The 288358-nt window shown below is 41.8% G+C and overlaps 2 protein-coding genes across 3 annotated transcripts; both read right to left on the bottom strand.

The window, feature by feature from the left end:
• Window positions 1–2030: 2030 nt before the first annotated feature.
• On the bottom strand, window positions 2031–72011 carry LOC124607432 (venom carboxylesterase-6-like). 2 transcript variants are annotated; one of them, XM_047139759.1, is made up of 10 exons: window positions 71901–72011; window positions 58950–59084; window positions 54695–54971; window positions 49887–50072; window positions 35811–36010; window positions 32587–32737; window positions 29233–29414; window positions 26049–26178; window positions 17306–17438; window positions 2031–2611 (listed from the first exon to the last, which is right to left on the bottom strand). In XM_047139759.1, exons 1-10 carry the CDS (start codon window positions 71961–71963, stop codon window positions 2443–2445), a joined length of 1626 nt encoding a protein of 541 aa, XP_046995715.1. In that variant the 5' UTR covers window positions 71964–72011; the 3' UTR covers window positions 2031–2442. The 2 variants fall into 2 exon arrangements, with proteins under 2 accessions (XP_046995715.1, XP_046995716.1); XM_047139760.1 differs by lacking the exon at window positions 17306–17438.
• A 39833-nt stretch (window positions 72012–111844) lies between these two features.
• On the bottom strand, window positions 111845–255206 carry LOC124606867 (juvenile hormone esterase-like). Its single transcript, XM_047138955.1, has 10 exons — window positions 255086–255206; window positions 207752–207886; window positions 201013–201289; window positions 192188–192373; window positions 186316–186515; window positions 168584–168734; window positions 163795–163976; window positions 157939–158068; window positions 125422–125554; window positions 111845–112114 (listed from the first exon to the last, which is right to left on the bottom strand). The coding sequence occupies exons 1-10, from the start codon at window positions 255146–255148 to the stop codon at window positions 111946–111948; spliced, it is 1626 nt and encodes a 541-aa protein (XP_046994911.1). The 5' UTR covers window positions 255149–255206; the 3' UTR covers window positions 111845–111945.
• Window positions 255207–288358: the final 33152 nt, after the last annotated feature.

Raw genomic sequence — 288358 nt, 5'->3', positions numbered from 1 at the left:
AGAAGTAGCATTGACACAGTTGAAAATAAAATAGAGGCGAATAGAGGACCAAGAAAGTTGTTTGTCGGATCGCAAGAGCTATGAAAATACCTAAATGAATGTGGAAATGTGACATTAGATAACATACAACAGCAACATAGATGTTTTTGAAGTCCGTAAGACAGGGAAAAGTCTGGAAGTGTCATTTCCTCAAAAATGGGTTTTGAAATGTCTCGTTATGACTGCAGCAAATATCACACGCCCTGCAGTTTGGTAGCAATACCAGTTCTATTAAGCCAGATTTATGTTCTGCTTTAGGAGTACACATTTGTCTAAAAAAAAAAAAAAAAGATGGAGAAGCCACACCAGTCATCTTAATGTAAGGGGAGAGTCAGTGGGTAACTTATATGACGGACAGTATTGAAGCTAACAAACAAAAATTAAATCTGTGTAAAAATCAGCTTCAAATTCATGACTAGGAACGTGTCCCAGAACTCAAGGCACACATATTATGGACTAGGCATGAACGACTACGTTTCAGCATTTGTAAGATTACTCCATTGGTTCTCAAAGAGTCCAAGACTTTGCACTACTGAAGACAGATTTCGATTTATTTGTCAGACTGTTCTCGGTTTTGGCTGCTAATGTAGCGTTTGGTTATACAACAACTAATGAGAAAATTGTTTAGATGCATCTCCGTACGAGACTTCGATAGTAAAACGACCATCATGGGTAACGAATAACTTCCATAACAGATAGCTTTTTCAGTAACAATACGAATGTCATAGCTACTGTAGCGTCTCCTGGCCTGTCGCCATAAAAAGCGTGTGATACAATTTTTTCCGTGTGTGTAAGACGAGTTAACATGTATCGATATAGTGCCACGCACACGGTGAAAGAGAAATAATTTAAACACGACCAAGTGAGGCAATAAAGCAAGACTGTGTAAACATTTCACGAATTTACTATGTGTGTATGTAGAACATTCATAATTATTTGACGTTTTATGCATTTGTTAACTTTGAATCCATGGATTCATTATTATCTTTAAAAATCTTGTTAATTGAGTTAGTGATTATGATCTGTTCCTCAGATAAAAAGGACAATTCAGTACATGTATAAATAGTAAAAAGCATTGTAATAATCTCTTTGTTCTCTTTGGGGTTCGTTACGAGTAACATTCGCGTGTTAAGCAAATGTATATGCTAGCCTTTTGTTCGTGAAGCTTGAGATCCGCCATTAGGCGAGTTGTTGTAAAAAGGTGTGTAAAATTAATGCATTTTTGTTTGAATATATAGAGTTTGAGCAAATATGTTTTTAAATAACTTGTAAAGTTGCCAGCAATTCGTCCCATAAATAATTTAGACATTTTCAGCATTTAATTTAGCGGAAGCCGCTGTACCAATCTGCGAGGGCAACGAGCGCAGACGCGGCACATTTAAAAAATATTTATTTCAGGCATCGCAGTCACCTCGCCGGTAAAGCGAGGTAACATAATAATATTTAACATATCATATTATTCAGTGCATTTCTCAGTTTGATTTGGAAGGTGCTGTGCGACATGTTCCATGCGGCCGCAAAAAATATAACGAATAACTGTGTTATGACTTTATCATTTTCACATTTTGTGGCAAGGTCTGCTCTGTGAAACTAAAGCAATATTTTACATTTTTTCCCTGAGATTAAGAGAACGTGGGCTAGCCGCGCGCCTGTTCTAATTAACAGTATTCAAAAATCCACTGCACAACGTAACCAACATTCAGTGCTGTAACGACCATTTGAATTTCGTTACTGACTTTCTGAATACGATGCAAAGTAGTAAGTTCAGATACAGCAGCCTTGCTTTCTTGATTACGTTACAGTAGCAAGTGAATGTTCCACACATAATTATCCAGAGCAGATGTGGAAAAGCAATAATTTGATCCACGGTGTGCCACATTTATGATAAAAGTGTTTATTCCCTCTCCCACTCCATAGCCACAAGCCGAATAAAATTAGCTCCAGTAGTAAAAAAGTGAGAGGTGGAGTAAGGGAGACGGAATACTACGTAATTGATCAAAACAATAATTAATAATTTTAATTATTGTATTCCAGCTAAACCCTGATGGAGTCAAATACAACAAGTTCGGTCAAAATCATAAGCATCCATATATCTCTCAAGTTCAAAAACACATCAGTCTTTACATAAAAAACTTTGCCCCTCATTTTCCTGTCATCCATTCTCACACAACACAACGTTTTCAAATGTTAATTTACTAATTATATTTTCAGACTTCCTGTCAGAGAAAAACATGGTTATTGAATTACACATTCCTAGTATTATCGTAGTGATAAAATGGTTACAACATATATTACTGCCAACGCCATGAAAAAAATTCAAGCCAACCAATAGTATTTGATTTTTTAATGTATCCAGTAATTACATCAGTCCACTGGCTTGCTTATGTATCTCCTACTGAGCGGTCAGAGTTCATCGGCGTAAGGCTGCAGCGGCACGTTGGTGTTCCAGAAGTCCATCCGTTCTGCGTCCTTGTCGTGGGCCAGTGAAAAGTTGGCCTGCATCAGCATGTAGCTGCGGTTAGAGTTGTTGTATGGTTCCCACACAACTGGGTCCGCTTCTGGAGTAGGTGTTCTGGGGAGAAACGGAACCATTGTCAGAATACTGACAGGAGTATTATCGCATTATGACGTCTCTAATGCTGTTTAAACTTTGCATTCGTCACTGTGTGAAATCAAATTTTCCTCTACTAGCTTTTTAACGTACCAAGTGAATGCAATGCACATCTTTTATTACTTAGTTACTTAAGGATCGCATAATTGTTTCGATTATGACTTGAATATCTATCTGTGTTTAGATGCTGAAACTGTCTGTATGAAAATGGCGAGAAATTTCTAGTACCGTGCCAGAGAAAAAGTACCATTGTCATTTGGTTACAGGCATGACCGTATAATTCTAGCGATAACGACCTACCCTCCATTTCTGCCAGTACCTTCCTCCTATCTTGCAAGCTTCAAAAGTGACTACAACACGTTTTCTCATTTCTTTTCTTTATTTTGACTTTGTACTATGATTTCATGACCATCTAAGGACATTCATACAAAGTTCATGCAAGTTATATTCGTATTCAAATGTTTATTACTGTCTTTTCTATGTACACAGCAGGTAACGCAGATTAATATAATCTGGCCATTCAGTAGTCATGTACAGGGGGGGAGGGGGCAGAAATTGACGAGTCATGAGCACTGCAATCGTATTCTGCTCCTTTCTCAGTTAATTCATACGGAAAACGTTTTCTTTAAATCACAAAACGTTTAAAGATTTCCATTTATACTTTGGGGGTCTCTTACAACAAGGATTCGAACATGAACAGATCATGATTGGTGGGGCTACAGTAAATTAGCATGAATTTTATTCAGCATGAATTGAATTTACTTGTCCCTGGAGAACAAGCACAAGAACATGGAATATTACTATGGGACACAATCCCTCAACATATACACAATGTAACGAAAAGTATTCGAGAATTCTCTTAAAGAGTTTCTTCATTTAAAATTCGACAGATAAAGCGATCAGCCGCAGCTGATAATGATTATTAACTTGCGTGTGGAACTACTACCTGTCCCATAATATTATTTGTAATTGGTAGCCTCAGATGCAGGTCCTCGCCCACCACTCCTGCACTGAACTTCATTCCACCGATTGTCAGTTATTTAGCAACTGATACTGATTATTCGTTGTTATACTTTCTACATACAGAGGGTGGCCAGAAACAGTCTGAAAAGCCAGTCAGGCCGTCGCGCGCGCAAATTCAAGAGACCTGCCAGAGACAGTGTCACAAAATTTCGTTTGCTTTTCCTAGACCGTACAAACGTAGCTTTCACTCACCTAGCTGTAATCTGACTGAAAACACGAACGCATTCCAAATACTTTTAAGCCTACCATACACCAGGTTTCATCAGCTGGTATGAAAGTATAAAACTCAGTCACTAGTAAGAACTTCCCACATATAAAGGGTGGTCAGAAAGAATCTGGAAATATTGTAAGGACGTGGCAGGGAGGGGGGGGGGGGGGTTGTGCAGAGAAATAATTACACTTGTTCAGATGCTCCTTACCAGTTAAAATTTGCCTTTTTCGGATGTGAAAAATTTCAGCTACGTTTGTTCGCTCCGAGAAAAGCAAACGAAATTTTGTGACACTGTCTCCAGCAGGTATCTTGAATTTGCGCGCGTGACAACCTGACTGGCTTCTCAGACTATTTCTGGCCACCCTCTGTATGTAGCAAGCATAGCAATGAATAATCAGTATCAGTTGCTAAATAATTGACTACTGGCGGAATGAAGTTCAGTGGAGGAGTGGTTTGCGAGGGTCTGATTCTTAGGCTACCAATTACAAAGAATATTACGGGACAGGTAGTAGTTCTACATGCAAGTTAGTAATCATTATACTCAGTACAGTACAATTTTTACGTTTATGTGAGCTCATGAAGAAGTGGACTCAAAGAAGTAGTACGTTGCTGGCTGATGGCCAGAATCTTGATTACAAGTAAAAAAGAAAACTAAAACATAAGTAGTAATTTCACACGTAAGTTATTAATCATTAAGCTTGGTACAGTTTCAAATAGCGTAGGTGCGGCTCTTAGTCATTCTGCCGAGTAAATAACTATCTTAAAGAAAAGGGATATAAGGGCTTTCCCACACTTTGTACATAAATTTCATTAATGGGATTCCTATCCATAAGAGGTAACCTCCTAGAACCCAGAAATTTGTGTATCAGTTTATAAATAAAAGTTTCACTTGATTTTCTCAGATTTTTGCAATAAATAATATTTTCCGTTGGTTTCATGTTTGTCTTACACTAACTAGCTATACTCCAGGACCCAAGTATCCCACTAGTTACGTAAGAAAATAGAATATTTTTGTGTCTTTTCCTTACGGCGGATGACTCCAGAAGATATTTATTGCTGAAAGTTTTTCAGGCATTTCTTTTTGGTACATTTGGAGCATCTCTCTGACCTCTGTAGTAGTGTGGGGTGGAAATTGCTTCATGCAGGAGCCAACGGGTACTTGTCAGATCAATCCGTTGCGCAACTCATCAACACAGCACCCATAAATTAACAGAAAATGGCGACTCTGTCATACCTAACTATCATCTATCACCTATTCTGATACTGTCCTATCTTGGTAACCTACCCATCTTAGCTATCCTGTCAGTGTCGCGACCAATACAGGGAACAAACGCTTAATCACGAGTGACTTAATATAGAGTATCACTCTGATTCGCTAGCGACACAGGTGCTCTCTCAGTGCAGTATTGAGGAGAGACTTTTTTCCTCGCTCTCTGCATACGCGCACGAGCGCACTCGCTCCTGCTACCTGTTGCTACTTCAAGAGCGGCACCGGAACGACCCCTCTCCATGCAAAAAGCGAAAGGATATATCATCTGCTGTCTTTCCCTCACTCCTCTGGCTCATTTAGTCAGAAATAGTCCGCTAATCAGCGTTACCCTTACAAACGGGAGAATGGCGCTCCGTTTAAGCTGACCAATCCGGAAATATATATAGCATCTGCATTAGGTGTTTACTGTCCACCTGTGAGAACTCTGAAACTGTGCACTAGGTCCGTCAAAAAATATGTGTGCTGGGGCTCTCCCAAACAATACAGCTGGTTTTGCTTTTAAGGCGAACACGCAGACCATTATCCCTTTTCTCTGTCAAAAACTGTTTTGGTGCCTGGGCAGTCAGCTGGTTGGTGCAGCTGCTTGCTAACTCATCCTCCTACGGACTTTCCAGCAGGCTGGTTGCCCCCACCAAACAAAAAGTCCTGTGGCCGTTGTGTCTTGAATGCTGTGTACACCAGCCTTGACTTTTTAAACTCGGTCATCACTTGCGATTTATTTATTAGATTTGCATATCTATTAAATGGAAATATGTAAAATTGACTCTACCCTATGGAGTTTGGGCTCTAATGAAGCATCTTGATACGCAGAATACGATGGTGAGGTCGGAATATGTAAGAAATGAAGGTCTGGTGACCACGCCACCTTACCCAGTGTGTAAGAAACGAAATGATCGCATGGCATTGATGACTGGGAAACCCTACCTGGGATAGTTCGGCCGCCGAGTTGCAAGTTCTTTCAGGTGGCGCCACAATGGGCGACTTGCATGTTCATGACAATGAAATGATTATGAGGACAATACAACACTCCAGTCCCTGAGGGGAGAAAATCTCCATCCTGAACCTGTTGCACGGTAGCCAGATGAGCTACGGAGGCCGATACACGGTACTGTGAGTTATACAGTTTAAACAAGGTCATGAAGCACTGGGACTCAAATAACTACCACATTGGTGGCCTGAATCTTGACTACCGTTTAGAAAGGCAACTAATCGAATCGCGAAAAATTCTGCACTTACTACTCAGCAAGTGGAGAAAAACGAGATATGGCAACACATTTCAATTAGATGCAATCTCGATGTTCTAATACATATTACATCCCTAACGGCACACATCTACCAGTCTTCCTGATCTCGCAAGGCACGTCGCTTAAAATTGCACTATTCTCATGATTTCTTATAAGAAAAAATAGAAGTCGTACTGGATCGCGAAATACCCATCTAATTCCGCAAGAATTTGAAAGAATGAGCTTTAATATCAGAATAAATTACATTTTACTGTGGACCTTAGCCCATGATACCAGAGGAGTGTTTTTATAATGCGTCCTTCACTAACCGGCAGCTCTGGAAGACTGGTTTCATATTCCCTTGTTCGAGAGTGTCCACCCATATCCGGGTGTGGGGAAAGGTACAAGTTTTCATTTGTCGCTTCAATCTGCATATGTACTTACGTCATAGATGTTAGAGACTCGAAAAGGTCTCTTGAACCATTTGGTACAAGTTTTCATTTGTCGCTTCAGTCTGCATATATACTTACGCCATAGATGTTAGAGACTCGAAAAGGTCTCCTGAACCATTTAGTTTCATTTGACTTATGAAAGGGTTTCAGCAGAAGTCTTTCAACCTCTCCTGCATAACTTGTGCACCAGTACTCCTAAGACGCATTGCTATACGTCACCGCAAACTGGTGCGATCGCAGGATAAAGAACGAAAAGAACTATCACAAACAATTAATAAACAGCGACAGGACGACAAAAAGAAAGTGTTTGCTCAGGGAAAAACTTACGTAGACAATCACATATACTCGATTTTGGAAGAAATCGAAACGGTTAAGGAGACAAATATTCAAATAAAAGAGAGGCTCACGGAAATCCAATCACATACAATTGAGGCGAAAATTTCTACACCACTGAAATCCAGAATATTAGGGATAAATTAACAGAAGAAGTTCTGACGCTAACTGGCAAAATGGAACACATAGAAATCAATCAAGAAAGTAACCAAAAGTAATCGTAAATTACGAAACGAATTGACAGAAAAGATCAACGAACTCACTACAAGAATAGACCTGTTAGATACTACCAATAACAGTAAATCAGATGGCACTACACCAGTCTCAGTTCAACAGATTTCTAATAGTAAAGATACGAAAATTACAAATGTGCAGCAACCAATCGCAGACCTAGAATCACGTAATAATTTGTTACATGCGAAAATCAATTCTTTACAGCAAAGGATAGCTGACACACAAGAAACAACTGCAAACCATCAATTCCAACAGAACACACACCATTACGACATGCCTCAGATGCACAATACACATAATGTCGGTAGACTTCAGAGAGTAAGAGATCTTAACCAGGCAGAAAGACACACAAATCCATATTCACAACATTACGAAAATAATTACACACAAAGATATGACGGTTTCGACCACAAGCATTTCCTTTCAATGAGAAAGTTTAAAACACTTAAAAACGACTGGATGCAAATACATCCACTGGACTGGATCCAACAATTCAATGCAGCACTCCCACCATCATGGCCAGTTCAACATAAGCTAGAATTTATTATTGGTTCTCTTGAAGGGGAAACAGCGAGAAGAATGCGACCAATTGCTAGACAGTGTTTTTCAGTAGAAGCATTCCAGGAAGCATTTCTAGCAGCATATTGGTCAGATACCAATCAGAGTAGCATTAAAGAGCTGCTAATTAGTCTGCCAAATTTCGAGAATTCTACTTTCCCAACAATCACACAATTTTTCGAGTATATGGTTAAACAAAACCAATACCTCAATGAGGCATACAGTCAATCCGCATTAATACAGCTGTGTATTTCAAAACTCCCCAGAGCATTAAAAGTGTCATTATTAACAGGCCAGCAAAAGGGCAGTGTGTACGCATTTAGAGACATCCTGCAATTGCTAGAGGTACAACAGGCAGATTATGCGTTTGTTAATAAGAACTTTTCACGATATAACGTAAACCAGACAAACAATACTAATTTTGAGCAAACACGATTTGGCAATATCAATCATAATAAACGCTTTTGCAGCGAAAATGAAAACTTCAATCGAGAATACACACAGGGATTCAATAAACAGCAGTATAATAACAATGTACATTACAATTCAAGACAATAACAAAGCCATCCAAATAACACGACACATATACATCAGGAAATGCCAAACCGGTCAAACTTTCACATGACTCATCGCCAAGAAAATGCGACAGGTACAAACAATTACATGGGTCAGCCGCAAAATGCACAAAACGAACAAAGACAGCATATTCAGAGAAACATGCGTGCCTCGCCGTATAACCACAGTTATGACGACAGAAGGAGAGAAAACGAACACCGACCGCAAAGGACATTCTACAATGATAATTTTCATAGAAATTCAAACAGTGCACAACAACCAAGTTATCGTATGAATGTACCAGACACAAGATTTCATCCGCCACCTACCGCTAATAATCAAAACGGTAAAACAGTACAGCTCATAGAAAACACACAACACTCCCCAACAGAAAATAAAATGTCAGAACATTTATGACTAGAGATAGCCTGTGATGAATCTCTAAGTGACGACGCTATGGATAAGGACAGAGAAAAGATAACGATAAGAATGCCATTACATTCGACGACGTGCGAGACACACTGTTACACGAAAAACCGATCATGCAGAAAACTATATTCCACCCAATAATCCAGATAAATTTAAAGTCACAAAATATTTCAACAATAACTGATTCAGGCTCACCAATGTGCGTAATTAACGAAGACACAGTTAACAGATGCAATAGCAATAATGATTACCCAGTATTCTCATTACACAAAACTAAATTTAAGGGAGCATTTCCAGGAAAAATCATTGAAGTCAAAAGACAGACACAATTAACGTTTGTTTTTGCAGGGCAAACTTTCCACAGCAATTGTTGGATAGTTCCAGATTTAACAACTGATATAATATTAGGAATGAATTTTCTCCTACAGTACGACATAAAGATTGACTTTAAATCGTCATACCTAACATTACAGAAGAAAGACAGTGAAGTGGTAGTGAGATTTCAAAACACAGTATCCTCAGAAGAACAAAATTTGCACAGGATCGAGATTATTGCACATTCTAAGGATAACGATTGTTATCTCACACTATACACGAATACACATCATAACGACATGGCAGAGGAACAGGAGTATAATGTATTAGAGACAATTACACGCAGGGTTGGAGACAGTATAGCAAAAGATGACACAGAGCGCACAGAATTAGAAAATAGTCTTGTGCAACATAAAACAGTTTTTACCAATGTTCGCGGAACGATGACAGGATTTATGTACGAATTTCAGGTGAAACCACACGAGACTTTCAAAGCAAAACACTATCCAATCCCGCTTATATACACAGAAGCAGTTGAAAAAGAGTTACGAGCAATGACTGATCAGAGTATAATTGAACCAGCAGCAAGCCAATATATAAATTCATTACACATCGTTGAAAAGAAGGATGGATCATTCCGTTTAGTTTTATATTCACGTGGGGTTAATAAAATAATCATTACAGAAACTGACCGATCACAGACGTTAGAAGAGTTACTGCAAAAGTTTCATGGCACCTCTATATATACCACCCTCGATCTCAAACCAGGATTTTGGCAAATCCAGTTCCATCCAAATTGCCGAAAGTATACGGCATTCCTTTGCTTTGGTGAATGTTATCAATTTTGTAAACTTCCGTTTGGACTAACGATTTCGTCTGCAGCCTTTATACGAGGCATGAATACAATTCTCCCACAGGATCTTAAAAACAAAATTACTACATATGTAGATGACATTCTAATCGCAGCAGAAAACTGGGAACAGCACAACCACACGCTTCAACATTACTGAATACATTCGAGGAGAACGGTGTAACTATAAACCTCCGTAAATCTGAATTTGGAAAAGCCTCAATAAAATTTCTAGATCATATCATTTCACAAACAGGTATTGTACCAGACTCCGACAAATTGCAAGCATTGAAAGATATCAACGTGCCAACAAGTAAGAAGGAACTTCGGAACTTTTTAGGCCTTATTAATTATTTTCGAAAATTCTTCCATATAAAGCATTAAACAAATTTATTGCCACAAAAAGCATACAACACAGGACGAATACATTTCACAGTTTCAGGAAGTAATAAATGCAATACTTAATGAGTCAACGATGCTCTCACCAACTGTAATACTTCCGAATAAAGACCCACCGAATAAACTTACTGAAATCATTACTTTTCCAAAGAAGCGTAGACTTCGTCATTGTGAGATAATAGAAATGGCACTAGCGAACATCAAATGAGCTGCAGATCGTCGGAGGAGACAGCAGAAGCAGGTAAGTAGATTACGCAAGTACGAGATTGGCGATAAGGTACTAGTTCGTACCCATTATCTGTCACATAAAGGGAAGAAACGATGCAAAAAATTTGAACTTCTATACGCAGGACCGTACAGAGTTCGAAATATTCCGCACGCTAATGTAGTACGCATTGAGACACTCAGAACAAAAAAATCGAGCGGAAACCATCATATGCCAAACATAAAGAAATTCTTAAAATAGAAAAACCTTCTTACAGGGATACATATTGACAGAGTATAACAATGAGCTTTTTGACACATTCCAGCAAGCCCGAATACAGTGAGCTGCTAATGGGTTATTTACGTGCACAACAGGTCACCTCGATTCGACCGCAGATAAATACACTGAACATTAATAGCAGTCTTAGAAGCGTTCTCGCAGGACATTTATTTCACATTGTGTAATGTAAGTGAAGCAATTAACAGGACTACTTTTAATGTAAATGTATAACACGTACAAATAATTTTCATTCAGTAATACCAATGCAGCATTGTTGTCATAGTTAACCAAAATAAACGTAGTTTTAATTATTATATAAGTACTGAATATGGAGAAATGTTGATAAATGCTTTACAGGTCATGCCGAGAGCTGACGCGATTTTCCAGATGCAGAGAGATGTTGAAGTCATGCCGTGCGCTGACGATTATTAACCATGAATATTTTGTTATAGGTAATACAGAGAGATATTGAAGTCATGCCGTGCGCTGATGATTATTAACAATGAATATTTTATTATAAGCTATGCAGAGAGATGACACGAGGTACAAAGGAGAGAGGAGAATGAAGCTGTTAGTATGTAAGGAATATAATTTAGTAACGGTTTATTTTGATAACAGGTGACACAGCGCAGCGCAGCACTACGGATGGAGAAACCACATTAAATTGCTTACTATATGTACTTTGCTATTCGAAAAAAATTTTCTGCATTGAACATTATATCTTTTACATCGGATACGTACATAGGTAAAACAGATCAGACCAAACTTCAGCATACCGATTCGCACTCTACGTAAAATACAAATGTTTTCTCTTAAATAATAATGACGATGTGTGTTACACAACTCAAACACAATATATAGTCGACTGACGATATGACTCGTAACTGACGAACACATTATCGAACATACTGGAGTCACAGAAAGTGACATATTTGGTCAAAAATGTACTTTCATATTTCAAAAAAAGTGAATTCACAAACTGTTAAGTAATATAACAGTGTCTTTATGCAGTTATTTATATGAGCATCAGATTATGATTAACCTAAAAGAAATGTATGTCATAAAGTCACAGAAAGTGACATAGTTCGTATAAAGGTACTTGTCTATTTTATGTAAAATGTTGATGCCTAAATGTACTACTAAATTCCACTTACAGAAATATTTGTTTATGTTATTGACTGTCACGTAATGTCATATGTACTGTAGGCTCAATTCACTACAGATGGAAAATGTGTTTTTTATGTAATTGTTTAAAACTATAAACTTTTCATACAGTCACACTAGGTGACATATTTTGTCCTTTTAAACGTAAAATAAGAATACGGCAAAGATAATTTTTGTGAGCACAGAGGAAAGAGATGATGTAAAATTTTATAATAACGGTATCAACCATATCCGTGAACCTTTTGACAAAATGATTATAGGCTACCTGTACCTTAATTCCTGTGCATGCCCATGCTTATGGAGCACAAACAAACTGAATAGTAACCCACGTTACTTCAATCTACGATGTTTTCTATGAGGTGTCGGCATACCAATATGCACACCACAGTCATGATGTACGTCAACAGGTGCTTGCATACCAAGATGCACACCATCACTACTAATGGACAACTGGAGTTGGAACTTGTACCTGATGTAGCTGCGGCAACTCAGGCAATTCGACGGTTAACTTAGTGTTTGGTTACACTAAAACTATGGATCAAAGAAACGACGGAATCACATGGCGAAACCTGGTATTGTGCTATGTGAGGGAAAGAAACGGACTTTTGAGTGCATTCACAGACAGTTGCCAGTGCTTTGACCACGCTATCCAATTCCTTTTTTTTCCTTCCTTGAATATGGTAGATGCCAATATACACTCCTGGAAATGGAAAAAAGAATACATTGACACCGGTGTGTCAGACCCACCATACTTGCTCCGGACACTGCGAGAGGGCTGTACAAGCAATGATCACACGCACGGCACAGCGGACACACCAGGAACCGCGGTGTTGGCCGTCGAATGGCGCTAGCTGCGCAGCATTTGTGCACCGCCGCCGTCAGTGTCAGCCAGTTTGCCGTGGCATACGGAGCTCCATCGCAGTCTTTAACACTGGTAGCATGCCGCGACAGCGTGGACGTGAATCGTATGTGCAGTTGACGGACTTTGAGCGAGGGCGTATAGTGGGCATGCGGGAGGCCGGGTGCTCAACACGTGGGGCGTGAGGTCTCCACAGTACATCGATGTTGTCGCCAGTGGTCGGCGGAAGGTGCACGTGCCCGTCGACCAGGGACCGGACCGCAGCTACGCACGGATGCACGCCAAGACCGTAGAATCCTACGCAGTGCCGTAGGGGACCACACCGCCACTTCCCAGCAAATTAAGGACACTGTTGCTCCTGGGGTATCGGCGAGGACCATTCGCAACCGTCTCCATGAAGCTGGGCTACGGTCCCGCACACCGTTAGGCCGTCTTCCGCTCACGCCCCAACATCGTGCAGCCCGCCTCCAGTGGTGTCGCGACAGGCGTGAATGGAGGGACGAATGGAGACGTGTCGTCTTCAGCGATGAGAGTCGCTTCTGCCTTGGTGCCAATGATGGTCGTATACGTGTTTGGCGCCGTGCGGGTGAGCGCCACAATCAGGACTGCACACGACCGAGGCACACAGGGCCAACACCCGGCATCATGGTGTGGGGAGCGATCTCCTACACTGGCCGTACACCACTGGTGATCGTCGAGGGGACACTGAATAGTGCACGGTACATCCAAACCGTCATCGAACCCATCGTTCTACCATTCCTAGACCGGCAAGGGAACTTGCTGTTCCAACAGGACAATGCATGTCCGCATGTATCCCGTGCCACCCAACGTGCTTTAGAAGGTGTAAGTCAACTACCCTGGCCAGCAAGATCTCCGGATCTGTCCCCCATTGAGCATGTTTGGGACTGGATGAAGCGTCGTCTCACGCGGTCTGCACGTCCAGCACGAACGCTGGTCCAACTGAGGCGCCAGGTGGAAATGGCATGGCAAGTCGTTCCACAGGACTACATCCAGCATCTCTACGATCGTCTCCATGGGAGAGTAGCAGCCTGCATTGCTGCGAAAGGTGGATATACACTGTACTAGTGCCGACATTGTGCATGCTCTGTTGCCTGTGTCTATGTGCCTGTGGTTCTGTCAGTGTGATCATGTGATGTATCTGACCCCAGGAATGTGTCAATAAAGTTTCCCCTTCCTGGGACAATGAATTCACGGTGTTCTTATTTCAATTTCCAGGAGTGTATAATGAAACATAAACTATGTTCTAATTTTTGCCAGCCATTACTATTAGAAATATAAATAACTTTTATTACCTGATGTACACTTCCAACTTACTGACTCATATTATTTGTATATTTTGATGTATACTCTTTTGAATATTCTCTTTGTTAGACTTAGGAACACAAATTCTTATGGCAGTATATGTATGTGCTTTGTTGAAAGAAATATTCTATAATTAACTTACTTATTACTACACATATTTCTATAATCAAAGTTTCTCCTTACGTCAAGTCCAAATGACTTAACGACGTAGGAAAATTTTAAGGAAACCCAGTGGAGGGTTATGTAAGACGTGTATATTTCTATTGTCTATTGTCAAATCACAGTTTATGAAAGATGTTTATATTTTATTAATAGGATTAAGTAGGAACAATTAATATTTTTCATGTTGGAAATAATTGTGGTAGCAGGTAATGTCTGCACCAATGTATTGTTGACAAGAGAGACCGCAAATTGATATAATTTTAAAAAAGGGCGGGAGAGGCCGCGTATGGATACATTTTAAGAAAAGAGCAGGAAAGGCCGCGCATTGAATCATTTTGTAATGGTAGCAGGGATTGTCTGCACCAGAAAGGATTGTTGGCAGAAGAGACCGCACTTTAGCGTTCGTAGGAAGTCAGTAGTAAGCGAGAAGTGAAGCGAGTCGGTAGCAGGTCTGAAGCGAGAGGTTGAGAGGAGCGGTGTGCCTGCCAGCCACTAGCTATGATTTACAAGAGATTATAAACTGATGTACAGAGACATCAGCTAACTATTATAATAAGAGGAACTAATATTATTGAATTAATTTTTTGAGAAACTCAAGACTACTGAAGGTATGTTTGCGCATTGCTATTTGTAAGATTATTGTAAAAAGTAAGACCCACGTGAACGTTAGTAAAATCATTTCATTCAGAATATAATTAACTTTTGCCAGCAATATTGCATTTCTAATTATAATCCAACCCAAAAACCATCAATGTAAAATTTTGCAAAATTTTATTGTTGTCAAGAAAAAGTTTAACTATGAATTGCGTAACTTCAGTCAAATTAATTACAGAGTAACGTCAGCTTTGCTATTAAAGAATAACGTCAGCTTTGGTAATAAATACAGCCACGTATTATGAAAGCCCACCAGCAGCTAGTAGAGTATAGTAAAACAGAGTAAGTATATTCATGTCGCAGTTCGATGTAGCAGTCAGATGGCGATCCAGTAACAGTATAAAAGGTAAGGAACAGTTTTGGGTTATTGCAGATAACGACTGAAGGCCACGACGACGACACATTCTATGTTTCGTCGAAATAATTAGGAAATCACTTTTAATAAGCAGCAATTAAATTTTTATGCGAAGATTGAGAAAGAGAATAAATTCCAAAGGGAAGATTTAATTTGTTATTATTAAGCAAGAGATAGAAATATTAAGGGAAGGTTACATAGGTTATTGTAAAAGGGAAGGTTACCATTAACAAAAGAGATATAGAGGAGACGGGAAGGTTTCAACATTAAAACCGCAATACTTCTTCCCATTCGTCGGTAGCATTATTTATACGCTTGAAGTCCCTATACATTAGGAAATGGATTACGAGAAAACCGTATTAGAAGGGAAACATCTGTGAAATCTCGAGTGTGACAAACATCTCCAACGCCATATCATGAGGTCGTATCTTTGTTGGAAAACGTAAGTAAGTACTACTTAAAGTTTATTACTTAATTATGTATACAAAAATAGAACATTATTTACTACAACGATGATTCCTTTGAGGAATTAAAACACCGCATTGTCAGAAGGACAAGAAACTTTATTTAATCTCAATGTTTCTTTAATTTTCTTTCGTACTTCCGTTCACATTAATTTTGAGTTATTGAGAACTAGTTTCGAAAATGTCGTTCATTTTCAAACTGTTACCTACATTAAAGTTTCATCATCAGTAAAAATGTAAAATGCAAAATATTATAGTATATGAACAGTTTACTAGACTTCTGTCTGTGCAAAAGACAAGAGTTCATTACAGATGGCTAGAAAGTTGTCTATATAATTTGTATTTTATATTTCGACAAAATGCACAATTTTAACGTAAGTAATGGTTTGATAATGAAGTAATATGTTTGAAATTAGTTAGCATTACCTCTTAAATGTGAACGTAACTACAACAGGAAATGAAAGACATAGTAAAAAATGACTAATTTTGAAACAAAACTTTAAACTTAATTATAATGCTTGGACGCATTTTTAATTGAAGCATAGTTTCTGTCCTACCCACTGCATACAGTCTCTCTGACGACAGAACTAAAATTCTGTTTCAGGCTTCAGTCAACTGAAATAATCTCCATAATTTTATCATTCTCGTTCAGAATTGTTCATGTACACGTGTGCTAGAATTGTTTGTGAATTATATGAAGACATTTGCATAACTCTATGGGAAAATCATGCTTCGCCTCACTGCTGAGGATTTCCTTAAAGTGTGTCTGATAATGTGTAATTGTTGAACACTCCTAACTGATGAGGGAAATATTCTCACACTCAGCCCCTTAAATCAGGACCTGTGCACTAAAATCACAACATTATTTCTCTGTTTCATCTTCATGACACCATAGAGGCCAAATTCAGAGCAAAAGTATAAACACCACTCACTTGAATGCTTCTGTTTAACAACACGCATGGAAAGCAGGACGTCCCTAAATACAAATTGGTTGTAGCATACAGTTAGTCGAAAACTGACAAAGGAAGTAAGATGAAATTTATTCAGTCGTGGATATGCTGTAGACTCCTGGGATATAAAGACACTTAGTCGTAGTGAGATATGGGGTCTGATGAACATAGCCAATGCCACTCTGCCTGCAGACAAAGATGAATTTAAATTAAAGGTGAAGAGCTATTTCTGTGTAGCTCATTCTACAAATGCAGGAACAGAGTTTAATATTTTGTATGATATCACCTTCCCTTAGTTATATGGCAGAAGGTTCGCAATTCGTGTATGCTAATGAGACACTAAATATTTTAAAAGTTATAAAAGGTGTATATCAGATTCTACACTCACCCATATTTAGCAAAATTGATCCAGTATCGGAGTATATTCCTGCGTACTTTATCCTCTTCTGAGTTGGGATCCAAATTGTACTCGGTATCCTTTCTCAAGAATAGGAATGGAAGTTCACCCGAGTGAGTGACACCTGGAACAAGTGAACAATAACGGCTCTCCTACTTGAAGACAACGCAGTTTAAAATAAAAATTGGCAGTAATACCGGATTTCCCAGTGGTGAAAATTGTTTCAGCTTTTAGTTGTATCATATGCTATTGCATTTCGTCTTTAGGAGTTTAAGTTGCATTGGACATACTGCTTACAGAGTATGTATCTTGCTGTTATTGTCAGTTATTTTCTCTAAAGAGCCAGGTTGAAAGTTATTAACTTACATCTTATTTCAGAAACATATACCAAACCAGTCCCTTCTCTACTGAAAATGAAAAGGTAGGAGCATGAACGTAACTTTCCAAAGCATTTTAAATTACATCGTTAGGCTTAAAATTCTTAGATTACTTGAAGCAAAAACTAGAAGTAACGAGAAAAGTAGATAGTACACAAGATATTTCATGTTGGTGCATCACACAGTATAATGATTATCATTGATATAGCAGACGCAGATATTTAAGCAGGGGAAGTCACCAGTTTCTAGTCTAATTGGGGGTCTATTTACGTGCGTCGTGATGATTTCCATCGTTCCATTTGTCCCTTCGTCATTAGCCCCCTCATTCCCCCTGTTGTGCCTGTGGCGGCATACTTCTTTAAAATTTAAACAACTGAGAAAGATACATGGAATTTCAGAAAGGTTCTTGAAAGTCTGGTACTTTGTCACTTTGTTTAAATACTCTAGCACTGCTATGAGCATTGACATGAGTGCACGCCACTTTATTACAACAATTTAGTACTATGAGAGCGGGATTCGCACTTTAAGCAATTTACTGACAATTGCTGCTCCACCACTTCATATAAATAATTTAATACACACTTGGCCACACTCACGTGTGGATTACATAAAGGTGTTTTAATACAAATGGTGGGCAATGGCTTTACGCAACATCCACAAGCGTGACAAGCGTGGCTGCTGCCAGTGCCATTGACGGAGAGGTTTGCCGGTCCAGTGCAGTTGTTACTTTGAATGAGAATAGAGACTCTGGCCTCGTGTTTGGATGTGTCCGTCCAGAGTCCAAAAGGTATCCCCACTACATTGACAAAATTACAATTTCTCACTGTACGTCACGTGCACACACTGCAATACATCCACTGATCAAAGCAAGCGACACATCTAAAGCGTATTAATGAGGATCTGAAAGCCATAAAATTAGCTGTTATCCCAGCTGCTGCTGGAATGACAAGATTTTGAGACCCACTACAGCACCACGGAAAACAGCTACAAAAGTTATGACGTTTCTCGCTATTATGTATATGTTTTTGTGATTGTGCGTTTTGTGGAAGAGAAAATAACTTGGTTCTGAAGGAACTAGCTTTTGAGATGTTGTGAGTAGATGGGCTTTGAGACTTGTGATGTGGAATAGCTCATTGATGACATCATCGATGAGTCATCAGATATTTTCCCACCCCTTCCCTATGACATTGTGTGCTGTTGCAGGATTTCCCTCTTTCCCTCCCCTGACATCCTTTGATGTAGGCCAATTGTCCTATGTAGAAAATAGTAGGAAATTCAAATATTGGTGAAAATTCAAAAGGAGCCTGATTATGATAGTGGGTTTTCCCCGTTCCGATGATGTGACTGTGGAAGTAGGGTTATTGTCCTAATCATAAATTGGCAGGAAATCCAAGATGGTGCAGTGTCATGTTGATGGAAGTAGTTCACTTGTGGTAAATATAGAATGTAAGATGATTTTTGGGTTTTTCCATCTGGCTTCACTCACGTGAGACAAAGAATGTTTACTTCTCCTCCATGTGGAAGCCTGCCTATTAGACAAAAAACACCAGTCTGGCTAGGAAAAAGGGAAAGTAATCAGTCTGCTGACCTACCTAACATGTTTCATGATGATGATGATTTATGGCGGAGGGCGCTAAACATCTAGATTAACATGTTTGCCAGAATGTGGGTAGCGCTGCATCAATTGTCTCCGCACCATGCCGACAGGTTCGCCTCGCATCACTGCATTGGCTGCGTTATATTTTACAAAGCATGAAAGCCACACTTGCCTGTAATACGGTTGGTGAATATTACAATGCCCTCTCCATTAACGAGGCCCTGTCACTCAGATCACCTTAAACAAGACTATCCACACGCAAACTAGAGTGACAAGCTCCTCTGCTGCTGACCCAGTTGGCTCTAACCTGCTGCTTACTTAAAATTGCTCTTACCACTACGTTTTCTTGTGCACTACTAATCATATGCTCCGGGAGTTCCTTTTTCGTTTAACTTAACTTACAGTTATAGTTCTCCCTGCTGCCTCTTAGCCTCTTGGAATACAGTTCAAAATGATCTGAACAGTGGCTGGGTCCAAACTTCTTCTTGTATTCTGCTTCTTGTACACATAAACAAGTACTATGCTTAGCAGAGTAAGTTTCGCCGCAATACTTGATATAATAATGGTGAATGTTGTTTCTTTCTGGCACTTATTCTCCCTGTACCGATCTAGATGCTGCATTAGCGTCTCCACGGAGATACGGCCTTCCTGCTCATTCACGAGTTTGTATATGGACTGTATTAACTGGGGTCCTAAAGTCTGATTCGAACCAGACACATTCGTCGTTGGTATCATTTCCGTAGCCTCCCCTCGCCAATACAACTGAGTCTGCGCAATGCTCAAATGGGTCATTCCAAAATCTGTGGCAGACAAACGAACGTAGGTCCCACTATTTCTTGTATGTTAGCAATACAATCCCGTCCTGTTCCATCATTCTTTTCGCTGACGTGAGCTCTCCCTATGCGCAGCTGGCTAGTACTATCATTTCATCGAGGATTTCATCGAGGACAGTGTGCAACCAATTTGCCTCTGCATGTTGGTAGTGCAACTCAGGCGTAATCACTTATTTCTTGCAATACTCTCCCGTTTTCGACCTAGCAGTAACTTTACACCACAGGAGTTCTGACCCTCTTCCCCATACTGTTTGGACCATCCGAAACTTCAGTCCTTTCCAATTCTGTAACTCCGCTTCCTCCATTTCCACGTGCCCACTCTTGTACTTTGCAATTGGCAACAACCGCTGCACTCTTACCCTGATAAGTTTTTCAGCATCCCCCACTCAACAGGATATGCGAGGACTACATAACACTAGTACCATGAGTCCTTTCCTGCTACTGAAAAGGAGACTGAAATGTACTCCTTCGCTCCTTTTGTCCTCGCTTCCACAGTGGCTAGTCGAAAGAGAAGGCAAATTTTCATGGCTAGGTTCCATAACCAACTATAATTCGGGTGGAAATACTTTTTGCACTACATGTTGCCCCTCCAGGTACTGATCCTGTGACAGTACGTTCACCCCCGCCGTTCCTGCCAAGCCTGCCGCATGGCTTCTCGCAATTCCGATACTTGTCTGCACGCTTCCTACACGCTGTTTTCCAAGGACTGAAACCACTTCATTAACACTGCTTCCCTGTCCAATATCTCCAGTTTGGCTTGCAACATCTTCCAGTTCTCGTGTACCTCATTAGCTTCCCAGTTAGCTGACTTAATAACCAGGTATTGTTCAAAATATCTTTCACTTAATTTGCGACCTGCATTGTGTGCTACTCTCTTGCTGCGCTGTTTCATTCTACTCATTGTCACCATTTCCACCATACAGTTGGTCCTCCTGATTTCCTCCATGTTTGCTGTCCTGTAGACAAGTTTTCAGAAACTGACCTTTCGTGTCGATCTAACGTCTCTTCCTCTTTGTATGCAGTATAATCGCCAGAACCTACGTCATCTCGTCTCCAAATTTCTCATAACTCCCATGTATCAGCGTACATTCCCCCGTTGCTCCTTTGAGCACTCAGTGGCTCTTTATACCTCAATTGACACTGTCGAAAGCTTTCTCCAGTCTCCTCGCCTTGTTCTGCATTTTCCATGCATTAAATACCAACTAGATCACCCAGTAGTGGCTGTTGATTACAAAATCTTCTAGCTTAGCGAATAGCACTCCCTTTCCCAAGAGTCGGTTGAGAAACACTTCCACTCCAACGATGACCAGTAGTACGGCTGCGGTCCACACTTTATCTCTCTTGTCTCCTTTAGCACCCACCCTGAGGACAGGAGTAACTATTACCCTTTCCTCTCCGTAAAAGCCCTCTACTGCCCCGCAGTAATTTCCCTCGCCTACACTATCCATTATGCAATGCTCGCACTTATACCTAATAAACGCAAAAACATAAATTTTATCTCCTAGGTCTTCATATACATGTACTTCCTCTCATTGGTTCGTCTGCTCGCTCTTATGTACCTACTTTTTCGCTTTCTTCCTCCGTTCCAGCCTCAAAACTCCTGGAATAACCTCTGGAGTCCCCAGAAAGTTTTAACACGTTCCACATGTACCGTCCGCAGCTCGTGGTCGTGCGGTAGCGTTCTCGCTTCCCGCGCCCGGGTTCTCGGGTTCGATTCCCGGCGGGGTCAGGGATTTTCTCTGCCTCGTGATGACTGGGTGTTGTGCGATGTCCTTAGGTTAGTTAGGTTTAAGTAGTTCTGAGTTCTAGGGGACTGATGACCATAGATGTTAAGTCCCATAGTGCTCAGAGCCATTTGAACCATCCACATGTACCATCGTCATCCTTGTCGGCGAGTGGATCTTGACGTTAGTCGGTGAAACAGATTCCACAGCTTGGTATAGCCCTTGACATTTTGCAAAAAATTTCTTCGTCTTCCCCTTTGGAGTTTAGAAAATCGACATTACCCGTTGGTCAGTGTTGTACTGTGAGAATCTTGCTTTACGGCTAACTGCTTTTTCTTGCTTCTCTGGTGCCTTTGTATTAGTTCTGCGCACCCTGTCCATTATTTCACATATCATTCTCGTGACCTCTTTAAAAAATTCTCCTGTCTTACCATTCGTGGCTTTTAACGTGTCGGATAGTGACAGCATCTTAAACCCATATGCACTGAAGCGCCAAAGAAATTGATATAGGCATGGTATTCAAGTACAGATATATGTAAACAGGCAGGAGCTGCGGTCGGCAACGCCTATGTAAGACAACAAGTGTCTGGCGCAGTTGTTAGATCGGTTACTGCTATTGCAATGGCAGGTTACCAAGATTTAAGTGAGTTTGAATGTGGTGTTATAGTCGACGCACGAGCGATGGGACGCAGCATCTCCAAGGTAGCGATGAAATGGGCATTTACCCGTACGATCATTTCACGAATGTACCGTGAATATAAGGAATCCGGTAAAACATCAAATCTTCGACATCGCTGCAGCCGGAAAAAGATCCTGCAAGAAAGTGACCAACGACGACTGATGAGAATCGTTCAAAGTGACAAAAATGCAACACTTCTGCAAATTCTGCAGATTTCAGTGCTGGACCATTAACAAGTGTCAGCGTGCGAACCATGCAACGAAACATCATCGATATGGGCTTTCGGAGCCAACGGCCCAATCGTGTACCCTTGATAACATCACGACAAAAGCTTTACACCTCGCCTGAGCCAGTCAACAACGGCATTGGACTGTGCGTGGTTGGATGCACCGCGTGACAGAACGAATTCTTTATTCAAATTTGGAAACACTAAAACTGAACTCGTTGTGAAAGCTTCTTTCAGCTTCTCAAAAGCACGCTGACAATCCTCTGACCAAACAAAGTCTGAACCGTTCTCCAGCAATTGCAATAATGTCCTGGCAGTACTTCCAAATCCTTTTACGAACCTTCTATAATAAATCGTGATGCCAAGGTACGATTACAGTGTCTTTGACGATTCAGGTACAGGATATTCATGTTTAGCTTAACTAACGTTGGGTCCATCTCAACCCCACCCTTAACAAGAACGTGAGCAAGGTATTCCACCTCTTCTGACATAAAATTACGCTTCTCTGCACTCAACATTGAACTTGCTCAACCTTAAGAATAGCTCCCTTAAGTGTTGTATGTCCTACTCCATGTCACTCGCAAAGACGATTCAAGATACACCATGCACTGATGTGTTTTTAAACCCCTCAAAACCCGGTCCAGCAATCTCTGAAACGTTGCAGGTGCGTATTTCACTCCAAAAGGCATCCTCCAGAACTGATGATGTTCCAAAGCTGAAGAAAACGCTGTTTTTAGTCAGTGCTCTGGAGCTACTTCTAGTTGATAGGAGCTGCTTTTTGAGTCCATCGCCGAAAAATATTTGCAATGGCCTAAATAATATATAGTTTCTATTAAGTTCAGCAAAGAGTAGGCAGCAATTACAGTCTTGACATTCAGGCGTCGGTAATCGCAACGAAACCTATTTTTTCGTGATCCATCTTCTGATTTTTTTGGGGATTCCAACAACTCTCCTCAATAATCTCATCCTTTAGCTGCTGATTGACGATTTCCTCCAGAAGTGGCGGCAATTACCTCAGTAACCTATATGTTTTGCGGTAAATCAGTGATTCATTCTCTGTATTTGGTGCCTCATAATATGCACTGGTGGCTACAGTCGTTTTGGAAAAAAAATCCTTAAATTCCAATAGTAATTATTCCACTTTTTTCTTGCTCTTCCAGGATATCCATGTTAGCTATTAACAACCCTTGTGTTAAACTTCAGTCCTTGGCACTGGAATTATGGACTAACACAGGTTCCATTTTTCCGCATTTACCTCTTGTTTGCATACAGCCCTTCTTTTCACTAAGCAACCTGCCTGGTCCAACACTTCATTTACTTCCAACGGTTGTACCATCCTTACCGGTAGCCTAGACTTAACATTCTTAGTGTGATTGTTCATGGTTTAAGAGGTTTGTGATACTCGATGGAGTTCCCTTGTGGCATCGCTACAATGGCAACAGTTTCGGCCAACTCATACATTTTTCCATCAAGTTCCACCACAAGTACAATTTTCGCACAGTTCTGATGCAAGAAATTCAACCCCAGAATCATCTCATAACACTGACTTACATACGGCGTAGTTTCTATACATTGTCTGAACTAAAATGTACCCAGGAAAAAATCCATGTCCACTGATCCCAACAGTGTGAAATCTTTATCCCCGATTCCATGCAATCTATACCATGTTGGGTTCCACTGCTTATGTTCCACCAGGTCCCACTGGCAATCGACACGTATGCCTCTGTGTCCAACAACATCCTGCAAGTCTTCTTCCCCATTACTCATTTCACAACACGATTCACCTCTGCATACGATTCTGTAGCATATACGAGTAATTTTACTGGGAATGCCTGTAATTGGACCTCAGGTTCTCGTTGGCGTTTCCTGTCAGCAGTGAAGAAATCAGCCAGAGCCCCTGTTTGCACTGTCCATGACATTTCCGAAGACAAACCTCTTAAAAATGCGTCAAGCATCCTCTGCCCAGCCTCCCGTAAAATTACTTCATTCACCACAGCATCCTGTCCCAATCGTATGTACAACTGTTAATCTTTCTTATCCTATCCGCGTATTCTTCTAGTGATTCATCATGCTTCGGTGCCATGCCCAACTGTTCTCTAAAATGTTTGGCACTGTTATTCTTCCTATACCTTTGAACTACCTCCCTTTTAAATTCTTCAAATGTTTCAGTTCCCTTTTGCTTCCCCAGTTAATCTTAATTTTGCTACCCTCAAAATTCCTTCTCAGACCGTCATTCCATCTCTGCCAAATTCCTAAGATCCTTCACAAACGGTACCACATCCTAGGTTGAGCTACAAGAGAAAGGAGCAGCTAAATTCACAGCTGACAAATCTGCACTTTGCTGTGTCGACTGCGCTTCTAATAGACCATGCATCTCCTTATTAACTACTTTTAACTGTGCTACCATTTCCAGTAACAAAGTTGGAGAGAGAGGTGGTGGGATACAGGATGGTTGGGGGCGGGGGGTGATGATTTTAGGGGTCTTGAGTGGATCCTTATGATACAGATAAAGATAGACGAACTAGAAACAGCAAACTTCCAATTCTTGTAAAAACGTTGAAACAGTGTCTGAGGTTTCATGCATCTTTAATCAGGATCTGTTGCGTACAGTAGCCCAGCAGAGCGGGCTGGAGACTGTGGCGGAGTTGTAAAAACAGTTGAGTGTACGAGAGGGGACGCTTGGCTGGTAACATGTGATTCGCACGTATACTGATATTACTGGAACTGAATCACAAGAACATTATATATATTTATTATGTATCTGTTTGAAGATATTTACACAGGCAAAACTGTAAAATATAAGTGATGTCGTTATTTTAAACTGAGAAACGAAAATGTTTGTAGTGTATTCGTTCCTAAATATGGTGTTTTTCTCGTTAATGAAAATTCTATTTTGCAGCTGAAGCAATGTGCGATCCATTACGACCCATACAAGATGATTTCCTGTATTGGAATCAGTGAAGTTGTCTAGAATGAAATTATTTACTTCTGAGATTGGTGAGACTGAATTAGTGACAATGTTGGTTAGTAGTGTAGACAAAGTTGGTGATTACGAAAAGAGTAAGTGACTGAGAACCTCATCGAGGACCTAGTACGTTAATAAAGCGCAAAATTAGATAAAAAAAGGCTGGGACAATGGCTAGATAATAGGAGATCTTGAGTGTAGATGATTTCTTTCAAACTACATCTTGTGGTAAAGAAATCTGCAAATTTAGTAGTACACTTAAACTTAATTTTCGTCAATTATCCGCCTATGGTCTACATGTAAACACGTTACCTTGAAGTTCTTTGTACTTACCCCATTCTGTGGCATTCACATGTTCACCGCGGTAATCAAACTCATAATAGAACACTGGCAAGTCAGTGATTTCAGTCACTTTCCTTACGAGAGCGTCAGTAGGTTCGAAACTTCCCTTGTCGAGGTTGAACTGTCTCAAGGAAAGAAAAGTAACTAGTTATTTGTATCACAGGGACACTGAGATGAATAAGGAAAACTTTGCACTTTATTTGCAATAATTGTGAAGTTCTCTTAAGACTACATTTAGCTTCAGATGTATCAAATGAAAGTATGGAACTTATTTGCATTCGATGGGTAGTTGTCTAGTAAGACAGCTCTTACAAAAGCTGTAATGGCGACAGGATTGCATTGTGCGACCGTTAGACTCTCTGAGCACAAAGTACCATTCACAATACCACAAAAATACTCTGTCAGAGAGAACATAGAAACACTGCTGTGTTCAGTAAAATCTGAAGGATGGAAAAATATCGTGAACAAAACAATATCGCTCCACAGATGAACCGATTTACGCCTTTTTTAAATGCGTAATGAATACTGCTCGATGTTTGAAGAAGAAAACGTACTCAAAATTAATATAGCGATTACAAACGCCCGTAAATGTTCAGTGCATAGCGATATATGAATAACATTTACAGAGAATGTAAAAGAAAGTTCAAAATTATTTTTTTCATACTTCATATTTCTTTAATATGAGGCAACACCTAAGCGATAATCCATTTCATGCCTTAGATTCTGGAGTATATGTGAAATCACCGACATGGGCGCATTAGCAACGCACATTTTGAGTTCTGCAATTACGAGATTTTTGGTAAAACAGGCACATACGAATGTTTCATATGATCCTATAAACAGAAATCCACAGGTTTCACGTCCAGAGATCAAAGTGTTAAGAGCAGAACGTAGCGTCGGAATGCCCAGTAGGACCAGTCCTAAAATTTTGAAGACGTTGATCTAAAAAGATCGAAATTTTGAACGGCTTTTTACATCCTCTAAAATCCTTAGTGATACATCGCTAAGCATTATATAGTTACAGCCCTTTGTAATACATATATTCATTTTGTGTTGTCTTACATAACACACGAATGTGGCAGACAGTCGCAGATTCAGAACCATCAAAATTCTTTAAAATATATACACTGCCTGACAAAAAAGTGAAGCGCCCTGAAGGAGAGGAGGAAACGACAACAACATTCATGGTTTGAGGGGGTACGCGATGTTTTAGCGATTAGAAAATCGGATCAGAATCAGAAAGAACTTGGCAGCATTAGCCCACTTATGACTATGACGCTACACCTCCTTTGACGTGGGTGATGCTCTGATTCTGTTAAGGAGAGTGCCATAAAACCTGCCCACAACTGTTGTAACTGCTTCGTGATATACTTGATACTGACACTGGGTCTGAGTATACGCCCGAGGTGGTCCCACAAAAGTTCTATTACATTTTTACATTACGTTTATCGTTATCCATGGATCCCTTGGAGAGCAGTCTCTGGGATGTGGAAAGAACAGATCTGGGATCTTGCTAACCACGGGAGTTCCTCAACGTATTTCAGACAGTACATAAAGTTACTTGCCGTGTGTGGACGAGCATTGTCCTGTTGAAATATGGCATTGCGATGCTGTCGCATGAGAGATAAAGCATCAGGATGCAGGATGATGACGTATCGGTGTGCCGTGAGAGCCTTTTCTACCATAACCAGTCGTGCTCTGATTTCAGAGGCGATGGGTCCCCACAGCATGACTCCGTGTCTCTCTAGAACATGGGAAGGATAGAACCTTTCACCAGGTCAGTGCCATATTCGCCGACGAGTCTCCGCTGAACAAAATACAACGCCATTCATCAGCAGTCCCCTTTTTCTGGTCACGCTGTTGCAACTCCTTACGCAGTTCTTTGTGTTGTGCTGACGTGAGCCTACGCGCTGGATGGTAATTCCTTAGTCTGGCTGCTGCTCATCTGCAACCAGTGGTGTGGCATGAGAAAGAATCTTGCAGGGGTGCATTACTTTTTTCGGAAAGCAAACGAAGATATAAAGGGGCTATGATGTGCTTGGCGTACAAAATTGCGAGGCTTCTTTGTGGTGGTCTACCAGAATCTTATCGACGAGTAGACCAACCTTCACATTCCCAAGCATTCCAATATAAGGCCACTGTCGCACTCGAATGACCCCCCAAAAATTTGAATGTTGCATGATTCGACCAGCCGGTCAAGTAGAGACCCACAATGAGATCCCTTTCAAACTCCAGCAGGAACTGATAACGCTGTCTCACATGAGTATGCAGCTTCTTCGTGTTCCTGACAACTATAATCCAACATCTGACAATGTTCACGCCTCTTGTTACCAGAAAAACAAACAAAATGAAACATTAGCAACATTACAGCACTCTGGTGGTCGTTCCACCTATTACAGAGAATTGCAACTCTGATCATCTACACACCAGCTGATCGCATATTCGTTTTCGAAGTTCCACTGAGATCCTATCGTGGTGCCTGGGTTTTCACTTTTTTGTCAAGCAATGCAGATCTCGTCATTTTTCAGGTCAATATTTCCTCCACCCCAGGTTCACACTTAAAGGTGATTCGGGTTATCAAAATTACTACGGTAAGAATTTTGTCTTGTAAAGTTTGCAAGGACATACATTCTCCCGAAACTCTTTCTAAACTGTCAGTGGTTTCTTATTACACGATCACATCGTCGTCGGAACATTAAGTCATAATCGGCCTTCCTGCTTTCCTTCTTGTGGTAGCACATGGATTTTTATACTAGTGTGAAAAAAAGATAAAGTAACAGTTGCACACAATGGGTATTCGACGTTTTCAAATTTTCCTGATTTTTCTCCTGATGTGTTAAAAATACTAGGAATTATTTATTGCAGTTTTGCAGCCTTTGAATCTACGTCTACATCTACACCTACGTGGCTGCTCTGCAAATAGTTGTGATGTGACACATTATTATAGAAATTAAAATAAAGTACCTATCCTTTCCTGATCTCCCATGAGATTTTTTTAAGTCCAAAACGAAAAACATTAAAAATAACTTAACTGTTAGTAAATAATAGTGATGGCTTGCCGCCCGTAAATAATGCTCAATTGACAATGTAAGGTACGGTGCAAAATTTCAGACACGTGTGATCATTAGTTCTTTAGTTCTCCCACTGCACGCTAGTAGAGGTAACAATTACTCACATACACCAGAGCGTCAGGATTATCTGCAGAGATAGTGTCGTTGCCGAAGTAGAACTCTCTCACTTTGGCTGCTGCAGCTTGTTGTTCCTCTACTGTTGACAGGTGCAGACAGGGCCCGACCGACTCCACAAACTGGTTGTTGAGAGTGTTGATCCTATCGGGCTGGTTAAGTATCCCAAAACCTGAACAAAAACAGACAGCAGTAAGTACCGAAACTAGATTCGTGCACGCTGCAGGTTTCAGCACACTCAGGCCGTGTCTCACAGCCTGGCCGTTACGGGCCACGGGCTAGGCCTCCTGAGTCGTCAAGCTGGCGAGCTGACAAGGGAGTGATCTCAAATCTCATGTCGAAATCGGCAGTAATTTTTTTAGTTCTCATAGTTAGCGCCACTACAAATACACAGTACAAATTTCAGCTGCCAACACACACTGCAAGTCCATTTTCTGGTTTGACACATGCCAACTAAGAAAGTGATACCCTGGTTATCGCTAGCTATTGTTGTTGCGCACATGGTGCACATGATCGGGAATTGCAGCCCTAGCATTATCACTGCAGCACTCGGTGAGGAGGCTTTGTAAAGAACGAAAGCTGATTTGTATCTTGAGATTCTTCCGTTTGGTCCATGTTTGCAAAAAGAACAATATGGGATTGTGGGTCCGCCTTGCTGCAAAACACTATTGTGTAATGTTCGTTCCGAACCTAGTTTCAGCGACAATGCCGAAATCATCAGTAGGTTTTCTTTTATTTGAAAAGATGCAAAATTAGCATTGTTAGAAACATTACAAAATGTTATCATACGTGTACTGTTTGGTTCCAGATATTGTATTATATGAATACTTTTATAACACCTATATACTATAGAATGAAATGAACACCCTTAGCTGCTTACAGGCGTTGACATATGTCAACGGGGACAAATGAAAATATGTGCACCGACCGGGACTCGAACCCGGGATCTCCTCCTTACATGGCAGACGCTGTATCCATCTCTTTTTTTTATCTTATTTTGTTCGTTCTTGTTCGTTGCATTTGTTCGTTGCGGACGTCCCATGACAACGGGTGAAGTTCGTTGTTGATTCATGCACTCAGTATTTTTATTGCAGAGGGCAGCTAACCCTCTGACCGAACACGCTGAGTTACCGTGCCGGCTACCCATCTGAGCCACCGAGGACTCAGAGGATAGCGCGACTGCAGGGATTTATCTCTGGCACGCCTCCCGCGAAACCCACATTCTCAATGTGTTGTCCCGCACCACATTCGTAGTGCCCCCGCCCATTATACTCATTACTCGCGGCGCGTTGCCGATTCCCGTAAGAGTTCGGGCACTGTTTGTGCATTCGCATAGAAGAAGAAGATGGTCAAGTGGCCGGTGAGCCTTAACTATATATATACTAAGATGGTATCTGTTCTTTCGGACATGTTCGAAAGAACAGATACCATCTTAGTATATACCTATTTACTTTTATGTCACAACATGGATTCTACGTTTGTTGACGTTTTCCTGGCATATTTCCTGTGTTTAGTTGTCGTTTCTTTAGCATACAGCATGTCATCTGGAACTCCATTAGCGGCTATTATTAATACAATTAACGTAAAGCGTCGCTGTGTACACATCAGTGCATTTTTTAGTCAGCGTCACAATGTTCTTTAGTTGCAATCACTGATACTCTGATGTTTTATTTCCTCTATTCCAAATCTGATTATTTGTTGAGCCTCCATCCATGAGCCTTGATGGGTCCATCAGTACAGCCCGACTGCCCCGTCCTCTTCCGCCAGTGGAGTGATTGGATACAGTATGCAGGGGTATGGGGATAGCACTTGAGGTCAGAAATGGAGAGAGTCCTAGACTATTGTTTCGGGTGGCATACTTTACAAATCAAGGCACGACTGCTACATGAGTGCAAACGCGCTTCCGTTGTTCCCACTGTAGTTCCACGAGTATGACGTGTCTGGTAACTGTGACGCTGCGGTCGCTTCATGCTCGACTTTTTCTCTTTTACTGAAGCATGAAGGAGATCAAGGCTAGTGGTGACTTACTGTAACCATGGAAGACGAGAAAACGAGTAACAAGTCGTTAAGGCCGATTCTCGGGATTAGATGGCCTAACGAAGCTGTGTTTTGTGAGACTGTACAGGGTGTAAGAGGAAAATTGCTTGATGCAGTGTACACAGTTCCAAATGTGTTCCATTACAGGAGTGATGTCTGGAATAGGTGAATAAATATTCACTCTCACACAGACACACACAGGGTGTCACACCTAATATTACCACTGGAAACACCTACCAAACTACAACAAACACTGAATAACCAATTATGCAGAACGAAAGTGAGAAGATGGGCTGGTTTAAATAGTTCATACAAACCACTGAAAAATGCACGGAAGGGTGATTTTCAACACATACTTCTGTTGTTTTAAATGGAAAAATAAAAATGGTTTCCGTTTTAAAAAAATTTAAGTACGTTTTGAAAAATCATACTTCCGTGCATTTCTCAGTGGTCTGTATTAACCATTTACACCAGCCCTACTTCTCACTTTCGGTATGCGGAATTGGTTATTCAGTGTTTGTTGTAGTCTGGGAGGTGTTTCCAGTGGTCATGTTAGGTGAGTCACCCTGTATAGAACGGTATTCGCTGCTAACTGATCAGTCATTATATTGGTACAGAATGATTGTCAGCCCTAATGGTTGCTTAAGTCATTTGGTCAGCTTGGACACTGAAACTTGCTCTTGAAGGTGGATATAAATCCGAAATCATGAGTCTGTGAAGTAAATGATCATACTGCCGGAAATTTCTTTCAAGAAAGTTGTGTATATAACGGAAATGCCACGAGTCCGCCGCTATACTTGCGAACTCGTGTACTCCCTCTCGTTTCTGAGCGAGTCCAGTCCACTTGTAACCGACAACAGCTACCAGTGACAAGTGAGCAGCGGCGACGACTCACAGGTCGAGTCTAGGAGCACAATGAGATAGAGTTCGGAATGACGTCATGTCACTCGCTAGCGAGTTTCAAACGAATATACGGAGCTTATTTCTGATCTGTACTAAGCACCACCGTCGGGTGACGCTCTCTACCATACGGGTCAGGCCGCAAGAAAGGAGCTGGTGGGCTCAACCAGTACCATGTACTATTATAACCGAAATAGGACCGCACTTGCCTTTACTCATTCATTTAGCAACGCGAGACTACATTTGTAGGCCTCCTTAACCTTTATTTATAATCACACAGTAGTTTACACTGAAACTATTAATATTTTATCGGTGATTTCGGTATATCCCACTAGTTTGTACTAATATTATTACATCGTTTTACGGATATGGTGCACTCCTCTGGTGTATAATTTGTAGATACGTACCAATTTCAGCTGAAGTGACGCCTGTCATGATGGGCACTCGCAGGAAACGGCCATCGATGAGCGGCTGGATTGGAGGTTCTGAGATGAAAGCGCCCTCATGCTCTGCTTCGATATGCGGTGACCAGAGAGCATACGAGTATAACAGCTTCTCCTGAAACCAAAAACTTGTTCTCGCAGTAGATACATTTACTACTTCCACCTTGTAAACAGCACATTAACAAAAAGTGAGTCCATGAAAAATATTCTTCTTGTTTCCAGCTATCCTGGTGCCCGTATCCGGGCTCTTTATTGCCAGTCTCATGAAAATCTTGCATTGTCAAACTATTTGATACCACTAGTGGATCTACTTACACAGGATTACTATTACAGGCTTCTAGCCTTTGTAGAGGAGACTTAATAGACAAAGTTCTAATAAGGAACGGTGCCCATTGATGCAACGTTTGAATACACAATTAGTTTGAAGATCGGATCACTTTCACATTTCGCACTTCAAGGTATGCACATCAATTGGGAAGAGTCAGTCACCATTCTAATTATGACATCTCATACCATTTTCATTTGACTACAGCAACGGCTGCAAGAAACTGGTACACTCCTCAAAAGAATTAGGCTTTGGGCGTCTGCCGTACTTCACTGGGCAGTAATTGAGGACTGTGTATGTTACCAAATTATACCTTTATCTTTCACAAATTAATGCATCAATATTGGTATAACTGTGCTTTGTAATTTTATAGGTAATTCTAACTTATTTTAATGCATCCCTCTAATTTTTGTCCCGTATTACATTACAATTGTAGGTTTGAAGCTGATCAAGTGATGATAGAAACCGGTCACTTTTTTATAAACGTACCTTACGATCTAGACTATTATAATTAATTTTAAATGAAATCAAGTGTATGGACAGATCATTTGCTTATCTTGTACATCCTATTACGCTCTACCAGCATCGTGAGGCTAAATGTATATTCAGTTTCAGAGACGGAACGTGCTATCCCTCTGCCGCCAAATACTTTCGTCCTCTCAAACTCCGTAGTGTCACCTGTTCAGCTCTCAAACAGTCCAATGTGAGTTTACACGTTAGATAAGGGCCTGAACCGCCAAGTGTCAGCATGCGAAGGTCGTCGAATGGTATGTACGTTTTCACTAAACACACTGAAGTGACAAAGTCAAGGAATAGCGATATGTACATATGCAGACTGCGGTAGTATCGCGTACAAAAGGTATAATAGGGCGGTGCAATTTATACTTAAGTGATTCTTGTGAAAAGGTTTCCGACTTGATGATGGTCGCACGATGGAAATTAGCAGACACTGAACGCAGAATGGCAGTTGGAGCTAGAAGCATGCTACAGTCCACTTCGGAAATCGTTAGGGAATTCAATATTCCGACATACACAGTGTGAATAGTGTGCCGAGAATATCACATTTCAGGCGTTACCTCTCACCACTGACAAGGCAGTGGCCGACAGCCTTCGTTTACCGAACGGAGAGCAGTAGCTTTTGCATACAGTTGTCAGTGCTAACATACAAGCAACACTGCGTGAAATAACCGCAGAAATCAATGTGGGACGTACGACGAACGTGTGTGTTAGTGTTGTCGTTAGTGGGCTATGGCACCGGACGACCGACGCGGGTGCCTTTGCTAGCAGCACATTATCGCCCCTGCGCCTCTCCCGGGCTCGTGAACATATCGGTTGGACCCTAGGCGACGAGAAAACCGTGACCTGGTCAGATGAGTCCCGCTTTCAGCCGGTAATAGCTGATCTTAGGGTTCGAGTGTGGCTGTGGCGCAGATCCCATGACGCCAAGTTGTCAACAAGGCATTGTGCAAGCTGGTGGTTCCTCCATAATAGAGGGGCTGTGTTTACATGAAATGGAATGGGTCCTCTGGTTCAAGTGAACCGATCATTGACTGGGAATGATTATGTTCGGCTGCTTGGAGACCATTTGCAGCCATTCATGCACTTGATGTTCCCAAACATGCCACTGGTCAACAGTTGTTCGTGATTGGTTTGAAGAACATAGTGGACAATTCCAGCGAATTATTTGGTCACCCAGAGCACCTTCCATGAATCCCAACGAACATTTATGGGACATAATCGGGGGATCAGTTCGTGCACAAATCCTGCAGCGGTAGCACTTCCGCAGTTGTGGTCGGCTGTAGAGGCACATGGGCTCAGTATTTCTGCAGGGGACTTCCAACGACTTGTTGAGTCCACAACACGTCGAGTTGCTGCACCCGCCGGGCAGTAGGGCGTCAGGCACGATATTAGGAGGTGTCCCATGACTTTTGTCACCAAAGTGTATATTCTGCTAGTTGATTATTTTTATTTCACCCTAATTCTAATTCTGCCACTCCAGCCACTCTCACCCCCTCCTCCTCCACAGAAGAGGTGAAATGTCGTAGGGAACGGCACCAATAAACGAATGACCACAAAAACGTTTGGATATGACACTAACACCTATCATCTATATTCATTCTCTCTATCAACAACTTCTCATACCCACTTCTGCACGTAGGAATGCTATGCATTTCCTATCCCAGATCTACATACAGACAGAAGCTGATAGATATGAATACCACTTTTTTTGAAACTGTTCCACACATTCCAAACTTATGGTTTAGACGTGACCCCCATCCCAATCCGACTCTACACTTCCGCCACGAGCCAGTTCGCTACAGAACTGTTACCACTCAGCCAAGCAACAATGAATACTATGGATGTGACACGGATATTCGCCGTTTTGGACCATCTTGGGTCAACTCGTCAGATCCCAAATTCCAGCCTCCCCCACTCCCGCCTAACACCTAGGAGTGAAATGCCACAGAAATTCCACCAGTCAGATGAGCACCATTGAAAACCATGGATTCGTCACACGTCAGTTCGTGTACGATTCCTTTTACGTATCTTCCCCTCGATATCCTACCTTATCGATAAGGATGCCATGGCAGTTTTACCCCAACAGCGTATTTTTACTGATAGTCAATCATATGCGTTACAAATTTGTGTGAAATTGTTCCAGGCGATCCTGCAGTATGCTGCTGGAACCGACACATACATACATATGATAAGGATACTGTGCTCTGCTGCTGGAGTGATACCAATTAAACATATATTTTACATATACTTCAGAGCATTAATCTCTTTGGTCATTATGTGAATGTGTATTTGCCGAAAATGCACCATTAGATGATGCTATGACTGCCAAAATCACACATCAAACCTCGTCTGTCAGTATGACTGAGCTGTCCACCAGCAGGTCTGTAGCGTTGACAGAGCGCAGGAAGTCCACCAGCTGCTGGGAATCATCCGTCTCGAAGCCCAGGGCAGCCCCCAGTCTGAAGGCGTTCCTACGAGCCGCTTCCAGGGGAGCTGAGGACCCGATGAAGTTACCGCTCTGGATAATCAGCCTCGAGAACAGGCCTGTCGGAATGACAAACAGTCGAAAGAGTGAGCTATTTACTTTGTATGTACACTACTGGCCATTAAAATTGCTACACCAAGAAGAAATGCAGTTGATAAACGGGTATTCATTGGACAAATATATTATACTAGAACAGACATGTGATTACATTTTCACGCAATTTGGGTGCATAGATCCTGAGGAATCAGTACCCAGAACAACCACCTCTGGCCGTAATAACGGCCTTGATACGCCTGGGCATTGAGTCAAACAGAGCTTGGATGCCGGGTACAGGTACAGCTGCCCATGCAGCTTCAACACGATACCACAGTTCATCAAGAGTAGTGATTGGCGTATTGTGAGGAGCCAGCTGCTCGGCCACCATTGACCAGACGTTTTCAATTGGTGAGAGATATGGAAAATGTGCTGACCAGGGCAGCAGTCGAACATTTTCTGTATCCACAAAGGCCCGTACAGGACCTGTCACATGCGGCCGTGCATTATCCTGCTGAAATGTAGGGTTTCACAGGGATCTAATGAAGGGCAGAGCCACGGGTCGTAACACATCTGAAAGTAGCGTTCACTGTTCAAAGTGCCGTCAATGGGAACAAGAGGTGATCGAGACGTGTAACCAATGGCACCCCATACCATCACGCCGGGTGATACGCCAGTATGGCGATGAGGAATACACGCTTCCAATGTGCGTTCACCGCGATGTAGCCAAATACGGATGCGACCATCATGATGCTGTAAACAGAACCTGGTTTCATCCGAAAAAATGACGTTTTGCCATTCTTGCACACAGGTTCGTTGTTGAGTACACCATCGCAGGTGCTCCTGTCTGTGATGCAGCGTCAAAGGTAACCGCAGCCATGGTCTCCGAGCTGATAGTCCATGCTGCTGCAAACGTCGTCGAACTGTTCGTGCAGATGGTTGTCGTCTTGCAAACGGCCCCATCTGTTGACTCAGGGATCGAGACGTGGCTGCACGATTCGTTACAGCCATGCGGATAAGATGCCTGTCATCTCGACTGCTAGTGATACGAGGCCGCTGGGATCCAGCTCGGCGTTCCGTATTACCCTCGTGAACCCACCGATTCCATATTCTGCTAACACTCATTAGATCTCGACCAGCGCGAGCAGTAATGTCGCGATACGATAAACCGCAATCGCGATAGGCTACAATCCGACCTTTATTATAGTCGGAAACGTGATGGTGCCATTTCTCCTCCTTACACGAGGCATCACAACAACGTTTCACTAGGCAACGCCGGTCAACTGCTGTTAGTGTTTGAGAAATCGGTTAGAAACTTTCCTCATGTCAGCACGCTGTAGGTGTCGTCACCGGCGCCAACCTTGTGTGAATGCTCTGAAAAGCTTATCATTTGCATATCACAGCATCTTCTTCCTGTCGGTTAAATTTCGCGTCGGTAGCACGTCATCTTCGTGGTGTAGCAATTTTAATGGCCAGTAGTGTATTCTGAATTGACCAGTAACGTGTCAGTATCGTAGCACTAGGTCTTGTACTGGGTGACAGTACGTTACGACGTTCAAACTGCACGGATGTATGCGTATGCGCATGGCTTGGTTTAGCGACGAAGCCCGCTTTCATTTGGATGGTTTCGTCAATAAACAAAATTGGTACATTTGGGAGACTGAGAATCCTCATTCCGAGATCGAGAACTCTCGTCACGCTCAATGGATGACTGTGTGGTGTGCAAATGTCCAGTCACGGAATAATCGGTGCGATATTCCTTGATGGAACGGTGACCACCGAACGATACGTGAGTGTTTTGGAAGATGATTTCATCCCCATTTCCGAAGTGACCCTGATTTCGATAGTATGTGGTTCATGCAGACCGGATCTCGACCCCACTGAAGCAGGAGAGCGTTTGATGTCCTGGAGGAGCACTTCGGGGACCGCATTCTAGCTCTAGGGTACCAGAGGCCACTGGCATGGGCCTCGATTGGCAGCCATGTTCTCCAAATCTGAACATGTGTGACTCCTTTTGTGAGGCTACATTAAAGACAATGTTTGCAGCAATAGCCTTAAAACCATTGCTGAGCTGAAAACAGCCATTCAGGAGATCTTCGAGAGCATCGATGTTCCGACGCTTCAGCGGGGCATGCAGAATTTCGCTATTCGCCTGCGCCACATCATCGCCACTGATGGCAGGCATATCGAGCACGTCATAACCTAAATTCGAATATCTTTAGTGATGTTTACATGTTGAATAAAATGTGTGCACCCCGTAGTTTGTACATAATTTACGTTGTTTTTTTTTTTTTTTTTGTAGTTCAATAGCTGTCACCCCGTATTTCGTAGGAAGCTAAATTCATTTGTTTGTCGTCTCAGTTCAGTTGGTTCTGCTGAACAAAAAACTTTAACGGCAATATGAACCATGTCCCCCTCCGTTGCAGAGTGGACAACGCGACAGACCTCCAAGCGGCGGCCTCAGGTTCGAAACCCGTTACTGTCAGGAACTTTTCCTTTGTGGGAGAACTGTCCTGGGGTGCATTCAGCCTCGTGATGCCAACTGAGAAGCTACCTGGTTCAGAGGTAGAAGCTCCAAGGTCGAAACGTCGACAAGGGCTGGGGGTGCGGAGTGATGATCTCATGCCCCTCCATGCCGCATCCGATGACGAATATCAGGTCTACACGGCGGTCGGTCGACTATCGCGTCGTTTGCAAGGCCTGATCATGTGGTTTCCTTTCCACATCAGCAATATGGCTTAGTGTATACATGAAGCTATCAGTTTCTTCCATCCATTTGAAAAGAAGGTTAGAGAAACCATGTCAGTCCCGAATTTTTCGTAGCACATTTTGTGGCTTAATGGGGATTTCTGAGGTCTACATGTAACAAGGCTCACCCATCACCAAATACTGGATATAAAACACATAGCTGCTAGACTACATGAGAAGAAAGGAAATTTCTTGTTTCTTTACTTACATCCGAATTCAAATGTGATGTATGAGTTTTGCCTAGTTTGCTATTTTTCGGCAAAAGTTTAATCTCCAGTTTGGTCAAACTCAGTTTGATGCATGCATTAAATCAGTGAAACAGCTTATGAAATGTGCATAACTTTCTCTACCATTTTCTGTGAGTAAAGTAAGCGAAAGAGAACTATAAGGTCACCACGCAACAGCAAAGCTATCTCGTGGGAAACTGAAGCTACTAATTTAATAGTACTGAGAATGTTTGACTTATGGGTCAGTTGTTTTGGTATCAACAAATTAAAGACGAAAGCTTCTGAGTTATTTTTGTCTTATGAAGCAGAAGCGAAGCCAGATTGCAATGAACACTAGAAAGTTGTTCAAATACACAAAGGAAAACTATGAGCGTTATACTGTCTTTTGCGAATGTGAAATGTGTTATTTAGATCAAAAATGTCTCAGGTTATTTAAAAGCATCATCATTGGTCTATGTTTTTTATTCCTTACATAATTTCCATGTATCTATGTTCTTGATTTTCTAGTGAATATCAAATATTGGAGGATTTGAAGAAAATATGTGAACATAAAACGCATGGCCTTCATAGACCCTATCAAAACGTCTTTCTTTGGCCAAGTACAGGGACGGGAAATGCCACTGCAGACGATCAGGTTTTCTGCAGATAATTTTTATCTCATTGTAGTAAATACCTTCTATGAACGTCACGAAATTCGAGCCTAGAATTTTATCAAGAATACGCCCTAGGATCCTGCAACAGAAGGCTGCGCATTCGTTCTCTTACCCTCTTTATAAACAGGAATAACTTGCACCATTTCCCAGAGTGAGAGATTCTCGATGAATGCTAACTAGGGAAGAGGTTGATTCCTTCGCTTCGTATCAAATCTAAGGGAAGTACATGTTTTTGAAGAAGATTTCTAACCGGGTCCTCTATAACATAAACGTATCCACTGAGACACAAACATGACTGACAGGTCCAGTAGACGCAAACAGTTATCAATGAATACATTGACGGCGAATTATAATATTCCTATAATACTCTGACAATAATCAGTAACGTACATGTCATTGCCCAGTTTGGCCATAGTAGCCCACGCTAATTTGTTAGTGGAATACTACATCAAAATTAAATCTAGCGTATAAAAATTTTCATTCCTGTCTTATTTCATTGTATCTTTGTCTGGTGTGCTTCCTAGCACCGAATACATCTTTGAACGGAATAGAATGTGACAGTTTGAATTACTGTTCCGTTCTGTTTACTGTAGAAGAGAGTTATTGTGATTCAGTTTTCCAATCATATTTTTTTATGGTCGTGTGACATATTTTACTTCGTGCTGTCAGATGAGATCAATGCAGTTGCAATGATTAGGGGTGCAGATACGGACTCGTCAGGCAAAAATAACCAGATAAAGATTAAAAATGAAGCAGGCAGCAGTGAGATGTCGAAAAATTCCAGTTTAGGAGACTGCAGTTCGTCAGTAGACATTGAATGTCCAGGTGTTGAATCGTCACCTATTCCGGATACACCCACACGAGAAGAATGAATGTCTGAGTATAATGTGTTCATAACATTAACGGAAATCTTGTGGGTAGGGCAACCGCGGCTATGAGTCGTATCTTGGGCATTAATAAACCGCTTCAGCCGTATTTAGTCCTTTATTTTTAGATCACTACCGGTTTCAAGACACATCTTCAGATGAACATCTGCTTAACAATAAATCAAGAAGGAATAACCACCTCAGACATCCACTGGTGTTTTCTAAAATTATTTTAAGATTAAAAAAAATTAAACTTTTACATAAGAATATTAAAAATTTTGTACTCGCATAACTGAAACATTAGAGTTAAAAGCTCAGAACTTTGGACTCAAGATTCATTGTCTGTCAGAATAAAACACAGCTAAAAGGCGGTATGTCGTTGAATAAAAACAGCCGAATGCATAGATTCCAATTCCAAATGATGGATGGGACCTTTTTAACTCTAATGTTGTATTTATGTGAGCACAGGTTTTTTTAAAAAAATTTAAAGTTTTTAAAAATCTTAAAATAACTTTAGAAAATTATCAAATCAATGGATGTTTCATTACGGTTATTCCTTCTTGATCGTTGTTATGCAAATGTTCAAATGAAGATGTGATTCTTAGTGTCCGGGAATCGGTAGTGATATCAAAATAAGGGACTAAATACAGTTGAAAAGGTCTACTAATACCAAAGATTATCGGAAGTTCTGAAGAAGGGATATGAAGAGAGCGCTAGTGGGATAGAACAAACAGATAAGAAAACAGAACAGAGTAGTATGGATCTTTCTGCAGAGACTGATGAAACCAGTAAGGCTACAAATTAAAAGACAGACGTGCTCACCATTCGGTTAGATCAGCATGTCGAAGAGAATCTGAAGTAGGTGAAGAGCAAAAGGAACTCAGCGGAAAAACTGCTATCTACGACTAGTATTTGGAGAGACAAGATGGGGATATGCAGGAGTGTAAACATAGGGTACAGGCCGTTGTACTGGACCAAAATGCTTACGCACGTCGTGTGGACCAGATATGCAATGAGGTAACCATGAGACGATTCCTTATTCGAAATGTTAAACAGGAGATTGGGCAACACGTGAAAAATGAACTCAAATCAATACAACGCGCTGGGGGCGTAACAGGAGGCCATATTATTGGGTACACAAAATGATGAAGTCTTCATTATTATTGTAAATTTTAAAAAAATTGATCCAAACGGAAGATGGCAAGCGAGGGACTATTTATATCAGTTTAAAGATGTGCTATCTGAACTATGGGATGAAAAGCAGAAGATATGCTTCGTTTCATCGACAATGGAGGGTGAAACTGGTACCTGGGGATTGAGAATCGTACAAAAATGAGAGACATGTGCTAACTTTGAAAATGAGTTTTTAAAACAATACTGGTCCACGTGAAAGCAAAATGACATACGAAACAGTTCGTACCAAGGCAGAAGTTTTGAAACAGGTCGTAACAGAAACCTAAAGAAGTTTTTCCAAGACTCCTGTGAAAGAAACCTGTATTTAGACGAATAAAACAAAACGGAAGCGATAGTGTCGTGATTATATGTAAATAGCCGGTTGCTGTTCAGGGAAAGTTGCTGGCGATCTCCAAGGACGATGTAGAAGCTACGAAATCAGTTTTGGAACAAGTAGATAACGTACGTTGTATACTTGATGAGAAAGTGAAGAATCTGAATACAAAAGAGGGTCACCATGAAACGGTAACCCGAACGCTAGTACGCGATTGAGTAATGACAGAGGATATAAAGACCAGCGTTGGAATCGACAGGACGACAGAAGATTTGAATGAAGTTTTCGACGTCGCAGAGGCTACTGCAGACAGCGTGGCAGCTACGGGTTAACAACACGGAACGCGTGACAATACACGAAGTTGAGTCGGATGACAGGAAGCGTAATGCAAACAACGACCCTGACGTACTACGATGTGAAGAAGGCGAGGAAAACTGATGCAGTCCGGTTGTGAATATATAACATGGGATGAATGGTTACGTCAATACGCAAGGTAGAAGATGTAACTGAAGTAATTGAAGATTTGATGCGGGAAAATGGCGAAGAGCCTGCCAAGATGGTGGATCCTGTAGTAGATACAGATATTTTTCGAACTCGGATAGATATTTTGGTCTATTCGGGTAGTGAAATCAACGTAGTGTCACAGAAGCTGTACACGAACTCGTTAGAGCAGGGAAGAGGGATACCAAATATTTCTGTGTATGGAATATGCATTAGAGATGCTATGGGAGCAAAAACCAAGATAATTAAAGAGCAAATCTTTCTTACAATGAGGCTAAATGCTGAAGATTATGATGAATGCCGTTATTGACTTCAAAGGGAGTATTAATGTAAGGGAAGTTGTAGGGATGACCGAGTTATGTTGTTTATCTGATTTGCATTTACCATCACAGAATACCGCAAACACAGACTCAGCAGCATTATGCAAGATGAAATGGAGATGACAAGGCAAGGCAGATACAGGAGATCTTGAACTCTCTTGAGCAGAAACTCAAGTCCCTAGAACACCAACATCTAGCAGAAATGAAGCATCTGTAGAAATTCTGAGAAGGCATAAGCAGGTTATCCTGAGCGAGCCAGAAGTGATACAGATGGTACAATGTAAGCGGCAGGTGAGAGAACACGAACCAGTTTTGTACGGTCATACTTGATCACGCAGTCAAACCGTGAAGCAATGGATGAAGAAATTCAAGAGAATAGGCAGAATAACAATGTATGGCGAGAATTGCTAAATGAATGTAAGCCTGCTCCGGCAGAAAGAATTTTAAGGGCACGAATCATGTATCGAACGTATTGGCATCACAAGCACAGTAGAGGGGACGAATGTTTAGAAAATGAAATACAAATCTGGAATATGTGTCACTATGTTGTTAGCTAGTATTGTGCAATGACAATAAATTTCTGAAAAGCTTGTGGGAGTATATTGAACTTCGTGTGAACAGTTTGGTAAGAATTTTCTTTGTGTGTTTAGAGCTATGGAGTGAGAACACCCAAATAGAGTGATACTTCGTGAATGACTCAGAAATTCTGTCATTCTAAGCTATCTGACATTGTTTTGTGACTGTAATAAGGTTTGCTTCATATATTTTTAGCTGTAAAGAAGTCAGATGGCTGAAGTATCAATTTGTAAATATGTTTATAACAAGTTGGTATCTTGGATAAAATGGTTCAAATTTCTCTGAGCACTATGGGACTTAGCCGGCCTTGGTGGCCGTGAGATTCTAGGCGCTACAGTCTGAAACCGCGTGACCGCTACGGTCGCAGGTTCGAATCCTGCCTCGGGCATGGATGTGTGTGATGTCCTTAGGTTAGTTAGGTTTAAGTAGTTCTAAGTTCTAGGGGACTGATGATCTCATAAGTCCCATAGCGCTCAGAGCCATTTGAACCAATTTGAACTATGGGAGCCGGCCGGTGTGGCCGTGCGGTTCTAGGCGCGTCAGTCTGGAGCCGCGTGATCGCTCCGGTCGCAGGTTCGAATCCTGCCTCGGGCATGGATGTGTGTGATGTCCTTAGGCTGGTTAGTTTTAAGTAGTTCTAAGTTCAAGGGATCTGATGACCTCAGAAGTTAAGTCCCATAGTGCTCAGAGCCATTTGAACCATTTTTTTGAACTATGGGACTTAACATCTGAGGTCATCAGTCCCCTAGAACTTAGAACTACTTAAACCTAACTAATCTAAGGACATCACACACATCCGTGCCCGAGGCAGGATTCGAACCTGCGACAGTAGCAGTCACGCGGTTCCAGACTGAAGCGCCTAGAACAGCTCCTTTTGAGGAGGTGAATTACTATTATGTTCAGATATGATAGCGCATACTTACGATGATCGCAATATGTACGATTTACAAAGGCTCATTTAAAGTTTTTCAGACGCTGTTTAAGTTAGTTTGTTCCTGTTTAACATTATTTGAGTACACTGTAAGGGCTACTATTGCTAGTCGTAATCTAAATGTATGTGAGTACGCCAGGAGTAGGGCAGCACCGACAGGGCACTGTTACACTTGTTGCATGTGCGCCACGGACAGATTACCGCGAAGCGGAGGTATCGACCCGGTGTGTGGGAGTCGCGACTGGTGTATGGTGCAACAGCGGTCATGTAGTTTGCATCTGCGAGCGGACGGCGCCGCGACAAAGCGACACCACCCCACCTTTCCCAGTAACGAACGCCTCAGTGATGCGGTGCTGTGAGTAGTGGAAGCTTTTCTTGTGACCGACGTATAAGCGCATAAGTTTCGGTTTTAGGCAGTGTCAGCGATGTATAACATGACTGCGTCTTTTGTAGCGTTTACATACATGTACCTTCTTTTTCAGGGACTTACATGATGTTATATTTTGTTGTATTCGCTTTCTTTATCTTTGTGACATTAAAAAAATTAATTAATATTATATGTTCTCGTAGTGGGCTGCAGTGTAGGTAGATTTGTATATGTATCTGATTTATTGCACGTGGATTATATTCTTGCATTATCCCATGTTTGGTCTAATTTTCATAATATGAACATGCAGTCATCGTTTAGCTATGACTGTATTCGTTGGACGGGAAACCCCACTCCCTCCAATCACCAGTACTATTGGGACCTAGTTTCTTGTTTTTCGCAATTCTCTTCCAGAATTCGAAAAGATTTCTGTGCTGGAATGTAAGCATATTGTAGTATCGCTGCTAATTCGAGGTCGCTGATCTGGCCAGTGCAGAGTGTGAGTATTAGTTCTGGCTTAGATTCCGTGGTGCGTGTATCACGCAGTGTCGATGCCATGGCTGCTGCACGCAATTTACTGTAGAGTTGTAGAAGCAAAATTCTTGTCAAGGACGTTGTGTATTTTTTAATAATGTTAAACGTTTCAGTATGAGTGATCTATTTGAGGATGATAATTCCCAAATCGTGTTTCGTGTAGTGAGACCAACCATCATCCGCGTCGGGTCAGTTACGGAACAAGCAATGTGTGCTCTAAACAATTATCTTTAAGAACATTAAAAGTAAGAGAGAGACATTTAATCGGTCTGACCGAAATGAACGAGCGTAAGCGGGCTGTAGCGCCAAGGAGTAAAGTAAAGGAACTAGCATGGACTGATACCAATTGCAAGAACTCATCTAGGCTTATAGCGCCCTACTTCAGCAGTCGATTTCATGCGTTTGTGCTCCAGGCACTTGAACTAACTGCGTGGTTGATATGTCAATACATAACTACGTCGATCATATTTTAATATCTGTCTGAACAGTGCAGGGCAAAAATTAAAGTGTTTGATTATCAGATGTATTTGGCGCTTGTGAGGTAAACTTGGATCTTTCCAGATTGAAATTTTCACTCTCAAGTGGAGTTTACGCTGATACGAAACTTCCCAGTAGACTAAAACTGTTTGCCGGACCGTGACTCGAAGTCGGCAGTTTTACCTTTCGCAGGCTAATCCTCTACCGACTGAGCGAGACAAGCGCGACTCACGGCCCATCCTCACAGCCTTACTTCCGTCAGTACCTCGTCCACTATCTTCCAAACTTCACAGAAGCTCGCTTACGAAAATTACAAGAGCAAATGCCCGCGAAAAGCAGAGGTCCCGAGTCCGAGTCTCTATCCGACCCACAGTTTTAGTCTACCGGCAAGTTCCAAACTTGGATCTCATTGTGTGAGTGTCTCCCAAACCTAGAAACTGATAAGCATTACAGGACTCCGCTTTTAGCTGGCAGCGGGAGAATTAAGAAGACAGCAGCGGGAAAGCCACGTACGTACAGTTTGAACATGCGGTCCTTAAATGTCTAACCCTCGTCTCTGTGTAGGTGACTTTCTGCAGTATACGATGTGAGAAAGGTCAGCATATATTTAGATGTTACACCCCTGGGCGTCTTACAATACACATTGGAGAACATGACCTTGGTCAGCATACTAAATCGGCGATGGAAGGTGTGGTATGTCCATTCAGTTTAAACAATCACATGATATACAGTATCTAGAAGCTTGATACATCTAGGAGATTGATACATATAGGCAATCGCTTGCCACTAAGAGAAAAAGCACAGGGGCGAGACCGTCGAGACGGCAGTGCGGTCATCCAACATGAACCGTGAGGACGGCTACAGGCTCTCACTGTCTTCTTCGCCAGTTATTTCAGGCCGGCAGTGAAACCATGCTCTTGGAGCAGCCCTAGCACTCACCGTTAACACAACATTATAGATAAAAAGAAGCCATGGCACCTCTCAGGCGTCACTGGCAAGTACGTCAGCAACACTACGTCATAAGGGATGCATCCACTGGATTCGCTGATGACTACTAATTAAAGTTAATTTCAATTAATAATAACAATAAGCATCTGGTACACATTTCTCATGGTCATGACATAAGTCATTAAACAATATGGCAGGACATGTAGCCACTTTCGACTGGAGGGGTACGACCCAATAATATATACGTTATATGGTGGAAGTTTCAGGGAAAGTATACCACCACTGTTAGAGATGGAACTTCACTGACATGCTTGGTGAAAGTGGGTTACTAATTCCAGTTTTGTCAAACAATATGCATTTATTATGGAAAATGCAGCATCGCTGTGAAGATATGCCTTCACTACCAAGAGATAAGGAATGTGAACCATGGTTGCAATAAAAAAGCACAGTCGTATTTCGAAAGTTGCATTTTATGAGCTGCAATCTGAAAACTTAGTCATGTTATAGAAAATTCGTTTATTGCAGCACTGACGTCCACCATAGAACTTAGAGCTGCACAATACATTTTTGTTTTTGCAAAAGCTTCTCAAGTCTGACATATGTGCTGATAGTGGCTTTTGAAGAATCCCTGGCCGCTTCCCGTCGACTGAGATGTCCCAATTGTCTTCAGGGCAACAGTTATCTGTGCTAGAACTTCCTCTTACACATTAACGTGTATGGCAGTACGCGCCGCGCTTTTCAAACTATTTATGACTTAAATAGAGTTTTGAGGAAGTGTTTACGAACAAATTCTTTTTTATTTCCTTTTTGTAGCTATCGCTGATGTAATTTTGCACTCTCAGTGTGTATCTTCGCCAACGGCCTCTCCGCAGTTGTAACAAAAAAATGGTTCAAATGGCTCTGAGCACTATGGGACTTAACTTCTGAGCTCATCAGTCGGCTAGAACTACTTAAACCTAACTAACCTAAGGACATCACAGCCGAGGCAGGATTCGAACCTGCGACCGTAGCGATCACATGGCTCCAGACTGTAGCAGTGGTAACACCGGTTCCCGTCAGATCACCGAAGTTAAGCGCTGTCGAGCTGGACTAGCACTTGGATGCGTGACCATCCGGTCTGCCGAGCGCTGTTGGCAAGCGGGGTGCACTCAGCCCTTGTGAGGCAAACTGAGGAGCTACTTTATTGAGAAGTAGCGGCTCCGGTCTCGTAAACTGACATGCGTTCGGGAGAACGGTCTGCTGACCAGACGCCCCTCCATATCCGCATCCAGTGACGCCTGTGGGCTAAGGACGACACGGCGGCCGGTCGGTGCCGTTGGGCCTTCCAAGGACTGTTCGAAGGGAGTATAGTTCAGTGTGTATCTTCACATTAAACTCATCATGCGATATTAATATTCAATAGTCTTCATCCCTCTATTCCCCATTTTACAAATGTGCACCTTCCTTTCAAGGTGTAAGTAGGCTGTTTAGGTTTTTTTATTGGTAACGCCACCTCTGTATGAAAATCACTGGCTGTGCTGTGTGCAGTCTGTGGCTGCTTTGCATTGTTGTAATACTCGCCATTGTAGTGTTGGGCAGCGGCAGCTGGATGTGAACAGAGCGTAGCGTTGCGCAGTTGGAGGTGAGCCGCCAGCAGTGGTGGATGTGGGGAGAGAGATGGCGGAGTTTTGTAATTTGTCATGAACTGCTATATATATTATGACTTTTGATGATACTAAGGTAAATACATTGTTTGTTCTCTATTAATATCTTTCATTTGCTAACTATCCCTATCAGTAGTTAGTGCCTTCCGTAGTTTGAATCTTTTATTTAGCTGGCAGTAGTGGCGCTCGCTGTACTGCAGTAGTTCGAGTAATGAATATTTTTGTGAGGTAAGTGATTTCTGAGAGGTATAGTTTAATGTTACTCAGGGCCATTCTTTTGCAGGGATTTTTTAAAGTCAGATTGCGTTGCGCTAAAAATATTGTATGTCAGTTTAAGCACAGTCTTGTATAATTGTTCAAAGGGGACGTTTCAAAGGCTCTGGCAGGAAAAGAGCAGAGCTATTACCTTAGTTAACTGCTGAATCATCCTTAGATGCCATGTCCTTTGACTTTTAGATGCTGTGTCGGTCGAGCCACATGTAATTAAGTGTGGTTAGTATCAGTTTTAAGTCAAACTTTCCTCCCTGTTCTGCTTTTTTAAGTAGACTCCCTCAGCTGTGTGAAGTTGCAGCGTCCCACCAACCTGGTTGGCCAGTTCTGTTCACAGGGTGGTTAGAAACAGTCAAAAAGCTTGTGAGAAAGTTGCAGGGTAAGTTGTGCTGAGATATAAGTGTTAAGAACAAAATTCGATACATTGCGCCACTTCCAAATCAATTAATATTGAAGTTAGCCAATCAGATCATTGCGCGCGTAAATTCAAGCGGTCCGCTGGGTTAGAGTACAATTATTGTCAATTGTTCTTATAGCGTAGACGGTAGCACATCAGACTGCGCAGCTTTGACTCGGGTTCGAGTCTTATTTCCGTCCTCTGCCCAATTTTTATATCGCTCTCTTGTTCGGTTTTAGAAAACCAAAAGAAAACCACTTTTGGCGACACCGTCTCTGGAGGGTCGCTTGAATTTGTGCAAGCAAAGGCCTGATTGGCTTCAATGTCAGTTACCTCGGAAACGGCAGCACGTGTCGAGTTTTTTCTTAACAATTATTTCTCATCATAATCTATCCTGCAACACACTTAAAAACTTTTCAGACTGTCTCTCACCACCCTGTGTGAGTAATAACAATTCGAAATTCGGCATACAATGGCAATCATTTTCATGTTCAAAACAGGTAAATCCTAAATTTGCAATTTCCCGAAACTATTGATCGGATTTTGAAAAGTGAAGCGCTGAAACGCTGTTTAATTTGTCTCTTTTAGAGCTATAGCAGTATTAGTTCCTGCCATTTGAAAAAGCCAAGTTGATACCGATATCGGCGTACTCTAAATAGATGTGAAAAGAAACTATACATCATTCAGTGACAACCTTTTCACAACTCATTTGGGCGAAGACTGAATTATATCTTATAGGGTTCAGGAAATATTTGAGCTGAACTGCTCAGCTTATTCACGCCGTATATCTTGACATTTGAAGTACTGTTCCTCGTACGTTCTTTGCGATTGAATGGTAGACCTGGGAAATAACTAATCCAATGATAATAGCCTTTTTTTCAGTTACGGAAGCCACCAGATCGATATGAATGTCTCTTGAATGACATTACGAACCAACCTGAGGAGAGAGGAGAGACGAGATGTAATGAGACGGCCATGCCTCCCGCACTCTGCCCCTGCAGGGTGACGAGGTCTGGGTCGCCACCGAAGCTGGCGATGTTCTGCTTCACCCAGGTCAGCGCCAGGTGCTGATCCTTGACACCTGCGTTGCCGGGAACGACCTCATCTCCGGTGCTCAGGAAGCCTGCAGTGAAATTTGGCACTGTTACTCGTGTGTCCACATTCCATTGATAGAGGCTGTTCTGCAGCTTAAAAAGTGCTATTCCAAGAGTGTAGCTTACTTTCTTCCATCCAAGCACATTCACAGTAAGCCATTTTCTAAATGTAACACAACAGGTATAGCTGACAGATAGAGAAAGAAAGGAGTTAATGAGTTAGGTCCCATCGATGTTGACGAAATTAGAGGAATTGGACGGCGTTTCTGAAAAAAATCGATTTCTGTTATTTTAAAGATACGATTTCTGACATTTGGTGAAGCTATTTAGGTAAGCAAGGGAAAGTTTAAACCAGTGTCGCATTAGCGGATATTTTCTCACCCATGCATACTTAGTGGTTTAAATGGTTAGTTACATGTCCCATAGGTCAATGAAGGATTCTTTCGTCGAAATTATGTGGAACGAGTCAATTTACGGGGTACATATACATCATTAGTGTTAACATTATTATTTTAGTTGTACTCAAGCAACTATAATTAAAAACAATGTTGAAACGAGGTACTGGCAGAAGTAAAGCTGTGAGTACCGGGCGTGAGTCGTGCTTCGGTAGCTCAGTTGGTAGAGCACTTGCCCGCGAAAGGCAAAGGTCCCGAGTTCGAGTCTCGGTCGGGCACACAGTTTTAATCTGCCAGGAAGTTTCATATCAGCGCACACTCCGCTGCAGAGTGAAAATCTCATTCCGGAAAAACAATGTTTTTTTCTGGATACCGATTTTTAAGTAGAAATTTATCAGTGTAAAAGACGGAGTCGGCCAGGAGAAATTATTTAAATTTGATTTGAAACTTTTCAGACTTTCATGTTATTGAGCAAGTGATCCGAGATTTTTGTTGCCTAACATTGAAATCCTTTCTGAGTCACTGAGAACTTTAATAATGAGTAGCAAAGGTCATTTTTTCCTCTTGTGTCATAGGTGTGAACATCACTGTTCTTCTCGAATTATGATGGATTATTTACGACGAATTTCATTAGCGAATGTATTCTATTGTGACGGCGCAGTTAAACTGCCCAGCTACTTGAAGAGGTATCTACATGACTCTGTGGGTGAACACTACATATTATTCCTACTACTAACTTTTGTGCAATCAGTGCTCTCTTTCTAAGTGACGATTTATTCCAGAATTCTACCTGGTTTACTTACTGTTGCTCATGTGCTACCTCTGTCTGATGACATTTTTTATAACAATAGTATCGTCTACAAAAAGTCTCACTTCTGCTTGCTGAATGTTAAGTAGGTATAAGGAATAAGAATGGACCCAAAATTGAACCCCTGGGTCTCCTAATGTGATTTCTCCCCAGTCACTAAAATTTTCCACCCTTCCATCATTGTTTGAAGGATTCAGTGCAACGTTTTGCATTCTGTTTGTTAAGTATGAGTCCAAACAGCTGTGCATAAAACTGTAAATTCCATAAAACTTGCGTTTTTCTAACAGTGTAACATGATCTACACAATCAAATGCTTTGGAAAGATAACAAAACATACCAATAGAGATATTTATTATTTAAGGCTTATACTATTTGATAAGTGGATATAGAAACAACAGTCTCAGTCGAGCAACCGTTCTAGAGTCCAAACTGCGATATGCTAAGTACATTGTTCCACCTTACGTGTCATTACTTTTATGAATACTTTGGAAAAAGATGTCGGTAAGAAAACTGGACAAGAACTGTTCAAGTCTGTTTTATCACCGATCTTGTGATGAGGTTTAACATCTGCGTATTTTAACCTGTCTGGAAAAATTTCCTGTCCTAGTGATGCATTACATATATATCACTAAGAATGTTACTCATTAAAATGGAACAACTTCTCAGAATTCTGCCCGAAATTCCAATAACACCACACGAGCTTTTGTTTTTTCCGAAATTCCAATAACACCAGACGAGCTTTTGTTTTTTATAATTTTTATAGTTCTGTTGATTTCAATGAAGGATGTTGGTGCTATTTCTAGTTGCTTCACGTTTTCTGAAATGACATCTGTAAGACATTCTCCTGCTTATTCAACTGAACCATGTAATCTTTTTTTTCTAAATTTAGAGAGCGACCATATTAAAAGTTATCGCAACATGTGAATTAACAGTCACAACATTGTCATTTAGTTTAATTGTTAGGGTATCTTGTACACTGACTGGCTGTTCTGTCTCCCGTTTGACACTAATCCCTGTAATTATAACCTTGTAATCTGCGCTGTTTATTTCTGTCAGGACTTGCATACTTCCGAACATTCTAATGGCATTCCTTAAAATACTACAGAATGTTTTGTAGTATGCAAGTAATGTCGGCTCTTAATTACTCTGGGATTCATATAAGGGGCGATCAAAAAGTTTCAGTTCCAAGGCTTTACAATCCAGAATCGGTATGCCAATCAGGCAAATTCGGCATGAGCTTTGAGGCGATCATCCCACCAATTCACTAGGTAGAAGATAACTGTTTCGTAGAACACCGCGTTCTGCTCCGTGGAAACGTCGGTAACTGCCTGTTGCACATCCTCGTTTGACGGAAATCATCGACCCTTCAAGGACGTTTTTAAGGGACCGAAAGCGTAATAACAGCATGGCGAAAGGTCAAGACTATTGGAGAGGTCCTCGAGTGTCTCCCTATAGAATTGGCGTTATTTCTACGTTACGGCATTTGTGATGTGTTTTACTTCCGCCAGTATCGTCCTGCTGTCTTCTATACTTCACGGAAGTTCTCTTGCACATGTTCTGCTTACTCTCTTTATCTTACTCTCACGTACTCTACGCGGGATACGCTATGGTGGCAGCAAAAGGATTGCACAGTCTTCCTTGAACACAGAATTTTTACATTTGGCGAGTCGCCTTACTCCTAAGATTCCCATTTAAGTTCCCTTTGCATGTCTGTTACATTATGACACGGGGTATATCGATCTGTTCCAATCTTATCAATGCGTCCCTGAATTTTTTCGAAATCTTTTGTCATGTCTACTTAATAAGGACACCAAATTCTGAAACTATACTCCATCATTGGTAGCACTTGTATGCTATTTTCTTTGCAGATTAACTTTCACAAATCCCTTCTACAAATTTAAGCTATTCATTCACCTTCCCTCGTTCTGATTTTATGTGTTTGTTTCATTTAATATCGCTTCTTAGTATTATTCCTGAACATCTGCTCAATAGGTTCACCACAAATTACCAATAAAATAAGTTCAGTAAATTCGACTCAGATGGATCAGAGTGAGTATGGTTCAAATGGCTCTAAGCACTATGGGACTTAACATCTAAGGTCATCAGTCCCCTAGACAGAACTATTTAAACCTAACTACCCTAAGGATTCGAACCTGCGATCGTAGCAGCAGCGCTGTTCCTGACTGAAGTGCCTAGAATCGCTCGGACACAGCGACCGGCAGAGTGAGTATGACATTTGTGAAAACTCACACGCACCATGAGAGCAAAGGTATCGGGACACCCTGTAAGTGGACATTAATATGGGATGTGTCGACCCTCCGCCTTTATGAAGACTTCAGCTCTGCTGGAGAGACTTTCAAGGAGGTACTTAAATGTCTGTGGAGGAACTGCAGCACATTCTTCCCCAAGAACCGAAGGCAGAGAAGGCAGTGATTTCCACGTTCTAACTCATCCCAAAGGTGTTCCGTTGGGCTCAGATCTAGACACAAGGAAGGCCACTCCATCTCAGGAATATTAGTGTCCACCAACTATTGTCTCAAAGATGTTGCTTTATAATAGGGTCATTTTCAGACTGTTACAATTATTGTCTCCGAATTTTCCTATCCTTCCCCCACACCACAACACTACCTCTTCTACACTTCACTGTTGCCACTGCATATGATGGCAGGTAACATGTAACATTCTCCAGACATTCGTCAAAACCAAACCCATCCATCGAATTCTCACAGGTATACCATGAGTCACCGCTCTAAATCACTCGTTGCCAGTTATTCACGATCCAGTAGCGTCACCCTTTACACCACGTCAAGCATCGGTTAGCAGTGACTACAGAAATGTTTAACTTATGATATGTTGCTCGACCATTGTACCCAACTTTTTTAGCCCCCTAAGCACAGTCATTGTGCTAGTTGGTTTGCTGCTAGTAGCACGTCTTGATCTCGTGAGTGATTTCTTCCGATGATTCCACGCAATTTTTTACGACTACCCTCCTAAGTTCCCAACGGGTATACATGAGGTCTGTCTAGCGTTGGTTTAGCTGTGGTAGTTCCTTCGCGTTTCCACTTCACAGTCGTTTCACCAGCAGTCAACTTGGGAAACTTTAGAATGGTTAAAATGTACCTGGGGGATTTGTTACTCAGATGACATCCAATGACTAGTTCACGTTCGAAGTCGCTGAGCTCTTCTGACACATCCATTCTCTACTGACATCACGCAACTTTCGCCCACTTTTGTACTGGCAGGTCGGCCTTTTGTGACATGTTGTGATGAAATACGCATTACATAGGAATATCCAGATACGTTTGATCGGGTAGTGTAGGCGTGCAGAACAATGGATTTTGCAATGCGACACGTAAATAATAGAAACTAAAGGCTGAGTGCAGTTCGTGCAAGGAGAAAAATGTTATCAAGCACACACCGAAATATACGCATGTCTTAAGAACCATACCGAGTGGCCCCAGGCGGTAGTTGATGGTGACGAGTATGACACCGTAGGAGACAAGGAAGTCGGGCCCATGCTCCTGGTCTGAGCCACTACCAACGACGAACCCTCCGCCGTGCACCCAGAAGAGCACGGGCAGCCCTGCACCCTCCTCTGGTACGCCAGGCACGAACACATTCAGGTAGAGGCAGTCCTCGGAGCCGTCACCCGAGCTCTGCACGCAGTCGCTGCCGTATGAGGTGGCGTTGCGCACGCCCTCCCAGCTACCAGCTGGCTGTGGATCCTGTCAAGAGATTATCAGAATTATCTGAACCTGAACATTAGCCGGCCAGAGTGGCCGAGCGGTTCTAGGCGCTTCAGTCTGGAACCGCGGAACTGCTACTGTCGCAGGTTCGAATCCTGCCTCGGGCATGGATGTGTGTGATGTCCTTAGGTTAGTTAGGTTTAAGTAGTTCTAAGTTCTAGGGGACTGATGACCTAAGATGTTAAGTCCCATAGTGCTCAGAGCCATTTGAACCATTTTATCTGAACATTGTCGGTCCTACTTCTTTCAGTGCATTAACAGTTTGAGCAAATCGTCATTTGAAAATAGCAAACCATCTAGGAGGATCAATGTGCAGGGCGTTTCACCGTTGCTTTCATGAAGCTAGGTATTGGGGGCTTCAGCTGCGAATTATTATTATGGAGAACAAAGTCCAGTTTGATGATAATTTGCCACTCAACTGTGTGTACTGTTTACTTTATTTGCAATCGACTTGCGGCTTCACCTTCCAGCAATTCGAGTCAGTTATCGAAATGGTATATACCTGCTAGTATATCCTGTTGCTGCATTGCATTAGAAGTGTGTGCTGTGGTACTTTTATATTCGTGACAAATAATTCCTACATTAAGATAACTTTCACTTCTTAAACTGCCCTCTCCAATAAACGACTTAGATAACTCAATGAAAATGGGCCATATTGCCTTACATCTACACAGATTTTCCCCTCTTCCGTCTACGCCAGCGACCTGAGACATCTACGGGTGAAGAAAATGGATAATATTTTTATTCCTGTAGCTTACACTGTATCGTCAAAGACTAGGAAACATTCTTTTCCACTACATACAGGGTGTTTCAAAAATGACCAGTATATTTGAAGCGGCAATAAAAACTAAACGAGCAGCGATAGAAATACACCGTTTGTTGCAATATGCTTGGGACAACAGTACATTTTCAGGCAGACAAACTTTAGAAATTACAGTAGTTACAATTTTCAACAACAGACGGCGCTGCAAGTGATGTGAAAGATATAGAAGACAAACCAGTCTGTGGGTGCGCCATTCTGTACGTCGTCTTTCTGCTGTAAGCGTGTGCTGTTTACAACGTGCAAGTGTGCTGTAGACAACATGATTTATTCCTTAGAACAGAGGATTTTTCTGGTGTTGGAATTCCACCGCCTAGAACACAGTGTTGTTGCAACAAGACGAAGTTTTCAACGGAGGTTTAATGTAACCAAAGGACCGAAAAGCGATACAATAAAGGATCTGTTTGAAAAATTTCAACGGACTGGGAACGTGACGGATGAACGTGCTGGAAAGGTAGGGCGACCGCGTACGGCAACCACAGAGGGCAACGCACAGCTAGTGCAGCAGGTGATCCAACAGTGGCCTCGGGTTTCCGGTCGCCGTGTTGCAGCTGCGGTCCACATGACGCCAACGTCCACATATCGTCTCATGCGCCAGAGTTTACACCTCTATCCATACAAAATTCAAACGCGGCAACCCCTCAGCGCCGCTACCATTGCTGCACGAGAGACATTCGCTAACGATATAGTGCACAGGATTGATGACGGCGATATGCATGTGGGCAGCATTTGGTTTACTGACGAAGCTTATTTTTACCTGGACGACTTCGTCAATAAACAGAACTGGCGCATATGGGGAACCGAAAAGCCCCATGTTGCAGTCCCATCGTCCCTGCATCCTCAAAAAGTACTGGTCTGGGCCGCCATTTCTTCCAAAGGGATCATTGGCCCATTTTTCAGATCCGAAACGATTACTGCATCACGCTATCTGGACATTCTTCGTGAATTTGTGGCGGTACAAACTGCCTTAGACGACACTGCGAACACCTCGTGGTTTATGCAAGATGGTGCCCGGCCACATCGCACGGCCGACGTCTTTAATTTCCTGAATGAATATTTCGATGATCGTGTGATTGCTTTGGGCTATCCGAAACATACAGGAGGCGGCGTGGATTGGCCTCCCTATTCGCCAGACATGAACCCCTGTGACTTCTTTCTGTGGAGACACTTGAAAGACCAGGTGTACCGCCAGAATCCAGAAACAATTGAACAGCTGAAGCAGTACATCTCATCTGCATGTGAAGCCATTCCGCCAGACACGTTGTCAGAGGTTTCGGGTAATTTCATTCAGAGACTACGCCATATTATTGCTACGCATGGTGGATATGTGGAAAATATCGTACTATAGAGTTTCCCAGACCGCAGCGCCATCTGTTGTTGAAAGTTGTAACTACTGTAATTTCGAAAGTTTGTCTGCCTGAAAATGTACTGTTGTCCCAAGCATATTGCAACAAACGGTGTACTTCTATCGCTGCTCGTTTAGTTTTTATTTCCGTTTCAAATATACCGGTCATTTTTGAAACACCCTGTATGATCAAACACCATCCTCATGTCTACGTATTCATTTTTCCTAATGGCGACTAATATTAACGGCAGTGCTGTTCCGAATATCGAGATCATCCTTTTCAAATCTATGGTAACTTTACTTTCCATTCATCAATAAATTACTTTTTATTTATTCTCTACATCTATAGAGTCTGTACGTATTCTGCAAACCAAGTAGCATAGGGTACTAAGCACATACCACATGCTTGGGTTTCTTCTTGTTACAGTCGCGTATAGAGAACTGGAACAGAAACTGTTTACATGTCTAGTGGTTCCTGAGACAGTAGGAGATTGATTTCAGGATTCTTCTCTTAATACTGGTTTTTGAACATTTTTATGTAGGCTTTCACGCGTAAATTGGTAGCTATCTTCGAGCTTTTGTCAAACAGGTTCTCTTCATTTCCGTGACGCTATCCTTTGCACCAAAACCTGGTTCCACTCATGGTGTCCTCCTTATTTGTATACATTCTATACCCCCAATTAGTCATAATCGGTACGGGTCCCATCCACTTGCCGAAGATAATGTTTTATTAGCAATTTCTCACTCCATTATTGTTCCCACTCCTACCATTATCTTACTTAGAACTAGAAGTTACTCACATTACTTTAGCGTTCTAATATTTCTCATGATCACCTTAATTAACATTCTTTTTTCATCTGATTTTTGTCCCGCTGTTCCTTCTGAGCCATTCCCTTGGAATATTTTAGTTGGGATGAAGCCATAAAGACATTTTTAGCATATAACCGCATGCAGTACGGAACTACAACTTAATAGTTTCTCGTTATTTCACGTAACGCAGTATTGGATCCGTTAAAGTTGTCCCAACAGCACATAATTCACCGGAGGCTTACCAGTCTCAGCTGGACTACTACTCCTCTTGACTTGCGCCAGTTGTGACTTCTGGAGGAACCGCTGTTTCGTCCAGTGTGAAGCTTCTCAGTATACTAGCTGCGTCAAAGAAGGCTTCTGTTTCCGCTCTGGGGGCCATATTATCGGTCTCCTCGTTAAATTCGCCTCGTAGGTCTCGCGAAATTACTACTGCTCGTGTCAACCACATAAGGATTTGCTTAAGAGTTTTTACTCCCTTTTTATTACTTTTTTAACAAGGCTTCAGACGGACTGTGGGTGGCCTAATAAGATGGGTAGTAATTTTCCGATATTTGACCGTTACTTTGTCTATGTACTCTTGAAATCCATTCTTCTTCCATCTGTCGGGGCGGTATTACTGTCAGCGAACTTTACTTATCCGTTTATCATACACATTTTAGGCAGCAAAAGTTCTAACATCTCATGAAGTCAGTATGAAACGCAAGTGGTTAACACAATGTCGCCATTGATGTAATGACAGATTGATGCTACTTGACGAGGATAGAAAAGGATGTGGCTTCGATGGAAGAAACAAACCGTCTTTCACGTGTGGAAATCATGTAAAACTAAATCTTGGCCAGTCTAACAGCGATTAGACCCATTCTCCTCCTGAATAACTATTGTAAAATCGCCAAGCACGTGAATTTAGGTTGCTAAATAGAGATCATTCAGAGTGAGCACCCCCGGTTACAAGCTGGGATATGACTGTCAGTGCAGAACTCACCTGGAAGCGCAGCTCTCCAACAGGAGGCTCGGCGTACGGGACTCCCAGAAAGGCCGTGTAGGACGTGTTGTAGACGCTCGTGGCCGTACTTCCCAGCAGGCTTCCTTGCTGGACCGTCACCAGCACGTCCTCGGCCTACAGAAAGAAAGTAGCATAAACTGAGTTAAAATTTCCAGTTTAGAACAGTGGTTCCGACCCATCAGTTATTAGCTTCGGTCTCCCTTCCTCCCCCCTTTCCCCCCCCCCCCCTCCCACCGCCACCGCATACCACCATCATCACCATTATTGCCTAACTGAACTTTAGAATGAAAAAGAATTTTCTTCGCACTCATTTATGTCTGAAATGACGAAGGGTAAATGGTATTAGTTGATATGGGTGTTTACTAAACGACAAACTATTGATTCTATGAGAAGATTGACTGCTTATTTGTAACAATCTTTTGTTACAGAATGATGAAACAATTCTCTGTGCATCGTGTGCGCTATCTACAATTCCTTCTCAGGTAAGAAAGCTAACTATCCATATTGAGCTTAGAAACCTGTTAAAAAGTATGCTTCCTCTGCAGCACTCCTCACCCTAGCGACACTTGTTTCACCCATATCCTGCACCTTCATTTGGTATCAACCAAGCTAACATGTGTGCACTACACTTATTGTTTGTAAACCACTCATTATATATAAAATGACAGGAATTCGAAGACGATTGGTTGGCATTGCTTTGTCTCCGACCACAGCCACTAATAATAATAGTAGAGTGTAGGGCCTACAGCAGTATAGTTACTGTTGTATTGTATTGCCAATTAGTTCATTTATCTGATGCAAAATGTATAATGAATCAATTTCTGATCCATTTTGAAAATTACGTGCAACTTGAAGGCAGCATTTTCGTGAGATACTCAAGCATATGTGACGTGTATGTTTCTATTTTACAGTCATAAAGCATGGCGCAAAGCTTGTGTGTAGTGAGTGGCCCATGTGAGGAAGATAACGTTCACACATTCGTTTCACAAGCTGTACGTTCCACTACATCGTGTCACTCGTTAACGCTCTTCTTCAGAGGCAGAGGTCAAATCGCAGGCCGTGCTGGCCGAGCGGTTGTAGGCGCTTCAGTCCGGAACCGCGCGACTGCTACGGTCGCAGGTTCGAATCCTGCCTCGGGCATGGATGTGTGTGATGTCCTTAGGTTAGTTAGGTTTAAGTAGTTCTAAGTTCCGGGGGACTGATGACCTCAGATGTTAAGTCCCATAGTGCTCAGAGCCATTTGAACCATTTTAGAGGTCAAATCGTACCCCATATTACTACTAATGTATGTCATCGTTTCTGTAATTTCGTATTTCATTTTTCTAAATAATTCAGGCACGTGTTCTTCATCCCTTTCATTACGAATTTCATTATGTAAGCACACCATTTTAAGCACACCATTTTTCTTGCTCTCTGTAATAATAATATTAATAATGCTGAAATATCTTTTAAGTATTGCTATTAATATGTAAAACCTTTGTTTATGTTTAAGCTTCAAACAAAGCTACTCGCGTATCAAATAGCACATTAGGATTTTAAGGCTAGGTGGTAGTTTGCGGTACTCTCTGTATACTCGCCAGACGACAAGCATATAGCGAAATCAGACCGCGTTCAGAGTAATGTCGCTTCGACTGTCAAAATTTTGTCAATAAATTGTCAAACTATTCGTTACAAAGTTTCCGAATTTACTGCTCTCTTTCAGAGTAATGACGCTTCGACTGTCAAAATTTTGTTAATAAATTGTCAAACTATTCGTTACGAAGTTTTCGAATTTACTGCTCTTCTACATCTACATCTACATCTACATCTACATTGATACTCCGCAAGCCACCCAACGGTGTGTGGCGGAGGGCACTTTATGTGCCACTGTCATTACCTCCCTTTCCTGTTCCAGTCGCGTATGGTTCGCGGGAAGAACGACTGTCTGAAAGCCTCCGTGCGCGCTCTAATCTCTCTAATTTTACATTCGTGATCTCCTCGGGAAGTATAAGTAGGGGGAAGCAATATATTCGATACCTCATCCAGAAACGCACCCTCTCGAAACCTGGCGAGCAAGCTACACCGCGATGCAGAGCGCCTCTCTTGCAGAGTCTGCCACTTGAGTTTATTAAACATCTCCGTAACGCTATCACGGTTACCAAATAACCCAGTGACGAAACGCGCCGCTCTTCTTTGGATCTTCTCTATCTCCTCCGTCAACCCGACCTGGTACGGATCCCACACTGATGAGCAATACTCAAGTATAGGTCGAACGAGTGTTTTGTAAGCCACCTCCTTTGTTGATGGACTACATTTTCTAAGCACTCTCCCAATGAATCTCAACCTGGTACCCGCCTTACCAACAATTAGTTTTATATGATCATTCCACTTCAAATCGTTCCGTACGCATACTCCCAGATATTTTACAGAAGTAACTGCTACCAGTGTTTGTTCCGCTATCATATAATCATACAATAAAGGATCCTTCTTTCTATGTATTCGCAATACATTACATTTGTCTATGTTAAGGGTCAGTTGCCACTCCCTGCACCAAGTGCCTATCCGCTGCAGATCTTCCTGTATTTCGCTACAATTTTCTAATGCAGCAACTTCTCTGTATACTACAGCATCATCCGCGAAAAGCCGCATGGAACTTCCGACACTATCTACTAAGTCATTTATATATATTGTGAAAAGCAATGGTCCCATAACACTCCCCTGTGGCACGCCAGAGGTTACTTTAACGTCTGTAGACGTCTCTCCATTGATAACAACATGCTGTGTTCTGTTTGCTAAAAACTCTTCAATCCAGCCACACAGCTGGTCTGATATTCCGTAGGCTCTTACTTTGTTTATCAGGCGACAGTGCGGAACTGTATCGAACGCCTTCCGGAAGTCAAGAAAAATAGCATCTACCTGGGAGCCTGTATCTAATATTTTCTGGGTCTCATGAACAAATAAGGCGAGTTGGGTCTCACACGATCGCTGTTTCCGGAATCCATGTTGATTCCTACATAGTAGATTCTGGGTTTCCAGAAATGACATGATACGCGAGCAAAAAACATGTTCTAAAATTCTACAAGAGATCGACGTAATAGATATAGGTCTATAGTTTTGCGCATCTGCTCGACGACCCTTCTTGAAGACTGGGACTATCTGTGCTCTTTTCCAATCATTTGGAACCCTCCGTTCCTCTAGAGACTTGCGGTACACGGCTGTTAGAAGGGGGGCAAGTTCTTTCGCGTACTCTGTGTAGAATCGAATTGGTATCCTGTCAGGTCCAGTGGACTTTCCTCTATTGAGTGATTCCAGTTGCTTTTCTATTCCTTGGACACTTATTTCGATGTCAGCCATTTTTTCGTTTGTGCGAGGATTTAGAGAAGGAACTGCAGTGCGGTCTTCCTCTGTGAAACAGCTTTGGAAAAAGGTGTTTAGTATTTCAGCTTTACGCGTGTCATCCTCTGTTTCAATGCCATCATCATCCCGTAGTTTCTGGATATGCTGTTTCGAGCCACTTACTGATTTAACGTACGACCAGAACTTCCTAGGATTTTCTGTCAAGTCGGTACATAGAATTTTACTTTCAAATTCAATGAACGCTTCACGCATAGCCCTCCTTACGCTAACTTTGACATCGTTTAGCTTCTGTTTGTCTGAGAGGTTTTGGCTGCGTTTAAACTTGGAGTGGAGCTCTCTTTGCTTTCGCAGTAGTTTCCTAACATTGTTGTTGTACCACGGTGGGTTTTTCCCGTCCCTCACAGTTTTACTCGGCACGTACCTGTCTAAAACGCATTTTACGATTGCCTTGAACTTTTTCCATAAACACTCAACATTGTCAGTGTCGGAACAGAAATTTTCGTTTTGATCTGTTAGGTAGTCTGAAATCTGCCTTCTATTACTCTTGCTAAACAGATAAACCTTCCTCCCTTTTTTTATATTCCTATTAACTTCCATATTCAGGGATGCTGCAACGGCCTTATGATCACTGATTCCCTGTTCTGTACATACAGATTCGAAAAGTTCGGGTCTGTTTGTTATCAGTAGGTCCAATATGTTATCTCTTCTGGAACTATCTTGCACTCAAATTATTCTCGGGACCGAGGGGTGTCTGAAACCCCAAATATAAAGCGTCGAGATATTTAGCGATTCATGGAACTTATATCGAAAAGACAGATTAGTCGCCGCAGGAGGGAGGGTGTTCATTATAGTTGACAAAAATACTGTCTCTATAGAGGCCGAATTTGACTGTGACACTGAAGTTATCTCCTCACGTGTAACAGATCTAAGTTCAAATTCAAATGGCTCTAAGCACTATGGGACTTAACATCTGAGGTCATCAGTCCCCAAGACTTAGAACTACTTAAACCCAACTAACCTAAGGACATCACACACATCCATGCCCGAGGCAGGATTCGAACTTGCGACCGTAGCGTTCGCGCGGTTCCAGACTGTAGCGCCTAGAACCGCTCGGCCACCCCGGCCGGCTAAGGTGTGTTCACATCTTATTATTTGAGCAGTGAGCTCCAATATATGTCTAAAGTATTGCTGTTGTTAATTTTAACTGTAACCTGCACCATATATCCCGTTTGGTTGTCCCATCATTTTTAAAAAAATTTCAGATGCCGCTCCGACAGCAAGCTTGAAATCGTTGGACGGCGACAACTGGACGCCATTAAGGGGAGCCGGAGGTGGTCAAATCCAAAAAATTACGATTTTTTTTTTTTTGCTACCGAAAATTAATTAGAACATTCCTCTTTAATGTAAACTTTGAATTATTGTTCTACTCGCCCTAGAAGTGGAGTTATTACTATTTTCCCCCACGCCTGCAGAGGAAATGGGCGGCCGCTGAATGCATCTAACACCCTCTCGTGACTTCCTGGCGAACTGCTTGGGATTTTCTCGGCCTGTTACGCACACAGCGCCTTATGTTACGCATACAGCGAGTGTGCAAGGGTTGACTACATTGTTTTCTGTGACAAATATTACCCGTATTTCCTTACAGCTTACTCCTATTTTCCTCAGAATTTCGAACATCTTGCTCCATTTAATATTGTAGTACACTTTTGTTCTGATTACGATGCCACGTTTTAGTAACCGTGTATATAAGAAGAGGAAGAACGTAGGGAAAAGAAAATTAACACTAATACCAAGTTGCGATACTACAATGAATAAGAGCGCGGACATCGTCTCTTTGCTGTTTACCGTTTCTAATTAGTTCAGTGTTGCGCCTGTTGTTGGTAGTATTATACTTCTTGTGTAAAGCGGGTAATATGCAGTATGTACAAGAATCAGGAGGGAACAATAAAACCAATTTTTCATGACTTAGCACAGCCAGAATTGTTACACAAATGTCTACACGGAAAGACGCAGAATCTTAATGAGAGCGTAAACAATTTGACGTGGAAAGTGATTCCTAAAAGGGTGTTTGTAAGCATAAAAACATTGCACTTTGGCGTTTATGATGCAATAGCAACCTACAACCAAGGGAACAGTGTGAAGTGTGAAGTTCTGAAGGCATTAGGATTTACAGCTGGGGTGAACACTGTACGATCACTAAGAAATATTGACAGAGAAAGGATAAGAGGAGCAGAAAGAGGAGAAAGGCATATGAAGTATGATGGAACAACAGGCCAGAAAAGAAGACAGAAGAGGAAGCTTTTGGAGGATGAAGAAGAAGACCCTGATAATCCATCCTATAGTGCAGGAATATATTGAGAAACTTTGATAGCCATTTCCCGTAAATTAGAATTTTTCGAATATAAGGAACATTTTCTCAAAGTCCACTCAAGCTAGAGAGATGAAATTTTTATACAGCACTCCTAGTGGTCAAATTTACATTGTAACACAGCCATTTGGCAATATGTTCAGTAGTTTCATTTCAGTTTAATTATAAAACAATTATTTGTAAAAAAAATTGGGTCATTAATAAAAAAAAAATTGGAAGGAAAATAGAAAAGATACTCCAAAATCCCTCCGTCATAACTGCAATACTAAACCACTCTATATGTAAAAAAAAATTCAAATTTTTCTATTTGGTAGTTTATTCATAAATGTTCCTCAAACTTAGCGATTTTAACATGGGCAGCATAGGCACCTCCGGCTCCCCTTAAGCGACAGTTTCAAATTATCGTAATTAATACCCCGTTCTTGCCACAGGCGACGCTGGAGATGTGCGATATTATTTCTTTCATTTATGATTTATGGGAAACTGATATTTTCAAAATATTTAACGATTTATTTAGACGATTTAAATTGAGTGCAATAGGACACAGATTTGGCCTGCACTAAGATGTAATTAAATCACACGTAGGTCCTTACATATTGAAAATCGTGAAATACTTTTTTGTGTATGTAGCCTATAATGATTAACGGTTTTTGAACATGGATTCGTCTAAGTAATTTCAATAGTTATACAGGATCTCACGCTACATTTTTGTGTCAGTAATATCTAAGAACGATCCGTGCCTTCGCATATCTTTGCAGTGAAACCAAAATCATATTAAAAATAAAAATAAAATATAAATTAAATTAAATTAAATAATAAAACCCCACATTTACATTACATTCAACAATACACACATTAATAGGTTTTATGTATACTACAGTTGTGGAACGTCCAGAGCAACATCGTGCAGTAGTACCGGTAGTTACTGTTCCAAAAACGTTCGTTATTTGTCTATAAAATACGGACCAATGAGTTTGTTTCGCATAATGCCACACCATACGTTAACCGATCAGGGATGTTGATGGTCAACTTGCCGTAACCAGTGGGGATTGTCTACACTCCACTAGTGCATGTTACGCTGGTAAACGCTACCACGATTTGTGAATTTAGACTCATCGGAAACCATGTACCTCAGCAAAGAAAGCGGCGGTCGTTTGCATTTATTGCCGCGCTATTTCACAAAACACTACCCGGTTATGGAAATCGGGGCCACGAAGTTCTTGATGCAGTGACACGTGGTATGGATGATACGTATGGTGACGCGATATTGTGTCAATACTACCTACGGACATACCAGATACGCGGTATAATTGACGGACGCTTGTCCGTCGGTTGTGGTGTACTGCCGCTAGTACAGCTGTTTCACTAGCTTCTTCTGTAACGTGTTTGCCTCGATTCCTTCTGCTGGTCTGTCCTCTGTTTGCAAAAGAACAAACGAGAGCGAGCTTTCTCTGAAAAGTGCTCGGCATATAAGGCAACATTTCTCCTACATTCTCTGTAAATCAGGATCATCTCTATTTTTCCTTCTGTGATTGCAACATTCATTGTTCACTTGCACGTCCCTTTTCCAAGCGATAGCTAAGTGTCCAGGTAGTAAACACTGCGCAACTATTGTAAAGTTTAGAACCGCTATCTGTTCTACGTCTGCACGCTACGTGAGCTCCGGTCGCAATGTACTGCCTGTTATGATACGTCGTAGTTCGCTACACGGCCACGGTCGCGCGTCGAGTAGTCCCCTGTTCGATACGTCTCGGAGGAATAAAAATGGGGTTTCCAATTATAAGTTACGAAATATTGACCTGTCCTACCCTCACAGCATGGATGTGGGATCCCACGTGTCATTGGATATTCGAGGGCCATTGAACAGCATGTCGTAAATTACAATTGTATACCCTCTCTATTCCTCTGATTACAGTTCCATCTGTGGTGAAACGAAGAAAATGCTTCAGCCAAAACATATGTAGATTTTGCCATAGAATCGTAATCTGCAATAAAAAAACTATGGTTCCCATTCAAAATTTCAAAGTTGGCCACGCCACCCATGCATGTGGTATCGTTGGATGCCCCTCCGAGACAAACAAATTGGAATTATAACATTTTTTGATCCAATGTGTGATTTCCGAGATATGTTAAAGTCTTCAGTTAAAATGAATACACTGTAGAGACATTCATCAAAAAAGCCTGTAGGCTGCAGAGCAGCGTAATAAGCTGCTGCCAGCCCGCCCCCTTCGGGGGGAATCGAAATACAATTAAGAAAAAAAAAAGACATTCATCAAACAGCAGGGAATATGAAATTATATTAAGGCTGTTGTAATACGACGCAATGAGTAGAAGAAAAATGACATTCAAAACATTTAGTAAACAGTAATGATCGTGCCTTATGATAAAAGAAGGAAGGTTAGTGTTTAACGTCCCTTAGACATCGAGGTTGGTGCAGAAGTTCGGATTGAGGAAGAATGGGGAAGGATATCGGCCGTTCCCTTTCAACGGAACCATCCCTGCATTTGCCTTAAGCGATTCAGGGAGCTCAAGGAAAACGTACATAAGAATGGCCAGGCGGGGATTTGAACTGTCGTCCTCCGGAATGCGAATCCAGTGTACTAATCACTGGTGTCTCATATTGCATAATGCATTTAAATATAATTACTGTTATTGATCGGTTAACCATCCGCTCACACAGACAACACGGTAATACTTCTCCAAGTAATTACTGTGTCAGAACTTTGGGTTTTGCTGGTGGTGGCAGCAATCTAAAACGAGAACAGTCAACATGAAGTGTTCCGAATGGTGCCGAATTTTAACGATCAGTACTTGGCGGTCGGCAGCCAACATACCGTGCCATTACTATAGCTAGACCGTTGAAAGCTCATAAAATCTGACTTCTATAGATTATCAATATATGTGCATCCCTAGGTGCCGCACCACAATGTCAGTATTGGCTCTTGCGCAGAAAAGTTTGACGATCTCTGTTCTAGAGGGGTACCTTACAATGGACCATATGAAAAAGATAATGTTCATACATTCGTTTCACACGTGTCACGCATTAATGTTAATATTTAAAATTAGTAATTATTGGTAATACATGTAATCAGTGTTACAGCCTTCTGAAATAATAGTTATGATTTTTGCACCTAAAGGGTGCCCCAGGTTGCGAACTGCTGCTTCAGAGTAACTTAATGATGGCAGCAATGATTGTACGACCAATTGGTAATGAAAAGAACTTCCCTCAGCACCACATCCAGCACACCCAAAGCAACAAGCGAAGTACATCTCACTTCAGTACTTGCACGACATTTTACGTTCCTGATTGAGTCTTAAGTGTCTAGTAACGAATTATTTATTCTTACCACAAAATTTATGAGAAGGTGTTTCTACGTTGCATTTGACCAACGTAGGTTTTTATGTTGTTGAGTTCCTAATGTCATTCAACAGACAAGCTGAAAAGCGATTCGAGGCCAATCCCAGTGACAAGTACAATTTGAATCAGAATTTGGTAACATACGTGTTGTCCCTTTAACCACAATAGTGACTTCGACGCTGATTTGCTAAACCACTGTACAGAATGCTGCGAAGATGAATTACGAAATAGAAGCATAAATTGAACATTAGCCCATCTACGTTACAAACTTCATTATTGAACTCAAAATTACTCTCGTCATCTGAATGCAGCTCGCCTAAGTGGCAGTCTAGCGCATCATTTAACGATCACTGTCATACTTGAGAACAGGGTGAATTGCTTCTTTTAACCCTATTTCATGCCTTTGAAAGGCTGCTTATTTGAATTAATTTCTACATTTAAGATGTGGATGACAGATGTTACTGTCCGCTTAGTCAAATATCCAAATTCTGTTTTAAACTCATATTTCCAACTTTGATAAAGTAGTTTTTGGAGGGCAATATAGCAATTAATCTTAAAAGAAATACTATGTCAACTGGTAATAGGAATATCTTGTAATGGAAAAAAACATGTACGACACAGCAAGATACCCATGAAACCTCGTGGCCTTATATAAAATAATTAGATGCAAGACATACTGACAGAAAGTTGTTGCGCCAAAGTACTGGTGGAAAAACTACATCACTGACGCAGAGTAATTTTTCACTGTATTTTCTAGTTTATTTGAATCTACAGAATTTTTACTGTAAGGTGGCAAGATTTTGTCACCGTACATTTAACTTTCTTATAGATTTATATTTACATTATTTTATATTTATGAGTCAAAATCGGAGTAATCGTTTCATTGGCTGTTACTGGCTAACACCACATACTAACAACTTCTGCAATACTGCATGTCTGGAAGTTAATTAAGACTGAACACTAATAGAGAGGATCAAGTGGCCTCGCGTCCTCAGAAGCCGCTGTCACGCAACGAGGAGTTGGGAAGCATCTTATCGTATTCTGCAGGGTCGGACATTTATTTAAAAAATACTGCTGAGGTCATCGGTCCCTAGGCTTGCGCACTACTTAATTTAAACTAACTTACGCTAAGGACAACACGCACACCCATGCCCGATGTAGGACTCGAACCTCCGACGGGAGAAGCCGCGCGAACCGTGTCAAAGCGCCTCAGCCTGCGCGGCTGCCACCGCTGCGGACATTTAGTATCCTGAACGAGACGGCGGTGGTTTATGATGCTAGAGGCAGCAGATCCACCGTAGAGCGGACAGAGCGGGCGGGAGATGTTCTCTGACGACGCGAAAAAACCTGGAGAATGAGCGTCGAGGCCGGAAGAATGCGAAAGGACATCCTTTTAGTACGAAGGAATGTGCAGGGTCAGAAACAACGCTCACGAGCGGACCTCGAAAACTTCTCACGGCAGTGCAGGAGCACATCTCCAACCAGAGGCGCGTTAAGGTACGGAAATGGAGCCTTCCAGAAATTCTTCCGAAAGGAGTATGAGCTTCAGGTGATTGGCTGGCAGATTGGTGACCCATGTGGTGTGAGGTAATGTTTTGCAATGGCCGCCGGGATCGTCACCTGGAGCACAAACGTAGGTGCCGCGTGTCCATCTGGGAGCGGCAAATGCCGGGAGAAAAAGAAGACTTCCCTGCCTGCAGGGATCGAGAGCACTCGCCTCTAAAGATCGCTAGAAGGGACTTCGCTGGCGACAGCCATACCGCAGGAGCTGGCGGTGAGATTTTAAGAAGAGCTGCTTTCGATACGGGGAACGCGTTAGTCGCTTCTCTGAGAAAGAAATGTAATTCTGTTTGCTTGAGTGACGATTATTTAACTCTCTGTGGAGTATGACACACTCTGAAGTGCATCTTTAAGGGAGGTTACTTGAGTGGAGAATACGTGAGTCGAATTTCTGTTCCTAGATAGTGAGCGAACAGAAATCTTGACTCGTTTTCTGTCTTGTACCGAGGTAGTTTCAGCCATAGGAGTTTGTGGGCGGTATACTGCGTCCATTCAGTAGAAAGAGAATTGCAAGTACGAGCGTACATCATCTGGACACACCGAGCGAAGTGGCACACTGGTTAGCACCCTGGACCTGCATTCGGGAGGACGACGGTTCAAACCAGAGTCCGGCCATCCTGATTTAAGTTTTCCGTGATTTCCCTATATCGCTTCAGGTAAATGCCGCGATGGTTCCTTTGAAAGGGCACGGCCGACTGCCTTCCTCATCCTTCCCTAATACGATGAGACCGATGATCTCGCTTATGGTCCCCTCCCCCAAATTCACCAAAAACCACCACCTCACCTGCACAGCAGCCAACGTCCCAATTAGTGGATCATCTGTGTAGTACAACTGCTATTCGTATTTCAACAGGTGATACGCGCACTCCAGTTCAGTGGACAGGGAAACAGTCACAGTACGTGCGTTTTGACTTCCATCTGCTTGTCCACTGAGCTTTTTTCTAAAAGTGCCAGTTGGGTTATATGTCTTCTGTTGATCACCGCTAGTCGGTGTCAACCATCATTGTGTGCATCTAACATCAGAGGGATGTGGCCAAAGTCAAACATGTTCCACCAATCTCGAAATTACAAGTAGTATATAATTCGATATTGTGTATTTCTTATTCGTTCAATTTTTGCATTCTGTATGCTTTTTAAGAATAAACAAGTTATAGTATCCCGTTGTGATTCATTCTAGTAGCATACCGATAAGAATGATTGGTTTGATGCGTTAAACTGAAGTAAAACCATAACCCAATACTTAGTTTCATGAAAAACCCTAGGCGTAGGCTTTCAATGGTAGTGTCAGTTTAATCATTTATTGGCGTGAGAACTCCACTGCGGAACAACATTAGGCAGCCACCCACACACATGCGTTGAGCTACACGCTCCGGGAGTTTACAGTATTCCTTGACTAACGCCTCAGCTGCCGCTGAGCTTGCACCTGCTCACCTTTAAAGAAATGGATCTATTCAACACTTCATCAGCTCTCCGGCGCGTAGCCAATTGCAATATACTTCTCTGGTTACTGATTTTAACATTTGTGGATGATTACATTTCAGTTATACAATTCTTTATACACACATTCGCTTGCATTTAGACGTTCCTTTTGGAGAAAGGAAATTTTTTTAATGCTTACACCTTTGGATGTTCTTTGATTGTAAGCGAACGCTAGTTCCATATTTCGGTGTATATTATCGTGATAGTGATAGTTCAATTTAGTACAATGCCTGGCCTCATTGCAACAACGTCGTTAATTGCTCAACGTTTTGTATGATTGCTTCCTTTTTGCTATATCTTTGTTTACATTCCATTACATGTCTATCAGTTTTTGCGGATATTTATTGTGGTTCCTAAGATGGCTGCACTGAGTTGCTGAAACCTTTCATAACGAGTGAATGCCTTTTGTATGTTACAATTCAATAAACAATGCAAAAACAAAGAAATTTTGCAACAAGAAAACGTTTGCTTTTAAAATTCCAAGAGTGTACGCCCTAAGAAGACTGAAAAAACGTGCTAGTTCCACTCACATACATCTTGCTTAACGACTAAAACGATAAAATATGAGAAATACAGATGCAGACGGATTCCATCGGAGAATCTTTGTGTGCGTCATCCGCAAATTTTGTTAGAAGTGTGGAAAATGACAGTGGTACACTATAAACACCTCCACTTCTAGCGCAAGACATCATATATGTTAATGTGTATATGTAGCTGTAGCTCCATGTGAAGACGTAGATCTAAATATAGACTTAGGAGGAATGTGTAAAAAATTGCCACGAGTTTCGTTCTAATGACAACGACACTAATATATCTTTCTATGCTTTACCTTAAGGTTGATCGTTAGTCCAAGAAGCAAAAGAGATACATGGCAGATATTACAGAGCATCATTGTGATCCAGCTACGGTCGAGTAACAACAAACCTGTTGATCTGCGGGAAGAGCTGACCTATAAGGCTGTCTGGCAACTGTGTCGTATGGATTCAGCTGCAACGGACAGAATGTCGCCGGTGCACACCTGTTGCTGCTGTGTACTCAGCTGATGCAGCAGACACTGCTGTTAGCAATAACACAGTCGTGGAGAGCAGCCTTTAGTAGACTATGGTCAATGTGACTAAACTCGTCTGCTAATCATTAACTTTTCTTGTTTAGGTCAGGGCTTTTATTACAAATTCAGGATTGTTTAGTACCTTTACGTTTCCGTTTGGCGTTTTTCGGGTGAGGTCTAGAAAGTGAGAACTTCTTCGCTTAGAAGCCATAGGAATGCGTGAATAGTTAATGAGATTCCATGTGTATCTTCCATCGCTATATTCAGGGACCTCATGGTCACAGTAGAAAATACGACACAATTTGTTCTCGAAGGACTACAGTTCCGTTTGTTATCGCAAAAGCCATTCACTTTCTCTTCGGAGTGAAACTGTTGTTACTTATAACCGCAGTACAAATGTTAGGGAGACATCAGTCACCCATCACGTCACCTACAGATTCTCTGGAGTTCACATGGGTCAGAAAGACAACTGGGGTGTCTACTTTACTATCATGGTGAGAGACGGGAACTTATTGAACGCTTTCGCACAAGCAATCTCGCAGCAAAAACAGTGGGCCATAGCGCCATATTTGCATACTTGTAATTTTTGGCTGGTGGATTAAAACTTCATGCGAAATAAAATTACACAAAATTATAGAAAACGAAAGATCTCCATGGAGATACTGCAGTTAGCTGAGTACCGAAGACGTGGTGGCATCTACAAAGCCCTGGCGAATTCCAGTATATTTCCACCGTGACTTTGTGTACCTCTTAGAGCTGTTCTTGAGCCCTACGGACGCATTAAGAAGTATAGTGCAGTTCTAATTTCCACACTATGCTCTTGTGCAGGGTGAGGCAAATAAAAGTGGCCCGGGCGAGTGGCATCATTAATCTGGTCGCAGCCCTAGCTGGCCACCCAGGTCACCTGATCTGTCAGTGTGTGATTACCTTGTGTAGGGAGCCCTCAAGTCTAAGGTGAATCGCAGCAATTCTTCAAGAACTGCAGCAGAACATTTCGGATGAGACAGCAGCAATTCCAGAAGTCCAGCTTTGATCCGCACCCAGTCACTTGCTGACCAGAATCCAAAAGTCCCAAGAGACGAATGATGGTCACTTTCAGCATCTGCTACAGTCAGGTTAGTACTGTATTTCCTCTGCTGTGTTTCTTTGTACCCTGGAACTCTGTTCTCTGGGGCACTTCTATCTGCCCTTCTCCCCTCCCCCCTCCCGCTCCCCTCTGTATATGGCATGTCCTTGGTCCTTGGTCGATACAGCCCTGTCCCAAACGCCTGTTGAAAAGGAGTTCTTCCAGTTTCACTAAATGATCAGTAAATCTTTTCTCGTAATTTGAGCTTCTTTCTTTATCTGTAACCAATACCGTTTTTTTAATGAAATGTCACACTGCATACGTTTACCTAAGCAGTATCTACCATCCAAGATATACAGCCTAGTATCTAATACAAGCCCTGTCGATTATTAGAATGCTGCGTTTTCTTCTTTTTTCATGCCGTTGTTTCTCGTCGCCCCAGCTGAGGAGGCAAGATGTTGCTCAGGGATGGACTTGGCTAATCGAGCAGGAGTTGATTCTAGCGTTGCAGCAATAAATCTCAAGCAATTATGGATTTTATCTTAGTAGCACCAGCGTTTTCTTGTCAACTCAGGGTGCAAATCGAAGGAACTTGATACCTTAAGACGAGGGCTTGGTGCACAGAGAATAAGCGTTAGCTCCCCTTGAGGCATTTACTAATTTCTTTACGATGTGTTTTGATTTTGTGGCTGGTAATTTTCTAATACAGAATGTAGGTTAGGGAGCGATCGAACCTTTCGCATAGACATTTAAATTCTTGCCGAGCCGTATTGAGGTGAGGGATGAGTGATTCGCTCCGTGTGACTTTCAACGGACACTCCTGCTATGTCTCTCATTACGGAAAGCAGCAGGATAAGTAATTCGTCAGGTTGCATAAGTTACGTTTCACAAGTAACAATTCAAGAATGTATGCTATAATCAAATGTACGTTACGAAAATTATCATGTGGTTACTTCGAGACATAAGTGGCAACATTCGAAATACTGCTCCGCAAAACTTAAAGACGAGTTACATAAAGTGAGATAACATATCGCCTACTCGGTGAAAATGAATGAAAGTGAGGGTGCACGTTGCCAGAGGTCTCGCAGTCGTATGCAGAAAGCTGGACTTAACATGCAGTGAGGTAAGCGTGACTACAGCGCCAAAGGGGGCTCGCCCTGCAACACGAGGCGGTTGAAGGAACGGAAAAAGTGTTTGTCAATCAGCGGGCAGTTATGGTGTACTGTGATGGTGTTCCTCATTACAAAATGGCTCGGAAACAACATTTGGTTGACTACATAGGTGAAGAATCATTGGTCGAAGTGTGAATCGTGTAGCCCAAGAGCTTGATATCATCCCAAGCATGGGGAGCGTTCTAAACATCAGGCTCTTCCTCCTGAAGGAGAGGACATGGTCCACCACGTCACGTCAGACAGTGGGTGAAATTGCAGTCACATTTAACAACGCTGCAAAACACGTAATCTCATGCTCCACAGTGGTACAAGAATTGTCTCTTTCCCCAACGACAGTTATGCTGTGTCCCGTTGACACACACACGTCATCGGCACCGTTTGCGATGGTCGAAGGGATTGGACCAACAGAAGTGGTGCCGAATGCTCTTCTTTAATGAGAGTAGATTCATTCTGAGTCATATCCTAATATGGTGAGAGGTGGAAACACGTAACACACCCACGAACAGTGTCGAACTTGATAGTTTTGGTGGTCCAGGTGTTATGGTGTGGGACGTATTATACTGCGTGGGCATACTGACCTCCAAACATTTGAATACAGTACAGTCTTCGATCAAACTTCTTGTTAGAGTGCACTCGTTCCCCAAGTGCGTCTTTTCAGGGGTGCGTTCGGTCCCGACTCAGTTTTATGGATGACGATGCGCGACCCACCGAACAGCGCAGGTGGGGGATCTCTTGCAATGAGAGCATATTCTGCAAATCTTTCCTCCAATTAAAATTCTATTGAGCACCGGTGGAATGTTTTGGGAAGACGTATTGTAGCACGTCCACACGCACTAACGACCATTCAGCAGTTCCCAATTGCGCTGGTCGAGGAATGGAACGAACTACCACAAGAACTCCATACTAGCTTTGTGGCCAGCATGGGATCACGTTGCAGACCGTGCTGACCGTGCTGATCACACACCTTATTAACAGCCATGTGCGCCTTTTGTACCGTCCAGGGAACCGCGGAGGCTTTTGTTTAATTATTATCTTCGAATAAAAGTGTCATTTCTCTTCCTCTCACTGCATATTTCTTTCAGTAGCCTTCTGTGCTATACTGTAGCAGTTCTTTCTGTCAATGGTCAAGTATCATCGACCAGTGGTACTTAACAGCGACACGTACGAAAATAACTCTCCTGTTTACATTTTGCTTATTTTGATCATAATTGCAGTTTCTCTCTATGGTGTGAAACAGTAAGCACACAATTATGGTCCACATTTTCAGTGGAAAACATGACAATATTTTGGCCAACAACACCACGGTCTTACGCTGTATTTTTACTCATGTTATTACTGTTAACAGCTGGTGCTTTTCAGCACCCTACCATGTGCTAACGGCCTAAGTTGGAAATCGCAGTTTTGAAAATTGTAATACATAATGCAGTCGATGGCGAACATTTTGATGTCATTTAAAAGTTCTACGAGACAGTTATTCCAAACCAAAAACAGTTGTGTACTTTTTTCTTTTCGCGTAGTGATTTATACTTAGTGATTATACTTAGGTATTATCTCTGTCACCCTCTCTCTCTCTCCCCACCACATACACACACAGACACACACACACACACACACACACACACACACACACACACACACACAAACGGAAGCAAAATTACTGTGCTGTCAAGCAAACATGAATTCTGTGTGTTTGAAGATTATTATTAGATTCTTTAGATACTCATTGAATCATGAGAGACTCTAATGACTGTATATCAAACTGATTTCACTGTCGTACTAAAGCTGAATGATGAACAGTGTACGTAATTTCTGCTTCTATATTTTAATTACGAATGTTCCTGTTCTTTTGAAGTTGCGGTTTATGGCTAACAACTAACTTCATAAGATAGTAAACGTACTGTGAGAATGCTATAAATATGTTCACCTTTTCGAAGAGCTGTGTACAAGAGGCTTCAAAGATGAAACGACATATTACTCTTATTTCACGGTTGTGAAAGAACATTCTGACACCTTCATACTGCAAAAAATTTAAAATATTCTCTCCAATTTATTAATTCACTTACACGCACTATGACGATATGTCCAGACGTTGTTCAGTAAGGAACGGAGTAGGGAGCGACCTAGATTTTTTGTGTTGACTTTTACAGATCTGTCGGTGGAGTTCTCCCGAAACCCATCATGAGATGGTAAATTAATAACTATTTTCGCAACCAAGGCAAGGGTGTTACCATTAAGTGCCATAAAGTGTCGCACAACTTCTGAGAGGTTTTTTGTCTAGATTTTATCATCTGTTGATTATATGCAGGCATTTTTTTTAAATGACTGCCCTTGTACGATGGGCGTTCGATAAGTAACACATTTTTTTCTGAATGGAGGTTGGTTTTATTCAGGATTCCAATACACCATATTATTCCTCACTCTTTTGGCTACAAAACTCTATTTTTCAACATAACCTCCGTTCAATGCGACGGCCTTACGACGTCTTACTGGGAGAGGCTATATACCCATATGGGGATACTCTACTGATCGTCGTCGGGGCCAACGTCCTGCTGCATCAGTAACCTCCGCATAATCCGCCTACTGCTTCCCGCAGAGTGCATCCTTCATTGCCCAAACCAGATGGAAGTCGGAAGATGCGAGACTGAGACTGTAGGGTAGATCAGGAGGAACAGTCCAGTGAAGAATTGTGAACTCCTCTCGGGTGCGCAGGCTTGTGCTAGGTCTTGGTTTGTCATGGAGGTGATAGGTTGTGATCCGTCGATCTCCACGAATGAGTGTGTCCGCACGTTCCAACACTCCAGGAGTCACGAATTTGTTTGGCCGGCCGGCGCGCGGGAGATCGGACAAGTTTGCACGACCTTGTTGCGATGACGACAGACACCTTGCCCAACGACTTGCCGTGCTTTTGTTCACTACCAGGTCTCCGTAGACATTCTGCAAGCGCCTGTAAATACCTGCGATGCTCTGGTTTTCCGCGAAAAGAAACTCAATGACAGCTCTCTGCTTGCACTGCACTTCCGTTACAGATGCCATTTTGAAGGGTACGTATAGAGCCGCCACCTATTGGAACTACAGGGGCTGAATCTGGAGTATTCTACGACGTTCAACAACATATTCCGCATTTTTCAACAGAAAGTGGCCGAGAAAAAAGGGTGTTGCATTAGATATTGAACATCACCATGCATACTTTGAGGGGTGGTAGTATTGCTGATTCTGAACAAAAAACTTCAAATGAACATATCCCCAGTTCTTAACCGTATCCGACATACAGCTGTTTGAAACTCACAGGCGTCAGTCACATGTCCTTCTTCACCAGCACTCACATGCGAAAACAACAAAGGTGACGTTAGGCTACCTAGTGTTCTCTACACTGACCATTTAAATCCGTACTTCGCTTCCACGTGGTGGGGCGACGGACCTTGCAAGTGTCCACGTTGTTTACCTTTCGTCTCAGTACTACAGCGGTTTCACCAGACTATTACAGTTTTGTTATGTTTTCGGTTAAAGCAGTACGTGTCAATTTGGTGAAAATGCCACAGTGCTTGACACGTACGGAGTCTGGTGACATGATCTTTGCCTATGGTATTTGGAGTGGAAATTCCAGAACCGCTGTTCACGAGTACGAACGACGATTTCCTAACCGCAGAGCTCTGAATAGCAGAGTATTTATCAGTGTGTTTGACAGATTCCGTGAGCATGGTACGTTTCCCAGCGTACATGGTCTATCTGAATGTCTCGTCCAAGAAGATCTTGATCAAGTTGAAAACATGAAATGTTCTTGAAATGATAGAACGCAGCCCATCTACCAGCTCTAGAAGAATTGTTGTACAGCTTGGTATTCCACAACCATCGAGTGATGCTCATAGCACATGAGCAGAGTCGGCATCAGCAGAACGAGCAACATCTGCATGTAGGAGATGATGCCAAATGTAGGGCCATGAACGTTGTATTTCCACGTATTCTTTTCATTGATGAGTCAACATTGACTCGTAACGGCGTCAGTAACACGTGCAACTCTCGCGTGTGGGCAGATGAAAATATGCGCTCTACTGTGGAAACAAATTTTGAACGACGTTTCTCAGTGAATATGTGATCCAGTCTTATTGACAGCGAACTCATAGGTCCAGTTGTTTTTGTTAACTGTCTTAATGGAGTACGGTATCTTGATTTCCTTCAAATTGTGTTGCCAGAATACTTGGTGGATGCTCCTTTGGCAACACGACGTCTTATGTACTTTCAACACAACGACACTCTGCACGTTCCGTCAGGCCAGTGACGCAGTACCTCAGTGAAATGCATCTGGGCTTTGTATGGGTCGCTGTGGAGTCATTTCGTGGCCATCAAAATCACCCGACCTCACTCCATGAGATTACTGTTTGTGGGGTTGGTTTAAGGGCGAAATCTATAAGTGCAGAGTGGACCCAAAGGAAGAACTTCTTGCTCGTATTTTACATGCGTGCGCTCAAATAAAGGACTGAACGAATGAGCTCAGATCATCAACAGAGCAGCTGTCTACAAGAGCTGCAAAATGTACTGCGGTTGACGATGGACTTTTTCCAAATATTTGTGAGGATCTGTACACAATTAAACAAAACATTAGATCCCAGTGTTTTATTTACCATCATTTGCATTTGTCCTGTTACCCATTGGTTTCTTTCCCCAGAAACTGTAACGAACAGGACATACGACCATCTGACATTTTTCGTTCAAAATCACTAATTCTATCACTCCTCAAAGCATGTACCTTTCCTCCTGACTCACCATCCATGCATGTAAGTTTTTCGAAATGACGACCCGTGTAGATTTGGATACAAAGACCCTGGGTCATAAAGTAATTTACATTATGCACTTTTCATTTTGCATTTCAAGCACGCTCCCTTGACATATCACCCTATAATTTAAAACTGGTAACTATCTGTTAACTGTAAATGAGCTGCCCTTTTGTCTGCTATTCATATTTTCTATAATGAATGCTGTTTTCATTTCTAAATACAGCTGAAAGCTGCAAATAACATGATTGGCGTAAATCAGAGTATCCCAAATGGCAGAACGAGGCAGTGACAGATCTTGAATGTGTCTGGGAGAAGGCACAGGGTGGCAAACAAACACACATCAAAAAAAGTTTTGCATCATCTCGGTTCCGAGAGTTCCGGAACCTGTACAGAAAATTGGAATAGAGATAAACATAAACATCATTCCCGCCCTTTTTATTGCTCATGAAAACCACACATTCCATTTTGTATCACAATACAGCGAGACTTTCAGAGGCGGTTGTCCAGATTGCTGTACACACCGGTACCTCTAATACGCAGTAGCACGTCCTCTTGCATTGATACATGCCTGTATTCGTCGTGGCATACTATCCACAAGTTCATCAAGGCACTGTTGGTCCAGATTGTCTCACTTCTCAACGGCGATTCTGCGTACATCCCTCGGATTGGTTAGTGGGTCACGTCGTCCATAAGCAGCCCTTTTCAATCTATACCAGGCATATTCGATAGCATTCAAGTCTGGAGAACATACTGGCCACTCTAGTCGAGCGATGTCGTTATCCTGAAGGAAGTCATTCACAAGATGTGCATGGTGGGGCGCGAATAGTCATCCATGAAGACGAATGCTTCGCCAATATGCTGTCGATATGGTTGCACTATCGGTCGGAGGATGGCATTCGCGTATCATACAGCAGTTACGGCGCCTTCGATGACCACCGGTGGCGTACGTCGACCCCACGTAATGCCACCCTAAAACAGCACTCGCTGGACAGTGTGTCTAAGGCGTTCAGCCTGATCGGATTGTCACCAAACACGTCTCCGACGATTGTCTGGTTGAAGACATATGCGACACTCACTGGTGAAGAGAACGTGATGCCAGTCCTGAGCGGTCCAGTCGGCATGTTGTTGGGCCCATCTGTACCGCGCTGCATAGTGTCGTGGTTGCAAAGATGGACCTCGCCATGGACGACGGGAAAGAAGTTGAGCATCATGCAGCCTATTGCGCACAGTTTGCCTCGTAACACGACGTCCTGTGGCTGCACGAAAAGCATTATTCAACGTGGTGGCGTTTCTGTCAGGGTTCCTCTGAGCCATAATCCTTAGGTAGCGGTCATCCACTACAGTAATAGTCCTTGGGCGGCCTGAGTGAGGCATGTCATCGACAGTTCCTGCCTCTCTGTATCTCCTCCACGTCCGAACAACCGAGACACCTGGACACTTGCTTTGTTGAGAGCCCTTCCTGGCACAAAGTAACAACGCGGAAGCGAGCGAACCGCGGTATTGACCGTCTAGGCATGGTTGTACTACAGACACCACTAGTAGTGTGCCTCCTTCATAGTGGAATGACTGGAACTGATCATCTGTCGGACCCCTCAGTCTAATAGGCTGATCATCTGTCGGAACCCTCCGTCTAATAGGCGCTCCTGATGCATGGTTGTTTACATCTTTGGGCGGGTTTAGTGACATCTCTAAACAGTCAGAGAGACTGTGTCTTTGATACAGTATCCACAGTCAACGTCTATCTTCAGGAGTTCTGGGAACCGGGGTGATGCAAGACTTTTTTTGATGTGTGTATTTAACAAAACAAATGCTATGATAACGAATGAGAACCTTGTATGGGAAAATGAAAAATTGACGTACTGAACAGTTTCTAGAGAACAGCAGATAGTTGAGCCCATGTGCAAGCAGCTATCACTAAAGAGCCGTTAGAATGTTGCTGTAGGGCACATACTATTACTTTAATTAAACTGAGTACTCCTCAGCCTCAGATTCAGATAAAATCCATATCTTAATAATGACACAGGTGATAATGGTAGTTTAGGCCAGATCAATGGCAGGTCCATTAATGCCTTAATTGAAGTCAAACTATTACCTAAAAGTAAATAACAGGGTAACGTAGGGTTAAATGAACCATTTCAACTTTTTGGGTCTGAAAGGCTTAGTAAATATCTTACTACACATGTTAAATTGTTATGGTGAACAGATTGTAGTTGTAACTTTTATTTGATAACTATACATTACTTCAAGGTCTATTCTTCTTCATTGTAAATAGCAAATTTAAAATGTTGAAACAACAGAAAAATTTTAAAAATTTCAGGTTATTTGAACCGTAAATAGGGCTACGTGAATCATTATAAACTGTCATACAATTATACGCAATTGGAAGCTTACACTTTTTGACTGTTCTAGTAGTTGTTACATGCATTTCCGTAGAGTAATTTGTTAATACCATTAGCCCCCACACAAATTACGTATTACCACAATCTGAAGTTATTACGCCTGATCCATTTCCCTTTCTTCACAGATCTAGCACCATAATATTTGATGTTGCAGAAACTACAAGGTATGTTTTCTTCTTCCGACTCAGCTTCAGGTGATGACGAAGATGAATCCTCTTCTGTATCTGAAAGTTCCTCTTGAACATCCATTGACCACCTTTCTTTAGGAGTTTTCAGAATGCAATTTATTCTTCCCTGTGTCCGCCCGCGGTAGCTGAGTGGTCAGCGCGACAGAATGTCAATCCTAAGGGACCGGGTTCGCTTCCCGGCTGGGTCTGTGATTTTCTCCGCTCAGAGACTGGATGTTGTGTCGTCCTAATCATCACCATATCATCCCCATCGACGCGCAAGTCACCAAAGTGGCGTCAAATCGAAATACTTGGACCCGGCGGGAGGCCATAGTCACACGACGTTTACATGTTTTTACTCTTACCTGTTGTAAGACTGAAATGAGCTGGTGGAGTCAGACGGCGAGCTCAATTTTCCTCTCCCTTCGTATGTGTCGTACCGGTCGTTCTCCTTGCGGTTGGCAAAACAGAAGAAAATGATGATGATGATGATGCTGGGCTCTGTCTTTCGGAATTTGTGGGAGGATTAGAAGTTACAGCGTTTGGGTTTACTTTTGATTCTGTGATAACCGAGCGGGGCTCATCATTCAGGAATATGGACGAAGGAACTAATTTGTGTGATAGTATTTTGTTGGGGCTGAAGGGAAAATTCCCATGCACTGAAATCCCTTCATACCTTTTCCTACAGTAGCTCCATATCTCAACGTGACGTCTGAAACGTTACCAAAAAAATTTTGTAATGGAGTTTGAGTGGTTATGTTGTATAGTTAGCCTACACAAATACTTTAATGAAGATGAAATAATACTTACTACATTCCGATTCAGAAAGCCCCACGAAGATGATTCACATAGCCCCAGTCCCTTATTTTTTTAAATGTAAGCAGTTGGTCAATTTTATAACAGATGTCGCTAGTTGATCTGTTGACCGACCGACCAGGTGGGTGATAAACAACTGGTAGCAGAAATAACTAGCATTGGTGTATTTCAGCAATAGATCTAATTTTAAACAGACTAGTATTGCGTAGCAGCTTGTTACCTCTTCCCTTTCCATCTTGATGATTGCTGTCTGGATTAAATACACTTGGAAAACAGTTCTTGCCGCTTCCGCACGATTTGTCTACGACGGTCCTGTAACGTAATGCCGTCCGAGCTGCGCACACGAGCTGAGCAGTAGAATTTTTTCTTATTTCTACACACGTTGCCCCATGACTCAGGAATCTTCACCCTACCCCACAACAAGTACTAGAAAATTCAGTAACGAATCAGAAACCAAACGTCCAATGAAACTTGTACGAATAGCTAGTTATAGACAGTTAAGGAGCTAAACAAATCAAACAAGTGCATCTACTTTAAAGACGCAACTCCTTTCGGTGTGCGATATGTACTCCACAATCTACTGACACGGAGATATGTTGATTAGGGACTTCTTTTATAATATTAATAGCGGAAAATACGTCATTAAGCCCTCAGTTTCATTTAGTTTATCTGAAACAACAAATCATTAAAATGATCTTACAATTTCAATGAAACAGCGATGAGCCCAGCATTCATATAATGAGCACACACTAGGAATGATTTCGAAAAGAAACGTAGTTTAAAAAATCAAACACATGCTCTCTCACTTTCGAAAAAACTACAAAAGTTCTCATTAAATGACCGAGCGGTTCTAGGCGCTACAGTCTGGAACCGCGCGACCGCTACGGTCGCAGGTTCGAATACTGCCTCGGGCATGGAAATGTGTGATGTTACTTAGGTTTAAATAGTTCTAAGTTCTAGGAGACTGATGACCTCAGAAGTTAAGTCCCATAGTGCTCAGAGCCATTTAAACCATTCTCATTAAATATAGCGGCTCAGTGGTACGAAGTATCACCATAGCGTGCGCCAAATAACCTGTCTTAACGCATTGTTACGGCAAAGCACAAACTTCTGACTTACAGCTGTTAAGCTGTTCCCTAAACAGGGAAAACTCTCTTCGCAACCATCTACAAGAAAGTCAGTTGCAGATTGATATTACTTGGCATAGCGAGTCTTCCATAGAGCATTATAATCGGTTCAGATCCTTCTCTCAGCTAACGTGGTTTCTGAAGTCATTCCTTTCGCAGGCCTGGATCTTATTGTTAAAATTACAATACTGCTTTTGAACTTGATTTAGGCTGTGCCAGTAATTTCAAACTTCACAGAAAAATGAACTCATCTGCATTACCACATTTCCGTAGACCGAGTCCAATCCCATTTCCCTTATAGGCTGACGTACACAAGGAGGTAAACCAATTGCGAAAGAAGAAATAATCGCTTCTATATCACTAAGTCAGTGTGCCACGCATCTGGATGCAATTCACAAATTCATAGAGGCAAAGAGTGTCTGTGACAGTTTCAGACCCACACTAAACAATCACTACGCAGTGGCGACTTACTAGTTCCCAGTTCAGAGGAACTAATTTCTATTCCTCAATCTGGCAGATACTATGCATAGTAAGTAGTAGATGCAATAACATTTTTTTCGAAAAATGTAGATACAAATATTTTTTGCAATCTGTGGGCTGCACTCTAAAGCCGCCAAAGCAATATTAAAAGAGTATTTACCATGAAACACGGATCTTAACTACGCTGAACATTACGGTACATTACTAACAGCGAACTCGGGAAAATTTTCGGATAGAGTTTTTCGCCTGCATCCTGGGTGCCAAATGTTCCAAATACGTTACTGCATAGTCACTGTACTTCGTTCGCTTCATGAGTGAAGTCCCATTGTACTACTGCAACGGAAAGTGTCTGCACCGAGAGGGGACGAGCGATGAAATAACAACAGGAACATTTAAATCAACAATGTTGTTTGTGAATATATAAAGGGACAGTCTGGTGGAGAATAAAAAAGGACCAGTTGTGAGAGACAGATTACAATACACGTCTGTGGACTAACGTAAACTTCTGGGTGAACAATAACATTTTTTTTTGCATGTGCATGTACTAATCTTACTTGTTAGTCGAGAAAGTACTAGTGGAAATTATTGGTGTATCTATAGGACTTTCGCAGCAACTGTAGTGATTTCGTGTTCAGAACCATCAATTTTTGTTTTCCCTTTCCAACTTTGAGGGGTGCTAAATACAGTAGAAATTGTTGTTGTTGTGTCTTCAGTCCAGAGACTGGTTTGATGCAGCTCTCCATGCTACGAGGTGCATTCAAGTTCTAAGTCCTCCGATTTTTTTTCTAATTAACTACTCACCCGAAATCGATGAAACTGGCGTTACTTCTCGACGTAATCACCCTGCAGACGTACACATTTTTCACAATGCTGACGCGATGATTCCATGGCAGCGGCGAAGGCTTCTTTAGGAGTCTGTTTTGACCACTGGAAAATCGTTGAGGCTGGTGAATGTGCGGCCACGGAGAGTGTCTTCCATTGTTGGAAAAAGCCAAAAGTCACTAGGAGCCAGGTCAGGTGAGTAGGGAGCATGAGGAATCACTTCAAAGTTGTTATCACGAAGAAACTGTTGCGTAACGTTAGCTCGATGTGCGGGTGCGTTGTCATGGTGAAACAGCACATGCGCAGCCCTTCCCGGACGTTTTTGTTGCAGTGCAGGAAGGAATTTGTTCTTCAAAACATTTTCGTAGGATGCACCTGTTACCGTAGTGCCCTTTGGAACGCAATGGTAAGGATTACGCCCTTGCTGTCCCAGAACATGGACACTATCATTTTTTCAGCACTGGCGGTTACCCGAAATTTTTTTGGTGGCGGTGAATCTGTGTGCTTCCATTGAGCTGACTGGCGCATTGTTTCTGGATTGAAAAATGGCATCCACGTCTCATCCATTCTCACAACCGACGAAAAGAAAGTCCCATTCATGCTGTCGTTGCGCGTCAACATTGCTTGGCAACATGCCACACGGGCAGCCATGTGGTCGTCCGTCAGCATTCGTGGCAACCACCTGTATGACACTTTTTGCATTTTCAGGTCGTCATGCAGGATTGTGTGCACAGAACCCACAGAAATGCCAATTCTGGAGGCGATCTGTTCAACAGTCATTCGGCGATCCCCCAAAACAATTCTCTCCACTTTCTCGATCATGTCGTCAGACCGGCTTGTGCGAGTCCGAGGTTGTTTCGGTTTGTTGTCACACGATGTTCTGCCTTTATTAAACTGTCGCACCCACGAACGAACTTTCGACACATCCTTAACTCCATCACCACATGTCTCCTTCAACTGTCGATGAATTTCAATTGGTTTCACACCACGCAAATTCAGAAAACGAATGATTGCCACGCTGTTCAAGTAAGGAAAACGTCGCCATTTTAAGTATTTAAAACAGTTCTCATTCTCGCCGCTGGCGGTAAAATTCCATCTGCCGTACGGTGCTGCCATCTCTGGGACGTATTGACAATGAACGCGGCCTCATTTTAAAACAATGCCCATGTCTCTATCTCTTTCCAGTCTGGAGAAAAAAAATCGGAGGCCTTAGAACTTGAATGCACCTCGTACAGTAAAGCCGCATGCCCTCGGGAAAAATTACGGCTGTAGTTTCCCCTTGCATTCAGCCGTTCACAGTACCAGCACAGCAAGGCCGTTTTCGTTAGTGTTCAAGGCCTCTGCAACTACTGAAAAGGCTGCTGCCCCTCTTCAGGAACCACACGTTTGTCTGGCCTTCAACGGATACCCCTCCGTTCTGGTTGCACCTATGGTACGGCTATCTGTATTGCTCAGGCACGCAAGCCTCCCCACCAGCGGCAAGGTCCATGGTTCATGGAGAGGGGGGGGGGAGGGTTCAGTAGAAGTATCAACATAAAATTTATATTTTGCAAGCAGAAGCCATAGCATAATAGTTTTGGTTTGAAAATACTAAAAGCATGTACTAGAATTTATTTCTGTATCTGAAAACAATTTCTGAATTTCGACAAAATGGACAGTGTTGATGGCAGATAAGAGTTTTTTGCTCGAATGCTAGATAGTAACAGAATCCTATTAAATGATGTGAAGAGTGAACTTAAAGAACCGAGGGAGAAGGAGATGCAGAAGGATGAGGAAAAGAACAAAAAATTGGTTGATGACGTAAAAAGAGAACTAGCTACTGAATTGCAGAAAGGCCAAGAACAGTTTACACAAACATTGGTATCTCATTTTTTCAACGGCCTTCCAGCAGTGGTAACACCAGTTCCCGTCAGATCACCGAAGTTAAGCGCAGTAGGGCTTGACTAGCAACTGAATGGGTCACTGTCCAGGTCTGCCGAGTGCTGTTGGCAAGCGGGATGTTGTCAGCCCTTGTGAAGCCAGTTGAGGAGCTACTTGACTGAGTAGTGGCACCAGTCACGAAAAGTGGCAACGGCTTGGAGAGCGATGTGTTAACCACGAGCCCCTCTGTATCCGTATCCGGGGATGCCTATGGGCTGAGGACGATATGGCGGCCGGTCGGGCCCTTTGGCCCTTCAAGCTTGTTTCGGACGGTGTTTGTTTGCTACCCCATTTTATGTGGCTGATAGATAAAACAAATAATGAAGTCATGCATTTCAGTGACTTGTTATCCCAATGAATAGTTCAAGAACCAAAGATAAAAGGAGTTGGGCAGCACGTCAGAGCACCACTTTTCGTTTGTGAGTTGTAAAGAGCTTCTAGTAACAAGAACCGACTTTTTTTATTTACTGTGTGCGTTTTGGTCTGAATTCTAAAGTTTCTTGAATATTTGTGTATGTAGCTGCCGCAGTTCCGGATTTTTATAACTGTGTAGTGCATATTTCCGCCGCCTTTAGTACGGATAGGGAATGTGATTGCTGTGTTCAAATGCGAACTGAATTGGTAACCCTTCGCTCACAGTTCCAGGCTGTGTCGGCTTCAGTCCCACAGCTTGGGGCTTTCCCAGCGCGTATCTTTGTCGGGGGGGGGGGGGGGGGGGGAGTTAAAATGGTTCAAATGGCTCTGAGCACTATGGGACTTAACGTCTGAGGTCATCAGTCCCCTAGACTTAGAACTACTTAAACCTAACGAACCTAAGGACATCACACACACTCATGCCCGAGGGAGGATTCGAACCTGCGTCCGTAGCAGCAGCGCGGTTCCGGACTAAAGCGTCTAGAACCGCTCGACCACATCGGCCGGCTGGGGTGATGGGATGGAGGAGGAAAGATGTGGCGATGCGAGATACGTCCAGCGTGTCTATTGTACCACGATCGGTCCACCACTGTGACCGACCCGATTTTGCCCATATTGAGGATTAGGTGGTCAAGTGGGAGCTCGTGTCATAGTGTGGCAGGCAGGCAGTGAAAGACTTTCCAGGGGGCCGATCAGAGGACCTTCCAGTTCGTCTGACGAAACGTTGGAGGTGCCATCTGTAGCTGCCAAATATCCTGAGGCAGACGCAGTAACTCGCCCTGTTCCAGAGAAAGCCTCTTCGGCCTGCAAGGTCTGAGCATTCACAGAGGATGGGGTTAATGTTAGTTGGGAGCGTCAGGGTCATATATCTAATGGAACCTCTTACGTATACAGCTGCCAAGGAGGGGAAGAAATCCAATGTGCACTCTATGTGCACATTGGGAGGAGTCATTCCAGTCATGGAATGACTACTTCAAAATTGCACAAAGAGGTGGTGGCTCATGTCGGTACTAATGATGTGCATCACTTTGGATTGGAAGAGATGCTGCTATCTGCCCGTCTTGCTTAGAAGATGAAGACACAACTCACCATTTCAAGCATCATTGACAGAACGATTTCCGGGCCTTCGGTACAGAGCTAAGGGAAGGGTCTGAATTAGGGCCCCATACAGTTCTGCGATCATGTACGTTGCAAATTTCTCGACTTATGCTATTGGACGATGGGGTTTTGGGTTCTGATTTATTGGTCAGGGGTACACTGTACACAGGAGGCAGCTACATGGATAGCTGCGACTGTGAGGAATGGACTGGGCGGTTTTCTTAGATTAGAGGGTCTCGGAAAAGTATAGGAATGGCTTCAGTCACGAAGGTTGGAGGACGAAAACATGAAGAGGGTAAACATAGCAACAATCCAACAATCAGTATTGTAGCTGTAAGCCGTCGTAACTGTATTGGGAGAGAATCAAAGCTCCAACTGCTAATAGCAAGCATTGAAGCTCAGATTGTTATAGGTTTTGGAAGCTGTCTAAAGCCAGAAATAAGTTCAGCCGAAATTATTACAGAGATCTTACGGTGTTGAGAAAAGATAGATTAAATGCAGTTGACAGTGGCGTATTTGTTGCTGTTAGAAGTAGTTTACCTTGTGGAGAAACTGAAGCCGATAGTTCCTGCAAGTTAGTATGGATGAAGATTATGTTTGAGAGCCAGAATAAACTAACAATTGGTTAGTTCTGCCGATTCACCGACTCAGATGATTCAATTGCTGAAAAGTTTAAAAAACAACTTGTTTATCATCACAAATAGGTACACCACTCACACAGTTATAGTTCGTGGTGACTTCAATCAACACTCGAGATTGGCCGAAACACATATTCGAAGACAGTGGCAGGAATAAACTTCGTCAAGAGTTGTACTAAATGCTTTCTCCTCAGATTATTTCGAGCAGTTAGTTCAGGAGCGTGCTCGAAGTGTAAATGGTTGGGAAAAATACTTGACCTCTTTTTTTTGTTTTTGTTTTTTTTTTTTTTTTTTTTTTTTTTTTTTTGGTCATCAGTCTTCTGGTTTGATGCGGCCCGCCAAGAATTCCTCTCCTGTGCCAACCTCTTCATCTCAGAGTAACACTTGCAACCTACGACCTCAATTATTTGCTGAATGTACTCCAATCTCTGTCTTCCTATAACGTTTTTTCCCTCTACAGCTCCCTCTAAAACCATGGAAGTCATTCCCTCATGTCTTAACAGATGTCCTATCATCCTGTCCCTTCTCCTTATCAGTGTTTTCCACATGTTCCTTTCCTCTCCGATTCTGCGCAGAACCTCCTCATCCCTTGATTTATGAATCCACTTAATTTCCAACATTCGTCTGTAGCACCACGTCTCAAATGCGTCGATTTTCTTCAGTTCCGGTTTTCCCACAGTCCATGTTTCATTACCATACAATGCTGTACTCCAGACGTACATTCTTAGAAATTTCTTCCTCAAATTAAAGCCTTTGTCTGATACTAGTAGACTTCGCTTGGCCAGGAATTCTCTTCTTGTCATTGCTAGTCAGCTTTTGATATTCTCCTTGCTCCGTTCGTCATTAAATATTTTACTGCCCAGGTAGCAGAATTCCTTAACTGCATCTACATCGTGACAATCAATCCTGATGTTAAGTTTCTCGATGTTCTCATTACTGCTACTTCTCATTACTCTCGTCTTTCTTCGATTTACTCTTAGTCCATATTCTGTACCCATTAGATTGTTCATTCCATTCAGCATGTCATCTAATTCTTCTTCACTTTCAGTCAGGATAGCAATGTCATAAGCGAATCGTATCATTGATATCCTTTCACCTTGAATTTTAATTCATGTCCTGGACCTTTCTTTTATTTACATCATTGCTTCTTCGATGTACAGATTGAACAGTAGTGACGATAGACTGCATTCCTGTCTTTCATCCTTTTTAATCCGAGCACTTCGTTTTTGGTCGTCCACTAGTATTATTCCCTCTTGGCTCTTGTACATATTGTATATTACCCCTCTCCCCCTATAGCTTACGCCTATTTTTCTCAGAATTTTGAACATCTTGCACCATTTTACATTGTCGAACGCTTTTTCCAGGTCGGCAAATACTATGAATTTATCTTGATTTTTCTTTAGTCTTGCTTCCATTATCAACCGCGACGCCACAGTTGTCTCCCTCGTGCCTTTAATTTTCTAAACCGAAAGTTATCGTCACCTAGCACATCCTCAATTTTTTTTCCATTCTTCTGTATGTTATTCTTGTCAGCAACTTGGATGCATGAGCTGTTAAGCTGATTGTGCGATAGTTCTCGCACTTGTCACTTCTTGCAGTCTTTGGAATTGTGTGGATGATATTTTTCCGAAAGTCAGATGGTATGTTGCCAGACTCATACATTTTGCACACCAACGTCTTTTTCTCATGGGCACCTCCCCCTTGACAGTCCCCTCTCGGAGACAAATAATCCTGAGCAAACGGGTAGCATCGTAACAGATACAAGGTCCTTGTAGTGAGACTGGCCACCATAAGTAAACGCCAAATATATCTTCTTGAAAACGCAAATAAAAATTCGCTTGACGCCTTCGTAAGAGACTTGGAGCTGTTGTCCTGTGTTAATGTCATGCATACAGTCTTCTGCAGAGACTGGTTATTTTCTTGTTCGACTTACACGCGATTGCCATTGGGCAATTCACCCACTGTCTATCTACTCAGTGCCTGATGATGACGTACTATATGGCCAAAATCGGTAACCTATAAAATAAACTGGAGATGAACTTATAGCTGATAGTGTTATTGACAATTTTTTGCGCACACATTAGCTGTTGTCTCACCACTCAGTGAAGCAAGAATGGATGCATTGAGCTTATACAATTATCTTTATGAAGGCGTTTCATGAAACCTTATCTGTAGCTTGGGACTGCAAAAGAAATGTACGTTTTGTGACAAATAATTTGGAAGGAAGTGCTTTGCAGTGGAGACTGCGGATTCTAAACAGATCTGAGTCTTACGTGATATCTGAAAGTGAATTAAAGTCGGAAGTTTGGTCATAAGTTGCACAGACAAGACTAATATTGTAGTTTCTGGGTGCAGGTGTGTACAGAGAAATGTACGGTGGTTATAATAATTTCATGGAATGTCGTCTCAGTCGGGCAAAATATTCAGATGAAGGTATTCATGAAACATACCTGACGGAAGAGCTCATCAGTAGTTTTCCCACAATTGCTAGGGAAAAACTGATAGTAAGATCTTGTGACAATGCTTGACCGACTAGATTATTAAATTTATCCAGGGATAGTTGTAATAAAAAGGGAGAAGAGAGTGACCAGAAAATGAATAACTGGTTAAAAAGGAAGAATAGCAAGGAAGGACTCACCTACAAAGGAAGTCATGGACGGTTGTTACACAAAAGCAGAGTACAAATAAGAATAACTGAGGAAACTGCAGGCATTGATCTAACCCGAAATCGACAATATCACAAACATAATAACGATAATAATAGTAATAGTAATAATGGCAAGAAGTATGAAAGAACCAGTCCAAGTCTTCAAGGAATAGCAGACTTCAAGAGATACTGCTAGACCTTGGCGAGAGCCAGTTGCTACAGAAAATTGTGCAAATTGGTGCTTGTCCACCTGAGTCAGAAAATAACTCGGCTGACAATACCATATACAGTGCAGTAGTATCTACGACAATTTTTATCAGATGTCAATGCAGGGTAAATTTAATGAATTATTATTAGAGGAACAACTAACCGAGCACTCGAACTTCTCAAAATTGTTCCTGAGTGGGCACGGCATTCACACAAAGGTAATACACACATCAAAAAATTTTGTATCACCACGGTTCACAGAACTCCTGAAGATAGACGTTAACTGTGGGTGTTGTATCACAGACACAGTCCCTTTGACTGTTCAGAGATGTCACTAAACCCGCCCAAAGATATAAGCAACCATGCATCAGCAGCGCCTATTACATGGAGGGAGTCCGACAGCCGATCAGTTCCAGTCATTCCACCAGGAAGGAGTTACGCGGCTCGTGTTGTCTGTAGTTCAGCCACGCCTAGACGGTCAGTACCGCGGTTCGATTGCGTTCGCATTGTTACTTTGTTCCAGGAAAGGCTCTCAAAAGGGAAATGTCCAGGTGTCTCGGAGTGAACCAAAGCGATGTTGTTCGGGCGTGGAGGAGACACACTGTCCAGCGAGTGCAACAAGGTGGAGGTTCCCTGGTGTTTTGGGGTGGCATTACGTGGGGCCGACGTAAGCCGCTGATGGCCATGGGAGGCGCCGTAAAGGCTATATGATAGGTGAATGTCACCCGATAGTGCAACCATATCGATAGCATAATGGCGAGGCATTCATCTTCATGGACGACAATTGGCGACCCCATCGTGCACATCTTGTGACTGACTTCCTTCAGGATAACGACATCGCGCGACCACAGTGGCCAGCATGTTCTCCATGCATGAACCCTATCGAACATGCCTGGGATAGATTGAAAAGGGCTGTCTATGGACGAAGTGACTCACCAACCACTCCTAGGGATCTACGCCGAATCGCCGTTGAGGAGTGGGACAATCTGGACCAACAGTGCCTTGATGAACTTGTGGAGTGTATGCCACGACGAATACAGGCATGCTTCAATGCAAGAGGACGTGCTACTGGGTATTAGAGGTACCGGTGTGTACAGCAATCTGGACCACCACCTGTGAAGGTCTCGCTGTATGGTGGTAAACATACAATGTGTGGTTTTCAGGAGCAATAAAAAGGGTGGAAATGATGTTTATGTTGATCTCTATTCCAATTTTCTGTACAGGTTCCGGAACTCTCGGAACAGAGGTGATGCATAACTTTTTTTGATGTTTCTGTTAACAATCGACACTGCAAATGATATAATTACGTTCAATTGATAGAGCATGTTGAGATGTGATTTCGTATGCAGTGACTCGAGTTCGCAGTAGAACTGTAAAGTAAAAAGGCAACATAAACGTTTATGTATAAGGAATGAATTTCCAGCGAACAATGTCTGTAGTAATGTGTTAGATGTGGAAATTTTGTTGGGAATGGACAGGTTAAAAAAAAAAGAAAACAGAGAGCACATAAAAAAAGTTAATATATTTATTGGGGAATGGAAACTAAGTGTATGTTAGGTAGGAGAAGGAAGGTAAGTAAAACTTTGAGTAATCAACTGGCAGTAATGAGAAAGATTTAGGAAATATGTAGGGCATGTGACTATATCCAACACCTGACTAACATAATAATTTAGTAAATAGAAAAGTGGAACAGCTTGTAAATTAGTTAACAACAGGGGAAGCGTTGCTAACAAAACTTAATGAATGCGAGAATTTAGAACCAATACCGAGACAAAAAATAATGTAAGTGTTAAACGAATACAAGCAAATTCTTTCAGAAAGGCCTGGAGTTATCCCAGGCTACGAATGCAAATTCATTATGAAAAAGAGTACAGTGTTATACAAATGTCTTGGAGTATTAGAGTAAGTAACATCAGAAATCAATAGGACTCTAGTGTGTGGGCGATATTGAGAGGTCAGACAGCCCCTCTAGCAACCCAATTTATTAGCAAAAAGAAGAGAATGGTAACATTCGGTAAGTGCTACACCCAGAAACAATAAAACAACATACTGAAGTAGAGAGAGATCAAACATTAAATGCTGAGGAGTTACAAGCCAAATTTTTAGGAGTGAGGTGTTTCATTACTGTGAGCCTCACTGAAGCTTACTGGTAAGTGCCATTAGCAAGCAAATCCAGGGAATATACCGCCTTTTTTATTTAGGTCAAAAGTTGTCAATTTAAGGTGCTGCCTTTTGACTTCAGTCTCAGTCTCAGAGTTCGTACAAGCTCTGGATCAAACACTTGGGGAGAGGATATTAATAAGAAAAAATGTATATATGGATGATTTATTAATAGCAACTAAGAATGAAACGAACACATCAAATTTTGGATTTAGTGCTTAAGGGGACCCAGAAGGCTGTATTTTATCCTTGCTAAAACTACAAGTTTTATGTACATTTTTTTTTAAACTACTTAAGGTATTATGATGAAATTTTTATAGGTTGCTGAATAGGCTTTATTCAGTATTTAAAAATTTTTTGGGAGCGGTGGACTGTAATAAGAAAAATTAATACTCTTTTATCTGAATAATAATATTTTAATAAAAAATATCACTTAGAATATCGCATAACATATTTTTCTGTAACATGAAATTCAACAGAAACATTTTCAAATAGTAGGCATACATATTACAACATTCTGTGAAAGTTTGAGCTCTGTATGTATTATAGGTTTGAGGAAAATGGTACTTACAATTTTAAAAATGTAAATTTGAGAAACGAAGTTTTAAAACCTGTTACCTGTTTAAAGCGTCCCAACTGCATAGGATGGATTGTCAGGGTTTTCAGTCTCATCTAACTTTTTTCTTTTTATACTTTTATCTGTTGAAGTTTGTTCTCATAAGCATTTTGTACCGTTTCAGCATTCCTTATACTTTCTGAGTGTATCGCAGCCATGGACTGAATTGTGAAGCATTCTGGTTTTACCACCAGTCTCTTCATTACTTCACACTTAATCACATTTGCTTTGTTGTAGACAGCTATTGCATCATAGATTCCAAAATGTAGAGCACTAATTTAAACATGAACCCTTTTGGAAATGTGATTCCAAACTACATTATTCACACTTTCATTACAGTTTTGTGTTTTTTCATATAGACATTGCTCCCATAATGTTCCATTTGATAATTCCCTAAATACTGGCTTAAATTCTTCCACAATTGCTGCAGGTAAATTGTGTTTGTGGTCATAGATTTCTGCTGTATTTTTCAATTTATTGTACTTACACCTTGATGATGGACCAGGTGGACATAAACTGTGCTCAGGTTTCGCATCAGTCGACATCTTATGAAAAAATAATGCCCAAATTGCCTTTCTCATATCACTTACACATTTGGTATTCTGCAACATGCTGATTGAAACCCTACTGGAGATAGGAACAAACTGACAGATGATGTCATAGACAGATTGCAGATATATTATAGGCTTTGTATAAGGCAGAATACAAAGCCTGTATAAGGCAGAATACAAAGCCACTAATGCCTCTGCAATCTGTCTATGACATCATCTGTCAGCCTGTTCCTACCTGCAACAGGCTTTCCATCAGCATGTTGCTTTCTCCCTAATTTTGATTTGAGACGCCTCAGTCTTGACCCCTCTCTTATGAATGTGACCCCTACATTCCAACTACTTAAGTTGGATGTCATTACCATAGGGTTTCAGTTGTTCTATTGTTTTGAAACTTTTGCTGTCACCATCACCTAGGAAATTGACATACACTCCTGGAAATGGAAAAAAGAACACATTGACACCGGTGTGTCAGACCCACCATACTTGCTCCGGACACTGCGAGAGGGCTGTACAAGCAATGATCACACGCACGGCACAGCGGACACACCAGGAACCGCGGTGTTGGCCGTCGAATGGCGCTAGCTGCGCAGCATTTGTGCACCGCCGCCGTCAGTGTCAGCCAGTTTGCCGTGGCATACGGAGCTCCATCGCAGTCTTTAACACTGGTAGCATGCCGCGACAGCGTGGACGTGAACCGTATGTGCAGTTGACGGACTTTGAGCGAGCGCGTATAGTGGGCATGCGGGAGGCCGGGTGGACGTACCGCCGAATTGCTCAACACCTGGGGCGTGAGGTCTCCACAGTACATCGATGTTGTCGCCAGTGGTCGGCGGAAGGTGCACGTGCCCGTCGACCTGGGACCGGACCGCAGCGACGCACGGATGCACGCCAAGACCGTAGGATCCTACGCAGTGCCGTAGGGGACTGCACCGCCACTTCCCAGCTAATTAGGGACACTGTTGCTCCTGGGGTATCGGCGAGGACCATTCGCAACCGTCTCCATGATGCTGGGCTACGGTCCCGCACACCGTTAGGCCGTCTTCCGCTCACGCCCCAACATCGTGCAGCCCGCCTCCAGTGGTGTCGCGACAGGCGTGAATGGAGGGACGAATGGAGACGTGTCGTCTTCAGCGATGAGAGTCGCTTCTGCCTTGGTGCCAATGATGGTCGTATGCGTGTTTGGCGCCGTGCAGGTGAGCGCCACAATCAGGACTGCATACGACTGAGGCACACAGGGCCAACACCCGGCATCATGGTGTGGGGAGCGATCTCCTACACTGGCCGTACACCACTGGTGATCGTCGAGGGGACACTGAATAGTGCACGGTACATCCAAACCGTCATCGAACCCATCGTTCTACCATTCCTAGACCGGCAAGGGAACTTGCTGTTCCAACAGGACAATGCACGTCCGCATGTATCCCGTGCCACCCAACGTGCTCTAGAAGGTGTAAGTCAATTACCCTGGCCAGCAAGATCTCCGGATTTGTCCTCCATTGAGCATGTTTGGGACTGGATGAAGCGTCGTCTCACGCGGTCTGCACGTCCAGCACGAACGCTGGTCCAACTGAGGCGCCAGGTGGAAATGGCATGGCAAGCCGTTCCACAGGACTACACCCAGCATCTCTACGATCGTCTCCATGGGAGAATAGCAGCCTGCATTGCTGCGAAAGGTGGATATACACTGTACTAGTGCCGACATTGTGCATGCTCTGTTGCCTGTGTCTATGTGCCTGTGGTTCTGTCAGTGTGATCATGTGATGTATCTGACCCCAGGAATGTGTCAATAAAGTTTCCCCTTCCTGGGACAATGAATTCACGGTGTTCTTATTTCAATTTCCAGGAGTGTATATAGCGTAGTACCATGAGATACACCTTTCAAAAATTTTCTTAGCCTTTCAACTTCCATTCCATCACTGCTTCCACTATAATTAGCATTATAGCTTTCAGAATGTTTATTTTTAATTCTGTCACGGTAACTGAACATTTTGATAAAATTACATCAGTCCCCTTTGCAGTGTCTCTGCAAGTGGCTGTTACCACACAATTGAGTGATTGATGCACTCTATTTTGCCAGAAACCGTCTAATCATACAGTAAGGTCCATTTTGTTGACACTGTCATTGACACTAACAGCTTCTTCAACTGCTTCCTGCATAGTTTTTTGTGCAATATCTTCCACTACAGACGCTAATATTTTATTGTAGATTCTAAATTTTGTGAGCGGCTTTGGTAAGTTCATAAGACCACACATCATTTGTCTTGCGGTTGCACCTTTACCAATAGAGCAAAGGACATAAATCAATCTCAAATTAAGTTCCAATATCTTTCCTGACTTACTTTCAACATAGTGACAACTAAAAAATGATACTTCATGATTACACATATCACATAATAGCATTATTTCACATGCAAGACCAAAATGTCACTCGGCTTCAAGCTCAAGCCCTTCCTGATTACAATTCTTACACCTGATATAATTTTAAAAAATATCTGACAGTACACTTGTGTCAAATATTTCATTTACATTGTTTCGATCAGTTTCCTGAGACATTTTATTGAAGTTGTCTTCACTAGAACACAGTTTTCTCTTTGATGAATTGCACTGGAGGAAGAAACCTCACTATCTGCTTCAGACCGAATCTCTACAGTTGCAGAAATGTTCTTCCAAACATGTTTCGTCCCTCTGTGTTTCCGCTTTTTAAATGTCCTATTACTCGCAGAATTTTCGCTAAAAATATGATATTCATACAATAATGCACCCACTCTGTCAACCTACTCAGAACACTTCAGAACAACACACTCAAAACTGCACACAAAAACAACACAACAACAAACATTAATATACAACTGCCTCATTTTCTGTTTTCTGCTAGAGCTGCTAACCTCTGCACAGAATCCAACAACGCAAAACCATTATCCCTATCACTGAAGAAAACAGAGCGAAATTCAAATTGTTTAAAAATCCTTCTCTGACAGAAAACAAAAACAACCTGTTAAACGGGTCGGGAAACGCTCCACAAAGAGCAGCGCAGGCCTTTTTTATTTATTTATTTTTAAATTCTTAGAATGTAAGGTAGATGCGTGATTTTTGAAGCAAATTAATCAGAAAATTCTGTAAAATTTTAATATGCAAGAAAATTCCATATTTTTCAGATTTTTCACCTTCTGGGTTCCCTTAAGCGTTTGGCAAAGAACAGCTCTTAATCCGTCAGAGGCACATTTAGGCTGAGGTAGAATAAATTTTTAGGCTTTGGCATACGCAGTAATGGAGTTCAAACATTACTTAAAGAAGTGGAAGCAACTGTGAAGTGCCCACCTCTGAAAATAGCAAACAATTGAAAGTGTATCTGAGGTTACTGGGTTTTTAGAGAAGGCCTTTTCCACAAAAAAATATGAATTACGAACACATTATGTAACTGTTGAAAGAAAGGAGTACCTTGGATATGAGGAAAAGAATGATAAAGGAAGTGTTGCATATCTCAAAAATTTTAAGTTAGTTCTACTTGTCAATATAAATTTATAACAATACTGATGCTTCAGCAGATCAGTTAGTTAATTCACTGTTCCATACATAATTTGAGTGATTCTTCTATCGAAATGATGTGGAACATTGTCAGTTTATGGTATATGTATACGTGAGTAGTGTTAGACTAATGGACACAACATCATTTTATTGCTATTCATGCAACTACACTTAAAAACAAGTGTTTTTCTTGTCACCAGTTTTTAAGTAGAAATTCATCAGTGAAATAGGAGTTGTCGAGGAGAAACAACTTTAAATAGGATTCAGAACTTGATCCTCTAAGTGCAAGACATTTTATTTTATTGGAAAAATGATCAAAAATTTTTATTGCTGCATATTTAACTCCTCTCTGAACCACTGACAGCTTTAACAGTGGGTAATACAGGTCGTTTTCCCTCTAGTCTTGTAGATATGTACATCACTGGTTTTCTCATAGTGTGATCGATTATTTATGACGAATTTTACTATCGAAAATATGCATTGTGATGGTGCAGTTAAAATGTCTATCTCCTTAAAGAATGCCTATATGACGTTCATGGGTGAACACTGTGTATTATTCTTACTGCTTGCTTTTGTTCAATCAAAACTTTCTTTCTAAGTGATGAATTACCCCAGAAAATTATTCCATATGAAATTGAGTAGAAATATGGCAAAACATATCGTGAGGTTGATATGTTTGTTTACAACACTAGCAGTTATACGAACAGTAGAAGTAGCTGAACCTAGTTGTTTGAGAAGCTCAGTAATATGATCCATCCAGTTCAAGTACTCATCAATATGTATGCCCGAAAATTTGAAGTGTTTTATCCTGTTACTGGCTTCTGCTCATGCATTACATCAATTGTTGGTATGATGCTACTTGTGTCACAGAACTGAATGTAGTGTGGTTTTTCAAAATTTAAGGAGAATGTATTTACATAGAGCCTTTACTAATTCTTGGAAAAATATAATTTACCAAATCTTCTGTTGTTTTATCTCTAGTGGAATTTATTATAACAGTAGTATCATCTACAAAAAGTAGCAATTTTGTTTGCTGAATGTTAAGTGGATGATTATTTACGTATGTAAGACACAGGAGTGTGCCCAAAATTGAGCCCTATGGGACTCGCTTCATAATTTTACCCTATTCACTAAAAGTTCCTACCTTTCTAACATGGTCTGAAATATTGATAACAACCATTTGCATTCTGTTTGTCAAGTATGATTCAAACGCGATGTGTGCAAAGCCATTGGTTCCATCAAACTTGAATTTTGCTAAGAGAGAATCACATCAACAAAATCAAAGGCTTTTGAGAAATCATAGGTGACATATAATTATTTAATGCTTTCATAGTTTGATTAGTGAATGCATACATAGCATTCTCAGTCAAGCAACCTTTCTGAACTCAAACCTGATATGCTAAATAAATTTTTCCCACTTAAGTGTGTGACTACTCTTGAGTAAATTACTTTTTTGAATATCTAAGAAAAAGTTGTCAGTAAGGAAACTGGACGATAACTGTTTAAGTCTGTCCTATCACCTTTCTTATGAAGTGGTTTAACAATTACATATTTTAACCTGTCTGGAAAAATTCCCTCTGAAAGTGATACATTCATTACTTAAATAGTTGGAACAACTTTGTAGAGTTCTGTTCGAAATACCATCAATTCCCCAAGAGCTTTTGTTTTTTACAATTTTTTATAACTGTATTAATTTCAGTGAAGAATGTTGCAGTTACTTCTAGTTACTTAAAGTTTTGTTGGATCACATTTTTAATACATTCTCTTACTTCTTCAACTGAACCATTTAACTGTATACTTGTTGCCATGTTTAGAAACTAATTGTTAAAATTACTTGTAACTTGTGAATTATTAGTCACAAGATTGACAGTTAGTTTAATCGTTATGGAATTTTGTACAATGACTGGCCATCTTGTGGCATGTTTGACAATATCCCATATAGTTTTCATTTTATTATCTCCATTATTCACATCTGTCAAGATATGTATCCTTCTGGACAATTTAATGACTTTCCTTAAAATACTACGGTATTTTTTGTAGTACACAAGTAATGTTGAATCTTGAATTACTGTGGCCTTTATATAAATTTTGTCGTACATGAGATTTAATTCCCTTAGTTATCCACAGCTTACTTGTTTTCTTAATGGATATTTTGAATAATTTTTTAGGGAGACAACTTTCAAATATTGACACAAATTTCCTATGGAATAAATTGAATTTGACATTAGCATGTCTTTCTACAGATGCGTCATTCCATATCGTTCATTTTAGCTTACTCTTAAAATACTGTATGCTGTTATCATCAAAAGCCTGAGTGCTTTGTATGAACCTGCCTACAGTATGTAAGGGACCATAGTGTTTACTTCCATTAATTGTGCATCATAATCACACAGTCTATTGACAACTGCGTACATATTAAACTTCCTGGCAGATTAAAACTGTATGCTGGACCAAGACTCCAACTCGGGACCTTTGCCTTTCGTGGACAAGTGTTATACCATCTGAGCTATCCGAACACGTCACATCTTCAACTATACCAGTACCTTGCCTCCTACCTTTCAAACTTCACAGAAGCTCTTCTGCGAACCTCACAGAACCAGCACTCCTGGAAGAAGGGATATTGCGGAGACATGGCTTAGACACAGCCTGGAGATGTTTCCAGAACGAGATTTTCACTCTGCAGCGGAGCCTGCGCTGATATGAAACTTCCTGGCAGATTAAAACTGTATGCCAGACTGAGACACGAACCCAGGACCTTTCCCTTTCGTGGGTAAGGGCTCTACCATCTGAGCTACCCAAGCACGACTCACGACCCGTCTTCACAGCTTCAATTCTGCCAGTACCTCGTCTCCTACCTTCCAAACTTAAATTTGCCAGCAAGTTTCATACCAGCGCACACTCCGCCGCAGAGTGAAAATCTCATTCTGGAAACATCCCCCAGGCTGTGGCTAAGCCATGTCTCCGCAATATCCTTTCTTCCAGGAGTTTCGCAAAAGAGCTCCTCTGAAGTTTGGAAGGTAGGAGACGAGGTACTGGAAGAAGTGAAGCTGTGAGGACGGGGCGTGAGTCGTGCTTTTGTAGCTCAGATGGTAGAGTACTTGCCTGCGAAAGTCAAAGCTCCCGAGTTCGAGAGCCGGTTTGGTACACTGTTTTAATCTGCCAAGAAGTTTCGTATCAGCACACACTCTGCTGCAGAGTGAAAAATCTCATTCTGAGTACATATTAATTGTTTCAGCCTGAGCACTGTCCACAGAAATGTTATCAATCGGTATATTTTATTTTTCCAGTCTGCATCTTTTAAGAAATCTACATTGAAATCTCCATAAACCATTAACTGATTCTTCTTGTTTGACAGGTAGCTCAATAATGCATTTGACTGTTCATAAATAACTGAACGTTTCCTATAGGGGAACTATAGTCTGTTACAATTATCATATAAGTATTCCGCAGTAACAACTCGCAAGCACATGCTTGAAGGTTCTTCAGCGATCTATCAGGTTGAGGAATTAGAAAATCAAATAATGTGAAGAACAATAGCTTTTGCTCGTAGACAACTCACTTCCTGTGCGTGGAGATATACGATCATAGATAGAAAAACGTTAGCAGTTGTATGAATTTGTAAGAAGTATTGCCGAAATATAAAGTGGTCATTCATGCTGACCACTGAGCAGTTACACATTTTGATGCAAGGCAAACAGCGATCCCATTCGATGAACATTATTTTCACAAGAATTTAATCTCGGAATTCGCTATCAGAGATGGAATAAACATCATGTTCAAATAGACTGTCTCATCTTCCAGTTGGAATGCGAGAGAATATCGGATTGTGAGATATATCCGCTGAGATAAAAGGCTTCTTTTGGGAGGGGAGGACTGCAATATACACTCCTGGAAATGGAAAACAGAACACATTGACACCGGTGTGTCAGACCCACCATACTTGCTACGGACACTGCGAGAGGGCTGTACAAGCAATGATCACACGCACGGCACAGCGGACACACCAGGAACCGCGGTGTTGGCCGTCGAATGGCGCTAGCTGCGCAGCATTTGTGCACCGCCGCCGTCAGTGTCAGCCAGTTTGCCGTGGCATACGGAGCTCCATCGCAGTCTTTAACACTGGTAGCATGCCGCGACAGCGTGGACGTGAACCGTATGTGCAGTTGACGGACTTTGAGCGAGGGCGTATAGTGGGCATGCGGGAGGCCGGGTGGACGTACCGCCGAATTGCTCAACACGTGGGGCGTGAGGTCTCCACAGTACATCGATGTTGTCGCCAGTGGTCGGCGGAAGGTGCACGTGCCCGTCGACCTGGGACCGGACCGCAGCGACGCACGGATGCACGCCAAGACCGTAGGATCCCACACAGTGCCGTAGGGGACGGCACCGCCACTTCCCAGCAAATTAGGGACACTGTTGCTCCTGGGGTATCGGCGAGGACCATTCGCAACCGTCTCCATGAAGCTGGGCTACGGTCCCGCACACCGTTAGGCCGTCTTCCGCTCACGCCCCAACATCATGCAGCCCACCTCCAGTGGTGTCGCGACAGGCGTGAATGGAGGGACGAATGGAGACGTGTCGTCTTCAGCGATGAGAGTCGCTTCTGCCTTGGTGCCAATGATGGTCGTATGCGTGTTTGGCGCCGTGGAGGTGAGCGCCACAATCAGGACTGCATACGACCAAGGCACACAGGGCCAACACCCGACATCATGGTGTGGGGAGCGATCTCCTACACTGGCCGTACACCACTGGTGATCGTCGAGGGGACACTGAATAGTGCACGGTACATCCAAACCGTCATCGAACCCATCGTTCTACCATTCCTAGACCGGCAAGGGAACTTGCTGTTCCAACAGGACAATGCACGTCCGCATGTATCCCGTGCCACCCAACGTGCTCTAGAAGGTGTAAGTCAACTACCCTGGCCAGCAAGATCTCCGGATCTGTCCCCCATTGAGCATGTTTGAGACTGGATGAAGCGTCGTCTCACGCGGTCTGCACGTCCAGCACGAACGCTGGTCCAACTGAGGCGCCAGGTGGAAATGGCATGGCAAGCCGTTCCACAGGACTACATACAGCATCTCTACGATCGTCTCCATGGGAGAATAGCAGCCTGCATTGCTACGAAAGGTGGATATACACTGTACTAGTGCCGACATTGTGCATGCTCTGTTGCCTGTGTCTATGTGCCTGTGGTTCTGTCAGTGTGATCATGTGATGTATCTGACCCCAGGAATGTGTCAATAAAGTTTCCCCTTCCTGGGACAATGAATTCACGGTGTTCTTATTTCAATTTCCAGGAGTGTAGAAATAAAAGAATTAGTCAAAGAGAAACAAACGGAAACAAAGGGAAGACCTAAAAAATAATCCACACTTGTGAGCTATGACGTAAAGTAAAGTGGAGGACGTACAAAGTTAAGCATCCATGTTATTCAACTGTGCAAAATATTTGTGAGACTTGGCAGCTATTCATTTCTACAGACTATTATCATGGGTACAAAGAAAAGCATAGCTTGTTTTGGTAATGTTAGAGGTCTGGTCAAATCTTGCAAAACTTTATCTGGTACTGAGAGCTACAAGAAAGGTGACAACACCTTCTTGAAAACTAATATTTTGCCAAAGCGGGGAAGCTATAGAAACTACTGTGAGACAATGATCTACAATCTATGACGCAAATATTTAAGGAGTTTGTGGATAAACAAGCGCTGTATCGTTTGAGAGATACGGAGGCGAGCGAGTGTGCTGGGACTTACTTACCCTAGTTCAATGCTACTCACCGTAACGCGTCTGTGTGTAGCACACAAGTCAATATTTTCACCTGAATACATCGTTTTAAGAAAAAAAAATAAGTGGTGCTAAATAAAAAAGCTAGGAAGCCAGAAATTTGTCATAATGTGCAGATGTATGTCAAAATTAAATGGTGCAAGTCTCAACGTGATTAGAAAAATATTTTGGTCACAGTCCACGTTTTTAATAAAAATTTAAGGCGCTAAATTTAGACATAGAAATGTGAAAATTTGTATGACGTTTCCATTCAATATAAAAGTAATAACTATGTGACCCCTTTAAGCTACCTCTAATAGTTTTCGAGTAATTTAATGAAAACTAAATACGGAACAAAAATGTCCTTATTTGTAGTAGATTAAGTATCTATTATATTAAGGCTAGAAAGTTGTGGTTACATAATATGATAAAACCTATTAAATAATAGAGGTACAACAAGTTTCAAGGCCTGGATGTAAATAATAACAAATACAGGGTCTCTTAAAGTTGTAGTTCAGAGGTCATTTTCTACTGTTAGTTCCGTTCTCTAGAAGGCGAGCTAAAACTTTTTCTGTGATTTTAACCGACTTACCTACATGCATGCAAAAATTACGAAGATTATTAGTTGATTCATAACATGTTTATTAAATATTGTGTGTCCGAGAAAGCGGGCTTTTAGAGACTGCTACCGTGTGCATAGGGCGGATGACAGCAGGTGTTCCCTTGGCCGTCCGTTGCGCCACATATATAAATACAGCCTGAGAGCAAGACTAGGCTTCACTTCGCACCTAACCACTGTAAGATCCGCGTCAGTCAAACCCTGGAGTGCGCGCTGCCTCGGATGATGTCAGAAACATGCTGTTACAAAATGCTTTTTTTCAGTAATAATAGAAAGTGAACTCATAAGGACTGTGCACCATCCTGGATCGCTTTGATTACGCATAAGTAACCGTTAGTGTGCCGCCCGTAATGTTAACAAATCCGCGTGGCAAGTGGTGACAATTACTTTCCACTTTTGTGGCGAGCATTTATTTTGATTATCAGTAGTCAGTGTGGTGTCACCACCAGACACCACACTTGCTAGGTGGTAGCCTTTAAATCGGCCGCGGTCCGTTAGTATACGTCGGACCCGCGTGTCGCCTCTATCAGTGATTGCAGACCGAGCGCCGCCACACGGCAGGTCTAGAGAGACTTCCTAGCACTCGCCCCAGTTGTACAGCCGACTTTGCTAGCGATGGTTCACTGACAAAATACGCTCTCATTTGCCGAGACGATAGTTAGCATAGCCTTCAGCTATGTCATTTGCTACGACCTAGCAAGGCGCCATTACCAGTTACTATTGATGCTGTAAAACATGTATCGTCAAGAGCGATGTTCACCAATTATGGATTAAAGTTAAGTATTCCAGCAGCTACGTACGTTTTTTGTTAGTCTCATTTCCTTGACCTGTTCCAGACCTCACGCCAGCCTGCGTGAGATAAAACGCGTGCCTTTCGGCTTCCTCTCATAGTGGGTTGGCTGTCTTGCCAATCCACAACAGTCAGGACGAAAGATAATTTAGTAGGAACTTACCATAGAGTTCGCCTCTGAATTGCTCATAGTGCTGTTTAGGATAGAGAGATTTACTGTCAGTATGAACATAAGGAATATTACAATGTTGTGTGTGTGGAACTTTACCAAATATATGTATCAATTAGAACTCAGGATCTTCATTTATAATCATAGTCCTGATACCGCTGAGCAAACAGAGAATAGAAACATTTCGTTCAGTGGGCTGGAGAAGAATGTGGACTTGCGGACTGGGAACTATGGTCAGTATTTTCTCCATCGTTTTCTGGCTGACCACAGAAATAGTTGCCAGGCTCTTGTAAAAGATGGCGAACAATATTCAACAATATTCCAATATTCTAATGTTTCAAATATTTCCTCATCTTATTATTACTAGTAACCCATCACCCCACAAGCGTCCTACAGGAACACAAAGTAAAGCAAGTGTTGATTTCAAAATTCCGCTCTCAGAGTCCACAAGAACAAGTAATGTAAGAGCTGGTAAGGTTATTTCAAACTTGCAACAAGAGTCATACATTATGGTTGTACTATTTGAAAGAAATTGAAGTTATTTTAAATAATCTATCTCACGACAGCGGAGGAGTAGCACTGAAAGAAGCCATTGGAGAAGATATAGAAGGAGAAATGGTTTTTAAGGGGGTTAGCAGACCGATTGCGGAGAAAGTAGGCACGAGTGTAGTCACCAAGATTATCAACAAGAATTTAAAATTCAGACCAAAGTATTACCAATGGAAGTTGCATGAGGTACCAAACGCAACAAGTTTCAAAGTAGAAGATAAAATATATGTGAGAACATATAAACAAAGTGAGAAAAACAGCAGACGAATAAAGAAGTTTTTCATTCATATGAAGGGCCTTATGTAATCATAGAAGTGAAGCACCAAAGTGAATCTGTACTAAAAGATCTAATTTCTTGAAAAACTGTAGATTTGTACAACATGCAGGATCTTAGGAAAGGCATATTGGCGCAAGAAATTGGTGTAGTCATACAGAAATTTATTACATTACTGAATGAGCGGAGACTTTTGCAGCAGAGAGTATTTATGAAAGAGGAAGAGTTAAACTACGGAGGAATATTGTGTGCAGATTAGACCAATGTGCCAGCTGTTATGGGAGAAATTACTGGAATGAAAGTTGTCTTAATTTTGGATTCAGGAAGAAGTGTTAGCCTTATTTGGAAAGGACTATGGGAAGAAATCTTGGACTCATAGGAGTCAGTTTTCCAAGTAGCTCTAGTCTGTGTTAAGGATATTACTGAAAGGAGCAAAGTTAAGGTAAAGAAGGAGGTATTAGCGGTATTGTCCATTAAAATTTCAGTGTTTGGTGTTGCTAATGAGAGTGTTGTTGTGGTCTTCAGCCTGAAGATTGCTTTTACACACTTCCCTCCAAACTAAACCGGTGACCCAAAATCTGTCTCTTCAACTGATCCCTTCTTAAGTAAAATTGTGCCACAAATTTATTTTGTCTCTAATTCTATTCATTACTTCTTTATTACATAATCAGTCCACTCATCTGATCTTCCGTATTCTTCTGTTGCACTAGATTTCAGAAGCATCTATTCTCTTCTTGTTCAAGGTGTTTATCGTCTTGTGTTTCACTTCCGTAAATGCCTACACTCCAGATAAATAGTATCATAACAGACTTCCTAACTCTTAAATCTATATTCTATGTTAACAAATTTCTGTTCTGAAACGCTTTTCTTGTCATTGCCAGTCTACACTTTATATATTCTGTACTTTGGCCATCATCAGTTACTTTGCTGCCCAAATAACAAAAATCATCGCACCTCCTTAACTTATTCCTCAGCATCACCTGATTTAATTTGACTACATTCCATTATTCTTGTTTGCTTTTGTTGATGTGCATCTTGTATCCTCCTTTCAAGATACTGTCCATTCTATTAACCTGATCTTCCAAGTCCTCTGACAGAATTACAATATCACTGGCAAACTCAAGATTTTTATTTTTCTCCCTGATCTTTAATTCCTTCTCCAAATTTTTCTTTGGTTGGATGAAGCAAGTGCCATGTGTGTGTGTGAAGGAAAAAATAATGGCATAAGACATGTGCAACATCTGTGAGTGAGTGAAAAATTTAAAAAGTAATCAGAGACAATTTTAAAACGTGGCATCTGTGTCATTAATAAAAAATAGTTTTTAGTTTAGCTTTGTGACAATACGATTATTACTGAATTCCCAGGGTATTTTGGTGAGACGAAGAGAGAGATATGTTAGGATATGAACATCAAATAAGATTTGTTTGGAGCTCCCAAATTAATAAAAAGTTTTGACATTGTACGAATAATATTTGTAATTTATTCTAGTTATGGGAAACACTTGTATTTTTCATAAGCTAGTTTGCCTTTTTAGAGAACTTATAATTAGTTACAGCTTTAAAGGAGAAAATAATTTCTTCTGTTTGTTATTGCTATAAGTAGTTAATTCTTTAAATGGACCACTACATTGGGCCAAATTACGAAATACTTTTCAGAGATGGATGTAAATTATTTTCAAGTAATTAAAAAATGTAAAATATTATAGTTTATGAGATCTGACTGTATTGTGACTTTTATAGTGGCAGCGATGACATATACATGGTAATCATGTCCCCCCCACCCTCCCTATGCCCCCTCTCCCAGGGTCATGGGAGATACAGTTACATGCTTTTAGAAAATTTAGATACATATCCAGAGCAGGCCAAAAGTCAATACCGATCACAGCTTAACTGAATAAAAAAATTTTAAAAAAAGCCTGGAATTCTGAAATAACATAACACTTCACTGAAGTTACAGGATGATACATAACATTATTTCTCGAACTGTTTCTCTTAATTCGTTTAACAATGTCTCACAAAATTGAAGCCTATGATCAGGATTGTCTTCCAGTAACCCTTGTATGAGACGAGTTATGTAATGTTTAAATTCTCTGAACAGAAGATCTAAAAAAATCCTGTTTGTGAGACAGCCTGCGTGTAGATTTTTTTGGACTCTGGATAACTCTTTGTAAAACTTTAATCTTAGTTTTATCACTTATTCATAGTCCACCTGACCTACAGCAATTGCATGGTAGATCCACTTTACTCAAAAAGTTTCCATAAACTGTAGATAGCTTTCGTTGTAGGTGGAACAGAGTTGAAATTATTATTCCACTCATTTATTATTAAATTACAACCATGTTTGTACCTCGTTTTTAAAAACATGTTCTTCTTCATAAAACATCTTCAGAACAGGTTAGAAACAACAATGAACAATGTCAGAGACCTTTGATGTAATAGAATACACCCTAGTGTATGTGCGAATAATTACTGATTGTAATTATAATCATTAGAAAAAATACAGTAGTGCATTCTGGTATTTGTATCTGTAATTACCACAAACAATCCAGATTACGTTAATGTTTTCCATGGATTATGGTGGGCAGTGATTTTTGCCCCACCCCATATTTTCTACAATCTGTGGACTGCAGCTTGTTACACACTGCAGTCGGCACAACAGTAACAAAAGAAAAATGTGTCTCTTCTCATGAAATACAGATAGTAACTTCACTCATCAGTTCATAACTAATAGCAAACTCGTCATTACTTTCTGATACAGGTTTTTGGCCTTCCAAATACTGCATACAGTAGTTCGTGTGCTTTGTGGACGAATTTCCATTTAACACTGTTGTACTCCTACCCTTGCTTCTGCTGGTACTACTAATTCTTATATAGCAATAGCTACTTTGACGATTACTACTGACCATTGACAGAAGTCCTTTATCACAGGTCAAGGCAAAATCCTGGAGCTAATGCAAAACTAACTGAGTTCATGACTGCCAGTGGTCATCTCTACCCTCCATCTCAAGAGCAATTTTCATACTGTCGCCGGCCTTACTGTATCACTGTTAAGACTTGCGCCCTCAATCCCACTGCCAACTCACCTTCTGTTGCCGCAGGATGAAGGCAACCCTCCATGGCAGGTATGAACTCCAATATAGATAGAGCCACTGTGTACATTTTAGAACATGACAGCGCCACTGTAATCTTTGACCTTTTATGTAAATTGAAGGTGGAGAGGGAGAAAAGGAAAGGAGAGGAACTCGTGATATCGTCTGCATCGGGGCTTTATGCAGAGTCAGTGGCGCTGAGTGAAAATGTGGGCGTACCGGGCCTCTAACGCACCATCTTCTGCTTCCTAGGCAGTTGCATTAACCACTGGACCACCCAGACATAGTGTTCAGCGCAAGTGCGCAGATTATGTCTGTACATGTCCAGAAAAACAGACACAGCGCATTAATATAAATGAGTTGCCTCAATGGGCTATGAATCCACAACTTTCAATGCAAATTCGCAATCATGTCCGAAATCCTGCAGGGATTTCAAAGTAGCGAGCATGGAAGACATGAACGGTGACTGCAATAGATTGCGCCGGCCGCGGTGGTCTAGCGGTTCAGGCGCTCAGTCCGGAACCGGGGGACTGCTTCGGTCGCAGGTTCGAATCCTGCCTCGGGCATGGATGTGTGTGATGTCCTTAGGTTAGTTAGGTTTAAGTAGTTCTAGGTTCTAGGGGACTGATGACCACAGATGTTAAGTACCATAGTGCTCAGAGCCATTTGAACCATTTTTTTGCAATAGATTGCGCTAGGGAGAAGTGTGGGTCTGCCAAGGGGCCTACCAAGATAGTCTGCGTAGTTGCGTTCAACACTGAGTCTGGTCAGCCCACTGCTTGATGCATTCTTGGGCTTGAAGCTTGGCCCAACACACATTTTTCACTCGCCGCCACTGACTCCACATAAAACTGAAGTCATGAATTTTTTCCTTTCCATTCTCCCCCTCCACCTTCACTTTACATAATATTTTTCACAGTTGCGGGTTCTGTGTGCCGGCCGCTGTGGCCGAGCGGTTCTAGGCGCTTCAGTCCGGAACCGCGCTGCTGCTATGGTCGCAGGTTCGAAACCTGCCTCGGGCATGGATGTGTGTGATGTGGTTATGTTAGTTAGGTTTACGTAGTTCTAAGTCTAGGGGACTGATGACCGCAGATGGTAAGTCCCATAGTGCTTAGAGCCATTTGAACCATTTGGTTCTGTGTGGTCTTTGTTCTTTTGGACGTGTCCGAAAAAACAGACACGACGCATTCGTATACTTTGGCCTTTTGTTACAGTGGACCCTCAGTGGCTAACAGCGCCTTGCACGCAGGTGCTTCTCGTGAGGACTTCAATAGGTCCCACTGCTCGTCGACAGTCTAGCTTTCATCCAGTCCATCTCCTCCCTGTGGGCTGACTGGGAGGCAGGGGGATTTGGTATCCCAGTCAGACAGCAACAGGAACTCGCAACCATTCAGATGCTGCACAGGTCACTTCCAGAGCCACGCCAGATGCCACTGTAAACTCTAATTGCGTTGCATCTCCATTGTTTCTCCAAACTCACTCACTATTGAAGACAGTACTCATTATCTCAATTTTAAAATTTCCTAACGAGCAAAAATCTCTTTCCAAGTTTTTCACTTAATGGAAAAACTCGAATTTGTAATATCTCCCTCCTTTGAAAAATATTTAGCCATCTCTGATATCTTACCTGGTTGTAGGCCACGCATATTAGCTGCAAGAAGTTTCACTACTGGATCTGAAAATCTTCAACCGTCCCATGCTTTTGTTACTGGAGATGCCCATCTGCTATTATTTTACTGTTGATATATTACACTGTGTTGCAACCATTTATTTATGTTCCATATTGGAAAAGTCAACTATTAGTTTCTCTCCATTCAGCTTATTCGTGCTATTTCGAGGCAATGAGTTACTTAACATAGAGATCAACATATTTAATAAAATGAAAGCGTTTTATTCTGGAATAGTTCAACTGAAATTATGTTTGTTATCCTTTGGGCTGTAGAAAGAGTCGCTGGTGCTTTTTTGTTCATATACTCTCAGAAAATGTCGGCGTAAGGCTGCAGTGGCACGTTTTCGTTCCAGAAATCCATCCTCTCTGCGTCTTTGTTGCTGGCGAGAGAGAAAACGGACTGCATGAGCATGTAGCTGCGGGTCACGTTGTCATAGGGCTCCCAGATGACAGGATCCGCCTCCGGAGTTGGATTTCTGTGCAAAAATGCGTACAATTAGCAAATAGTGTTCATATACCGACACCAAATATTTTTACTTGTCTATAGTATATCTTTTGCTTGTTCGCTGTCAGATGTTCTGAGTTATTAGATGAAAATTATGTATGTGTACCCTTCGAGAACATATAGGGCTACACTAATGACCCAAAACATTATGCCCACTACACACTGAGAGATAAAATGCCGCCTGGCGGAGTTGCAGGCTTGCGAGCACGTGGTGCGGTACTGTATATAAGAATATAAGTGGAACAGAGACGAATGGGGAATCATTCTAGGGACGATTTCGGATGAAAACTCGGAAGTCCATTGACATAAGTCACTTTGACAAACGGCAGATTCTTATGGTACGACGCCTGGGGACGAACATCTCGGAAACGGTGCAGCTGGTCGGGGGCGTCTACGGAGAGTGGCTGAAGGTCGGTGAAACCAGAAGTAGGAATCAAGTTATGTGGACTCCACGTATCATCAGAGAACATGGATGTCGGAGGCTTTCCCGCCCTGTGAAGCAGAATAAGTGATAATCGGCAGGTCTGTCAACAGATTACAATGCTGCAGCAGGCAAAAGTATTTTGGAGTACACCGTTGAGGGCACGTTATTGAGTATCGGGTTCCGCAGTAGACGACCCCTACGTTTTCCCATGTTGACCCAATCATTTCGTCAATTACGACTGCAGCAGAAACAGGATAATGGAGAGTGTACCGTGAATCAATTGTCGCCTGATCGGGTGAATCAGGTTTCATGTTACACCAGGTCGACGTCAGTGTCCGTATACACTGGCTCAAAATGGTCCAAATGGCTCTAAGCACTATGGGACTTAACATCTGAGATCATCAGTCCCTAGACTTAGAACTAATTAAACCTAACTAACCTAAAGACATCAGATACATCCTAGCCCGAGGCAGGATTCGAACCTGCATCGTAACAGCAGCGCGGTTCCGGAATGAAGCGCCTAGAACTGGTCGGCCACAGCGGCCGGATATACACTGCCATCCAGGCGAAAAACTGCACGAAACGTGCACAGTGCCACGGATTCTGGCCGGTGGGAGTAGTCTTACACAGGGTGTCCAAATTATTCAGACTATGTAGAAGAGAACCACTGCTCAGAATGACGTCAAATTTGAAAGGCATATTGTTGACGCAAGGGGAAAATTCATGGAGCAAAAAAATTAAACAAAATTTTACCAAAGATGGCGTTGTAAGGGTCTTGGCGCAAATGAGGTTTTCAGTGTGCCTGACTGGACAAGATCAGCAGTCAACATTTGTGGTAGTATTAGTTAGGTAAACCCATTCACCACCTCAACGTCGTACCACCTCGGATGGGAAAAATCCGTTTTTAACTGTCCTGAGGCCAAACACCCCTAAAAATCAAAATGACATCGGTGTCTAGTTGTCGTGTGATTGGCGCAAGACATCTTCATTATGCTGTCCACCGTTTTTTATCCCTAGTTGAAGTCGAGAAACAGCATGTTCCACAACAGATCGGAATGTCTCAGGGAACGTGTTCAGAATGCAATGCGCAATGTGTGTCTTCATTTCAGCTACGTTCGTAATTGGAGCACTGAACACAACATCTTTCAAATGAAGCCACAGCAAGAAGTCACACGGATTAAGATCAGGCTATCTGGACGACCAAGCTGTAGGGAAATGACATTCTTGAAATGCGTTTGAAGCAACCTCTTCACTGGCTGTGCAATGTGCGGAGAAGAGCCATCTTGTATAAGGATGATCCTACCCACTCTTGAAGTGTTTAGAATGACGTTGGTGCACAAAAGACTCTCATTGCGTATACCAGTGACGGTACAGGTAACAGCACCTGCACGACTTATCTCCTCGAAAAAATACAGCCCTACAATAAACGATGCCGTCAACCCGCACCAGACAATCACCTTTGCGGAATGAAGTGGTACCGGTTGATATACGTGCGGATTTTCCATTGCTCATATTCTGCAGTTCTACGGATCGACATGTCCGTGGAGATGAAAATAGACTTAGTCTGTCCACAGAACATTCCATAGACATTCATTGTCCAACTCCTTGCGAGCATGTTTTCCTAGAGTCAACGTTTGTCTTGCCAGCGGGTCAGCAGTAAGCAACTCCCGAACATAGGTGACTTTTGTATGGATATCGATGCAGGATGTTTCGTAGATTTTATGCGCCGTGCTCGCTGGTATGTCCAACGTTCCGGAAATTCCCCACGCACTGCATGTCACCACACTACCACTTGAATCCGTTCTGTAATGCTGTGACCACATCTTCGACAGACGTCGGATCAACTTGTTTTCTCCTTCTGCTACATTGCACTTCGAAATAACCTGTATTTTAGGATTTTGTAATCATTTCCACCAGACCCTTAGCAGACATAGGACCAATGGCTTTCTTATAGCTTGAGCGTCCGGAACTTCTGCAGGGTTACTGGCGCACTCTCATCACCGTTCTTGTAAAAGAGCCTTACCAGCAGCGCACAATCCTTCTTGGAGACACTCACGTTGGGCTTCTCTGACGCAAACTGAGGAACAGCAGTGTGCTGCGCGTCTGATGGTGTGCATATTCTGACGCTTACAGCACCATCCATTGGTCAAATTTTCCTTAAATTTTTTTTCCATGACGTTTTCCCCTGCGTCAATAACAGTATGCTGTTCAAACAGACAGTATAATAATATGCTCTTCAAACTGACGACACTCTGAACTGGGGTTCTCTTTCTACAGCAGTTTGAAACTGGAACTTTAATTATGGAAACCCTGTACTACGTGTGACATTATCCTGGGCTTCCATGGATCCTGCACTAATCGAATACACCGAATATGTGAACACCAGGTGCATCACTTCAAGCATGCTTGATGTCCTTCCTGACTACTATAACACCTCCCAGCAAGATATGTGTCCGTGTCACGATTACGGAAACATGCTTCATTGGTTTGACGAGCATGATAGGAAACTCACGTTGACGTCTTGGCCATCAGTTCGCCCAGTCTGAAGTCGATGGGACACACATCCATTCCACCAAGAAAGTGCGTTACCTGTGGATGACAACTGGTGCCATATACCTCCGGAAATCGACCAAGGCCTTGTCGGACCTATGCCACAAAGGTATTATATACCAAACGTGAAACGCTATTAATCAGGCGGTCGTAATGTTTCGGCTAATGCGTGTATTTATTTACCACAAACAGATGTGTTCCGTATTGAATGATAGGGTTCTGAGCATAAGATACACTAGTCGTATTTGAAATGAGCCAGTTTCATATCACGGATTAGGCTTCACATTCAGGAGAATAGGGGTTCAAAGTGCAGTGCCACCATCCAGTAGCAGATTTTGTGAGACTTAAATCGTTAAAGGCAATGCCAGGAGGTTCCTTTGTGACAGAAACTGTCCTTTTCTTCCCCAGTCCTAGTTTCTATCCTTATATAATGATGTCGTCACCGTAATAATCCTCCGTTTCTCCCGAACCAGCCATCCTAGGTCAGACAGTTCGTGGTATTTTATGCTATTACGTTAATTGTTTTTCGAACAAGCGATAGCTGTTCTTGTCTGTAACCCTTTCTAAAATGAGTTGGACACTGTCTTCACGACCTTCTCGTTCGCGTTAGAGCAAGAGATTACTCGAGGGTATTTCCAGAATAAATTTCCTCGAAACAGCTTTTCCAGGTTGAGTAGGATATCTGTAAGACAGCATTTATAAAACGTCGTTGTATTCCGCCAAAAACTGCTGTTTTGTCCACTTTATCTGCCGAAACTGGTTTCAGTCACATGATCATAATCAAACGACGAAGCTTTACTGTAGCAGCGAAGCCTACAAGTTGACATCCTTGGAATAAAAGAAGTATAAAATTTAACTTTAGTATTGCTTTTAGAGTTCCGTAACTCAGCCGGAACTCTTATAGGTTCACTTTGTTGTCTGTCTGACCTCCTGTTAGAACCTTTTTTTCTCGGGAAGGATCGATGTATCAAGTTGAACTTTATGTCATATACTAAGATTTGCTAACCCTTTGCGGTGCAAAACATTTAAGCTTCTAAGTCAATGCAACCAAAAGGTACGGGAATTTATCGCACATATTTTGATACTTGCAAATTCTGTCATCAAAACTTATAAGGTACTCCCCATTCACCTAGAATTGTGAAATCTGGAAGAAGCGAGGTTTAACAGCAAGGGAAAACATCTGAAAATTGTTACTTTGCAATTATATCACACGAAAAAAGTTTTCTGTCATTTTTATTTCTCTGTCTGTCGTCTGTGTGTCCGTCTGTTTAAGACCTCTTTTTCTCAGGAACGGGTAGAAGTATGAAGTTGAAATTTATGTTAAATACTGAGGTCTACGGTCCCTTTGTGGTGTAAAACATTTAATTTTTTTAAGTCAATGCAATCAAAAGAAAATACGGGCATTTATGTCACATATTTGATATCTTACCAGTAGCCGGCCTGTGTGGCCGAGCGGTTCTAGGTGCTTCAGTCTGGAACCGCGCGACCGCTACGGTCGCAGGTTGGAATCCTGCCTCGGGCATGGGTGTGTGTGGTATCCTTAGGTTAGTTAGGACGTTCATATCCACGGGACATGTACACTCCTGGAAATGGAAAAAAGAACACATTGACACCGGTGTGTCAGACCCACCATACTTGCTCCGGACACTGCGAGAGGGCTGTACAAGCAATGATCACACGCACGGCACAGCGGACACACCAGGAACCGCGGTGTTGGCCGTCGAATGGCGCTAGCTGCGCAGCATTTGTGCACCGCCGCCGTCAGTGTCAGCCAGTTTGCCGTGGCATACGGAGCTCCATCGCAGTCTTTAACACTGGTAGCATGCCGCGACAGCGTGGACGTGAACCGTATGTGCAGTTGACGGACTTTGAGCGAGGGCATATAGTGGGCATGCGGGAGGCCGGGTGGACGTACCACCGAATTGCTCAACATGTGGGGCGTGAGGTCTCCACAGTACATCGATGTTGTCGCCAGTGGTCGGCGGAAGGTGCACGTGCCCGTCGACCTGGGACCGGACCGCAGCGACGCACGGATGCACGCCAAGACCGTAGGATCCTACGCAGTGCCGTAGGGGACCGCACCGCCACTTCCCAGCAAATTAGGGACACTGTTGCTCCTGGGGTATCGGCGAGGACCATTCGCAACCGTCTCCATGAAGCTGGACTACGGTCCCGCACACCGTTAGGCCGTCTTCCGCTCACGCCCCAACATCGTGCAGCCCGCCTCCAGTGGTGTCGCGACAGGCGTGAATGGAGGGACGAATGGAGACGTGTCGTCTTCAGCGATGAGAGTCGCTTCTGCCTTGGTGCCAATGATGGTCGTATGCGTGTTTGGCGCCGTGCAGGTGAGCGCCACAATCAGGACTGCATACGACCGAGGCACACAGGGCCAACACCCGGCATCATGGTCTGGGGAGCGATCTCCTACACTGGCCGTACACCACTGGTGATCGTCGAGGGGACACTGAATAGTGCACGGTACATCCAAACCGTCATCGAACCCATCGTTCTACCATTCCTAGACCGGCAAGGGAACATGCTGTTCCAACAGGACAATGCACGTCCGCATGTATCCCGTGCCACCCAACGTGCTTTAGAAGGTGTAAGTCAACTACCCTGGCCAGCAAGATCTCCGGATCTGTCCCCCATTGAGCATGTTTGGGACTGGATGAAGCGTCGTCTCACGCGGTCTGCACGTCCAGCACGAACGCTGGTCCAACTGAGGCGCCAGGTGGAAATGGCATGGCAAGCCGTTCCACAGGACTACGTCCAGCATCTCTACGATCGTCTCCATGGGAGAATAGCAGCCTGCATTGCTGCGAAAGGTGGATATACACTGTACTAGTGCCGACATTGTGCATGCTCTGTTGCCTGTGTCTATGTGCCTGTGGTTCTGTCAGTGTGATCATGTGATGTATCTGACCCCAGGAATGTGTCAATAAAGTTTCCCCTTCCTGGGACAATGAATTCACGGTGTTCTTATTTCAATTTCCAGGAGTGTACATTAGTATATTCTGCAGAGATGATTACCATTTCAGTCACCTCGATTCAGCATGTGTCCTGTTGCCGAGTAGGAACAGGGGCCGACATGGACCCTGATAACTTGTTCCAAGCCTGATGGTATCGATGAGTAAAAGGCGCGAATGGCGTCCTGTGGTATAGCCATCCATGCTGCAGTCACTGGTTCCCAAGTTCACCTTTGGTGGTTGGCGTTGGGCCACACCACTGCGCTCGTCGTTTCACCATATCCCACACATTTTCGATTCGTGACAAGTCTGGCGATCTGGCGGGCCAGGGCAAAAGGCTGACATCCTGTGACACCAAGAAGATGGGTGTTCGTGCAGCAACATGTTGTCGTGCATTGGCTCGCTGAAAAATGGCGTCTGGGGTGTTGCGCAGAGATGCTATGGCTATGAGTCACAGGATGTCATTCATGTAGATCACGTTGGTCATAGTGCCCTGGTCACGCACCAACTGTGATTTGTGGTTGTACCCAATAGTAGCCCACACCATAAGACCTTGAGCTGGCGCTGTATATCGTGTGCGGATGCAGCCACTGTGATGCCATTCACCCTGTCTGTGGCGACCCAAAATGTGGTCATTATTTTCAGACAAACAGCACCTAGAAACTATCTGATGTAATTCCTGTCCACGGTGACGTCATTCAATACGCCATTGCCGTCTCTAATGTTTCTGCACATTCGTCAAAGGCAGGCAGAGAAGTGGACGCCGTGCGCATAGCCCAAGCCGTAATAAACGGCGACGGACTGTCACCCCTGATGGTGTACGATGTGTTACGCTATTTCACTGTCGCACCAGAGTCGACGACGACGCAATGAAATACGGATGAGACGTCTGTTTTCTCGGTCGATTGCCTGGGTAGTGCGAGTTGACCCATCACGTCCTGTTCTACGTTCTTCCATGAACCATTCTGTACACACCCGTTGCACTGCCGAAACACTTCGTCACACACGAGCAGCAGTTTCCCGGGTGGATGCATCACATTCTCTCATTCCAATAATGTGCCCTCTTTCAAACTCACTGTTTTCACGGTACGGTTCGTGCAAACGTCTGCGAGGCATCCTGTATGTCTGCTCAAGTCACACTGATCAATTACCTTCGGCTTATAGTGACAACGAAAGGCGTATTTTAAAGGTAGGTGGTGTTGCTTCGCGATATCGATTTTCTCCTTGAACCCGACGGCCGATATGTTTCAAAAGCTAATTATTTTAGTAGAACATACTAATGTACATGTCCCGTGAATGTGAACGTCATATATCTAGTCGTTCACTGTGTTCTGTTTTTTTCTGAACATGAGTGTACAAGATGACATAAGACCAAATTTTTAGATGAAGAGCAACTTGCTCTAAATGTAGAAAAACGCAAGTTAATGCAGATGAGTAGGAAAAACAACCCCGCAATGTTAGAATTCAGCATTAAGGGCGTGCCGCTTGATACAGTGACGACGATTAATTATCCAACCGTAACGTCACGAAGCCATGCAAAATAATTGAGCACGAAAGAAAGGTAGTAGACAAGGCGAATGGAGGACTTCGGCTTCTAGGTAGAATTCTAGCGAAGTGTGGTTCATCTGTAAAAGAGATCACACATAGAAATCTCGTTAGGAGGTGGTGATAGAACACTAGTGCGACCCATTCTTGAGTACTGCTCGAGTGTTTGGGATTCCCACCAGATCGGAATAAAGGAAGATATCGGAGGAATTCAGAGGCGGGCTGGTAGATTTGTTACAGATAGCTTCGACCAAGACGTATCACAGAGATGCTTTGTGAACTCAAATGGAAATCCCCAGGGAAGACGACATTCTTTTTGCGAAACACTATTGAGAAAATTTGGAGATCCAGCATCTGAAGCTGACTGCTGAATGATTCTGCTGCCGCCAACATACATTCTACCTACGGACCATGAAAATAAGATAAATTAGGGCTCACATGGTGAACATACAGACAGTCGTTTTGCAAGTGGAACAGGAAAGGAAATGACTAACAGTGGTACACGATCTGAACAGATTATGACAGGAGGTTCTTGGGTGTACTCTGCACGTTATTCGGACCAACTTTTTCGGCTACAAGAAGATTTTCTTTGATGAAGGTGAATTGTCCAAGAAGTTAATTCTACAGCATATGACAGAGTGGAAGTACCAAAAAAAGTAGATTTTGTGTCACTGATGTCTACAACTTGTGAGGTTGTCCCAATGGCAAAAGTAGCCAACGACAAACGTTTTGTGGTTTGGAGGATACGATGTCCCCCGCTAACCCTATTGTCTATGAGGAGACTTAAGAATCTGGTGCAATGTTCTTTTTGTGTTTGCTGGCTGTCATAAAAAATAAGAATCTCTTGTGGGACTTGTAAGCTCGGGATACTTACTGCTTGTCGGACGCGGTGGCCGAGCGATTCTAGGCGCTTCAGTCCAGAACCGCGCGACTGCTACGGTCGCAGGGTCGAATCCTGCCTCGGACATGGATGTGTGTGATCTCCTTGGGTTAGTTAGATTTATGTAGTTCTAAGTTCTAGGGGACTGATGACCTCCGACGTTAAGTCCCATAGTGCTCAGAGCCATTTGAATCATTTTGAACTTAATGCTTCGTCCCAATATATGTACCCGTCATGGTTGACAGTCTTGTCCACTACGAAACCAACGAAATGTTCCATGACCACAACACAATAAGGAAGGCTGACCTCCATTGCGAAATAAGAAATCTAGCTCGGGTGCAGAAGCCGGCTGGTGTGGCCGAGAGGTTCAAGGCGCTTCAGTCTGGAACCGCGCGACCGCAACGGTCTCAAGCTCGAATCCTGCCTCGGGCATGGATGTGTGTGTTGTCCTTAGGTTAGTTAGGTTTAAGTAGTTCTAAGTTCTAGGGGACTGATGACCTCAGATGTTAAGTCCCATAGTGCTCAGAGCCATTTCATTTCGGGCGCAGAAAGGTGTACAGAACTCCAGTGTTAAAATGTTTAATTCACTGTCGAACTCCATCAAACTCCCACGTAGTAACAAAGCAGTATTTAAAAATAAATGAACGATACATTTACTTGAAAAAGCCTTTTATTCATTAGATGAATTTTTTGACATAGACGCATAAAATGCGGATACACAAGGTCTGTTCAAAAACTTCCGGAACATTCGTAATTTCGCGTCAGTGGTGTGTTGGAACTAAATGCGGTTGGCATCACTACACATGCCTGTGTTTAATGTGTAACTGCCGGAAATATCAGTCTTGCATGTGTGCTGGTTATTGGTCAGTGTTATATTGCGTATAGTGTTGTAGCGCACAGTTCGTGAATTTCGAGAGGGTAGAGTTAGAGGAGCAACGCATCTGCCTTAATTTCTCATCATGAAACTGAAGACAGCCTTTACAGAGACACACAAAATGATGCAGGAGGCTTACAGTAATGAATGCTTAAGCCGTACTCGGTGTTACGAATCGTTCACATCGTTTAAAAATGGCCGGACGGAAGTAAAGATAACACTCGTTGAGACCGCCCTCCGACGTCTATAGCTCGCGCAGGATACGATGGTCGATGCGCAGTGGCCAGTTTTCGTATAAAGCACTGAGCGAGTTCATTTGTTTATTCAGAAGGGAAGGCCGATAAGTGTTTTTCACCTTACGGCCGGTCAGCGACGACAGAATCGACGCGCACATGCTGCGGTCGTTCTCAAACGATTTAACAGAAGCTATTCGACGAAAAAATTTGATCTTTGCTTTACTTAAAGCATTGTATGCCACGTTCATGATGATCTGCCCAACATTTCGTTTATGGTCATAGTTATTGTGTTATTACGTGAAATTAAGACACTGCGACAAAATTCGGAAAAGTGCGCAATGAAATATTGAGTCGCTGTGGTTCAAAACTGGCTCTGAGCACTATGGGACTTAACATCAGAGGTCATCAGTCCCCTATAACTTAGAACTACTTAAACCTAACTAACCTAAGGACATCACACACATCCATACCCGAGGCAGGATTCGAACCTGCGACCGTAGCGGTCGCGCAGACTGAAGCACCTAGAACCACTCGGCCACAACGACCGGCAGAGGTTGCTATGATTTTGCGTTTGGTGCATATTACATAATATTTTGTTGCGTATGAAATTTAGCTAACATATTGTACTTTTTCCGCGCGGGTTTAGCCGAGCGATCTAAGGCGTTGCAGTCATGGACTGTGCGGCTGGTCCCGGCGGAGATTCGAGTCCTCCGTCGGGCATGGGAGTGTGTGTTTTTCCTTAAGATAATTTAGGTTAAGTAGTGTGTAATCTTAGGCACTGATGACCTTAGCAGTTAAGTCCCATAAGATTTCACACACATTTTTATACTGAACTTTTCTTTAGACTTGGGAAGAACTACACTCCTGGAAATTGAAATAAGAACACCGTGAATTCATTGTCCCAGGAAGGGGAAACTTTATTGACACATTCCTGGGGTCAGATACATCACATGATCACACTGACAGAACCACAGGCACATAGACACAGGCAACAGAGCATGCACAATGTCGGCACTAGTACAGTGTACATCCACCTTTCGCAGCAATGCAGGCTGCTATTCTCCCATGGAGACGATCGTAGAGATGCTGGATGTAGTCCTGTGGAACGGCTTGCCATGCCATTTCCACCTGGCGCCTCAGTTGGACCAGCGTTCGTGCTGGACGTGCAGACCGCGTGAGACGACGCTTCATCCAGTCCCAAACATGCTCAATGGGGGACAGATCCGGAGATCTTGCTGGCCAGGGTAGTTGACTTACACCTTCTAGAGCACGTTGGGTGGCACGGGATACATGCGGACGTGCATTGTCCTGTTGGAACAGCAAGTTCCCTTGCCGGTCTAGGAATGGTAGAACGATGGGTTCGATGACGGTTTGGATGTACCGTGCACTATTCAGTGTCCCCTCGACGATCACCAGTGGTGTACGGCCAGTGTAGGAGATTGCTCCCCACACCATGATGCCGCGTGTTGGCCCTGTGTGCCTCGGTCGTATGCAGTCCTGATTGTGGCGCTCACCTGCACGGCGCCAAACACGCATACGACCATCATTGGCACCAAGGCAGAAGCGACTCTCATCGCTGAAGACGACACGTCTCCATTCGTCCCTCCATTCACGCCTGTCGCGACACCACTGGAGGCGGGCTGCACGATGTTGGGGCGTGAGCGGAAGACGGCCTAACGGTGTGCGGGACCGTAGCCCAGCTTCATGGAGACGGTTGCGAATGGTCCTCGCCGATACCCCAGGAGCAACAGTGTCCCTAATTTGCTGGGAAGTGGCGGTGCGGTCCCCTACGGCACTGCGTAGGATCCTACGGTCTTGGCGTGCATCCGTGCGTCGCTGCGGTCCGGTCCCAGGTCGACGGGCACGTGCACCTTCCGCCGACCACTGGCGACAACATCGATGTACTGTGGAGACCTCACGCCCCACGTGTTGAGCAATTCGGCGGTACGTCCACCCGGCCTCCCGCATGCCCACTATACGCCCTCGCTCAAAGTCCGTCAACTGCACATACGGTTCACGTCCACGCTGTCGCGGCATGGTATCAGCGTTAAAGACTGCGATGGAGCTCCGTATGCCACGGCAAACTGGCTGACACTGACGGCGGCGGTGCACAAATGCTGCGCAGCTAGCGCCATTCGACGGCCAACACCGCGGTTCCTGGTGTGTCCGCTGTGCCGTGCGTGTGATCATTGCTTGTACAGCCCTCTCGCAGTGTCCGGAGCAAGTATGGTGGGTCTGACACACCGGTGTCAATGCGTTCTTTTTTCAATTTCCAGGAGTGTATCTATCAGTCACCAATCTCGAGAAAATTGATCTGATGTAGCACACTCATTTGCGATAGCGCCGCGCCACCGATAAAGTCAGACTGTAATGTCTACAACATTCCTCATATTTCATAAACGGTTTCAGATGACGAAATGAGATTTTGGCAAATGATAGCACATAAAGAGGACAGTATTTTACCATATCGTTACTACGTAAAACTTCATTATCTACTGTGTTAGTCCAATAACTACAGATTGTTTGTGGAAGAATGTAATTTTTAAGGGCCATCGATAGCTGGTGAAGCGAGAAATGTTATGGGTTTTGGAACATATGCGAAGACATTACACTTTTTCTGTACTGAGGATGTGCTTTTTCTTCAGTTCTTCACTAAATTAACTCAATAAACCACTGTTTCAGAATTCTTTCGGAATCTTGTCCACAGAAGTTAGTGAGACGAGACTATGTTAACTCCGCTGTGTTTTGGCAAAAGAAGCAAATTTTGACATGGCAACCAGATAAATGTGTAGATTTTACTCATAATTCGCCACTCGTGAAGCTTCTCTGAAAGTTCACAAACCAGGCGAAAATAAATTGCTGCGTTTTCGGCGTAATTCTTTTTAGATACTAACGAAGGCAGAGGTGACAGTAGATCTTTCTGAATGCTCACCATGCAAGCGTGGGTATGGAGAGGCCCCATTTAATATTTACAAAAAAATGTAAGCGTAGGCTTCAGTTTAGAATGGCACTTTCCCCTCCAGCACTCAGTATTCCCCCTACAGCGCTCTGAGCGACCCCCTATCACAGGTGCTCTTCCCACACTTCCCCAGCAGACTGCACTTCTGGCGGCCACGGCATTTTGCGGGCACTATACCGTCGATGCTCACATCAGGAATGTCAATGGAATTGTGCGTCCCAATCGAAGACTGACTGTCCGAGAGACTGCAGAAGAATGTGACATTTCAGTTGGATCATGTCATGAAATCCTGACACGGTATCTTGGAATGCATCATGTTGACGCCAAATTCGTCCTACGGATAATGAGTCAAGACGAGAAAGACCTATGGTCTCTTGCATGGGCTCCTCTTTCGCTAGTTCTCTTACTGTCTCATCCCTGCAAAATTGATTTGATATTGTTTCTCTATGAGGTCGTCCAAGGGAAAGGTAGGTCCTCTGAGGATCTATTTGAGATCGGCCCACAAGATAATTGGCCACAGAGAGCAACAGATAAAACAGTGTCCACCCGAGCTCTTTAGAAGTTTGCTGTCCTGTCAGCCTAACCACGATACAGATGACAAAAAGCTGTAATTTTGTGTGCAGTTACCTTCTGGTTTCACCACTATTTAAGAAGAATCCTCGCAATGCGTGACAGAAAACCCCTAATAATGTAATTCGGACGGAAGAAACCTCGATTTTGTAGTTGTTTTCCACGTTACAAAATGACGTGGCCAGAAATCGAAAAGGATTTATTAAAATTGACCTTGACCGTAGCCACCAGTTAAATGACTGACTACCAAAAGATGGACAGATACAATACGTACCCATAATTGGCGAAGTTAGTCCAGTATCGAAGCATATTCCTTCGTACTTTATCCTCGTCTGATTCTGGATCTAGGTTGTACTCAGTGTCGGATCTCACAAAAAGTATCGTCAGGTCTGCAGCGTGATTTACACCTGAAAGAGAGTTAAGGGCTTTTAAGAATCTAGCCTGGATAAAACTTGGAATAACTACAGAGTATATTTGAATCAAAATAATGTTGCCGAGTATTTATGGCTTCACCATTGTACTTAGCTTACTGTTATAATACTTTTTGTGCACAGTGAAAACTAAAATACAATCACACAAACATTAATTGGCCTTGTGAGAAAAAAGAGACCTACAAGCAAAGAACGCTGAGAGCTTTGCTGTGGAACTGCAATTTTATATTCATTGACCAAGTTATGGAATAGTCTTAAGTAAAGTAAAGTCGTATTTTATGACGGCTTTGAGACTTCGGAGGACAGGTTCAGACGCCTGAATAGGAAAGGTGTTTCCTATCCTTCGCAGCCATAGGTATCTTTACTTCGTGAAGTGTGACTGGGGGATGATGATGTTTGGTTTGTGGGGCGCTCAACTGCGCGGTTATCAGCGCCCGTACAAGTTCCCAAACTTTGCTCAGTCGAAACATGCCACTTTCATGAATGATGATGAAATGATGAGGACAACACAAACACCCAGTCTTCTCGAGGCGGGTGAAAATCCCTGACCCCGCCGGGAATCGAACCCGGGACCCCGTGCTCGGGAAGATGAAGTGTGAGTGTTGTGTATCGTTTAAGTGCAGCTGTTAAGTGTAGATGACTTTACTAATGGGTGTGTATATAGTATGGTGTTATGTAGAGGTTGGTTGATGATGAGAGAAGGGAGAGGGTGAAAACCGTTGCCAGCATGGAGTCCACTCCTCTCGAGTAGCAACAAGGGGACCGCCAGCCCTAACTTCCCCATCCAATAGGCGGGTCACCATCAACAGTATCGCATGTCCTCACTTCACAACACTCTGAGAGACATTTGGAATTTAATCCAGGACATTGGTTTGAAAACTGGTGATCAGAGACTTTATGCCACCTGTCCCTTCTGCTGTAAAAGCAAAGGGCAAATTATCGACAGCACCCAGACTACCTAGCCGGTCACCAATCCAACATCTGGCCAAGCCCTACGGCGCTTAACTTCGGGAATATGGTAGGAACCGGTGGATCCACCGCCACACTGCCGTTGACTAGCCCTAAATAATGGACAGTTATCATCGTTTTTGAAAAGTCTGCTTTCATACAGGTCGCTGGAAAGATGAAATTGAAAAAGGTCATTTACGTCCTCCATTTAATTACCAGTGAATTTTCATCTCATTCTGAATTTCATATAAGAGTGTCTATAAAACTAAATTACGATGGTCATAAACGTTGATACTCGATCTCATTATCAGTTTATTAGAAGATTTCACCTTTCATTGCTAACAATTTCTTCACTAACCTTATTATACCAGTGTTTAGAGACAGAAATTATTACGACATGTTTATTTTAAAACATTTGACTGCTCTAGTTCTCCAGTTTCAAAAAGCTTTGTATCTGAGTGTTGTTTCACAACAAGTGAAGTATGTATATGCATAAAGCGAGATTATAATGCATTTAAAGGAATTGGAAAGACGATTTGTCAGATGAGTTCAAGAGCGACAGTCTCGGGTTGTCCGTTGATCATGCTGCTGTCTACAGAACAGTATTTTTGCAGAGAGATGGGAAGGATGCGCAGAACATTCTAGCCAGTTTTTTCCACTTGGTGAACTAAGCAGCAGTTCTCTTTCACTAATGATAAATACAAATTAATTATTTATTTCACCTGGCCAGATTATGGCCTTCATGATCTATCCTACATCTAAACCAGGTACTCTTGGAGTTCTGTTTACAGTAAACATTATAATGTGCTTACTACCCGAGTTACATATAATGGCAATAATAATAATAATAATAATACACTCACCGACTATTCCATTGTTTCATGGCAGGACATTTTATTCATTATGAACGAAAAACACAAGACACTTATGTAATAGTCTGCAATATTCATTATTTAAATACTAAATATTGTCACTATAGTCGACATAATCGTCTTGAGAGAGTTCAGCCACTGTGTACGAGTACATATTTAAGATAATTCTCATTTCTTGTCCCATCTTAGATGCACACTTTTTTTAATTCGATTACATGATTCGATCGCTCAAGATCATCTTCAGATCTAAAATAAAGTGAAACTTTGTATCACATAATATTTAATGATACTACATGCAATTCTAGGACCTTCATATAAACACACTTTTGTAATTTTTACTATTTTTATGTCTTTCACTATTTATACATCCATCGTTCTAGCATTATACTTTCATTATTTTAAAGAAAATACAATTTTATTTTTGTACTTTCAGAGTAAAAACTTATGACTTTGTACATCCAAAGTTTCACAATTTAATATCTTCAGAAGCTTATACAGGTTTCGCTACTTTAGTTCCAGTTTTAAAATGTACTACTTTATAATTCTTTTACGGTTTTACGCATCCATTCTGATATCTTAACAGAAGGTTTTTTGCATTATTGACTTTTTGGAACTTCAATGTAAGACCCTATCTTATTGACGTCATAGCATCTCTGCCCACTATCCAGCCCTCCACCCCTCCTCCCATTGCCTTCTTTACCCGTTCTCAATCCCAGCTCGGTTCATTTATAATTTCACTATTTTAGACCACTTACATTTTACATTCGTATCGTTCTACACTATCAGAGTTTCAAGTAGAATTGTTACATAATTTTACGTTCTATAATAGTAACATAACCTTGTTAAACTCATGACATTCCCACCACTTCCTCAGTGCTTTCTTTCCCCTTCGCCAATCAACCTCACTCTATTTTCACTCCCCTCCTCCCCCCCCCCCCCCCGCCTCCTACCCTCTACCTACAATATCTACCTATTTACAACATTGATCACAGATGCAAAATATAGTATTCTGATACGTTGTTCTTGGTAGGCAAGACGGGTTGCTGATATGTTGTTCTAAGTAGACAAGGTGGGTTGCTTTTGCAATTGCTTAGGTAAATTCTACGTTTATGTACAATTCCTTTCTTTTCTTTTCTGCTATTCTAAAACATTAACGGTACATTTTTAGTTTTTCTTTGTTTTAGATCTGAAGATGATCCAGAATCAAATTTAAAAAGTGTGCAACTGAGACAGAACAATAAATGAGAATTACCTTAAGTATCTAACAAACATTGCAGAATATTATATAAGTATCGTTTCTTTTTCATTAATAATCATAATTATTGTTATTATTAATCTAATAGTAATACAAATAGTTGTTACAGCAATGTCGATCCTAGCATCAATGTGCAAAGTACATTATGTTCTGTCAAACAGTGATAATGACATACGTTGAGAAGAACAGCAGCTGTAACGAAAGATTCAAGATGGAAAAGTTATCTGATCCTCAGAAGAGTGACAAATATAAAAGGTAAGTTTAGAAGAGACGAAAAAAGGAAAGAAATAAAACAGAGACACAAGGACGAGCAATGCCTTGTGAGTGTTGGCATGGTGGTTTGGTATTGGACAGGAGAAACACAGTTGGGAAATTGTGAAAGGGAGCCTATGCAGATAGCAGGAAAAGGTTGGCGTTCTCTCAAAATCATCCTAGTTTTGGATAACATGCAGGTTACTAGGCAGTTAATTATACAGAGGTATGACATACGTAGAAGACTATGGTAAAGAATTTGAGACAGACATGTGTATAACCAAGATTATGTGTAGTCTGATGAATGACCCAAAGGCTCCGAAGTGCATCGTGTACTTAATAAAACATGACTAAAGCTGTCATTATTCAAAGTTCAATTTGTCTCAGGTTACACTTCTTCAGTTCACTGCCGTTGTCGATGATAGTGCAAAAGCAGCTGGTGGCCTTAGTGTGAATTGTTTCTATATTTATGTACAGTCGTGCTCAAAAGTATCCGAACGACCTGAATTGCATTTCACCTGATTCGCTTACAACCCTCATAACGCAGCTGTCTAGCAGGTCCTCTAAGCGCTCCTTCGTACAGTAGTTTGACTGTTGAAAATGGTACCAACAAATCACCACTAGAAAACACTGCTCTATATCGCAATAACTCAAGATGTAAAGTAATACCACTATACTACAAATATCAGGGAACACCTCATCGCAGAAAAGGCTGTCCTTAAGGCATGTAATCTCACATTTATTACAATAAATGACATACCTGAAATGTTACCACTCTCTTTAACACGTCAGATAGGTAATGCACGTAGGAAGTTCGTCGTATTCAGGATTTCCTCTTCAAAGTAAGATACCATACTTACTTTTTAACACAACATGGCATTCAAAATTTAAGTTATTCACGAGCTGCTAGTTGAGAATATGTATGAACTTCAAATGACACGACGAACCGTCTCGTTCTGCATATGATTCAAATCCAGGTTTGCAGACTAAGCAAAGATTTCGTGACTGACGGAAACTACCAGTCATTCCTGACTAGGCGTACAGAGAGTGATATACCTCGATTTTAGACAGTATCAGTTAGGAAATATCAACTTTAAATTACATAACGTAAACATTTTTAACGGACGCGAATTCCTACCCATCATCTGTTGTCCCTGTTAACGAACTACGAGAGATGTTAAATATTGCTTCTTCACAAGTAACTTACCTGAAATGCCGCGAGGTAAAACTATGTGTTGGGCAGGGATTCGAACCCAGAACCCAATCGGATTGTTATCGAAGCACAAAAAACTGGGACATATCGGATTTTCTCGGCAGTTGCAAGATGTTTTAACTGAAATGACGAGACGAAACATTCATTTTTTTCCTTCCCAGGACTCCAACCCGGCACCTATCGCTCTTATATTCTAGAGAAAACGAACGTTAAATATGGGTTTGTTACACAAGCAGCGACATGTGAGCATGTTTGAACTAGAAACAATTTGACGAAGAACTCAGTGCTGACTGGTAATCGAACCACACACATATCGTTGTTGACTACACACAAAGAGACGTCAGCTACCGAATTTTTCTCCACCAGCAGCTCGGAATAACATCCTTGAACTTACAGTGATCTCGCAAATAGTTCTGTGTCTCACTGGGAGTAAAAACCGTCAGATATCGTTAGTGCTGACAACGAATTAAAATACATTAAAAAACAAAATAATTATCCACCAGCAGATAGGTGTTCTCACGCTAGAGCTTGATAATACATAATGAAAACTTTAGTGCCAGGCCAGGATTCGAACCCATTCACGCCCAATATGTGGAGATGTTGAAGAATCTGCAGTTTTGAACAAACAACAAATCGTAGTCGAGCTGTATTGTCACGAAGAGATCAAATTCCGCGTTAAGGTCGATCTGAGTTGTATTCCCAGGTCAGAACCAATTTTATCTACATACAGAAGCTCGAATAAAAGGTGGAATAAGTATCCTGTGACACTACATAGCGTTTGTTTCGTCACTAGAACTAAATATCTAGTATAAGAAAGGTTACTGGTGATGGAGTTTCTACATGTCGCCACTCCTGACGTTATTGTGGTTCAACCTAATGTCTACTTGGTAGAGAAGGAATATCATCTTTAATGTGAATTTCAGACCACAATGCCAATATACCTTCTTCACTTGGCGTAGCCAGAAGAGAATAGAATCTCTCTCCCTATCAAAAATCATTGGCAGAAGTTGGAATCGAACCCAGACCATGAGTATATGAATCTATCAGCAATCCAACAGACCACCAAATCCTCTTCTCTGTGGCTCCTTTTTCTGCTGTAACGCCGTTGTGCCACACTGGATGAGAATTCGGACACACAGACTCCTTGTAGTGGTTTGCAGCATGTTCAGTACATTCATTTACTTGGTTGACCGAACCGCCATGAACTAGCTGCCTTGGCTACCCAGTGCATACATTCGACTCTATTTTGTAATCACCGGAATGAAATCACGTAACTGCCACCTACCCAGAACTGCCAACAGTGTGTTATGGAGAAATTTAAGAAGGAAGTGTTCCTTTCCAGTTGAGCTACTCTGTTGCGCTATCTGTTTGCTGGAAACATCGTGCAGTGCAAAAGAAAAGCTGTAACTGTCTGTCTCTCAGAAGTCTACATCCGGCCTTATGCATTATCTCCCAACACTGTGGAATGCGGAAGTTCTGGAGGAATTGTCATTGACTTCTGGAGCTGCTGTAGCTATGTGGGGAAAAAGGCCAACTACTGCGACATTTTGTTCTTTTCAGGTTTGATAGACGGCCAGGCAGCAGATCCATCTCGAAACTTTTGTATTATGCATTATGAGAGCGCATAATGCCAAAATAGGTCAGAAAAGTATTTTCTACATTAGCTGTCGTGTGGCAGTGGCATTTCATTCTTCTTCAAACCTTGTTTGACAGCTTTAACTCAGAACCAGTTTTCTACATGCATGTGCATTGTCCGACTGTTATAGATAATATCAGAGAATTCGCATATATCGTTGATGATTAATTTCTCTATCGTGTCTGCTATTGTTTAAACAACACTAAAAGAAACCCTACGGAAATTGTGCACTGTATTATAAGAAATGAAATAAAACTACCCATGATAAGCTTATGACAACAGTCTGTTTTAATAAAACTGAGTGTCTGTACACAAGCGTGCCTCTATCAGACCGAATTAGTAAAATACTACTCACTTAGATTTTGATTGGGTCTGTGTTTAATTGGTATGCTATGTCATATTCAAGAGGTATGCAAATGTACTATTTCATAAATAAAATTATGTGTTCCTAGAAACCCAAAATGTGCTTGTCAGCAACGGAAAGAGGCATTACCTGTTGTGCAGCACTGTAAGTTTATCACCATTGCACTAGGAGCCGAAAGTATTTTCTTGCGTTTTCCTTATCTATGTTTGATCTGACTGGTTGTAGCTCTTTCACAGAAGGGATAGAAACGTTGCACTCAGCGAGACTGGAATCACGAACCAGAACCGCCGCTTCTCTTACAGGACAGCACATTACCACATTGCTAGCACAGAGGCATGTGCTGCGGATTCCTATTACGAGGCCAATAGTGGCTAGAACTGGTAAATCGCCATTTAAAGGACAAAATCAGTTGCGATTTCCACGTGCAACGACTTTCCTGGGCTGAAAACCGTAAATTTACAATCTTTTGTTTCACCTCCAGCGATAATAACTGAGATTATTCAATGGAAGTGACAGGAAAAAACAAGTAAACTTTGTGGCTTAATTCCGTGCACACCAGGAAGTAACTCGTCGATCACAGAGTTGCCAAACATACGTTGCCTTGTTGCCAAATCTCAGTTACAGTACCAGCAGGAAGAAGACGGACCAGTGTGTTCCTACAGCGGACTGGGAAGTGACCATAGCAGGCATCTCAAAGATGCGGCTGGCACAGCCTGGAACACGTAATGCTTCTGATTCGCATTTCTGTAACTAGGTTTAGGGACTGGAGCGTAGTTACCAATAATACTCAGAACTGACTGTAAACTAAGCATCATAAATCAGTAACACTCATAGTTGTTTTTATATTTCTTTCGTAAGTGTACTCAAAACTAAGAAACTCATTCATAGACGTTTTCGTGCCTGGCCGATAGTCGAGCACAACAAACAATAAAAATAAAAAACAATATTTGTGTTTGTGTGTGTGTGTGTGTGTGTGTGTGAGAAGAGAGAGACAGAGAGAGAGAGAGAGATAGAGGCAAATATAAAAAAGGTTGAGAGAGAGAGTAAATAATTGTTGTAAAGAAATTGCATCATGATGTGTAAGGACATTTTCATTAAAATGACACGTTCCACATCATTACGAAATGTCATATTGATGATCTACGGAACAAATATAAATCGAATCAGATTTAATCTGATCTAATCATATTGCTGACTAGCCATGAAGAATCATGAATTACCGAAATTTTCGCCAATATCAGTAACCAAATCTAAACTTGAAAATAAAAGACCACAGTTTTTGTAATAAACCGGGACTCCTATCAAGACACTTTCGGCCCTGTTAACTAACCACGAAAGATGTATGATATACCTCCATTCAGAAATAACAAGGTGTGCATGCATTGAAAGATGAAGTGCATGATGTGGAGTAATCGGATTGTTAACTAAGTAAAATCAGAAGTTTGTATCGGTTTTTCTTACCAGCTGCTAGCTGTTTGAATCTAAAATAAGGATACAAATTTTTGTACCTGAGCGACAATCGAACCGCACACCTACCGTCCTTCTTTATCATCCACGAATATAGCTTAAGTATCAATTGGTTACTCACCAACAGTAAGATGTATGCGTATCTGACCAGAAATAACGACACCTATTGCGAATGTTGGCAACACATGAACAGACATTAAAAAGGTATGTTAATTTTCACTAGCGGGCCGATGTGCATCTGATAGGGCTTGAAATGAAATTACGAATATTTTTGTGCTGGATCAGTATTCAGACCCACATACTTACCTTTGGAGGAGACCTACAGAAGATTGCAGTCTTGAGAAAAGGAACGAAATGATTGAACTATACTGTTCCGAGAGATTCAGATCCTCGAGAGAGGAGATACGATTTCTAATCACAGTCCAGCACCAAATTTTTCAACGGCTGTAGGTCAATCAAGCGCAAGTAAAATAAGAGCCCTGTTCCTTCAAATGGCTATCGGTTCATCAAATAAAATAACATTTTCTAATGTAAGTAAGTTACTGGCGACAGTATTTCCGTTTACCATGCCTTCTGCCTATGTCATTTCCCAAAAAAAACCGGCTCTGCCCAGTTGGTAATGAAGGAATGTGATGTTTAATGCGGATTCTTAATTATAACGTCTTCCGTATTAAAACATGTTCATTTCTTCGAAGTAATACTTACGACTAAAAGGTATTTCTGTTTAACCTGAATTTTGCGAAACGGATATAAATTGTCATCTAACACAGATCCTTAAAAAAGTTGTATCATGATTCAAGCTCTTGTTTTTTAAGACATATGTGGTGAAATCAACAGCTGCGTGTTTCAGACTATTGATTTTGGCAGATATACCCATAAACTGAACCTACCTATCTGTTATATTGGATCGTCTGCAACAGCATTGATTTAATGATATTTCTCTAAACGAGCCAGTGAAATCGTGAATATAATCTGTGTGTCACAATACTGAAAGCTTGAAATTTTGAACGGATTTGACTTCGGTGCTCGTGCGAGTGCTCTGCGTCCCGTGTGGCACTTCGTTTCCTGTTGCCTTGTGAGTCGGTTCTTGCTTCTGTAAAGGCCACATGTCACAGCTCAGTGAGTTTGTTAAAGGTCGTATTATAGCGCTTTATAAAGACGGGTACTGTATCAGTGCCATTTTCCGTGTTCTGGGATACAGCAAATCCACTATTCATTTCTGGGTGAAGAGGATGGAAGATGAAGGCCACGTAAATCGTCATCGTCGCTCTGGACGCCCACGGACTACCACAGAGGATGAAGACAAGAGTATACTCCGCTGCAGTGATGAGGACCCTTTCAGGAGCAGCAGAGAAATTAAAAACATCCTACAGCTAATAGTAAGCAGGTCGACCATACCCATCGTCGGCTCAACGAGGAAGGAAAGTATGGACGGAAATACTGAAAGAGCAACACAGGGCTGCCAGGTTAAATTTCGCACTGGCCTACAGAAGGATGCCACTTCCGTAGTGGGACCTAGTTATATTTACCGACGAGAAGGTATTTTTCAACTGCTCCAAATAGCTCTGTCCATGTGTATCGACCACGTGGAACCAGATACGACCGTAACGATGTCCAGCAAAGCCAAAGGTGTGGCCGGGCGTCTGTCACAGTTTCGGGCTGGATATCAGCAAATGGTTGCGGCATGATGTGGGAACTTGAACGTCCGCTTTGTAGTGCTTATTACTGCAAAATACTGGAAGAAATCATGCTTCCCTCTGTTCGTCAGCGATTTCATGGAGGTAGAATTATATTCCAACATGACTGTTCCCCAATCCATACAGCCAATCGTGTAAGACACTGGTTTCAGATGAAAGGAGACAATGAGCTGTTAGACTGTTCTCCAAAAGCTGCTGACCTCAATCTCATAGAGCACGTGTGGGCAGAGATGGAAAAAAATATTAGGAGCAAAAGACCTGCACCAACATCCAAGGCAGCGTTGTCGGAACCAGTTCACGCTGCGTGGGAAGAGATGTCACAGAGTGACAGATTCATCAGAAAGCTTGTTGCCTCTGTTCCTCGGCGCTTAAATGCAGTTTTAGAAGCGGACAGGAACTGGACGCGGTACTGAGTCTACTGTGTTAATAGGAAGAAGACTTTGTTTAAAGCACATATTGAGTCATTTCAGCTTAACTTCTCTTCAGCGATTAAGATGCTGTGAACAAAAGGAAAACTTGCCCTATTTTAATTTTGTTCGTAAAATTTTAATGTAAAATACATCGCAAATAGTTGCATAACAAGACGAAGATGTTTATTTTAATGAAGAGTCTGTTTTTTCTCATAAGACCTATAATGGCAATGAAGATTGAGGCATCAAAGAGAGACCATTTATGTTGTTTAAGTTTTCTCCTTTTCTGTTTATGTCAACTTGAAGGCACTACATTCAATTCAGTTCTCTTTACTTTGGTGCAGGGACGCGCAACTGCCAACGCAGGCACAAACAAGAGATTCTTAATTTTAACGCCAGGCAGAAGCTACAGTGGTGGTTGCATGGCGGCAAAGTGGTAAATAGCAAGACTACGAGTAAGAAGGTCTCGAGTTCGATCCCTGGTCAGTCCCACGAATTTTATATCCCATTTTACCCCTATTTCCCCTCGGGCAGTGTTGGTTGATGTGAAAAATGCTGAGTTGCACTGTGGTCCGAAAGCCAGGTTAAACTGTAGGTTCCCGTATTAACTGTCTAGTGTAATGGATCTGGGAGATGTTATTTTTTTACCGTATTTGTCGATATCGAATTGTAAATGTTTTCTTATATTTTTGTCAGAATTTATTATAATTTGTCTTATTATATGTTAATTTACTTCTGTTTTTGAGAGTAAAAGCATATTGATTACTATTAGAAATTGTATCGAAGAATAGCAAAGAGACTGATTACAAGTGGAAACTTGTGAATTGTGCAAAATATCTTTGACGTTGGAGTCGTCTTTGGCTATAGTCAGTCGGCAGCTAACTCTTGGTGTGCGTTGACGGAAGAACAATGTGAAGGTCGCAGTCATAAATAATTTTGAATTATGTTACTATCATTTTTGTATTAACTAAAAAGAGGAAACTACATTAGAAGAAACTGTATTTGAAACACCAGAATGAGAGAAACACGTTGAACCGCGTCATTTCTGCAGCTGACATAGATGCATTGTGGAATCATACTTAGACAACTGAAGCCAAGACTAATATCGCCTTGCAAACGTCTAACAGAAAAGGTACTGTCACGAAATATGGCAAATTTCAGTAAATAAAAAATAGTGACCATATTTTCAACTTGTGTCATAGCCGGGAAGCCATATTTCAACTGGGGACTGTAGCCGGGATATTGTGTTCACGAGATCTTCAACAGTGCTACGAGGAAGAAAATTTTTGTGTGTTAATACCAGTTTCTTCAGAATGTGTGTTACAGTGTTTGTGTTCATCGGGAAGTAAAAGTTTTGGAGAAGAAATGTTTCGGCAAAAAAATACAATTTTCGACAGAAGAAAATACTTCAAGAATTTTGGTCAACAATCACATGGATGGAAAACGTGGTTTTGCAACAGTAGAAGAGTGTTCCAGATAAGTCACGAAACCCTCGTATTTTGTTAAAACAATATTTTTATCTTGTTTTGTATTGTTGTGTATAAATTTTTGTTCTTCACAATGACTTATGAGATTTTCGAGAGTATTGTGCCTAAAGTAGAAAGTAGTAATTTAATAGACTTCGAACATCAGGACAGGTCAAATGAAACAGAAAGAACCGATCAATTTGATTTAAAAAGTTTTCTTGTAAATTTCACGAAAGAAATTAAACAATCAGTTGACGACAGTAAGACTTACTGGGATGAAAAAATTGATATCATTTTGTTGCAAGTCCAAGCAATCAATACCCAAGTGGGTGAGCTTTCGAAAAAAGTTGGCAGTGTTGAGGAAAAAATTGAATCTGTGGAAGCAAAAGTAAATGAAATTGATGTTAAATTGAGCGGTGAAATTAATACTGTAAAAAATGAGTTACTGGTAGATAGGGAAAGAAATTTAATTGATTATAATGAGATAAAAGGGGAAATTAAAAATTTGGATGAGAATACAAAAGTTTTAGTAAAAAATGTAGAACAAAAAACTGACAATAGTTTGGTTACTCTAGAAGAAAAAGTAGAATGCAATGATTTAGAAAACAAAAAATCTGTCAAAGAACTTAGCGGAAAAATTGAAAGTTTTGACATTGAATTTCAAAGCAAAAATTACAATGTCAACACATGTAATCTTGTATCTAATATTCCAGTGAAGCACTTTTCGGTAGATGGACCCTTACATCCCGTTGATTTTATGCTGTATTGTAAGGATTGTTTTTTACTTCACTCACCAGATGAAATAAAAATTAAATTTGTGAAAAAATTCTTGGAAGGGGAAGCTTTGACTTGGGCAAACCAGATTGTACCTTTGGGGATGACCTTTTCAGAATTTGAATCAAAATTTCTGGAAAAATTTTGGGATGATCTTAAACAAACTAGAATCAAAAGTGAATTTTTGAATGGGCGGAACTATAGAGAATCAGATGGGAACATGAAACAATTTTGCAAAAGTGAAATTCAAAAACTTATTCATTTAACAAAACCCTTGGATGACTTGATCAAAATTGATACCTTAAAGAGAAGATTGCCATCAGCAATGCAGTTGAGTTTAGTTCATTGTCCTGATAGTAATGTAGAGCAGTTTCTCAATTATATTGAAAGGTTGGATAGGGTAACAACAAGAACACACAGTGGCTTTACTTAGAAAGGTAATGGTCAAAATTGGGGAAATGATAACTTTCAAAAAAGGGAACAAAACAATTATCATGGTGTCAGTCAAAATTCAGGGGGATATAACAATTTTGAAAGGAAGGACCATAATTTTTATCCAAAACAAGAACAACATTTTCGCGGAAATAATCAACAAAATAGAGAACACTTTAGGGATCAAAATCACAGAAATTTTGATAGAGATCAGTACAATAGAAACTACCAACAATCAGGTAATGTTTGGCATAGGAATGGGATCAGAAATGTTGATCAGAGACATTGGCAGAACCACAATCAGCAGTTCAAACAGGAACCGGAAATAAAAAACGAGTAGACGCCCCCTTGAAGGTCCGCAAGGTTGAGGCAGAAGGTGAGCATGATGAAAGGACCAATGGATGTGACTATCATAAACCCAAACAGGACAGTTCCAAACCTAAGCTATCGCATGAGGTCATTAGTTGTTACTTATTGAAGAAATTTCAAGAGGAAAATAATGATGATAAAGATAACATTTTCAGTACACAAGAACATACAGTAGATAAAAGTAATTGTGATTCATTTAATTTAACAGAGTTTTACACTTGGGCAGAAAAGAACAACACTTTGTCAGATGATGTAATTTGTAGTAGTTCAGAGATGTATGTGAATGAAAGAGAGAATGCATGCTGTGAGAATGAAAATGTTGGTGAAAGGGATCTGGTAACTTTAGAAAGGGAAATAATATTTTGGGGGATAATTTGAACGTGTATGACCTGAATATGTGTAATGATAATGATGTTTTTGGTAAAGTTGATAATGATGGTAATGGTATTGATGATGATGTTGAGGAAAGGTATTTCATTAGTTTAAATAGGGAGTTGGGTATACACATGGTTGAAAATGGATTAAATAGTGAGAATATTATAGAAATTCCCAGGGATGTTACCAGGATGAATAAAACTCACAAGCTGGATGTATGTGAAAGTGTGAATTTTGATGTTGTTGGTAAAGAATCTGACTACACAAATAACGATGACACATGTATAACTTCTAACCTAAGTGAAACTTTTACAGATACTAATGATACACACACATTTCTTATGAATATATGACTGAACAGTGAAACTATTTCTTTTGACAAGAACTTTAGAAAGATGCTTATTAATGTATGTGAAACTGTATGTCCTGAGTGGTGGAAAAAGATGATATATTTTATTTTTGAAAAGCTGAAGGATAAGTACTTCAGTAGTATACAATGTGATTTGGATGAAAATTCTTGGCTATTTGAGATAATAGAGAGTACTCATGACAATTTTGTGTCTTGTGCAAATTTTATAACTGTGACAAATAATACATGTAATGATATACCATATGATTCTGATAAGTATAGGTTTGGGGAAATTGAAAGTGATTTATTACATGAGGATACAGGTTCTGAGAAAAGTGATCAATTTTGCAGCCCTTATATAAAAGTTCAAATTGGGTCATGGATTGGTAAATGTTTAATTGATACAGGAAGTGAGATCTCAGGAATATCTGAAAGGTTAAGCAAGAAATTGAAAGTGGGGAAAGATTATGTTGAAATGCCAGTTGTTGGGGTAAAGATAAAAGGTGCTACTGGGAAGAGCAGTAAATTGGTAAAAAGCCAGGCTTTAGTGACATTTTTAATTGAAGGCAAGTTGTTCACACATGGATGTTTTGTAATTCAGGAATTTAATGAGGATTTTCTTTTGGGTATGAATTGGATAGTAAAAGTAAATACAGCATTTGATTGGGTTGGAAGAAAACTTTTGATAGAAACTAGTGAAAGGGAATACGTTCAGACAAATTTTGTGAACACACTTGGTGATCAGAGTAATGGAAATTTTGACAGCATCAATTTACTAAAAGAAAATAGATTGGAGAATATTGAAACTCATAGATTTGATACTGATGAAGTTGAATTTGGGAATTTAGTAAATCTGAAAATTTCAGAAACGCTAAATTTATCTGGGGAGCAAAAACAACAGTTAGAAAATCTGCTGTGGGAATATAGTGATGTTTTCAGTGACATACCTGGAAGGGTAAAGGGTTATCAGTGTGAGTTTCAGGTAAAACCTCATGAACCATTTTTCATAAAACCATACAGTATTGCAATATCAAAAAGACCTGCTGTTGAGAAAGAGCTGAAAAAGATGGAAGGATGTAATATAATAGAAAGGAGTATCAGTGCATACAATAATCCTCTAGTAGTAGTTTCGAAAAAAGATGGTGGAGTAAGATTGGTTTTGGACTCTAGACACTTAAACAAAATTTTGTTCAGACAGACAGACCATCCTGAAAATATTGATGAGTTACTCTATAAATTTACAGATATAAAATATATGTCAAGTTTGGATCTAACTTCGTGTTCTCATCAGGTACCACTTTCGGTTAATTCTAGAAAATATACTGCTTTCTTGTACAATGGTAAGAGTTACCAATGTTGTGTTGTGCCATTTGGGTTAAATTCTTCTGTTTCCGAATTTATAAGAGCTTTGGATCATGTACTGGGGCAAGAACTTGCGTCTAAACTGATAATTTATGTAGATGACATTTTGGTTACAGGGCAAAATTGGGAGGAACATTTTTTGATTTTGAAGTCAGTTTGTGAAAAACTTAGAAAAGGGGGGATGACATTGAAATTAGAGAAATGTAAATTTGCAGTTTCTGAATAAAATTTTTGGGTCATGTTGTCACAGACAAGGGAATTTTGGCAGATCCAGAAAAAATTAAAGCAATTTCAGAAATTCCTATTCCTAAGACTAAAAAACAATTAAAGTCGTTCTTTGGGTTATGCGGTTATTACCGAAAACATATAAGTGATCAGTCTGAATGCACCATGTTTAAGTCAATTACTTAAGAAAAACACTGTTTGGGTTTGGGATAGAAGTTGTCAGGAAGAGTTTGATAAAATTAAGCAAGAGTTGAGGAAGCAACACTTATTACACAGACCTGATTTTAATTTACCTTTTTGTTTAAACACTGATAGCAGTAATTATGGGCTTGGAGCAGAGTTATTTCAAGAAAGAGTAGAGAATGGAGTTAAGATACATTGTACCATAGCATTTGCAAGCAGAATGTTGCTCAAGCATGAGAAAAATTATACAGTCACAGAGAAGGAACTTTTGGCAATTCATTGGGCTTTTACAAAATTTAGAATTTACCTTATTGGACATAAAACCATAGTATTTTCGGATCACAAAGCTTTGAGTTACTTACAAGAGTGCAAATTATACCACAGTAGATTGACCAGATGGGCAATTTTTCTGCAACAGTTTGACTTTGAAATCAAACACATAAAAGGTTCTGAGAATGTAGTAGCTGATTCACTTTCAAGGTTACCAATTGGGGGAGAAAAGGAGATTTTTGAACAAGAGGAGGAAAAGCAATTTAAAATTAGATACTTGAAGGGGGTGGAAAATGAAAAAACAATTAGAGCTATGTGTAACAAAATTAGAAAAAAATCAAAATTTAGATCAGAGTTGGAAATTAATCAAAGAATGTTTAGGCAAGAAGGGGTATGAGAAACTTGATAAATTTTACAAATTGCATAAGGGGATTTTATTTCGGAGAACAGATGTAGATTCTGATAATTGGAAACTGTGTTGGCCAGAGGCAGATGCTGATAAGCTGATCATTTACATACATGAAAGTTTTGGTCATTGTGGGATACAGAAGTGCATTCAAAAGATACAAGAAAATGTTTATTTTTACAATATTGGAAAGAAGGTAAGAAAAGAATTGGCAACCTGTGACAAATGTCAGAGAGTTAAAGTGAGCAATCAAAGATGTGGTGGAGAGATGCAAAACATTATTCCAGAAAAACCTTTAGATCTTATCGCAGTGGACTTATATGGAATGTTACCAAAGAGTAAAGGTGGTCACTGTTACATATTTGTTATGGTAGATGTATTTTCAAAATTAATTAAACTATATCCAGTGAAAAATTGAAAGAGATTATTTCGCACAGGTGGGTAAACCAAAAGCTATATTATTAGATAATGGTTCACAGTTCACCTCTAAAATTTGGAAAAAATTTATTGAAAGATCAAAATTGAAGCATATACTTATATCTGTTTATTCTCCATCCACCAATCCTGCAGGAAGATATATGAGCGAAATCGGGAAGCTTTGCAGAACCTATTGTAGCCATAAACATCCAACCTGGTTTGAGCACATTCTAAATTTTGAAGATATTATGAATAGCCTACAACATAGTTCCACAGGATTTTCACCATATGACATTATGTTTAATATTAGACCTCCAAATCTTATATCAGAACTTATTGAATTTCCTAAATGTACACCTTTAACTATGCAAGAGAGAGAAGATATTGTCAGGGAAACTTTGAGGAAACAAGGGGAAAAGAGGAATAAAAGACGTAACAATAGGGTAAGATTAACCACTTTTAAAATTGGGGATCTTGTTCCGGTCAAATCTCATGAAAGATCAAAAATGTTAACTTCAGAAATTAAAAAATTCTTTGATATCTATATTGGGCCTTTTGAAGTCATAGAAAATCCACACCCTAATGCTTATCGTTTGGTGTATCCTAAGTCAAAGAAATTATTTTGTCTCAAGAATGTTGTCTCTTTAAAACTGTATAAACAGAAATCATAATTTCAAAATTTAAATAACCTACTATCATCTAAAACAAAAGTCCTCCACTGGAATACGCTTGTTAGAACAAAATTGCCTGTACAACCAAGTGTGTATATTTGCATGTATAAATTAATAATTTGAAGTCACATGTTAATTGAAACTGATGAAAAAACACTGTTGTAACAAAGAATGAGAGAAAGATTTATTTTTACTTTTCAAAAAAAAATCAAAGTAAAAATATATATATATACATATATATATATATATATATATATATATATATATATATATTTATAAGGCAAAAATATATATAAAAAAAATTTAAATCTTATTCTAGGAAATGAGTTTTACCTTCCTATTATTTTCAATCTGTATGCTGTATGTTAGAATATTTCTCATGTATGTTTTATACCATGTATATTTGTCATGTCAAATAATTTCTTTACTTGAATTTTTTTGTGTATGAGATTGATGGGGAAGTATCATTGCAACAACAGCCAGTAACAAGTCCACAGATTCAAAGAGTCCAAATTTGGAAGAGGTTATCAGACTGCATCATTAGTGTACTAATTGTGTAATACAGATCCATCACTGAGTGTGGTCGGGATTTTGTTGTATATGTCCATAACAACAGAAGCCCTGGGGAGCAGTTGTAATGGATCTGGGAGATGTTATTTTTTTACCGTATTTGTCGATACCGAATTGTAAATGTTTTCTTATATTTTTGTCAGAATTTATTATAATTTGTCTTATTATATGTTAATTTACTTCTGTTTTTGAGAGTAAAAGCATATTGATTACTATTAGAAAATGTATCGAAGAATAGCAAAGAGACTGATTACAAGTGGAAACTTGTGAATTGTGTAAAATATCTTTGACGTTGGAGTCGTCTTTGACTACAGTCAGTCGGCAGCTAACTCTTGGTGTGTGTTGACGGAAGGACAATGTGAAGGTCGCAGTCATAAATAATTTTGAATTATGTTACTGTCATTTTTGTATTAACTAAAAAAGAGGAAACTACATTTGAAGAAACTGTATTTGAAACACCAGAATGAGAGAAACACGTTGAACTGCGTCATTTCTGCAGCTGACATAGATGCATTGTGGAATCATACTTAGACAACTGAAGCCAAGACTAATATCGCCTTGCAAACGTCTAACGGAAAAGGTACTGTCACGAAATATGGCAAATTTAAGTAAATAAAAAATAGTGACCATATTTTCAACTTGTGTCTTAGCCAGGAAGCCATATTTCACTAGGCAAACCAACTCAAAGGTCAGAGGAAAGCAACGGCATACCACCTCCAACAGGACTGTGCCTATTAAAGCATTGTGGTGTTCAAACCAATCTTCTGACTGGTGACTGCTTTACTCTGCTATGGGTTCCAAAGTTAATGATCTTCGGGTTATTAACATTTTTGTGTTTTCATGCTGTAGATTTGATACCAGTAAACGTAAGTAACCGGCCGAGCACTGTCACCGTTCGAGTTGTCAAGGTGGTAGACGATGCTCTCGACCCCAGTTACAATCTTGGTCATGGCTATGTTTCAGTCGAATGTGCCTTTCTGTGTATTTAAAGATATACTTTTATACACTTGGTATGCATCCACATTGATATCTGATAGAGCTGTATTTAGCAACATGAATCAGATATGTTTTCCGAGTAATATATCAGAAAACACGTCAGTACAGCGAGATTTCGTGTGTGTGTGTTGCGCATGGTGCAAGAAATATTTGTGTTTGTTTGCTTCTGTGATAGGTTTCACCCCACTGAATGCACGCAAGCTCACGAATAGACTATCAATAATTGGAATTACGCAATAATACACTTAAAAGGCGTATTTTTGCATTATATAACCCGATGAAAATAACTGTAAATAGATTATATGCCTACTTGCTTATCACTCGCGCTTCTCGATGCTTTCCTCAAAAAATAAAAATAAAAAGAAAAAGAGAGAGACAGAGACAGAGAGAGAAAACAGGAATGTATTTCAAATATGAGCTCGGTGACGCCATGTTAGTCTCGTGATGTAAAGCAAGGATAGTTGATAGGTAATATCTCGTTGTACTAACGATATGGCTACAGGGTTCCTTCTTTTCTCTCTCAAAAAACAACCAGAACAGAATTCAGTAACGAAGTGGTAAGAACACCTATGCAGGGCGCAAATTAAACACTCAGCCTTTCTCGGTTATTTTGTTAATCGTTAACAATTGTCTGTAATTCAGTAATCAACCTTGATTACTGATTTGTTATTACTACCTTTGTTATTGTCATTCGGCACCTCATAACAGCTCTCCTATCACATATTGCTGCTGATGCATGTAACGAATGGATCAGGATGAATGGAATGTGGCATGTTTCGTCATGTAGAATATGCACATTTATGTCAGCGTCTTGTGTTCAGGGCAATATCAAAATCTCAGTAACAGAAGACAACAATGGGATGCCGGTGATGCAGGCAATAATACCCAACTGTTTCTGTCGATTGAATACCATGACGACAGACAAATTGGCGTCTCAATGTATTTTGATTATACTTCGATAGCCTCCTTACGTCCTCGTTCTAATACATCGTGGGAGCATGCTTTTTGAACACCGAGCGATATTACACAAAGGTAGTAGATGGAAGGATACAAAGAAACAATCAGACTCATGGGTGTGGATCCAGTTCATCATTAGAAGACTAAACAAGAGGGAAACATTACGAAAGCAATGAATACGCTGGATGGTATACATTATTTGTTTAGCTCTGAAGATGGAAAAGCGCAGATCTGCACAGTGCCCGAATCTGCACTTTAGTTTCTGTCTTAATGGGCATAATTTTTAGTTTCTTCTCTTCTGAATTTTCAAATGAATTGATTATTACGTGACACAGAATAATTAGTTAACTGTGTTTCTTATAGCTTCCATTCCCACCAACATTTTTCTACATTCTCGTTCAATTCATGAAATTCTACTTGTATGATCACGACTGCACATAGATGCAATCGATTTCGAGGTGCAAAGTTTTTATTATCATACTTTTCGTGGCAGGTGGGAAAAGTTGATTTCCAAAGACTTTATATTGTACTGAAATAATCTTTTGACACAAAGTAACAGGGTAAGTGTTTTATTCGTATTTATTTTGTGGGAAACTGTAATCGTGATGGAAGTTTATACACCTGAATGTTTGACACAACTGGTAGGAGAAAATGCTGCCTATCAACCAAACCCCGCACCTCCTTTCCGTATCCTCCTATGACACGAGCACAGGATTCTCCTCGCATACCGCTACAGAGCTGTTCCTAGCACAACTGAGAACTGGCAACATCATCACAAAAATTTGGCAACGCTGTGACAATGCAGTCACTTCCACGTATGATACTGAAATGACTCTCTAAATTCACTTGATATTCCCTTTCCACATGAATGACTCGTGCTATGTAACCCATAAACACTGAGACATAAAATTCAATTTTTTGGCTAAAGAAATGCTATTCTTCACGTAAGTGACAACTTCTATTATCGTTCATGATGCATTATGAGGCTGAGCGACCAATACCATGATGAGACTGGCGTGCTGGCAGCAGTGTGTCCGTAGCCCCGTGCCCCCACCCATATCTCATGTTGCAACGGCTTAATGAGTAGTCAGTTCCAACCATGGCAGCGATCAGCGTGTGCGAGATTTTTTTTTATTTATTTTATGGAGCTGCGAATGTCCAGAAACAATTCTGTAAGGAAATCAGAAGAAACCTTTACACATCATGTCCTCTTGGTAGCTCGACACAACAAGTTGTGTTAATGGTCATAGATCTCAGCTTTCTGACTGCCAAGCTGCTTCACAATACAAGCATCTCTGAAGAAATTCGAATCGACCGTCAACGATACAAATTTCAATATTGTTCTTCACTTAAGACTCACATGCCATGGTGATAAGCATGAAGAAAATGAACCTCTTGATTACTATAGGGCCTCTATGTTAAATTTCCACAGTAGCAATTACGAACTCTCTCCAAACATTTGCTAACAGCAGCTCTAGCAACTTAATTTTTCTCTGGGTAGCTTCAAATGTGGGCAGTTTTACTGCCTTAAATTCAATTGAATATTTTAAATATCACTTTTGAACAGCGTTCACTTCTCCATTAATTAATGTATGGATCTCAGAACAAGCAATTTGCCTGAGTAGCTATAGAGAAGGTTCTGAAAGGTATTGGCACAATGTTTCGCATCAATTTACCATAGGGAATCAAAGAAAGATACCAAACACATTACATTGCATTTACTCTCTGTGCCTTGACTAACACATATGAATCCATGACAAAAATAAATTATTTGAAGAATCTCCTGTGAAAGGAAAAAGAACAGGACGTGACGCTTTAATTATAGAACACTGGATCAGGAACAAACAAATTATTTCTGTGCCACATTGATGTATTGCATACTAGTGTAATAAAATACTCATCAAATAAAAATGGTTTTGTGCATCCGTTGCTATCGAATGTGAAACACAAATCGTAGACAGATTTGATGGGTCACCACTCAACAACATCAAAGCATGTTACATGTCGAGAGTGAGGAGTGGAGCAGACGTTGTTAGCAGAAGGCGAGGCAGTACAGTGCCTCAGCCCCCGCCGGTGGGCAATAAACGGGTCCCAGAGAACTCAGATGCATGCGGTGTTCAGAGGCAGATGGCCGGCCAAGAAATCTCTCGCTAAAATAGTGTTGAATCAAACTGTTATTACCAATGTGACAGAAAGCGAAATATATTGTAGATTCGCTTGAATTGCACTCATAGCTTCAGCACTGAGAGGAAGGGGGCGACAAAAGTTTTGTCAACGTATTAGCTAGTCTCGTGTTTTTCCTCAAGACTATGGTCGTAGTCAAGACCGATGTACTCAGACTGCAGTCAAGACTTTCTCTGGGAAGTGCCGTGTCTACAATGTTGCCAGATCGAGCATATTGCCGGACATAGAATTCTGAGGGGAGCACGACTCTATTGTCCTCCTTACGTGTACGACTCGGCGGTCAATTTTTTTGTCTAAGGCTGTATCTATAACACATATTGCACGCTGAAGACCCAGAAGAATTAAAACAAAAAAAAAAGAATTAGTTTATGAGAGCAATGTTAACTATAGCGTTCAAAGTATTCATAGTACTGGATACGTGTGTGTAAACGCCAATGTTCACTCAAGCAAGACAAGGATACACAGTCTAGCTTCAACGTTATAAATACACCTCAGTTTGCGGATGAACAAAGACTTACACTGATAATCATTTTAAATATTTAGCAGTACTGTACCCATTGGTGTTAAATTCGTTTTCAACCAATGATTACCACAGCTACAGGAACAATACTTGTGTTGCCTCTTAGACAAAATTCTTAAGCAGTGCTATCAGACAAAAAGATCAACCAGACACAAACTGTGGGAAGTTTGTTTTACAACCTTCGTACCTGGATAAAGAGCGTTTCCCATTTGAGATGTCTGTAAACATTGCTGCTTGAGACGATTTAAGACGAAACTAAATTCCTTCAGCTACGACAATGTTTACAGAAATCGTCTTAAAGGCACTAAATCGTGTTTTGTAAATCGTTTATCAGCCGTACTCTGCCATATTTTTGGAAGGCAAGAAGCTTACTGACAAATTTCACAGAAGGAAAAGGGGGGCAAAATGTCTCCCACTGGAAGGTCATGTTGTTTTATTTAAATGATTACAAAACCAGGTAAAACGAACAGTGAGGTTGTCAGTAAAAGCACATTACTGTTGTCAGTATGATGTTGCAATGCCCAGGGCCCGTAATGATAAAGGGCCTGTTTAGATCAGGTATATTATATACAGAAGTGGAAAAGAGAGCACCACTAAATTCTACAATCCGTATGCATTGCATACACAGAAATTACTGTTAAAGTGCACTTATGGAGCCCAATTGGTTAAATGCGTATTTTCCGGTGAGGAAGAGCACTGGCAAACAGTCATCGCTACATTAGGTTACTTAAAATGGTGTCATTCTGAGCTAGAATTTATGGTCAGCGACTAAGTGTAAGGCCAATGGGTCGGATGCGGGTTTTGCAACTGTGAAATATTTTCCCACATTACAGAAGCGAATATTAAATTTGAACTAATATTGCGAAAATTTTGAACTTGGATAGCTTAGAATGAAAATCTTTCTTTTTATTGCAAAGGAAAACAGTTGATTTTCTAAAACATTCTCTGTCTTACACAACTTGAAACAGGTCACATCGACCAAATCATATGGAAGAAATTATAGCGATGTATATCGGAAGGCAGTAAGATCCCTTGGCATTTGGTTTGGCAGTATTCGACAGCCATTTCTAGGCGCAAGTAAATGAAGAAAGACAGCACATTTTTGTTATGAAGTGACGTCTTCATCAATTACTTTAGTTTTAATGTAATCTACGACTAATTGCTGATGTTTGATATTAACGTGAAAAGAATTCCGTAGACAGGGAAAAAACCTGTTCTTGCGCAACTACTTCTATAATGACCAAAAGCCATTAAATGATCATCAAGCACATGTGTTCCAGCAGCAGTATGAAGAAAATGATAGCAATAATGACGGTAATAATCGAATTATCCGGTAACGTCACACTTCACAGCGGATTTCTCGAACTAAGAAATTTGCTGAACTAGTGAAAATTTCAAAATGGCTTTACATCGAGGCTATGATGCCTAGAAGAGTCCTTACATCCTGCTGACATGAGAATAGCATAACCTCCACGTCAGGATCTTGCTTCTACTTAACCATATAATAGACTAGCATTTTTTCCAGCGTGACTAATTTTGTAAGCTAAGCACATGATCCGTTACAGCACACTCCAGGGGCTGGGAAACGTGGCCACAATGGTCTGGTGGAACGAACTATCACAGGTGCAATGCGTGGGATCACGCATTTACTTTTAAGAAGCACAAACAGATTTACTTTACCTCTGGTAACCTCAAGAGAAAGACGTTATACTTAAGAATCCGCATTAAACATCACGTTCCTTCATTACCAACTGGGCAGAGCCGGTTTTCGTTGGGAAATGACATAGGCAGAAATCATGGTAAATGGAAATACTGTCGCCAGTAACTTACTTACATTAGAAAATTTTATTTTATTTGATGAACCGATAGCCATTTGAAGGAACAGGGCTCTTATTTTACTTGTACTTGATTGACCTACAGCCGTTGAAAAATTTGGTGCTGGACTGTGATTAGAATTCGTATCTCCTTTCTCGAGGATCTGAATCTCTCGGAACAGTATAGTTCAATCATTTCGTTACTTTTCTCAAGACTACAATCATCTGTAGGTCTCCTCCAAAGGTAACTATGTGGGTCTGAATACTGATCCAGCACAAAAATATTCGTAATTTCATTTCAAGCCCTATAAGACGCACATCGGCCCGCTAGTGAAAATTAACATGCCTTTTTAATGTCTGTTCAGTGTTACCAACATTCATAAAAGGTGTCGTTATTTCTGGTCAAACACGCACACATCTTACTGTTGGTGAGTAACCAATTGATACTTAAGCTATATTCGTGGATGATAAAGAAGGACGGTAGGTGTGCGGTTCGATTGTCGCTCAGGTACAAAAATTTGTATCCTTATTTTAGATTCAAACAGCTAGCAGCTGGTAAGAAAAACCGATACAAACTTCTGATTTTACTTAGTTAACAATCCGATTACTCCACATCATGCAATTCATCTTTAAATGCATGCACACCTTGTTGCTTCTGAATGGAGGTATATCATACATCTTTCGTGGTTAGCTAACACGGACGAAAGTGTCTTGATAGGAGTCCCGGTTTATTACAAAAAATGTGGTCTTTTATTTTCAAGTTTAGATTTGGTTACTGATATTGTCGAAAATTTCGGTAATTCATGATTCTTCATGGCTAGTCAGCAATATGATTAGATCAGATTAAATCTGATTCGATTTATATTTGTTCCGTAGATCATCAATATGACATTTCGTAATGATGTGGAACGTGTCATTTTAATGAAAATGTCCTTACACATCATGATGCAATTTCTTTACAACAATTATTTACTCTCTCTCTCAACCTTTTTTATATTTGCCTCTATCTCTCTCTCTCTCTCTGTCTCTCTCTTCTCACACACACACACACACACACACACACACAAACACAAATATTGTTTTTTATTTTTATTGTTTGTTGTGCTCGACTATCGGCCAGGCACGAAAACGTCTATGAATGAGTTTCTTAGTTTTGAGTACACTTACGAAAGAAATATAAAAACAACTATGAGAGTTACTGATTTATGATGCTTAGTTTACAGTCAGTTCTGAGTATTATTGGTAACTACGCTCCAGTAACTAAACCTTGTTACAGAAATGCGAATCAGAAGCATTACGCATTCCAGGCTGTGCCAGCCGCATCTTTGAGATGCCTGCTATGGTCACTTCCCAGTCCGCTGTAGGAACACACTGGTCCGTCTTCTTCCTGCTGGTACTGTAACTGAGATTTGGCAACAAGGCAACGTATGTTTGGCAACTCTGTGATCGACGAGTTACTTCCTGGTGTGCACGGAATTAAGCCACAAAGTTTACTTGTTTTTTCCTGTCACTTCCATTGAATAATCTCAGTTATTATCGCTGGAGGTGAAACAAAAGATTGTAAATTTACGGTTTTCAGCCCAGGAAAGTCGTCGCACGTGGAAATCGCAACTAATCTTGTCCTTTAAATAGCGATTTACCAGTTCTAGCCACTATTGGCCTCGTAATAGGAATCCGCAGCACATGCCTCTGTGCTAGCTATGTGGTAATGTGCTGTCCTGTAAGAAAAGCGGCGGTTCTGGTTCGTGATTCCAGTCTCGCTGAGTGCAACGTTTCTATCCCTTATGTGAAAGAGCTACAACCAGTCAGATCAAACATGTTGTTGTTGTTGTTGTGGTCTTCAGTCCTGAGACTGGTTTGATGCAGCTCTCCATGCTACTCTATCCTGTGCAAGCTTTTTCATCTCCCAGTACCTACTGCAACCTACATCCTTCTGAATCTGCTTAGTGTATTCATCTCTTGGTCTCCCTCTACGATTTTTACCCTCCACGCTGCCCTCCAATACTAAATTGGTGATCCCTTGATGCCTCAGAACATGTCCTACCAACCGATCCCTTCTTCTGGTCAAGTTGTGCCACAAACTTCTCTTCTCCCCAATCCTATTCAATACTTCATCATTAGTTATGCGATCTACCCATCTAATCTTCAGCATTCTTCTGTAGCACCACATTTCGAAAGCTTCTATTCTCTTCTTGTCCAAACTATTTATCGTCCATGTTTCACTTCCATACATGGCTACACTCCATACGAATACTTTCAGAAATGACTTCCTGACACTTAAATCAATACTGGATGTTAACAAATTCCTCTTCTTCAGAAACGCTTTCCTTGCCATTGCCAGCCTACATTTTATATCCTCTCTACTTCGACCATCATCAGTTATTTTGCTCCCCAAATAGCGAAACTCCTTTACTACTTTAAGTGCCTCATTTCCTAATCTAATTCCCTCAGCATCACCCGACTTAATTAGACTACATTCCATTACTCTCGTTTTGCTTTTGTTGATGTTCATCTTATATCCTCCTTTCAAGACACTGTCCATTCCATTCAACTGCTCTTCCAAGTCCTTTGCTGTCTCTGACAGAATTACAATGTCATCGGCGAACCTCAAAGTTTTTATTTCTTCTCCATGAATTTTAATACCTACCCCGAATTTTTCTTTTGTTTCCTTTACTGCTTGCTCAATATACAGATTGAACAACATCGGGGAGAGGCTACAACCCTGTGTTACTCCCTTCCCAACCACTGCTTCCCTTTCATGTCCCTCGACTCTTATAACTGCCATCTGGTTTCTGTACAAATTGTAAATAGCCTTTCGCTCCCTGTATTTTACCCCTGCCACCTTTAGAATTTGAAAGAGAGTATTCCAGTCAACATTGTCAAAAGCTTTCTCTAAGTCTACAAATGCTAGAAACGTAGGTTTGCCTTTCCTTAATCTTTCTTCTAAGATAAGTCGTAAGGTCAGTATTGCCTCACGTGTTCCAGTGTTTCTACGGAATCCAAACTGATCTTCCCCGAGGTTGGCTTCTACTAGTTTTTCCATTCGTCTGTAAAGAATTCGTGTTAGTATTTTGCAGCTGTGACTTATTAAGCTGATAGTTCGGTAATTTTCACATCTGTCAACACCTGCTTTCTTCGGGATTGGAATTATTATATTCTTCTTGAAGTCTGAGGGTATTTCGCCTGTTTCATACATCTTGCTCACCAGATGGTAGAGTTTTGTCAGGACTGGCTCTCCCACGGCCGTCAGTAGTTCCAATGGAATATTGTCTACTCCGGGGGCCTTGTTTCGACTCAGGTCCTTCAGTGCTCTGTCAAACTCTTCACGCAGTATCGTATCTCCCATTTCATCTTCATCTACATCCTCTTCCATTTCCATAATATTGTCCTCAAGTACATCGCCCTTGTATAGACCCTCTATATACTCCTTCCACCTTTCTGCTTTCCCTTCTTTGCTTAGAACTGGGTTTCCATCTGAGCTCTTGATATTCATACAAGTCGTTCTCTTATCTCCAAAGGTCTCTTTAATTTTCCTGTAGGCGGTATCTATCTTACCCCTAGTGAGATAGGCCTCTACATCCTTACATTTGTCCTCTAGCCATCCCTGTTTAGCCATTTTGCACTTCCTGTCGATCTCATTTTTGAGACGTTTGTATTCCTTTTTGCCTGTTTCACTTACTGCATTTTTATATTTTCTCCTTTCATCAATTAAATTCAATATTTCTTCTGTTACCCAAGGATTTCTACTAGCCCTTGTCTTTTTACCTACTTGATCCTCTGCTGCCTTCACTACTTCATCCCTCAACAACATAGATAAGGAAAACGCAAGAAAATACTTTCGGCTCCTAGTGCAATGGTGATAAACTTACAGTGCTGCACAACAGGTAATGCCTCTTTCCGTTGCTGACAAGCACATTTTGGGTTTCTAGGAATACATAACTTTATTTATGAAATGGTATATTTGCATACCTCTTGAATATGACGTAGCATACCAATTAAACACAGACCCAATCAAAATCTAAGTGAGTAGTATTTTACTAATTCGGTCTGATAGAGGCACGCTTGTGTACAGACACTCAGTTTTATTAAAACAGACTGTTGTCATAAGCTTATCATGGGTAGTTTTGTTTCATTTCTTATAATACAGTGCACAATTTCCGTAGGGTTTCTTTTAGTGTTGTTTAAACAATAGCAGACACGATAGAGAAATTAATCATCAACGATATATGCGAATTCTCTGATATTATCTATAACAGTCGGACAATGCACATGCATGTAGAAAACTGGTTCTGAGTTAAAGCTGTCAAACAAGGTTTGAAGAAGAATGAAATGCCACTGCCACACGACAGCTAATGTAGAAAATACTTTTCTGACCTATTTTGGCATGATGCGCTCTCATAATGCATAATACAAAAGTTTCGAGATGCATCTGCTGCCTGGCCGTCTATTAAACCTGAAAAGAACAAAATGTCGCAGTAGTTGGCCTTTTTCCCCACATAGCTACAGCAGCTCCAGAAGTCAATGACAATTCCTCCAGAACTTCCGCATTCCACAGTGTTGGGAGATAATGCATAAGGCCGGATGTAGACTTCTGAGAGACAGACAGTTACAGCTTTTCTTTTGCACTGCACGATGTTTTCAGCAAACAGATAGCGCAACAGAGTAGCTCAACTGGAAAGGAACACTTCCTTCTTAAATTTCTCCATAGCACACTGTTGGCAGTTCTGGGTAGGTGGCAGTTACGTGATTTTATTTCGGTGATTACAAAATAGAGTCGAATGTATGTACTGGGTAGCCAAGGCAGCTAGTTCATGTCGATTCGGTCAACCAAGTAAATGAATGTACTGAACATGCTGCAAACCACTACAAGGAGCCTGTGTGTCCGAATTCTCATCCAGTGTGGCACAACGGCGTTACAGCAGAAAAAGGAGCCACAGAGAAGAGGATTTGGTGGTCTGTTGGATTGCTGATAGATTCATATACTCATGGTCTGGGTTCGATTCCAACTTCTGCCAATGATTTTTGATAGGGAGAGAGATTCTATTCTCTTCTCTTCTGGCTACGCCAAGTGAAGAAGGTATATTGGCATTTTGGTCTGAAATTCACATTAAAGATGATATTCCTTCTCTACCAAGTAGACATTAGGTTGCACCACAATAAAGTCAGGAGTGGCGACATGTAGAAACTCTATCACCAGTAACCTTTCTTATACTAGATATTTAGTTCTAGTGACGAAACAAACGCTATGTAGTGTCACAGGATACTTATTCCACCTTTTATTCGAGCTTCTGTATGTAGATAAAATTGGTTCTGACCTGGGAATGCAACTCAGACCGACCTTAACGCGGAATTTGATCTCTTCGTGACAATACAGCTCGACTACAATTTGTTGTTTGTTCAAAACTGAAGAGTCTTCAACATCTCCACATATTGCGCGTGAATGGGTTCGAATCCTGGCCTGGCACTAAAGTTTTCATTATGTATTATCAAGCTCTAGCATGAGAACACCTATCTGCTGGTGGATAATAATTTTGTTTTTTAATGTTTTTTCACTCGTTGTCAGCACTAACGATATCTGACGTTTTTTACTCCCAGTGAGACACAGAACTATTTGCGAGATCACTGTAAGTTCATGGATGTTATTCCGAGCTGCTGGTGGAGAAAAATTCGGTAGCTGACGTCTCTTTGTGTGTAGTCAACAACGATATGTGTGTGGTTCGATTACCAGTCAGCACTGAGTTCTTCGTCATATTGTTTCTAGTTCAAACATGCTCACATGTCGCTGCTGGTGTAACAAACCCATATTTAACGTTCGTTTTCTCTAGAATATAAGAGCGATAGGTGCCGGGTTGGAGTCCTGGGAAGGAGAAAATTGACTGTTTCGTCTCGTCATTTCAGTTAAAACATCTTGCAACTGCCGAGAAAATCCGATATGTCCCAGTTTTCTGTGCTTCGATAACAATCCGATTGGGTTCTGGGTTAGAATCCCTGTCCAACACAAAGATTTACCTCGCGGCATTTCAGGTAAGTTACTTGTGAAGAAGCAATATTTAACATCTCTCGTAGTTCGTTAACAGGGACAACAGATGATGGGAAGGAATTCGCGTCCGTTAAAAATGTTTACGTTATGTAATTTAAAGTTGATATTTCCTAACTGATACTGTCTAAAATCTGTACGCCTAGTCAGGATGACTGGTAGCTTCCGTCAGTCACGAAATCTTTGCTTAGTCTGCAAACCTGGGTTTGAATCATATGCAGAACGAGACGGTTCGTCGTGTCATTTGAAGTTCATACATATTCTCATCTAGCAGCTCGTGAATAACTTAAATTTTGAATGTCATGTTGTGTTAAAAAATCTGACGTAATAAAGAGAGTGGTAACATTTCAGGTATGTCATTTATTGTAATAAATGTGAGATTACAAGTCTGAAGGATAGTCTTTTCTGCGATGAGGTGTTCCCTGATATTTGTAGTATAGTGGTATTACTTCACATCTTGAGTTATTGCGATACAGAGCAGTGTTTTCTAGTGGTGAGTTGTGGAACCATTTTCAATAATCAAACGACTGTACGAAGGGGCGATTAGAGGACCTGCTAGACAGCTGCGTTATGAGGGTTGTATGCGAATCAGGCGAAATGCAATTCAGGTCGTTCGGATACTTTTGAGTACGACTGTACATACTCGTCATGTTATTTTGAGCCAGATTACCAACTTAATGCCTTATCCCATTCGCATACGGGGCGACGTAAAAAGTATACATCTACAAGATCCAGTAAGCACCCAAAATTGTTAATTCTATTCTCTTGCCCCTCCGCAAGAAACACTGCGGAGGCAGTGCAACTCAAGGAATATCTTCTCCAAATAATAGTCCTCTAAATGTATCCAACTTGATTCCACAAGGAAAACGAAACCTTTCTTCTGAGCATCTCTATACACTTCCGTCAGCGCTGTAGTGACCTGTTACTTCCACGGCCGCTGCTGTATCTTCTAGATAAACACTTGAAATTAGCAGAAATGGTCTTTGTAAAGGAAGTCGCATTCAAGTTGTAAAGTTTCTAGCTAATTGATTCAATGAAAGTGATGTAAGCTCTCTTTTTATTCAGTGCGTCGTATTTCAAATCTGTACACTGGATAATTTCAAACAGAAGTCTTCAATAATCGATATTTTACGCCATTGTGGTTCTGAGTACAAGAAATATGATCTTTGGTTATCAGTTGCATTGCCGTTGCCAGTGTAGTATTCAGTGAAAATTTAGTGAGAGAGTCTGGTGTGGGTCCAGGCGTTTTCGTCGAAAGAAAACACTCAAGTAACGCTGCTTGCAACATCTTTCCTAGCAACAAAAAATGATACCTAAGTGCCAAATGATTCATGAGCCGTTGTATACCACTTCCCTCTCTCAACAGATAAGTTTACAAGACACGATAATTTTTATTTTCAAAAATACCACGACTGTGTGGTTGACGTATGTGATCTGTAATACATCGGTCGAGTCAACTGTAGTAAGATCAAAATTTCACGACCCATTCACGACAAGGTCATTACAAACAGAACATTTCCTTCAACTGAATTGTAATGGTGACGGTAATCGATCAAGTCCTTCTGAAAAGAAGCATTTAGGAATTTCCCTTAAGAGATTTAGGGAAATGACCAAAAACATAATTCTGGATGTCTCATCAAGGAACTGAACCTTGCTACTGCCGAATGCGAAAATAACTTTGCAGAATATTCATACTATACGCCAGGATAAACTGACAGTATGTACGCAGTGTCAATGGCCAATTACAATAACACCTTTCCAAGTGTCTTAGTTTCTGAATCCATCACTGTTTTCTTGAAACTTAAATAAAACTAAAAATGGCAGCATATTTTTTGGAATAGGCTACGCTTAAAGCCTTATTGTACCTACCCCATTGTGTGGAGTTGATGTGTTCCCCGTAAAAATCAAACTCATAATAGAATACGGGGACGTCAGAGAGTTCAGCGACCTTTCTGACAAGAGCATCAGTTGGTTCGAAGAAACCGAAATCGTTACTAAACTGTTGACATAAAACAATATTTGTTATTGAAACCTATAACTCACAAAGCAGTTAATATAATAAATACATTGTTATTTACAACCATTTTTATATAATTGCCAAAGCAGCGTAAATCATGTTAAGGAAGCTGACGTACTATCATTTTTTAAAGTGCTGGAGAGTATTGCCCAACGACAATTGCACAGGATAGAGGCAAATTCAAAGGGACTTTCTGAATTGAAAGTAGACAACAATACAAAACTGGGAAAGAGTAACAAAAGTAAACAAATTGCAGCCTTTGAACAACTCTACAGTTTTCTATTTTTGTGGAGGTATCTTACGTCTCTGCAACTAAATGAAACGCAGTTTGTTTTTTGCTATACGCTTTTCGCTTCTTTTATTTATGAAGCATTTTCAGAGGTCTATAATGAAGGTTTGTTTTTCTATTTATAATATATGTATTATGTAGTATTCACGAACATGTTACTATGTTACGTTTTCTCATGGTTTTCTCTTATTCTTCAGATTGGAAACAACTTTTTAGCACACGTTTTGTGAGTTTCAATCAACGTTTTTGTTATTTTTTGCTACTATCCACAGGTAAATGGTACTTATAAATCAAGTTAGTGATATGTCGGCCAAGCTTATACATCAACCGACCAACAGCCACAAAGTGTAATCTCTCAGAACTTTTCTCTGTTTGCACACCTAAATCTACGCACATATTTCGCAAATGTTCGCCCGCATACTTCGTGCACGCCTCCTTGCTACTGTCGGTGACGCCATTCATGCCGACCAAACGTGCCTAGGAGGTGGCAGTAATAAACGCACGGCGTCAAGCTCTTATAGAGATGTGGTGGCGCTAATGTCGACATGCCGCTTAGAAGGCGTTCTCTTGGCAGTTGACTTAGACCAAGCATTTGACCGAGTTGAGCACCATTTCTTGTAGGCTATCTTAGAAACGACGGTCTTCTCCCCAGTATCGGCAGGCCTTTCCATATTCCTGGTCAATGGCTATCGCTCGCCACCAATCACTACTGAGCGCTCAGTGCAACGAGGATGCCTTCTGTCACACTTTCTCTTCGCCGCCGCCCTCGAGCCTGCACTTCATTGTCTATGAAAGCGTTTGGAGGGCATTCACCACCGCAATGTGCATTTTAAATGTTGTTTCTTCTCGGACGATGTTGTTTTCTTGGCGAGGTCGGCAGAAGGTACAGAGGATAGACAAAATAATGTGAAAGCTTGTACTTACTTGGGAACGGTTTATTAATAAGGGGTTGGACCACATTTGCCCGTAATACAGTTGCATTTCTTCTTGGAATACTGGCATATAATGATCGTATAGTCTCTTCTCACTCCCGTAGTGACGAGGGAGGCGGAAATCTGCTCCGAAGTCTGCTCTCCAATACCCCCCACAAGGGTTCGATAACGTTCAAGTTCTGGGACTGTGGTGACCAGGGAAGACGCTGCAGTTCAGTTGCATGCTCCTCATACCATGATTGTACTGTCCTGGCTGTGTGAATGGGTGCATTATCATTCTGAAATTTTGAGAAACAACATTTGGATCATGGAGTGCACCTGATCACCTAATATGTTCACATAATCGTTGGCTGTAACAAGGCCTTGAGAGTAATGATGGGACCAGCAGAATACCATGATATGGCTGCCTACACTATCACACTTCCACCTCCATGCTTAACTATTGGAATCAAGCAATCAGGTTTGCAGGCTCCTTTTGGCGTTCACCAGACGTAAACCTGGCCCGACATTGGAAATAACGAAAACGTTGACTCGTCGGACCATATGACGTGTTTCCACTGATCAGCCATCCGGGATATATGTTCCCGACACCATGTTTTACGCTTCCTTACGTTGGTTGTCGTCACTAATGGTTTCAGTGTGGCAGCTTGTCCATGAATATTCGCTTTATGGAGTTCTCGGCAGACAGTCGATACATATGTGGTCGCCGAAGATGGCTATTGAGCTTTGCAGTCACTTTAGCCGCAGTAGTATTGTGATGTTTTGACACAATTCGTGTTAGCGTACGTCGATCTCTGCCATTTAGTTTTGATTTGCGCCCACTTTTACATTTACACGATGATGTCTTTCCATGTTTTGTGTAGGCTGTCATGACTGATGAAACAGTTGCTCTTGAAACATTTAATATGTTGGCTGACTTGGTTACTGATCCTCTAGCTAATCGAGCTCCCACAGTCTGCCCTCTTTGGAACTCTGTTAGGTCTTCATTGCACGTCGATCTCGGCCTCTGACTGCAAATACGAATTGTGCACTATTCCTAAACAACCTGCACTAATGCCTAGTCCGTACTGAACACGCACAGTTCAGTTCGGCACGACACGTGCCTTATCTGCGTTGTTCACTGTCAAACACAACCATCCCATTACTACCACTGTTCATATTATTTTGCCTGTCCCCTGTATATGTACCGCTATTGCGCGGCTTCAGTGATACAACGAGGTGTCCGGGAGCCCTATCAACCTAAGGAAGTCGCACTACATGGATGTGGACAGAGGACTGAATATGGGTACGCCAGTGCTCGTTATCCGGCGATGAAATGTTTGGGAGTGACCTTTCATGGGAACGTGCAGCGTACAGTAGCAGCCATGTATTGCAGACTAGTTAATGTGATCTGCACACAAGTTCGTGTCCGAGCCTCCCGAACACTTGACTTGATCATGCGGGTACATTTTGTCAACGTCTACATCACTCCGAGACTTAATCGTTACACATACGTTCTCCCGATGGCCTCTACGGTAGCTGCCAAGCTCCAGGAGGCATTAGGTCATTTCGTTAGCTATGGTAGGGTGTTGAAGACCCGCTACGAGGCACTAACGTTGCCTACACATCCAGGCAGCATTGGAATGATAAACGTGCACAATATAGCGCGCGCTCTCTTACTGTGGACGACGCATCGCCTACGTAGTATGGGCAAGGACACCCTCACTGGTACGATGATCGAGGGGATGACGCTTCAGTACCTCCAGCCGCCGATTCCTGTTGGACATATCGCGTCAACACTCTGTCTCATTCGCAGCCATCTGCTCGACATGAATATCTCTTGGATGTTCTACCGGTCACGCGGGCTCCTAGAACCAAGGATTCCTACCACTACTTTCAACGGACGCTTCCAGCTAACGTAACTGAAGGCCGACATTCGGCGGTCGGCTGGAAGTGGGTGTAGTGTAACATACACTCGCCTTTCCTTCCCACCGCGGCGAGGGCTCTGTGGTATGTGATAAAGACTGAAAAATTTTTCGACCGGCAATGTTCATACATTATACATCTTGCCGAGGACACTCTCTGTTCCAAATGCGCCGCTGTCGACACCGTTTCGTTTGTGACACGGCTGCCGACTGCTGGCTCTTGACACGGCGCATGTTGGCATTGTTGATCCCATCGAACTGAGCCATCCCGACGTCACTTACTACCCTGCTATTCGTCATAGAGCCACGGTGTGGATTGAGGGTGCGGCATTGTCAAACTTTTTTTTAGTGAGGGCGTTACAGGCTTGTTAGATTTTTGGCACCATTTCACCAGCAACTACACGGTTTTACAGCGCAATTCGTCGTATGGTTCGCTCTTTGCGAATTACTTGGGTCGTCGTTTATGCGGCCTCCAGTGGGTGTACCGGGTGTGAGAAGAGATTGACGATATAGCACATGCTGGACTGATGAGTGACATCAAAGGTAATTACGGGGTGTTTCAACCTCGCTGAACGAGAAGACGACCTGGACATCCTACCGTCTGGCTGCTGTGGACACCCACGGGAGAAGATTAAAAAAATAAAACAAATAAATAAAAACATAACAAAAAGGAAACAAATAAAATTTAAGAAAAGTGCTGTACCTCTTCCTTTATCCTTTCCTTTTTTTAACAAAATGATCAGTGGCGTATTTAATTTTTGTTCGTGGGCGGAGCCAGAAGTGGTGGCAAACAAACGTCCTAGTTAGCTTTTAGCGTGAAAGTGGCGGTGACACTAGGTTTGCTTTTGTTTCTAGGTTAGATAGGTTCCTGGGGACAGTAGGGGTGAAAGGGACCAACGCCTGAAGTAGCAGAGGTCTAGGGAAAAAAAATTAAAAAACAAAAAGAAAAAAGATAGCCCATGAGCGAAACAAGAGACATATGAGTTGTCCGATGCAACGCGCCAGTTCTCCACCACCGCTACACTCTGAGGCAGGAGCCTTAAGACGACTAATCGTCTCAAAAAATGCATTCATTGTTCGCGAACTGTGGCCACCTCCTACTGAGTCTGCACAAATCCTACCATCCTAGAGCGACTAACATAGAAACTAAACTATAGAAGCACACAGAAAAATTTAAATACGCAGCTTCCTACCCTCATGACGTGTCACAAATGGAGGCTGAGTCCTACTGAGCTGTGTAGCTGGCCGTTCAAAAGAAAAGAGAACTGTGCTATAAACTGCATGAATGTGCACTTCACAGTTACAAAAACGCTAGATTACACCTCTTAAACAGAAAAATTCGTGCGAAATTTAATAATTAAAAACGAAGAAAACATAGAAAACGATAAATACGTAACTGTTGGCCTACTGGTGCGTAACATGCAAGAGCGAGAGCTAACACATCGAATAACAGAGCAACTACCACAAAGCAAACAGAACTGACTCAAAGTAAACGACTGGACGAAATACTCTTTACGTAGGACGCTTGCTTGAGGCACATCAGTAAGTTTCCACGTCTTAAAAACTGACGTAATAAGTTAGTCTTAATCACAGTCGCAAATCTGCTGTCACAATTAAAGGTTAAGTCGAAATTACGTAATGGTACGTTAATTTTCTCCTTGCAGTTCACGTTACTAACTAGAGATCACTATTGTCTTAAGTTCGAATATCTTTTCATGAGATAAGTTTGGTGCTCCGTGGTCTACGAAGGTTGGAACTTTAATAGTGGCACCTATTTATTTACAGCTCGTACAAAATCCGTAACAGGTTGCACTGTACGTGCTTGAGCATTGTCCTGCAAAATGATGGTCAGGTCCTGCAGAAAGTGTCATTTCTTCTGTCTCTATGCCGTTCATTTTTGGAACACAACCTACGACCAGCTCAGAGACAGAAGGGATGACTCTTTCTGCAAGACCTGACCATCATTTTGCAGGACAATGCTCAAACACGTACAGTGCAACCTGTTACTGATTTGTTTGACTGATGGGGCTGCTAAGTGCTATACCACCTACTGCACTCCCTGACTTGAGCCCTCGTGAGTTCAACTTGATTTCTAAACTGAAAGAAACACTTCACGGCATTTCTTCAGAACTGCTTCAAATTTCTTGGGCATAGACCGCGCCGCTCAAACTGTCAACACAACTGGGACTGCGAAGAGTATCCTACGACCTCCACATCGCTGGAAACGGGTTATACACAATGCTATTGACTACTTTGAAGGTCAGTAAAACTTTGAAACACGTATCTATTTTGTACGAGCTGTAAATAAATATTGCCACTATTAAAGTTCCAACCATCGTATATTTTGTTGGGTTTCATCGCATTCGACGTGTAATTACTTCAGCAGCTATTTTTATAACTTTTCTTTGACTTTTATAAACATGTGTGATGCATGTGATCTCGACGTTGAAGACACCATTGCAATTTAAGTGCTCTACCAACTCTCTTATCACATACTGGTATACACTGTTACAAAGGCACACTAAGATACAGTAATTATTGCGTTTTGCTTTCTCTGTAAATAAAGATTTTAGTTAGACTTACGTTCACAATAGGCTCCGGATTGTCTACAGAGATGGTCTCGTCGCCAAAGTAGAATTCCTGCAACTTGCGTGCTGCTTCTTGCTGCTGCTCTGCCGTCGAGAGGTGTAGGCTGGGGCCCACAGACTCAACAAATGTGCTGTTCAGATAGCTGACTTTCTCAGCATTTGTTGCCATTTCGTAACCTGAAGATTAATTACTATTGGTAACAATAATATGATGACGAAATATGTCCAAATTAGATTACTTTACTGATCATACACTATCTGATCAAAAATATGCCGTCACCTATTAGAGGATATTAACATGAGGAGTGCCCACAGTTCACCTTTATGACAGTTTGAACTCTACTAGGGGTTACTTTTAACGAGGTATCTGAATCTCTATAGAGGAACGACGACCTAGTTTTCTTTAAGAGTCTAAACCAGAGAAGGTAATGATGTAGGATGCTGGGGTCTGGAGCGAAGTCGATGCTCTAACTCATCCCAAAGTTCAGTTCAGGACCCCAAGCAGGCAAGTCCATTTCAGGCGTGTTTTCCACAATCTATTGCCTCAAAAATGCCGCTTTATGACAATGTGTACTGTCGTGTTGTTACAAACAATCATCGTCTCCGGGCTGTTCCTCTACCGTACGAAGTACAGAATGCTCTAAAATGTGTTCATATCCTCCCGTATTTAACGTTTTCTGAGAGGATCGTTCCCTAACCACAAGAAGCTTCCCCTTACCGTAACATCACCTTCTCCGTACTTCACAGTTAATACTATGTATGACGGCACATAATGTTCTCCAGACATTCGCCGAACCTAAACAGTTCCTTCGTATTACCCCACCATATGGCATGGTTCATCACTCCAAATCACTCGATTCCAGTCATCCATTGTCCAGTGGCGCCGCTGTTTACAACACCTCATGCATCGCTCAACACTGACAAGAGAAATGGGTGGCTTACGAGGAGCTGCTCAACCTCTTTACCCCATTCTCCTCAGCCTACGCACAGTCATTGTGGTAGGTGGACTGCTGCTAACACTTTGGAACTCACGAGTGATTCCTACCGCAGATTTCATGTTTTTTGTTACAACCACCCTCGACAGTCCTAGACGGCCCCTCTCTGTCAGTACATAAAGTCTTCCTGGTCTTGTTTTAGGAGAACCAAAAACAATTCTTAATTTCGCGTGACGCTACAAAAACACACAATGGTAAGAAAAATATTAACGCCAAAGTGATATTGGCAACAGATTCTGAACATTCGTATTGAACCACTGTAACAGTCTTAATGATATCCATCCAAGAGACTCTAATTTTGGGACTTCGATAACTTTCGGGAACCTTCTTAGGCGTCGAAAAATCTGGAAGGATACCATCTGCAGAAATCTTGTAAGATATTATTAACTAAACTTTCTACAATCGCGATAAGTTCTGTTACCGAGGTTTTAATCAGATTGCTTGGCTCGGAAAAAGGCAAAACGATCTTATGTACAATCCATGGCTTGGCAACGTGTATCGATTTCTTGTAGAAATCTGGTCGTGAAGGAAACTATAATCCCGCTTACATTGGTACATATATTAAGCAACACATTTTGCGGGCCGGCCGGAGTGCCGAGCGGTTCTAGGCGCTACAGTCTGGAACCGCGCGACCACTACGGTCGCAGGTTCGAATCCTGCCTCGGGCATGGATGTGTGTGATGTCCTTAGGTTAGATAGGTTTAAGCAGTTCTAAGTTCTAGGGGACTGATAACCTCAGCAGTTAAGTCCCATAGTGCTCAGAACTATTTGAACATTTTGCGGAACTTTTTTTTTTTATCCAGGAGACTCCTCCAACCATAACGTAATTTTTTTTACGATCACAAGGTGTACGTTTCCATTATTTTACAATCTCAAAACTCTACTTACCACAAAAAAATAAGAGCACAATAACTTTCAAAGCCCAGTCAAATCGTAAAATTTGTTTACTTACTGACAAACTATATTAACAGTGCCCCACAGTACATCATACTAAGATCATTGACGTAACTGTCTCAAGTACTGTGTGAGAATAATGTTTGCTTACATGCTATTTCACTGGGAGAATGCGCATATGGGTGCAACAGGGTAAGGAACAGTCCATAAGCTTTCTAATTTTCCACCCGCTCACAGAAGTGTGAGGAACGAAAACCCGTGAAAGCAATTTTTTACAACTGATACCATAGAAACTAGCAAGTTTCGTCACCCTTCGGAGGAGGTACCCGTTGTGGATCGGAGCCCCTGAACCACCCCTAGCAGCGCCTCTGATAACGATTATTCGACTTAAGAAATCTGTGATCTTGTTCTGCTGACACTGCTTCTCTGCTGACCAAAATACTCGCGTCTTGTTTCATACTGGATCGCGCGGAGTGACCGCGCGGTCTACGCGCCATGTCACGGATTACCCCCTCCCACCCCTCCCGCCAACGGAGGTTCGAGTCCTCCATCGGGCATGGGTGTGTGTCTTGTTCTTAGCATAAGTTAGTCTAAGTAGTGTGCAAGTTTAGCAGTCTGGTCCTTTAGAAATTCACACACGTTTGAACATTTTTTCATACTGGCGCCCTGGCCTCTCTTGTCGTTTAAAGATCAGTTCCGAATTACACAGGGGCGTCCGCATACTTTTGATCAGAGTGTGTAAGTGATGAAAATAGTAGTTTACATTGACGAGGAAAAGGCAGCAAGTGCCATAACTCGATTTTCCAAAAACTTCGCACAGTGGAAGAGGAGTGAAAATAAGTGAATATCGGTCTCGGCTTGACCATTTCTTGTGCGCCTTTTACAGAATCAGTAGTTTGATCGAAGCAATGTGACAGTGGCTAGCATCGCGGCTTCACGGTGTTCGAAACCCGATAATTATTTTTATTTTTGTTTTTCATTTATCTACCCATGTCCACAGAAGACTACTACACCAATTTTTTCCAGCATATATTGAAACAACGTTTCCCTATTAGTTTACTAATTGCACGTTAGACGAATAAATTTAAAAAAATAAATGCAATAAATGGATAAAATAATTATTTGAATTTGTTTTCGACGATATTCCTGTAGCATATCTTTATTATGATCAACTGCAAGCCCCAATTTTGGCTCTGAGCACTATGGGACTTAACATCTGAGGTCATCAGTCCCCTAGACTAAGAACTACTTGAACCTAACTAACCTAAGGACATCAGACACATCCATGCCCGAGGCAGGATTCGAACCTGCGAGCGTAGCAGAAGCGCGGTTCCGGACTGAAGTGCCTAGGAGCGCTCGGCCACAGTGGCCGGCCCCCAGTTTTCGGAAAAGTGAACAGTTATGCTTGGTTTGCAGCAAAATAATTGCCAACGCCTGAACCTTCTGCAATGTTAACGACATTTCTTCCCTACGTGTGAAGAATCATACCAAGATATATCGCTGTGGAATATTTGCCTCATGTTTGTGTTGTTCGGAATTTCTATGTTTACAATATTTTTATGATCGGTATCATCTAATGAACGCACTAAATCTTCATGAAGGATAAGGATAAGAATGACATATGCTAATTAGTAATGAAATATAAGAATTAAGAGAGATTGTAACCTCTGAAAATGTTGTTGTTGTTGTGGTCTTCAGTCCTGAGACTGGTTTGATGCAGCTCTCCATGCTACCCTATCCTGTGCAAGCTTCTTCATCTCCCAGTACTTACTGCAACCTACATCCTTCTGAATCTGCTTAGTGTATTCATCTCTTGGTCTCCCTCTACGATTTTTACCCTCCACGCTGCCCTCCAATGCTAGATTTGTGATCCCTTGATGCCTCAGAACATGTCCTACTAACCCTCTGAAAATACTACACACATATACATTGCATAATTAATGTAATCTAGCTGTAATTTTGCAATTAATGTAAAGTCCTCGCATCTCCTAACTTGATAAGAAACGTTAGTGTAGTAACCACCAAAGGACATAGGCAGATAATGAACAAATGAAATAAAAAGTAATCGGGTTTCGAACATGAGACGCAAAAGTGAAACGGGGCTACACTAGCCAGTGTGTCACTAGATGGGTGGACCTAAGCGTGCGCTAAAAGGCATCTAAATTACGTCAAAAACTTTGAAGGTCCTTTTCTCAGAAACGGTCGAGTATCTAACAAGCGGAGACATGTGCTCGCTTATTTCAGCTCCTCTTCCACTGAGCGAAGTTTCTGGGAAATCGGGTTGTGGAACTTGCCGTGTTCTCCTTGTGAGTGGCCAAAGTCATGCAAAGGTGTAGTGTTGTCGACTGCTTAAGCCTATGCGGTGCACTTGTCGCCACACAGTCGGCGACGATATGGCTCAACCATACCGCGATCGCCCTGCCTGGCTCTGTGGAGGCCACGTGACGTCCGTCGGTCAGACATTTGAGAGAATTCTCTGCGACTGTTCATGCGTATATAAACATTGCCTCTGCATTGCTAAAAACTGACAGTACAGACTACATCTCGGAGACACGAATTCTCGTGTATTGCCTGATATACAGTACTATGACCCATGCGTCATACACTGATTGTCACCCAACGTTGAAACCGGTAACTCACGCAGTACTGCCTTGTGCACCGCACACGTTTCTGTAACAGGCTGCTAGGTATCGTGTTCACACTAGCGCCAGACCCCGCGTCTATCAGTAACATTCGGGCATCACTCGCGGCACATATTCAAATAGGGCGACCTTTCACGTGAAGTTCAGCCACTCAGTTCATGAAATGTCATCTGTGCCAGCAAACTATTAGTAACTAACGCGATAACGTCACATTCCCTCTAAGTTTCACATTATACTGAATTGTAATACGCACCTAGCTCGCCAGATGTGACGCCTGTGATGATTGGGACTCGGTGGAAACGGCCCTCGACGAGAGCCGCAATAGGAGACTCTGAGATGAAGGCACCCTCCAGCTGAGGCTCGATATGCGGAGCCCAAGGGACGTATGAGAACATCACCTTCTCCTGAAATCGTGAATGACGTGACAGCGGACAACGTGCCGGGATTTCATACCATTTTTAAAAGAAGTAGGACTCATTAGCTTAAGGGAGGCGATGCAGATATTGACATCTTGAGTTAAAAGGCCTGAAATGTACAGTTTCGCTCTTTATAAAACACATTTTTTTAAAAATATCAGCAGTTCTATGCCAAACGTTAGTTTCAGGTGGAGGTTTTTGACACAAAATGCCAGCTTGCGTCATTTACAGGTGCATTAGTCGTTCTGATTATAGTCTAAAAATGTAAAGGAATCACATTTCATTCATAACTGGACTCGTTCAAGCAATATTTTCTTTTATATACATGAATTCCAGATGCACTGGTTACTTTTACGATAGTAGTTTTATTTCCATAATAATAACCATTATAATGACTTTAGATTTTCTATCAACTCGAAGAGCCCTCAAGTCGATGACTGTGAGAATTTAATGCTGCAAACCACCCAGACGTAGCAAAATATGTCTTGAGCATTTTCGAGAAGAGGGCGTAGACGAACATCAGTCTCGTCGTCCCGTATTAATGAAAATGCTGGATTACGAAAGCAGCCTTTTCACATCACATATTTCACTTTTTGGTTATTTGAAATGTGCAACGAAAAGAAAGTTGCATTAACGAGGCCAAATGTAGCGTATTACTCTATCAGATAAGCGTTTAACACCAAGAAACGTTTGAAAACGCCTTCCTGACATTGTGTTGTTCGGGAAAGCACTGTAATATTTACTATTTAAAACAACTGTTGCATAGACGCAGCGGAAATTAAGAACAAGAAGTAATTGTAAACAGTAGTCTGCTAATGTTTAGAGCCTAGCAACGTGGTGGCACTAGCTTCAAAGCAATGTACAGCGGAAGTCTGTAGGGCCACCTCCCATTATTATATCTCCATGGAAGCATACTGGGAAAACGCATTTATTGTAGGAAACACATGTGCGACACAGCCTACTGTACTGCTCAAGTGTGTGGGGCTCATACGAAATAGGACTAACAGGAGATATCGAATATCCAACTAAGTAGAGCAACACGAATGATCACAGCTGTACCGCACTGGTGAATGTCACGAAGATGCCGAAAAACCCGAATTGGCGGACGCTTGCAGATAGGCGTGAATTAACCGCTTACAAAGTTTCAAGGAACTCCTGACGCCAGGCTTCATTCCAACAGTTTATTTATTCACAACCGGTTTCGGTCGATGACCATCATGCTATACCAGTATCAACGTTAAAAAAAAATTAAAAATAAATAAATTCTTCAGTGTACGAAACGTCATAAAGACACGAAAAATTGGCCAGTACAAGTCACATGTCAATTATGTTGAACCGTAATATCATATTAGATGTCAATCTTATAAATAATAACACAGAAGACAATAATTATCCCTCATCATCACAGACAGTAGACTGGACATATTTAGCCTTGATATAACCTAAAAGTACTCGTAAACTCAAAGATAACACCATAAAGATGTCCAGTCAATATGAACCATGACATACAAACGTAATTTTAAAGCAAAAAATACTGATAACAACAAAGATTTTATTAAACATTGTTAATGATTTCTAATTTTTTTGAAAACTGATTTTAAATTTTTTAATTTATATACATTTCCCACCTTGTCTTATCCATTTGTTGGTCACACACTTTGTCCCATTGTATGCAATGTTTAATTGCCTATACCAGATCACTCCGATTCTCCCTTTTTTTAAATATTATAACCTCATATACTGTTTGTTTGATGTTCCACACTGACCTTTTAGTCTAACACATTTTGATATCGTGTAGTGATCCCTCTCGGGAAATGTATTCGATATAATTCCTGTTTGTCTATAAGTTGGATATCATGTGCCACATTATTTTAGCCCCACAGATGGACATGTAATTTTGCTTTTGGAGACCGATTTTCTGCATACTGTCACTAAGGTGCTCTTTGCTAAGTTATTCAGTTTTAAGACTGTGTACGTTTTTTTCTTCTTTGTTAACCTCGGTTAATCTTTTCGTGTACCTATCATCATGTAGCTTCTCAGTAATATACTGGGGACCTCAACTTTAATCATTTACTCATATGTCATTTGTTCCAGAGTCCCTGCAGTTGGGGCATGTGATACACCGAATTGTACATTGTACTCATAAATGCGGGGACCAAGCAGCAATCGGTATTGTAATTGTAAACTGTCGAAGCTGCGTTGGTACCGGAACTTCAAGCGCTGATAGAAAGCACCGAAGCTGAAATCGTTATAGGTACAGAAAGCTGGCTGAAGCCAGAGGTAAATTCCGCCGAAATTTTTACAAAGGTACAGACGGTGTTTAGAAAGGATAGATTGCATGCAACCGGTGGTGGAGCGTTCGTCGCTGTTAGTAGTAGTTTATCCTGTAGTGAAGTAGAAGTGGATAGTTCCTGTGAATTATTATTGGTGGAGGTTACACTCAACAACCGAGCTAGGTTAATAATTGGCTCCTTTTACCGACCTCCCGACTCAGCAGCATTAGTGGCAGAACAACTGAGAGAAAATTTGGAATACATTTCACATAAATTTTCTCAGCATGTTATAGTCTTAGGTGGAGATTTCAATTTACCAGATATAGACTGGGACACTCAGATGTTTAGGACGGGTGGCAGGGACAGAGCATCGAGTGACATTATACTGAGTGCACTATCCGAAAATTACCTCGAGCAATTAAACAGAGAACCGACTCGTGGAGATAACATCTTTGACCTACTGATAACAATCAGACCCGAACTTTTCGACTCTGTATGTGCAGAACAGGGAATCAGTGATCATAAGGCCGTTGCAGCATCCCTGAATATGGAAGTTAATACGAATATAAAAAAAGGGAGGAAGGTTTATCTGTTTAGCAAGAGTAATAGAAGGCAGATTTCAGACTACCTAACAGATCAAAACGAAAAATTCTGTTCCGACACTGACAATGTTGAGTGTTTATGGAAAAAGTTCAAGGCAATCGTAAAATGCGTTTTAGACAGGTACGTGCCGAGTAAAACTGTGAGGGACGGGAAAAACCCACCGTGGTACAACAACAAAGTTAGGAAACTACTGCGAAAGCAAAGAGAGCTTCACTCCAAGTTTAAACGCAGCCAAAACCTCTCAGACAAACAGAAGCTAAACGATGTCAAAGTTAGCGTAAGGAGGGCTATGCGTGAAGCGTTCAGTGAATTCGAAAGTAAAATTCTATGTACCGACTTGACAGAAAATCCTAGGAAGTTCTGGTCTTACGTTAAATCAGTAAGTGGCTCGAAACAGCATATCCAGACACTACGGGATGATGATGGCATTGAAACAGAGGATGACACGCGTAAAGCTGAAATACTAAACACCTTTTTCCAAAGCTGTTTCACAGAGGAAGACCGCACTGCAGTTCCTTCTCTAAATCCTCGCACAAACGAAAAAATGGCTGACATCGAAATAAGTGTCCAATATAGAAAAGCAACTGGAATCACTCAACAGAGGAAAGTCCACTGGACCTGACGGGATACCAATTCGATTCTACACAGAGTACGCGAAAGAACTTGCCCCCCTTCTAACAGCCGTGTACCGCAAGTCTCTAGAGGAACGGAAGGTTCCAAATGATTGGAAAAGAGCACAGGTAGTCCCAGTCTTCAAGAAGGGTCGTCGAGCAGATGCGCAAAACTATAGACCTATATCTCTGACGTCGATCTGTTGTAGAATTTTAGAACATGTTTTTTGCTCGAGTATCATGAAGTTTTTGGAAACCCAGAATCTACTATGTAGGAATCAACATGGATTTCGGAAACAGCGATCGTGTGAGACCCAACTCGCTTTATTTGTTCATGAGACCCAGAAAATATTAGATACAGGCTCCCAGGTAGATGCTATTTTTCTTGACTTCCGGAAGGCGTTCAATACAGTTCCGCACTGTCGCCTGATAAACAAAGTAAGAGCCTACGAAATATCAGACCAGCTGTGTGGCTGGATTGAAGAGTTTTTAGCAAACAGAACACAGCATGTTGTTATCAATGGAGAGACGTCTACAGACGTTAAAGTAACCTCTGGCGTGCCACAGGGGAGTGTTATGGGACCACTGCTTTTCACAATATATATAAATGACCTAGTAGATAGTGTCGGAAGTTCCATGCGGCTTTTCGCGGATGATGCTGTAGTATACAGAGAAGTTGCAGCATTAGAAAATTGTAGCGAAATGCAGGAAGATCTGCAGCGGATAGGCACTTGGTGCAGGGAGTGGAAACTGACCCTTAACATAGACAAATGTAATGTATTGTGAATACATAGAAAGAAGGATCTTTTATTGTACGATTATATGATAGCGGAACAAACACTGGTAGCAGTTACTTCTGTAAAATATCTGGGAGTATGCGTGCTGAACGATTTGAAGTGGAATGATCATATAAAATTAATTGTTGGTAAGGCGGTTACCAGGTTGAGATTCATTGGGAGAGCCCTTAGAAAATGTAGTCCATCAACAAAGGAGGTGGCTTACAAAACACTCGTTCGACCTATACTTGAGTATTGCTCATCAGTGTGGGATCCGTACCAGATCGGGTTGACGGAGGAGATAGAGAGGATCCAAAGAAGAGCGGCGCGTTTCGTCACAGGGTTATTTGGTAAACGTGATAGCGTTACGGAGATGTTTAACAAACTCAAGTGGCAGACTCTGCAAGAGAGGCGCTCTGCATCGCGGTGTAGCCTGCTCGCCAGTTTTCGAGAGGGTGCGTTTCTGGATGAGGTATCGAATATATTGCTTCCCCCTACTTATACCTCCCGAGGAGATCACGAAAGTAAAATTAGAGGGATTAGAGCGCGCACGGAGGCTTTCAGACAGTCGTTCTTCCCGCGAACCATACGCGACTGGAACAGGAAAGGGAGGTAATGACAGTGGCACGTAAAGTGCCCTCCACCACACACCGTTGGGTGGCTTGCGGAGTATAAATGTAGATGTAGATGTACTATCGGCACACTATTGGCACCTTTTCTTTAATTATGTTTCACAGGTTTTGTCTCAGGTTAAATTATTCTCATTTCATCCCGATCCCCATTGTAATGTGTGCATAATGTTAATTGCACAGAAAATAAAAAAAATTGAAAATAATTTTGATAGTTGATAAAACTGTTACTTTACTGTGATCTTTCTTGTTATGTGTGCTTTCAGTCCTAAAATTATCTTTGGATGTCATGGTTCACATTGACTAGACATCTTTGTGGTGTTATCTTTGAGATTGAGATTCCTTTGGCTACTCAGGTTATGTCCAGGCTACATACGTCCAGTCTCCTATGTGTTTGGATGCCGGTGGTTATTGATGGGAGATAATTATTGTCTTCTTTTTTATTATTCATGAGCTTGAAAGCTAATGCAATTTAATGGTTCGGCATGACTGACATGTGACTCGTATTGGTCAATTTTTGGTAAGTTTCCGCGTTGTATTTTCGTCTCTTTATGATTTCTGTACATTGAGGTCTTGTTGTCATTTTTGTCTTCGTAACGTTGATTCGTTGATCGAAACCGGCAGTAAATAAATAAACTGTTCTAATGCTGCTTAGTATCATGAGTTTCCTAAAGCATTTATCCGAAGATAACAACAGCCTGAAGAAGACATTTGAAAGTTTCAAGAACTGGTATTAAATGAGAAATCTAGGAGTACACTACAAAGTACCAAGGCAGCACTCCTGTAGGAACCGCGAACACAGGATTAGAGTTATTACAGCGCACACAGACGCGTTTAAGTCATCGTTCCTTTCTGTTTCATACGCGAATGGAGTGGATTGAAACCAAAAACATTGTACAGTGAGAAATATCCTCTACCACGCATTTCACAGTGAACTGCAAAGAACAGACGTATATGCAGAGGTAAATATAGACGTAGATAAATGCAGCTCTGTACTAATGGATTCGGCTTCTGAAATGAAAAGCTAAGGCTAAAATGAGTCCGATTTCAAGGATTGGTTTTCAGGTCGGTCTGAGAGAAGTCGTGATAAGATTTTTCACAGCTGTCCAAACAGTAACTAAACATATTGTTTTATATTATATATACTGATGAAAACCAGTTTGCAATAAAATACGTTGGAGACAACCCGAACGAAACCGTAAAGTAGTTACTGTGTTGTGTTCGTTCTCGGAAGGGGAGTGGTCCAGCCCACGTTTAACCATCTAGGCTTAAGTTTTCCGTCATTTCTCTGAATCAGCCATATAGTATTCTGACATCGTTATGACGATTAGGCCTCTGGCTATTTCCTTTGCCGTCTTTCTTCAAATAGATTAGTAAGAAGTCCTAACTGAACAGATGGTCAGCGTTATGTCACACTAACCTAAGTTCTATTCTTCCTTCTGTCTACTGTACCATATTTCCTTTTATAGAGAAGTAAATTTTAGTACGAGATGATTTGTGGACAACCATGAACAAACGCAACGAGAAAATCAACGGCTCTGGAGACGGGACGCGTAAATATTACACATCCACGAGTCACTGACAGAGGGAAGTAAAGTCAATGACTCAACACTTCCTGCTCGACAAAAGAGGCACGCCATACTGAGCATGACACCATTGCCCACATTATAGCCGTACGTCACCTATCGAAGGAGTGGTCTGTTATTTTGAACAATGTATTGTATTAGTAAACTTTGTATTAGGTTTGGTATTGCTGCACCCAATTAAGAGAACTGCCTCCAAATCTTCATAATCGAACTTGTTCGTTGTGCTGACTTAAAACACTTCATTTTTGAAAAAGTTTACACACAAACATAAGTTGTTTACACCACTGATGCCTCAACAGAAGTAAATTTCTTCAGTTTCGGAAACTCTGAAAGGTGGCTACACTGAGCCACAGCGCCAGAGATTGCGCCAAAGAGTTTTATTCCGCCGCCTCCACTGGCAGTGCTTGTCGAGATGTGGCAGTAGTCAGTGCTTATCGAGATGTGGTAGTAGTGAGTCGGTGTTGAGATGTTGTAGTAGGGAGTGCTTGTTCCATGTTTTATGCAGTTTTGATGGGCTAGACAGCAGATGTTGTTCGAATGGAGATATTGTAATGATCAGAGTGCTTTTCGTCAATATATATGAAGGGAAAAAAATTCCCTTTTCATTTTATTATTTCAATGTCTTAAATAATGCGTCATTACAGGTTCAGTCAACAAAGCATCTGGCTTGTGTTCTTGTATTAGAGTGTAATTCTGGTTTTCTTACGCAATTATAGTATTTCTATTTTTTTAATTACTTCAGTATAAATGGTATTTAAAATTTCTTGTCTTATTGAAGAAGAACCGTGCCAGATGTGTACGTTGAATCACACTTCCACACACAGAACAGTTACACTTGTGTTTTGGTTTCGTAGGTTTTATAGTTGCTGGGGACTTAATTAATTAATCGTGTTAACGGAAATTTTCTTTCATTCTTTGTTGTTATTCTATGCAGTCTGATTGCGTACTAAAACTAGTCAGGGCCAACCGTTTACGAGACTGCGTAACCGGACAGTTCGCTACTAAAAATTAAAAATATTTGCATTAAATTTATAATTAAGCCCCCATGCAACTCGACATAAAATAAGCAGCCGTAAAATTCAACAAGTTTTGCTTCTCGGTGCTTCTATTTCAACAAGTAATTTCCTTTGCAAATAAGTGAGTTCCTACTGTAGTTCAACTCACACATCATCAAGATTATAATCAAACGAATTCTGTAATAGAAGGACGCCACTCTCGGATTCGAAAATGCTTCTTCCAGTCACGAACATTTTTTTCGGAAAATCTAGGTTGACTTCCTCACGCATTGTAGCACAAAACTCTCTGAAACAGTGAAAATGAGGAGAGCTTTCCTCTTCCGGTTGTGATACAAGCAACAACAATTTACTCCGAAATCCTTTGATGATTCTGCACAGATCACAGATAAGGTTATTCCTTTCGCTGAAGTTTCAAGTTCGGGTAATTCACGTTGGTTGTAATGCCGACCAAAAATGACAACTTCGACAGCTATGAATCAGCTCTATCTTTTTCATCGACAAAAACATCTGTTTCGTTTCGGGGCTTATGAAAACGAAACAGGAATTTACCGCAGCTGGGCCACTTCCCTGCTGTGTGATAAGGCAAGTCACAGAATTCGGACTCAGTTTCTTCAAGAAGCCCATGGAACCGTCGGTGACTGAGTGCATGTCCCAAAATTAAGTTCACTGCTTTAAATACACAAGAAATTCCTACAGAGTGCTTGGTGACATAGCAGAGTATGAAAAGAGTGCCGAAAGTCTGCACATCTTGCAACTGAGTCCTGATCGCCGAACATAGTAACTGTAAGGCACATGCCAGCCAGGAGGTTTCCACACGTTTGAAAATCTCCTAGTACTCTAAATACAATTTTTCAATTGAAATTGTATGACGCCTCGTGTTCCATACGTTTTCTGAAACACATTCAAGTACTGTTGGCGTGCCGGATGAATTGACGTCGCGGGCCGGACGATTTAGCCGGAAGTGCTGGTCAGCCAGGCCGCATGCAATTGATCGGAAAAGGTAGTGGTCAGAGGGAGAATATGACGGGTGGGATAGAACTTACCATTTCAACGTTTCGAAGTATGTTTTGACGAGTTTTGCGACATAGGGTCGAGCATTGTCATGCTGCAAAATCTCCTTTCCGTGTCTATCGCTGTATTGTGGCCGTTTGTCTTTCAGTGCTCGGCTCAAACGTATCAACTGCTTTCGATAGCGATCTCCTGTGATTCTTTCCGTCGGTTTCAGTAGTTTCGTAAACCTTCTCTCTTCCACCGCCATACCGGTCTTCGACGTCAAAATAACCGTCCTCGCAGCGTTGAAACCATTCTCTGCATGTTCTTTCATCAACAGGTGCATCACCATAGGTCTTGCCCAGAATTTTATGAGCCTCAGCCGCACATTTCTTCATCTTGATGCAGATAATTAAACCTTCCCGTAAACGACACGAAATAGGGTGGTAAGTTGACATATTCAATCGAGAATAACTTTGAAATGCAATCACAAACTGACTAATATTTTGAAATTCCTAAGCTTCACCTGCACCACTACTTGCCGCTACTGCCATCTATTGCGAAACGGCGAAAGGAAAGTTATACAGCTAATAGATGTATCTGTAGGGCTTGGGGAATTGTGGTCGTCGCAGTCTACTGGATTTCCGTTTGATCGTATTCTGACTCTACGGGAGACCCTTCCAAAGCATTGTCTACCACGCTGTACTTGAGTTGTCAACTGTGTACAGTTGTCGGTGGCAGTTCCTTGACCAGCTTCGATAACACTTGATAACATAACCAAACACTGTCTTCAAAAATCGTATCCGGCATCTGTATGACCTTCTTTATAGATGATTTCAGCCAGAGGCGAATAATCAAATTTCTGAAATTATGCAGTGTGTTCTCTCCACAGATATGTGACCTTGTGAATATAATCGTATTCGGTGCGTAACCTATATAATAGATCAGTGAAACTTCATTCATGTGAGACCATTACCTCAGGGTGTTCAGTTTTAGTTTTTAATCAGAATTTAATATTCTCCTTTTCAAAATTATACATTTAGACAAAAAATGAAATAAGCTCATACAAGTTCCAGAATTCCTCACGTTTTCGGAATTTTAAGTCTCGAACCGATTGAATGCACTGTGGCCTAGAAATGAACGTCACCATGACTCTCACATTTCTCCGTTTAAGATTATAATTCCACTACACTTCGTTTCCACGATGTCTACACCGTTTATGTGATCTCCCTTACATCTCTTCTCTCTAATTCTTTTTTCATGGGTCGGTATGTTGTCATTATTTTAGGATTTTTCCCTTACTTCATACGCTGCATATGTCGCAGTCAAACGAGACTCTCAGATCTGGTGTAGCAATTTTATCATATTTACTTCCTTTCTTCTGCTGCTATATGGGATGCGACCTGCGAGATTACATCTTTTGACATGGTTAGAGCCTCCTGAGTTTCGTCCTCATCAGATTCGCGCATTGTCCTTATTTGAGAAACTTATATTGCTGTCGACTCCATTATTTAACTTGCATTACAATCTCTTTAGTTTTAACAGTTGTTTGAGTAATCTGGAGATATTTTGGAATATTGTTTTTATTTTGATAAGGTTGTATCTCTTTCTTAGCTTATGTCACACCAACATATTTTAATATCTCAAGTAACTTTTCATCTGCAGCAGTTTTAAGCTTGTTTATTTTGTTTCTTTGGAAAGATTAATCTGGAGTTTTCAACAGAAACGTTATCGTAGGGAACATATCTTTTGCATGTGAGTACAGCGCTTTTTAATGGGCTTCCATATGCTGCAGGATTACTTGAACATCAGCAAATAAAAGATTCGAAGAATCATAATCTCGGTTTCAGTCTCGCAGAAAGTCAGGAGAAGACCTTCATGTACGTTTACATCTTTGCTCTGAAAATCACTATGAAGCGTGTTGCAGAGGATGGTTTTTTGTACCCCATGTATTAAGGCTTCTTCCCTATCCTTTCGCAAATGGAGAGTGGGAATACTGACTGCTTGTGCGCTTCTGTGAGAATTGCTATTATTCTTCTACGAGATACGAACGTAAGGGCCGTAGAATATCTATAGATTCTGCACTCAGATATAGTTCTTGAAGATTTTTAAAAAGTTTCTTGCGAGATGCACGACGTATTGCTTCGTATTTGCTGTGATGTAACGAAGCCTTATTCACATTATGAACTCTCTGATACTGGTGGATATCGACAGTGTCATTTGTAGAGCAGTAACATCAGACAAACCTGTTTTTACGTGAATGTCGTATTTTGTGTGTTAGCGCTTCTATTCGATGTGAAGAGAAGCATAATGAAAATTTTATAAATCTATTTAAAACATTCCTAACGATTTTTATTCTTCTTTAAGTAAGGAATGAATGTATAACTGAATTTAAACATTGTCTTTCCCTGTGATGTATATAATTAGGTTCTTTGCCTAAAACGTCCCCGCTTGCCCTGAAGAGTAGTTGTGTGAACTTGTATACTGGGTGTCCCAGCTATCTTGTCCACCCAAAATATCTCTGGAACAATAACAGCTATTGGAAAACGACTTTCACCGGTATCAATGTAGGGCTGGGGCCCATGAATGTACATATTTGGAAACATTCTAAAACGAAAGCATATGTGTTTTTTAACACAAACTTATGTTTTTTTAAATGGACCTCCTATATTTTTTCTTCAGCAATCCATAGCATGACAAAGCACATACACGATGGCGTTGATTGCATCGCAATATTCCCATTACATCCCGAGATATTAAGACGCGAAGTTGACGCTTGAAACACCCGACATGCGCTGCTAGCGCACGTCCTGAGGCTCAGGCGTGAACCCCATGGTGCCCGTAATCGCGATGTGATTGACATGCGTAATCACACTTCCATACTTATCAAGAGGTCCGAAGCGAATAATACGGTCTGCTGCCATCCTGCAGTAACGTCGTAGATTCCAGCAGGTATTTATCCCATAGGCTAGGGGTGATGCGGTTCTGTAACATATCTGTGTACCGCAACATTAGTCACAGAGTTAACTTCGCTTATCGTTAATCCGTTACTAAAAGGGTAATGCCGTTCAACGTTAAAACTTTACTTTACTGTAGATCTAGCGCAAGTGACAGTTAATCATTCACTCGTAATAGTAAAATTCATGTTGATGGTTTTAGTGAAACGAGCAAGTGGACTAAAAGTTTTACCTCTTGATAAGTATGGAGGTGTGATTACACATGTCAATCACATCGCGATTACGGGCAGCATGGGGTTCACGCCTGAGTCTCAGGACGTGCGCTAGCAGCGCATGTCGGGTGTTTCAAGCGTCAACTTCGCATCTCAATTTCTCGGGATGTAATGGGAATATTGCGATGCAATCAACGCCATTGTGTATGTTCTTTGTCATGCAATGGATTGCTGAAGAAAAAATACAGGGGGTCCATTTAAAAAAACATAAGTTTGTGTTAAAAACACGTATGCTTTCGTTTTAGAATGTTTCCAAATATGTACATTCATGGGCCCCAGCCCTACATTGATACCGGTGAAAGTCGTTTTCCAATAACTGTTATTGTTCCAGAGATATTTTGGGTGAACAAGATAGCTGGAACACTCTGTATAGAGAGACAAAAAGCAGACATGTTTTGTACCAAGTGAAGTTTGCAGATCAGGGGAATATATGAAAGTTATTTATGTCACCAGTTGTTCGAAGTGTTTAATGATACAAAAGTTAATAGTGTGAACATTTATTATTTCTTAAATAGCGGCCTATCGAACTTTCACAATCGTGGAATGTTTCAGATTTCTTCTTACAGGAAAATCCGGAGACGACAATCATACTCCAAAGACAAGGAAGCCAAAATACAAAACGAGCTAAGTACCAAATACAAAAACTATATAAAGTGGGGATGTCCACTTTTAAATGGTGGTGTGACCTTTTACTGAAAGTGGTGTGTTGCGTTGCCGGTTGAGATTTTTCAGGATTTCTGTTACACACTCTCTCCACTCAGGCAACACTGCGACCATTTGCACCACCCTTCCCTGTATACGCTAAATGCGCTTTCCAGATCTGAAAAATTTTGGAAATTTGTGGTAAGATCTTATGGGACCAAACTGCTGAGGTCATCGGTCCCTAAGCTTGTACACTATTTACTCTATCTTAAACTAACTTGCGCTAAGGACAACACACACACCCATACTCGAGGGAGGACTCGAACCTCCGACGGGGATAGCCGCGGGAATCGTGACAAGGCGCCTTTTTTTCCGATACAGTTCGTTGCGTTTCGTCTGGGATGACGTGACAAGACATCCGTTCAAGTTCATCGTTCATTCCTTGACTCAGTTTTTTTTATTACAGAGAGCACGCAGCACTCTGACAGAACATGCTGAACTACAGTGCCGGCTATCCCGCACGGCTACCCCGCACGGTTGCAGATCTGACTTCATATAGATACCATACATTTCATTGCATATGGACCGTGTAAGTCACCCTTCTGTTTACTTCCTTTTATTGTTCGTTATTCTTCGCTATAATCTGGTTGCTTGGAAAATTATGTATCAGATATTAATAAATAGCCAGATATAGTGGGCGAACTTACTCCCGTGCTGCATGCGCCAATAATTGAAGTTCTCACTGTCTGGTTAAGAGGTATGCCCTATCTATTCTTCTACACTGTTCTAAGATTAAGCCCCTTCCAAAATATTCTATTAATATTGAGGACGTTGTAATATGTAAACACTTTTGTACGACACATTTAATTTTTTCCACTTTACGTTCATGTAACAAGTCCCTACTTGTTCTGATTGCACACACTCTACAATTGCAGTCACTCATTTTCACGAATTTGTGTGGTCTACCATTGCCGTTTCATTTCTATGTGAATGTCTTTATTATACAACTACTCCTTCCGATACAAAGTATAATTCTGAGCTTCAACGTTCTTACTTTGCTCTCTCATATGAGCGTTCTACTCGCGTTTTAACTTCGGTGTGACTATCAGTATAATCTCTCCACAGAAATCCTCCACTTTTACGGGCGGTCGCGAAAAGCGCAGGGACTCGGGATCTGCCCTGTAAGCATGCGCCGGCTTGACTGACTCAGTCCTTCGCACCAAAAGATCTCCAGGCGTCAATTTCTCCCTTGTAGAACGATGCAGCATCCCAGTTAGCGATTCCGCTGCGCTGAAGCAACAGCCACAACTTTCGCTGCTCGATACGATACATAAAACAAGAATTCGATAATAAACATTCTGTGGCGGATTGATAATAATGTTACTGGAACTGTCGTTGTGCCTGATGTAAAAAAAAGCGTACACTATGCCTTTAGACATCGACTGCATTGCTTAGTCATAAGACTGCTAGAAGTAGGTCTTAAATATCCATTAGATACGAGGGTTGGAACTTTAATAGTGGCAACTATTTATTTACAGCTCGTACAAAATAGATACGTGTTTCAAAGTTTTACTGACATTCAACGTAGTCACCAGCATTGTGTATAACCCGTTGCCAGCGATGCGGAAGTCGTAGGATACTCTTAGCACTGCCAGTTGTGTTGATAGTTCGAGCGGCGCGGTCTATTGACGGACGAATTTGTAGCAGTTCTGAAGCGAATGCCGTGAAGTGTTTCCTTCAGTTTAGAAATCGAGTTGAACTCACGAGGGCTTAAGTCAGGGGAGTGCAGTAGGTGGTATAGCACTTAGCAGCCCCATCAGTCAAACAAATCAGTAACAGGTTGCACTGTACGTGCTTGAGCATTGTCCTGCAAAATGATGGTCAGGTCCTGCAGAAAAGTCATCACTTCTGTCTCTATGCTGTTCATTTTTGGAACACAACCTCAAAATCGCTCGTCGTATATGCTGCTGCATGCAACGCCTTCCACAGGCTGTTGAAAGCAGTATTGAAACTTTTTAATGTGCCGCCTTGTAAGCTTTTCTCGGTTTTAACAGTTAATGATTCTATCCTGTGAAATTATGAAGAATTGCACACATGACCTGTCACCACAAATCCACAAAATAACTACTCCTAGTCCTGAAACTAGAAACGTTATCTGCTTAACGGAAGATCTGCTCTACTCTGTAACAATACCTCGAATAAAATCCTCTGCATCTGCAAGTGAAACACACGTCCCGGACAGCAGTTGGATACCAACCCATCGCCCGCCATACGGCCAGCCAGTAGTGATAGTGAAGACTGCCTTTTCTTTCCATAGGAGGACCCTTCGGTTATCATTCTCGGCATCCTTGCAGCCCAGCGATACGTCGAAGATCCCGTTTTATTGCCCTTCATGACAAGCCATCCTGGGCTTACATTTCAGCGAGATAATGCCCGTCTGCAAACGGCGAGACATTCTCCCGCTTGTCTTCGTCCTCGCCAAGCCCTACCTTGGACAGGAACGTCGCCAGATCACTTCCCAACTGAAAACATTTTGAACATTTTGGCAGGGCCCTCCTATCGGCTAACGCGCCAGTTGGACATAATTTGACACGATATCGCTCCGCAGGACGTTCAACAACTCTATCAATCAATGGCAAGCCGAGTATCGCTTGCATAAGGGCCAGAGGTGCACCAACATGCTATTGACTTGCTCAGTTTGTGAAGCTCTATCTTGAATAAACCATCCTATTTTTCTGGAACTGTAATCACTTGTTTGTCTGCGTACGTACATTAAATCTACCGATTTCCTTCCCATTCGGATAATTCCTTCGTGGTGCGACGCTATTTCCCTTAGAGCGTAAATCACGCTGCTGTGCAATGTGATATGCTAACTTGTGCAAGGCAGGTTTTCAGTAGTAAACAGAAAGTGTGGAGCCGTACAGTGAGTCAAAACATTTTGTTCAGTAGGAGGTATATATTGAAACTAGAGAAACAAATACTTGGTTAAAGGACCTCATTTACACATTAATTTTCAAGTTATGCTTCTTTTAGACAAACATGTCTCTCACGACAATATGGAGGCAAGCTCGGAACACGGAATCTTTACTAATACGATCTCACACACTCTCGTCTAAAGATTTACACATGTATATGTTTAAATCATGAGAAGGGAAGAGGATGAGGCAACGACTTGTAGAACACATGCGAGAAGTCACTGATGAGATCCACGTGGTTACTGTGGTTACCAAGACAATGATTTTCTAATCATGAATCTGACATCGAATGAATCGTTCGCAACATTATTAATCTGCCCTAATCGTATTAAAAAATAGTAGAGGATACGGAGCGCAGAAGTAGGTGGCAAAGCGGCAACGGTCAGTCTACTCAGTCTGCTACAGTGTGTGTGTCCTCCAAGTTCTGCCAAACCATCAACTTGGCCGGACAATCTCTGACGTAAGGTATTACAAACCTCACCCAGCCTCAGCCTACCAAGCGTGTATTGAGATACAAAGAGACAAAGCTGACGATAGTAGACGCTATAGTGGAGAAGATGTAAACGCTTAATAAAATGGTTCAAATGGCTCTGAGCACTATGGGACTTAACTACTGTGGTTATCAGTCCCCTAGAACTTAGAACTACTTAAACCTAACTAACCTAAGGACATCACACACATCCATGCCCGAGGCAGGATTCGAACCTGCGACCGTAGCGGTCACGCGGTTCCAGACTGTAGCGCCTATAACCGCACGGCCACTCCGACCGGCAAACGCTTAATAATTACGGGCACCTCTCACACGACGATCGATGTGGACCAGTTTAGCTACGAATCGTGAGATACAGAAACTAGGAAGATGTTTTGAAGTTTAATTGGTGGTACTCCAGCCAACGAGTAACTTCACGTGTTTGACTTTCTAAGCGGTCAAAATCCTTTGCACAAAACGTAAACAACGTACACATGTGAATGGGATCTCCGAGAACTCATTCATTTACAAACCATTTAATAATGCCTGCTATGTGGGTTAATTTGTGGTGTCACCGCCAGACGCCACACTTGCTAGGTGGTAGCTTTTAAATCGGCCGCGGTCCGCTAGTATACGACGGACCCGCGTGTCGCCACTGTCAGTAATTGCAGACCGAGCGCCGCCACACGGCAGGTCTAGAGAGACTTACTAGCACTCGCCCCAGTTGTACAGCCGACTTCGCTAGGAAAGGTTCACTGAGAATTACGCTCTCATTTGCCGAGACGATAGTTAACATAGCCTTCAGCTAAGTCAATTGCTACGACCTAGCAAGGCGCCATTTATCCTTTGCTGTGTATCTAATGAAGCATGTACAGTAACAAGACCAATGTTCACCAGTTGTGGATTAAAGTTAAGTATTCCAGCAGCTACGTACTTTTCTTTATAGCATTCATTACGTATCCTGTTTCAGACCTCACGCCAGCCTGCGTGAGTTTAAGCGCGTGCCTTTCGGTTACCCGTCACTGTGGATTGGCGGTCTTGCCAGTCCACAACATAATTCATCTATAAAATTCTCCTACAATATTCGCCTCTTTGTAGTGCTGCCTGTATCACCCAGCAATATTGTGTTTCTTCCTCGACGTTGTTCATCAGACATGACAACGTTCAGCCATTGCTTTACGTTTGTTGTTTGATAACTGTCACTAACCGGTGGCATTGAAGCGCCAAATCTGAGACCGTTTCGACAATACACAATCATCTGCACATGTCTGATTTGACCTACACACGCCGAAGTACGTGGACATGGCTCTCCGACGTTCCATGACGGTTATGCACACTGTTACAGCTCACACACTTACAGACTTACAGCACACTTTTGCACTAATAGTTGCAAACTGAATATAAGTATTACCTGCAAGGCTTGAAGTCTGATAATCATCAGTGCTTGTAATTAATGTAATGCGCTACACAGACACTGGACGAAAATCTGTCAGTCCCCTCACGTACTTATTTTGTAGCGCACATATCGCGACGTGGCAATCTTTAGACGTCGTGTTCAAATATTTCTCATGCTAAAAGAACTCGACGCACTTTTGTTAGTCTGTATCAAATATTTTTTACAGCTGCGATGATCGACTGACATCTAAACTGGAGGAACAAAGCATTTTTTTATCTGGTTGGCAACAGCCCCGGATTTTCAGGAAAACTTTTCCATCCAAAGCGCAGATGTTACTGATAGCGATCAGAGACGTTGCTTAGGAACTGACGTACCTCGTCTGTCAGGATCAACGAGTTATCCACTAGCAGGTCTGTAGCGCTGACAGAGCGCAGGAAGTCCACCAGCTGCTCAGAGTCGTCCGTCTCGAAGCCAAGAGCTGCTCCCAGACGAAATGCGTTCCTGCGAGCTGCCTCCAAGGGGCCTGGGCGTCCGATGAAGTTTCCGCTCTGCAGGATGATTCTGGAGAACAACCCTGTACGAGAGGTTAAGCACTCAAAGTACGTCGTACAGAATCAACAATAGGAAAATGAAAAGATGAATCTTAATAAACACTACAAATGAGCGTCAAGCTGTCCGTACAAAATGGAATCACGCTGCACACTGACGTAACAAAAGTCATGAGATACCTCCTCAAATCGTCTCGGACCTCCTCTTGCCCACCGTATTCCAGCAACTCGAAGTAGCGTGGACTCAAGAAGTTGGTTGGTTGGTTGATTTGGGGGAGGAGACCAAACTGCGAGGTATCGGTCTCATCGGATTAGGGAAGGATGGCGAAGGAAGTCGGCCGTGGCCTTTCACAGGAACCCTCCCAGCATTTGCCTGAAGCGATTTAGGGAAACCACAGAAAACCTAAATCAGGATGGCCGGACGCGGGATTGAACCGGCGTCCTCCCGAATGCGAGTCCAGTGTGCTAACCACTGCGCCACCTCGCTCGGTACTCAAGAAGTCATTGGGAGTCCACTGCAAAAATACTGAGCCATGTTGCCTCTATAGCCGTCCATAGTTGCAAAAGTGTTGCTGGTGCAGGATTTCCTGCACGAACTGACCACTCGATCATGTCCCATGAATGTTCGATGTGTGGCCAGATCATTTACTCGAATTGCCCATAATGTTCTTTAAACCAGTTCGAAACAATTGTGGCGCATTGTCATCCTTAAACATTCCATCTTTGTTTGGGATTATGAAGTCCCTGAATGGGTGCAAATTGTCTCCAAACAGCCGAACATAGCCATTTCCGGTCAATGATCGGTTCAATTGGACCAGAGGACACAGTTCATTCCATGTTAACACAACCCACACCATTATGTAGCTATCATCAGCTTGCACAGTGGTTGTTGACAACTTGGGTACATGGCTTCGTGGAATCTGCACCGCACTCGAACCCTGCTGTCAAATGGTTCAAATGGCTCTGAGCGCTATGGGACTTAACATCTGAGGTCATCAGTCCCCTAGACTTAGACCTGATTAAACCTAACTAACCTAAGGACATCAAACACATCCATGCCCGCGGCAGGATTCGAACCCGCGACCTAGCAGCAGCACAGTTCCGGACTGAAGCGCGTAGAACCGCTCGGCTACAGCGGCCGGCCTGCCATCAGCTCCTACCAACTGAAATCTGACCAGACCACGGTTTTCCAGTCGTCTAGGGTGCAGCCGATGTGGTCACGAGCCCATGAGAAACTGCTCGCGATGTCATGCTGTTAGCAAAGGCACTAGCGTCGGGCGTCTGCTGCCACAGCCCATTGACACCAAATTTCGCAGCACTATCCTTACGGATACGTTCATCGTTCGTCCCATATTGGTTTTTGTGGTTATTTCACGCAGTGTTGCTTGTCTGTTACCAGTGACAACTCTAGGCAAACACCGCTGCTCTCGGTCGTGGTGGAAGATAATGCCTGAAATTTGAGATTCCCGGCTCACTCTGTGAATCTCGAATTACTGAATTCCCTAACGATTTCGGAAACGGAATGTCCCATGCATTTAGCTGTATCTACTATTCTGCGTTCAAAGTCTCTTGATTCCCAACGTGAAGCCATCATCACGTCGGAAACCTTTTCAGATGAATCACCTGAGTACAAAAGACAACTCCGTCGATGCACTGCCCTTTTATACCTTGTGTACGCGATGCTGCCGCCAACTGTATATGGGCATATCGGTATCCCATGACTTCTGTCACTTCAGTTAAATGAATGCGACATGTTTCGAACTGACACTTATGGTAAATCAAGGACTAAGCTGCATGGTGCAATAGTTACGGCACTCTCCCCGCATTCAAACAGGTTCAAATCACCACACGACTTTCGAGATTTACGTTTTCCGGGGTAATCTAATGACTCTTTTGGGCACAGTGATTGACTTTTCGAGTTGTGAAATTCCATCCGTTGCTACATGATGACGCATTTTTTTTGCATGTACTCCAGAAGCCTTTGTTTTGCGGTGCCGCCACTGATGCATGTTGTCGAATCCTTCCTTTGTAATTCAGCTGTGCTTCAGCAGATGTCCATAGCAGTTGTTTTCTCTCGTTCGCCTCTATCGCCCAGCTTCATTTTTATGAATGGTGATAACACCAAAGAAACGAGATCAAGGGCTGCATCCGAAGGTGCAGTTAAGACAGATTGCTATTTAAGGTCGATTTTGCTCGTTCTTGTCGAATGAAATTATAGAAGGAATTTAACGTAGTTGAAAACATCCACTGTATGGAATGGTCATCAACATCTCCAGATCTAAATCGTGCAAAGTAAATCTGGGGTGCAATGAAAAGAAGAGTTGCACCTAATCATGTGTCGAGAATGGTTCTGCCACACTTCCCCACGGTCTTCCTCACAAACGGAATTCCCTGTGAACAGCAGCCTTGAAGCACATCATAGGCAGTGCGCCACGTCACTGCCATACGGATGTGGCAGTTAGTCGTCTGGTAAGCTGGATGTGTATTAACATTCAGTGTAAAGATGTTGCTGCTGGTAGTTACGGCTGTTTTTCATGACTTAGGCGATATTTTACAAAGTCAGAGTCACGGGACTGGTTGTCCCACTTGAAGACGGGCCATGTACGACGCCCGAACAATGTCCAGGGTGTGCGGTGGTGTGGTATGTTGTTCTGCCAACTGAAAATGTCCACTCACCTTTCGGTGATTTTCTGCAGCACACGTGATTCCCTGTTGGAAAGCGAGTAGTGTTCCTTAGCCAGAAAAGCTGTAGTTGAAACTAACCACTCTGACCGTATCTGAAGCGTGCATCAAACGTTTTCAGGTTCCAGGTTTTACTAGCTGTATAATAAAAGTAAATAGTTGTATGAAAATTTCGACATACTGTCATTTCCTGAGTATAAAACATGTGTTTCAGTGTTTTTGGAAATTTAACCCTTGAAATGAAATGAAATGTCGTGTAGCTAGGGCCTCCAGTCGGGTATACCGTTCGCCTGGTGCAGGTCTTTCGACTTGACGCCACTTCGGCGACTGCGCGTCGATGGGGATGAAATGATGATGATTAGGACAACACAACACCCAGTCCCTGAGCGGAGAAAATCTCCGACCCAGCCGGGAATCGAATCCGAGCCCTTAGGGTTGACAGTCTGTCACGCTGACCACTCAGCTACCGGGGGCGGACAATGGGATAATTTTGTCTGGATGTAGATCAAATATCGTACGTTCCCATTAATAACGGATTGTTTTAAATTCCACCAGTAAGGGTGTGACGTAGGGGACGAAAGATTTTTTTGGAAATATGTCGCTATTAAGGTAATTTTGAAGCTAGCAATACAAAAATTGGTATTTGATTTCTCGGTCAGAAATATAAAATGCGAGTTTCAGCATTTTTGGAAATCAACCACTAAGGGGGTAAAATAGTGGGTGAAAGCTTTTTTTTAAATAAATCGTTATTAAAGTACTACTAAAGCATTTTTAAAGTTACGTCAATAAAAATTTGTATTTGACTTATCGGTTAGAAATTCTGCATCTAAAGGGGTCAAATAGGGATGAAAATTCTTAAGAAAGTATTTCGTTATATTGAAATATTTTTAAAGCTAAATCTGTAAAGATCGGTATTTCACTTGAAACAAAAATAAAACAGAAAACAGGCAATGCAGACCACGCAGTCTACGGGAACGAAGCAGCTGGAGCTGGGTTAGTCGTATATTTCTCGTTTCCTCAGTACCATAAACTGCCGAATTACATAGCATAGATTTCTCCTCGTGTAAATGGCTCACTCACGCTATCCAGATACTAATTACGCCGCTATCATATACTCAGTTAACAAAAATTCAGATTTTCACATGTCACATTATATCACTTTCATTCCTTCATCGACTCTAAGAACCAAACACCCCAAAGAACTAGTAATTAACAAAAGACATAATATTGGCAAAAGATGAAACTTATTTACGAAAAATACATCGTTTTGTGTGCCAAAGATTTCATTTCCTTGCCTGTACGATAGTGACACCTCTTAGCTATTATCGTAGCTACTAGCACCTAGCTGCACTATAAGAACACACATGTATCACGGATTATTTGTGACTCATCACTACCTGTATGCAGCTACATGATATCGTCAGACTATCGTCGTAGGGGCTACAGTTCGGTCTTCAGTAATGCAGAGGCAATGTTTCTTTGTGCATAAACCGACGCATACAACGACCACAAGTTTTTGATCAACAGATCTCAGGTTTCTTCTGTAGAACCACACTACTGTGAGTCAGGTCAGTAGCGATTTGAATGTCGGACGTTAGGTATAAATGCATCACAAAGGCTTGAGCAGTACCTTCCCATTAATTTTGAATTTTGGCCACTCAGAATATTTTTTTGTTGAAGAAAATTTTCTCTCCTTCTATTACTTTTTCAAAATGTGTGTATTTAGTTTCAGAACTTTTCTAGTTAATGCACTGAACACTGCCATATATCAAATGTCTTATGATTAAGCCTAAACTTACTAAGTAATCATTTCGACAACTCGTTAACGAAAGATGATCTCTTCTCGAACATTATTTCCTGAAGAGTTTATTAACAAATCTGTCAAAGTTGCAGTATGCATGTTAGGCGACTAGTTTCGAAGGAGCTGATTCATTCTCAAGCCTGACCTACTGAGGCTACAAAAAACAGTACGTAGTTTTCAGTGAGCAGTGAATACAAATGTGAAATAAGTGAATACAAATGTGAAATTACGATATGAACAGTTCAAATGTGACAGAAATTAAGTACTTGAATTCAGACATACCTGCACTGAAAGTGCCTGCTCTCAATAACTAACATCATAACAGCTATACAAGCTTTACAAAGTAATAGCAAATGAGTGTCACAGCCAACATATGAGTGCTCAGTAAGTCAGAATCAAACTTGAGACCAACACAGCCAACAGTACCAGGAAATGTTCGATGGCGTTGGTGTCGAGTCTAGTCTACAAGCGCACGTCCGCAGCCAATGGCCGTGTCGCGTTTTAAGTGAGGATGCATCAAAACACCTTTATTAATCTTTACATCAATGTAGTAAATGACAATGGCAAATATACAGGCATTGCACAAATGCAAATTATAGTGTCGTGCGTACTAGTTTGTACATTTAAATATAAGACAGGCGTTTCATATTCAGGCACTCGTCCACAGCCAATCGGCGCATCATATTAAATAAGAGGCATTCCAGCGTCTTTATTAAAGAGTCGCAGTAAGTAAAAAATGACAATAAAAAATAAATAAATAAAAATACATTTGTTGTGCGACTACAAATTTTGTGTCATACAACACTAGCGACGTTGAACTTCTCCTTGTACTGTTGGCTGTGTTCGCCTGCAGTTTGATTCTGATTTGTGTTGATTGTGACACTCATTTACGATTGCAGTATAAGGCATGCATTGCCATTGTGAAGTTAGTTACTAAGACCAGACGCTTTAAATGCTGGTATGTATGAATAAAAATAATTAATTTCTTTTGAAAAAAAAAGGCTTAAGTAGGTCAGGCTTGAGAATGAACCAGCTGCTTCGAAAGTAATCGCAAACATACGTACTGCAACTATGACAGATTTGCTAACAGACGGTTCGCGAAGTAATAAAAATAAGATTGCTGGTCCTGTATCAACAAAAATGTTAAAACTGAAAAATTTTGCACATCAGTGGAGTAGTTTCATAGCGCGCGTGAGTGACGCGCCAGATACTGACCAGCTGTCAGCGGCGACACCAAATGGATGGAGGAAGTCATGGCCCCCGAGCTTTCTCCAAACAGCGTCACCAGCTCTGGGTCTCCGCCGAAGCTGGCGATGTTCTGCTGCACCCATGATAGCGCCAGCTGCTGATCTTTCAGGGCAGCGTTGCCAGGGGCAACCTCGTCACCGGTACTCAGGAAACCTGCAAACGCGAGCAGCTTTGCTAGTTCGAACATCTGTGGTTTTGTCCTATTGTAAATATGCTTTATTTTTATAATTTTTTACCATAAATCCATCCATTTGAATGAAACTTTCCTTTGCCACTTCCCCCTCTCCCGTCTCTCTCTCTCTCTCTCTCTCTCTCTCTCTGTTTATATTCCCCGATATCAAACAGATCATTTAGTTTAATATCCAATGAAATAAAAATACCATCATGAGAGAGCGTATTGCTCTTACGGTATATCCGAGAACTATAAACAGGCCCACATAATTCCGAAATGTGATGATGGCGTCTCTTATCTAACTTCAACCGACAATGCAGAGCTCCTGGTCTAGCAAAACAATAGATTCATAAAATGACTTCTTTTAATAATAATAATATGAATATTTATATATGTGTTTGGAGAGAGAGAGAGAGAGAGATTGATTTTTGATTGAGATTTTTACATTATGTAGTAACTGGTACCCGAATTTTGGTTGCTGCCTCCTTGAACGATCATCTTCTGAACCAGTTGGTAACGTATTACAATTTCGAGGAAGTTATTGTTCTTTAAAGTTTAAAATACGACCCTGTTAGTTACTTGGCCGTATTGAGGATAGCTTAGATCCCAAGTTTTCGTAGCTTTTCATACCTAAGGGACCACTGTTGTAAATAAATAAGATTAAACAGCAATCTGCATTTCGTGAGAAAAGGAGATTACTTAGCACACAAACTTCCTTCAACCTACACGTTCTGCTACATCAAAATTGGTCAATGGAGTTCAACACCATACTATTGTACAATAACATAATCCAATTACTGTAATTAAGAAATTATGAGAGGTTGTTACTTATTGAATGAAAACTATAGAGAATGCATTTCTTTTCCTGAATTTTAGTGAACTTTGTACACTTACAATTCTGTCGATTGATAGACGGCGACGACAATGAAGTTCACCTCATTTTCCAAAAACAAGATATTTTGGCAACTCTTACACATACTTTACTCGGTTTTATCACTAAAATATCAATTTTCATTAAATGTAACAACACATTCTGAGCGACGGTCTAGCAACACGTCCTCTTTCCACAAGATACAGATTAACAGTTCTCTTTTTTTTAATAAATCAATTGTCTTTTTTTTTTTTGTTTTTTGGAATCCGCACTCAAATATTCACAACTACTATCGTTGCGGGTTGCACGCTAAAGAGTTTGTTGCTGTCAAGCTACACTTCACTTCACTTCAAGTACTTTTTGAATCAAATTTACATTTACGGTATTTACATACATTACTGAGCTTCTCAGAATAAAATCAGACACAAATTAGTTTAAAAAAAAAAACAGTGCGGCACACACAACATTACAGTTGCTGGTAGTTTACAAGTGTCTTACTTGGGCCACCTACACTCTAGGATGCTGTTAGGAAAAAAAGAAAACGAACTGGAATCCTCATAGCTTTGACGGTCAGGTTTCACATAGTGACATCCAAACAAACTGGGAAATGCCCGGTGCAAAGCACCTAAACTTGAGATGTCACATCAGTCGAATAGCAGTGAATAGTAAAAGAGTGAATAGTGGATCAGTCGTAATACGAAAATTACACCAAGCGAGATGCTGCAGTGGTAAGACACTGGTCCCAAAGTCGGGGAGACGGCGGTTCAAATCTACAACCATCCAGATTCAGGTTTTCTTGTTTTTTTTTCTCACAGTTGCTTAAAACGTGACAAGTGGTTCCTGTGAAAAGAACACTGCCTATTTTCACCACTATTCCTAACTAGAGGTCCATCTCTAATGACGTCGACGTCGATGTCCACAGATCAATATACTTAGAAATGCTGATGCTTAAATTGACTAGGTACTCTATTCAGATACAATTCTGATGCTTTGCTATTTGTTTTTCGAAAAAAGTAATCCACAATTTTTATTTTAGTTTCGATGAAGTATTTGATTAATTGAAATCTTTTAGGTAGGTTCTAACTGAGGTCTTTTGTTTCTTCTTAAAGTCTCTACTCATTATGTAATGTGAAGATATAATGTTCGTTTTTCTTTTATAGATATTACCTTCAGTATATTGTTACTGAATCCACTGTTTGAGCTGTCATCAGTTCTTGAGGACTGCAATGATATCAGCATTGCACACTCAATTTTTTACAGGAATTCCATCTTAACCACCTTTTCTCCTTGTTGCTAGTGAATATTTGGATGCAGTTTCTTGACATATTTTCAGATGAACCTAATACATCGTGCGACGGAAATGATTCTTGCTGTGAGATGAAAACGGCATAGTCTCAATGAACTGCGTCCATTTAGATCGTATCCGGTACAAAGTACACTGGTGTCCAAAATTAAAGCAACAAATGGAAATTATGAAAGGTTGCATTTATTTTGCCACAAAACGGCGTAAACGGGTGATATTAAAGTACAAACATTATAAAGAATACACAACGTAATCAACGGCAACATGCATAACGCTTCTTTTTTTTTCCAACTTAACGGATTTTCATACACATTGCGACAACTGGTTAATGTGCTCAGTATGGGGTGTGACCACTTCTGGCAGCTATACAGGCGTGACAACGACGGATCATGCTGCGAATGAAGTCATGACTGTCATATTGAGGCAATAACGACCATTCTTCCTGCAGAGCTACTCGCAAGTCTTGGAGAGAGGCAGGTGAATGCTGACGTGATGCAACCCGTCTCCCTAGTGCATCACAGACATGCTCTATGGGATTCAAATCGGGAAAGCGCGCAGGCCATGGCAGAGGTCCAATATCTTCCTTTTCCAGGGAAACATATACCACCTGTGCCCTACGAGGTCGAGCATTATCGTCCATCACCTCGCAACAACCGCACACGAGATTCCAAGATCTCGTCAAGATACCTAACAGCAGTTAAACCTTGCCGATTTACCCATACAATTTCCCACTCCGTTAGGAATCCTCCTCGGTATCGGTCTCTTTCCACAATGTTTGGATCCCGAAATCGTGTTCCACGCTCCCTCCAGATGCGAATCCGTCGAGAATCACTCTCCAGACCAAATCGGGACTCAGCTGTGAAAAGAACATTGGCCCACCGTTCGATCGTCCAGGAAGCATGTTGACGACTCTCCTCTAGACGTTCTCTTCTGTGAAGAGTGTCGGAAGTACACATACAGCAGGTCTCCAACAATAAAAGCCACTCTGCTGAAGCCTTCTGTATACCGTTTGCCGCGGTACAACACGTCCTATGGATGGTGCGAGGTCACATGCCAATTGATGTGCAGTACTAAGGCGATACCGTTGTATCCTTACAGCCAAATAACGGTCCTCTCTTTCTGATCTTACACGTGGTGGGCTCTGCCCTGGTCTTCCGGATACAGTTTCGGTCTCTATAAATTCTCGCCTCATGCGAGAACTAGCGGAACGATTCACATTAAACCATCGTGCCACATCAGTTTGCTACTGTCCTCCTTCCATAATTCCTACGGCCCTCCACCGCAGAGTCTGGTAGACGTCTTCTCATACTGTACCATCTTTTACTGTGTACAGAGCGATTGTGGGTGTGGTCTACCCGTTTTATAGCTGCCCTGACGTCATCGTTGGCATGTTTGTCCGTTAACCGGAATGCCATCTGCCGTGCAGAACACGATCGTGTTTTGGAATAATAGAGGATTATTGTTAAGGTGATTCGATGAACCCTCTGCCAGACTTGTAAGTGTAATGTGCAGAGTATCCATGTACATTTAGATGTACGGACATCTGTTGACAGTTTGAATAATTATGTCGTGAATTACACACGGGAAGGGGAAATAGGAGTTTGTGCTTTAATTTTGGACACCAGTTTAGCTTGGAGAGAAATAAAGCACAGGCCTATGACTTTTCTGGCTAGAATGGAAATGCTTTGAAGATAACGCACAATCTTCAGTTGATAGTGCCATCTGGAGTGTAGACCTGTAAGCAAAGAGATCGTATCGTATGAGCTGAAGAAACAGAATTAATTACTAATACCTGGATTTTTACTTTGTACGTATCAATTTTTGTAAATCTTTGTTCACATTGTTGTAGTTTTTTGGACGGGAAACTACATGATTTTTGAGCTACTTATTGTCGTTGAAGAGGTAATGTGTACGTTGAGTTATGAATAACTTAGAAGTGGAAAATTATGCTCACAAAGTAATGAACATTTTAGATAAATATACAGGAAGATTAACGAATGATGCTGGAATATGTAAATGACCAGAAAGTTATTTGCATCTGCAATTGTATCTCAGGAAAAGTAGTGGATTGGGAAGGCTTCTGTTTACGACGTAAGAGTGTACAGAAATTATAGCAAGAAATGTGGTCGTGTGATATATGATACGACATATGAACAGTTTGTGTACTGTGTATTAAACATGGGATCTAGAAACGACGAAGAGGCTTCGTCCTGCCGTAGCCCTCAGTGGTTCGCAAACCCACAACAAGCCACAGAAAGTCCACCCACCCCATCGCCACCCCACACCAAACCCAGGGTTATTGTGCGGTTCGGCCCCCGGTGGATTTTGCAGTCCAGTTGAGATGTATAGGGTGGGGGAGTGTCTGAAAACCATTCACATATTCTTCCAGCACGATGAACCCAAATTTTGTCGTGTTGAAAAATAGGGGTAGCAATAGCAAGCAGATGTTGATTGAAAAGCAACACCTGATCGTTCAGAATGTTTAAATACAGTTACTGGTTCGTGTTAGTGATCGTCTCAGTGAGCGGGCCAAGTCATCAAAAGTATAATACCCCCCAAAACATCACGATTCACTTCCGGCTTGAACCTGACGTTCCACACATTCAGCATGCAACGCTTCACATGATCTTTGGTGCACTCGACGACGTGCGTCATCTGAATATAGACAAAACCATGATTCGTCAGAGTACATTACGTTCCGCCGATCAGCTACCGTCCACTTTCGACTATTTCGATTTATGTGCCTCTGTGAGCAATGGCCTTCTGCGATGCGACCGACTCCAGATGTTCACTACGTCCAGTTCTGGTCTTAATGTTCTCTCGCTTACAGTTGGTGATGGACTCTCATTCATCGTCTGCAGCAATTCCTGCTGAGTTTGGAAGCGATTTTGATTCAAAAGCCGTGAAACGCGTCTCCGGTAGGATTTTTTTCCGACCACAATTCAGGAGTCGTGTTTCGTGGTCACGTTTGTTACACCACTGCCTGTAGACACGTTGAACAGTCTGCCGCGAAACACCAACAGATCCATCAATTTCCCACACCATAATATATGGCCATGGGCGCTGCCAATCACGACTATCCCTTTACGCTACTCTGTCACGTCCTTACATTTACCCATGTTTGCGTACAATGTCCACTTGGATCATAAATGTCCTAACTGACGGCTTATTATTTTGAGGAAAGTGGTCTTGGTGACTGAACCGGGGACCTAGAAACGACGGAGAGGCTTCGTCCCTCCGTAGCCCTCAGTGGTTCACAACCCCACGACAGGCCACAGCAGTCCACCCACCCCACCGCCACCCTACACCCGAACTAGGGTTATTGTGCGGTTCGGCCCCCAGTGGATTTTGCAGCCTTTACACTCGCAAACAGTCGAGATACATTTTTCAAATGCAAGTTGTACAATAATGCATTTTATTTTATTAATAATCCAATAATGTAAGTAATATGTTGGCAGATGCAATACTTATGCACTTCTACCGATGATTATTGGAATTCAGTAATTAACTGCATGATTCTCTTAGTATTTTACCTACCAGTCCGTAATTATTCACATGATTTGTTCTGTACACTTAAACATAAATTGCTAATGACTGCTGAAACGTAACTTATGGATACTTGTTGTTATCTTTGTAATGGAAGTGGATAGTATCATAATTCATCACTGAGTATGGTGTGGTTATCGAATAATTCAGTTGAGACAAATATGTGATATTTCTTTCAAAACAAAATATTAATTTTGCATCATTGTAACGATGAACACTATTGTGTGCACGTTATTCTGGCATCAATGCGGCAGTGGTAATTATCTATGCCAATTCATGTCTGAGTATGAAAAATTTAATGTTTGCTAACAGCGGTTAAAATTTATGCTTGATATTCTATCGGTTTCGGAGTGTAAAGAAGTAATGCTATCACAATTACTTCGTACCCTTCACCATTCTGCGACATCCTTTCCACATGACATTTCCGCTATTGAATGAATCACAACTGGAAGTGTTCCGTAGTTTCGCAAATGATATATCAGATGAAATCAGAAATGATATATCAGATCCCATTGTCGAGTTCACTAAAGAACTAGGTCAAATTAGATGTTTTATACAACATTTCGGTTTTACATTGAATGTTATTACAAGTCTACGGATTCATGCTGTGTTTTGTATTGCAGCAAGTAGGATATTTGGAAAAGCGCACATAAATGATCCTAGCACACGAAATATATGGGTTTATATGTGTTACCAATTGTTTCTTTTGCAATTTACGACGTACATTACATATCCCGCTGGGATTTCTACAGCAGTACCAGGAGAGCTTGGAAAAACAAATGAGTTACGAAATGACGTCTAATTCACGATACTGCCGCTAGGAGACTAGTAAGCAGCAATGGCTGACAATGGAAGACTGACGACACAGCAACGATCAGCAGTTGTGCTACTTTTTCATGAAACGAAAAGCCTTGCTGTGACTCAGAGGCGTTTTCGACAACATTTTAACAAACGATGGGTCCCTTGCAAGAAGACCATCCACAGGTTGTACGATAAATTTGTACAGGAAGGAACAGTATTGGAAGCGAAGCGATCTCGGCCTAAGCCTATTTGTTCCCCGGAGGATATTGAAGCGGTACGAGTTGCTGTACAGAGAAGTCCCGGGAAATCGTGTAGAAAGGCAGCAGTGCAACTGGGAATATCCAAACGCTCCGTTCAACGCATTCTTAAAAGTGACCTCCATATGTACCCATACAAGATGACCTGTGCACAGAAGCTCACTGAAGAACACAAGCAGCAGAGACTACTGTTTGCTCAGTGGGCGGAGGATAGGGAAGAAACTCTCAACAACGTTTGGTTTTCAGACGAGGCGCATTTTCATTTAGACGGTGAGGTTAACAAATAAAATGTACGCTTTTGGGGCACTGAAAACCCACAAGTGCTTCATGAATGACAACATTATGCTCCGAGGATTACAACGTGGGCAGCAATTTCCAGTCACGGACTTATTGGACCCTTTTTCTTTGAAGAAACTGTGAACAGCGAGCGTTATTTGAGGATGCTTCGCAATAGCTTCATTCCACAGCTTCTTGCTACTGCCTTGCCCATAAACACGCAGTGGTTCATGCAAGATGAAGCAAGGCAACATACTGCAAACACTGTGTTGGAGTTTTTGCACGACCATTTCGACATGCGGATCATTTTACTCAGGTTTTCAGGTCGCTTCAATGACGGACAAAATTGCCCCCCTCCCCCCCCCCCCCCCCAATAGTCCAGACCTCAATCCATCTGACTTTTTTCTTTGGGGGTACCTAAAGGAAAAAATTTTCCCGAAACGTCCACGTGATTTAATGGAGCTCAGAAGACTTATTTTTCAAGCTTGCAGTGAAATTACGGAAGACATGTGCCGTAGGGTAATCACTAACTTCAGTGTTCGTCTGAAGGAAGTTAGGAAACGAAATGGTGGACATATTGCGCATGTGCTGAGTTAGAACAAATCTCTATGGACGGCTCTTCATTGGTTCCTTTCATCTACATCTACATCCATACTCCGCAAGCCACCTGACGGTGTGTGGCGGAGGGTACCCTGAGTACCTCTATCGGTTCTCCCTTCTATTCCAGTCTCGTATTGTTCGTGGAAAGAACGATTGTCGGTATGCTTCTGTGTGGGCTGTAATCTCTCTGATTTTATCTTCATGGTCTCTTCGCGAGATACACGTAGGAGGGAGCAATATACTGCCTGACTCTTCGGTGAAGGTATGTTCTCGAAACTTTAACAAAAGCCCGTACCGAGCTACTGAGCGTCTCTCCTGCAGAGTCTTCCACTGGAGTTTATCTATCATCTCCGTAACGCTTTCGCGATTACTAAATGATCCGGTAACGAAGCGCGCTGCTCTCCGTTGGATCTTCTCTCTCTCTTCTATCAACCCTATCTGGGACGGATCCCACACTGCTGAGCAGTATTCAAGCAGTGGGCGAACAAGCGTACTGTAACCTACTTCCTTTGTTTTCGGATTGCATTTCCTTAGGATTCTTCCAATGAATCTCAGTCTGACATCTGCTTTACCGACGATCAACTTTATATGATCATTCCATTTTAAATCACTCCTAATGCGTACTCCCAGATAATTTATGTAATTAACTGCTTCCAGTTGCTGACCTATTTTGTAGCTAAATGATAAGGGATCTATCTTTCTATGTATTCGCAGCACATTACACTTGTCTACATTGAGATTCAATTGCCATTCCCTGCACCATGCGTCAATTCAGATTGTATTGACAATAAAGTTTATATTCAAAAACAAAATGGTAACACATTTCGTGCGCCACCCTCTAATTTGTTCTACATAGTTCAAAATGAGTTTCAGAATGAAGTAATAGGTTTGAGGTGCATAGTTTCTTGCACTTCTATTCGGATTCTAAAGCAAATGTTGGACAACTCTTACGATGAACGAACGTACCGAGCTGTCCCAACCGGTAGTTGATGGTGACGAGTATGACTCCATAGGAGACGAGGAAGTCCGGGCCGTACTCCCTGTCGGACCCGCCCCCGCGGATGAACCTCCCCCCGTGGACCCAGAACATGACTGGCAGCCCAGCGCCCTGCTCTGGGACGCCCGGCACGTACACGTTCAGGTAGAGGCAGTCCTCGGAGCCGTCGCCCGTGTTCTGCACGCAGTCGCTGCCGTACGCGGTCGCATCCCGCACGCCTTCCCAGTTCGTTGCTGGCTGTGGTGTCTGTCAACATATCAGTATAAACACAAGAGTTATTTTGTACGTAATAGGTAAGGATGAGACTTGGAAGGTGTAATGTAATAAAATAATTTTTTTTATTATTTTGTGACTATTAGTGTAACGTAATAAAATAAAATATGAGCCGCGACTTATACAAAAAAGAAACACACATTAATGCAATGGCTCAGCATAAAAGAGAAATAACTAATGTAGGAATATTATTAAGTGTGTAATATGTTGTTTAATTTAGCCCGACGTGTATAAGCACTCAGTAAACTAGCTCAGTTCTCAGGATAGTTACGTAATCGTCTATAATTAATTGTCCTTTTCTTATTTATCCAACACTAGGCTCGTGAGAAGTCGTGTGCTTATTGCACCAGAGAATATTTTCCAAGTCTGTTCGATGTACACTACTGCAGTACGTAACTTCATGTCGTAGTTTCGTCTCGATTCCCCAATATAAGATAACGAGAGTAGCATTTACAAATGAAATCCTATAATGGAACTGGAATCCTGTGCCCAGACCTTTTCTGCCTGGGATGTTATTTCGTTATACAGGGTGTTACAAAAAGGTACGGCCAAACTTTCAGGAACCATTCCTCACACACAAATAAAGAAAAGATGTTATGTGGGCATGTGTCCGGAAACGTTTAATTTCCATGTTAGAGCTCATTTTAGTTTCGTCAGTATGTACTGTACTTCCTCGATTCACCGCCATGATTTCACACGAGATACTCTACCTGTGCTGCTAGAACATGTGCCTTTACAAGTACGACACAACATGTGGTTCATGCACGATGGAGCTCCTGCACATTTCAGTCGAAGTGTTCGTACGCTTCTCAACAACAGATTCGGTGACCGATGGATTGGTAGAGGCGGACCAAATCCATGGCCTCCACGCTCTCCTGACCTCAACCCTCTTGACTTTCATTTATGGGGGCATTTGAAAGCTCTTGTCTACGCAACCCCGGTACCAAATGTAGAGACTCTTCGTGGTCGTATTGTGGACGGCTGTGATACAATACGCCATTCTCCAGGGCTGCATCAGCGCATCAGGGATTCCATGCGACGGAGGGTGGACGCATGTATCCTCGCTAACGGAGGACATTTTGAACATTTCCTGTAACAAAGTGTTTGAAGTCACGCTGGTACGTTCTGTTGCTGTGTGTTTCCATTCCATGATTAATGTGATTTGAAGAGAAGTAATAAAATGAGCTCTAACATGGAAAGTAAGCGTTTCCGGACACATGTCCACATAACATATTTTCTTTCTTTGTGCGTGAGGGATGTTTCCTGAAAGTTTGGCCGTACCTTTTTGTAACACCCTGTATAAAGAAAATCTGTAACTAAAATTGTGAAATTATTATTAGCTGCCTCCGGTCTCGTGGGATCTGAAATATGGTTAATTGTCCTAACCGACGGCACGTCTCGTGAATGAGCTAAAAGAAAAATGTTAAAGATTTTTTTAAGATGGCGCCTAACAATGAAAATTCTTTGTTAAGGCCCATATCTACTTAAGGCAGTCTAGTTATCAGACTAACAATAGACTGACCGCATACACAAAATTCTTTTGACAAAATAACCATTATCAGCCAGTACAGCAAGATAAGCTGTACACAAGAACGTCCTCTTAGGTCCGAATCCAAGCAGGTAACATAAGCGAATGACAATGGAAAGATAGTTCATACATAGAAGAGCAAGAGTCCATGGAATAACATGCCCATTGTAGTTCTATCTATTTTTCTTTGGCGTACTTCTCGATTATTTATAAAAATTTTCGTAATATTTAGTTTACATTTTTTTAAAACCCAAGTCCACCCAGGAGAAACAGTACAAAGGTAAGAAAATAAAGTGATAGACGAAGGACGTTGTTGCTATTTTCTCATTAAAAAAGGAACTGTTCAATAAAATTTGAGAGAGAGTTTAGGAAAAGAAAACCCATCGAGTTGAGGATACTAGTTCAGAATTCATAGAGTATGGGAATAACCTCGCACTGAAAGACTCAATCATTTTCAATATCTCTCCTATTAAGGAAGAAACACCGCTAAGTTGAATACTGCTCTTATAACATTTATCTTTCGATGAAAGAAACAATAGAATTATTACACAGGTAAAAATGTACTAAAACTGGATACAAATAATACTCCACAATACCGAACAAACTTAGACATGTGTGCTCGTGAATAGGCATTGATTATGGTGCTACAAAACAATTTGGAAAACGTACAGAATACAATATAGCTAAACAGATGTAACACAATGATTTCTGGAAGGATTCAAGCAAGTGAAGACAAAATTCCTATGTCTAACCCTTCAAGAACGTGTATATCTAAACGCTTTACAAGAAACGTTAAGGTCTAATACAAAAATACCAAAATAGTGGTGAACGTGTAATCATGAATAGCGGTGCCCGACAAGGGCCCACACTAATGTTCGTTAACACTTAGAAGAGGACGTATTATACGAGTTCTGACCACGGCGAGCCAAACTTCACGCACGCCGAGTGTGGCTTTGCTCACTCCTTCCCAGAAGTAGCCCGCGACATTTCATTGAGCACTGCGGTGAGGTATTTTTCGGTCAGTACAACTCTCTTCAGTTCAGCAGAATCGTGATGTCAGCGCTGTTTAACCTTCGCTATTTGCTCGTGGCATAAAGGACGTTCACAGGTCCAGTGGCTGTTCGCAAAAAAGAGGTAGTCTAGCGATCTGTCGTCACAAACCTTTAAGAATGAATGACAATGACAGAAGAGAGGGATAAGAATTCTCAATGTATATAATATTATGCAGACACAAAAGCGATGGGTACGGCAAATCTGCTATGACACCATATTATAATCCCGTACAGAGAGATACTGTCAGGGTAATATATCCAAACCATCAAACCATCACTTGGGGGAGGGGGGGGGGGGGGGGAGGTACGAAGACATAACATATAAAAATATTCGGTAACGACCGATATTAGTATCAAACCCATCGTTTTCGGGGTCATTAGACTCATTGGTGACAGCCACGCTGACGTTTCACCCAAGGAGTTGGGTTTACGGGTGAAGGCGAATAGAGAGAGACAGTGACATATAGCACGTGAAGGAATTCCTACCATAATTAGCAGAAAATCACTTACTGTGTGGAAAAATTTACTGGAACTTTAAGGCACCCTTTGCACTCCGTTGCTGAGGTTTTAGAGTAAAAAGGAGTGACATAAAAGCATAACTCAGAAACGCCTGGAGCAATTTCAAAGATGACTCATTATTTGCGTAAAAGAACTGTGAGAGTAGGATACGCTTACTATCTCTAGGTTGGAGATGACGATAAGAAGGGGTGACAAGTAGAACCGTCCGAAAACGACCTGTTGGTATTTCTATACATTAAATGAATTAGCAATTGCGAATAAGGACAACCATCAGCTGTAGAGTGGAATGACGACAATGAAAATTTGCGCCGGATCGGAACTCGAACCCGGATTTCCCGCTTAGGGAGCGGTTGCTTTACCATTTAGCTATCCGTACACGGCTCACGGCCAGACCCAGACTTCCATATGTCGTCAACCATGCGCCTACGACCGGTATTCGTACATCCATTATGCATATTCCCGTACAGGTTACACGTTGTAGTTGAAAGTCGCTTGCCCGATATCGGCAGATAAATACGATATCGCAGTGCCTGTGTTATTCTGATTACGATGTTAAGTTTCAAAGGATGTTGAAAAATGCATGAACCACGTCATATTTCAAGGTCAAAGATCATGCCACACGGCTCAGTATCACAGATACATTTGTACTCTCTAGAATCGCGTGGTGTTAAACAGCGGCGTTAGTTACGGGCAGAATTACAAGTTTCCACAGAATCTAGAGAAAACTGCAGGACGAAACCAGAAGAGATAAGGATGAAGTTTGCGTACAAATATGTGTGGAATATCTTAAAGGTTTGTGAAACATATTTTTGTGTGAAATACGAGGATAAATGACGTATGCGTGCACGGGAGAAGCTGTGAGCAAAAAGCAAGTGTGTTCGTTAAATCTGGAAAATCTGCGCTTTTCACATGGTCAGTTATATATTGCATGCTCACAAGTGGGACAGCTGAAAAATTCATGTGTTTTTGCAATTATATATCTCAAAGCACTTAAATAAACGTTTAGAAATTTAATTTAATGCTCATAAAATCAAATCCTTTCATTTATTTTGAACATGCAGATCTGTTTGCTTTATGTATGTGTTTATATGTATAAAGAAAAAGAGGCAGATAAATTATGTGCAATACTTTATTATAGAGATGAAAACTTGTTTGCAAACGTATGTTATTGATTCTATTGGTGAAGAAGATTTTTGGGGGAATTTTTCAAGGTAACCAATGCATTCGCAAGAATGAAACATCTTTTTTTGTCAAAACTGTTAATTAAAGGAAATCTTTCTCTCACACAAAATTAATAACATGCCTGATTAGTGTTAATTTGATCTCTTTTTTCTTTATGTCACAAATAACGCAATTGGTTGAAAGTCCTGAGAGAATTTCGTAATTGTTAGTGTCTTCTTATGTTGTACAGTCTTTTTTGTCAATAACCAGAGTTTAATTTTTGCCGAGAACGTCTTTAAGTAAAACCCTCCTTCATCTTTCATATTAAAGGTTCGAATATTTTGTCGTGTGTGCATTGCACCTTACGCCACACGGAGCCACAGATTGTTTCTGACAAGCAAAAACTGAATTTTGTACTGTGTAGTTTATTTTTTCTTTGGCTGCTGCATCTGTCGATTTATGTTTGCTTTCGAGAACGTCAGTACACCAAATACAAAACAACATGCTGAGCGTAAGGTACTTTTTTTTTCGCGGCAGATTTCACTTTGCATTCTTATTAGGAAACAGTTGCTAGGCAGGATTATCAGGTGCTATGCTAAGCAAACAGATTAATTTACAGTGAACAGTGCAGGTAATCTCAGTTATTTTTCTTCTGATTACAGCAGCATTTTCTTTTCCTGGACATTTCGATCAGAAACTGCACTCCATGTCAAGCAACTTTCATAATATATTTTCGTTAAATAGTTTTCACTGAGTACGCAGTTAGTTACTTTTGGCATTTAATTAGCTCAACTTTCATTATTTAAAATTCAGTATCTCACTAAGTTCAAAGTTTTGTTTCACGACACTGATCACATGCGCAACACAGGGCCAACTAACAGTCAGTACTGCTCAGCGTTTGAATACGATAACTAAAGCACACGTTGCACGAGGAGGAAGTTCTTGAAAAAAGAATATTCTGTATTTTCATTTGTAGATAGAATTTTATGGAATGCTTACACTAGTATTATTATTTAGGATAGCGTGTCGTCATTAACGGGATTCACAGATTGTAGATTCTATTAGCAAGAAACTGGTCTAAGTAGCTTAAAGTAGTATGTTACCCTGTGTCGGACTGAAGTTTGTCGGTGTTGGTGGGTATTAAACTCTGCCATTCGATCACAACGGCCACGTTGTATGGGGTCAGACAAATCCTCACCTTTAGGTTGGCCGCTCTGTGTGCTCGGCATCACGTAAAAGCCCCTCAATCATATTACAATGATATCATGATATGTTGCAGAGATATCCCCTGATTCATCCTAGAAAAATTGTTTGTAACCGCGATGATATACGACCCGCAAAGGATTACGGACACACGATTCAACACATGGGTGAAATTAAAATGTGAGAAATTTGAGTTAAATCGTGGAAAATAGAAATAATCCAGAACTCTGCTAATCTTGAGTCTCCTTTTGCTCGAGAGTCCATTATCATGTATCTATTTTGTGTAACTGTCTCTGTTTTAGGATTCATCACGACATATAATTGTTCCTTTCCTTTGAAAATAATTAATACATCAACAGGACAGATGCCAATGACGCAGCAGAAATGGAACTGGAGTGGCCTCCATGCAGAGTGCAATTATCCGTAAGACCTGTTGCTTTTAGGTTTTTCCGCGGTTTCTCTAAATCACCTGGACTGGTATTATTTAAGCTAATTTCCTCTTCTTTCTTGTCTGTAGTGACTTCTGGACTATTTCCTACGACGTTGTCGCCGAAGCAACGATAGTAGCGTGGTGGTACAATTTCTTCTCTGCACGGAACCGTGTATTAGAATAATCAACTAGGCCCAGAAAGCACCAGCAACGCTTCACTATGACGGTGACTTCTGTGAAGGTAACACTATTGAATACAGTAAGAAGGTACAACATAGTACAAACAGTTTTCCAATGTCTTATCTAAACCAATAAGGCAGTTCCTAAAATTCCAATACGAATGTCAGTTACAACATTTACTGCTGAGAGGGTCTTACACCAATGCGTACATCCCTGTAACGAGAAATCGGAACTTCTCGTATTACATCTGAAATCTCCATAATAGTTTTAATACACGATACTGATCTCGTATTAATCGCCATAGTCTCTTATTGGCGTTGGCAATTTGATAAAACAGTGTTTATAATCGGAAGAAAACTCACCTGGAATCGTAGCTCTCCAATAGGGGGTTGTGCATAGGGAATGCCACGGAATGCCGTGTAGGACGTGTTGTATAGACCTGTGGCAGTGGTTCCTCGTAGAGTCCCCTGCTGCACCGTTACTAGCACGTCCTCAGCCTGCAAGTTAAACATTTTAAAATAGGGGTGTAAGAATACGCTATGTCCACAACAACAAAATACACAATTCTTACACTGATGAGTCAAACATTATGATCACCATCCGTCGCGAGACTGAACGCGGGCCTGGTTGTGTTTCAGGTACGTGATATACGAGGATGAGTCAAATGAAAACCTTAAATATTTTTTAAATATTATTTATTGTGCAGAAGTGGTACAAAGCTGTATCACTTTTCATCACAATCTCCCCCACGCTCAATGCAAGTCCTCCAGCGCTTACAAAGTGCATAAATTCCTTTCGAAAAAAATTCTTTTGGTAGACTGCGCAAACACTCATGCACCGCGTGGCGTACCTCTTCATCAGGACGGAATTTCTTTCCTCCCATTGCGTCTTTGAGTGATCCAAACATATGGAAATCACTTGGGGCAAGAACTGGTGAATATGGTGGATGAGGAAGACACTCAAAATGCAGGTCTGTGATTTTTGCAACTGTTGTACGGGCAGTGTGGGGGCTTCAGTTGTCATGTTACAAAAGGACGCCTGCTGACAGCAATCCATGTTGCTTTGACTTGATTGCAGGCTGCAGATGATTTTTTAGGAGACCTGTGTATGATGCACTGGTGACAGTGGTCCCTCTGGGCATGTAATGCTCCAAAATGACGCCTTTTTCGTTCCAAAAGAGAGTCAGCATAACCTTCCCTGCTGATGGTTCTGTTCGAAACTTCTTTGGTTTTGGTAATGAGGAATGGCGCCATTCCTTGCTCGCTCTCTTCGTGTCCGATTGGTGGAAGTGAACCCAGGTTTCGTCCCCAGTAACGATTCTTGCAAAGAAGCCATCACCTTCTCGTTCAAAGCGCCGAAGAAGTTCTTCACAAGCATCAACAGATCGTTCTATCATTACAGAAGTCAGTTGCCGTGGCACCCATCTTGCAGGCACTTTGTGAAACTGGAGCACATCATGCACAAAGTGGTGTGCTGACCCATGACTAATCTGTAAACATGCTGCAATGTCATTCAGTGTCACTCGGCGGTTTTCCTTCACTATGGCTTCAACTGCTGTAATGTTCTGTGGAGTCACAACTCGTTGTGCCTGACCTGAACGAGGAGCATCTTCCACTAAAGTCACACCATTTCCGAACTTCCTACTCCATTCGTAGACTTGCTGCTGTGACAAATATGCATCACCGTACTGAACCTTCATTCGTCGATGAATTTCAATAGGTTTCACACCTTGACTATGCAAAAACCGAATAACAGAACGCTGTTCTTCCCTGGTGCAAGTCGCAAGTGGGACGGCCATCTTTATGCCGATACTGCGACGGTATGTGCGCATCTGCACTATGCTGCTACCTACAGGCCATTCTGCACGCTGTCTGTTGCACGCTTACCAACTTACAGGATAACTGCGCGAAATTTCGATTTGTTATTACAGATTTAAGGTTTTCATTTGACTCACCCTTGTAGTAAGGGAAGCATAGCAGAGACGAACGGAGAACCATTCCAGCGACAATACGAGCTCCAAAGCTGCAAACCCTCCGACATAAGCGGCTTTCACAAACGTTTGGTTGTCATGGTCCAGTGAATGTAAGCGAGCATCTCAGCGAAGCTGCTCTGTTGTACACTTGTTACTTTCATGAGCATCTATTGAAAGTGTTTCAAAAGACGCCGGAACCACGAGAAAGCGACAAGGTGTTTGACGTACACGCTACATCACAGAACGCGATAAAGCAAGATAATTAGCGATCTGTGCCAGATTTGACGACACAGTACAATTTTCGTGCAGTTAGAAGTGTTTCGGAGCGTAGCGTGCAAAAGTCCATGCGTGAAAAATTTTTACCGTGACTCAGAAAATTAAGAACTGGACACGCCTTTAAAACACTAGCTGTAAATAGTGTGCACAACAGAATGGATAATGCGAATAATTTATAGCCCTAGCTAAGGACCCGCAAGAGCAAAGTTATAAACAAATAAATTTGATATGAATGGACGGTGTTAACAGAAACAAGCTCTGGATTAACACAGTAATTTATACAATTAAAGACATATTAAACCAATCAGACCATAAAATACCTGTTGTGGTGACGGTTATACTGAAAAACTCATACATCCACCAAAGCAATATTGGACTTGAGACAGATTGTTGAAATGACTTAGAAAGTGCGAACCAAGAGTTCCACTATGACACTGTTGCTGCTAATCATGCTCACCGTAGTTATTCACCAACAGACGTGCAGAATGCTGCCATCGTACATGTGGTTCTGCAATAGAAAACGAGCGCAGCACTTTCGCCAGCACCAACGCTGGACCGCTTTCGTCTCCTAAGATATGCGCCGAGATGCACACGGCTTTCCATTTCTAAATGAACGCTACTGATGTTCACAAAATTGTGCACACTTTCGCATCCCTTCGCCGATATTTTCGGTGCGCAGGAGGTGCGCACACTCTTAGGCCCTGATATTTCTTACCAACAATCACAGAATATGAGCATTCAGCCAGCCAATGGAGAGGTTCCTTCAAGCACAATAATCGCGCCAGGACAACGCATCGTAATAAAACCCCGCCGGCCGCTGTGGCCGAGCGGTTCTAGGCCTTTCAGTCCGGAACCGTGCTGCTGCTACGGTCACAGGTTCGAATCCTGCCTCGTGCATGGATGTATGTGATGTCCTTAGGTTAGTTAGGTTTAAATAGTTCTAAGTTCTAGGGGACTGATGACCTCAGAAGTTAAGTCCCATAGTGCTCAGAGACAGTTGAACCATTTTTCACACGCTCAGCGTCCCGACTGGGTCGACGTCAGATGGCCGTCTTTTTCGTTGCATTCACTGCCCTGCCTGTCCTAGATCCAGCGATCTTCGCATTTCCACGCACTCACAGAAAGGATAAAGAGAAAAGGAAATTTATACCATGTATAACGTAATGATATAAGCTGGTAGGGTCTCAGTACATTCAGTCACTGCAATCCAGCCTATTTTACAAGGTGTACAACTTTGCTTCCGCCGTTTGCCGATAGGTGGCGACAACGGTAAGTAGCGGTCGAATGAAACAGATCGCAGACGTCGGGCATTTAGCTTGGACCTCGGTCAACATAACCTCATTCAAACATTGTGTCTGCATCTTAAAATTTTTCTTCATTGAAAATGTCAAAAAATGGTTCAAATGTCTCTGAGCACTATGGGACTTAACTTCTGAGGTCATCAGTCCCCTAGAACTTAGAACTACTTCAACCTAACTAACCTAAGGACATCACACATCCATGCCCGACGCAGGATTCGAACCTGCGACCGTAGCGGTCACGCGGTTCTACACTGTAGCGCCTAGAACCGCTCGGCCACTCCGGCCAGCGAAAATGTCAGTTTACGAGCCTAATTCTCGACAATCGCGGGAGTTGTTACTGTTTTGTTTCAATATGATGAAAACAGCTGCTGAGTCTCATCGAATGCTCTCAGGTGCGTATGATAAGGAAGCTATTAGTGAAAGAACGTGTCGTGAGTGGTTTCAACGCTTCAAGAACGATGATTTTAACGTTGTAGACCGGCATAGTGGTGGAAGAGAGGATGTTTTCGAAGATGCAGAATTGGAGACATTGCTGAGTGAAGACCCACGTCAAACTCAAGAAGAATTGGCATGATTAGTAGGAGTGACACAGTAAGCCATTTCAAAACGTCTCAAGGCCATGGGCATGATTCAGAAAGAAGGAACTTGGGTCCCGTGTGAGCTGAAACCAAGAGACGCTGAACGGCGTTTGTGTGTTTGTGAAAAGTTGCTTCAGAGGCAAAAACGGAAGGGATTTCTCTATCGCATTGTGACCGGGGACGAAAAATGGGTTCATTACGATAACCCTAAACGCAAAAAATCATGGGGATATCCCGACCATGCTTCCACGTCGACGGCCAAACCGAATATTCACGGCTCCAACATCATTCTCTGCATTTGGTGGGCCCAGCTCGGCGTCGTGTACTATGATGTGTTAAAACCAAGTGAAACAATCACAGGTGCTCGTCATCGAACGCAATTAATACGTATGAGCAGAGCATTGAAAGACAAACGGCCGCAATACAGCGAGAGGCACGATAAAGTGATTTTGCAGCACGACAACGCTCGACCCCACGCTGCAAAAAAGAGGTCAACACGTACCTGCAGACGTTAAAATGGGAAGTCCTATCCCACCCGCCGTATTCTCCAGACATTGCTCCCTCTGACTATCACCTGTTTAGATCAATGGCGCATGGCCTGGCTGACCAACACTTGCGGTGTCATGAAGAAGTCACAAATTGGATCGATTCGTAGACCGCTTCAAAAGGTGAACAATTTTTTTGACGCTGGATTCGTACACAGCCCGAAAGATGGGAGAAAGTAGTGGCCAGTGATGGAAAATACTTCGAATGTTACATGTGTAACCAATTTGTTTCATTAAAGCCTCAAATGTTGGGGAAAAACGGCGGTAGCAAAGTTGCACACCTTGTAATAAGACATTGATATCGTATTCTACACGCTTATTACCTTCTAATTTCTGAGTCATTCTCAGATTAAATCAAAAGGGCACCTGAAATGGCTTGCTGCTTTTCAAATGTTCACAACTCATTATTCAACATATAGCCCTGCAAGACCTGTACGTGAACATGATAGCCCAATGACTGCGTCGCTAACGATTGCAATGGACGCAGGATCGTGGAAACGTGTTCTTTCGTCAGATGCAATCACGTTTCTTGTTACACCAGCTCGATGGTAGTGTCTGGAGATCCCGTCATCCCGGCGAGTAGCTGCTTAAAACATGCACTGCGCCACGGACGTAGGCTTGTGAGGGCAGTATTATGCGGTGGCGGTCAATCATTTTGGCTTCCATTGGACCAGTGGTGGTAATCAAAGGCACCGTGACAACTGTCGTCCGTATGAGCATTATTGCGAACCACCAGCATCCTTTCATGCTTGACGTCATAACTGTCAGCGATGGCATCTTACAGCAGCAAAACTACCCGAATTCCAATGGCAGATAGGTGCAGCCGTGGCTTGAAGAGTATGGTAGTGATCTCACGTTGATATCTTGGCCAGCAAATTCGCCTGATATAAACCTGATGGACGCCAGCTCAGCGGCGACAAATCGTCTGCCCGTAATTTATGAGAATTGCGTGATAGATGCATTGAGCTCTGGTGACACATACATCCAGAAACCTACCAAGGACTTGTCTAATCCATGCAAAGCAGAACTGCTGCTGTATTGCGTTCCACAGGTGAATCAACACGCTACTAAGCAGGTGATCTTTATCTTGTGGCTCATCATTGCCTCTTGGGCAAAAAAGTTTTTAAAAAGCAGTAACCCTTTTGCAATGGAATAAAAGCGCTTTGCAGACAATAAGCTCTATGGTAAGTTCTATTCACAGGATTTCAACGTGAATTTAGAAACAGGAGCAATACATCAAGCTGTCCTGCCATGAAAGAAATATTACTTTCAGAATAACTGTGACGTAGTTGGCCCAATCAGATGGTGTGCACATAGAATGCATTTCAGTCATCCATTTTCATTCCTTCATGAAACTGCGATGTAGATACTGGACAAAAAAATCAGTTATACGACTCGAATGGAATACATAGCTTTCTTTGGCGACAGCAGGAGAATTAGCTCAAACATATTATCCACTACAGTTACCACTACTGTAAGACAGGACTCACTGATCATCGAAAGATGGCTCATGAAATGTACAAAGTGAACCTGAACACCACTGACAGAATATCATAGATGGTTCAGAGATATTTTCTGAGTTCGCATTAGGAATCAGGAGTCTCTGGTGTTTCGTCAACGAGGAACTGCACTTCGTTTCATTTGTTACCACCCAATCATTTTTGTACATGTACTGCATTCACCAAATATCTTCATAACACTGCAGATGTCAACCGCATGTGCAGTGAGATTTGTTTGGTAACTTATTGTATTGTATTGTATGTATTGTATGTTAACCGGGGGTCTAGAAACGACGGAGAGGCTCCGTCCTCGCCGCAGCCGCAGTGGTCCACAACCTCACGACGACCACCGCAGTCCACTTCACCCCTCCGCCGCCCCACACCGAACCACTCTTTCAGGGTTATTGTGCGGTTCGGCCCCCGTTGGGCCCCCCAGGGAACGTCTCACACCAGACGAGTGTAACCCCTATGTTTGCGTGGTAGAGTGATGGCGGTGTACTCGTACGTGGAGAACTTGTTTGCGCAGCAATCGCCGACATGATGTAGCTGAGGCGGAATAAGGGAAACAAGCCCGCAGTCGCCGAGGCAGATGGAAAACCGCCTAAAAACCATCCACAGACTGGCCGTCTCACCGGACATTGACACAAGTCTGCCGGGCGGTTTCGTGCCGGGGACCAGGCGCTCCTTCCCAATCCGGAAAGCCGTGCTTTAGACCGCATGGCTAACCGGGCGGGGTTTGGTAACTTAACTTCCACTTGCAGTACTACTCAACCATGATATTACTGCACTTGGTGTCCAGTGACAATTATCGGAATCATGCGGTGATGTCGCAGCAAAGAAGTACAGTGGTGACCAAGGAAAATGCATCGCACTGTCAAAACTTTCAGGCAGTTGTGCATATACAAGGGGGGGACAAAAATGGGGAGACACAAAAAATACAAGATATTACCATGCCTAATACGGTGTAGGAAAGCCGTTGGCATACGATATAGCTTCCAGTCGTCTCGGAATGGATGAATACAGTTCCTGTGTAGTTTTCAAGGTAATCTTGTACGATTCTTCCTGCAAAAGAATGGCAAGTTCAGGTAACGAAGATGGAGGTGGATCACGCATCCTTCTTTCCAAAGTAGACCACAGAGGGTCAATAATAATGAGATCTAATGGCTGTGGTGGCCAGAGGGGGTCAATTCATCCTCGTGCTCACAAAATCAGTGCTGGACGATGCGACCTGTGTGAACAGGAGCCCTGTCATCTTGGAACACAGCACCACCATTAGGGAACAAACAATTTACCATGGAATGGACCTGATCATCCAAAGCGGTCATATAAGCCTCGGCATTAACATGACCTTGCAGAGTACCTATGGGGCTCACGACGTACCATGACATGACTGCCCAAAGCATCACTGAATCCCCGCCCCCCTCCCCACCCCATTTTTCACATCTGTGACGTAAGGTCGGTCAGAGGTTGGAAACAGAGGGCAACAAGACTCATTTGACCAAATCACTTTCTTCCATTGCTTCATAGTCCTGTATAGTCATAGCACCGTGTTACACTGTTATGAGTGTTTGCATTGTTGCTCAGTGGTTTCGGAATTCCAGCTCACCTAACAGTTCCTGCTTATGGAGCTCTCTTTTGACCGAATTTTCTCATTTCAAGAAGACAGAAGGAGCGATCTGTTTTGTTTGCTAAAATATTCTAAACCCAAGATCGCATAACTATTTCTTTACTTCAAACAAGCAGCTTCGACAAACTTTGCTGTCGCCTTCATATATGTGACAAAGTACATGTACATGGACTATGTCTCATAACACGAATTAAGACATAATATTTGAGTTACAAGTTTTAGTTTGGCCTTACAAAAAGTAGAAGTAGAACTGTACATTTACATATATTTAAAAAAAAATTTCTCATGAAATGCGTTCATTTTAAGTTGGACCTCGTGTAAAAGTGTCATAACTAAAGTTGTCATAACTAAAATATTTAAAAACATAAAGCACCTTGTGCATATGGCCATGTCCACATACATACCGATCACAGATGATTATTAGGTCACAAAAACACAGTACGCATTAACACATCCGTTTACATAAACTTTACATGGTCTAAACACGGAAAATCCGCCTGAAACGGCGTATAAGGGACAACTGAGAGTTAGTATTGCGTGGTATAGCGTGTCACGGCCACTATAGTCCGATACACGAACGATGAAGGTTCGCGCATGTCGAGGCACGGACAGGGATGGCATTGCTGACGATTTCAAGCTACAGTTGCAGTATGCACATGCCCGTGCTTTCCTCTTGAATACCACCACCGTCAGCGATGACAACTCGCAACAATGAAATAGAAATTTACTAAACAATTCCCTACGGTCACGTTTAATGCTCGGATTACCTACGGCATTCAGGGCAGGGTGCTTAGAACACTACTGAACGCTCATTGGCTGTCGGGGTATGTTTGACGTAGATGCGCAGAACAAGCCTAAACTCGACCGTGATTGTTCGTGACTCTAACTACAGATGGCTCTTACATCGGTACCATGCGATCAGAGCGTAAATAGTTCTCTTTTCACATTTAAAATTAACTACTTTAGTGAGTGACCTTTAAGAATAGTAACGATGATAACGAAGTCTGTCGAGACTTGTTTTAAATAAAGAGCCGCCCGGGGTAGCCGTGCGGTCTAGGGCGTCTTGTCGCGGGCCGCGCGGTTCCCCCGTCGGATGTTAGAGTCCCCCAATCGGGCATGGTTGTGTGTTGTCGTCCTTAGAGGAAGTTAGTTAAAGTAGTGTGTGAGCTTAGGGACCGATGACTTCAGCAGTCTGGTCCCATAAGACCTTACCACATGTTAAATAAAGAAATAAAGAAAAGCTTATACCATTTTGACTTTAGAATGTTTTTAGCAAGGAGCCCCTTTGCGTTGTTCTGGTGCTGACGGTTCGCGAGTGCAACATTCAGTTCTGCAGTGACTTTTGCTGCTGTCATCCTCTAACTTTTCGCCATAATCCTCTTCAATGATAGTCTGTCGCGATCACTCAACAATCAGCTTTGTCCGCGTCTGACTCAGCAGATGACGTTTATTCCGCCTTATCTATATGCAGTATAAATCTTCGATGTTGTGCCTCTTGAAACACCAAACACTTCTGCTACCTTGGTTACGCGAGCACCAACAATTTGCCACGTTCGAATTCACTTAGCTCCGACATAATGCGTTCACAACTGCATAGAACACTAATTTTTGAGGACATTTCGCATTTCTCGTAGAGAAACAGCGGTTTGGCTAAAAGTGCTTTAAAAATTGATTAAAAACAGCAGCTGACGGTCGTGGCGTTAACACCACCAGCTCCATTCACGGCTACTGCCTACCATCACGATATGAGGGTCTGAGGATCGTCAAATATCGACCGAAACCAGTTACCATCGAAATAAATGTTTGAGATCGATGCTGTTTGTAATCCATTTTTAAAGTATACAGAACACTTCTGGCCATGACTAACCCTTGCGACGTATTGAGGATATTGTACAAGTGCCGCTTGTGGTCAAGTCCAACAGAGCAACCTGCAGGCTTTGTTAGCATTTGAATTTATGTTCAAACATGCATTTCTCACGGTGTTTCCATGTTTGTTCCCAACCCCTCTACCACCGAGTGGTTCAGCGTATCCTCGTGAAATGTCGTCAATAATGCAGTGTAGAGTTATTTGTAACCACGAGTACCCCCGAGAGTGGAAAATAGATAATAACGCGGGAATGCAGACACATTCAGTTGAAAAAGAGCTTGTATTCAAAGTTGAACAGTTTTGCCGGGAGAAAAGAAACCAGAACGCCACTACAGAAAGTAATCCAGCGGTAGCAAAAGTGCTTGGGAAGTCAGAAAGAACAGCAAAATACATTTTGAAAGTCTAAGGAAGTAAGAGAAACAATGGAAACAGCTAAAACTCCTAGAAGGCAAATGGGCCTGGAAAAGTAGATGCCTTCGATAAAGCACTTATCTGAAAAAATAAAACTTTTGGAGTATTATGAGCAGAAGAAGGAAATCTCAATTGAGAAAGCTGTTTACATTTTGAAAAACCGAGATAAGTTTTCGGGAGGAAGAGAAATATTTCGGAAAATTTTGAAAGAGATGGGATTTCTTGTAAAAAATGTGAAACAACAAAAAGTGGCCAAATAAACCAGTGAAATTCAAGGACGAAACGTAGGTTCGTACTCATTAAAGCATGAAAAAGCGGTGGCAGCACGAGAAAGTTCCGAGTGTAAAGACAAATAGCACTGCAGGCCAAAGAGCAGCTTTTGTCCATGCTGAAGGAGCAGTGAGTTCATGTATGGAGCAGAGTTAATTTATGATTCGAAATCTAATTCTTGGCGTTATTACGATGATATAAATGGAGATGTCTATCAGAAAAGTTTGGAATAGAAATAAATTTCTAACATCCCAGCTAGTAGTACAGCTGTTCTTAATAACGCACCGTATCATACATTTTAATAAAGCCCTCACTAACGCAAATTGCAAAAAGGACACATTCAGAGCAGAATCGGTTTTGAGTCGAGTTTAACAAGAAATGAGCTTTTAGAAATTGTGCATTATAAAAAGCCAAAGCCTGTTTTTAAACAGATTCAGTTTTAAAGAGTAAAGGATATAGTGATTTGAACACTTTAGAGTTAACCTGGAATGAATGAAAAATTGCAGAAAATAGTTTCTTCCATTGATTTAACTATCCTAAAATAAGTAACGAAAGAGCCTTTATCTAAGATTACCCCAAATGTTGGTGAAGAGCTTGAGAACATGTAAAAGGAAGTGAAAACGAAAACTGGCCCAGAGCTGGGTTAATGTAAGAAGCAATAGAGAATATAATAACCAGTGATAGTCTGGAGAGTGAAGATGAGTATGCACCACGTGACAACGACAGTGATATGGAAATTGACGTGGCGGATGAAACTGGAGCGGATTCCATTAAAACAAACATAGCAGATGACGAACCCAGCGTCCACATCTTGTATGAAGGACTATGCACATCTTAACTGTCATCGCTATTTTCATTGCATCACTGTGGTTGTACCGTCCATCCTTCCCTCTGGAACTCCGATTACCCATTGACTCACGATAAGCCGAACGAAGCATCCTCACTTCTAAGTGCAATAGTATTGTGGTCAACTAGTACTTGCTGTGGCCGACAGTACTGCCATATTACTCTCCACACTCAAGCTTACATTCAGTACTGCTTGGGTTTGTTTTTCCGGCAGTTCTAGTTACGTGTTAACAGTGACACATAGCAGTATGGATAGATTTACTGATAAAGAGTTGCCCGATATGCATCAGGTGTTGATATGCCGGCCCACTCAGCAGGTGGCGCACCAGATGCGGGAGTTCTCTCGCTGTAGGCGAGAGGGCAATGGGATGACCCGTGGTAGAGTGCCTATATAAATCTACGGAGCCTGCTGTTAGCACTGACAGCGTCGACGAGCTGGCGACCAGAGCGTCTGTGTACAGCCCGGCTGTGAGGAGTGGAACAAGCGGTACATTAGAAGCAATGGCCGAGGGAGACGCTTAGTGGCTGGCTGCTCAGTGGGTGGACAACACGAAGAAAGCGGTGGCTACTGCACGGTGGACGGTGTTCGGTGTTGTCCTGGTGCCTGAGACGTCTGTGGTGGGAGAGCACGGACTCTGAGCCTTTTGCTGTGTTCCCTGTACGCAAGATTCCCCTAGCAAGAGTATCACATTTGACAGCCTATCCTTAGTTGTTTTGACACTGCATTGCCTGAACATACAGTTCTCATAGATTTTACGTACCTTAGATCACGTATTGTGATGCATTTGTAGTGTTCTGTTGGTTTTCTGTCCAAGCTATTAAGCACACACCTTCCATTTTTTTCCTTTTTGAGGATTTAACCTGTGTGCATATATTTATTATTGTTTCCTTATGGAATTCCTTGTGTATAAATAAGTTCTACCTATAGCTCAGTTTTGGTTGATGTGTGCTGAACAATAAAATATCTTCGCACCTTCACAACTCTCAGTCACCTCCAATCCTCAACCTACTGCTGCTGCAAAATCTAGCGTATAAATGAGTTCACTATACGCAATCGAACAGCAGCATAACGACTCTGTGCTGCGGAGGAAGAAAGAAAAATTATCAGCTTGACGTCCTGTCGACAGCAAGGCCATTAGAGATGGAGCACAAGCTCCAAGAGAAAGGCAATCGGCCGTGCCCTATTCAAAATAAGCATCCCCAGATTTGCTTGGAACGATTTAGGGTAACAACAGTAAACCCAAATAAAGGTAGTCGGCCAAGGTAGTCGTTCACAGATTTTAGCTGTCCTCCCAAATGCGAGTAAAGCGTGCTAAGCACTGCAACACCTCACTCTACGTCTCTTCAGACATGTCTTCGCTGTCATCTGGGCTCTAGGCGCGCAGTCCGGAACCGCGGGACTGCTACGGTCGCAGGTTCGAATCCTGCCTCGGGCATGGATGTGTGTGATGTCCTTAGGTTAGTTAGGTTTAATTAGTTCTAAGTTCTAGGCGACTAATGACCTCAGAAGTTAAGTCGCATAGTGCTCAGAGCCATTTGAACCATTTGTCATCTGGGCTCAGTTCGAAGTGAGACTCATCACTGAAGACAGTTCTACTCCAGTCAATGAGATTCCACGCTAAAGGCCAGCTAGGTCGACGGATCCCTCCCCAATTGCGAAAGTTTGCAGCGTTATGGGCAGGGTCGTCCAACCAGCTCGGGATTTCGACGATATGACCTGCCAATTGGACAGAATTTGGCACGACATCCCTTAAAAGGACATCTAACAACTCTTCTGTTAGCACCAAATCGAATAAATGCTTGTATAAGGGCTAGAGCTGGACCAACCCGTTACTGAGTTGCTGAGTTTCTAAAGCTTTTTTTCTTGAATAAACCATCCAGTTTTTCTCAAATTGTAATCATTTGCTTGATTGTGCATGAAAATCGCATGTACAGATTTCTGTCCCATATTGATAATTCCCTTGCAGTGCGTCTTTTTTCCTTTAAATTGTGTGTTAGAACTTGTGTATTGTATTGTGTGTATTGAATTGGGGACCTAGAAACGACGGAGAGGCTTCGTCCCGCCGTAGCCCTCAGTGGTTCACAACCCCACAACAGGCCACAGCGGTCCACCCACCCCACCGCCGCCCCACACCGAATCCCGGGTTACTGTGCTGTTCGGCCCCCAATGTACCTCCCAGGAACGTCTCATACCAGACGAGTGTAACCCCGAATGTTTGCATGGTAGAGTAATTATGGTGTACATATACGTGGAGACAGTGTTTGCGCAGCAATTTCCGACATAAAGTAACTGAGGCGGAACAAGGGGAACCACTCCGCAGTCGCCGAGGCAGATGGAAAACCGCCCTAAAAACCAAACACAGGCCGGCCGGCACACTAATCCGCCGGGCGGACTCATGCCGGGGACAGGCACGCCTTCCCACTCGGGTAAGCAGCGCGTTAGACCACGGCTAGCCAGGCGGACATATTAGAACTTACTCATATTCCCCCTAGTCCCAAAGGCGTAGCTTTGGTGATACGCCATCACATCAGTGTTGTGTCTATGTTAATGTTGTGATGCGCTGTGATTGTGCTGTATGAGAAGCACATCATCTGCTGTGCATCTGATCATGGTTGTGACATTTCCCCAGCCTTGGCATACACAAACGTTATTCTTTTCGAAAACGTGGCGTCTCGCGACGCTGTTTTGAGTACCACCACCTATACACTCCACCTTTGACACCCAGTGTGCCACTGGGGCAGAAGGTTGGATAAAGAGGTAAGGTCACAACCTGTGCATCCCCCAATCCATGTTGCAGCACCTCAGTGTGAACAAACAAAATCATTCTACATTAATAATACAAAGGCAACCGAAACCATAATTTCTCACACACGTTTTTTAAAAACGTTGCTAAAATACAAATTCACTGCTATCGATATATCACTCACCCAGTCGCATGAGAGGTTTCAAAGGCTAACCATGTCATCACAAATAATGTTGTTCACGGTCATTTACAGCTTAAATAAGAGTACCTGTAAATGTGTCAGGATGAAGATAGTTTTGGATCGTTAGTTTTCTCCAGTGATGATGTTCGAAAATCCATGATATAGTGACAATGAAGTAATATTACCCCTAGATGAGTAGAATTTTTAAGTAGTGTTTCAATGCAGAAAGCTGCTTTATTCTAGGAACTCTCTCTCCCTTTCAATGATACAAGGTGATCATACTATAATAGCAGGAGACATCCCATGAGCAGATAAACTATTTAACGAGAGAGAGTGCATTCATCTACAGGACCACACAGTTAAGCATTTAATGTATTCCATTCAAGCAACTCAACATGTTCTGGACTATCGACAAAGCTAGCAGCCACATATCTACAGATTCTATGAGAGAATGTCGAGCAAACTGTTGTAGATGGTGCGCAAAACTCCTCACTCACAAGAAGAAACCATCGATTTACATTACCATGGATGGGACACTCTGATGCAAAAAGAAGAGCAAATGTATGAATTAAATGTAGGCATAGGACTAGAACTTATTTAAGTACCTACACATACCCAACTATATGTTAAAGTTTATAAACAAAGAAGTGTAGCTATAAAATCACCCCACCTCCCACATACTAATGCAACTGTATATTCTTTACCATGACTGAGTGGATGAATTACCCCCAACACAAGAACCTTGTAGCAAGGGACCAGTCCTGCAATGATACTGCAAAGCAAGGGGAGATGAGTAACAGTTCACTACTGCCTGATAATGTATGAGCTTTGTTGTGGGGACTTTTGATTGCAGGAAGACTAGCCTTGTTCTGTCACTGTTAACACAGCCTGAAGGTATTCGCTTCTGACATGCATATATATTTCCAAAATCTATTCTTCAGCCCAAATACCAGCTATTAAAATAGATTTTACATGTTGTTGATAGAATTAACTAACAGACATTTAGTGAAAGCAGTGGTATCCCACCCTCTGAGAAAGCAAAGCCAAACAATGTGTTCATATTTGTCAATAGGTTTGGGGAACACCATGATCATGTACACAAATATTTTCGTTTCGATCGTCATATGAACGATAACATCATGTATTTGAGCTGGATTGATTCCAGGATTCTAAAGCAGTTGGTGCGGAATAATGCAGATCTAATTATCGTGTTCAGACAGGACAATGCCAATTTAAAACATATTTATCAGGTGCATGAAGGAACCCACATGCCATTCAATGAAATTGTTAGCATATGTGGGAATTGTGGAATCACATGCTGTAAGGCTTTCTGGTGATTTATAAAATGGGGAAACTGAGTGAAAGTAGATAGAGGTCGAGATACTGCTTAAAAGGTAGTGTACTAATATACAATTATACCAGTACACTGTAGACTGCTACAGTATTACATGCAGTTATGTACGTTGTTGTATGTTGCTAACATGAGAAAAAAACTGTTTATATCTTCGATATGAAGGTGGCTAGATTGTTTGCCAAAACTAATTATCCATCCAAATCAAATAGATTTCATATGCGATCTTGACTTCAGGAGTTTTCAATCCCTAACATTCAAAAAAAATAAAGGGGCCAGACTTTTTGCCACAGATGCCCCACCTCTTTCACTAAGCATCTTTCACTCAGTATTTAGAAAGACACCTTCCTAACTACTCAAGCCAGGAATTGGTACATGTGGAAATGCCTACCCAGTAGAAAGGGGTCTTCAAATTTAAGAACGACCCACCAGCAGGAACACTGTCCCTTTGTTGTATATACTGCATTTGAATGCTTACTAGTGTACATTGTGAAGGTGATCACACAATCTCTCACACGACTTTTATAGAATACATGTACCACATGTGGTGGTGTATCAAGTTGTATGCTCGTATGATTCCAGTCTCAATCAATCTGAATCATACATTCACAATAATCTTGCAAGATGGTCGCTTCCTGAGCTCAAGCAACTTGCAGTGAGAGTTAATGAAATTTATCACAACAACATTCCAATGACCAAATTGCAGAAGAGTTATGCCTTTTATGACTAGGATGTTGAATATCATATTTGTGGGATGCCACTGGATAGAGACACAGAAACTCCACACAGAGACCACTGCCATCTAACACAGAAGTTCTGCGGTTCAGCTCACAATGCATTTGACTTGAAATGCAAACTGCCATGACTCATACCCTTTTCTTCCTTAATTTAAGTGGGTTTGATGCTCACTTCCTAGTTCAGTACTTGGATGATTTCGTGTTGAGGAATGATAAGGTCAGTGCCATACCTGACAATTTAGAAAACTACAGTTCATTCTCCAGACGAATCACATCCAAAATATAGCTCCACTTCCAGGATTCATTACGATTTATGCAAGGATCTCTTCGTAAACTGGCTGAGGCAGTGCATCAGGAGGTCATGTATCTCGTCAGAGCTGCATATTCCAGTGATGCAAAGTTTCAACTTGTGGTGAAAAAGGGGGGGCCTTTCCTTAAGAATACCTGAATTCGATGGAGAGACTCCATGAACCATATTGTCCAATGTAACCACATTCTCCAGCAAACTCACAGTCATAGCCATAATGGATGTGGAGTATAGGCACATGGTGAATGTTTGGTGGAACATTCTAAATTGTACATGGAGACAAATGTGCACCTGCTCACAGCCTTCTTTGAGAAATTCCAGTGCGTATGTCTGGGCATATACATCCTGGATCCTGCCATCTATTACAGCGCACTTTCTTGTGAGGTGACATTGAAAAACACATGTACCAATCTCAAACTGTTAATCAATGTTGATATGTTGCTTTTTTCTCGAACACATGATTTGTGGGGGGCTTTGTCAGTGTGTGCACTGGTACCCTGAGGCCAATATCCCGTGAATGAATAAGGAGTAGTACAGGTCAGCTGATGATTTGAGTCACATCCTTCACTTGTGTATAAACACTCTCTATGGGCACGTCATCCAACTATTTCTGCCATTTGGAGGGTTCCAGTAGCTGTGTAAAGATAAAATCTTCAGACTAAATGATGTGGCTGTAGATGCTGGCATGCGATTTGTCCTGAAGATAGACTTGAAATATCCTGCCACTTTGCATGATGTGCACAGTGATTTGCCACTGTGTGCCAAGCACTTATTTCTGTGATATTGTTCCATCCCAAAGCTGATGACAATGCTGGGGAATAAGCAAGGCTACATTCTGCATTACAGAAACCTCCAGCAGTCTCACGTCTGGGGGGGGGGGGGGAGGGGGGGGGGACTTATTAGAGTCACCTGTGGAATCTCCTTCAAGGAGTACATTGATGTTAATACCGAAAAGAGGGCGCTCACAATGTGGGATTTTGAAAATCTTAATGAATGTATTAATGAATAATTCTGTATTAGGAAAAACCATGTAGAATGTTAAAAACCACTACCAAATTTGTTTAGTTTATTGTTGGGATGGGCACTGTTGCACAAGATAGTACATTCCCAGGACAAATTTTAAGTAGTTCACAATCTTCCATGAAAGACTAGTCACTGTGGAGATGGCTGTTTTCATTGGAGTTCACAAAGCCTGTCTATATCAGTAGGAGTGTTCTGGACTTCTCCATCTCCTCATGTACCAATTTCACTATGAGTTTGCACAACGAAGCTTCCCTGAGCCAACTTTACTTTACACAGAAACAGACAATTTCGTCTACTGGATGAAAAGCTGTGATCCATGTGATGTAATTAGGTGCAACCCTGTGGAATTCGACTCATGTGGATGTGGGACCGATAATCCTTATGGCATAAAACCTCAGAACAAGAAGGTTATTCGTCTGATGAAAGATGAGGCGAGTGGCTCACAGACTGCAAAATTTGTGGGGCTCAGATTCAAAATGTATGCGTACCGTATTGATGTAGATGCCACTCAAAGGCGAGCGTCACGGGCTCTCACGTTTGAGGACTACAAGGAATGCCTGCAAGGTGGTGCAGATGATTCTCGACATATGATGCAGCAAGTGGTCTTTCAATCCTGGGGCCATGACATACATCCTGCCCTATAGCTGTAAGTTGGTCTGTCACACCATGACCCCCAGTGCTTCATCTGCGCAGATGGGATTGGACCCTTCCATTCTCACCCTATTTGCTTGAGATTATTTGCGTTTGTGCATGTGTGAGTGCGGACATTTGCGTGTGCGCATACGGAATAGAGAGACAAAGCATTTGTCGTAGTTGTCTTTGTGAATGACCATGTGCTTGCAATAACTGTGTATATTATTTTATGCACAATACATATACATGAATGTATATGGGTCTACGTATGGTTTTATTCCTCTACCAGCTGCGTGCTAATCTCTACACGCATGCAAATATTGTATATACTGAAAGAGCTGTATGCGCAGAAAAAAAGTATCTCTGCAATACTGTATATATAGATCACCTTCTTTTTAAAAACCTCTGAAAATTATTTTCAAAAAGAAAATCCGTAGTCGTATTAGTGTGAAAACAATATACCGGACCATTCTGCTGCTTCCAGTACGCTGCATCAATAGTAAAGCCTGTAACACACAAGCTGTGGCAACAATGCATTTCTGGAAACAAGTCATAGAAACTTTTTCCTCCATTTCCAGTCACGAATCGATCCCTGCAGTTTGTCGGTTTTATTAATGTTCACTCAGTACATAAACCGCACAGAAAAAAGGTCCGCAGTAGTATTAGTCTGAAGAATATTGGTCAGAAACAGTCTGAAAAGCTTGTAAGGGTGTTGCAGGATAGGTTGTGCTGAGAAAAAATTGTTACGAAAAAATCGATACGTTGCGCAGTTTCGAGATAGTTAACACTGAAGTTAGCCAATTAGGCTGCTGCACGTACAAATTCAAGTGGCGTGTCAAAGACGGTGTCGCCCAACGTGTTCTATGTTTAGTTTCCTAAATGCAAACAAGGGGTTGGGTTGGGGTTGGGTTGTTTGGGGGAAGAGACCAAACAGCGAGGTCATCGGTCTCATCGGATCAGGGAAGGATGGGGAAGGAAGTCGGCCGTGCCCTTTCAAAGGAACCATCCCGGCATTTGCCTGGAGCGATTTAGGGAAATCACGGAAAACCTAAATCAGGATGGCCGGACACGGGATTGAACCGTCGTCCTCCCGAATCCGAGTCCAAACCACTGCGCCACCTCGCTCGGTGCAATGCAAACAAGAGAGTGACATAAAAATTGAACATGGGACTGTAGTAAGGATCGAATCCGAGCCCAAGGCTGCGCAGTCTCGAGCAACTGCCTAATTGGCTAACTTCAGTACTAATTAACTCAAAAATGGGGCAATGGATCGAACTGTTTACTTAATAATTGTTTCTCAGCAGAACCTACACTGCAACTACCTTACAAGCTTTTCAGGCTGCTTCTGGCTACCTTGTAAGTAGATAATTTTTTTCACTGTTGTATACATCAGCCAAAACATTATGATCACTGCCCACCGCGACTTTGGATAACGCCTGGTGGCGCTGCAGGCATGTGACGCGGTAACAAAATTACGCAGACACAGACGGGAGATCACCCTAGCGAAGATATGGGCTGCAAATGGGGAAATCCATTGAGGTAAGCGACTTTAACGAAGGGCAGATGATTATTACGCAGAGCCTTTTCTCGAAAACGGCGAAGCTGGTCAGATGTTCACGTGCTACTGTCGTGAGCATCCACGGAAAAAGGCAGAAGCAAAGTGAAACTAACACTAGGCGCTAAATGGTTGGACATCCAAGGCTCTCCATATAACGTGGGGGTCGGAGGCTTGTCTGCTCTGTGAAGTGGGATAGATGGTGATCTGTGGCCTCTCTGCCGAAAGAGCCCAATGCTGGTGCATGCAGAAGCGTTTTGGAGCACACTGGTCATTGTCACTGTTGAAAAGTCTCTTCTGAAAGCGGTTCATGACGATCCTTTGAGCGCCATGCATGGACATTAAATGATCCCTATTGGACAAGAGCAAAGTGGGTAGGAAAGAGGAGGGAAGGAGCAGAGAGGGGAGAGGGGGGAGTGGTCTTGCCATGCATCACCAGTGATCTTCAATATGACATCCACAATTGCATCAGCTATAAACTGACAGAAAAGATCATTTTAATGTTGTCGAGAACATACACTGCCCCTTTACTCACATCACTGTACATCTACAACTGCAGGAAGATGCATTTTGCTGTATTTTCTTTTGTTTGTTTTCGTGATTGCTATTACCACCTTGTGTTGTGAAAGTATTTTCACAACGTCCCAGTAAACGGATGAAACAAACAGAATAAATCGTGAAACTTTCATATCAGCGCACACTCCACTGCAGAGTGAAAATCTCATTCTGGAAACATCCCCCAGGGCTGTGGCTAAGCCATGTCTCCGCAATGTCCTTTCTTTCAGGAGTGCTAGTTCTGCAAGATTCGCAGGAGAGCTTCTGTAAAGTTTTCAGGTGGGGGACGAGGTACTGGCAGAAGTAAAGCTGTGAGGAGGGGGTGTGAGTCGCTATTGGGTAGCTCAGTTGGTGGAGCACTTGCCAGCGAAAGGCAAAGGTCCCGAGTTCGAATCTCGGTCCGGCACATATTTTTAATCTGCCAGGAAGTTTCATATCAGCGCACACTCCGCTGCAGAGTGAAAATCTCATTCCAGAATAAATCGTAATTGCATTATTACTCTGCAATAAGCCATCGGAGATCACTGGTCCCTTGCACTGCTATATACGCTATTGGTTATATACTCTATTGGTGGACATTAATATAGTGTGTGTCCAACTTTTGCCAAATGACAGCGTGAACTGCGGCTGGGAACACTTTCAGTGAAATGTCTAGACGTCTGTGGAGTAATAACAATCCATTTTTCTTCAAAAGCCGAACTTATGAAAGGTTGTAATGTTCCCGCACGACCGATACGGTCGTAGGTTCGAATCCTGCCTCGGGCATGGATGTATGTGATGTCCTTACGTTAGTTAGGTTTAAGTAGTTCTAAGTTCTAGGGGACTGATGACCTCAGACGTTGAGTCCCATAGTGCTCAGAGCCATTTGAACCATTTGTAATGTTCCGCACTGGGGTCTGGAGGGTAGTCGACGTTGTAACTCATCCCAAAGGTATTTCAGTGTGTTCAGGTCGGGACTCTGGGCAGGCCAATCCATTTCAGGAATGTTATTGTCCACAAACCATTGCCTCACAGATGCTGCTTTATGACAGGGTGCATTGTCGTGCTGATATAATATTCGTCTCCGAACTCATCCTCTCGTGTGCCCAGTGCACAGTGATGAAAAATGTGTTCATATCCTTCCCCCATTTCTTGTTTTCTTAAGCGCAATCAGGCGACTTCTCCCCAGCCACGAAGAACACCCCCATAATGTAAGACTACATCTTCTGTACTTTACTGTTGGCACTACACACGATGTCAAGTAAAGTTTTCCATGCATTCATTAAACCCAAACCCTTCCATCGGATTACGTCAATGTATAGCGTGATTCGTCATTCCCAGTCACTTGTTTCCAATCATCCACTGTGTAGTGCCGTCGCTCTTTACACCACCTGTAGTGTCAGTTAGCACTGATTACAGAAATGTGTAGCTTATGAGGTGTTGGTCGACCATTGTACCCCATTACTTTTAACTCCATATACACACCCATTTTTCTAGCTGGGCTGCTGGTAGCAGCTGAGAACTCATGAGTGGTTTCTTCCACTGATTCCATGCGATATTTACAGCTACTCTCCGTAGTGCTTGACAGTTCCTGTCTGTCAGAATATTAGGTCTACCTGGTCTTATTTTACTCCTTTGTGTTCCCACTTCACATTCACATCATCAGCAGTCCACCTATGTTCCCATCAAAGGGTAGAAATGTCCCAAATGGAGTTATTATTCATGCCAGTGGAGTTTCAACTCGCCATGTAGATTTATATTGCTGGAAAAAAATTAGTACACCCCGAAAGACTACGTCGGTTTTGATCAGATGACGGCATATGCCACATGGGGGATAGTAGATGTGCTGATAATGGTTTTCACGTCGTCTGCCAACTGATAGCGTAGTGGCACAGCTACCAGAGCGCCATCAGTGTCTACCCAGAAGGCTTAGTGGTGCAAACGTGTGGCAAGCAGGCAACCATGCCACGGAGACTTTCTTATGCTTTCTACAGCCAGTTGAGCGAGTTTCAGAGGGGTCATATTGTGGTCTTCAGAGCGGCGGAATGGTTCTTTCGGAGAATTGTCACACAAGTGGGATATGCTGCTTCAGTTGTGCAACGAAGCTGTTATCAGTGGTCTCGTGAACATTCACATGTCCACAGACAAGGTTCTGGAAGTCCATGCAGCACAGACGCCCACCAGGATCGTCGTGTTGTTAAGGGCAGCATGGCAGATCGTACAGCTACAACTCTCGCTGACCTTTGTGTTTCTGTAGGGGATGCTAACGATCGCTCGGTTCGCGCCGAATGTTGTTAGATCCGTTCTTTTGCTGTTCTTGCAACAGCAAGGTGATGTGATGTTCCAACAGGATAATGCTCGCCCACACTGTGCCCATGAAACTTAACATGCTCTGCAAGACCTGCAGCGACTTTCCTGGCCAACTCGATCTCCAGACTTGTCTCTAGTCAAGCACGTATGGGACATGATGGGACCAGAAGTGACTCTGCGACTCATCAACCAACAACAACTCTTACAGAACTACATGAACAGGTTGAGCAGCGCGGCATAACGTATGCCAGGACAGTATTCGCCGTTTGTACAATCGACTGGATGCCAGAATTAGCGCTTGTATTGCCGCCCGTGGAGGTTACACCACGTACTATTATAGGTGTTTCAGCATGAGTCGATACCTAGTACCTGAGAACTGCTTGTGCTATTGATAAGGTACTCTATATACATCGTTGCAACAATAGATCATGAGTGAATAAGGAACTTCTAAAGGGGCATACTAATTTTTTTCGGCCGTGTATGATGTGGGATGATAGTCAAAATCTACGGCTGGTAATTAAACTTTAGATTTTCTCATCTTGTAATTGAAGCTCTTCTGTGCAAGTTTGATTACAGACAGGCTTGTTTTTGAAGAAGGTCCGCCTTTTCCAGGAAAACCACAGCATGTGCTAACAACGTATAGAAGATGATCGATCATTAATAAAACCAACAAACTGCACGAGTGGATTTCTGAATGGAAATGGTGGGAAAAAGGTCTTACGAACACGCATCGTTGCCATGGTAGGTGGAAAGAAAGTTCCTCTGACCATATGCCGTATGTTCCTCGTGTGTTTTAGGCTGTGAGATCGGCACAGCGTACTTTAAGCAGTAGAGTGGTCAGGTATTCATGCCGAGAACAAGTGGAGATGGTGTTTTTGTGCGGCCAAGCAGATGGAAACGGTCGAGAGGCAGCACGGCTGTACCAAAACAAGTACCCTCACAGACACTAACCACAGTGTTTGTGTGATTATGAATCCTTTCAGACAGACAAACAAACGAGCAGGGAGGGGGCAGTAAGGGCGTACGCCAGATTTGAAGGACTGGGTTCTACAGGATATTGGGACTAACCCTAGTACAAACTCCTAGCAAGTGGCCACCAACATAGTATTAGCAGTGAGTGCAAGGATTGTCAGCAGCGGATTTCCTTCTATGGGAAGGACGTTGTCCGTGCTTTCTGCACCTGACCATCACAATTATGGGATTTAGTTCATCAGTCCTCTTTACCGACGATGTAACCTTTACCAGAACTAGAATCATCCATCTGCATAATCATCTATTGGATGCAGACACAACATGATGTCAGAGGAACTTTTATTCGTCAGCGTCATGTACCATGGCAACAAAGCATTTCTGAGTACATATTCATAGGACGTTTTCAGTCAGGATTTCGTCCCTGCAGTTTGTCTGTTTTATTAATGTTCATCCTGTAAACACAAAACTTTGTCTGTCTTTCAAATTTGTAAATTTTGTCTCAAAAACAGAAATTTTTGTGTACAAGTAGTAAAGAGCATTTTTTCCTGTTTTTTTATGGTAAGATAATAAAACTATTTTATTTATTTATTTATTTATTGTTCAAATGGCTCTGAGCACTATGGGACTTAACTTCTGTGGTCATCAGTCCCCTAGAACTTAGAACTACGTAAACCTAACTAACCTAAGGACATCACACACATCCATGCCCGAGGCAGGATTCGAACCTGCGACCGTAGCAGTCCCGCGGTTCCGGACTGCGAGCCTAGAACCACTAGACCACCGCGGCCGGCTTATTTATTGTTCCGTGGGACCAAATTAAGGAGAAGTCTCCATGGTCATGGAACGAGTCAATACATGAAATTATAACACGATATTAGAAACAGATAAAATGAAGTATAAAAAAACATATTCAGGTGACAACTCGTAAGTTTAAATGAAGAAAATCAACAATGTAACACTGGAATTTGCTTAATTCTTTAGCTCTTCCAGGAGCTCCTCGACAGAATAGAAGGAGTGAGCCATGAGGAAACTCTTCAGTTTAGACTTAAAAGAGTTTGGGCTACTGCTAAGATTTTTGAGTTCTTGTGGTAGCTTATTGAAAATGGATGCAGCAGAATACTGCACTCCTTTCTGCACAAGAGTCGAGGAAGTGCATTCTACATGCAGATTTGATTTCTGCCTAGTATTAACTGAGTGAAAGCTGCTAACTCTTGGGAATAGGCTAATATTGCTAACAACAAACGACATTAAAGAAAATATATACTGTGAGGGCAATGTCAGAATTCCCAGATTTTTGAATAGGGGTCGACAAGACGTTCTCGAACTTACACCACATATAGCTCGAACAGCCCGTTTTTGAGCCAAAAATACCCTTTTTGAATCAGAAGAATTACCCCAAAAAATAATACCATACGACATAAGCGTATGAAAATATGCGAAGTAGACTACTTTTCGTGTTGAAGTGTCACTTATTTCAGAAACTGTTCTAATGGTAAATAAAGCAGCATTTAGCTTCTGAACAAGATCCTGGACATGGGCTTTCCACAACAGCTTACTATCTATCCGAACGCCTAGGAATTTGAACTGTTCCGTCTCGCTTATAATATGCCTATTCTGTCTGATCAAAATATCGGTTCTTGTTGAATTGTGAGTTAGAAACTGTAAAAACTGAGTCTTACTGTGATTTAGCATCAAATTATTTTCCACAAGCCACGAACTTATTTCATGAACTACATTACTTGTTACTGTTTCAATATTACACACAAGATCCTTCACTACCAAGCTGGTGTCATCAGCAAACAGAAATATTTTTGAATCACCTGTAATATTAGAAGGCATATCATTTATACACTCCTGGAAATGGAAAAAAGAACACATTGACACCGGTGTGTCAGACCCACCATACTTGCTCCGGACACTGCGAGAGGGCTGTACAAGCAATGATCACACGCACGGCACAGCGGACACACCAGGAACCGCGGTGTTGGCCGTCGAATGGCGCTAGCTGCGCAGCATTTGTGCACCGCCGCCGTCAGTGTCAGCCAGTTTGCCGTGGCATACGGAGCTCCATCGCAGTCTTTAACGCTGGTAGCATGCCGTGACAGCCTGGACGTGAACCGTATGTGCAGTTGACGGACTTTGAGCGAGGGCGTATAGTGGGCATGCGGGAGGCCGGGTGGACGTACCGCCGAATTGCTCAACACGTGGGGCGTGAGGTCTCCACAGTACATCGATGTTGTCGCCAGTGGTCGGCGGAAGGTGCACGTGCCCGTCGACCTGGGACCGGACCGCAGCGACGCACGGATGCACGCCAAGACCGTAGGATCCTACGCAGTGCCGTAGGGGACCGCACCGCCACTTCCCAGCAAATTAGGGACACTGTTGCTCCTGGGGTATCGGCGAGGACCATTCGCAACCGTCTCCATGAAGCTGGGCTACGGTCCCGCACACCGTTAGGCCGTCTTCCGCTCACGCCCCAACATCGTGCAGCCCGCCTCCAGCGGTGTCGCGACAGGCGTGAATGGAGGGACGAATGGAGACGTGTCGTCTTCAGCGATGAGAGTCGCTTCTGCCTTGGTGCCAATGATGGTCGTATGCGTGTTTGGCGCCGTGCAGGTGAGCGCCACAATCAGGACTGCATACGACCGAGGCACACAGGGCCAACACCCGGCATCATGGTGTGGGGAGCGATCTCCTACACTGGCCGTACACCACTGGTGATCATCGAGGGGACACTGAATAGTGCACGGTACATCCAAACCGTCATCGAACCCATCGTTCTACCATTCCTAGACCGGCAAGGGAACTTGCTGTTCCAACAGGACAATCCACGTCCGCATGTATCCCGTGCCACCCAACGTGCTCTAGAAGGTGTAAGTCAACTACCCTGGCCAGCAAGATCTGCGGATCTGTCCCCCATTGAGCATGTTTGGGACTGGATGAAGCGTCGTCTCACGCGGTCTGCACGTCCAGCACGAACGCTGGTCCAACTGAGGCGCCAGGTGGAAATGGCATGGCAAGCCGTTCCACAGGACTACATCCAGCATCTCTACGATCGTCTCCATGGGAGAATAGCAGCCTGCATTGCTGCGAAAGGTGGATATACACTGTACTAGTGCCGACATTGTGCATGCTCTGTTGCCTGTGTCTATGTGCCTGTGGTTCTGTCAGTGTGATCATGTGATGTATCTGACCCCAGGAATGTGTCAATAAAGTTTCCCCTTCCTGGGACAATGAATTCACGGTGTTCTTATTTCAATTTCCAGGAGTGTATAAATAAGAAACAGCAGTGGCCCAGCACCGACCCTTGGGGAACGCCCCACTTAACAGTGCCCCATTGAGACTGAACATCACTACCACTCTCAATACTGCGGAGAATTACCCTCTGCTTTCTGTTCTTAAAGTAAGAGGCGAACCAATTGCAAGCTACTCCCCTTACTCCATAATGGTCCAACTTCTGCAGTAATATTTTGTGGTCAACACAGTCAAAAGCCTTCGTTAAATCAAAGAAAACACCTAGCGTTCGCAACCTTTTATTTAATCCGTCCAAAACCTCACAGAGAAAAGAGAATATAGCATTTTCAGTTGTTAAACCATTTCTAAAACCAAACTGAACATTTTACAGCAAATTATGTGAATTTAAATGCTCCAGTAACCTTGTATATACAACCTTCTCGATAACTTTAGCAACACCGATGGCATAGAAATAGGTCTAAAATTGTCAACATTATCAATGTCTCCCTTTTTATAAAGTGGCTTCACTACCGAGTACTTTAATCGGTCAGGAAACCGACCACTCCTAAAGGAAAAGTTACAGATATGGCTGAGAACTAGGCTAACATACATAGAACAATACTTCAGTATTCTGCTAGATACCCCGTCATATCCATGAGAGTTCTTGGTCTTTAGTGATTTAACTATTAACTCAATCTCCCTCTTGTCAGTACCATGGAGGAGCATTTCAGGTAACAGTCTCTGAGCACTTTTTTCTAAGAGCGCTATATGATTCCCTGTTGGAACTAGGTTTCTATTTAGTTCACCTGCTATATTCAGAAAGTGATTATTAAATACTGTACATATATACGACTTATCAGTAACACGGACATTCCCACTACGCACTGATTCTATATCCTCGACCTGTCTCTGCAGACCAGCAACTTCCTTTACGACTGACCATATGGTTTTAATTTTATCCTGAGACTTAGCTATTCTATCTGCATACCACATACTTTTTGCCTTCCTAATAACATTTTAAGCACCTTACAGTACTGTTTGTAATGGGCTGCTGCATTTAGCTTTTGACTGTTTCTAACGTTTTGATATAATTGCCACTTTGTTCTACAAGATATTCTTATCCCTCTAGTCAGCCACCCAGGCTGCCTGTTTGTGTCAGTACCCTGTTTTAAACGTTCTAACGGAAAGCAACTTTCAAAGAGCATGAGAAAAGTCTTGAGAAAAGCATTATTTTTATCGTCTACTGTATCAGCGCTATAAACATCTTGCCACTCTTCTTCCTTTATAAGGTTTACAAAGGTCTCTACAGCAACTGGATCAGCTTTCCTGAACAGCTGATGACTATATTTAACACGTGTTGCAGCACAAAAATCTTTTAAAGTTAAAATTTGTGCATCATGATCTGAAAGACCATTCACCTTTTTGCTAACAGAATGCCCTTCTAGTAATGAGCAATGAACAAAAATGTTGTCTATGGTTGTTCTACTGTTCCCTTGCACTCTCGTTGGAAAGAACACGGTTTGCATAAGATTATATGAATTAAAGAGGTCTACCAGCATCCTCTTCCTTGCACAATCACTTATACAATTAATATTGAAGTCACCACATATAACTAACTTTTTGAATTTCCTATAAAGTGAACCAAGAACCTCCTCTAGCTTTAACAAAAATGTTGTGAAATCGGAGTCTGGGGATCTATAAATAACAACAGTTAGAAATTTAGCTCCGTTAAATTTAACCACAGCTGCACAACATTCAAACACCTTTTCAGTGCAGTACTTTGAAACATCAATTGACTCAAATGGGATGCCGTTTATCACATACATGGCTACTCCCCCACACCGCAAAGAGCTCCTCGAAAAGCTGCCAGCCAACCTGTATCCTGGTAAAGGAAGCCTCCATATTTAAGAAGTGTTCAGATATACCAATAATTTCAGAGTCAACATCTATAAGCAGTTCACCAACTTTATCTCTAATACCTTGTATATTTTGATGAAATATACTAATTCCCTCATTACTTGCATACCTAAGCTTTGTCAAAAGTGATTCCCTTGTTAGAGAGACTTCCCCTAAGCAGGAATTCCTATCAGCTGACTTCAATCTAAAAAAGGTGCAGCTCTAACACCCACTACTGCAGGCATTTTCCCATGAGTGATCCTACCAACCCCACCTATGCTGTCACCTATAAGCTTTGCCAACCTCCCCTTCCCATACCTGTTGAGGTGCAGGCCATGTCTAGTGAAACCCGTCCTGCTGATAGACTCCACCGACACCACTGAAATGTGACCCATGCTTTCTGTCATCAGCGCACCCCCAAGTCTCATGTTATTACGCCTGACGGCTGTATTAAGATGAGGCAGATCGTGACATTGAAACAGTTCCACGAAATGCACATTCGTGTTGCCAGTCTGAGTGGCTATCTTTTCCAGGTCACCATCTATGTTATACTCCCCATCCCTACCAATACTATTACCAGCCCCACCCACAATCACTACCTGATCCTCTTTAGTAAAATCCCTACATAACCCCCCTATGTTAACAGTCACCTGAGCCAACCCTGCATTAGGCTTCACAATGCTGGTGACCTGGTACTCACTCCCCAGCACTTCCTGCAACTGCTGGCCTACACCTCTGCCATGAGAACTACCTAACAGCAGAACCTTCTTCTTCCTCTTCGACTTTGCAACTGTTCTAGGCACAGTAACCACTGAGGTCTGCTGCATACTTCCTACATCTACAGCTACTAGAGATTCCTCTCCACTAGACTCTGACAATTGGTCATATCTATTGTAAACACCAATAGTAAAACTATCTGAAAATCTTCTTCTCCTAGCAGATCTCTTGCCAACAGCCAGCTCCCATTCCCCAACCCCCTTCTCCCTCCTCATCCTATCTAGCTCCTCCTGTGCGTTTTTCAACTGCACCTGAAGGGCACAGATCTTACGCTCCTGCTCCTCTATCAACTTACTCTTGCTACATAACCTGCAGTTCCAGGAGAGGATCTCACCAGAATGCCCACTGGCTTCCCCACTGCATTCCCCCCAGTGAAAATACTTCGAACAAGTCTCACACCGCAATCCACTACTCACGAACCTACGGCAAAGCCCACACTTCTCACTCATGGTAAAATTTTACTTTTTCTAAGTTCCGCTACTACAATAAGAAGATGTTAAAAACCTGACTACAATAATCACAAACTTACTCTACAAGGGAAGTAATTACTATTATTAACAGTACTAATAAACAACAAATGTGAATATAACAAAAGACTAATACAGAAAGAGAATCAAACGTCTAATGACACAGTAACGGAGCTGAAAACAGTTCCCAAAAGGTTCTTCTGAAATTATTTCACCAGAAAACACCAAGAACACCGGTTGAAGACTACTAAAGTTCCTAAATAAACCACTATACACAAACAATTAACCCCACTGAATATGCTGAAACTTCAGTGAAACATGTCAGGGAAGTAAAAAGAAAATATAAAAATTGTATCTTGCTCAAGGCGGGCCCTTTCCCTAAATAAATCTGTTTAGATTTTTGTCAGTTTTCCAAACCACTTAACGCAATGGATGGGATTCTTCCCCATCTGGTCATGTAGCTGCCCTCATTGCCGATAGGGTGTTAAACCCTGACCTTCCTTTCATGACCATAAGAAGAAAACATCCACAAAAAATAAAAACAGAAAAATAAATGGAGAGACCAAGTGAAAAGTATCGAACAAGAGCGAGCAGCAGTTTTCGGTTGTTTGCTGATGATGCTGTGGTACACGTGAAGGTCTTGTTAAGTGACTGTAGAAGGGTGTAAGATAACTTGGACAGAATTTACATTTCGTGTGACGAATAAAAAAGTGCTCTAAAGGCAGAAAAATATACATCAGTGCAGATGAGTAGGAAAAACAACTGTGTAACGTTGTAACACAGTATTAGCAGTAGTATTAGCAGTGTGCAGCTTTACACAGTCACGTCGATTAAAACCTGCAATAAAGACAGCGTAAGAAGATCCCTGACAGCTCGCAGCACCGTTGCCAGCTTCCAAGTATGAAATGCAAATGGCTTCTGGCGAAAACAGTTACTGTCTGTAGCAGGGCAGTCAAGATTTAGGCTCACGGGAAGTGCCCTGGTACAAGTGCCATAGTGCTCAGCCTCGTTGCACACTTTCCTCACCGCCACGCCACGGTGTCTGAGTGTGAGGAGGGGCAAGAAGGGAACCTGTGAATGCGCCACACATAAATGGCAGTGCACTCGCCCTGGATAGGACTTGGTTTTATATTTAAGATTTCTCGGTAACATAGATCAGAAATAACACAAATTTTCGGTATTATTTAAATATTTTTGGCGTGCTGAGGACATAATTTTTGTCTGGTACAAACTGTCTGCATATGGACAGACGCAGACAATTTCACAGATTTTCGCGCTCAAGATGCCACATAATCGAAAAGGTCTTTTATGTATGTCGATCGAAATATTGAAGCATTTTTGCAACCTCGTTATCGAAACGTGGAACTCTACCTGAGGAAACAAACGTAGACGACATGGACAGTTTTAACGTAAAAGGAATTGTCATTAAAATGGGAATTGCCTTGCTAATCAGTCAGTTACATATGCACGTGTAAAGAAACACTTTCAACTGAAACGACAAATGGTCTCGAAAGCAGCTCAAAAACTGATGTAAGATGTTCTCAAAATGTTTAGGAACCTATCTTTGTAATTCTTTCAAGGCCACAATGAATTCTCCAAGCTTCGCCTTTTCTTTAACGGCAGTGAGCATAGAGAATTGGACTGTGTTTGTGAAAATGTGCCTCTTCTACAACGTGATTTTTCTTTTACGTGCATTCTCAGTAAATCAGAAATAAGTCCTTTCTCGCCTTACGATGTGGACAGTGTGCACTTAAATCCACTTAAATGTGAGATCTGCAGTCCATTCCGGATGTTCTAATTTCCGTTCCCGCACTCCTTTTTCCTTCATAAATTCAACAGTAACGAGTTTTAAATCGGAAAATCGTTCCATGCTTGCCCCTTGACTTAACTAACGTACTTTGCAGTATTATATATAGTCTCCATACTCTCCGTTCAATTTCATCGAAAACCGTTGCAAGTTATAATGGAATTATGTGCGCGACATCATAAATTTTCTATTCACACCACCAACATCTTTACGTGCTGCATGCCTTCATATTTAATACAAATTGATTCTTGATGTACTGAACGATGAATCCCATCTGTTGATCGTTGTAAGTCTTAACTCTTTCGCTGTCAGCTAAGTCACCAAATTCTTTCTGCATGATATTGTAATATCGTTTCCTAGCAAATCTGGAGTAACCGTCGCTTTTGCGCCTACATAATATATATTGAGAATTCTCATCCCTCTCTTCTGTCATTGCCATTCATTTTTAAAGGCTTGTGACGAAGGATCGCTAGATGCCTCTTTTTGTGCAGACATCCACTGGATCTGTGAACATCCTCCATATCACGAACAAGTAGCGAAGGGTAAACAGAGTTAACACCACGATTCTGCCGAAATGAAGAGAGTGTCGAATTTTTATATATCGGTATCGCACTTACAGGAAACCTAGAAAAAAGGACGTCTATTGGAGAGATATTTAATGCATTGTACTATTGAAAGTGCATACTTACAGAACAAGCAAGTATAAATACGATTCCACCTGTGGGTGTTGAAGAAAACAGTTCCTTTATTCCCACATATATTTAGCAATAACTTAACACTACGCACATGAATGAATTGTGTAGACATGAACAGCACGGAATAACTAACAAAGGCTAAGTCAAAGAATAACTATATCACTGCACGTAAATTAACACTTCACGGAATATTTATGAAGCACTGTACACATGCAGGGATCGATTGTCAGAAATAGGTCACTACACACCAATTACGGCTCGATAACTTCGGAATCTGTGAAATCGAGATTGCGCTGTACGACGTGCTATTGTTACACAACGTTGGGTAATTTCCAAGAACGATTACCTACCGAAGTCGCTGGGTCCAAACGATACATATCGAACGTACGATCGTAAACCGATAATGAGACTCCAATGGCGGGCGTTGTGATCAATTCTTTGTGATCGTCATTTTTATCTGTTTCCCGTTGATCCCGTAGTTGCTCTAAATTATATACCTCCGCGAACTATTTGTGAGTTGCTAGGGAAACCCAGACGATTTATGTCGTTAGTGAGTAGGATCTCTGGTGGTCTTGATGTTTCTTCGGCGGATTCTTTCACATGGAAAAATCTAAATCCATGTTTATCCAGCGTAGAAAATTGTTTGACTTTTTGTCGCAAATATGGAGTACCACCAATGAGGGATGAAGGGACTTGGTAGACCGTGGTGGTGCGAAGTGCGTAAAACTTCGTACGAACAGTTTCGATGCTGAAATACCGTTACAATTTCATTGCGGACAATGCGGAAAACGAAAGAGTATCTGGAAGAATACATGGTTCGACTCTTTCAAATTATCCATCCAGACCATCGAATGGTCTTTAACATGACGACAACACCGACGACGAGTAAGATAAGTCGTCTCCTTTGCAATTGCAAGTATTTTTGTAACGCTCTTCTTTTGTCATTGCTGTAGTGACCACCGTAAACATACTCATAACGCCCGCCGGTGGAGTTGCATGATCGATTTACGATCGCACGTGCGATATGTATCGTTTAGACCCAGCGACGTCGATAGGTATTCATTCTTGGAAATTATCCAACCTGGACACAGGACATGTGGTTTCCTCAGGCAATCAGAACGCTCAATGAGAGCACATTACACGTTATGTAATCGACCAACCGTATCATGATATTTGCAATGTATGAACCTACAAACGAGAAAAAATTATAAGACTGAAACAGAAAAAAGTCGATATTCCGTTGTAATGTACAACATGTGTAGTACCAAGCAAAGTGATGTTGTAACATACCTGTACTGTTGGGCAAATTAAAGGCGCCGGCTTCCCGGAATGGCACAGAACTGTCGTCGTTAGTCGTGCTTGCAACATTCTCCGAAAGAATTATTGCATTACAATTTCGCTGGGCCGGTAAAGTTCACCCCCTTCAACAAAAAAAATGTGAGGTAATATTTCTTTCTGGCGATGTTCCCGACACTCAGCTAAGTAAGCCGCGAAATGTTTGGTCTTTCTGTCAAAACGTGGTATGGCATATCTGAAGTCCCCACATTCTATCCACTTTCTGTGTGTGAACGGAACGATCTTTCGTATCTATGAAGTTCAGACTATGGTTCACTTTAAGGTGCTAAAAACCTTCGTCGTCCCAGGTATGATCTTTTATTATTCTGAACAGCGCTTCCTTGGTCCGAAATACAACGGGCTCAAGAAGCATTTCTTCGACCCTCGCCGAATTTCATCGAACACGCAGTTTCGTACGATTTCACGGCCTTTCTTGTGTTTTCTTTTCCCAAATTTCGCTACGCCAATTCACAACCAAACAGTTGATTGCCAACCTAACCTAGACCTATGGCTACGCCACAGCTCAGTCTGTCACCACAACTAGATTTTCTGCGAATTCATTGGCTTCCAAAACTCACAACCAAAACCGTTACATTCCAACCTAACCTAGAATTCTGACTACGCTACATATCAGTCTGTCACCACAACCAGATTTTTTATTTCACATTCGTTGTCTTCGCCAACTCACAACCAAATTGTTGCATTCCAACCTAACCTAAATCTCTGACTACGCTACAGATCAATCTGTCACCACAATCGAGTTCTTTGCTGTCACAGTCGTTGGCTTCGCCGACTCACAACCAAACTGTTGCATTCCAACCTAACCTAGACCTCTGGTTACGTTACAGATCAATCTGTCACCACAACCAGATTTTTTCTGCCAATTCAAGCCTTGCTCTTATGTCCCAGCCACAGCTTAACCACACACCTGGATATCGCAATATATCCGTAGAACAATAGCCATGTATTTGTATCAACAAAGACCATAAAAGTCACTGCTTCATTCCGAGCAATTTAACCCTAGATCACTAAACCCTCCTAGAATTTAAGATTCCAATTGGCACCAATTCGTGGTACCCGCCAACATTTTAAGCAGTACAATTGTCAGTATAGGGTGTAAAATAGGACATTTTGTACTTATTTTGTTTGTGATGTACCACCGAAGACCTTGTAATTAACTAATGCATAAACTGTAAATTATGATTTCCTTTGAATAAAATATGGAGTAGTTAGAACGGTTTAGTAACAATGTCACAATGTCGCCCGCCCCTTTAATGTTCTAAGATTAAGTTTTGTTGTTGCATCCAAGCTGTACCATACCCTCGGAAATCGTGATGCGGAAACCACGACATATTCGGAATAAAACAGCCATACATTTCTCTCAAACAAGAGTAGCACTGTGATTGCTTCATTCACATCAATTTAAGATGTCGTCTTACATCCCAGTCTAACCACAACCCTGACTAAAAAAAGGCAGAACCAAAATTATATATGAAGGCGTAGCTCTACTTATTTCTGTACTCTATATATTTTAATTTGTGTGTGAACAGATCACGTGTGCTACGCTCAATGTAACTGGCTAATTAGGTAACGTGCCCTATGCTCAGACTGCGTAACAAAAGCACATCGTACAGTACAATCTCGATTTCACAGTTCCCGAACCTATCGTGCCATATTTGGTGGACTTCGTATTTACACTTGCCTATTCCTCAAATATGGAGTTTCAGTGCTACAGCGCATTAAAGATCTATTCAAGAGAGGTCCTTTTCTTCTCGGTTTGTTGTGCTAAAATGCCTGAAAGTGCGATACCGATGTATAAAAATTTAACCCAAAGATAGTTGTGCCGAGCGCAAAATGTCGCACCAGAATACTAAATGAAATGTTGCGCTGTACCGAGTACTTTCTGGAAGGAACGAACGAAGATGTTACGGGCGGAGCCTTGTCCCGCCCACGGCCCGCACACTCGACCCGCTTGAAGTTTGGCACCCTGTGACTAGCACTCGTCTACAGAGCTGGGATAACACACAGGCGTTGCCATCGAGACGTTTACAAGATCACCATCGTTGGCCCATCCCACTGCAATGGTCAGAGATCAACCTACGACGGCTGAACTATAGGCACAAGATTGCAAAACGATATGAAATGGAACGAGCACGTAAGGACAGTAGTAGGAAAGAAGAATGATCGACTTCGTTTTACTGGGAGAACTTTAGGAAATTGTAGCGCATCCACAAAGGAGACCGCGTTTACAACACTAGTGTGATCCAGTCCTGAGTCCTGCTCGAATGTTTCAGATCTACACCAGGTCGGATGAAAGGAAGACACAGGAGCAGTTCTGACGGATGCTGCTAGATCTTTTACCGGTACATTCGATCAGAACGCAAATATTACGGAGATTAAATGTTTCGTGAACTCAGTGGTAATCTCTGGAGGGAAGACAACGTTCTTGTCGCGAGGCACTACTGAGAAAATTTAGGGAACCGGAGTTTGAGGCTCACTGCAGAATGATTCTACTGCCGCTGACGCTCATTTCGCGTAAGGACTATGAAGATAAGAGAAATTAGGGCTCGCACGGAGACACGTGGACACTTTTTCACTCGCTCCATTTGTGTGTGGAATAGGAAAGGAAATGCCTGACATCGGTGCGAGGAACACTCCGCCTTGCAGCCGGCCTCGGTGGCCGAGCGGTTCTAGGCGCTTCAGTCCGGAACCGCGCGACTGCTACGGTTGCAAGTTCGAGTCCTGCCTCGGGCATGGATGTGTGTGATGTCCTTAGGATAGTTAGGTTTAAGTAGTTCTAAGTTATAGGGCACTGACGACCTCAGATGTTAAGTCCCATAGTACTCAGAGCCATTTGAACTCCGCCTTGCATCATGCGGTGGCTTGCGGAATATGAATCTAGCTGTATGTATAGACAATATTCAGTAAAGCCGCGACTAGTGAGTATGATAGGCAGGGGCACTATGAATATAGTGCGGGACAATATGTTGCGAATGTGGATCTCACGGGAGGCGTGCCAGAGATAAGTCCCAGCAGTCGCACTATCCTCTGTGTTGCCGACACGGTAGTTCAGAGTGTTTGGTCAGAGAGGCGCTAGCCCTCTGTAATAAAAAAAACTGAGTAAAGGGAACAACGATCAACTTGAATGGATGTCCTAAGACGTCCGTCCAGACCAAACGCAACGAACGATACCGAACAAAATGGGAGGAAAAAAGAAAAATGGATAGAGCGTCTGCCATGTAAGAAAGAGATCCCAGATTCGAGTTCACAAATTATCAACTGTTCCCATTGACTTATATCAACGCCTGTATGCAGCTAAAGGTATTCATTTCATCGTAATTAAAAATAATTCTTCTTTTTGACTTTTTCCTTTCAGATTTGTATATATGTAAGTCATACAATCAAACTTGCCCTACCCGTCGTTGTGAACGATGATATATCGGAGGCACACAGCCGCGATGTGTTTTATTGCATGAAAGATTACAGTAGTCCTCAGGCTGTACTTTACTCGTTTAACATACATGCCCGATTACGGAATACACATTGCATCATCTGGTGTGTAAGGGAATCCAATCATATCCACATTGATTCAGTGAAATACGTCCATACTTGGAGAGCCGACGGCCTACCATACCATTTTTCCTCTAACGCACTAGTTCAGATGATGTCTTCTTTAACAGACAGTTGTAGACATTATCTCGACGAATTTTATATTTTACTTCACATCACTAATATGTCGACTGCTGAAGATAAATACACTACTGGCCATTAAAATTGCTACATCACGAAGATGACGTGCTACAGACGCGAAATTTAACAGACAGGAAGAAGATGCTGTGATATGCAAATAATTAGCTTTTCAGAGCATTCACACAAGGCTGGCGCCGGTGGCGACATATACAACGTACTGACATGCGGAAAGTTTCCAACCCATTTCTCATACACAAACAGCAGTTGACCGGCGTTGCCTGGTGAAACGTTGTTGTGATACCTCGTGTAAGGAGGAGAAATACGTACCATCACGTTTCGACTTTGACAAAGGTCGGATTGTAGCCTATCGCGATTGCGGTTTATCGTACCGCGACATTGCTGCTCGCTTTGGTCGAGAGCCAATGACTGTTAGCAGCATATGGAATCGGTGGATTCAGATGGGTAATACGGAACGCCGTGCTGGATCCCAACGGCCTCGTATCACTGGCAGTCGAGATGACAGGCATCTTATCCGCATGACTGTAACGGATCGTGAAGCCACGTCTCGAACCCTGAGTCAACAGATGGGGACGTTTGAAAGACAACAACCATCTGCACGAACAGTTCGACGACGTTTGCAGCAGCATGGACTGTCGGCTCGGAGACTATGGCTGCGGTTACCCTTGACGCTGCATCGCAGACAGCAGCGCCTACGATGGTGTACTCAACGACGAATCTGGGTGCCCGAATGGCAAAAGTCATTTTTTCGGATGAATCCAGGTTCTGTTTACAGCATCATGATGGTCGCATCCGTGTTTGGCGACATCGCGGTGAACGCACATTGGGAGCGTGTATTCGTCATAGCCATACTGGTGTTTCACCCGGCGTGATGGTATGGGGTGCCATTGGTTACACGTCTCGGTCACCTCTTGTTCGCATTGACAGCACTTTGAACAGTGGACGTTACATTTAAGATGTGTTACGATCCGTGGCTCTAGCCTTCATTCGATCCCTGCGAAACCCTACATTTCAGCAGGATAATGCACGACCACATGTTGCAGGTCCTGTACAGGCCTTTCTGGATACAGAAAATGCTCGACTGCTGCCCTGGCCAGCACATTCTCCAGGTCTCTCACCAACTGAAAACGTCTGGTCAATGGTGGCCGAGCAACTGGCTCCTCACAATACGCCAGTCACTACTCTTGATGAACTGTGGTACCGTGTTGAAGCTGCATGGGCAGCTGTACCTGTACATGCCATCCAAGCTCTGACTCAATGCCCAGGCGTATCAAGACCGTTATTACGGTCAGAGGTGGTTGTTCTGGGTACTGATTTCTCAGGATCTATGCTCCCAAATTGCGTGAAAATGTAATCACATGTCAGTTCTAGTATAATATATTTGTCCAATGAATACCCGTTTATCATCTGCATTTCTTCTTGGTGTAGCAATTTTAATGGCCAGTAGTGTACTACAGACACGGTATAATTTAGCCTATTTCATCTAGAATTTGTGTGGAAATATGGGGTTAGGAGCACGCCCCATAAAAAAGGTAATTATTCTACTTAGCGCTAGGTACTTCAATCCTTGCCGGAAGGAAGACATGATGAAGTATCCGAAAAGGCTCCCAACAGTGGACTCAGTTCCTTAGTTCCTTGTTTCTGTCGACTCTTCACTCTTATAGAGACAGCACGTCTGAAATGTGTTAATTGTACTGTTCAAAAATGACTCTGAGCACTATGCGACTTAACTTCTGAAGTCATCAGTCGCCTAGAACTTAGAACTAATTAAACCTAACTAACCTAAGGACATCACACACATCCATGCCTGAGGCGGGATTCGAACCTGCGACCGTAGCGGTCGCTCGGCTGCAGACTGTAGCGCTTAGAATCGCACGGCCACTCCGGCCGGCGATTGTACTGTCAGATATGCTAGTATAACTACACCTCCAATTGATTGTCAGCCCCAATAAGCCATTGAAGCACTCCTTGCTGCAGTATATTCTCGATTTTCACCAATTTACCCTATGGATCCAGATACAGGAGCCAAAATCCGCTGCAAGGATTAGGATGATGATATGACACGCAGTCTGTGGACAGAGTCCATTTTCTGTAACAGGCACTAGCGATTTTGTCCAGGTCATATTCCTTGAAGATTCGAGAGTACCAAATGCCACTGATCTCACGCAGCTTATATGTCTGCACACATGTAGAGATGGTTATCAAGATAACGAAAACGTTTTAATAAATCAGACAACTGTAGACTTGTGCAACATTCAGACAACTACACAGTGTGCATTCGTCCTCTAAGAGATACTTAAAACTCTTGAAAGTTTTTCTGAAGAACTTCTGAACTGTTTGTTGTATAGTTCACCACGTGAAAAAAAAGTTCTCGGATTTCTAGCCGCGTCAAGAGATTAAAATTACATGAGCTTTCAGCCAAACACTCCTTAGCCATTGTCAAGTGGTATGATTGCCAGTGGTCTCCTAGTAAGCCTCTTACACGCACTAGCTACCGCCTGTGACGTCACTGGTGCTCTCGGTATCGCCATATATGGGCGCGTATTCACTCTGCGTTCGATGTGCCCGCTGCAACCGTGCCATCGCTGGTCCTGTACCGTACTGAGCTGCGGGCCGCGCGTTCATCTTTATTTCAATGACTTCTTTAATTACACAATCCCGGAAGCCGTTAGTGCGAGCCATGACGGATGTTTCGTCAAACTTTATCCGGTGTCCGTTTTCTAAACCATGCTCAGATAAAGCCGATTTCTCTGGGTACCGTAGGAGATAAAACCTCTCATGCTCCTTCCTGCGTTGTTCCACAGTGCGTACTGTTTGTGTGACATAAGACTGCCCACACTCGCAGGGGATCTTGTAGACCCCAGGTGTTCTGAGACTTGCTGCATCCTTAACTGGTGTCAGTAATTGACAGATTTTTGTCGAAGGCCTGAAGCTCGATTTGATCTTGTGTCTTTTCAGCGGAAGGCTTATCTTGCACGGCATGGAACCACAGAACGGCAAGAAAGCAGGTTTCTTTTCCTGCTCCTCCTCGGTGGTCTTAATGTGATTCTTGTTTGAAATCTTACCTACTTACTTACTTACCCGTGGCTTGGGCCTTAGTGACCATATGCTTGCTCCACACTCCTTCTCCATCGTTGCCGATTGCGGGCCTCCTGCCACCACTCGCCGGTTCCTAGTCCCATGTCCTCGGTGTCCTTGTCAATATTGCCCTTCCATCTTGTCCGCGGTCGTCCTCGGTATACCCTTCCAGCTACAGCTCCCAGAAACACATCATGGGGTATCGTCCCTTCATTCACCCTTGCTACATGTCCAGCCGGGTCAACCTTCTTCTTCTTGTTCTTTTTGTAATGTCAGGCTGTGCGTAAAGCTCTTTTAATTCTTGGTTTTTTCGAATTCTCCTTTCCCCTGTTTGTGAATCTATCAGAGGACCATATATTTTTCTGAGGATTTTTCGTTCGAAAACAAGTAGTATCTCTTCGTCTGTTCTCCTAAAGGTGACGCTTTCACAACTGTACATAACCACTGTCATAATCATACGTTGGTACAGCCTGATTTTAAAACTTCTTGACAGAGATCTTTTCTTCAGCACATCCTGAAGGCTAAAGTATGTTCTGTTGCTCCGACAATTCTTGCATTTATTTCAATTTCACAGTGGTTCTGATCACTGCAGAGACTACCAAGATATTTGAAAGTATTTGACCTTTTGAATCAGAGACTGTCCACCGTGAGCGGGTCCCCATCTGCCTCTGACTTGTTCAGGACATGTATTCTCAATTTTACAGTACGAGCCTGTCATTCTTTTGAGCTCTTCTCTACTACCGCTGATTAATTAACGAACGTTAGAGCCGTTGTTCCTGAAGACCTTGCTTAAGTGGTTCAGCTCATGGGGTAGGTTATCTGTGTCTGACATCATTCTTACTCGACGCATCGGTGTTTGTAAAACAGTGCGCTTCTGTGCCGAGTAAATGATGGCTGATGGCGTGCAAGTCCAGATCGGTGTGGGAGGGTTTTCTATAGACGCTGTGGCCGAGGCATCCATTTCGTTTGTGGCGGACAGAGTTGTCGAGGAAGGACAATCCACTGCGTTTTTCTGCCTCCATGTTGAACTGGATGTTTCTGTTAATGCTGCCAAGGAGTTCCAAGAACTTGTCAAGTTTCTGATGTCCGTGGGACCAAATGACGAACGTGTCGTCAGCGTATCGGAAGAAACAACTAGGCTTTAATGGCTTTAATGGCTAAGGCAATATCCTCAAAATTCTCCATGAAGAGGTTTGCAGATGACGCTAAATATTGATAAGTTTATCTTTCTATTCGCTAAACCACGTTTGAACATAGTTGTAGTTGTCAATCGAGGCGTTGTTATCAAAGTAGAAGGACGTTACACGAAGTAAATTATTTACTATAATATACGTTCTTTCGTCTACAGCTTCACAGATCCTCAATCATTGTTTAACATTGAGAGGTAATTATGTGATCATCGGTACAACGAGCATCCGAGAAACCCTTTATATGTCCAGTGGTAGGAGGCATTATTCAGATTTTTTGGGTGGATGCCCACCCTAAGAACATTCTCCTGTAAGAAGCTACTGAAAGATGAGCTTCGAACAATATTACTATCTTCGAGTCACTATCTTCCTACCATCAACCCATGGATCAAAACTGGTTCACCCCACTGATGGTGATAACTTAATGTTCTATCTGTGCAGCTCATTTCGATCTATACCCTCATGTCACCTGTAACGAATCACCTAGCGATATTGTGAATGAAACTCCTGTTACAAGACACCATGGTCCTTGTTACTGTAAATTGGTATCTCAGATGATGTCTAACCGCGAATCGTATACGGTGCTTTCAACTTAGACACTATTGCTCTTGATACCCTTAATGCAGTATTATGGCAGTCGCGGATACATAGTAAACATTCTCCAATGTTCTGCCATTGTTAAAGCCCGAAAAGTCTTCAGTTTAGCCTTCCTTTGGCTGCCCATCTACACGGATGGATACATAATACAAACTCTCGCAACAAAAACACTTCATTGGCTTCCTAAAATAGCGATAGAAAGTTGTAGGGCTTAGAGAGATAGCATTACCATTTCAGGAAACTGCCATAATCAACACTAGTACAATCATTTGATCGTCTGTTGCAATGTAACTTCTTTACATTATTGATGTCCTAGAAACGTGGCCTAACTGTTACCTTTCGGTTGCACATTCACTGCACTAAAAAGCCTATGCACAACGAACTGCAGAAAGACTCGAAAGTAAAAGTCTATGTATAAATAACTGCAGAGAGAATCGTACGTTGTAATTCCAGCATATCATGATACGACCTGCAAACTTCTCGTAGTAGCCTTGCAGCTGCTAAACAATAATCACGTTTATTCCGATGCGCAAATAGACTTTACCATCCCCTACACAATTTTAAAGTTCTGATGACGAATCGAGTTATTCTAGAGTCTACTGGAGAGACTGGTGTTACGTGTACCTATCCGCTATTTGTTGGCCATTCGAGAAATGAGAGTACTTCTGTTCTTAGTTGCATGAATTTAAATTTTAAATTGTACAAAACTGCTTTTCTGCAACAGAAGGTTCAAAATGGTTCAAATGGCTCTGAGCACTATGGGACTTAACATCTGTGGTCATCAGTCCCCTAGAACTTAGAACTACTTAAACCTAACTAACCTAAGGACATCACACACATCCATGCCCGAGGCAGGATTCGAACCTGCGACCGTAGCGGTCACGCGGTTCGAGACTGAAGCGCCTAGAACCGCACGGCCACACCGGCCGGCTGCAACAGAAGGAATTCATCCAAAATGAAGAGAGTGTTGAGCCAGAAGCCCCTTTATCAAACCAGAATCACAAAATGCGGAAATTCAAATTAATGTTGGATTATCGTTATTACGTAACAGGATTCATAATGCAGAGAGCTGTTATAATAATAATAATAATTACTCTTGTTGTTCTTCTTCTTATACATCATCATCTTCTCCTTCTTTTCTTCTTCTACGTCTCCTTCCTTTTATTTTTGTGTGCGCCGTTCCTCTTTACCATGTTTACATCTGACGCAGTTACTATAAAGATACAATAACAAAAAAATGTGTCTACTGAATTTTATTAAATTTACTAGCTGCGTACTGGCGCTGCCCATTTATGTATTAATTCTAATCTTCTGTTAGTCAGTCTCCTTCTACCACCCTGCCCTTCTACCCTGTACATCTCCTCCTTCTCACTCCCTTGGTCCACCTCTCTCTGTCCATCTGCTCCTTCCCCTTCTGTCCACCTCCTCCTCTTTCCTTTCTCAGTCCATCTCCTCTCCTCCTCCCCCCATCTGTGTCCATCTCCTCCTTCCCTCTCTCTGTCTGTCCAGCCACTCGTCACTCTCCTCTATCTCTCTATACACACTAGTCAAATATATTTCACATTCATTTAAAATATTTTACACGCATTTGTCCACATATTTCATCTGTATCTCTAGCGAATTTCGCCCTGGAGTTTCATTTTCACGCAGCTCATGTCTGTGGCGTCGTATTTCCTGAATTATATGTCATACAATGATGTAATTTTGCTGGTACATTCAGTGGTATACCTACATACTGTCTGCAAAAGGTGTCGCGAATACAAACAGTAGTAAAGAAGTAGGCCCGCCCGGTTGGCAGTGCGGTCTAACGCACCGCTTTCCGGACGGTAAGGAGCGCCTGGTTCTTGGCACGAATCCGGCCGGCGGATTTGTGTCGAGGTCCGGTGAACCGGCTATTCTGTGGATGGCTTTTAGGCGGGTTTCCATCTGCCTCGGCGAATGCGGGCTGGTTCCCCTTATTCCGACTCAGTAGTCATCGTGGGGTTGTGGACCACAGAGGCTGCGGCAGGGACGGAGCCTCTCCGTCGTTTCTAGGTTCCCGGTTAACGTACAATACAATACAAGTAAAGGAGTAATAAATTAGAACGCCGAGTATCACGCGGCAGTTTAAGTGCATGAACAACGAAAATGTAGTAAGCGATTACCTGTTTTCCTTTCACCATTTTGTGGAAGGTGTCAGCGAGAAAATGTTACGTTGTTGTTGTTGTGGTCTTCAGTCCTGAGACTGGTTTGATGCACCTCTCCATGCTACCCTATCCTGTGCAAGCTTCTTCACCTCCCAGTACCTACTGCAACCTACATCCTTCTGAATCTGCTTAGTGTATACATCTCTTGATCTCCCTCTGCGATTTTTACCCTCCATGCTAAATTTGTGATCTCTTGATGCCTCAGAACATGTCCTACTAACCGGTCCCTTCTTTTTGTCAAGTTGTGCCACAAGCTCCTCTTCTCCCCAGTTCTATTCAATACCTCCTCATTAGTTATGTTATCTAACCATCTAATCTTCACCATTCTTCTGTAGCACCACATTTCGAAAGCTTCTATTCTCTTCTTGTCCAAACTATTTATCGTCCATGTTTCATTTCCATGCATGGCTACACTCCATACAAATACTTTCAGAAACGACTTCCTGACACTTAAATCTATACTCGATATTAACAAATTTCTCTTCTTCAGAAACGCTTTCCTTGCCATTACCAGTCCACATTTTATATTTTCTCTACTTCGACCATCATCAGTTATTTTGCTCCCCAAATAGCAAAACTCATTTACTACTTTAAGTGTCTCATTTCCTAATCTAATTCCCTCAGCATCACCCGACTTAATTCGACTACATTCCATTATCCTCGTTATGCTTTTGTTGATGTTCATCTTATATCCTCCTTTCAAGACACTGTCCATTCCGTTCAACTGCTCTTCCAAGTCCTTTGCTGTCTCTGACAGAATTACAATGCCATCGGCGAACCTCAAAGTTTTTATTTCTTCTCCATAGATTTTAATACTTACTCCGAATTTTTCTTTTGTTTCCTTTACTGCTTGCTCAATGTACAGATTGAATAACATCGGGTAGAGGCTACAACCCTGTCTCACTCCCTTCCCAATCACTGCTTTCCTTTCATGCCCCTCGACTCTTATAACTAATATTTGGTTTCTGTACAAATTGTAAATAGCCTTTCGCTCCCTGTATTTTGCCCCTGTCACCTTTAGAATTTGAAAGAGAGTATTCCAATCAACATTGTCAAAAGCTTTCTCTAAGTCTACGAATGCTAGAAACGTAGGTTTGCCTTTCCTTAATCTTTCTTCTAAGATAAGTCGTAAGGTCAATATTTCCTCACGTGTTCCAATATTTCTACGGAATCCAAACTGATCTTCCCCGAGGTCGGCTTCTACTAGTTTTTCCATTCGTCTGTAAAGAATTCGTGTTAGTCTTTTGCAGCTGTGACTTATTAAACTGATAGTTCGGTAATTTTCACGTTTGTCAACACCTGCTTTCTTTGGGATTGGAGTCATTATATTCTTCTTGAAGTCTGAGGGTATTTTGCCTGTCTCATACATCTTGCTCACCAGATGGTAGAGTTTTGTCGTTACTGGCTCTCCCAAGGCCGTCAGTAGTTTTAATGGAATGTTGTCTACTCTCGGGGCCTTGTTTCGACTCAGGTCTTTCAGTGCTCTGTCAAACTCTTCACGCAGTATCGTATCTAACATTTCATCTTCATCTACAAACTCTTCCATTTCCATAATATTGTCCTCAAGTACATCGCCCTTGTATAGACCTTCTATATACTCCTTCCACCTTTCTGCTTTCCCTTCTTTGCTTAGAACTGGGTTTCCATCTGAGCTCTTGATATTCATACAAGTGGTTCTCTTTTCTCCAAAGGTCTCTTTAATTTTCCTGTAGGCAGTATCTATCTTACCCCTAGTGAGATGAGCCTCTACATCCTTACATTTGTCCTTTAGCCATCCCTGCTTATCCATTTTGCACTTCCTGTCGATCTCATTTTTGAGACGTCTGTATTCCTTTTTGCCTGCTTCATTTACTGCATTTTTATATTTTCTCCTTTCATCAATTAAATTCATTATTTCTTCTGTTACTCAAGGATTTCTACTAGCCCTCGTCTTTTTACCTACTTGATACTCTGCTGCCTTCACTATTTCATCCCTCAGAGCTACCCATTCTTCTTCTACTGTGTTTCTTTCCCCCATTCCTGTCAATTGTTCCCTTATGCTCTATCTTGGCCACAATAATGCATTCACTATGCTGTTTGTAGTTGCTTACCCGCACTCCTATTTTTTTATTCATTATTAAACCTACTCCTGCATTACCCCTATTTGATTTTGTATTTATAGCCCTGTATTCACCTGACCAAAAGTCTTGTTCCTCCTGCCACCGAACTTCACTTATTCCCCCTATATCTAACTTTAACCTATCCATTTCCCTTTTTAAATTTTCTAACCTACCTGCCCGATTAAGGGATCTGACATTCCACTCTCCGAACGCCAGTTTTCTTTTTCCTGATAATGACGTCCTCTTGAGTAGTCCCCGCCCAGAGATCCGAATGGTGGACTATTTTACCTCTGGAATATTTTACCCAAGAGGACGCCATCATCATTTAACAATACAGTAACGCTACATGGCCTCGGGGAAAATTACGGCTGTAGTTTCCCCTTGCTTTCAGCCGTTCGCAGTACCAGCACAGCAAGGCCGTTTTGGTTAGTGTCACAAGGGCAGATCAGTCAATCATCCAGAATGTTTCCCCTGCAACTATTGAAAAGGCTGCTGCCCCTCTTCAGGAACCACACGTTTGTCTGGCCTCTCAACAGATACCCCTGCGTTGAGGTTGCACCTACGGTACGGCCATCTGTATCGCTGAGGCACGCAAGCCTCCCCACCAACGGCAAGGTCCATGGTTCATGGGGCGGGGGGGGGGGGGGGGGGGGGGGGGGGGGGGAGGGGCGAATGTTATGTAAGGGTTTGAAATTATGTATAAAGTTTGTTGCCAGTCGCTAAGTACTGGATGAATAAAGTATGGGTATTCGCGCCTCGTGGGCTACACTGCTTCTCCACCATCAACTCCACCCCTTTAATAGGTAAGCGGTTCACACCCGCACCATGATTATTTCCAGATAGTAAGTGATATGTGTACCACGTTTGGTTGAAATCGATCCAGTGGTTTAGGATCCGATGTAGAACATACATACATACAACATATTCACATGTATACACGCTTATGTAGATCCATTTTTATAATTTGTATTATACTGTAGAGAGTACTATGTCGTATGATACTTTCAAAATTTTATAATACTTGGTTTCTGGACTTACGACGTCTGGAATGTTCCCATGATTCGAAGACAGAAGGTCCTCTTGTCCCTTACCTTTGCATAACAGTTAAGCAGAAGAAGCTGAAAAGCGAAGCAACTACAGAAGCAGTTTACCATCGTGAATTCGCCAGGGTCACGACAACGCTACTACTAGTGAGGATTAAGGGGACACCATCTATAAGGGTTTGCCACAGCTGGGGTAATATCTGCCAGCCTGCTAGAGGGCTGCAGACGTGCGTCATTGTGTATTATTGGTTTGCGTCATTGTGTCCTATTAGTTCAGATGCTGCTATTGTCCGTAACTCGACGCCACTTAAAAGCATCTCTGTAACATGGGTTTGATCAAACCAACTCGTGAATCAAGGCCTTCGAAATGCGTCAGCAATGTGATATTTACTCAGTTGCTGCAACAGACACAAACAGGGCGGAAGAGTAAGTAAGTGATGTTTTGACGTTTTCGTTATAATCTCGTTGCAATTACGATGAAATGTTCACATGTTACTGGAGTTTTTGCTCCTGATTACCGTATGTAAAAGACGGTTCCTACATCCCATTACTCTAAGTTCACTTTAAAAAAACTCAGCCTGTTAAACTCTCGTCTTAGTATCGTTATTGTTAGCAACGGTCTGTGCTGGTATTTCTATGTTTTCCTAAGTACTGTAACGTTCTAAACGTAAAGTTCTTTTTAAAAAAATTAAATAATAAACTTTACGAATACATTAAATGAATGTCTGAACTGTGGAATGGATACAAAACTCGAATTGTCGTGTTGCGTGTTGAAAGTGCAAGTGATGTGCTTACTCTGTGTTATTGTTAGCGAAACTTTACAGAATCCGTTGGGCAATGCAACTCCCAATACCAATAACTAAATATAGTCACTGCAAAATACATTCAGCCCTTAGGCACTGAATCATCTGGCTCTGTTCAAAACAAATAAATTAAATTGTCTTACCTCTAAAGCAGCAACGGAGTAACGCGATACATTCTGGTCTCTCATAAAAAAATATGCATACGCTAACTACAGGCTCAGCAGTATGCAATGCTACCATAATACTTAAAATGCACTTGACTCTTTTGGCTGATAAACGAGAACATATAAAAAAATCCAACTTCTTTGAAAAATATATGACATGGACTGGGAGGTGATTCTGATTACGTTGAATTACTAACTCACAGTTTTTTTAGCAAAATTATAATGCAAGTTAAGTTTAGCTTTTCAAAAACATCCGACAATTGAAGTTACATTACACACAACTGATTCACAAACAATGCAATTAAAAAAGCAAGTATTATCTAACTTCATTAATCCAACATAAATGCAAAACATCAAATTACTCATAGCTCTGTTAACAAATCTTAAAGTCATTACAAAAATGAAATATCTAACTATGTCTTTTTTCACAAACAGTTTACGTACATTCTGGGGTTACTCAACAATTACAAGTTATCAACCAATTCATATGCACTAAAGCAAAAATCATAATTATTAAACATCTTTACCTTACTTGCCTGAAGACTTCTGCTTCCATTTTCAACAATATTGACATATCTACATTAATCTTACTCTTGGTGTCTTCACACAGCACACCACAGAAACTACTTACTCCATCGTCTTTCCCTCACACAGGTTCCTACAACCAAGCGCCATGCGCTCACTTACTCCAACATCAGCAGTACAGTACCTCTGGCTCTGTGGTCGCGCACTGTCAGCGATCCAAATTATCGAGCCTGTCAGAGACATTCATTGTTTATAGTACACTACCTTCATTTTAATTTATTAATATTTTGATCTTACTCTGGTGCCACATACAAGTGCGCCCCAGTATACTCCTTTTACAACCCTCCAGTGGGGTTTAAGAAATTTGGTACATATTTGGAAGTACTTTGTACAAAAAATGTGTGGTAAGTTTATTTAATTGTATAACACCACTAAACTTGAAAGAATTGATAGTGGTCGGGTGCCCCAGTATAAACCACAATCTGGTTATAATATGAGTAAATTGTCTCGTAAACAAGGTTGCTGACAAATAAATCATGTAAAGCAGAATCAGTATACAATCCTAATCGTCAAGACAATGTTATGGTATTGGGCAAGGGAAAGGAAGAGTCATGACTAAAGCCTAGGAGCATGTTGAAGTGACATCGTCATAAAGTTCATATCTTTTTTTGTGCAGGTTCAACAACTAATAGTGACCCACGTGGATTGCATTCAGTGTACCAAGACATCTGAACTCTGTACTATTTTCCTCAGACATATGCAGAGACACAAGATGTACTCAGCAACAGTTTGCCAACAACCATAGTTGGCGATTACCATAATATCAGTAATGTGATGAACACCATCATCACTGCTCTTCACAGTAGAGATTCTTCTGAGCTTCAAACAACATATATAGTCACTTATGTTGAAGTATGAATATCAGTAGTAAATTGACCCAATACCATGAACAGAGGTAGGAGACTGGATAATGGAAGGTACAAAAAAGTAGCAAAGGTAAGGTAGTGGAACATGACCATTTCTACCTATGTCAGCTTGGAGTAATTTATCTGATCGAAAAAAATTTCAGTATCCTAATGAAAGTACAGATTGGATGAAGCAACAATGCTTGACATCAGAATAAATAGTCAAAATTTGAGGTGAACTCTGAATAAGATACCATCAATAAGTGTGGCATCAGACTGCCAATTAGACACAGAATAACCTAACATTACACAGAACATGATTGGTTCATAACATTATACTGTGGCTCTCAGTGGCATTGTATATGCAGTATTGTGCTATTATTACACAAGAAACGTAACAGGACGATCAGGAACTAAATGGCTCCAGGTGGCCTTGTACTTAGAATACATGAAAATCTTAATAACTAACACAATTGAATAGAAAAAAGTCCATCAGAGGCGTCAAGAGTCCTTTCTACATACATAAATGCTGATCTTAATAGCTTTAAAATGTTACAGACATCATATTTATGTCTCAAAGTGGCCAAGTTTTACAAAGAAACAATTGCTGACCTTTATAACTAAAAAGTGACAAAATGTTCTTTGAGGCTCACAGTAGCCTGCTTTTACATGAAATAAATGCTGATCTTAAGAGCTAAAAGGTGACAAAAATCTTCTTTGAGGCTCACAGTGGCCTGGTTTTACATGAAATAAATGCTGACCTTAATAGCTAAAAGATGACAGAAAACATGGTTTTGGCTCAATGTGGCCTAGTTTTACATAGCATAAACATCAAAGCTTAGAAAGTACCATAAAATATTCTTTACCTATAACTTTTTATGGCACTCAGAGGCCTATGCATAATTCATAATGAATACATAATTCGAGATGGCTTTTACAATAACAAATTGCATAAATAACAATATAAAAGTACTGCTCTGTATGACCTCTATGAATACCTATTAGACAAATAGAATCATAGAATCAAAGTACGGTACCATGTGAGTAAAGACACAATATTTATAGGTTGTGAAGCACCCTTGGGGCTTCATAAAACTATCTATTAAATTACCTATATCTCTAACAATGCACATATTTAAAGGGAAGGATATGGGAATGCTTGATAAGGACAGTGTACTTTATCTGTAAAGAAAATGATTAAAAGTCAATCGTCATTTGTGTTGAGTTAAGAACTACTATTGCCAAAGTAAATAAAAAATATGATTATGTGGCACACGGCAAGACAGATTTTCCTAGAAAGGACACAACTTACACAAAATACATATTAACATCACAGAATATCATTAAGAAAAATCATCAATATATCAATATGATCCTCATTATTGGAGTGCAGCTCATGGCATGAACACTCATTAAACATCAACATTCCATAAAATTGGTGCAGCTCAAGGCATGTAAACTCATCTAACAATACTCTTATACCTAACACAAAATGCAGAGAAAAATATCCTTACTCCTAAATCTTTATAGTCAATCTGCCTAATTCACCTAGTACACCAAGAGGAAAATGTTCATAAAAGGCCTGCCAGGAAACAGTGTGAGAAGTGTCAATGGTGTTTAATTCCCTATAAGCTGCTTATGTCGTGCTTTCTATGTACTGCATTTCCTGCACTTTCATATGCTTCTGTTTATGAGCATTTGAATACAATGAGACTTTGGTACACTGGTTCTGCAAAATATGCAGAATGTATGGGTAAATGTTATGGACAAGTGTTGTAGGGTACATTGATGTCTTAAATCTAGATAGGTGAAAGCAAGTAAACTAGTGACATCAAGTACAAGAGATTTATATCACAATATAGCACAAGACTGGGCATAACTGAAACATGGCAACATTATAAAGTAGAAAGACTGACTAACCTAACAAAAATGTTATAATAATTCATCAGAAAATAGCATCAATATCAGTAGTAATACTATCTTGCCTAGGGTGTGCAATAATGGCAAAGTGAAGAAGCATAGCATCATAAAATGGCACATTTCATGGTATCAGTAAATAAAATAGCGTCAGAAATAAATGAACATAATATATATAGAGGCTATACACAAAAAGGGCACAAATTCTTATTGTGAAAAAATTGTTTGAGTTACTGGTTGCAACAGTCAGATCACCCAAGGGATGTGATCCCCTGGACACATGTCAAAGTAAATGGCGTCTCTTTTAGTTGTTGTTTTCACGCACATGCGTTTGAAAACAGAAGAATCAGCAAGGCCTAAGCTTGCGATAATAGAACCGACCTGCAAGATTCTCCCTACCTGGCGCGTCACCACCTAATAAAATGCTGAATAATCAAGGAAACTTGAAAACAAGGGACCAATAGAATTTATGTAAGCAATGGGAAAGGCGTCAGGTAAAAAGATCTGTGTTGCGTCATATTATTATATATACTCATATGTAAATCAGAATAAGCGTATATGAAAGCTGGCAATATAAATACATCTGTTAAAAATTTGGGAATTAGCATAGCTCCTGAAAAATAGCAAAAAAATATACCGATACGAACGGCGAAAAAATGAAGAGTTGTGGTATGTAATCATCTAAATTCTCTTTAGCCACGTGAAATAAACCAAAGCAAAAGTTATTCTATAAAGTGCTTGACATTGCTGGTGTGATGATTGCCTAGCGATTTTCTCGTTCGTAATGTTTCAATGTGAACCACATTGGGATGGGGAAGATTACGTATCCAAAAGGTCCAGAATATAAAAGTTCAAATTTACTGCAACGACGCTTTCCTTTGTTTGACAGGTAGCGAGTGCGTACCAATACCATTGTCCTATGCGAAATTCCTGGAGGTTACTCGCCTGTTTTTGTTGACGTTTGCGGCGTTGTGCTGCCCGCTTCATATTGTTAAGTGTAATGTCTATAATTTCATGGTGACGTAATCTTCTTGCAGACAGAAAAGAAACAATTTCACTAATTTTATTAGGTGTATCTGTATTTTTCAACACCAGATGCGGGGAAAGCATGGTGAAGTCGTTTGGTACTGAACTGATGACGTCCTGAAAATCTGAAATGTGTTTGTCCCAATCAAAATGTTTTTAGTAACAGTAGATGCGACAAGGTCTTCCAATCTCTTTTACGATGCGCTCTGGTGGGTTGGAAGAAGCGTGGTATCTGAAAATAAAAATGGTTGTAATATTTCTAGCTTGCAGTGTGAGTTTCCATATTACTGATCGATATTGCGGTCCATTGTCGGAGATTACCTTCTGAACATGTCCAACATGAGGCAAAAAAAGTTTAATGAAAGCGTTAGAAACAGTTGCAGCAGTGGCTTTTCGTAACGGAGTGAAAGATACAAATTTCGAAAATATAACAAAACCTTTACTAGTTCGCAGAATGGGGCCAAATAGATCAACAGCAGCCATATGTCTTAATTTCATGGGTACAATGGGATACATAGGGGAAACGTGAGGTATTGTAGAATATTTAGGTTTTTGACAAATGTTGCCAAGTCGCCAAGACTCGTCGAATACGCTTTTCCACGTTTGTGAAATAGCAGTTCTGCCGCAGTATCAAAAAGCATTTGCAAGCACCATAATGGGGTAACTCAAGTGTGTATACCAGATTAATTTATTGACAAGTTCTTCAGGTATGCAGAGAGTCCAGTTATCGCTGTCAGGGCGAGCGCAGCGAAACAGAATATAATTGTGCGGGGTGTAATAATTTCTGAATGTTGGTTCAAATGGCTCTGAGCACTATGGGACTCAACTGCTGTGGTCATAAGTCCTCTAGAACTTAGAACTACTTAAACCTAACTAACCTAAGGACATCACACACATCCATGCCCGAGGCAGGATTCGAACCTGCGACCGTCGCGGTCGTGCGGTTCCAGACTGTAGCGCCTTTAACCGCTCGGCCACTTCGGCCGGCCTTTCTGAATGTTGTCTGGTTCGTGTCACGCCAGGGATGTTTGTTCTCTTTCCAGATGTCGTCTTTGCTCTGCTCTCCGGCGATGTCTTTTAACGATGCTGAAATAAAATTTTCAAAAGCTACTTGTTTAATGTAGAGACGGCTGAAATTAGTTTGACAAATTAGCGGCGATTTCTGACCGGTTACCGCACAGTGAGCGAGAAAGCGCTTCTTCTACAGTATTCTGGATTTTTGGGATGTGAGCAATCGTAAAATCAAAATCCTGCAAATAAAGTTTCCAACGACTGAGTCAGTCATGTGTGAATTTAGCTGATAAAAGAAACTGAATAGCTCTGTGATCCTTGTATACTGTTATGTGTCTGCCGTACAGAAGTGACGAAATTTGGTGAAAGCCCAAGCAACACATAACGCTTCGAGTTCGGTAATAGAATAATTTATTTCAGCCGATATGAGGCTGCGACTAGCAAACGCGATATTCTTCTTAATAGTTGTACCATTTTCTTCTATTTCCTGAAATACATGGACACCAAGAGCAGTCTTGGAACTGTCTGTAGCAAACGAAAAATTCTTTGTCGGATCATGATGTGATAGAAGAGGAGCGATAAGTAAAACCTTTTTCAGAGTGAGAAACTCGTAGTGTGCTCGGTCATCCCACGACCAGATAATGTTCTTACCAGTGAGATGACACAATCTAGGGGTATCTAGTGCAGAGCGGTGTATGAAGCGACGAAAAAAATTGATCAAATCGAGGATGCTGCGAAGTTGTTTTTTGGTAGACGGAATTGTAATGTCACGGATGGCTTGTAGTTTGTGGGGATCGGGCGTAATGCCATCAGCCGAAATTACGTGACCCAGAAATTCAACGTAAATTGTAGTGGGACGAAATTGAAGCGTCACCCATCCACCAGTGTCAGTCCAGTTTGCAGGTGAATATAAGTTTAATTTAGTTTTGTTTATGTATTTTTCTTAATATTTTGTAATAGCTGTGAATTATCTAAAAGTTTCGTATTTTTTTATGTTTCATGTACGGAGAGGGCGGCGCAACGAACGGAGACAGCATCTTCGCTGCCGCGACCAGAGAGGAAATTGCTGGCCACTATACGTCGCGGGTCGACAGCCAAAGAGCAACAGAAGATCCTGGAACCGAGTAGTTGCATCGTGCTTCTAAAAATTAAAAATGAATTTTTTTGTACTCTTTTTGTACATCAATGACGTCATAGAGAGCTTAATCTTATTGAAAAGTCAGTCCTAGTTTGTCAACGGTCAAGTTCACATCTGTATGTGTAGGAAGCTAATAAAATAGTGGATGCTACTAAAGTTGAAACACGTGTTCTGAGGATTTATTTATGAAGAATTATGTGAACGGATTAATAATATATTTGACAAGATTATTGAATTCTGATAGCGTTCATCGAAACTTTGAATCTCAAAGGTTTATTCAATGTGTGATTCTGATATCGATTAAATCAAGATAACGTGTGTCAATATAATTTCTGAGGAGAAACAAACGAAATTTAAATCAAAAAAGTTTACGCAAACCAATTGGCCCAAGTGATGTAATTCTTTGCATACGACTCAACTGACGTTTTACAGTTTCGTTCAAGAACCATTCTATGACAATTTAAAAAGAATATAAATCATTTTGAAGTGGGTTGTAACTGACGTAGGTGACGAAGTCTGCACATGGTCATATATCAAACGAAAATCGGTTATAAAAAACTTACGTCATTACACTACACCATGGCGACCTTAGAAACAGGACTTGTGTGCAACTAAGGCACACAGGTACGAAACAAAACATCAAGAGTCCTTCGGAAGTCAACGCGAGTTTTCGTGGAGCCTTCACCAGCCAGCGGCGACTTCGCGGGTGTGGGCATCTGACGGAGCGCAGCCAAGCAGTACGGTCATGCAGTTGTTCCACGAGAAGGCGCATCTGTTGGGCAGCAGCTGAACGCTGCAAACCCCGACAACCTTTTTTCTCCCTAAACTAATAGGCCCAGTACGTCAGCTGCGGGGCGTTCCTCCGGCAGGTATTAGAGGTGTTGCTGAGGGCTTCGCCTGTCTACGGCGGTGCCGGGCGTGGTTGCAGCCAGTGACGTCTCCGGTTCGACTCAGCGTCCTGCCGGTTGCGGAAGCGGGGTCGCAGCATCTCAGCGGCTGCATCGACGGCTGTTACATCTGCAGCCCATAGCAGCACATTGATCATCGAGAACTACAAATTACAATATTAGTGTCCGGTGAGTTTGTTTCAAGTTGGAAGTGGAGTGTTGTACATAGGGAGTGTGCTTTAACAGGATTGTTGATTACAAGTCTGCGTGTGTAACTAGTTAATATCTTACAATAATGTCGGGAAGTGAAATGTCAGACGAAGAGCAGTCTATGTCCGATAGGAGCATGAGATCCCTTTTTAGGACGATCGCTAAATTGAAACAGGAATTAAAACAGTCTAATGAAGAATCTATTACTAGATTAAAACAGTCTAACGACGAATCTACGGCTAGGTTAAAAGAGGAACTTAAAGGGGAGCTAACAAAATCGACAGACAGGTTACAGGAACATCTTCATGAAACCAGTCGAGAATTAAGTGATAAAATAGAGGCTTCTAAAGTTGAAATGCAGGAAAAATTAGTAGGACTTAGTAATAAGATTGCGGAATATTGTAAAAGGTTAGAAGAACATATCCAGGAATCGCGTGAGGAAAAAGCTCGCATGCGAAACGATATTACTGACTTAACCGAGAGACTAGATAATGTCAATATCTTAGTTGTAAATGAAATACAGAAAAATAACGATATGTTACGAGATGAATTTTCTATGCAAACAGAAACTGTTCGTAGAGAATTATTGGAATCTATTAAAGAGGTCTCTACCAAACCTGTAGAGATTTCTTCAATATATAATATAGAATTAGAGACATTAAGGGGCTCCGGAACGCCCTATACTTGCAATGTTAAAATAACGCTTATAAATTACATCTTTCCTCACAAAGTATTTGAGGTAGGAAGTTGAACTTTTTACAGATTATTTATTGGAATATGGGCTACAACTTAACACAGGGGTTTTACAAAATTTTAGTTCAGTTATTAAAGATGATTTTTTTTCAATTGTAATGAAAATTCACAACATTTTTTTGCAATTTTTTATTTATGTACTCAAAAATATACAGTTTTTTGGAAAAAGGCTGTGTTAAATTATGCAGAAGGTACTGTGTAACATTTACTGAAAGTTTGAAACAAATATGTTTGGAAGATCCTTAGAAAACATGTAATTAGTATGAGAAAATAAAAGTTTTGGGAATTGAGCGACAAAGATTGGATTAACTTTTTAGTGCATTCCAGGTCCATAGGATGGATTATCTTCATCCTCTGCAAACTCCTCCTCCAGCTTCCTCTTGTTCCTCCTGTTTACTCTTGCTTGTATTTCTAGACTCTTTACAGCCCTGTCTGCAGCCCGAAGGCGTTCCTTGTCTAAAGCAAGCATTGCTCGTTGTTGTGTTCGTAGATTTTGCTACCATTTTCTTCAGTTGCAGTTACTGCAACACTGTTCCAAAAGGTGGTCATGTATGAACACTTATCACATTTCAGTTGTATTTCACTAGCAAGTCCTACGTGCTTTATTATGGAGAGTTCCAGACCAACTTCACTACAATGAATACATCTTACACAGTTTGAAAAAATTCCTTTGAGAACCGACATATCAAATATTTCATTCACATCCGATTCGCCCATAAAACATTCATAGTTTTCACTCATTGAACCAAGCTTCTTCTGTGAAGTATTTTCTTTCCCACTTTGACTGCTATGGGTAGGTGTACTTGAGAGGTTAGGTTCACTCACTTGGTTATCGTCTTTATCGTTTACAGTAATAACACATACCTTTGGCTTTCCAACATTTCTCCTTTTCTTAAAAGCCTTCAGAGGATTTCTAATAACTTTACTTTTACTCATTATTATATTTCAACAAAACAGAGACTCAAGAAACATAATTAATTATGAATATTTTCGAGATAACAACAGAGTAAATAAACATGAAACAATTGACAATCACACCAGCGATATATATTGAACCATCACAGGTTAGCCACAACACATACTTTATCTCACATCACTAAAATGTACCTGATGAACACGGACGTTAATAATAACACCATTTGACAGCAGTTCAACAGCGCCACAGTGGGTCACGCCCATGTAGAACACATTTCAAAAAAAATTTAAAAATATTTGTAGTCTTCGGAATTGAATAAATTATATATCTATTAAAAGGTATTAGTCTGCAGATTCAGAAAACGCAAAAAAGTAAAAATTGAACTTTTCATGATTTTGAGCCTTTCCGGAGCCCCTTAACTCATCAAGTAGAAAAAGATCATACTGAAATCGAAAACACGAAATTTTTAATTACTGAAATATGCAGTAACCTTGAGACTGCCAAAGATTAGGATGCAGCTGAATTTGCCAGAATCCATATTTTAGGTCCAGAGTAGAATAGACCGGCGTTCCCTGAAATTTTTGCAAGAGCTCTTCCAGCATTTGCGGACGATCAGTTTCAGTAATTATGATTTCGTTGATCTGACGTGAATCCAGCACAAGGCGAAGTCAGCCATCTTTCTTGTTAACAACGTGAAGAAGGTTAATATATTGACTAAAAGCTGGTTCAATGATACCTTGGTCTAACAAAGCCTGAAGTTCTTACTTGACTTGATCACTATAGATAAACGGAATGGAATAACGTTTTGCCTTGAATGTATCATGCTGTTTACTTGAAATGCACAAACAAAACTGGTCATGGTTCCTGGTACATTGTTAAATACTTCAGAGTGCTGTAAACGAATATCCTGCAACTACTGGCGCTCTTCGTCGGTCGAAGCTTTACATTCATTCACCTAAGCTGTTGATTGTCTGCACAATGTCATTATCTACTTCCTCAGGGATATTGTTACTACAGAAATACGTGTCTGTAAAGAATGTTGTAAGCCAATTAGTATTCTTAGATGCTGAAATGACCTCTACTCTGTTAATGTCTTGCTCCTCAGCTGACAAAGAATTCTCAAAAGTGATGGATAGTTGTTGCGTATCGGATTTCAGTATAAGCAAAGACTTCTTAAAGTTGATAACAGCATCATGTTCGACAAGGAAATCCATATCAAGGATGACGTCGGTTGTTAAGAGGGGAATGAGTGTTGCGTATCGGATTTCAGTATAAGCAAAGACTTCTTAAAGTTGATAACAGCATCATGTTCGACAAGGAAATCCATATCAAGGATGACGTCGGTTGTTAAGAGGGGAATGAGCCAGAAATTAGCATGAAATGTGTGATCAGCAAGTATAAAAGCAAAGTGGGTTTGCAGTTTGACATCTACTCCCTTTTTAGAGATTGCGCCTCAAACTTTCGTCTTACTAAGTGGAAACGTAGGACAGGTATTGTCAGCGTTACATTTTTTGAATGCTGTTTCATTTATCATTGTTACTAGTGAACCAGAGTCGATCACTACAGAAAATAAGTACAAACCAATTTTAATTTCAACAACGTAATGAGAAATATTCTTATAATTTGGTGTCTCTCTTGTAATAATGTGTCCCTAATGTCGTCCAACGTTGTAACATTTTTTTGAACGGTATTATGAGTAGAAGAACTGCACTGCACGTTTTCCGATTGAACACCGTCGGTAGTTTCTATACATTAGGGTGACCAAACGTCCCAGATAACCGGGATTGTCCCGGTTTTCATTCCTGTGTTCCGGTGTCCCGAAAATTTGTTTTGGGACGCTCAAAAGTCCCGGAATTCAGTTTTTGAATACATTTCGTGAAACTTTCTCAAATTTTTGGGATTTCGCTATATTAAAGGAAATACAACATAAGAAATTAATATATTTTACCTTATTTGTCTAAAACCTCCATTGTCCCATACTAGTAATCACAGTATCAGTAATATACACTCAGGCAATAATTTACTTTGAGCGGTACTTTGGCCAACAAGTAGTAAGTTGTATTATTGTAACAGAGCTATGAAACCGTCCGATTGTCGCTTCACTTACTCACACAATCATTGTCAGGACAGTGTAGTAGTTGATGTTTTGTCAGACAAACTGCAATAGTTTTTTCTCATATTAGTGGTATTATTGCTGCAGTACTGTGAAACGCAATGCCGAAATGTGCCTGCAAGTTCAGTGACTGTTCTTCCAAGGAATGGAATTTCATTAAGAAAGGTCGTTTTGATTACGAAGCAGAGTGTTCCATATGTAACTGTTTTATTAGTATAAGTCATGGTGGACGTTCTGACATAGTTGATCACATCAGGTCAAAGAAACACATTAACAGATACAGTGCACCGAGCTGCAGTAAAACTCTACAAAATTATTTTGTGAAACATCAGTCAAGTGAAGAGACGAAAGTTCGGGCAGCTGAGCTTACACTAGCCTACCACATGGTGAAACATCACCAAACTTATAGATCTAGTGATTGCACTAATAAGCTTAACAGCATTATGTTTGATGATTCTTCCATTGCAAAAAAGCTTAGTTCAGCAAGAACTAAAGTGTCAGCCTTATTGAAAGGAGTTATTGCTCCCCAGAGTGTAAAAGAAAGCCTTGAATACATCAAAAAGTCTTCTTTCTACGGGATATCCACTGATGCCAGCAATCATAAGGCCACTAAAATATTTCCGTTTCTTGTTCAGTTTTTCGATATTAATCAGGGAATTCAGACCAAACTTTTGAAGGTGAGTTCTCTACCTAATGAAACATCTGACGAAATTTCAAGATTTTGTATGAATACTATTTTTAAATGTTTGATCTTGAGAAAAATAAATGTGTGGCATTTTGTGGAGACAGCACCAACACAAACTTTGGTGTGTGGAGTAATCGGGTCTACTGCCGGATGATTGTGTCACTCTGGCACAATATTTTGGCCACGTAACTCGTTGCCTTATTCAGGTGCTACCTGAGACTGCCGTGTTGGATTTTTTTTTTTTTTTTAACCTTTTCATTCTCACACCTGAGTGGTAGTGGGTGGGCCACTGGAGAGAAACTTGCTCTATTTGGCCTTAGTTTAATGGAATGCTGTTTTGGCTCTGTTTATTTTTTGGTTTGGGGTATAAGGGGGAGGGGGCTTGTCTCTCCCAGTTGGGAATTTGTTTGCAGAAACTTTTGGGGACAGCTCCAGTATTCTCCTTACAGCCTACGGAAAACCTGCAAAACCCGGCTGGAGCTGCTGGTTGTTTTCAACCTTTTGATTTGATTGGACCTATCTCGGTTTCCAATGTTTTATATAATCGTACTCTCTAGAGCACGTTGGTCTTCTCTGTGGCGCTGCCGGATTTGTGCTGGGGCCACGTTCTTGGGCGTCACCTAATATTCGTCTTATACCGAGGTCTGCTATCTCTGGAGAGGGAGATCTCGGAGTGAGAGGTTTGCTGCTCGTTGTTGTGACCTTATGTAGCTTCCATGGAGTCCTAGTGGGCTCCATAGCTGCCATTTCGCTTTGCGTGCCGATGGACCCCGCATCTGCCGTTACAGTTTTGGTGCCTTGATGGTGCCTGTACCGTTTGGACGACGTCTGGGTGCCCTCTTCGACACGCACGCAGATTTCCGTGGGGATGGTTGGTGCGCCATCTGTGGTCTGGCTGGCGCGGTTGATCACCATCCTCTTCTTCTTCTTGGTGTTATCTTCCGTTTGTGTGGCCGCGGACGCGGACACACGTGGCGGGTCCGGCCCCAGACAACTGCCACGACCACAGATGGTGGACGAGCCGGGCGCGGACGTCCATGGGAGCACCAGGGAGGGGTAAAAACCTCAGGGGCAGCACCTGGCGGGCGCGGACCGCGAACAGAACGCCCGACACAGGACAGGCCTCAGAGAGCTGCCACAGATGGCGCCCAAGTCGGGCGCGGACGTCCGAGGGAACAACGGGGAAGAGGCAACACATTACAAGCAGCGCCAGGCGGGCGCGGACCGCAAAGAGAGCACCCAGCGCCCTCTGGGCATATATACTGGACAATATCCTCCAACATGGCAGTCTCAGGTAGCACCTGAAGAAGGCAACGAGTTACGTGGCCGAAATATTGTGCCAGAGCGACACAAACATCCGGCAGTAGACCCGATTACTCCACATGTCAAGATCTCGCCGGGAAAGCCTGAAGAGTTACAAACTTTGGTGGTTTAAAAATACAAGGCAAATGCAACGTATTTACCAAATTAAAGACAACATTGTATGAAAACATTGAAGGCATAGGGTGCCCTGCACATGTTTTACACAATAGCGTGCAGACATCTGCTGACAGTTTAAGCTGTGATGTTGAAACTATCGTCATGAAGGTATACTCACACTTTTACATATGTACTGTTAGAACAGAGGGGCTTAAGGAGTTCTGTGATTATGTGGGAACTGAATATACGAATGTAATGTGTCACTCGAAAACTCGCTGGTTATCACTGTTTCCAGCAATTGAAAGGGTAATCCGCCTGTTTGAAACGTTAAAAGGTTTTTTCCTAAATGAAGACAAAGCCCCCAAAATAATGGTTCAGTTTTTCAGTAACCCTTTAAGTGAGGCCCACTTATGGTTCAGTCACAGTCAGCTTAGCACTTTGCAGCATGGGATAAAGGAAATTGAGGGAAGCACAAAAAGTGCAGTATAGGTAAATGATGTTTTGAAAAATACTCTGGAAACTGTTACTAAGAGGAGAGAACAGCAGTTCATTTCTTTTAATGTTAAATCTGTCCTTAAAAGAGCAGAAGTATCAGAAGCAGCGGAAAGGAGTTTTAGAAAAGAAGTTAACAAGTTTTATGACACTTGTGTGGAATATCTCAGCAAGTGGAGCGCCTCATATTTACCCTCATCGTTGGTGTTTGATTGGATGTTACTGAAGAGAGTGCCAAAATGGGAAAGTGTTGAAGAGACAGTTTCTTATTTGAAGAGTAAAGAGATTGAAATCGATGATTCCATTCTCTTTGATCAGTTCGGCATACTGACAAATTTTGTTGGAGAAAGTCTTCACAGGTGGAATGATGAAAAAGAACACCACTGGAATGTCATGAGAAGTGGGTGAGTTTTTTTAAAAGCTGCGACTGTCTTCAGCATTACTCTGAGTTGGAAATAATTGCAAGGTATTTATTTGCAATCCCAGCCCATAATGCCAATGTGGAAAGAATATTTTCGTTCATGAATATCCAGTGGACTGATGAAAGAAACAGAATGGAGGTGGACTCTCTTGAAGCAATCCAGCAGATCCTGTACAACTACAAAATGGATTGTGCCGAGTTTTATCACTGTGTCTCAAAGAAGAAAGACATGATCAAGAAGGCTGGAGGCAGTGAAAAGTACCCTTTTCTCCAAGGACAGTCAATTCCATCTACAAGTGCTCAGTAATATTAAAGCTCATGTTAATATTTATTGATTGAAAGTTGAATGGCTGTAAAATTTTGTAAAATCGCAATAGATTTCTTTATTACTGTTTACGTTCATTAAATGTCATTAATTATACAGATAATCTAGATTATATCAATGTTTTGTATCCTCTTATTAGTTATAATAATCGGGTTAACAAAATGTATCAACAAAAAATTAATATTTAAAATTAAGAAACCTGGGTACATGTGGAATGAGGTGTCCATTGGCTCCTGGGTGAATGTGTCCCGGTTTTCACCGAAAATAATTTGGTCACCCTACTATACATGCATTACTAGTGGGCTGATTGGTGGCAGAAGGTTGCTGTGTTGGTTCAATTATAGGTACTGTACGGTTGTTTTGGCCTGCAGAATGCCGCAGTGGGTGGAAACGAACATTAGTTTCATTAAGAATGAACTGAGACTGCTGGGGCTGATTGTGATGAAAGTTGCTGTTGCCAAAGATTATTCCCTTCATGTTTGTGGTGAAAATTTCTTTGCTGTTGATCGTTTCGATGTGACTGCGACGACTGGTTTTTGTGGGAGAAGTTATTCCCTTCCGATTGTGTAAAATTACTGGACTCGGCTGTACTGGCAAAGCTGGGCGGTGGCACATTGACCTTCAGTTGGGTTTGTCGACCTAATTGCTGTTGGATATTTCCGGGCTGCTGCGGCTGTGGCACGAATTGCGGCTGGGAACTGTTATTGTTGGCGTCGAAATTCTGTTACAGTTGCTGCTGCTGAATATACTGGTTGTCAAAATGTTGTCTCTTATTAAAATATTCATGAAAATCGTTATCGGAACCAAATCTTGTATTTCTCTTGCTATGGAATGGGCGCGATTGCTCGTTGTAACCGAATGAGTAGTTACCTTGATTGCAGTTATTAAAGTTTTTATTAACAAACGAGTAGTGCGATTGCTGAATTTCTAGTAATCGTAATAAGTCCCTGAAAGCTGAAATGCTTTCCTTTTGCTGTTCGGTGAGAAGAGAAACTCGTAATGAGTGCAGAAGTTTGGAGATGCATAACTGTTAGCGCAGATTGGCTATACATTTCGCTCATGTACTGGTTTTGTTGAACCATATATTCAAAAAACTGGGTGATAGTTGGAAAACTGGAGTGTTCAGAATTGGGTAAACTAATTAACTGGTCTTTAATGCCTCGATGTGTCGTGCCGACCAATATACAGACATAAAAGGATTTTGAAAGTCTTCAACAGAGTGACATTGCCTTGCTTAGTCATATTCTGTAAGGCGTAGGAGAAGCGATTTCCCTCTCACTTTCTGCTATCCATATAAAGAACCCTGACTAATCGTCTAAGGTATATCACTCAACCAATATCCGTTGAAAAACGTAATTGTCATATAAGTTTGTCTTACTCGGTCTTTGTTCACTGTGGCTTTTGTGTTTGACACGATTCTCTACATCACGTATTTCTAACATCGATGGCCAGTGAAACTCTCATTGTCCGAATGTCTATGTAAAACCCCCTAAAAAATTTACTTATTTCACCTTCATGTTAGACCTCAGTCATAAATTGTAGTATTGCGTAGAAACTGGTCCGTGATCACGAATGTGCCGAGTACCCGAGTAACATATGTTAACATTCACGTGACACCATCACGGGCATCCGAAAGACGTGAAAAGAGAAATGCGCTGCGGCGTTCTTTTCTCCAGTATTCTCGTCAAACGCTTTTCTGGAAATCTAGCGGTCCTGACAGTCCTATGTGTCATAGTTGGTGGACAGAAAAAGAAATACCTTTGTATTTGTCTTATATCTCCCGGATTTGAGAATTTCTGAAAGAATCCGATGGAATCCTGTTGACGTATTTGAGCTACAATCATTAAATTTTCTGTGAAACAGTTAACCTGTTGCTGGATCGCCCTTTTCTTACATACAAACAATTTCCTTCTCTCCTATTACAAGTTTACTGAGTCGTACAGGTTTTTATGTGCTACTGTCAATTATTGTGCTTTTTTAGAGTATTTTCAATTACTTTATGCACGTTAACGAATTTACGTTACACCAACTCTTACCCTTCCTTTACACAGGAACAATTATCCGCCCGAGATCATACTGTAAAACAAAATATCCCACAAACTGAGTTTTATGTCGATAATTTGGTTTCTCTTGTCTATCGCTTACTATTGCCGTTGATCATTGTTAACTGTTTTCACTTTATGTGAAGTTTCCCATCCTGAGGGCAAGAAATAATAATGTGCGTCTTTATCAGCCCCTTCATCCGCATTAACATCATTTTCTGTGTGAATGTTTATCCTAGGGATCGAAGTCAACAGTCACGCTTGTTACGTAACAGAGAAATTCCCCAAATGTCGTAAATCATCATAGCTTAGATAATATATATAATGCTGTTATTCTAGATTTCTACCAACAGTTCTTTTCTGCATCGAACCTTGAAGTATCTGAATATCAGTATTGGAAGATATTTCCTACAATAAAGTGGCATCAATAAAATGTCTCTGAAAGAAACTACAGCTTGAAATTAGAGAAAGAACATGAGGTTTTTCATCAGTGGCCTGAAACGTAAACATGTTTGAAGAAATGATGATGAGGTGGTACCGTACCAACTGGTCTAACAGATTTATGAACTGCCACTTTACGAACAGCAGATGCATAAATAATGGACTCCCACTTAATGAACAGCTGGTTGTCAGCCTTATAATCTCGTGAGGCATACCTGTCAGTACCCATTATCCTTGATATTCATTCTCGATTAGTAGAGATTCAAAGCCCTGCTATCAGAATGCGACGGTCTCTAACGTGGAAATAGCAATTACTGCTCGACGACGACGTTCCGGGAATGCAGCTGGTCGTCGTTCACTAACACACTCGATGGCACCCGCCAGACATCTTCAGGTGAGCAATGGAAGAGTGACATCGCCTAGCAACATCGCAACCCTTTACTAGCAGCCGATGTCAGTCTCTATGGTGATGACGAACTAAGACCGACTGTAATCTAGGAACATCATCACCTATTCAAGATTTACAACACTGAAACAGTGACAACTACGGTTGCTACAGATGTTATAGTGTCTTCGACATTTAGCTAAAATCATCCATATTTTAAATGGACTGCAACTCTCTTTATTGCTGTGATAAGGACAAGAGAACCAACTAGCCACCTCCTTAGGCGAGGTCGCTACATACGCCTGCACGGTGGAGCTTGACTTTGAAGTAGAATCCTAGTGGTGGATAAAATTTTTATTGCTGGCATTTGCCCGGCATGGTGAAGAGAGGTTCCTAATCACTAAACTACGTACCAATATCCTGGGTTCAATTCGAAACCTCTCTGTAGTGTCTCATTAAGTGAGAGCATGTGAAACTGTTGAAGGTGTGTGCCCGTCGGATAGGGACGTTAAGCTCGGCAACCCCCTTCTTGCTCTTGGAAAGGACTGAGTTCCACCCTCTCCCTTCCTTCATCGTTATCATACAACACAAACATAACACTACACTACACATGCATCCATTGCACTCACTACACAATTCTCATACATCCACAACGAAAGAGGCTGAACTTATGACTTGATGTCTCCCAGCCAACAATGCCATATGACTTTATTTTTATTTTTAGTAGAGCAACAGCGCTGATAGGAAGCCGAAATCAACTTAGATATATTGGAGAATTATAATTTGATAGTCTAGAAAGACATCAGACAGCTTGAGTGAGAGAGAGTTGGCGTATCTGTTACTGACTTTCATAGGAGTAATGTAGCTTCCAATTTGTTCTCTCTCTCTCTCTCTCTCTCTCTCTCTCTCTCTCGCTGGGACTTAATGTTAGTACATAATGTATTTTTATTTTAGCCATCTCTCTCCCACAATTCCTGATTAACTTACTTTAGAAGGTATTTAATCTCTAAGCCGTGTATTTTCATAATTTCGAATAACGTCTCTGTTGTCCAAGTAAATTGTTTAAGAATGAAAACAAATTACTGATTCCTTAGGTAATAAAGGACCAACATACGAAATATCGAAGTTCAGAGCTACTTAACATAAAAAATGAAGAACAATATTACGTACGCCACTGTAAGGCAGGAGGTAAGTTCTGCTGTAACCAGGCAGCATATGCAGACTGTGCAAAGGTGCTTTTAAAAAATGAAGTCATGGCGAGGAAATATACAAGGTGTCAGAGATATAAATGCAGATATTTCTGCTGATGACTGAGGGAGTGTATTGAACAACATTAAATCAGTCTTTACTTCATTTGCACACTAATAATTATAGCCATTGTGAGTGGTATTGTTTTTGGTTGGTTGGTACCTCCTAGTACGTGTGGCACAAGAAAGCCATTAACGTTAATTTTGCCGTGGGTAGCAGGTCAGATATTGAAATGTGGATGCCTTGACGCAAAACGGGTGATCTATACTGTCAAGCAAATTTTACTTTAAGGTGCAGTTACGACCATGCAGAAAACGTCAGGTACATAGTAAGTTACGTGATGTGTCTGCAGTAAGACAGAGGAAAAACAACTAACACACTGAAGTAGATAGCTTTTACGGTACCAATTATCACAATACGACTATCTGTACCTATACCCCTGACGCCCAGTATATTGCTATATAAATATTTTTTATGCTTCCTTGAGATTTCCAGAACGAGAGCTACCTTTGAATTTGAAAACTAGCAATAAATACTACGCAACTAGTTTCGGCAATTTAAATTGCCATCTTCAGATACGAAAAAGATAACCAATTTTTTTTAAATATTTAAAAAGCCTGAATTGATATTCGTTATAGCGAAAAGCTTTTTTCCAGATACACATATGACATACCACCAACATACTTCGACCATTGTGCCACTCAATGTAGCGCACTGTCACCTAGTCACAAATATCTTTGGGAGCTTCTGCAGTATAGGTAAAAAAAGGTTATAGAAAATCCAACGTGACGATTATAAATAGAACATGCGACTACCTCGTTTAAGAGGACGCACCAGTGTTGTGTCACACACTATACAATAAAACCTTATCTCAAATTAACACGCACAAAAATTTCAAATAAAATTCATTTGGTTCACAGGGTATTGCTGGCTGTGTCTGGGTTGACAGTAGACGGCACACTGCTGGGGAATTGTCAAAAGGCTGTATGTTATCACGGGGTAACACCAGATGGCAGGAGCCTTTTACACAATAACTTAGGAACGTGATACGAGGGTCACTCCAAAAGAAATGAACACTATTTATGTGAAAATACAGTTTTCATTCTGCATGTGTGAAAGTTTAACAGTGTGTAGATACATCCTTCCCGCTTGTTTTCAAACTTAGTTCAACGTGTTCCCGTGAGTGGCGCCGTCACAGCATGTGTTCAGGATGGCTGCTCCACTTGACGTTCATCAGAAGCAACTTGCTGTCATAGAATTCCTGTGCTGTGAAAACGAGACAGTGGGAAACATTCACAAGAGGTTGAAAAAGGTGTATGGAGATGCTGCTGTCGATCGCAGTACAGTTAGTAGGTGGGCAAGAAGGTTACGTGATGAAAGCGGGCACGGTAGTATTGAGGATTGTCCCCGCAGCGGCAGGCCTCATACCGCACACACTCCAGACAATGTGCGGAGAGTTAACGAATTGGTGACTGCTGACAGACACACCACAGTAAACGAATTGTCACGCTATGTTGGGATAGGGGAAGGAAGTGTTTGCAGAATATTCAAAGTGTTGGCGCTAAAAAAGGTTTGCGCCTAGTGGGTTCCCAGGATGTTGACAGTGGCTCACAAAGAAACAAGAAAAATGGTATGCAGCGAACTTTTGGAACAGTACGATAATGGTGGAGATGAATTTCTTGGAAGAATTGTGACAGGTGATGAAACATGTCACCATCATTTTTCACCAGAGACGAAGAGGAAATCAATGGAGTGGCATCATGCAAATTCACCCAAGATAAAAAAATTCAAAACCACACCTTCTGCTGGAAAAGTTACGGCTGCGGTGTTTTTCGATTCCGAGGACTCTTGCTTGTGGACATCATGCCAAGTGGAACCACCATAAATTCTGATCCATATGTGACAACACTGAAGAAACTTCAAGCTTGACTGAGTCATGTTCAACCACATCGGCAAAAGCAGGATGTTTTACTGTTGCACGACAATGCATGGCCACATGTCAGTCAAAAACCATGGGCAACACTGAAACACCTGCCTTACAGTCCTGACCTGGCTCCATGTGACTATCATCTCTTTGGGAAACTGAAAGGCTCTCTTCGTGGAACAAGGTTTGAAGATGATCACTCCCTTGTGCACGCTGCCAAACAGTGGCTCCAACAGGTTGACCCAGAATTTTACCTTTCAGGTGTACAGGCGCTGGTTCCAAGATGGCGTAAGGCATTTGAGAGGGATGGAAATTATGTGGAGAAATGAAAATATTGTTCCTAAAGGATGTATCTACACACTGTAAAACTTTCAAACATGTAGAATAAGAGATGGATTTTTAATAAAATAGTGTGCATTTCTTTTGAAGTGACCCTCATGCATACATATTTCTCGTGTTTATGTAATACATAAAAAGCTTATGTTAATCTAAAATTAAAACTTAAAACAATTTCAATAGTTTTTTTATATTATGCTCCAGATGAGCCACCTTGCAACACTGTCCCTGATTGCACCTATGTGCTCCCTGCCCCCCCCCCCCCCCCCCCAGCTTTCACCCCTTCTCACGTTGTAACCTTATAGTGAATACAGCTTGATCTGTTGCAGCATACAAAAACCCTTTTGCTGTGAGTAAATTGTACAACTATTGCTTATAAACACACACTTCTTGCTGACTGTAACAGCTAAATGCTAAGTATATTTTAAGCAATACAGATATATAGCGTAAATAAAAGTTGCAACTGGGCATTTTCCTTTATTACCGTCATCCTGAGAGATTACACAGTGATATTTTTAAAGTACACACTGTCATTGTCTTGGTATTTACAAATGCATGTCATTGTATGACTACAGTTAATGATGCTTCCCTCTGCTTTCTCATCACTTCTTTATATTTTGAACGATCCAGGGATGATTGCAGATAGCAACCGAAACTAGTTATCACACTTTAATTGTAATAGGGAAATTGCACTCTAGGCATTAGAAGTATTTTACTTCAAAAATTTTTTATTTGTTAAACCACATTAAGACCGCCGTCTTCTCCCTGGCAGTGTTAGGCATGAAACCTTGATTGACAGTTATAGATCTGGATCATAGGTGTGGTCCGTGTGTGTGTGTGTGTGTGTGTGTATGTGTGTGTGTGTGTGTGTGAGAGAGAGAGAGAGAGAGAGAGAGAGAGAGAGAGAGAGAGAGAGAGAGAGTACACACACACACCACACTCTCTCTCTCTGTAAATATCTGAATATATTGTGCTCAAATGGAAGACAGTTGAAACCTCTCGTTGTCATCAGTTTCAATCTGGATCATATGTACAACACTCCTAAACCGTATGTCTGTCTCTGTTGTATGTCTTCCACAATATGGGGTGAACCTCTGCAGTCGGGTTGTTGTGAAGAAAGCACACTCCAAATAAAGATGCATAATGGCAGGCGTGAGGAAGAGGAATACCTTAAAGTGTGGTGCAAAAGAATATTATATAACCATATCAGACAACATATCAATAATCCCCAGGGGATAGCAAGCTAATACCGTGTAACATCACTTTTAGTCTTAATAATGATTTCAGTTCAGCAAGTAAAATAGTCCTCAAGTAAGACGGTCTTCAAGTATGCCAAATGCAGCTGAAACCATCTGCTACCAAGCTGCGCGCTTGTTGACAGCTACGTTACAACTACGATTATTCCAGATGATACTAGTCATATTCCGCAAGATAAAGATTTGGTGATTAACATCCAGTAAAAATGTAACACGGTGCATGAGTGTTCGTCAAACCAGGAACTTATACTTTCAGCCCAGTAAGCAAAGCTGCTGTAGTCTTAGAAGATGAGGGTATCCACAGCACACTTACCATAAAGCCGTAAAAGGAAGGCGACACTTGGTCACCGAGAACGTTGGAATAAACATCCTGGTTAAAGCTCATGGTAGCTGAATGTGGGGGATCAATTCAGGGTGTGAGAATCAACCCCAAAACATCCAAGAAACACCTCCAGTCTGAACCTAACCCTCCACAAATTCCAGGTTAATCGTCTCATTGGACCACTGGTGCACTCGACACATTACATCGTTTGAAAACACGCCACATCACGAATTGTCAGATCGCACTACATGCTTCCAGCAAACTCCTGTTACATTTTTCTCTTGCTTAATCCTATGAATACGTGGATATGTCCATATGAGGAATGGCTATTTGTGACGTACTCCATTCCAAATGTCGATTGCATTCAAGACCCGTGAGCTTACTACAGGACATATGGTTTACCAAAGAAGAGATATGAGGGGCGTTCAATAAATAATGCCATATTTTTTCTCAACCAATTTCTGTTGAAAAAATGCGGAACTTGTTATGAGACATCGTGGAATATTCCCACTCCAGCCCTGTAGTTTCACGAGATTCCAATAGGTGGCGGCTATATACGTAGTCTATAATGGAGGTGCGTTCCAAGCAGAGAGCTGCTGTTTCTCATACCATGACTTGATCCCACTCATTCAGCTACCATGACCTTTAACCAGGACGTTTAAATAACGTTATCGATGACCAAGTGTCACCTTTCTTCTACAGATGTATGATAAGTATGCTATGGACACTCCTATCTTCTCAGGCTACAGCAGGCATGCTCAGAGAGCTGTTTCTTTTGTCTGAAAACCAGAGTTTCGCAGATATTTATAGGAGCTTGCAGAATATCTATGGAAACCTGGCAGTGAACGAAGGTACGGTGAGTAGTTGAGAGAGGAGTTTGTCATCATCACAACAAGGTCGCTCAAACCTACCCGATCTCCTAAGCGCTGACCAGCCACACACAGCTGTGACTCCTGCAATGTTGGAACGTGCAGCCACTCTCATTGTAGGTGATCTAACGATCGCTATCAAACACCTCGCTGACCAACTGGTAGTGCTCTCTGTTGGTAGTACTGGCACACTCATCCACCAGTTTGGGTACTCAAAGGTGTGTGCCCACTGGTTTGCTTGCCGACCTAACAGAAGACCATAAAGAGCATTCTGTGAAGAACTGCTTGAGGTTTACAAGGTTGATTGTGATAATATTTTCTCGAACATCGTCACAGGTGTTGAAACTTCGAACCGGGAACAAAATGGCAGTCCATGGAGCGGCACCACACCATCTCTCCTCCGAAGAAAACGTTCACACACCTGCGGCCAGTAAAGTCATTGCGATGGTCTTCTGAAACTCTGAAGGGACTATTCTGTTTGATGTCTCCCTCATGTTGCAACGAACAACTCTGAAGTGTAGTGTGCTACTCTCAGAAAATTGAAGAAACGACTTCAGCGTTGTCGTGGACACAAAAATGCCAACGTACTTCTCCTTCTCCATGGCAACACAAGGCCTCACACATGTCTGCGCATCCAAGAGGAGCTCACAAGACTTCATTCTTCGTTGGATTGTTCTTTCTCATTCACCTACAGCCCGAATCTCGGACCTTCCAACTTCCATCTGTTTCGCCCTAGGGGAGATGCGTTCCATGGGAAGCAGTACGTGGAAGATGGAGAAGTTATTGATGCAGCACGACATTGGTTCCTACTTCGACCAGCAGAGTGGTACCATGCAGGCATACAGTCCCTCTCAATAAGGTGGCGTAAAACCATGGCATTGAACGGAGATTATGTTGAAAAATAGGATTTTATACCCAAAAGAGTGGCAGTACTGGAGTCTTGAATAAAACCAACCTGCCTTTAGAGAAAAAAAGGGTATTGCATTACTTATTGAACATCCCTCGTATATACATCAAAGCGCCAAAAAAATTGGTGTAGGCATACAGAGATACGTAAACAGGCAGAATACGGCACTTCGGTTGGCAACGTCTATGCAAGACAACAAGTGTCTGGCGCAGTTGTTAGACCGGTCACTGCTGCTACAATGGCACGTTATCAAGATGTGAGTTTGAACGTGATGTTATAGCCGGCGCACGAGTGATGGGACACAGCATCTCCAAGGTAGCGATGAAGTGGGGATTTTCCCGTACGGCCATTTCACGAGTGTACAGTAAATATAAGGAATCCGGTGGTAAAACATCAAATCTCCGTCATCGATGTAGCTGGAAAAATATCCTGCTGCAAGAATGGGGCTAACGAAGGCTGAAGAGAATCGTTCAACGCGACAGAAGTGCAATCTTTTTCCCAAATTGCTGCAGATTTAACTTCTGCGCCATCAACAAGTGCCAGCATGCGAACCATCCAACGAAACATCATCGATATGGGCTGTCGATGCCAAAGGTCCACTCATGTACTCTTGATGACACAAAACTTTGCGCCTCGCCTGGGCACATCAGCACCAACATTGGACTGTTGATGATTGGAAATATGTTGCCTGGTCGGAAAGTCTCGTTTCAAATTGTGTCGAGCGGATGGACGTTTACGGATGTGGAGACCACCTCATGGATCCATGGACCCTGCACGTCAGCAGGGGACTGGTCAAACTGGTGCGTACTCTGTAATGGTGTGGAGCATGTGCATTTGGAGTGACTGGTGTCACGTAGTAAGCATCCTGTCTGGTCACCTGCATCCATTCATGCCCAACGTGCATACCGACGGACTTCGGAAGTTCCACCAGGACAATGCGACACCCTACACGTCCAGAACTGCTACAGAGTGGCTCCAGGCACACTCTTCTGAATTTAAACACTTCCGCTGGCCACCAGACTCCCCAGACATGAACATTATTGAGCATATCTTGGATGTCTTGCAATGTGCTGTTCAGAAGAGATCTCAACCCCCTCGTACTCTTACTGATTTGTGGACAGCCCTGCAGGATCCATGGTGTCACTTCCCTCTAGCACTACTTCAGACATTAGTCGAGTCCATGCTATGTCGTGTTGCAGCACTTCTGTGTGCTCGCAGGGGCCCTAGCGATATTAGGCGTGTACCAGTTTCTTTGGCTCTTCTGTGTTAGTAGAACAGAAGAGGAGAACGTTTACTGGCAAACTGTTGAAACAAGAATGATGAGGCTGAAGAACGTATGTGAGGTATTCAGTACACTCATCTAATAACAAGTAAACGGTGAAGTTGATACTATATCACAGTGATACACATTCTGGAATATAAGTCACAGATTCTTGGGAAAAAATGACAAAATTAGAGTCTCTGTTCCACATGTGAAGAAGATGTTGAGATACAGCTAAAAAGAGCATGGTGTCAAATTACGAGAATGATTAATACATGTAACTGACTTGTAGAACAAACTTAGTACTTATAGTGGTGTGTCAGGATGACTGATGTAATGAAGTATCGTGCTACAAGTGCAGCGATGGTGTGAGTTGATCAGCTGGGTGGTGGGTTTGGGGCCAAGAGGATGGCCACTGATGAACCACAAGAGTGGAAGTAACATTCGTTTATTGTTCGATCTGGTACAGCAGTTGTGCTGTTGCAGTTAGCAGCCAGGGGTCGGACGCCGGCCCTGGAACATGGCAAGGATGCTGAACTCAACATGCAGCCTTCACCGACACTGCCACCTCACAGCTGCAAGCAGCCAGCAGCGAGACAAGAGCCCCGTCGTCAGTTCTATGGTGGCAACAAAGTGCGGCTTCAGGGCCCTCAGGTTAGCGGACAGCTCTTCTTGATTACTGTCGAACAACATCCACTAGCCATGATTCAAAAAATCATCTCACTACTACCTTAGCATGAAGAAAAATCAACAAACTCAAATAACTCAATTACTAGAACATCAAAACAGCCACCAAGAATTACAATGCCATCCTCACTAAGAGGAAATTAATAAAACCATCAAAATCACGTCATCCTCCCTATGATGGAATCAGTAAAACCACAAAAATCGCAGTCATCTTCACTAAGACGGAATCAACTAAACCATTAAATATACGTTATCCTTACTTACAGGGAATCAATAAAAGCACAAAATTCACATCTAATTACTACCTCATAAATAATTGCACAGGCCAATGATGGAAAAACTTTTTTTGCATAAAATACCTTATTCTTATGTTTTAGGGTATAATACTTAAAAACTGTATCATCCACCATTTCTTCACATTTTACAGTTAAATTTATGATATTAAGCGATTTTTTTAAAGAATATAACAGCTTTTATGTAGCTAAAGTAATTTTAAAAGGAGGTGTAATGAATGTAGATGACGCTGGTAGCACTGCCGAAAAACATTTTCTGGCAAAAAAGATCGATTCTATTTTTGTATTAACAGATGGTGTTTTGTTTACTGTCAACATAACCTCACTTTCCTGTTCCCTGTACATGTGCTCAGTACAATTTCTGATCATGGTTGTAAAAACTCTGCTAACAGTTTTTGTTATATTTGTGGTTAATTTGTGATTAAAAAACACCCAAGAAACATTAAAGACTTTGTGAAAAAGTTTATCTATCATGCTTTGGATCTAAACTTGGTGATCAAGATAAATCTTGGGCGCCGCGTAAGGTATGTTACATGTGTGTTGAAGATCTCAGAAAATGGTCCAAAAAGGAGAAAATAGCCTTTAGATTTGCTGTTCCTATGATATGGAGGGAGCCAAGAAATCATTCCGATGATAGTTACTTTTGCAGTGTTGATATTACTGGTCATAATTCGAAAGACAAGAAGGTAATACGCTAGCCTAACCTTCCATCCACCATCCGACCAGTAGGGCATGGTGTAGACTTGCCGGTTCCTGAGCCACCAGATGACTTAAATTCTAATCCAATACAAGTTTTTCTGATGAACAATCTGACTTAGATGAACAAGATGATGATGAATTCCATTGTAAAACAGGAAGACTGTTTACTCAGACCGAGCTTAACGATTTGGTTAGGGAGCTGGGCTGAATTGTTGGCTCTAGATTAAAAGAAAAGAACTTATTGGCTAAACTGGCTACGCTAAACTAAAAGAAGGCGTCTTTGTCGGACCTGATGTTTGATATTAACGTTGAATCCACAGTTACCTTAAATGAGAAAAAAACACGGGTATCATTCAAGCAAGTTGTTACAAAGTTCATAGGACATGAAAAAGACACAAAATATGTTTCTATTATAGCTACAGTGTTAAAGAAGTTTAAAACTTTAGGATGTTTAATGAGCCTGAAAGTTCACTTTTTGAACAGTCACCTCGATTATTTCCTGGACAATGTGGGAGATGTCAGTGAGGAGCAAGGAGAGCGTTGTCACCAGGACATTAAAGTGATGGAAAAATGCTACCAAGGCCGCTGGAACACCAACATGATGGAGGACTACCGTTGGTCACTTCACCAAGAAGTTCAGCCAGCGACTCATCATAGAAAAAGCTACACAATAAGCTTCAGTGAAAAATGAGAAATAAAATACAAACCAATTTCAGATGACAAGTGAAACTTTAATTAACACATACCGTTGTTTTAAGTAGCTTACTGCAAGTACAAACCATGCTTAGGTTGTAACAAAACGTTTCATTAATTTCCCTATTTACCGTATAGCATAGGATTTTTGTACTATATAGTAAAAATCATATTGCTCGAAAACCATGGGTGATACAAAAAAACTAAAGTTAGATTTGCACTCAGCTCATAAAAATCTATAAAGATGAGCTATCAAAGCAAAAAAAGTTTATCAAAAAAAAATTTTTTTTTTGTTAGCCTGTGTAATTCGTACCTCGACAGTCTGCATGGAATCACACATCACTGGAAAAGAGTACCTCATCAAATGTGATTAATGTTCCCTGGGTCAGCATTTTAGAAATCCACACAATGAGAGTGTGGAAACTAATCATCCCTCAAATTTCCCAATCACAAAAACACGTTCATCAGAAACAAACTTTTGAAGCATTCTACATCTACATTTTCATCTACATACTTATCTGCAAGCCACCGTACGGTGCGTGGCGGGAGGGTACGCTGCTCCGTTACTATCGTAAATTCCCTTCCTCTTCCACTCGCAAATAGAGCAAGGGAAAAACGACTGTCCATATGCATCCGTATGAGCCCTAATTACTCTTATGTCCGTGATCCTTACGCGAAATGTAAGTTGGTGACAGTAGGATCGTTCTGCAGTCAGATTCAGATGCCGATTCTCCAAATTTTTTCGATAGTGTGGGCGGTTTATATATCTGGAAAGATGGCAGTTTTATTTGGAACGTTTGGCATTATGAGCGCCTTTGGATGCCTGGACACATAATGGACACTTTCTCTTTGACTACCAGAGGTTTTATTAGAAGTAGAAGACGGAGAGAGAGAGAGAGAGAGAGAGAGAGAGAGAGAGAGAGAGAGTGAGTCTGCTGAGGGAATGATTTGATGGTGGACGTACTGAATAGAGAATGAATTTTATTTTAGATGCTCTATGGCCTGACTGAGGATGGAGGATGATGATGAAATGATTTCATAGAAAAACGGCAGATTTGGAAAAAGGTAACATAAACTGTTCTTATTTACTGCAAGATGCAAATATTGTAGTTTTCACATCCATTTTTTTGACAATATCTACATTTTGGCATCCAGGGCAAATTACATGTCATGCGTTCGGAAGTCCAACTTTCGTCATCCTCCACTTTTAGGTAAAAGTATTTCCTAAGAAAAGCAAAGAATAAATTTCGTAAATTAAGTACTGTTTGTCTGAATCAATGTTCATTGTTTATGATAATGCAAACGAAGATTATTGTCTCATGTCAGTACAATTCACTTCTGTATCATTGAAAGAATCTTAATACTGTCTCAATTTAAAGCAATCTTTTGACTTACCTGTCAACATTTCATTAAGTTTATTCTCATAGTTTGGGTGTAAATCCTAAAGTTAGCGCAGTATCACGCCTAGCACTATTGTGCTGCATTTTTGGAAAGGTAACAAATTCTCATTTGGCAAAGTAACTTAAAACAAACACTAAGTCAGTTATCTGAATTGTGATTTATTTCAGGTACATGCAGTTCAACCTTTCATGTTATGTGAGCAGAGAAGGGCTAAGCTATCTTTTGCACAGGTAGAGTCTAAATGAACTTTTCGAAAGAATTGAGGAGTTAGTATTCATTTGCTAATTTTTTGACACAATTCAATAGATTCATTTTCTCACAGGACACAGTCTCAATACACGACAGTTCACCATTGTGTTGTGGCTCTTTGATCAGAGAGCCATTCTGTGTACTGTCGATAGGCATTATTTGTATTCAGCTCCATTTACAGATAGTCAAATTTAGTTTAGAGCAGTTGGCAACATACATATTGAATGTAATTTACATAGTGTTCGTGTCCAAAAGTAAGGTAGTAAAGGCTCTTCCATATCAAAAGACATCGGCGACCTTGCAATCGGTATTTAAAACACATGCTTTCACATCACAAGCATTACATTGAGATACTGTATACTTGTAGAAACATAAAAATAAAAGTTCATACAACAATTCAAGTGTGCAAGCTACACAGGTAATGGCGTGAACAAACATTCTTAAATACAGGTTTTGTCACATACAGTTTCCAAGTTTCGTGCAGAGATTCCTATTTGGGCTCCCAAAGCATCTCCATAATACCTGCATTTTGATCAAATCTTCCAGTAACAAATCTAGTGGCCCGCTTTCGAATTGCTACTATGTTTCCTTTAATCCAATCTGGTGGAGATCCCAGACACTCGAACAGTACTCAAGAATGGGTCACACTAGTGTTCTGTATGCAGTCTCCTTTACAGATGAGACATGCTGTCCTAAAGTTCTCTCAATAAACCATAGTCAACCATTCGCCTACCCTACTACAATCCTTACATGCCCGTCCAGTTCGTATCATTTTGAAACATTACTCCCAGATATTTAATTGACCTGACTGTGTCAAGTAGCATACTACTATGCTGTATTCGAACATCACAGGATTGGTTTCCCTATTCATCTGCATTAATTTACATTTTTCTACACTTAGAACTAGCTCCCATTCATCTCACCAATTGGAAATTTTGTCTAAATCATCTTGTATCCTCCTACAAGTCACTCAACAATGACACCTTCCCGCGAATCACAGCATCCTCACCGGCCGTTGTGACTGAGTGGTTCTAGGGGCTTCAGTCCGGAACCGCGCTGCTGCTACGGCCGCAGGTTTGAATCCTGCCCCGGGCATGGATGTGTGTGATGTCCTTAGGTTAGTTAGGTTTAAGTCTAGGGGACTGATGACCTCAGATGTTAAGTCCCATAGTGCTTAGAGCCATTTGAACCACAGCAACCTCAGCAAAAAGCTGTAGGCACCCCGGTGGTCCCGGTCACCTACGGTGGACTGGATGGGCGAGCGGTGACCTCTCCAGTTGTCAGGATGCTAGGAAATGACTGTGGACGCATCAGAAATGCCAAAGAAGCATTATTAATTCATAACACCTTTATTTCTACCGAGTACAATGTGGCCCGCGTAACACAGGCTGGCTGAGCTTGGTGATATCAACGACCTTCCGAGTCCTCGCTGACTCATAGCGATGACACCAGTCTTGCTAGCGCAGTGCCGCATGCTGTGACGTAGCGAAGGAATGTCCTTACTTCGTACTTCGACCGAGCATGGCTGATGGCGCCCGGCTGGCCGGCCAACTCAGCTGCAGACAGCAGGAGGCTCCGGGTTGGAGTCCTGTCGCTGTCGGCATGAGAAGTGTTCTCTTAGTGTGTAGTGTACTCTATCCCACCCCGTCTTCTTCCTGCTCCTCCTGGTGGCTTGTCTGCGGTGGACGGGCGGAACGGGCTGCAATCCCCCAGTGTCGTCAGCTCACCCAGTTGTGACACTGGATGCACAGGGCCTAGGACCCGTACGATCTCGTCGACGGCTCACTGATGTGGGCAGCACTGGTGGCGAGCGAGTCTGCCACAAAGTCTGCTAATCCTGGGTTGATGATTGACAGTGGCAGCAGAGAGGACCAGAGCTGTTACTGTCCCCTCACGTCTGCTGCTGGATGGGCCGCCCTTGCTGCAACATCTCCTTAATAAAGATTAACATGTCGATCACTGAGCTGAGCGCTACGCAGCGAACCAGTACACATCTAACTGCAAGTCTAACTGTGAGTGCCTTGTTGCTACCAAAGCTAGCGTATTTAAAGGAAGCACGAGCGACGCCCTGACGTCATGCTCGTTTGTAATGAACGCATTCGTTCCACTTATACTGCTGATTTATCTGTCGTACTTGCTCCTTAGGTGTTCTTGCGACAGAGTTACGTGTTGTTACGGCCGACTTAAGCGAAGTTGTGAAATGCAGTACAGCTAACGCTATACCTCTGTCTTGCACTCTACGAAAGTCTCCGTCTAACACAAACCCGCGTGCTAAGCAATTCTCTCTCGCCTGTTGTGTGTAACCAGGCCATTGCCCCTGCGTGACGACATATTCTGATATATGTGCAATCCTCCTACCTATTGGCTAACCTACTGCCTCTGGCTCTCGGCATAGGCAACAAAACTTTGACAATATTCCACGTTTCCAACTCTTTACTATTCCGCAACACTACACAACTGCAGACTGCTGCTCAGCCTGTCCGTCAGATAATTTTTTTTATGTATGTGGAGAATAACAGCAGTTCTATCATACTTACCTGTGGCACTCCTGACAACACTGAGGTGCCAAAAGTCATGGGATAGCGATATGTGCATGTG

Source organism: Schistocerca americana, chromosome 3, assembly GCF_021461395.2.
Source record: "Schistocerca americana isolate TAMUIC-IGC-003095 chromosome 3, iqSchAmer2.1, whole genome shotgun sequence".
Classification (NCBI taxonomy): Eukaryota; Metazoa; Arthropoda; class Insecta; order Orthoptera; family Acrididae; genus Schistocerca; species Schistocerca americana.
This window is presented reverse-complemented; position numbering and strand designations above follow the sequence as displayed.

Bases quoted from the DNA above. Each gene is read 5' to 3' on its own strand.
- LOC124607432 (XM_047139759.1), bottom strand. From the start codon at position 71,963: ATGATGCTCTGTAATATCTGCCATGTATCTCTTTTGCTTCTTGGACTA. The intron at 59,085-71,900 runs GTAAAGCATAGA...TTCTTTCTGTAG, and splicing joins GACTAACGATCAACCTTAAG to GCCGAGGACGTGCTGGTGAC. The intron at 26,179-29,232 runs GTGAGTAATTGT...TCCTTGAGACAG, and splicing joins ATCCTGACGCTCTGGTGTAT to TTCAACCTCGACAAGGGAAG.
- LOC124606867 (XM_047138955.1), bottom strand. From the start codon at position 255,148: ATGGTAAACTGCTTCTGTAGTTGCTTCGCTTTTCAGCTTCTTCTGCTT. The intron at 207,887-255,085 runs GTAAGGGACAAG...TTTAACTTGCAG, and splicing joins TGCTTAACTGTTATGCAAAG to GCTGAGGACGTGCTAGTAAC. The intron at 158,069-163,794 runs GTAAGTCTAACT...TTATGTCAACAG, and splicing joins ATCCGGAGCCTATTGTGAAC to TTTAGTAACGATTTCGGTTT.